We start from the raw sequence: 245,566 nt of genomic DNA, 5'->3' as shown, positions 1-245,566 counted from the left end.
CACTTGGGTTCCAACATTGCCAAAGCATGTCGTGACATTCTGTCTCTCACACATGCAATCTCAGTCTCCCTCTATTACATCTGCAATCTCAGCCCACTCACTCACTCACACAACACACAATGTCAGTCTCTCTCACACACACACATATAATCTCAGTCTCTCACACACACCCACTCACAATCTCAGTCTCTGTCTCTCACTCACAATCTCAGTCTCTGTCTCTCACTCACAATCTCAGTCTCTGTCTCTCACACACAATCTCAGTCTCTCTCTCTTTCTCATTTGTCACACACACACACAATCACAAAGACCATCTCTATCTCTCTCTCTCACACACACACACATAATCTTTCTCTCTTACACACTCACACAATCTTGATCTCACACTTATAATCTCAGTCTTACACACAATCTCAGTCTCTCATACACACAATCTCAACCTCAAACAATCGGTCATACAAAATAATAGTCTGTCACACAAGCACACTGAGTTACTGTTTCCTTCTGTCACTCTCACTCACACACAATTTCTGTCTCAGTCTGTCTCTCTCCCTCACATACACAATCTCAGTCAGTTTTTCTCTCTCACACATACACAAACACAAAATCACTGTCTTCTTCGGTTTCTGTTTCTAATGGTCACTTTCATTCACACACAATCTCAGTTTCTGACCCTTGTCCTCTTCCTTTCTCTCACGCATACACAAATTTACTCTCACATGCAATATCAATCTCTGGTTTACACACGCAATCTGTCTCTCACACACAATCTCAGTCTTTCTCTCTTACACACACACACACGCATTATCTCTGTCTCACACTCATGCAATCTCAATCTCTCACACATGCAGTCTCTCTCTCACACACAATCTATGTCTGTCTCTCTCTCACACACACAGACACACAATCTGTGTGTCTGTCAGCGTCTCCATCTGTGTGTCTCTCACACACAATCCTAGTCTCTTTCACTCACACAATCACTACCTATCTCTTTCTCTTACACACACTCAATCTCAGTCTCTCTCTCTCTCTCACACACGCACACACACAATCTGTCTCTCACCAACATACACAATCTCAGTCCTTTCTCTCTCTCACACAATTTCAGTCTCACTGACACTCAATTTGAATCGCTCTCTCACATACAATTTCTCTGTCTCTCACACATGCAAGCTCAGTGTCTCTCTTTCTCACAAAGTGCTTCTTTTTATGCTGTATATCAATGATTTAGATGATGGAATAGATGGCTTTGTTTTCAGAAACAGAGTCAGGTTTATTATCACCGGTATGTGCCGTGAAATTTGTTGCCAAGTTTGCAGATGATACAAAGATTGGTGGAGGGGAAGGTAGTGTTGAGAACATGGGTAGGCTGCAGAAGGACTTAGATCAGGAGAATGTGCAAGAGAGTTGGCTGAAGCATGCAGTAACGAGCTATACCTGTATGCTGACGACTCCACACTATTTGCACCAATTAGAGTGGGACAGAGTAATACAGTGACAGCGGGCCTGAATAGGGATCTCGACAGGATGAAAGCCTGGGCAGACGACTGGAATGTCACCTTTGAGCCTACTAGGTGCAAGGTGATAGTGATGTCTAGGAAGAGGAATCCATCTAACCCCGACCTGTATTTTGGGAACTGCAAGCTGGATTTAAAGAAGGAGCTAGTAATCCTTGGTGTTAATATTGACAGCAAGTTGGTGTGGGATAAACACCTTTCCACTATTTCAAACAAGGCTGGACAAAGGCTTGGAGCTCTGTGGAAAGTAGCATCCAAACTAGACAGAGACGGCAGAGCCACAGTTTACAAAGCCCAGGTACGAAGTATTGTGGAGTATGCCTGCTTGTCATGGATGAATGCCTCACAGAGTGTCCTCAGCCAGCTTGATTCCATTCAAAGAAAGGCTCTCAGGATTATAGGTGTAGATGAAGCCACAGCTTGTGAGAAGCTAGCCATCAGTAGTTTACACCACAGACAACAGGTTGCTGCAGCTTCTGTGCTATACAAAAGGCACACCAGCCACAGCCCTGCAGACCTTCGCGCCATGCTGCCTTCATCTTATGAGAGACGGCGCACCACACAATCAAGTTTATCTATGCCTGCTCATGCTGTTTCTATGCCTGATGTGAGAACCTACACACTGGATAGAAGCTTCTTTCACTGTGCTATCAGAATTTGGAACAGCCTTCCAGATGCTGTGGTTGGAAGCATCTGCAACGGTGGGGTCCAAGCCTTCAAGAGTCGAGTGCACAAACACCTATCATCTCTGGGAGGGAAGTCACATGCCTCTTCATAAGCTATCATGAAGGGGACCAGGATGGCCATGCTTGGTTGTTGGTTGGTAGGGTTAATACCTGACTTTCAAGAGCACTTGTGAGTTATGTTCCAGCTGGACTTAGTCCTTAAACTGCTGGAGAAGAGTGTGGAAAGAGCAGGTGCTGTTTTCTCCCGGTAGGGATTAGTTTTTAGTTCCAAGTGCTCCTGCCACGTTTTGTCACCCTGCAACCTTATCCTTCAATCTCTTTAAATTATGGAGGACAGCATGTGTATAAATGTCTCTCTCCAGCAGACTTCATCATGATCATGACTCTAGTATTTCTACTATTTTTTAATGTTTCTTAATTGTACATATGACTTTTTTGTGTTCTGTCGCTGAGCAGCAGTGAACCATCTGATTGGCCTGTCAGAGTTCTCTTTGGGAACTAGTTGACTTGATCAGCATTTCTGATCTGGCTAGTGTTCACGATTGCCCTTAGTTAAAAAAAAGAGTGGCAAGTGAAATACAGTGTTGGAAAATGCATGGTCATGCACTTTGGTAGAAGAAATAAATGTGCAGACTATTTTCTAAACAGAGAGAAAATCCAAAAATCTGAGATGCAAAGGGACTTGGGAGTCCTCGTGCAGAATATCCTAAAGGTTAACTTGCAGGTAGAAGAAGGCAAATGCAATGTCAGCATTCATTTCAAGAGGTCTAAAATACAAGAGCAAGGTTGTGATGCTGAGGCTTTAGAAGGCACTGGTGCGGCCTCACCTTGAGTATTGTGAACAGTTTTGGGCTCCTTATCTAAGAAAAGTTGTGCTGGCATTGGAGAGGGTCCAGAGGAGGTTCACAGGGATGACCAGGAATAAAAGGGTTATCATACGAGCACGGTTTGATGGCTCTGGGTCTGTTCACGCTGGAATTTAGAGGAATAAGGGGAGATCTCATCGAAACCTTTCGAATGTTGAAAGGCCTAGACAGAGTAGATGTGAAAAGGCTATTTCCCATGACGCGGGAGTCTAGGACAAGAGGGCATAGCCTCAGGATAGAGGGGCACCCATTTAAAACAGAAATGCGGAGAAATTTCTTTAGCCAGAGGATGGTGAATTTACATAATTTATTACCACAGGAAGCTGTGGAGTCCAGGTTGTTGGGTGCATTTAAGGCAGAGCTTGGTAAGTTTTTGATTGATGGGGCATCAAAGGTTACGGGGAGAAGGCCGGGGAGTGGGGCTGAGCAGGGGAAAAAGGACCAGCTATGATTGAATAGCAGAGCAGACTCGATGGGCCTGTTGGCCTGATTCTGCTCCTAGGCCACATGGTCTAACACAATCTCTTTCCCAATAACTTTCTCTCTCAATACACACACACACACACACAATCTTGGTCTCTCTTTCACACTCACACAATCTCAGTCCTTTCTCTGTCACACACTCCCACAATCTGTCTCTCTCTCTCGCTCTTTCACACACATACACACACACAGACAGATGTGCACACATACACAGTCTCTGTCTCTCACACATGCATACACACAATCTCTGTTTCTCTCTGTTTCTCACATTTACACATGCCATCTCAGTCTCTCACACATGCAAGCTCAGTGCTTCTCTCTCATTCTTATTCACACACACACCACAAAATCTCGGTCTCTCACACACACACACACTCAGAGATAATCTTTCCCTCTCTTTCTCACACACATATACACACAACACAATCTCAGTCTCTCTCTCTGACATGCAATTTCAGTCCCTCTCTCATACACACACAATATCAGTCTCTCTCTTGCACAATCTCAATCTCTGTCTGCCACAAAATCTCTGTCTCTGTCCCTGACTCTGTCTTTGTCTCTATCTCTGTCATTCTCTCACACACACAGATGCACAATCTCAGTCTCTCTGTCTCTGTCTGTCTGTCTCTCTCTCTCCCTCTCTCTCTCTCTCACACACACACACACACACACACACACACACACACACACACACACACAATCTCTCATGTGCATTTTTCTCCCTCACCCTCTCAGACACACTTACAAACACAATCATGCACTCACTCAGTAAACACTCTCCCCGATCTGCATTCACACACCCTAATTCACTGAAACGCACACACAACTTTCACTCCCCTATTCCTGGTGAGAATATGTCTCATTTTATTTGTGCTGTATTACTGTCCAGACAAAATAACAATAAAATGGCTCTTTTAACTAAACTGGAGCTGGCGGTAGCTGTTGGACTCTCCACCTCACAGTGCTGAGCAAGCAAAGCCTGGTCTCCAAGGAGATGTCAAACAAAACTCTGGTCACAATCGCCAGCGTATGCCACAGGCAGTGAAACCCTCAAGGTGTTTAACTATTTTTACCCATGTGACATTTAGAAAAGAATGAATTACCAGCCATTTCTCCCTTTGATTTTTGTGGAATGTTGATCCCAGGCTCTCCGGCCAGAGCCCTAAGTTCCTTTTCCCAGCAGTCGGTCAAGGTGAAAGAAGACCTGTCACTAAAATCCCTTTAGCTCCTCATGCAGTGCCAGAGGGCCTTCAGCCTGAAAGTTCACCTGGAGGAAACAGAGGAGAACTTCCAAATAAGAAGCTGCCACGGTAACATGACGATAGCGCAAATGAAATCCAAACTGGAGCTGATTACCGGCATCCCCACCAACTACCAGAGGCTCTACTACATTGATGAAGGTAAGGCTCAGGGTTAACTCTCCCTCACAGCTCTGCTTTCACCATCCCCCATCCACTGGATAGTCAAAGGCTTTTTCTCAGGGCTGAAATGGCTAACACGAGAGGGCACAGTTTTAAGGTGCTTGGACGTAGGTACAGAGGAGATGTCAGGGTAAGTTTTTTTACACATAGAGTGCTGAGTGCGTGGAATGGGCTGCTGGCGTCGGTGGTGGAGGCGGGAACGATAGGGTCTTTTAAGAGACTCCTGGAGAGTACATGGAGCTCAGAAGAATAGAGGGCTATCAGTAACCCTAGGTAATGTCTAAGGTAAGAACATGTTCGGCACAGCTTTGTGGGCTGAAGGGCCTGTATTGTGCTGTAGGTTTGTCTATGTTTCTATTTCTACAGTGAGCTGGGGAAGGGTAGGACAGCCAACACAACATGTTCCAGAGGTTTGCCTCCTGACCTTCAGATAGCCTTATCCTCACCGTCCTTGAGGTATTTCATCTTCCCAGCCAATCAAAAAACAAGTAGACTCTTTGTCATTCCATTGGATGATGCATGACAGCTGGTCAACCAGACATTCCCACCCCCCCACACACACACACCATCTTTAACTTTAAAAAAGTATTTTTTTTAACAATACTCTCAAAATACTGGTGGAACTCAGCAGGTCAGGCGGGATCTATGGAGGGAAATAAACTGCCGACACTTGGATCTGAGACCATCGTCAGGACTGGCGTCTTGACCTAAAATGTCGACTGTTTATTAATAGACACTGCGTGACCTGCTGAGTTTCTCTAGCATTTTGTGTGTGTTGTTCTAACTTCACAGTATCTGAAGAATCTTGTGTCAAACATGCTTTAAAAGTTATTTTTTTTTTTATTTCCCCACTGCTTCTTCATAGTAACAAACCGGAAATTAGTTAACAGCCAGAAGTCACAGAATGATACCGGAGAATTCACCAGCCTCCATAACTTCACTCCGTGTCCCCGCACTCTCTCTCCAATTATTGGCCCCTTCCTGGTCTTGGAAGCAAGTCACATTATGAAATTATGGGAGGTACAGAGAGAGTAGACAGCCCAACCATTCTCCCAGAGTGGAGAAGACAAACACTGAAAGACGTTGCTTTAAGGTGGGAGGGGGGAAGTTTTAAAGAGGGTGTATGGAGCATCTTTCTTTTTTTACACAGAGTGGTGGGTGCTTGCAATGGGCTGCCGGGGATAATGGTGGAAGCAGATACTACAGTAGCATTCAACAGCTTTTTACTTTGGCACATGAGCATGCAGGGAATGGGTGGGGGCAGAGGGGGGTGGATACAGATTCTGTGCAGGCAGAAGGGATGAGTTTGGTATGGCATCACACTTGGCACAGGTATCATGAAGGCCCTGTCCCTGTGCTGTGTTGTTCTGTGTGATCAATATCTGCTCCATCATGGGCCAGTCTCGTGGCCATTGAAAGGTGGGGCCTCAAGAAGGAAGCATTCATTATTTAGGTCCTCTATTGCCCAGGAATTGTTTTCTTCTCATTCAGGGAGGAGGTACAGGAGCCTGAAGACCCACAACCAACGTCCTAGAAACAGCTTTTTCCCTCTGCCATCAGAACCTGTGAACACTACCTCAGCAGTCCTCTTTTCACCATTTAATTTTTATTGCAACTTTAGTCATTTCTGTGTCTTGCTGCCACAAAATAACTAATTTCCTGACATATATCCATGATAATAAACCTGATTCTGATTCTGAGTGTGCCATCATTACCAGTCTGCTGGGGCACTGGGGAAAACCTTCATCGTGTTGGCATGGGGAGTGCTTTCTGCTGAAATTAGGGAATGAATCTAAACAGTGTTGCAGTAGCCACATCTGTGGCATCTCCAGCCAGCCAGTGACTCAACTGGGCACCTCCTTCCAGCATAGACCAGGTAGTGACTGGGAGCTGGAGGGACCAGGTAGTGATTGGGAGCTGGAGGGACCAGGTAGTGACTGGGAACTGGAGGGACCAGGTAGTGACTGGGAGCTGGAGGGACCAGGGTAGTGACTGGGAGCTGGAGGGACCAGGTTGTGACTGGGAGCTGGAGGGACCAGGTAGCGATTGGGAGCTGGAGGGACCAGGTAGTGATTGGGAGCTGGAGGGACCAGGTTGTGACTGGGAACTGGAGGGACCAGGTAGTGACTGGGAGCTGGAGGGACCAGAGTAATGACTGGGAGCTGGAGGGACCAGGTTGTGACTGGGAGCTGGAGGGACAAGGTGGTGACTGGGAGCTGGAGGGATCAGGGTAGTGACTGGGAGCTGGAGGGACCAGGTTGTGACTGGGAGCTGGAGGGACCAGAGTAATGACTGGGAGCTGGAGGGACCAGGTTGTGACTGGGAGCTGGAGGGACAAGGTGGTGACTGGGAACTGGAGGGACAAGGTGGTGACTGGGAACTGGAGGGACCAGGTAGTGACTGGGAGCTGGAGGGATCAGGGTAGTGACTGGGAGCTGGAGGGACCAGGTTGTGACTGGGAGCTGGAGGGACAAGGTGGTGACTGGGAACTGGAGGGACCAGGGTAGTGACTGGGAACTGGAGGGACCAGGTAGTGACTGGGAGCTGGAGGGACCAGGTAGTGACTGGGAGCTGGAGGGACCAGGTAGTGACTGGGAGCTGGAGGGACCAGGGTAGTGACTGGGAACTGGAGTCTGTTAACTTCAGCTCTAACGCTCACTTGTAATCTCGCCCACCAGACAGGGCTCTAGAGAGCTACAAGGTAGCCAGGAAGGAGCTGAAGAATAGAGCAGGGAGAGCTAGAAGGGGACATGAGAAGGTCTTGGCAAGTAGGATTAAAGTAAACCTCAAGGCGTAATGTACATACGTGAAGATTAGGAAGGATGGCCAGAGTGAGGGTAGGATGATCACTAATACTTCTATCCAGTAGGGAAGATCCTTAATGAATGCTTTACTTCAGTATTCACCAGTATGAGGGATCTTTTTCAACATGAGAACAGTGTAAATCAGGCTGATATGCTTGAACCTGTCGATGTCAAGAAGGAGGAAGTGCTGGAATTTGGAAAATCATTAGGACAGGTAAGTCCCTGGGGCTGGATGGGATATACCCCAGGTTACTAGGAGAAGTAAGGGAAGAGTCTTCGGCAAAATCTTTGCATCCTCACTGGCATCAGGAGTAGTTCCAGATGATTGGAGGGTGGCAAATGTTATTCCCTTGTTCAAGAAGGGGAATTGAGATAACCTTGGGAATTAGAGATGAGTGAGTCTTATTTCAGTGGTGAGCAAATTATTGGAGTGATTCTTAGAGACAGGATACATGAGCATTTGGTGAAGTATGCTCTGATGGATAGTCATCGTGGCTTTCTGGGCCGGGGGGCAGATCATTGCTCACGAGCCATTGAATTCTTTGAGAATGTGGCAAAGCACATTGATGAAGGTAGAGCAGTGGATGTGGTGTTTATGGATTTAGTAAGGTGCTTGATAAAGTTCCCCATGGTAGTACATAGAATAGTACAGCACAGTACAGGCCCATCGGCCCACAAAGTTGTGCCGACCCTTAAACCCTGCCTCCCATATAACCCTCCACCTTAAATTCCTCCATATATCGGTCTAGTAGTCTCTTAAATTTCACTAGTGTATCTGCCTCCACCACTGACTCAGGCAGTGCATTCCACACACCAACCACTCTCTGAGTAAAAAACCTTCCTCTAATGTCCCCCTTGAACTTCCCACCCCTTACCTTAAAGCCATGTCCTCTTGAATTGAGCAGTGGTGCCCTGGGAAAGAGGCGCTGGCTATCCACTCTATCTATTCCTCTTAATATCTTGTATATCTTGTAGACTCATTTATGAGACATGGAATCCAGGGATTCAGAATTAGCTTGCCCACAGAAGGCAGACGGTGCTCGTAGATGCAATGTATGCTGTCTGGAGGTCAGTGACCAGTAGTACTCCACAGTGATCTGTTCCAGGACCCCTGCTCTTTGAGATTTTTATAAATAACGTGGATGAGGAAGGGGAAGGGTGGGTTAGTAAGTTTGCAGATGTCACAAAGGTTGGTGGAATTGTGGATACTGTTGAAGGTTGTCATAGGATACAATGGAACATTGACAGGATGCAGAGCTGGGCTGAGAAGTGGCTGATGGAGTTTAACCAGAGAAGTGTGAAGTAATCCACTTTGGAAAGTCAAATTTAAAAGCAAAATACAGGGTTAATGGCACGATTCTTGGCAGTGTGGAGGTCCTGGGGCCCCTCAAATTTGTTGCACAAATTGATAGGGTTGTTAAGAAGGCACATGGTGTGTTGACCTTAATTAGTCATAGTCATAGTCATGGTCATAGTCATACTTTATTGATCCCGGGGGAAATTGGTTTTCATTACAGTTGCACCATAAATAATAAATAGTAGTAAAACCATAAATAGTTAAATTGTAATATGTAACTAATGCCAGTAAATTATAAAATAAATCCAGGACCAGCCTATCGGCTCAGGGTGTGTGACCCTCCAGGGGAGGAGTTGTAAAGCTTGATGGCCACAGGCAGGAATGACTTCCTATGATGCTCTGTGCTGCATCTCGGTGGAATGAGTCTCTGGCTGAATGTACCCCCGTGCCCACCCAGTACATTATGTAGTGGATGGGAGACATTGACCAAGATGGCATGCAACTTAGACAGCATCCTCTTTTCAGACACCACCGTCAGAGAGTCCAGTTCCATCCCCACAACATCACTGGCCTTATGAATGAGTTTGTTGATTCTGTTGGTGTCTGCTACCCTCAGCCTGCTGCCCCAGAACACAACAGCAAACATGATAGCACTGGCCACCACAGACTCGTAGAGCATCCTCAGCATTGTCCGGCAGATGTTAAAGGACTTCAGTCTCCTCAGGAAATAGAGACAGCTCTGACCCTTCTTGTAGACAGCCTCAGTGTTCTTTGACCAGTCCAGTTTATTGTCAATTTGTATCCCCAGGTATTTGTAATCCTCCATCATGTCCACACTGACCCCTGGATGGAAACAGGGGTCACCGGTACCTTAGCTCTCCTCAGGTCTACCACCAGCTCCTTAGTCTTTTTCACATTAAGCTGCAGATAATTCTGCTCACACCATCTGACAAAGTTTCCTACCATTGCCCTGTACTCAGCCTCATCTCCCCTGCTGATGCACCCAACTATGGCAGAGTCATCCGAAAACTTCTGAAGATGACAAGACTCTGTGCAGTAGTTGAAGTCCGAGGTGTAAATGGTGAAGAGAAAGGGAGACAAGACAGTCCCCTGTGGAGCCCCAGTGCTGCTGATCACTCTGTCAGACACACAGAGTTGCAAGCAATTAGTTGAGGAATTGAGGTCAAGAGTCACGAGGTATTGTTGCAGCACAATAAAACCCTGGTTAGACCACACTTGGCATATTGTGTTCAGTTCTAGTCACTTCAGTAGTGGTGAGCCACAAAGAGTATAGGTGCTTTTGAGAGAGTGCAGGGGAGATTTACCAGGATGCTGCCTGGATTAGAGACCATTTCTTATGAGGAAAGGTTGAGTGAGCTAGGGCTTTTTTCTTTGGAGCAAAGGAGGATGAGCAGTGACTTGATAGAGGTGTACAAGATGATAAAAGACATAGATTAAGTGAATAGCCAGAGACATATTCCCATGGTGAAAATGGCTAATACCAGGGGGCATAATTTTCAGGTGATTGGTGAAATATAGGGGGGTGTCAGAATTAAGCTCTTTACACAGGGGTGGTGGTAGATAGAGGCAGATACACTAGGGACATTTATGAAGCTCTTAGGTGAGCATATGGATGATAGAAAAATGGAGGGTTATGTTGAAGGGAAGGGTTATTTTGCTCTTAGTAGGTCAAAAGATCAGCACAAACTTGTGAGTCAAAGGCCCTGTACTGTGCAGTAATGTTCTAAATTCTATCTTCTTCCACTGCCAGCCCTCTGCTGTGGAAAGTTGCTGCTCCGTAAAGCACTTTGCTCACAAGTGTTGGTCCCTCTGATCAGAGCCGCTATTGTTAGTCTGATAGACTATTCGTATTCTGGCAACACCTCATGCATGGATGACTGTTGTTCCCAGAAGTGTTGTCATGAGGGTGATGGGATGGCACAGCCTGGGAGGCTGCTACCTCACTGATACAGTGCTGTGGGGGGTTTGCACGCCTCCCTGTGACCACGTGGGTCTCCCCCACTGCTCTGGTTTAAAAATTAAAGATCTACAGATTAGCTTTATTTGTCACACAGACATCAAACATACAGTGAAATGTGTCATTAGCATCAAATCAAATTGGCAAGGATTGTGCTTCGACAGCCTGAAAGTGTCACCACGCTTCTGGTGCCAACATTACAGGCTAACTTACTAACCCTGACCATATGTCTTTGGAATAAGGGAAATCAGAATACCCGGAGGGGTAACCCAGCTGGTCACAGGGAGAAGATACAAACTCCTTACAGACAGTGGTGGGATTCGAACCCTAAACGCGCTAACAGCACCAGTATCGTGCTGCTCCTGGTTTACTTCCACAAACCAAAGACGCGCAGGCTGGTAGTTTAATTGGCTGCTGTAAATTGCCCCTGACACAAATGAGTGGAGAAATTGTTCAGAGTGGATGGTTTGTGGGGTATGTTAGGAATGGGATGGTACAGTCAACGTGGGATGAATGACCTCCTTTGTTGTAATGGACTAGTTCTGAGAGATGTGAATCATGCAGTCCTGAACACAGAAAGGTCCCAGACATGGTTTCAGTGAAGTGGCCCACGACACTGATTTGCCTTCCTGTGTTCCCTGGTCTCATCAGACTAGCTTAAAACCTTCTCTGCTTTTGAGTAGAGCTGTTTACTCCAGAACCTGGTGATATTGCACAGCGTAACACTCATCTCAGTAATTATTATGCCAATGTACCAAGGAGAGCACTCTGACTGGTTACATCTTTGCCTGGGATGGAGGCTCCAAAGCACAGGATAGAAAGAGGCTGCAGACGGTTGTAGACCCAGCCAGTTCCACCCTCCCCACCACTGAGGCCATCTTCAAAAGGCGATGCTGAAGGAAGATGGCATTCATCATTTAGGACCCTCACTATCTGCAACATGCTTTCTTCTCAATACTACCATCAAGGAGGATGCACAGGGGTCTGAAGATCTACGCTAAATTTTTCAGGAACAGCTTCTTCCCCTCTGCCACCAAATTACTGAATGGTCCATGAACACTATCTCACTATTCCTCTTTTGCAACAAATTTTAATTTATATTTTTATTGTAACTTTTTTTTAATGTCTTGCACAAATCTTTCACAACAACTGTTGGTGATAATAAGCCTGATCCTGATTCTGAAACGTGGCTGCAAGATGATCCTGCCTAACGATGTTTGTGCTCCGCAGGAGAAATGCCTGACAACGTCACCCTGAAATTCAACGGCGTAATCGGTGGTGGAACGATAAGGATTAAAACCTGGTCTCAGGATGGTTTGCAGAATCTGTTCCGAGCTGCTGCACTTGGCAATATCCAGGAGGTATCACTGCCTAATGCAGAACTAGAAATAGACAATGTAAAATGTAGAAGCAGGGGAAGGCAGGCTCTTCCTATCATTGTGAAGCAGAATTCTCCATGGTTTGGATTGTCCACACATAGCACTTATACTTCCCTCAATAAGATCATGGCTGATCATTTTCCCGCACCATTCTCCTAGCCCTTAATTCCCTTCCTACCTGAAGATTTATCCACCTTTGTGTTGAATGTCTGAACCTCCTTAACCCTCCTCTAAAGTTGGAAGATGCTTTCCCCTGACAGATGGGCGAGGGGGTAGTGAGAAATTAACGGTGTGCTTGAATCTAGTAGTGCCAGTCTCAACACAGGTCAGAGTTCAGAAGGAACATCCTCACCCAGATGGTGGTGGATATTGGAATCCTCTACCCAGGAGGCTCAGTCGCTGAGTGTGTTCCCTCCTTTCCATTCATGGGTGTCCTACAGTCTATCAATAAAAGTTAACATGCAGCTACAGAAACCAAAAGCCCCCACCCACCCTAGTCATTCCTCGTTCTGCTGTCTTGCGTCAGGCAGAAGATACAGAGGCCTGAAAGCATGTACATCCAAACTCAAGGTAGCTTCTATGCTTTTGTTATTGAATAGAATAAAATTGATTTTTGACCACATAATCTACCTTGTTATGACCTTGCACCTTCTTGTCTATCTGATCATTCGAGGGAAGCATGCAACCGTTTTGTAACAGTAGGATAGAAGCTGCCCTTGAGCCTGGTGGTAGACTTTTATACCTCCTGCCTGAGGGGGGAGTGGAGAAGAGAGAATGTCCTGGGTTGGGTTTTTGATTATGTTGGCTGTTTTACCGAAGCAGTGAGAAGTGGACGCAGAGTCAGTGGAGGCAAGGCTGGTCTCAATGAATACGAAGCAGTGTCCACACTCTCTGTAGCTTTTGTGGTCACTGACAGAACAGTTGCTGAACTGAGCTGTGATGCACCTGGATAGGAAGCTTTCTACCGAACATCGGTAAAAATCAGAGAACATGAAAGAGGTCATGTGGAAGTAGGGGTACTGGTGAGCTTTTTTGGCAATGTGATTGGATCAGCACAGACTTTACTCCAAGGGATTTGAAGGTCTCAACCTTTGCGACGTCATCAGCATTGATGTAAAAAGGAGTGTGTGCACTGCCTCCCTTACTGAAGTCAATGACCAGCTCTTTTGTTTTGCTGACACTGAGGGAGAGGTTGTTGTCATGACACCATGTCACTAAGCTCTCTATCTCCCTCTGACATAATGATGTGAGATACGACCCAGCACGGGGTATCATCTGCAAACTTGTAGATACACCTAGGGCAGAATCTGGTCACACGGTTGTGAGTGTGTAGGGAATAGAGTTGGGTGTTGAGGACACTCAGCCTGTGGGGCACCAGTGATGAAGATAATCATGGTGGAGTTGTTTCTGTCTGTCTTTACTGATAGCAGTTGATTGGGCAGGAAGTCTAGAATCCAGTTGCAAAGGGAGGTGTTGAATCCCAGGTCTAGGAGTTGGGAGATGAGTTTGCTTGGAATCATATTATTGAAGGCTGAGTTGTAATCAATAAGCAATACTCTGACCTATGTGTCTTTACTGTGCAGGTACTCCCGAAATGAGTGTAGGGCCAGGGAGATGGTATCTCTGGTAGATCTGTTTTAGCAGTAGGCAAATTGCAGTGTGTTGAGGTTGTTTGGAAAGCTGGAATTAATGTGTGTTGTGACAGCCTTTCAAGGAACTTCATGATGGCAGATGTCAGAGCCACCGGGCAGTAGTTATTAAGGCATGTTACCTTGGATGGTAGTGGTCTTCTTGAAGCAGGTCTTTGGGTCCTAAGGATTTCTAGGCCTTGAATCCTGTTAAACGTTAGCCCTTGTTTATTTTCTGACATAGATTTTAATATACTCTCTCAGTCTTCCACTGCCAACTCATACCACTTTCCTTTGAAATTTAATTTGTTTAGATTCACTTCAGATTGATCTAATTCACTGTCAATATAAAATTCTATTTTATTATGATCACTCTTCCCCAGAGATGACTGTGTTATCAGAGTACAATTAATGTTTGTTACTGCATAAAAGTAGAGTTAAAATAGTTTGTCCATGAATAGTTTCTCAACGTACTGATATGGAAACTATCTCCATGAATTCGCCTTCCAAACTTAAATGCTAATCTGGTTTGTCCAGTTTATGTAAGGTCCCAGATGATCTCTGTATTATAATCTCTTCCCCATGGTTACATATAATTCTAATTTCCTGATTGGGATGGAACGAAGTGCAAGATATAAATGGCAACATCAGCCATGTTACTGTTCAATTCTTATATCCTACTGAAGAAGGGATAATGGAACCATCCCTACACAGCACACATTAAGAATCAAACTTCTTCTACATTGTTCTATCAATCAAGTGCTCCCAGGCCACTTAGAGGAGATGTTGTATCGTTGGAGAAATCAGCTGGTCCTCTTTAGTGTACAGTAGATGAAGTGAACCCAATTAATAACCAATGGTCTTTGTTTCCTCTGGAGTTTTGTCCCAGGAACTTCAGGGCTGTCAGCCCATTGTCCCTGTTGAGATCATCACTGGCTCCCATCTTCTCTGGAAGGTGCTGACTAACAAGGTGGATGGAGGTGTGCAGGAGGGCAGTGAGGGCATAGCTGCACAAAACTTGGACATCTCTGTGCCCAAATGCCATGTCCAGCAGCGGTGGACATCTGTGGGGGGGGGGGGGAAGTGACAGCAGGTACCCTTTCTCATGTGTTGTCATACTCCTACTGCATCGCCTGAGGGAAATAGCAAACAACATCTTTCTGGTCCTAAAAACAGCAAATTCGCCACACAGACTACCATGGTTTGATATAGCTGTCATTACCCTCTCGGGGTGGGGGTGGGTGACCTGGTGTGTCTGCAGCACAGACACCAGGGGGCGGTGGGAGAAAGTGGGCCATGACTCAGCAGTGACAGTGCTCGTTGACTTACAGCTCCTATCCCTCGGTGTTACCAAGCACAGCAAGTATTCCACTCCGAATTCGCAGCGGATGAAAGTGGCCGAGAGAGCAGCCTGGATTGCAGAGCGTAATTTCATAGCCCTGCTTATCGCTTCTCACCGAGGGCACATAGATGTGGTCAGGTTCCTACTGATGAATGGTAAGTGTCAGGTAGAGACCGTGTAGTTTCGGTGGGGTGCAATCATCGCGAGCAGTTGTTTGTTTTTGCTGAGGCGGCACAAGGTTTAAAAAAGAGCTCGTGACCTTTCAGAGCTTTTTGGCAGGCAGGAATCATCATGAGCATTTGCTTGTTCAGCTCAGGTGGCACGAGCCAATAAAAAAAAGTGAAGTATAAGCAGATCAGCTATTAGTGTTAGAGTGGACAAGCCTTGGCTCAAGAAGCTTGGACAGGCAGAGGCTCAAAGTCAGTTTCTAATAAGGATTTTTTTTCTTTTTCTTTGTCTGTTAGTACATACAGTTAGCCTGACTTCACTGGTTGGGAAGACGTTGGAGTCCTTTGTTAAGGATGAGGTTTCAGGATATTTGGAGGCACATGATAAAGTAGGTCATAGTCAACATGGATTCCTCAAGGGGAAATCTTGACTGACAAATCTGTTGGAATTAGCTGAGGAAATAACAGGCAGGATCGACAAAGGAGAGTCAGTGGATGTTGTTTACTTGGATTTTCAGAAGGCCTTTGACAAGCTGCCACACATGAGGCTGCTTAACAAAATAGGAACCCATGGTATTACAGGAAAGATACTAAAGTGGACAGAAGATGGCTGATTGGCAGGATGCAAAAATTGGGAAGGAAGGAGGCTTTTTCTGGTTGGCTGCTGGTGACTAGTTTTGCTCAAGTGGGGTCTGCGTTCATGCTATATGTCAATGATTTGGATGACAGAATTTGTGGCCAAGTTTGCAGACATTACAAAGATAGAGATAGGTGCAGGGGCAGGTGGTACTGAGGAAGCAGGAAGTCTGCAGAAGGACTTAGGCAGATTTGGAGATTGGGCAAAGAAGTGACAAGTAGAATATAGTGTCAGGAATTGTATGGTCATGCACTTTGGAAGATGGAAAAAAAGTGTGTACTATTTTCTAAATGGGGACAACATTCAAAAATTAAGAGATGCAAAGGGACTTAGGAGTCCTCATGCAGAATTCCCTAAAGGTAAAATTGCAGGTTGAGTCAGTGATGAGAAAGGCAAATGCAATGTTAGCATTCATTTTGAGAGAACTAGAATATAAAAGCGAGGATATAATGCGTAGGCTTTTTAATTCATTGTACAGCCCACACTTGAAGTATTATGAGCAGTTTTGGGCTCCTTATCTAAAAGATGTGCTGGCACTGAAAGGATCCAGAAGAGGTTCACAAGAATGATTCCAGGAATGAAGGGGTTAAATATATGAGGAGTGTTTGACGGCTCTGGGCCTGTACTCATTGGAGTTTAGAAGAATGAGGTGGGCACCTCATTTAAACCTATCGAGTACTGAAAAGCCTAGATAGAGTGGATGTGGAGAGAGTGTTTCCTATAGTGGGGGAGTCCCGGACCAAAGGGCACAGACTCAAGAGTAGAGGGACATCCATTTAGAACGGAGATGAGAAGGTATTTCTTTAGCCAGAGGGTAGTGAATCTGTGAAATTCATTGCCACAGACAGCTGAGGAGGCCAAATCATTGCATACATTAAGGCAGAGTTTGATATGTTCTTGAATAGTCAGGGTATCAAAAGTTATGGGGAGAAGATAGGAGAATGAAGTTGAGGAGGATAATAAATCAGCCATGATGGAATGGAAGAGGAGACTCGATGGGCTCAATGGCCTGACTCTGCTTCTATGTCTTATCGTCTTATGGTCTTAATGCAGACCTATCTTCTGGGGGCCAGATGGATGGGAGTAAGAAGTGGACACCTTGCTGCTTTCAGCCCTGACTACCCACAGCTCTGGTACAGCTTGAAGCTACACTTCAGAGCTGAAGAGCTACAGAGACAGGGATGGTTGTGCTCAACACCTCACTTCCTTCTGCCCGAAAATTGGTGGAAACCTATTCAAATCTCATATAGAGATGGGCATGGCAATGTGTACTTTGCAGTCAGAGATGGTATCATATCTTCATCCTTTTAGAACATAAATCAGTACAGCAACCGACCCTTTGGCCCATGATGTCTACACTGAACATGATGCCAAATTAAAATAACTCCCATCTGCTTGTACGTGATCCATATGCCTCCGTTCCCCACATATTTGCAGGTCCCTATATCAGCCTCTTCAGCTCCACTTCGAATTTGATTTCAACTCATTCCAGGCACCTACCAGTCTTTGTAAAGAAGAATCTTACCCCACACACCTTGTTTAAATTTGCCGCTCTCACTTTAAATGCATTTATTTGAGTATTTGCTATTTTTACCCTGGGGAGAAAGATTCCGAGTGTCTACCTACCTATGCCTCCCATTGTTTGAACTTCAGTCAGATCTCCCCTTAGCCTCCGATGCTCCAGTGAAAACAAATCTAGTTTGTCCAAACCCTCCTTATAGCTCATACTCTCTAATCCAGGCAGCATCCTGGTAAATATCTTCTGCATCCTCTCCAAAGTCTCCACATGCTTCTTGTAATGGGGTGACCAGAATTGTGCGCAATATTCCAAGTGTGGCTTAATCAAAGTTTCATATAGATGTGATGTGACTTCCCGACTCTTGTCTTCAGTGCCCTGACCAATGAAGGCGCGCATGCCATATGCCTTCTTTACCACCCTATCTACTTGTGTGGCTATTTTACAGGGAGCTGTGGCTTGGACCCCAACACCCCCTGTGCATCAATGCTGCTAAGGATCCTGCCAGTGACTATAAACTATCCCTTTACATTTGACCTCTCAAAGTGCAACACCTCCATTTGGATTACATTCTGTCCACCATTTCTTGGCCTTCATCTGTAACTGATCTATATTCAAAGTTCAAAGTCCAAAATTCAAAGTAAATTTATTATTAATGTACATATATACCACTAGATACAACCCTGAGATTCATTTTCTTGCAGGCATTCACAGTAAATGCAAGAAACACAATAGAATCAATGGAATACCACCCCTGACAGGATGGACAAACAACCAACGTGCAAAAGACAACAAACTGCAAATACGAAAGAAAAGAAATAATAATAATAGTAATAATCTTGCATCTCACAAACTAATCACCCTCTCGTTTAGTTAACCACAATATACTTACAGAAGAGCTGAAAGGGTGCCATAAGGGTATGAAAGGATGTAATGAACAACTGATAATAAGAGTCTGTAATTCTGAATCAAGCCCAGTGGAAAAGCAGAAATCTTTCATGTTGTTATATTGACTACCAAAAAAAACACTTCATTCTGTCCCACACTCATGGTTAATATAAGTTCTTAATACATATAAACGACACCCAATATTTGTGTAATTCCTGCAACATCTGATGAAGCATTGGCATACTGTAATCTCACTATTAACAGTCAAAAAAGGACAACCACCGTTATCAAAATAAACGGAGACATTTTGCAGAGCGACTCTCTAAGCCCATTATGATTTTGTCTAGCTTTAAACCCGCTCTCTAATTTACTGAATTGCCTACAATTCGCCTACCGACACAACCGATTGACAGATGACACAATAGCCACTGCTCTACATACCGTCCTTACACATCTGGAGAAGAAGGATACTTATGTGAGAATGCTGTTCTTGGACTACAGTTCAGCATTCAACACCATAGTTCCATCCAGGCTCGACAAGAAGCTCAGAGACCTCGGCCTTGACCCTACCTTATGCAGCTGGATCTTGGACTTCCGGTCAGATCGCCAGCAGGTCGTAAGAATGGGATGCCTCACCTCCAACCCGCTGACTCTCAATACGGGAGCCTCTCAGGGTTGCGTAGTGAGTCCCTCCTTTACTTCCTGTAATACCCATGACTGTATCGCCACCCACAGCTCCAATCTAATTAAATTTGCCAATGACACTATATTGATTGGGCTTATCTCAAACAATAACGAGGTGGTCTACAGGGAAGAAGTCATCTCTCTGTCACAATGGCGTCAAGAAAACAACCTCTCCCTCAATGCAAAAACAAAGGAGCTGTTTGTGGACTACAGGAGGAATGGAGAGGGGATAACCCCTATTGACATCAATGGATCTGGGGTTGAGAAGGTAAACAGCTTCAAGTTCCTGGGCATTCACATCACAGAGGACCTCACGTCGTCTGTACACACCAGCTGTGTGGTGAAAAAGGCACAACAGCGCCTCTTTCACCTCAGACGGTTGAGGAGATTTGGTATGGAACTTTCTACAGGGGCACAATTGAGAGCATCCTGACTGGCTGCATCACTGCCTGGTATGGGAACTGTACCTCCCTTAATCGCAGGACTCTGCAGAGAGTGGTGCGGACAGCCCAGTGCATCTATAGTTGTGAACTTCCCATGATTCAGGACATTTACAAGGACAGGTGTGTAAAAAGGGCCCATAAGATCATTGGGGACCCAAGCCATCCCAACCACAATCTATTCTAGCTGCTACCATCCAGGAAGCGGTACCACAGCATAAAAGCCAGGACCAACAGGCTCCGGGACAGCTTCTTCCACCAGGCCATCAGACTGATGAACTCATGCTGATTTGAGTGTACTCTATATTACATTGACTGTTCTATTTATTACAAATTATTATAAATTACAATGATTGCACATTGCACATTTAGATGGAGACGTAACGTAAAGATCTTTACTCTCATGTATGTGAAGGAGGTAAGAAATAAAGTCAATTCAATGAAAATAGGGTATCAAATCCGAGACTACCAAACAAGTTATACCTTGACATACCTTCTATACATGGACAATTTGAAATTAGACACTCCTTCATCAGTAAAGCTAAAACAATTAATTCAAAGAGTAGAACTGTTTTCTGAAGATATAAATAGGAACTTTGGACTAGGTAAGTGCAGAACATGAAACATAAAGAAAGGTGCAACAGAGCGAGTAGAATATAAAACGGAGCAGCAGAATGTAACACAATCGAAGGATGAATATGAAACACATAAGTATCTGGGATATCAGCAAGCAAAGAAAATAGATCATAGTGCATCAAAGGAAAACATTCAAAAGAATTTATTTCAAGGCTTAAGAAATTCTGCCAGAGCTCAATAGTAAAAATATAACACAGGCAATAAACAGTTTTGCTATACACATATTATTTCCTTGGTTTTGGCTTACTATCTTAGACCAAAACTGATCTGAAAAGTTTACAAAGAAAAATAAGAACTGAAATGAGAAATTTTAGAAAACTCTTTGAAAACTCAAATGCACTTAGATTAGCACAACTTAGGATAGAAAGAGGAAGTGGAATAATGGACATGAAAAATTTACACAACAGTCAGATACAACTTCTAAGGATATACTTTCATCAAAAAAAACAGGATTTAGCACTCCACACAAGCATATGCAATTCTAATAAGTAGTACACACTACTAAACTTAAATGAAAGCACAACCCAGAAAAATGAGGAAATTATCATTACAGAAGAAAAAGTCAACCAATGGAAGGGCATGAGGTCATAGAGGACATCCCCATGACCTGATGTCAACAAGGGAGTGTCAAATGCCTGGCTCAGATTTGGAGACCTCTTTCCAGAAACAGAGGGGTTCCTTATGGCCATACAGTACTAGGTGGTTAACACACACAAAAAAAAACAAAGCACATAAGAAAAGAAAGACAATAAATGCAGAAAATGCCAAGAGAAACCAGAAACAATACAACTCATTACAGTGTCTTGCAGCAATTTAACTCAATCTGATTACTTACACAGACACTGTCAAGTAGCAAACATTATTCATCAAAATCTTGCTTTAAAATTTAAACTCATAAATGACACCATACTTTACTATTAATATGAGCCTGATCCAGTTTTAGAGTCCGAGTCTGACAAACTATATTATGACTAATCCATTATTACAGATAGGACAATCCATAACAACTGTCAGGATATAACATTACAGGATAAACAAAAAGAAAGAACAACTTAATTAATTGATATAGCCATTCCAAACACATATAACATACAGAAATCAAGAAATTAAAAAACACCAGAAATATGCTTAATTAAAATAGGAAATTGGAAGACCATGGAACATGACCAGGGTATATACATTGTCCCGATAGTAATATCTACAACAGATACCATCCCAAAGTCACTACACAATAGCATTAAACAATTGGGCCTACACAGCAATATTTATGTAAATCTCCAGAAAGCCACAATACTAAACACCACTAGAATAGTTCAAAAGTTCCTAGCAATTGAGAAATGAGTGTACTTGGCTAAGCCTGAACCTCAGGATTTACCAGCTTGAGATGAGAAAAGATAAAAAGTAATAATAATAAATAAATAAGCGATAAATTTTTCAGAACGTGGGATGAAGAGTCCGTGAAAGTGAGTCCATTGGTTACGGGAATAGTTCCGTGTTGGGGCGAGTGAAGTTGAGTGAGGTTATTCCCTTTGGTTAAAGAGCCTGATGGTTGAGGGGTAATAACTGTTCTTGAATATGGTGCTGTTGGCCCTGAGGTTCCTGTACCTTCTCCTTGATGGTAGCAGAGAGAGGAAAACATGGCCTAGATGGTGGGGGTCCTTGATGGTGGATGCTGCTTTCCTGGGACAGCGTTCCATGTAGATATTCTCATTGGTAGGGAAGGCTTTACCTGTGATAGACTGGGCCATCCTACTTTTTGTAGCATTTTCCATTCAAGGTGTTTCCACACCAGGCCGTGATGCAACCAGTCAATATACTCTCCACCACACATCTACGGAAGCTTGTTAAAAGTTTTAGATGACATGGCGTATCTTCACAAACTTCTAAGAAAGCGGAGGGCTATTTACATGCTGGACCCAGGACAGATCCTCTGAAATGACAACACTGAGGAATTTAAAGTTGCTGACCGTCTCCATCTCAGACCCCCAATGAGAACTGGCTCATGGACCTGTGGTTTCCTCCTCTTGAAGTCAATAATCAGCTCCTCGGTCTTGCTGACACTGAGTGACAGATTGTTGTTCGGGCACCACTGAGCCAGATTTTCAATCTCCCTCCTCTATGCTGATTCATCACCTCCTTTGATTTGCCAACGACAGTGGTGTCATCAGCAAATTTAAATATGGAGCTGTGCTTAGCCTCACAGTCATAAGTGTAAAGAGAGTAGAGCAGGCGGGGTAAGCACACAGCCTTGTGGCACACCTGTGCTGAGGTGTCCTTCCTAAACCAAACTGACTGTGGTCTACAAGTGAGGAAATCCAGTTACACAAGAGGGTATTGAAGCCACGATTTTGAAGCCTATTGATTAGTTCGGAGGGGATGATGATACCGAATGAAGATCATCCTGATATATGCATCTTTGCTGTCAAGATGTTCTAGGGTTAGGTGAAGAGCCAATGAGATGGCATCTGCCGTGGACCTGCTGTGCCGGTAGGCAAATTGGAACAGATCCAAGTTGCTTCTCAGGCAGGAGTTGATATGTTTCATCACCAAAGTGTCAAAGCACTTCATCACAGTGGATGTAAGTGCTACTGGACGGAAGTCACTGAGGCAAGTTACTGTCTCCTTTTTAGGCACCAGTATAATTGAAGCCTGCTTGAAGCAGGTGGGTATGTGAGACTGCTGAAGTGAGAAGTTAAAGATATTGGTGAACATTCCAGCCTATTGATCAGCACAGGTCAGGTACCCCGTCTGGTCTGGCCTCATTCCAGGGATTCACCCTCATGAACGATGCTCTCATGTCAGCCTCAGAGACTGAAATCACAAGGTCATCAGGGGCTGTGGGAGCTCATGAAGGTGCCTGTATGTTTTGTTGGTCAAAGCAAGCAAAGGAGCTCAACTGGAAATGAAGCCTCGTTGTCACTTATATTGCTTGGTCTCACTTTGTAGGAGGTGATAGCATTCAAGCCCTGCCACATCTCTTGACCATCTCTCAGTGATTCAAATTTGGTCCAGAATTGCCACTTCGCACGCAAGATGGATTTCTGGAGATCGTACCTGGACCTCTATATTTTACTTGGTCACCAGACCTAAATGCCACTGGCCTGGCCCTCAGCAGATTGAGAATCTCATGGTTCATCCAGGGCTTCTGGTTGGGAAGATTCTGACTGATTTTGTGGGGACACACTTGTGGGGACTGTTTTTATATAATCCATGACAACATGGTGTATTCATTCAGATCCACAGATAAGTCCTTGAACACAGCCCAGCCCACCAACTAGAAGCAATCACATTGACGCTCTGACTCCCGTGACCACCTCTTTGTTGTCCTAATCTCTGGAGCCTTGCTCGATAGCCTCTGCCTGTATGCAGGTAGGAGAAGGGCAGCCAAGTGATCAGATTTCCCAAAATGCTGTCAAGGCATGGAACGGTCAACATTTCTCATTGCAGGATCGCAGTGGTCGAGTGTATTGGGACCTCTGGTGCCACAGGTAATATGATGCTATTTGGGCAGAGATTTCTTTAAACAAGTCTGAGTGAAATCCCCGGCAATGATTTGAAAGGCGTTGTGGCCGGCTGTTTCTTGTTTGCTGATGGCAGCACTCAGTACATTGAGTGCCTGCTTAATATTGGCCTTTGGTGGTATGTAAACTGTGGAAAGGATCATGGAGGAGAACCCTCTTGGTAAGTAGTATAGTCGGCAATTAGTTATTAGATGTTCCAGGTCAGGGAACTGGTGGGTAACAAGTCCACCACAAACAGTTCATCATGCATTACAGAGCTCCAGCTTTTGCCTTCTCTGAATCAGCAGTCCAGTCCATACTGTGTACTTGAAAGCCCTCAGGTATTACTATGTACCTTGTGTGTTTGGAATAAGCATTGTCTCTATGTAACAGAGAATGCAGCAATCCCTTGTTTCCCTTTGATACAGCAATCTTGCCTTTAGGTCCTTAATCTTGTTCTTCAGAGACTGTACATTTGCAAACATGCTGCTGGGTAGAGGAAGCTTCATGCTGCTGGGTAGAGGAAGCTTCATGCTGCTGGGTAGAGGAAGCTTCATGCTGCTGGGTAGAGGAAGTTACATGCTGCTGGGTAGAGGAAGCTTCATGCTGCTGGGTAGAGGAAGTTTCATGCTGCTGGGTAGAGGAAGCTTCATGCTGCTGGGTAGAGGAAGTTTCATGCTGCTGGGTAGAGGAAGTTACATGCTGCTGGGTAGAGGAAGCTTCATGCTGCTGGGTAGAGGAAGTTTCATGCTGCTGGGTAGAGGAAGCTTCATGCTGCTGGGTAGAGGAAGTTTCATGCTGCTGGGTAGAGGAAGTTTCATGCTGCTGGGTAGAGGAAGTTTCATGCCCCTTTGTTTTAGCCTGGCTTGTATCCTTCCCCTCCTCCCTCTCTTTCAGCCATGGCGATGTACCTTTGTCAGCTTCAAGCATGCCCGAGAGTTAAGTCCGCTGAATCTTTCAGAAGATCGTGAAATCACTAGTTCGTTAAGACTTTCAAAAATACGTTACTTAAAGATGCAGGTTGCAGTGGGAGTAGTTCAAAAGAAGTATACTTAGAATAGTCATAGTCATAGTGATACTTTATTGATCCCGGGGGAAATTGGTTTTCGTTACAGTTGCACCATAAATAATAAATAGTAACAAAACCATAAATAGTTAAATAGTAATATGTAAATTATGCCAGGAAATAAGTCCAGGACCAGCCTATTGGCTCAGGGTGTCTGACCCTCCAAGGGAGGAGTTGTAAAGTTTGATGGCCACAGGCAGGAATGACTCCCTGTGACGCTCTGTGCTGCATGTCGGTGGAGTTTTGTAAGCTGCCCGTAACACGTCACCATGGTTCACCAGCGTCTTATTCTTAGTCTCAGGTCACTCGTATGAGTGCTACTGGTACCGTGTAACCCAGTACTACCTGTTGCATGGTCGGGCGGTCAGCGACTAAACCGGCTCCCCCACCAGGCTTGCCTGGTGAGGAGGGTGGCTGAACACCCTGCAGGACGAAAAACAAGTCCTGTCAAAGGGCGGATGAACCCTCTCGTAGGGTCAACGGCCATCTAGCAAACACATGCCGTGAAGCGCGGAAAGGGCATCCCTTGCATCGAAGATTGGTCTGGCCATTCACTGCAACAGAACTTCCCCCAGCCGTCTTGGACCCCACCATGCGGCTGGATACGGGAAGGGATGTCGAGAGGGTGGGTCTGGATCTGTGCAACCCCCTACTCACCTAAAATCCATTCACGCACATGCTGTTCCTTTCTACTGAAAGGAACCATCATCCAATGGGATGGATAGCCAGAGAGAGAGAGATCCTTTGACAACTCTCTACACTGTTTACAACCCCTCCAATGTTCATGCCATACACAAACTTACTAGCCACCCATCTGTAGTGTATTTAATAATATTTCAGTAATATTTGAGTAATATTGTAAATATTAAGCTTTCTTTGTTTACATAATTCATTATGGACTACATGTAAGAAGTATATGAATGGCTTATGTCATTACCCCACCACGTCATATGTGAGCACCTCACTAAGAAGAAATAAAGCACACCAATATCCCGGACTCCCGGACTTTTCTTTTGATTAGCTTCTGGAGTTACATTACATAACAGTGGTGACAAGATAGTTTTAAAATGAACCCAAAATGACTTTTGAAGTGCAGCACATTTCTTTGGAAGGGGGGAGGTACAGTTGTGTTAAAAAAAAGGCAGAAAACGGACAAAATTCATAAACAGTAAGTACCAGGTAATATTAATAATAAATTAAAAAAGCAGAAATGGCTGGCTACATTGGAAAGATAAATGTGTTTGATTGCACATCTGACAACTGGATGATGCATACTGAATGAATTGAGCTGTACTTTGAAGCAAAGGAAACACCCATTGAAAAGCGAGTGCCAGTGTTACTGAGCACAATAGGTGGAAAATATACAGTTTGCTTAGATGGTTAACTGCTCCAACAAAATCAGCTGAAATGAGTGTTTCTGATATCGTGAAAGTAATGCAAAAACATCCAGAACCAAAACCATTATTGATTGCAGAACGCTTTAGGTTTTATAAGTGGAATCAAAAGGAAGGGGTTCCATTTCAGCTTACGTGGGTGAATTGAAGAAATTGTTGAAGCATTGTCAGTTCGGTGATGGGCTTGATGCTGGTTTAAGATGGCACTACTGAAGTTGTGCAACAGATACTGGTAGATCAGTAGACAAGAAATTCAACTAAAAGCATTACTGCTAACACCTTTTCTGAAGTAAATTGTAGTCAACTATCACCAGAAATAATGAAGGCGAAGCTGATTCAGAGGATATGGGAGCATCGCAAACACAGAATGCAACAACATGTTCAAGACATGGCTGCAGGTGTTGTTATCTCTGTGGGTGGGGTCCTCTATCTCTGACTCCTCATCTTTTTTTCTCCAGTCCTGCTGAAGGGTCTTGGCCTGAAACGCCGACTGTACTCTTTTCCATAGATGCTGCCTGGCTTGCTGAGTTCCTCCAGCATTTTGTGTGTGTTAGCTGAAACCTACATATCAATGGAGATGGAAGAAGAGTCCAACGTGTTTTTCACCATAGATGCTCACAAAGCACTTTATCGCTATAATAGGCTAATTGATGGAGTAGTATTTACACCTGCATTCTGACGGAAAGCCACGGACCAGGGGTGCTGCAAGGCTGCGCAAGCCCTCAGTATTACCTGGATGACATCATTGTTACCGGCAAAGATGACAAGGAACATCACCAAAATTTCAAGACATTGTTAAAAAGATTAGAAGATTATGGGCTCAGAGTACGACATGACAATTGTGAATTCTTTAAACCAAACTTCACTTACTGTGGTCACAGCATTGATGCACAAGATTTGCACAAGTGTGCTCAGAAAATTCAAGTAGTGGTGATGCCCCAAGATCAAAGGGCATGTTGCATTTATTGTCCTTTTTAGGATTTGTCACTTACTATAACAGGTTCCTGTCAAACCTGGTTAATGTGCTTCTCCCCTTGAACTTGTTACTACAGTTCAGGAAGAAACGGCAATGGACAAGGCTGTGTGAGGTGGCCTTACAAAAGGCAAGGGAAATGGTGATGTCAGACATTGTACTCACACATTATGATCCACGTCATCCAGTGAAGCTTGCCTATGATGTCTTGCCTTATGCTATAGGTGCTGTCATGTCACATGTTCTGAGTGATGGAAGTGAATGCCCCATAGCCTTTGTATCACGTTCCCCTACCACCGCAGAGAAAAATTATGCACAGATTGACAGAGAGGCCTTAAGCACAGTTTGGGGTGTAAAATGTTTCAACCAGTACTAGTATGAGAGAGTTAACTCTCATTACTGATCAGCAAGCACTATTGTCCATTTTCAATAGACAAATGCAGGGATCAGCTCAGTTTCTTGGAGGACACAGTTACAAGATCGAATCCAAGAGGACAATTAATCATGAAAATGCTGATGGATTGTTGTTTACCCTTGGTAAAGGAAATATCTGAAAAACTTTCAAAAGAGGACACTCCTCCTGACATATTTTCACAAATGCAAATCGGAAGTCTCCCTATTATGGCAGAAATGATCTGAAGAGAAACCAGAAAAAACCCCACACTGTCTCAGGTCTACAGAGCAATCCAAAAAGGCTGGAATGTGCAGCAGAAACTCCAGTTCCCCCCTTTTTACCACCACTAGGATGTATTTGCCCTTGATGAGGGGGCTGCCTTATGTGGGGATTGAGAGTTATACCATCCAAGCTGAGAGCTAAAGTGTCTGAGGAGCTACATTTCGGTCATAGAGGTGTGGTCAAACTGAAAGCTTTGTCTGGTGGCCTTGGATAGACCAACAGTTGGAGCAGCTTGCCATGCACTGGTCAGGATGCCAACATGTCCAGAAGATGCCAAGAGCAGTGCCTCTCCATTCCTGGCATTGCTTTGGCAGAGGATTCATGTGGATTTTGCCAGACCACCTATGAGGACAAATTGTTTGGTAGTACTGGCTGCAGCTACAAAGTGGCCAGAAGTGTTCCCAATAGCCTCCACTACAGCCTCGCACACTGTTGATGTGTGGAGAAGCCTCTTCTCCAGTATTGTGTTCCAGAACATTTAGTCACTGACTGTGGACCACAGTCTGTTGCAGAACAGTTTCAGTCATTCCTGAAAATGAATGGAATAAAACATATTACATCTGCACTGTACCACCTAGCTACAAATGGCTTGGCGGTAAGGTTTGTTCAGTCTAAAGAACACACTGCAAGCAACGTCAGCAGAACATGCTACACTGACACTGAATCAGAAGCTCATCAATCTCCTCCTTGCATATCACAATGCAGCACACACCATAACCAACAACTCACCAGCTACACTGCTCCTGGGTCGTCCCTTGTGCTCACACTTGGATCTCCTCAAACCCAATCTCAGAGGGAGTATGCAGGACAAACAACTGAGGCGAATTGAGAGCTCCTCAAACAAAGAGGTTTGATGTTTCACTCCTGGACAAGCAGTCCTGGTGAGAGACCGCAGAGGTGACCAAAAGTGGGTGCTCAGAAGGATTAAGGGCAGAACTGGACCGCTCCCCTGCACAGTGGAGATTGCTTCTGATGTCATCTGGAATATGACACCTTGATCAGATGGGGAGAACGGAGTCAATTATTAGGGAAGAATGGAGTCCAGAGCTGGCAGAACCATTTCCTGTAGTCCCAAGGTCAGCTCCTACAACCACCGCGGAGGAGCCCCAGAACCTGAGATTGTTTCACAGCCCCAAGTCTCACCTGCCAAGCAGAGTGACACCCCACCTTGTCAGGAAAGATGTTGGCCTACAACAGTAAGAAATCCTCCACAGGGATTAAATCTTTAGGCCTGAATAGGACAATTTAAAGTTTACTATTCTGTGGAAGTCTATGTAGTAGTTGTACTATTTGGTATAGTGTGTATATAAGATGACGAGAGAGCAATATATTACATAGTTGAATTGAGATGCATTTTATATTGAATTGGAGCTTATAGCAAAGCAGGGAGGAGTGTTGTGTATTTAATATCTTCAGTAATACTTGAATGGAAAATCCTGCAATAAGTAGTGGATCAAGCCAGTCTATCGAGGCTAAAGCCCTCCCCACCGTTGAGCACATCTACACGCAGTGGTGTCGCAGAAAAGCAGCATTCATCATCAGAGACCCCCACCACCCACATCATGCTCTCTTCTCACAGCTGTCATCAGGACGAAGGTACCGGAGCCCCAGGACTCACATCACTAAGTTCAGGAACAGTTATTACCCCTCAGCCATCAGGCTGGCTCTTGACCCAGAGGGTATAACTTCACTCAACTTCACTTGCCCCACCACTGAGCTGTTCCCACAACCTCACTTTCAAGGACCCTTCATCTCATGTTCTTGATATTTATTGTGTATTTATTTATTTTTTCTTTTTTTGTATGTGCACAGGTTGTTGTCTTTTTCACACTGGTTTCTGCCCTGTTGATGCAGTCTTTCATTGATTCTATTATAGTTATTGGACCTATTGAGTACATCTGCAAGAAAATGAATCTGGTGATATGTAGGTACTTTGATAAAAATTTACTTTGAACTTTGAAATACATTGTTTGATTAAACATTGTTTGGTATTTATATAATTCACTATGGATTATACATAAGAAGTACGTGAATGGCCTACATCACTATGTCACCACGTCATATGTGAGCGACTCACTAAAGAAGAAACAAAGTACACCAATATTCTTTTGATTCGTTTCTGAAGTTAAAAAACATAAAAATAACATAACATGACCTACATTTTCATCCAAGTAATCAATATAGGTTATATGGAACAAACAAGAGTTACCAGCTCAGATTCTGGTGGAAAAGCACTGGTTACAGATCTCCAGCCAGAATGACACCTTTTCACAACTGTCTTCCATGGGCAAGCTGGCTCTAAATCCAAAATAACAAGTCACCATGTTTCCCAAGGACCTTAATCTTCTGGATCAACCTACTATGAGGGATCTTATCAAATGTCCTACTAAAATCCAAGTAGATGACATCTACAGCCCTAATGTTGTAAGTCACATTTGTCATCTCCTCAAAAAACTCAGCCAAGTTTGTAAAGTGTGACCTGCCCTGCACTAAGCAATGCTGACTGTCCCTAATTAGGTTGTGTTTCCAAATAAGCATAAGTCCCATCCCAAAAAGTCCTTTTGAATAATTTCCAAGCCACTGATGAGAGGCTAACAGCAAATCATTTCCTGTGTTATTCTGTTTCCCCTCTTAAACAAATGAACAATATTGGTTTCTCACCTGTTCTCCACCACCTTGCCTCTTGATAATGCAAAGATCTTTGACAAGGCCCCAACAGTCTCCTCTCCTGCCTTTTCCAGTAACCTGGGGTGCATCCCAATAGAACCTGGAGACTTATCCATTTTGATGATCTTCAAGAGAACCAGAACCACCACCTTCTTGATCTCAAAATGTCCTTGCACATTTGCATGCTCCACACTAATATTCTCCATATGTTTCCTTGGTGAATACCAAGGCAAACTATTCACTTAGAAAGGAGATAGAAAGCTTAGTGACATGATGCCATCGCAAAAATCTTTCCCTCAATGTCAAAAAAGTAAAGAGTTTGTCATTGACTTCAGGAAATAGGGTGGTGCATATGTTCCTATCTACATCAGCAGTGTTGAGGTTGAGGGCTTCAAGGTCCAGGATGGATTTCAATCGATGACCCATGGAAAGCATCTGTTCAGTTGAATAGCAGCTTGCTCTGGTAAATGCTCTACACATGACTGCAAGTAACTGCAGAAAGTTGTGGACACAGCTCAATGCATCACAAAAACCAGCTTCCCCTCTGTGGGCTCTATCTGTACGTTTTGCTGCCTCAGCAAAGCAGCCATTATAATCAAAGCCCACACCCACTCTGGACATCCTCTCCATTGGGAAGAAGATACAAAAGCCTAAAAGCACATACTACCAGGCTCAAGAACAGCTTCTATCCATTGTTATCAGGCTCTTGAATGGAATTCTTGTATGACATGGTAGACTCTTGGCCTCACAATCTACCTTGTTATGATCTTGCATTTTATCATCTACCTGCACTGCACTTCTTTTGGAAGCTTTTTCACTATATTCAATAAAGATGATAAAATATAGAAGCAGATTTAGGCCAGGCCATTTGGCCCATCAAGTCTGCTCCACCATTTCATCATGGCTGATCCATGTTTCCTCTCAACCCCTTTCTTCTGCCTTCTCCCCATAACCTTTCACGCCCTTACTAATCAAGGACTTATCAACCTTTGCCTTAAATACACTCAGTGACCTGGCCTCCACAGCCACCCGTGGCAACGAATTCCACAGGTTCACCACCCTCTGGCTAAAGAAATCGCTGTCCAGCTCCGTTCTAAATAGACATCCCCCTATTCTGAGGCTGTGCCCTCTGTTTCTAGGCTCCCCCACTATAGGAAACAACCTGTCCCCCTCCACTCTATCTTGCTCATTCAACATTCAATCGGTTTCAATGAGATCCACCCACCCCATTCTTCTAAATTCCAGCGAATAGAGGTCCAGAGCCATCAAATGCTCCTCGTATGAATACCCTTTCATTCCTGGAATCATTCTCGTGAACCTCTTCTTATTCTACATTGTTACAGTTTTACTTTATTCCAGCTCAATGCGCTGTGTGATGATTCGATCTGTATAAACAGTACGCAAGAAGGGCTTTTCAGTGTAAAAGCATCTGCCTGGTTTACTGAGATCCTCCAGCATTTTGTGTGTCTTGCTCAAGATTTCTAGCATCTTCATAATCTCTTATTTATAAATTCCCTCTTTTATCTTTGAATGGTCCTAATCTCTCCCTGGTTGTCTTCCCATGTTTTTAATGTAAGTATTAAAGTGCCTTGCCATCCTCTTTAATCCTAATTGCCAAGGATATTTCATAGCCCTTTATGCTTTTTTCTTTGTGATTACAGTGGTATATGTCAAAACTGTTAAATATAGTAAGTTATGGCACAATGATGGTAGAACAGCTGCCTACACTGTCAGAGGCCCAAGTTCAACCTCGACCTCGGCTGCGATCAGAGTAGAGTCTGCATGTTCTCCCTGTCGCTGCATGGGTTTCCTCCGACTTCCTGTAAAAGCGGAGGAGAGGTACGTATGTAACTGCCTGCTGTAAATTCTGCTACAGTGCAGGTAAGTTGTGGGAGTTGAGGAGAATATGGGGAGAATTAAATTAGGATTAACGTAGGATGAGTGGTTTATGGTCAGTATGCACTCAATGGGTGGAAGGACCTGTTTACATGCTGGCAATTTTGTTGCCTCTGTGTGTAATGGTCTTTCCCATCGACACTAAATTGTGTGTCTTGATTGGCTTTGGTGTCACAGTTCTGGCACCCACTGCTGTTCCTGGTGAGTTCGAATAGTGAGGGAAACATCCCGGTACTCTTACTCCAGCCGCAAAACTGCCTACCTTCCAATCCCCAATCCTGCCTCCGGCCTCTACCCTAGACCATGTTCCCGACCCCTGGTGAGACAGAGCCAGGATACCAGATGGAAACACATCCTTCGGCCCATCGAGACCGCACTGACCATCAACCATCCAGTTACACTAATCTTATATTAATCCCATTTCTTTTTATTCTCCCACATTCTCACTGGCTCCCCTTAGTTACCATGAATCACCCCCAAGAGCTGTTCCCAGGACAGAGAAGTTAGAAACAACAGGTTTAAAGGTGAGGGGGAAGAAATTTAAGGGAAGGGTATGATTTCCACAGACTGGTGAATATTTGGAACAAGCTGACAGGAAGGAGTGGAGGCAGATACTATTACATAATTTGAAAGATTTGGGCGGGAAAGGCCTGGAGGGATCTGGGTCTAACACAGGCAAATGTGATGAGTCATCATGGTCATTTTGGGTGAGGTGGCTGAGCGGCCTGTTTCTGTGTTGTATCTTTCTATAATTCTGGTTCATTCACTCATTGACCAGATGGTCACTCTGATATTACCCTATCAGATACCTCACCAGAGTTGGGGCAATTTACAGCAGCCAATTAACCCACTGGCCCACGTGTCCTTGGGATGTAGGGGGAAATTAGGAGCACCTGGGAGAAACCCACCCAGTCACAGGGTGAGAACATGCAAACTCCAGACAGACAGATTCACACTGGATCACAGGCTCATAATTCCAGACCAAGGAGTGAGCCGGACCTGGAGACATCGGGATTTCTTGTTCGAGTTTCACTGGGATTTAAGCCTCAATGCAGTGTCTTCTCTCTTACTAACCCCTCCGCCCTTTATCTACCACATTCCAATCTGATTTTCTATCTACAGGCACCAATCTGAACACCAGAACAAGAGACGGGCACTCGGCCCTACACATGGCAGTGATGGGGGCCAGGGGCTCATGCATCAGCTACCTGCTCCAGCAAGGAGCAGACATCGAGGGCACGGACAGCAAAGGGCGGACAGTACTGGATCTGGCCCGTCTGACCGGCCACAAGGAGAACGTGGGCAAGGTCCTGCACTTCCAGTGGCTGAAGAGGACCGCCGGGTTCAAACCTGCCGCTCCCATGGAGAGGTCGGATCTCTTTGCCCACCAGAAGTTTGACTCTGCGCTGAAGACATGGCAGACGGGCACACACGGAGAGTTCTACATGGCCAACCTGCTGAAGTCGTGGGGACCTCGGGGGACACTCGCTGAACGGAGGGATCCTGCCCCAGGCAGGGAGGCCATCAAGGGGCCCAAGGCTGACCCAGGAAAGGTGCAGGAAACCAGACCAGGTCCAGCCAGCAGCACCTTCCACCAGCGAGCAGCTGCTACCAGGCCCAGCAGCACCAGAATAGCCGCCCAGCCCAGAGCTGGCTGGTGGGATGAACGAGGGGCCCGGGGGCGGGTCGAGAGAGAACGATAGGAATGGTGGGTGAAGGGAAGGGAAGCTGATGTGGGTGGATTGTTAGAATAGTCTGGAGCAAGGAACAGGGAGGGAGTGGATTGAGGGAAATGAGGAGAAATAGGCTTGGAGGAGAGAGGGATGAGGGGGTAGCAGAGGAAGCTGCTGGAGGAGGGAGAAGGTGAATGGAGGGGGTGAAGGGATGGAGAATGGATAGCGGGACTGAGTTAGGAAGGAAAGGAAATGGAGTGAATGGAGAGGGAAAAGTATGGAGGAGAGGGAAAGAGCCAGAAAGGGAGGGAAAGTGATGGAGAAATAGAGGGAGGATGATGGAGGGAATGGTGATGAGTGGACAGGCATTGCTGGTGATGGAGATGAAGGAGGGGGCGCTTTGCAGGATGTCAGGATGAAGTGGGGAGGGTGGACAATGGAGGAGGTCAGAGGGAGGAAGCAAGGAATGAAGAGGTGATTGAGCTGGACAGAGTGAGAGAGAAGGTGTAAGCAGTGGGCAGAGGATGGAGCAGTGTTATCCTCCAGGGTAACTACAACTGTTGGTGTTAGTGATGTTAAACCACCTTTTGGTAAAAGACTCATTGGTTGGAAATGTAGTCAATTACCCGGTGCAGGTTTGCCCAGTGCTCGCCTGAGTCATGAGCCCTGTCCCTGCCCCACCCCATTTCCTGCATCCTACATCCTGCATGAGTCCTGTCCCCGTCTCCTGTACCCTACATCCTGTATGCCAAACCCTAGCCCTGATCCTGACTCCTAAATTCTGCACATTAAACCCTGCCCTCTTGCCCCTCCAAGTTATTATAACAATAGCCTAATATTCAGGCATTTATTGTCTTTGCATGCTTGACCCTTGTAAACACCTTGTGCCTTAGGAACACAACACCTTTAGATAATCCATTGGATACCCCTACAAAATACATTATTATACCTACATCCTAGTAGATACCCCATCATTGTACCTGGAATTCTACACCTTTCTGCACTGCCATGTTCACAAAACCTAGTGCAGAAGTGAAGTGTGAGCTGGTTCAATAGCATGTGTTCTGGCTTTCTAAATACAGAAAAAACTCACATTGGAAGTCTGTAAATCATTGTCCAAGTCTTGACTGGGATATTGTTGATGGAGTTCAGAGGAAGCTTGCCAGGATACTTGAGACCGCAGACGCTGGAAAACTGGATCGGGATGCTTGAGGAACTCAGTGGGTCAGTAAGCATCTATGGAGGAAAATGGGCAGTCAACATTTCCGGCTTAGACACTTCAGCAGGAGTGGCCAAACGTTGACTGTTCATCTCCCTCCACGGCTGCATTCTGTGTGTCAGGATACTGGCAGCAGTGAGCTATGGGAAGAGATTGGAGACACTGGAACTGTTCTTGTAGCAGAGTTGGTTACAAGGAACAGGTGCTGAAATGAAGGCAGAGCTTTTGAAAGATCTTCTGTGAGGGTTGGTCCAGATTGTTCTCTAAGGGGGAATCAATACTAATACCGTAGATCAGTTTTAATCCATCAGTAATAATACTTTTAGTAACTCCACTGGGCCCAGGTAGCTGAGCTGTACTGCCTATTATTGAGGTATAAAACATGGCAGTGGCTGATTTAAGTTCAGAAGCTGTTCATTGGGACAGGATGCAAACATGAAGCCGCACCTTAAATGTCTCTACAGGAACACTTAAAGCTTTTGCCTGCTGGGCCAGAGTGAGTCCTGGGTACAATCATTGGGTAAGTGTTCAGATTTGTCAGCCTCATACCGGTGAAGGTGTCAACATCTCAGTGGACATAGAGGGCAGAGATGCAAAGTGCTGACGTGCACACAAGAAGGCGTCACTCTCAATAGACTGGAGTTCCCAACAGCAGCCTTTCTCACTAATAACAACAACCACAGCAAAAAGGGGAAAAAGGCAGGATGAATTCCAAAGTACAATGAGTAATGAAGGCACAGAAGAAATCACTTTTGTAGAAGAGCAATTTATTGTGAAGTTGAACTACACTTTCTAAGTGACGTAATGCCATACAAATATTAAGCAATTCTCGTAATGTTTGACTGTCAATTGATCTGAATGATTAAAAAGCCCTCACTGACTGTGAAAGGTCTCCACGCTCCTTTATTCTAATTCAGTCAGCATTATATTAGTTAATTCACTAAACATTATTGTATCTCAGTGTTAATGGCCAAAAATTGAAAGTGATTCATTTCTCTGTGATAGGAGTTTATAGGAGGAGATAGGAGGAAGAGAAAAAAACATATGGTGGAAAATGTTTCTCTTTCATATATTTCCATATGCTTTATAAATCTTATGAAAAGGTATTCTCAAACAAAAGAATCTTAAATCCATAGGGACAACCTAGAGTAGTGACAAAGCCGAAGTTAAAACCAGCAGTGCTGAGCTTTCACATCAGTTTGACTGATGGTGAAAATGATCTCACTGAGGAACTGTCAGTCAATACTGTCTTCTGGCCATTTCATTTGATGGAGAAAGCTCCATTTTCCTTGCCGGGAGCTTCCATATCGCTCCAGCTCTAATCCTGCTACCCCGGACCTCCAGCCTATCAAACCTTGTGTCGTCTTTGGTACGGCAGGAGATGGAGCCACCTGCAGAAACAAAGGTGGAGATTGTCAATGAAAACTAGAGTAAGTAGAATGGAAACAGGCCCTTGGGCCCAACTCAACCATGCCAACCAAGATGACCATCTACATTAGTCTCATTCACCTGAGCTTGGCTCATAACCCTCTAAACCTTTCCTATCCATTGTATAGGTCAAAAAGCCTATTAAATGCCATTAAGCATATCTGCCTCAACTATTTCTCTGGCAGCTCATTCAGTTGACACTAAGTGGCCACTTTATTAGATACCTCCTGTACCTAATAAAGTGGCCAGTGAGTGTATGTTTGTGGTCATCTGCTGCTGTAGCCCATCCACTTCAGGGTTCGACATGTTGTGCGTTCAGAGATGCTCTTCTGCACACCACGATTGTAACACATGGTCTTACTGAGATACTGTTGCCTTCCTGTCAGCTTGAACCAATCTGGCCATTCTCCTCTGATCTCTCTCATTAACAAGGCATTTTTGTCCACAGAGTTGCTGCACACTAACCCTGACCTTGTATAAACTATAGCAACTGTTGTACATTAAAATCCCTAGAGATCAGCAGTTTCTGAGATGCTCAAACCACCCCACCTGGCACCAACAAAATGGTCAAAGTTACTTGGATCACGTTTCTTTCTCATGCTAATGTTTGGTCTGAACAACAACAACTGAACCTCTTGACAATTTCTGCATGCTTTTATGCATTGAGTTGCTGTCACGTGATTGGCTGATTGGATATTTACGTTAACAAACAGATGTACATAATAAAGTGGACACCGAGTATATATGCCAGAACCCACATGAAGTGGTTGTACTTCAAGACTCTTTTAAATCTTTACTCTCTCAATTTAAACCCATGCCCTCTTCTTTACAACATAGAACATAACAACACAATACATGTCCTTAGGCTCACAATGTTGTGCCCATCCTTTAATCTACTCAAAGATCAATCTAGCCCTCCCCTCCTACATAGCCCTCATTTTTTGATCATCCTTGTGCCTATCTAAGAGTTTAAATGTTCCTAATGTATTTGCCTCTACCACCACCCCAGTGGTAGTAGATTCTCTATCCTGGAGAAAAAATATTGTGTGAATTCACCCACAAAATGCTGGAGGGACTCAGGAAGTCATGCAGTATCCATGGTTGCTTCCTGCCTTGCTGAGTTCCTCCATCATTTGTGTGCATTGCTCAAGATTTCCAGCATTTGCAAAATCTCTTGTGTGCAATCACCCTATCTGTGCTCCTCATGATTTTATGCACCCCTATAAAGTCACCCCTCAGTCTTGTACCTTCCAAGAAATAAAATCCTAGCATGCTCAACCTTTCCCGATAGCTCAGACCCTCGGGTCCTGAGGGAATTCTCATAAATGTTTGCACATAAATGAATAAATGTAATAAAACATATATTGATGGACAAGTGAGATGGAAAATGTTGATAGACAAAGTGAAAGGTGGAAAGATGACCAGCAGTGAACGCTGGAAATACTCAACAAACAGATCCGACAGCATTTCTGAAGAGAGGAACAAAGGCAATGTTTCAGGATCACAACTTGGAAGCAGGGAGATGGAAGAGTCGGTGTGATGTGGGAAAGACCAAAAAGGAAAGTCGGTGTTCGATTACATGACTAAAATGATGATGCAGCAAAGGAAAAGGGGAAGGGAGAGATGGTCAGGAGACTGTACGGTGGGCTAGGAGGGGGTTTAGACTTACTAGCACAGCTACCAGAAGCACAGGGGTTTGCTGAGGAACTGGAGGACATGTTAAATTTGGAAGGCTGCAGATGCTTATGTGATAGGATAGGAAAATAGAGATGGTTAGATCAGATACAGCTATGAACAAAAAAGTATAGGTGTAGGTTGATATAGATATACATGGCACTTTCATACACAGTTAATAGTTTACAGTTGGAATAATGAGAAGGCAACATGTTATTTTCCTTCATATGCCTCTAAATTTTTTTAGAACTTATGTAATTGCAAATCAGGTATAAGAAATGGACTCAGACCTGTTCTATTTGCTAAGATCCTAGCCAATTCCAATGCAACCCTGCATTCCCACTGTCCATGGCAACATTTCACACCTTGTGAGGTCCATCAAGAATCTTGCAATCTTAAGGACATATTTTATTCTGAGGAATGGACATGAATGGAGGAGTCTGATAGGTGGAGAGGTGCATTGGACCTGACATAAGATGGAGAGCAGGTGGCAAAGATTTAGAATTGAACACATTGGAATTGTATCAGCAAATACAAATTCTTAGATACAAAGCTGAAGCAATCTTTTGTTCCACCCCCGCCCCACCAACTCTGCCTCATGATTATCTGTTATTTCTTTCTGGTGGGAGGTATTTGGTGCTTCTCTTGATGGTTTAGGACCTTCGTATGTTCACCATTTTCAACAGTGCCTGTACACAGATGAGAATAGGATTAGGAAAAGGGGTTCTTATTTGTGTAGGGGAATATTCACCTAAAAGGAACACCTGTGTGAATGCTGTAACTTTTTTGTGTTGCTACCTAGGCTCCTGCAAGCTTTCCAAAAAAGAAAGCTGCGGACTTAGGGACTGGGGGAGAAAGTACTGTTCTGCTTTTGTTACACTGGTGCACAAGGTCTGAAAACTTGGAGGGTAAGAAAAGGTCATAACCATAGAATTCACCCAGTAAACTGTGTGCTGATCAGTGCCAGATTAGGGAGCATCCTGCAATTTTGACCCAGGAGCCCAGATTACGAGGATCTTTAAAAGCAAAGACTATTTGCATTGTTTAATTAGCACGATCAGGCACTCATTTCCCTCCAGTACTGGATGTCTCATCCTGATTATGGTGGCTTTGAACAAGTTGTGTGCCATGCGGTGCAGGCTCTGACCTCAGTGTAAAAATCAGGCATGCTGACAGTGTCAGAGCTGTTGACTCACAGGCGGGGTTGAGTGGTCATTATCCGTGCTGCCAACAGTCATGCAGTGTGAATCTGCCCACAGTATTCTGAATGACACTCACCTCCAAATCCCTGTCACCATCTATCATGTACTGAGTTGTATACCTCCATTCAACATGCAGACTCTTACTCATCAGAATCAGAATCAGGTTTAATATCACCGGCATATGTCATGAAATTCGTTAACTTTACGACAGCAGTATAATGAAATACATGATAAATCAATATAGAGAACAAAAAAAACTGAGATATATTAAGTTTATATATGCCTATTAAATAGTTAAGTTAAAATATGTAGTGTAAAAAAAAAGAAATAAAAAAGCAGTGAGGTAGTATTCATGGGAATTGGATGGCAGAGGGGAAGAATCACTGAGTGTGTGTCTTCAGGCTTCTGTACCTCCTACCCGATGGTAACAATGTGAAGAGGGCATCAATCCATATCCACACCCTCATTCCTGCACACTGCATCTCTTAAGTGCAGAGATGTCAAACAACTATTGCTCATGATCCTTCAGTTCCATTTGCATTGCCCAAGACCTGTCCTTTGTGTTCTTGCTTGTCCCCATCGCCGCTTCCTTTAACCTTGCATCAACATCACTATTTGTCACCTGATTGCTCCTGCTCTGCAGCCTGACACACTCCTTTCCTTTCCTCCTTCCCCCTCATGCCCCTCTCTTCCCCTTAATTAAAATCTATAACTTAAGCAGCAGAAAATGCATGGGACACTCAGCGTTTGTGGAGAGCTGGACAATTAGCACTCTGGGTCAATGATTCCCCAGGTGCCGACCAGCCTGCTGAAGTTCCCTATTCTTTCCTGGTTTTATTTCAGATTTCCAGCATCTGCAGTTTTTAAAAACTGTTTCATACATTAACATTACAGCATGTAACAGTCACTTGGGAAAACCATTTGGAAAAAAAGAATTGGCCACTGATGCCTTACGCCATCCTTGCCCTAACTCTGATAATTTCACTGTGCCTCTTTCACCACTTCCCTGTGTGGGTGAGGTTCGTAGCTTTCACGCTGGGAAACAGCACAAGAAGAGTCAGCACCTTCTCACTGGCTGCAGGTACCCAGCAGTCTTGTCACTTCATTGTATCATTTCATGTGCCACATCTAAAGGTCTTGTGTTACCTGGAGTGTCTGGCTAGTGACAATGTCCTGTATGAGATGGGTTCTTGACCGTGACATCGTACAACCACAGGGAGGTCCACGACTACTTTTCCCTTCTACTTCTACTTGCAATGCATTCAACTGCAAATCTTTGCCACCTGCACCCAACCTTTAGTCAGCTCTCCCTGCCAATCAAACTCCTCTGTCTTGCCAATTCCCCAGAATAAACAATCAATGTAACTTTGGATTCAAAGTTTGTAAATCGCCTTCATTGCTGATCTGAATAGCAATTATGCACCCGACAAGAGCTGGCAGACCTACATTCAAAGTTTTCAGAACGGCTTCTTCCCCTCTGCTGTCAGATTTCTGAATTGTCCGTGAACCCATGATAACTACTACTTTTACATTATTTTATTATAACTTATCGTCCTGTTTTATTTCTTTCACTACATTGCTCCACAATGCAACAAATTTGGCAACATACTGCATGTCAGATAAGTACCTGATCCTGATATGCCATGACTGCTTTTTTGAACCTCCAAAATGAACTTTTTTGTTCTAATTGTGTTATCTCTTGTAAAAGTTGTGTTTAATTGATGTTTAATTTATGTTTTTCTTGTGAATGCTGTGCCTCTAATCCTATGTGCCAGTGATGCTGTTGCAAGTGTTTTATTACATTAGCCAAGATTCAGCAGAACAAAAGCCCAGCCAACCTGGATGTACTTGCTGACTGGAGATGCAGGTCGAACTTTCAGGTGTTCGGGGGTAAGCAGTCTGCATTTATTTCTCAGTTTCTCCTGTTCAGCCTCAATCTGAAAGGAATCAAACCACAATGATTGCATTGGCTTCTCATTAAGCCCAAAGTTTTACATCTCAGCCCAGACTTTGCAGAGTTTCTGTCCACACATTTACCATATTTGAGTTTAGAGCACCTGTGAACATGTTGTGCTTGCTCATGTTCACTTGGCAGGGATGCTGTGGTAAGAATCCTGTTCCTTGCCCAGGAGAGGCTAAGGAAATGTCAGTTGTAACTCAGCTATTGCCCAAGCTGGGAGTGCCAGGTGGACCAAGATTTAGACCAAATGGACCCATAAAGTGGGAAAATATGGCTATGTAACCACTCCTGCAAGGGAGCATGGGAATATCTGGAGGCCATTCAGCCCCTTGTCAGTTCCATCAATAAATGAGATCATAACTGATTTGCAACTCAAGTCTATTCACGTCATAAAGTTCCAGAGAGGTTCAACATGGAACCAGACCCTTCAGCCCACTGAGTCTGTGCTGACCATCAACCACCTGTTTACACTAATCCTGCATAACATCTTTATGGGGGGCGGGGAATGGAGCACCCAGAAGAAACCACTGCTATGGGGAGAATGTGCAAACTCCACTCAATGTCAAGACTAAATCCAGGTCTCTGGCACCGTGAGGCAGTGGTTCTATTTGCTGGACCACTCAGCTGCATGTTGTGCTTAGGAAACACCCAACAATGACAATCATGGAATGTTTGATAAAGAGTTTTAGGTTTCCAGCTGTGTGAAGGAATGGTTCTCAACATTATTTCATGTAGTAAATTCACAGGGTTCTTTCCTTTTAAGCCACCAGCCCAGAATCCCTTTGATGAACCATTTCAGCCAGTTCTGGGGGCGGGGGCGGGGGCGAGCGGTCTTTGTGGTAGCCAGTGTTTGTCTGTGACTTATGGAATTGGTGGTACAGGTCCGATCCTTGTCCCTCTTGCAGCCCCTTCCAGACGCCAGAGAGTTTTGTTCAGTTTCTCCCAATCCCAACACTGAACTTTCTAAAACCATGGCCCAACCAGGGATGTGTCTCTTCAGTCTAATACAGATGGTGAATGGGATCATTCTAAAACTGTGCACGAAACATGCAGCAGCGTCCGACAACTCCCTGAGTTCAAAACAGCAAGCTACTTCCACACTGACACAAAGTGCTGGAGGAACTCAGCAGTTTAGGCAGCAGCCATAGAGGGAAATAGAGAGTTGATGCTTTGTGCTGAGACGCTCCATCAGAGTTGCCTGGATCCCTGGATGCTGATTGTTGTGGTAGTTAGTGGGTTAATGCCACTCACACATGGGAGGGGTTCACATATTGTACAAAGGGCGTTATCAATAAAGTTCAGTTGAATGGCCTGCATACTGCCATGCTGGTGTGGGTTTGCACTCTCTCTCATAACAAACACAACATGGTGTCAGAAGTCATTGATTGTCAATGAAATCATGCTGCAGACCAAGCAGGAGGTCCAATAAGCAAGAATTTACAGTAAGGTTGTTCTTGTTTGCATATATCTACAAAACAAATCCAAAGTTTTATCAACCTACACTGCCTATGCTAGTTGCTAACTGCATGTGCATGAGCTGAGACCTGGCCAGGGTTGCTAGGCAACGCCTTCGCACTGACAATAGACAATAGGTGCAGGAGTAGGCCATTCGGCCCTTCGAGCCAGCACCGCCATTCACTGTGATCATGGCTGATCACCCACAATCAGTACCCTGTTCCTTCATTCTCCCCATATCCCTTGACTCCACTATCTTTAGGAGCTCTATCTAACTCTTTCTTGAAAGCATCCAGAGAATTAGCCTCCACTGCCTTCTGAGGCAGAGCATTCCACAGATCCACAACTTTCTGTGTGAAAAAGTTTTTCCTCAACTCCGTTCTAAATGGCCTACCCCTTATTCTTAAACTGTGGCCTCTGGTTCTGGACTCCCCCAACATCGGGAACATGTTTCCTGCCTCTAGCGTGTCCAATCCCTTAATAATCTTATATGTTTCAATCAGATCCCTTCTCATCCTTCTAAAATCCAGTGTATACAAGCCCGTCGCTCCAATCTTTCAACATATGACGGTCCCGCCATCCTGGGAATTAACCTCATGAACCTACGCTGCACTCCCTCAATAACTAGAATGTCCTTCTTCAAATTTTTTGACCAAAACTGCACACAATAATCCAGATGTGGTCTCACCAGGGCTCTGTACAACTGCAGAAGGACCTCTTTGCTCCTATACTCAACTCCCCTTGTTATGAAGGCCGACATGCCATTAGCTTTCTTCACTGCCTGCTGTACCTGCATGCTTGCTTTCAGTGACACTGCACCCGGAAGAGGATACATTGTAACAATCTGTGAACCACTAGCCTGGGGAAGTGCACAGGGACACAGACACGGCAAAGAAGTCAGTCAAGCTCTCAAGGAGAGAGAAAAATATTTTTGTAGTCCAAATAAACTAATAAATAAGCAAACAGGAAAATAGAGCAAATATCTGCAGCACCTACATCTACTTACCTAATGAAGAGCCCCCCACCCTGAGAGATTTGACTTCTGTAAACTAGGGGACTTTGAGAAATGGCTCAGATGCTTTGAGGTTGCAAGCAATCTCACTCAGGCTTCAGAAGAGCATCAAGTAGGCACACTGATATACTGCATGGATGACGAAGGAGATGACATCATGGGTGGATTAGAACTGACAGATGCTCAGAAACAGAATTACAAAACAGTGCAGGACAAATTCAAAGAATATTTCACAGGAAAGTGAAATGTGATATATGAGAGGAAACAAGGTGCAGTCAGAAAGACTACAGAAAGAGGTGACAGTAAAGCTCAGCTCAAACAAAACAGAGAAGCGAAACAAAGAGCAGGTAAAATGTCCATTGCAGGAGATGCAGCAAGTTTCCATTCCATGTCAAAGTGCTCTGTCCAGCAAACGAAGGGAAATGCCACCAATGCAATAGAGTTGGCCATTATAAAATTGAATGTCACTCAAAAACAGTTATTTGTTAGGTCAAAGACCATGATTCAGAGGAAGACAAAGTTTTCTTTGGGGCTCTACGTTCAAATAGACAAGACTGGTGTACTACGGTTCATTTGCAAAATGAGGCAGTGACGTTCAAAATGGTCACTTGGGCAGATGTCACAGCCATCCCGAATGTCTGTTCACAAAACTGGTGAAGAAAGCAGGTATACGTTAAACCCAACAAAGGAAGTGCTCATGGGGCGAGGGAAACGAAAACTCAGTGTGAAAGGAATGTTTTACTTCTTCCATCCGTAAAAATGAGAAACCATTCAAAGAGAATGTCTATGTTGTTCAGAATCTCTTCTCAGCACCACTGGGACGACATGCCATCGAAAAGCTGAACCTCATTGCAAGCAACACACATCAAAGTTGCTGGTGAACGCAGCAGGCCAGGCAGCATCTCTAGGAAGAGGTACAGTCGACATTTCAGGCCGAGACCCTTCGTCAGGACTAACTGAAGGAAGAGTGAGTAAGGGATTTGAAAGTTGGAGGGGGAGGGGGAGATCCAAAATGATAGGAGAAGACAGGAGGGGGAGGGATGGAGCCAAGAGCTGGACAGGTGATTGGCAAAAGGGGATACGAGAGGATCATGGGACAGGAGGTCCGGGAAGAAAGACAAGGTGGGGGGGAACCCAGAGGATGGGCAAGAGGTATATTCAGAGGGACAGAGGGAGAAAAAGGAGAGTGAAAGAATGTGTGCATAAAAATAAGTAACAGATGGGGTATGAGGGGGAGGTGGAGCCTAGCGGAAGTTAGAGAAGTCGATGTTCATGCCATCAGGTTGGAGGCTACCCAGACTCCTTGTCTTTCTTCCCAGACCTCCTGTCCCATGATCCTCTCGTATCCCCTTTTGCCAATCACCTGTCCAGCTCTTGGCTCCATCCCTCCCCCTCCTGTCTTCTCCGATCATTTTGGATCTCCCCCTCCCCCTCCAACTTTCAAATCCCTTACTCACTCTTCCTTCAGTTAGTCCTGACGAAGGGTCTCGGCCTGAAACGTCGACTGCACCTCTTCCTAGAGATGCTGCCTGGCCTGCTGCGTTCACCAGCAACTTTGATGTGTGTTGCTTGAATTTCCAGCATCTGCAGAATTCCTGTTGTTTGCGTTTAACCTCATTGCAAAGTTGGATTTGCTAAACAATGTTCAGTAGTATAAGTACCTGGAGTTGTTCACAAGCCTGGGGACACTGAAAGAAGATTATCTTGTCCAACTGAGGCCAGGAGTGATGCCCTACTCTCTGACCACAGTGAGGTGTATATCAGTCCCATTAATGAACAAAGTGAAAGCTGAACTTGAGAGATTGGAGGTGCTTGACACTGTAACTAGAGTGAACAGACCTACTACTGGTGTGCAGGCATTGTTCCTCTTCCCAAGCCAGATGGTACAGTGAGGATCTGTGTCAGTCTAACAAAATTGAATAATTCAGTGAGGTGGGAGTATTTTATTCTGCCCTCTGTTGAGCATACATTGGGTATGCTGGGTGGTACAAAGATCTTCACAAAACTAGATATAAGCTCAAGGTTCTGGCAGATCTGTTTAACTCCTGAGTCACAACAGCTCACAACCTTTATCACACTATACGGACATTATACCTTCATCAAAAGACTCCCTTTTCACATCACATCAGCCCCTGAACTCTTTCAGATGAGGATGAACCACATTTTGGAGGGACTGGAAGGAATGGTCTGCCACATGGATGATGCACTCATCTTTGGAGGGAGGCTCAAGTGAGGAACATGACGAAAGAGAGGAAGCTACTTTGGGGAAACTGAAGCAGGCTGGAATCACACGAAGCAAAAAGAAATGTGAATTTGCAAAGTTGGAGGTGAAGTTCTTAGGCCACCTACTGTCCTCAGAGGGAGTGCGACCAGATTCAGGCAAACTGGCAGGAATTCAGAACAATGAACAGCCTACAAATGTATCAGAGATCTGCACTTTCCTTGGCATGGTAAACCAACTAGGAAAGTTCATTCCAGATTTGACAGAGAAAACAAAGCCACTTCATGACCTCCTCTCTCAGAGAAATGTTGGGACCTGGGACACACCACAGAAATTATTCTCATCACTTAAACCAGAGCTTATCCCCCCACCAACAGTGGTGTTCTTTGATTTGAACAAAACAACTAAGGTCTCAGCAGATGCCTCTTCCTTTGTCCAGGGAAAGTGCTCATGTAACACTGCAGTGGTGTATGGAAATTGGTGGCACATACCACAAGAGCACTGACTCCGACTGAACAGCGTTATGCCTAAATCGAAAAGGAGACATTGGCTCTTGTGAGGGCTTGCAGACACTTCAGCTACTCCTTGACTGGCACTAAATTCCTACTTGAAACTGACTACAAGCCACTTGTCAGCCTCCTCAGCTCAAAACACTTGTATGACTCGCCTCCACATCTGCAAAGATTCAGTTTGAGGCTTATGTGATACCGTTACGACATTGAATATGTTCCCGGCAAATCTTTCACAACACCAGACACTCTGTCGAGGATGTCATGCAAAAGTGATTGGAAAGATGCTGATTCTGCCCTCATGGAAGATACTGAAATCTCCTTAGCTCAGGTACGTGGAAGTTTACCTGCATCACAGAGTAAACTGCATGAAATCTGCGCTGAGTTGAAAAACAACCAAATCTGCAGCAAGGTCATGGAATACTGTGAGCATGGATGGCCAGCTGTTCCAAAAGGAGCTCATGAGCTCCGACCTTACTGGCTTGAAAGGGACATACTTATCATTCTCGATGGTTTCCTGCTAAAGGACTCCAGACTTACCAGTCCTGCTTCTATGCATGCCAAAATTATCAGCCAAATCCACCAAGGAGAGCAAGGTAATCTGTATGGTAGTCTGGTCTGAGCACATAGCTGGGACATTATGTAAAGCAATGTGCAGAAAACTGCACAAAAATCATTCTGAACCTCTCTGTCCCACAGAATTCCCAGACTTTCCATGGCAAGTTGCAGACACAGACATTTCTGAGCTGAAAAGAGACAAAATCCACACTGTGGATACTACTCACGGAATGTTGAGGTGTCCAAGCTGTCCTCTCCATCCTCAGCAGCAGTTATACAGCATCTGAGAGCTGTATTCGCTCACCATGGAATACCAGAGACACTTGTGTCAGACAACAGAGTCCACAGTTCAGCTGCTCAGAATTCAAAGCCTTCGCTAGGGACTACGAGTTCAAACACCAGACAAGCAATCCACAGTACCCACGGGCAAATGGAGAAGTGGAAAAAACAGGACAAACTGTTAAGAGTCTCCTACTGAAGGCAAAAGACCCCTGCAAAGCAATCCTAGCTTATTGCTCTACACCTCTTGCTAATGGTTACAGTCCATCAAAGCTGTCAATGGGCCGGAAACTGAGAACAAGCCTGCCCATTCTTCCTTCCTTTCTCCAACCTCACCTATTGGACTTAGAGAAACGTGGTGTGAGAAAACGAGGAGCATGCGTGATCTCAGACACAGAGCAAAATCTTTTTCACTGCTCAGGATTGGTGAAGCTGTTTGGGTTTCAGACCAATTCACCAAAGGAACAATAGTCCGAAAACGTACACCACAATTGTTTGTGATCAGAACATCACAAGGTGAAATCAGGTGGAACAGGTGTGCACTTGTGGGCCTTCAAAGTCCACGAAAGGTAGAGACAGAGATAGAGGGGCCTAATCCTTGTGATGAGAACCACGTACCTGGGGTGGAGACATCTGTTCAAGAATCTCCAACCCCTCTCCTCCAACACTTGCAGGAACCTATACCAGATCGGGTCATTTACCTGTCCCACCACAGAGATGTACTCCATAACAGCTTAGGGCAAGTGACTAAAGAGACAGAATCACCCTCTCACTTTGCCAGAGTGTCCAGGTAGTCTACTCTAATGTCTATTAGACTTAGTGTTTTTTTAAAAAAGAGTTCTAATGTTGAAAACGTTTCATAAAATGAGAGTGTTCTTAAAAAAAGGAATTGGTGAAAAAGGAGGGATTAAAGCGAGAGAAAGACTGTTAAAAACAAAGAGTTCACAGTTAAATTGTTGATAATTCTTTTTTGTGTTTATATAAGGAGCATAGGTTATGTACTCTGGGTAAAGTGAACTGAATCATTCAATTTCAGTAACTATAATTTCAATGCAGTTCTATACACAAGAAGTACATGCCTGGTTTTTCTTTATTCCATAAGGTGAGCTACTGTGGTAGTTAATGGGTTAATCCTATGCCACTCAGTCAGCTGCTCCCACATGGGAGGGGTTCACATATTTTACAAGCAGCGTTATCAATAAAGTTCAGTGGGACAGCCTGCACCCATCCTCATAACGAACACGACAGTGATTAGACAGGAGTGTAAGAACAGTATTGAAACCCCTGCACTTGCAGGGAAAACTGTGCGGCGTTGGGGAAGCGAGGGGGAGAAGGGATGAGTTCTGATGCAGGGACTTGTCTGACCTACTGAGTTCCTCCAGCATTGTGTTGCTACAGATCTCCAGCACCTGCAGAATAACTTCTGTCTCAGTAAACCATTACCATAGTTTGGGGGGGGCCCAATTAGTTGGCTTTAGTTTACTTTATTGTGTCTCATTTCCCTTTCTGGTGATCCTAAGAGGGATTACCTGATTGCGCTGGGTCACCAGAAATCCCCATCTGTTGGCCCATTTCTTGGCTGCCTCTGTCTCCGATTTGAGTAAGTTCGTCCTGAAACAAATGGTATGATATTTCAAGTAGGTAATGTGTGAACTTCTTCCCTTCTGTTTTGCAGCTAAGTGGCAAGTTTACCTTCCTTTCTGCTGTGGCTTCTGGAGCCCTCTCTTGCCGATTTTGGTCTTCTGCTCTTACCGCCAGACTTCCCTTCAAACAGACCAGAAACAGAGTTCCCTCATCCTCACCTTTCACCGTGCCAGCCACCAGAGCAGCACAATCGCCCAAATCACTTCTCCCACACCAACACAATCTCCGCCATCACTTACGCTGCATCAACACAATCTCCCCCATCACTTCCCCCGCGTCAACACAACCTCCGCCATCACTTCCCCGCGTCAACACAATCTCCCCCATCACCTCGCCCGCGTCAACACAATCTCCCCCATCACTTCCCCGTGTCAACACAATCTCCCCATCACTTCCCCCGCGTCAACACAATCTCCCCATCACTTCCCCCACGTCAACACAATCTCCCCATCACTTCCCCCGCGTCAACACAATCTCCCCATCACTTCCCCGCGTCAACACAAAATCAACCATCACTTGCCCCGCATCAACACAATCTCCCTCATCACTTCCCCCACGTTAACACAATCTCCCAATCACCTCTCCCGCTTCAACACAATCTCTCCCATCACATACCCCGCGTCAACACAATCTCCCTCATCACTTCCCACACGTCAACAGAATCTCCGACATCACTTCACTCGCGTCAACACAATCTCCCCCATCACATCCCCCGCGTCAACACAATCTCCCCCATCACTTACACCGCGTCAACACAATCTCCCCATCACTTCCCCCACGTCAACACAATCTCCCCATCACTTCCCCCGCGTCAACACAATCTCCCCATCACTTCCCCCGCGTCAACACAAAATCAACCATCACTTCCCCCGAATCAACACAATCCCCCCATCACTTCCCCCACATCAACACAATCTCCCCATCACTTCCCCCGCGTCAACACAATCTCCCCATCACTTCCCCCGCGTCAACACAAAATCAACCATCACTTGCCCCGCATCAACACAATCTCCCCCATCACTTCCCCGCGTCAACACAATCTCTGTCATCACTTCCCCGCGTCAAAACAATCTCCCACATCACTTCCCCCGCGTCAACACAATCTCCCTCATCACTTCCCCCACGTTAACACAATCTCCCAATCACCTCCCCCGCTTCAACACAATCTCTCCCATCACATACCCCGCGTCAACACAATCTCCCTCATCACTTCCCACACGTCAACAGAATCTCCGACATCACTTCACTCGCGTCAACACAATCTCCCCCATCACATCCCCCGCGTCAACACAATCTCCCCCATCACTTACACCGCGTCAACACAATCTCCCCCATCACATCCCCCGCGTCAACACAATCTCCGTCATCACTTCCCCCACGTCAACAAAATCTCCCCCATCACTTCCGCCGCGTCAACACAATCTCCGTCATCACTTCCGCCGCGTCAAAGCAATCTCCCCCATCACATCCCCCGCGTCAAAACAATCTCCCCCATCACTTCCCCCGCGTCAACACAATCTCCCCATCACTTCCCCCGCGTCAACACAATCTCCCCCATCACCTCGCCCGCGTCAACACAATCTCCCCCATCACTTCCCCGTGTCAACACAATCTCCCCCATCACTTCCCCCGCGTCAACACAATCTCCCCATCACTTCCCCCACGTCAACACAATCTCCCCATCACTTCCCCCGCGTCAACACAATCTCCCCATCACTTCCCCCGCGTCAACACAAAATCAACCATCACTTCCCCCGAATCAACACAATCTCCCCATCACTTCCCCCACGTCAACACAATTTCCCCATCACTTCCCCCGCGTCAACACAATCTCCCCATCACTTCACCCGCGTCAACACAAAATCAACCATCACTTGCCCCGCATCAACACAATCTCCCCCATCACTTCCCCGCGTCAACACAATCTCTGTCATCACTTCCCCGCGTCAAAACAATCTCCCACATCACTTCCCCTGCGTCAACACAATCTCCCTCATCACTTCCCCCACGTTAACACAATCTCCCAATCACCTCCCCCGCTTCAACACAATCTCTCCCATCACATACCCCGCGTCAACACAATCTCCCTCATCACTTCCCACACGTCAACAGAATCTCCGACATCACTTCACTCGCGACAACACAATCTCCCCCATCACATCCCCGCGTCAACACAATCTCCCCCATCACTTACACCGCGTCAACACAATCTCCCCCATCACATCCCCCGCATCAACACAATCTCCGTCATCACTTCCCCCACGTCAACAAAATCTCCCCCATCACTTCCCCCACGTCAACACAATCTCCCCATCACTTCCGCCGCGTCAAAGCAATCTCCCCCATCACATCCCCCGCGTCAAAACAATCTCCCCCATCACTTCCCCCGCGTCAACACAATCTCCCCATCACTTCTCCCACATCAACACAATCTCCCCCAACACTTCCCCCGCGTCAACACAATCTCCCCATCACTTCCCCTGCGTCAACACAATCACACCCATCACTTCCCCTGCATCAACACAATCTCTGCCATCACTTCCGCCAGATCAACACAATCTCCCCCATCACTTCCCACTCGTCAACATAATCTCCCCCAACACTTCCCCCGCGTGAACACAATTTCCGTCATCACTTCCCCCACATCAACACAATCTCCCCCATCACTTCCCACTCGTCAACACAATCTCGCCATCACTTCCCCCGCGTCAACACAATCTCCCCATCACTTCCCCCGCGTCAACACAATCTCCCCATCACTTCACCCGCGTCAACACAATCTCCCCCATCACTTCCCCCGCGTCAAAACAATCTCCCCCATCACTTCCCCCGCGTCAACACAATCTCCCCCATCACTTCTGCCGCGTCAACACAATCTCCCCATCACATCCCCGCGTCAACACAATCTCCCCCATCACTTCCCCCGCGTCAACACAATCTTCCCCAACACTTCCCCCGCGTCAACACAATCCCCGTCATCTATTCCCCCGCGTCAACACAATCACACCCATCACTTCCCCCACGTCAACACAATCACAACCATCACTTCCCCCACGTCAGCACAATCTCTGCCATCACTTCCCACTCGTCAACACAATCTCCCCCAACACTTCCCCCACGTGAACACAATTTCCGTCATCACTTCCCCGTGTCAACACAATCTCCCACATCACTTCCCCCGCGTCAACACAATCTCCGTAATCAATTCCCCCGCGTCAACACAAAATCAACCATCACTTCCCCCGCGTCAAAACAAAATCAACCATCACTTGCCCCGTGTCAACACAATCTCCCACATCACTTCCCCCGCGTCAACACAATCTCCGACATCACTTCCTCCGCGTCAACACAATCTCCGACATCACTTCCCCTGCGTCAACACAATCTCCCCATCACTTCACCCGCGTCAACACAATCTCCCCCATCACTTACCCCGCGTCAACACAATCTCCCCATCATTTCACCTGCGTCAACACAATCTCCCCCATCACTTCTCCCACGTCAACACAATCTCCCCCATCACTTCCTCCACGTCAACACAATCTCCCCCATCACTTCCCCCGAGTCAACACAATTTCCGTCAACACTTCCCCTGCGTCAAAGCAATCTCCCCCATCACTTCTCCCACATCAACTCAATCTCCCCCATCACTTCCCCCGCGTCAACACAATCTCCGTCATCACTTCACCCATGTCAACTCCATCTACCCCATCACTTACCCCGCGTCAACACAATCTCCCCCATCACTTCCCACGCGTCAACACAATCTCCCCCATCACTTCCCCCACGTCAACACAATCTCGCCATCACTTCCCCCGCGTCAACACAATCTCCCCATCACTTCCCCCACGTCAACACAATCTCCCCCATCACTTCCACCGCGTCAACACAATCTCCCCCATCAATTCTCCCGCGTCAACACAATCTCCCCCATCACTTCTCCCACATCAACACAATCTCCCCCATCACTTCGCCCCCGTCAACACAATCTCTGTCATCAATTCCCCCGCATGAAAACAACCTCCCCCATAAACTTCCCCCGCGTCAACATGATCTCCCTCATCACTTCCCCCACATCAACAGAGTCTCCGACATCACTTCACTCGCGTCAACACAATCTCCCCCATCACTTACCCCGCGTCAACACAATCTCACCCATCACCTCCCCGCGTCAACACAATCTCCCCATCACTTCACCCGCATCAACACAATCTCCCCATCACTTCCCCCGCGTCAACACAATCTCCCCATCACTTCCCCCACGTCAACACAATCTCCCCATCACTTCCCCGCATCAACACAATCTCCCCATCACTTCCCCCGCGTCAACACAATCTCCCCAATCACTTCACCCGCATCAACACAATCTCCCCATCACTTCACCCACGTCAGCACAATCTCCCCAATCACTTCGACGCGTCAACAGAATCTCCCCCATCACTTCTCCCGCGTCAACACAATCTCCCCCATCACTTCTCCCGCGTCAACACAATCTCCGTCATCACTTCCTCCACATCAACACAATCTCCCCCATCACTTCCCCCGCGTCAACACAATCTCACCATCACATCCCCCGCGTCAACATAATCTCCCCATCACTTCACCCGCGTCAACACAATCTCCCCCATCACTTCCCCCAGGTCAACGCAATCTCCCCATCACTTGTCCCCGCATCTACACAATCTCCGTCATCACTTCCCCTGCGTCAACACGATCTCCGTCATCACTTCCCCCGCGTCAGCACAATCTCCCCAATCACTTCCCTGCGTCAACACAATCTCTGCAATCACTTCCCCCGAGTCAACAAAATCTCCCCCATCACTTCCCCTGCGTCAACACAATCTCCCCATCACCTCCCCCACGTCAACACAATCTCCCCATCACTTCCACCGCACCAACGCAATCTCTGTCATCACTTCCCCCGCGTCAACAAAATCTCCCCATCACTTCTCCCGCGTCAAAGCAATCTCCCCCATCACTTCCCCCGTGTCAACACAATCTCCCCCATCACTTCCCCCGCGTCAATACAATCTCCCCATCACTTAACCCGCGTCAACACAATCTCCCCATCACTTCCCCCACATCAGCACAATCTCCCCAATCACTTCGACGTGTCAACAGAATGTCTCCCATCACTCCCTCTGCGTGAACACAATCTCCCCCATCACTTCCCCCGCGTCAACACAATCTCCCCATCACTTCCCCGCGTCAGCACAATCTCCGTCATCACTTCCCCCGCGTCAACAATCTCCCCCATCACTCCATCCGCGTGAACACAATCTCCCCCATCACTCCCCCGCGTGAACACAATCTCCGTCATCAATTCGCCCCCATCAACACAATCCCACCCATCACTTCCCCCGCGTCAATACAATCTTCGTCATCACTTCCCCCGCGTGAACACAAGCTCCGTCATCACTTCCCCCGCGTCAACACAATCTCCCCCATCACTTCCCCCGCGTCAACACAATCTCCCCCATCACTTCCCCCGCGTCAACACAATCTCCCCCATCACTTCCCCCGCATCAGAGCAATCTCCCTCATCACTTCCCCCGCGTCAACACAATCTCCCCCATCACTTCCCCCGCGTCAACACAATCTCCCCATCACTTCTCCCGCGTCAACACAATCTCCCCCATCACTTCTCCCGCGTCAACACAATCTCCCAATCACTTGTCCCCGCGTCTACACAATCTCCATCATCACTTCCCCCGCGTCAGCACAATCTCCCCAATCACTTCCACGCGTGAAAACAATCTCCCCATCAATTCTCCCGCGTCAACACAATCTCCCCCATCACTTCCCCCGCGTCAACACAATCTCCCCCATCACTTCCCCCGCGTCAACACAATCTCCCCATCACTTCCCCCGCGTCAACACAATCTCCCCATCACTTCCCCCGCGTCAACACAATCTCCCCATCACTTCCCCGCATCAACACAAAATCAACCATCACTTGCCCCGCATCAACACAATCTCCCCATCACTTCCCCTGCGTCAACACAATCTCCCCATCACTTCCCCCACGTCAACACAATCTCCCCATCACTTCCCCCACGTCAAAACAATCTCCCTCATCACTTCTCCCGCGTGAACACAATCTTCCTCATCACCTCCCCCACGTCAACACAATCTCCCCATCACTTCCCCCGTGTCAACACAATCTCCCCCATCACTTCCCCCGCGTCAATACAATCTCCCCATCACTTAACCCGCGTCAACACAATCTCCCCATCACTTCTCCCACATCAGCACAATCTCCCCAATCACTTCGACGCGTCAACAGAATGTCTCCCATCACTCCCTCTGCGTGAACACAATCTCCCCCATCACTTCCCCCGAGTCAACACAATCTCCCCATCACTTCCCCCACGTCAAAACAATCTCCCTCATCACTTCTCCCGCGTGAACACAATCTTCCTCATCACCTCCCCCACGTCAACACAATCTCCCCATCACTTCCCCCGTGTCAACACAATCTCCCCCATCACTTCCCCCGCGTCAATACAATCTCCCCATCACTTAACCCGCGTCAACACAATCTCCCCATCACTTCCCCCACATCAGCACAATCTCCCCAATCACTTCGACGCGTCAACAGAATGTCTCCCATCACTCCCTCTGCGTGAACACAATCTCCCCCATCACTTCCCCCGAGTCAACACAATCTCCCCATCACTTCCCCCGCGTCAACACAATCTCCCCATCACTTCCCCGCGTCAGCACAATCTCCGTCATCACTTCCCCCGCGTCAACAATCTCCCCCATCACTCCATCCGCGTGAACACAATCTCCCCCATCACTCCATCCGCGTGAACACAATCTCCCCCATCACTCCCCCGCGTGAACACAATCTCCGTCATCAATTCGCCCTCATCAACACAATCCCACCCATCACTTCCCCCGCGTCAATACAATCTTCGTCATCACTTCCCCCGCGTGAACACAAGCTCCGTCATCACTTCCCCCGCGTCAACACAATCTCCCCCATCACTTCCCCCGCGTCAACACAATCTCCGTCATCACTTGCCCCGCGTTAACAGAATCTCCCCCATCACTTCTCCCGCGTCAACACAATCTCCCCCATCACTTCTCCCGCGTCAACACAATCTCCCAATCACTTGTCCCCGCGTCTACACAATCTCCATCATCACTTCCCCCGCGTCAGCACAATCTCCCCAATCACTTCCACGCGTGAAAACAATCTCCCCATCAATTCTCCCGCGTCAACACAATCTCCCCCATCACTTCCCCCGCGTCAACACAATCTCCCCCATCACTTCCCCCGCGTCAACACAATCTCCCCATCACTTCCCCCGCGTCAACACAATCTCCCCATCACTTCCCCGCTTCAACACAATCTCCCCCATCACTTCCCCGTGTCAACACAATCTCCCCATCACTTCCCCTGCGTCAACACAATCTCCCCATCACCTCCCCCACGTCAACACAATCTCCCCATCACTTCCACCGCATCAACGCAATCTCTGTCATCACTTCCCCCGCGTCAACAAAATCTCCCCCATCACTTCTCCCGCGTCAAAGCAATCTCCCCCATCACTTCCCCCGTGTCAACACAATCTCCCCCATCACTTCCCCCGCGTCAATACAATCTCCCCATCACTTAACCCGCGTCAACACAATCTCCCCATCACTTCCCCCACATCAGCACAATCTCCCCAATCACTTCGACGTGTCAACAGAATGTCTCCCATCACTCCCTCTGCGTGAACACAATCTCCCCCATCACTTCCCCCGCGTCAACACAATCTCCCCATCACTTCCCCGCGTCAGCACAATCTCCGTCATCACTTCCCCCGCGTCAACAATCTCCCCCATCACTCCATCCGCGTGAACACAATCTCCCCATCACTCCATCCGCGTGAACACAATCTCCCCCATCACTCCCCCGCGTGAACACAATCTCCGTCATCAATTCGCCCTCATCAACACAATCCCACCCATCACTTCCCCCGCGTCAATACAATCTTCGTCATCACTTCCCCCGCGTGAACACAAGCTCCGTCATCACTTCCCCCGCGTCAACACAATCTCCCCCATCACTTCCCCCGCGTCAACACAATCTCCCCCATCACTTCCCCCGCGTCAACACAATCTCCCCCATCACTTCCCCCGCATCAGAGCAATCTCCCTCATCACTTCCCCCGCGTCAACACAATCTCCCCCATCACTTCCCCCGCGTCAACACAATCTCCCCCATCACTTCTCCCGCGTCAACACAATCTCCCCCATCACTTCTCCCGCGTCAACACAATCTCCCAATCACTTGTCCCCGCGTCTACACAATCTCCATCATCACTTCCCCCGCGTCAGCACAATCTCCCCAATCACTTCCACGCGTGAAAACAATCTCCCCATCAATTCTCCCGCGTCAACACAATCTCCCCCATCACTTCCCCCGCGTCAACACAATCTCCCCCATCACTTCCCCCGCGTCAACACAATCTCCCCATCACTTCCCCCGCGTCAACACAATCTCCCCATCACTTCCCCCGCGTCAACACAATCTCCCCATCACTTCCCCGCATCAACACAAAATCAACCATCACTTGCCCCGCATCAACACAATCTCCCCATCACTTCCCCTGCGTCAACATAATCTCCCCATCACTTCCCCCACGTCAACACAATCTCCCCATCACTTCCCCCGCGTCAAAACAATCTCCCTCATCACTTCTCCCGCGTGAACACAATCTTCCTCATCACCTCCCCCACGTCAACACAATCTCCCCATCACTTCCCCCGTGTCAACACAATCTCCCCCATCACTTCCCCCGCGTCAATACAATCTCCCCATCACTTAACCCGCGTCAACACAATCTCCCCATCACTTCTCCCACATCAGCACAATCTCCCCAATCACTTCGACGCGTCAACAGAATGTCTCCCATCACTCCCTCTGCGTGAACACAATCTCCCCCATCACTTCCCCCGAGTCAACACAATCTCCCCATCACTTCCCCCACGTCAAAACAATCTCCCTCATCACTTCTCCCGCGTGAACACAAATTTCCTCATCACCTCCCCCACGTCAACACAATCTCCCCATCACTTCCCCCGCGTCAACACAATCTCCCCCATCACTTCCCCCACATCAGCACAATCTCCCCAATCACTTCGACGCGTCAACAGAATGTCTCCCATCACTCCCTCTGCGTGAACACAATCTCCCCCATCACTTCCCCCGAGTCAACACAATCTCCCCATCACTTCCCCTGCGTCAACACAATCTCCCCATCACTTCCCCGCGTCAGCACAATCTCCGTCATCACTTCCCCCGCGTCAACAATCTCCCCCATCACTCCATCCGCGTGAACACAATCTCCCCCATCACTCCATCCGCGTGAACACAATCTCCCCCATCACTCCCCCGCGTGAACACAATCTCCGTCATCAATTCGCCCTCATCAACACAATCCCACCCATCACTTCCCCCGCGTCAATACAATCTTCGTCATCACTTCCCCCGCGTGAACACAAGCTCCGTCATCACTTCCCCCGCGTCAACACAATCTCCCCCATCACTTCCCCCGCGTCAACACAATCTCCGTCATCACTTGCCCCGCGTTAACAGAATCTCCCCCATCACTTCTCCCGCGTCAACACAATCTCCCCCATCACTTCTCCCGCGTCAACACAATCTCCCAATCACTTGTCCCCGCGTCTACACAATCTCCATCATCACTTCCCCCGCGTCAGCACAATCTCCCCAATCACTTCCACGCGTGAAAACAATCTCCCCATCAATTCTCCCGCGTCAACACAATCTCCTCCATCACTTCCCCCGCGTCAACACAATCTCCCCCATCACTTCCCCCGCGTCAACACAATCTCCCCATCACTTCCCCCGCGTCAACACAATCTCCCCATCACTTCCCCCGCGTCAACACAATCTCCCCATCACTTCCCCGCATCAACACAAAATCAACCATCACTTGCCCCGCATCAACACAATCTCCCTCATCACTTCCCCTGCGTCAACACAATCTCCCCATCACTTCCCCCACGTTAACACAATCTCCCCATCACTTCCCCCGCGTCAAAACAATCTCCCTCATCACTTCTCCCGCGTGAACACAATCTTCCTCATCACCTCCCCCACGTCAACACAATCTCCCCATCACTTCCCCCGCGTCAACACAATCTCCCCATCACTTCCCCCACGTCAACACAATCTCCCCATCACTTCCCCCGCGTCAAAACAATCTCCCTCAACACTTCTCCCGCGTGAACACAATCTGCCCCATCACCTCCCCCACGTCAACACAATCTCCCCATCACTTCCCCCACGTCAACACAATCTCCCCATCACTTCCACCGCGTCAACACAATCTGCCCCATCACTTCCCCCGCGTCAACACAATCTCCCCATCACTTCCCCCGCGTCAACACAATCTCCCCATCACTTCCCCCGCGTCAACACAATCTCCCCATCACTTCCCCCGCGTCAACACAATCTCCCCATCACTTCCCCCACGTCAACACAATGTCCCCATCACTTCCCCCGCATCAACACAATCTGCCCATCACTTCCCCTACGTCAACACAATCTCCCCCATCACTTCCACCGCGTCAACGCAGCCTCCATCGTCACTTCACCTGCGTCTACACAATCTCTGTCATCACCTCGCCCGCGTCAACAAAATCTCCCCCATCACTTCCCCCACGTCAACACAATGTCCCCATCACTTCCCCCACGTCAACACAATGTCCCCATCACTTCCCCCACATCAACACAATGTCCCCATCACTTCCCCCACGTCAACACAATCTCCCCCATCACTTCCACCGCGTCAACGCAGCCTCCATCGTCACTTCACCTGCGTCTACACAATCTCTGTCATCACTTCCCCCGCATCAACAAAAAATCAACCATCACTTCCCCTGCGTCAACACAATCTCTGTCATCACCTCGCCCGCGTCAACAAAATCTCCCCCATCACTTCCCCCGCGTCAACACAATCACCCCATCACTTCCCCCACGTCAACACAATCTCCCCATCACATCCCCCGCATCAACACAATCTCCCCATCACTTCCCCCACGTCAACACAATCTCCCCATCACTTCCCCCGCGTCAAAACAATCTCCCTCATCACTTCTCCCGCGTGAACACAATCTTCCTCATCACCTCCCCCACGTCAACACAATCTCCCCATCACTTCCCCCGTGTCAACACAATCTCCCCCATCACTTCCCCCGCGTCAATACAATCTCCCCATCACTTAACCCGCGTCAACACAATCTCCCCATCACTTCTCCCACATCAGCACAATCTCCCCAATCACTTCGACGCGTCAACAGAATGTCTCCCATCACTCCCTCTGCGTGAACACAATCTCCCCCATCACTTCCCCCGAGTCAACACAATCTCCCCATCACTTCCCCGCGTCAGCACAATCTCCGTCATCACTTCCCCCGCGTCAACAATCTCCCCCATCACTCCATCCGCGTGAACACAATCTCCCCATCACTCCATCCGCGTGAACACAATCTCCCCCATCACTCCCCCGCGTGAACACAATCTCCGTCATCAATTCGCCCTCATCAACACAATCCCACCCATCACTTCCCCCGCGTCAATACAATCTTCGTCATCACTTCCCCCGCGTGAACACAAGCTCCGTCATCACTTCCCCCGCGTCAACACAATCTCCCCCATCACTTCCCCCGCGTCAACACAATCTCCCCCATCACTTCCCCCGCGTCAACACAATCTCCCCCATCACTTCCCCCGCATCAGAGCAATCTCCCTCATCACTTCCCCCGCGTCAACACAATCTCCCCCATCACTTCCCCCGCGTCAACACAATCTCCCCCATCACTTCTCCCGCGTCAACACAATCTCCCCCATCACTTCTCCCGCGTCAACACAATCTCCCAATCACTTGTCCCCGCGTCTACACAATCTCCATCATCACTTCCCCCGCGTCAGCACAATCTCCCCAATCACTTCCACGCGTGAAAACAATCTCCCCATCAATTCTCCCGCGTCAACACAATCTCCCCCATCACTTCCCCGCGTCAACACAATCTCCCCCATCACTTCCCCCGCGTCAACACAATCTCCCCATCACTTCCCCCGCGTCAACACAATCTCCCCATCACTTCCCCCGCGTCAACACAATCTCCCCATCACTTCCCCGCATCAACACAAAATCAACCATCACTTGCCCCGCATCAACACAATCTCCCCATCACTTCCCCTGCGTCAACATAATCTCCCCATCACTTCCCCCACGTCAACACAATCTCCCCATCACTTCCCCCGCGTCAAAACAATCTCCCTCATCACTTCTCCCGCGTGAACACAATCTTCCTCATCACCTCCCCCACGTCAACACAATCTCCCCATCACTTCCCCCGTGTCAACACAATCTCCCCCATCACTTCCCCCGCGTCAATACAATCTCCCCATCACTTAACCCGCGTCAACACAATCTCCCCATCACTTCTCCCACATCAGCACAATCTCCCCAATCACTTCGACGCGTCAACAGAATGTCTCCCATCACTCCCTCTGCGTGAACACAATCTCCCCCATCACTTCCCCCGAGTCAACACAATCTCCCCATCACTTCCCCCACGTCAAAACAATCTCCCTCATCACTTCTCCCGCGTGAACACAATCTTCCTCATCACCTCCCCCACGTCAACACAATCTCCCCATCACTTCCCCCGTGTCAACACAATCTCCCCCATCACTTCCCCCGCGTCAATACAATCTCCCCATCACTTAACCCGCGTCAACACAATCTCCCCATCACTTCCCCCACATCAGCACAATCTCCCCAATCACTTCGACGCGTCAACAGAATGTCTCCCATCACTCCCTCTGCGTGAACACAATCTCCCCCATCACTTCCCCCGAGTCAACACAATCTCCCCATCACTTCCCCTGCGTCAACACAATCTCCCCATCACTTCCCCGCGTCAGCACAATCTCCGTCATCACTTCCCCCGCGTCAACAATCTCCCCCATCACTCCATCCGCGTGAACACAATCTCCCCCATCACTCCATCCGCGTGAACACAATCTCCCCCATCACTCCCCCGCGTGAACACAATCTCCGTCATCAATTCGCCCTCATCAACACAATCCCACCCATCACTTCCCCCGCGTCAATACAATCTTCGTCATCACTTCCCCCGCGTGAACACAAGCTCCGTCATCACTTCCCCCGCGTCAACACAATCTCCCCCATCACTTCCCCCGCGTCAACACAATCTCCGTCATCACTTGCCCCGCGTTAACAGAATCTCCCCCATCACTTCTCCCGCGTCAACACAATCTCCCCCATCACTTCTCCCGCGTCAACACAATCTCCCAATCACTTGTCCCCGCGTCTACACAATCTCCATCATCACTTCCCCCGCGTCAGCACAATCTCCCCAATCACTTCCACGCGTGAAAACAATCTCCCCATCAATTCTCCCGCGTCAACACAATCTCCTCCATCACTTCCCCCGCGTCAACACAATCTCCCCCATCACTTCCCCCGCGTCAACACAATCTCCCCATCACTTCCCCCGCGTCAACACAATCTCCCCATCACTTCCCCCGCGTCAACACAATCTCCCCATCACTTCCCCGCATCAACACAAAATCAACCATCACTTGCCCCGCATCAACACAATCTCCCTCATCACTTCTCCCGCGTGAACACAATCTTCCTCATCACCTCCCCCACGTCAACACAATCTCCCCATCACTTCCCCCGCGTCAACACAATCTCCCCATCACTTCCCCCACGTCAACACAATCTCCCCATCACTTCCCCCGCGTCAAAACAATCTCCCTCAACACTTCTCCCGCGTGAACACAATCTGCCCCATCACCTCCCCCACGTCAACACAATCTCCCCATCACTTCCCCCACGTCAACACAATCTCCCCATCACTTCCCCGACGTCAAGACAATCTTCCCCATCACTTCCACCGCGTCAACACAATCTCCCCATCACTTCCCCCACGTCAACACAATCTCCCCATCACTTCCCCCACGTCAACACAATCTCCCCATCACTTCCCCCGCGTCAAAACAATCTCCCTCATCACTTCTCCCGCGTGAACACAATCTTCCTCATCACCTCCCCCACGTCAACACAATCTCCCCATCACTTCCCCCGTGTCAACACAATCTCCCCCATCACTTCCCCCGCGTCAATACAATCTCCCCATCACTTAACCCGCGTCAACACAATCTCCCCATCACTTCTCCCACATCAGCACAATCTCCCCAATCACTTCGACGCGTCAACAGAATGTCTCCCATCACTCCCTCTGCGTGAACACAATCTCCCCCATCACTTCCCCCGAGTCAACACAATCTCCCCATCACTTCCCCCACGTCAAAACAATCTCCCTCATCACTTCTCCCGCGTGAACACAATCTTCCTCATCACCTCCCCCACGTCAACACAATCTCCCCATCACTTCCCCCGTGTCAACACAATCTCCCCCATCACTTCCCCCGCGTCAATACAATCTCCCCATCACTTAACCCGCGTCAACACAATCTCCCCATCACTTCCCCCACATCAGCACAATCTCCCCAATCACTTCGACGCGTCAACAGAATGTCTCCCATCACTCCCTCTGCGTGAACACAATCTCCCCCATCACTTCCCCCGAGTCAACACAATCTCCCCATCACTTCCCCTGCGTCAACACAATCTCCCCATCACTTCCCCGCGTCAGCACAATCTCCGTCATCACTTCCCCCGCGTCAACAATCTCCCCCATCACTCCATCCGCGTGAACACAATCTCCCCCATCACTCCATCCGCGTGAACACAATCTCCCCCATCACTCCCCCGCGTGAACACAATCTCCGTCATCAATTCGCCCTCATCAACACAATCCCACCCATCACTTCCCCCGCGTCAATACAATCTTCGTCATCACTTCCCCCGCGTGAACACAAGCTCCGTCATCACTTCCCCCGCGTCAACACAATCTCCCCCATCACTTCCCCCGCGTCAACACAATCTCCGTCATCACTTGCCCCGCGTTAACAGAATCTCCCCCATCACTTCTCCCGCGTCAACACAATCTCCCCCATCACTTCTCCCGCGTCAACACAATCTCCCAATCACTTGTCCCCGCGTCTACACAATCTCCATCATCACTTCCCCCGCGTCAGCACAATCTCCCCAATCACTTCCACGCGTGAAAACAATCTCCCCATCAATTCTCCCGCGTCAACACAATCTCCTCCATCACTTCCCCCGCGTCAACACAATCTCCCCCATCACTTCCCCCGCGTCAACACAATCTCCCCATCACTTCCCCCGCGTCAACACAATCTCCCCATCACTTCCCCCGCGTCAACACAATCTCCCCATCACTTCCCCGCATCAACACAAAATCAACCATCACTTGCCCCGCATCAACACAATCTCCCCATCACTTCCCCTGCGTCAACACAATCTCCCCATCACTTCCCCCACGTTAACACAATCTCCCCATCACTTCCCCCGCGTCAAAACAATCTCCCTCATCACTTCTCCCGCGTGAACACAATCTTCCTCATCACCTCCCCCACGTCAACACAATCTCCCCATCACTTCCCCCGCGTCAACACAATCTCCCCATCACTTCCCCCACGTCAACACAATCTCCCCATCACTTCCCCCGCGTCAAAACAATCTCCCTCAACACTTCTCCCGCGTGAACACAATCTGCCCCATCACCTCCCCCACGTCAACACAATCTCCCCATCACTTCCCCCACGTCAACACAATCTCCCCATCACTTCCCCGACGTCAAGACAATCTTCCCCATCACTTCCACCGCGTCAACACAATCTCCCCATCACTTTACCCGCGTCAACACAATCTGCCCCATCACTTCCCCTACGTCAACACAATCTCCCCCATCACTTCCACCGCGTCAACGCAGCCTCCATCGTCACTTCACCTGCGTCTACACAATCTCTGTCATCACTTCCCCCGCATCAACAAAAAATCAACCATCACTTCCCCTGCGTCAACACAATCTCTGTCATCACCTCGCCCGCGTCAACAAAATCTCCCCCATCACTTCCCCCGCGTCAACACAATCTCCGTCATCATTACCCCCGGGTCAACACAATCACCCCATCACTTCCCCCACGTCAACACAATCTCCCCATCACTTCCCCCACGTCAACACAATCTCCCCATCACTTCCCCGCGTCAACACAATCTCCCCCATCACTTCCCCCACGTCAACACAATCTCCCCCATCACTTCCCCCGCGTCAACACAAAATCAACCATCACTTGCCCCGCATCAACACAATCTCCCTAATCACTTCCCCGCGTCAACACAATCTCCCCCATCACTTCCCCCACGTCAACACAATCTCCCCATCACTTCCCCGCGTCAGCACAATCTCCGTCATCACTTCCCCCGCGTCAACAATCTCCCCCATCACTCCATCCGCGTGAACACAATCTCCCCCATCACTCCCCCGCGTGAACACAATCTCCGTCATCAATTCGCCCTCATCAACACAATCCCACCCATCACTTCCCCCGCGTCAATACAATCTTCGTCATCACTTCCCCCGCGTGAACACAAGCTCCGTCATCACTTCCCCCGCGTCAACACAATCTCCCCCATCACTTCCCCCGCGTCAACACAATCTCCGTCATCACTTGCCCCGCGTTAACAGAATCTCCCCCATCACTTCTCCCGCGTCAACACAATCTCCCCCATCACTTCTCCCGCGTCAACACAATCTCCCAATCACTTGTCCCCGCGTCTACACAATCTCCATCATCACTTCCCCCGCGTCAGCACAATCTCCCCAATCACTTCCACGCGTGAAAACAATCTCCCCATCAATTCTCCCGCGTCAACACAATCTCCTCCATCACTTCCCCCGCGTCAACACAATCTCCCCCATCACTTCCCCCGCGTCAACACAATCTCCCCATCACTTCCCCCGCGTCAACACAATCTCCCCATCACTTCCCCCGCGTCAACACAATCTCCCCATCACTTCCCCTGCGTCAACACAATCTCCCCATCACTTCCCCCGCGTCAACACAATCTCCCCATCACTTCCCCAGCGTCAACACAATCTCCCCATCACTTCCCCGCTTCAACACAATCTCCCCATCACTTCCCCCGCGTCAACACAATCTCCCCATCACTTCCACCGCGTCAACACAATCTCCCCATCACTTCCCCCACGTCAACACAATCTCCCCATCACTTCCCCGACGTCAACACAATCTCCCCCATCACTTCCACCGCGTCAACGCAGCCTCCATCGTCACTTCACCCGCGTCTACACAATCTCTGTCATCACTTCCCCCGCATCAACAAAAAATCAACCATCACTTCCCCTGCGTCAACACAATCTCTGTCATCACCTCGCCCGCGTCAACAAAATCTCCCCCATCACTTCCCCAGCGTCAACACAATCTCCGTCATCATTACCCCCGGGTCAACACATTCTCCCCATCACTTCCCCGCGTCAACACAATCTCCCCATCACTTCCCCTGCGTCAACACAATCTCCCCATCACTTCCCCCGCGTCAACACAATCTCCCCAATCACTTCCACCGCATCAACACAATCTCCCCATCACTTCCCCCGCGTCAACACAATCTCCCCATCACTTCCCCCGCGTCAATACAATCTCCCCCATCACTTCCCCCACGTCAACACAATCTCCCCATCACTTCCCCCACGTCAACACAATCTCCCCATCACTTCCCCCGCGTCAACACAATCTCCCCATCACTTCCCCGCATCAACACAAAATCAACCATCACTTGCCCCGCATCAACACAATCTCCCCATCACTTCCCCTGCGTCAACACAATCTCCCCATCACTTCCCCCACGTTAACACAATCTCCCCATCACTTCCCCCGCGTCAAAACAATCTCCCTCATCACTTCTCCCGCGTGAACACAATCTTCCTCATCACCTCCCCCACGTCAACACAATCTCCCCATCACTTCCCCCGCGTCAACACAATCTCCCCATCACTTCCCCCACGTCAACACAATCTCCCCATCACTTCCCCCGCGTCAAAACAATCTCCCTCAACACTTCTCCCGCGTGAACACAATCTGCCCCATCACCTCCCCCACGTCAACACAATCTCCCCATCACTTCCCCCACGTCAACACAATCTCCCCATCACTTCCCCGACGTCAAGACAATCTTCCCCATCACTTCCACCGCGTCAACACAATCTCCCCATCACTTCCCCCGCGTCAACACAATCTGCCCCATCACTTCCACCGCGTCAACACAATCTCCCCATCACTTCCCCCACGTCAACACAATGTCCCCATCACTTCCCCCACATCAACACAATGTCCCCATCACTTCCCCCACGTCAACACAATCTCCCCCATCACTTCCACCGCGTCAACGCAGCCTCCATCGTCACTTCACCTGCGTCTACACAATCTCTGTCATCACTTCCCCCGCATCAACAAAAAATCAACCATCACTTCCCCTGCGTCAACACAATCTCTGTCATCACCTCGCACGCGTCAACAAAATCTCTCCCATCACTTCCCCAGCGTCAACACAATCTCCCCATCACTTCCCCCGCGTCAACACAATCACCCCATCACTTCCCCCACGTCAACACAATCTCCCCATCACATCCCCCGCATCAACACAATCTCCCCATCACTTCCCCCACGTCAACACAATCTCCCCATCACTTCCCCCGCGTCAACACAATCTCCCCCATCACTTCCCCCACGTCAACACAATCTCCCCCATCACTTCCCCCGCGTCAACACAAAATCAACCATCACTTGCCCCGCATCAACACAATCTCCCCAATCACTTCCCCGCGTCAACACAATCTCCCCCATCACTTCCCCCACGTCAACACAATCTCCCCATCACTTCCCCGCGTCAGCACAATCTCCGTCATCACTTCCCCCGCGTCAACAATCTCCCCCATCACTCCATCCGCGTGAACACAATCTCCCCCATCACTCCATCCGCGTGAACACAATCTCCCCCATCACTCCCCCGCGTGAACACAATCTCCGTCATCAATTCGCCCTCATCAACACAATCCCACCCATCACTTCCCCCGCGTCAATACAATCTTCGTCATCACTTCCCCCGCGTGAACACAAGCTCCGTCATCACTTCCCCCGCGTCAACACAATCTCCCCCATCACTTCCCCCGCGTCAACACAATCTCCGTCATCACTTGCCCCGCGTTAACAGAATCTCCCCCATCACTTCTCCCGCGTCAACACAATCTCCCCCATCACTTCTCCCGCGTCAACACAATCTCCCAATCACTTGTCCCCGCGTCTACACAATCTCCATCATCACTTCCCCCGCGTCAGCACAATCTCCCCAATCACTTCCACGCGTGAAAACAATCTCCCCATCAATTCTCCCGCGTCAACACAATCTCCTCCATCACTTCCCCCGCGTCAACACAATCTCCCCATCACTTCCCCCGCGTCAACACAATCTCCCCATCACTTCCCCCACGTCAACACAATCTCCCCATCACTTCCCCCGCGTCAACACAATCTCCCCCATCACTTCCCCTGCGTCAATACAATCTCCGTCATCACGTCGCCCGCATGAACACAATCTCCGTCATCACTTCCCCCGCGTCAACACAAAATCAACCATCACTTGCCCCGCATCAACACAATCTCCCCAATCACTTCCCCGCGTCAACACAATCTCCCCCATCACTTCCCCCACGTCAACACAATCTCTGTCATCACTTCCCCCGCGTCAACACAATCTCTGTCATCACTTCCCCTGCGTCAACACAATCTCCCCATCACTTCCCCCGCGTCAACACAATCTCCATCATCACTTCACCCATGTCAACTCCATCTACCCCATCACTTACCCCGCGCAACACAATCTCCCCCATCATTTCCCCCGCGTCAACACAATCTGCCCCATCACTTCCCCCACGTCAACACAATCTCCCACATCACTTCCCTAGCGTCAACACAATCTCCCCATCACTTCCCCCGAGTCAACACAATCTCCGTCATCAATTCCCCCGTGTCAACACAATCACACCCATCACTTCCGTGCGTCAACACAATCTCCCCATCACTTCCGCGCGTCAACACAATCTCCGTCATCACTTCCCCTGCGTCAACACGATCACACCCATCACTTCCGCGCGTCAACACAATCTCCATCATTACTTCCCCCACATCAACACAATCTCCCCATCACTTCTCCCTCGTCAACACAATCTCCCCTATCACTTCCCCTGCGTCAATATAATCTCCGTCATCATGTCGCCCGCATGAAAACAATCTTCGTCATCACTACCCCCGCGTCAACACAAAATCAACCATCACTTGCCCCGCATCAACACAATCTCCCCAATCACTTCCCCTGCGTCAACACAATCTGTGTCATCACTTCCCCTGCGTCAACACAATCTCTGTCATCACTTCCCCCGCGTCAACACAATCTCCGTCATCACTTCCCTGCGTCAACACAATCTCCCCCATCACTTCCCCCGCGTCAACACAATCTCCCCCATCACTTCCCCCACATCAACACAATCTCCCCCATCACTTCCCCCGCGTCAACACAATCTCCCCATCACTTCCCCCACATCAACAGAATCTCCGACATCACTTCCCCCGCGTGAACAGAATCTCCCCCATCACTTCCACCGCGTCAACACAATCTCCCCCATCACTTCCCCCGCATCAACACAATCTCCGTCATCACTTCCCCCACGTGAACACAATCTCCCCAACACTTCCCTCGCATCAAAGTAATCTCCCCCATCACTTCCCCCGCGTCAACGCAATCTCCCCATCACTTCCCCGCGTCAACACAATCTCTGTCATCACTTCCCCCGCGTCAACAAAATCTCCCCCATCACTTCCCCCGCGTCAACACAATCTCCCTCATCACTTCTCACACATCAACAAAATCTCCGTCATCACTTCCCCCGCGTCAACACAATCTCCCCCATAAACTTCCCCCGCGTCAACACAATCTCCCTCATCACTTCCCCCACATCAACAGAATCTCCGACATCACTTCCCCCGCGTGAACAGAATCTCCCCATCACTTCCCCCGCGTCAACACAACCTCCGTCATCACTTCCCCCGCGTAAACAGAATCTCCCCCATCACTGCCACCGCGTCAACACAATCTCCCCCATCACTTCCCCCGCGTCAACGCACTCTCCCCCATCACTTCCCCGCGTCAACACAATCTCTGTCATCACTTCCCCCGCGTCAACAAAATCTCCCCCATCACTTCCCCCGCGTCAACACAATCTCCCTCATCACTTTCCACACATCAACAAAATCTCCGACATCACTTCACTCGCGTCAACACAATCTCCCCCATCACTTACCCCGCGTCAACACAATCTCCCCCATCACTTTCCCCACGTTAACACAATCTCCCCCATCACTTCCCCCGCGTCAACACAATTTCCGTCAACACTTTCCCGGCGTCAAAGCAATCTCCCCCATCACTTCTCCCGCATCAACACAATCTCCCACATCACTTCCCTAGCGTCAACACAATCTCCGTCATCAATTCCCCCGCGTCAACACAATCACACCCATCACTTCCGCGCGTCAACACAATCTCCGTCATTACTTCCCCCACATCAACACAATCTCCATCATCACTTTCCCCGCTTCAACACAATCTCCCCCATAAACTTCCCCCGCGTCAACACAATCTCCCTCATCACTTCCCCCACATCAACAGAATCTCCGACATCACTTCCCCCGCGTGAACAGAATCTCCCCATCACTTCCCCCGCGTCAACACAATCTCCGTCATCACTTCCCCCGCGTGAACAGAATCTCCCCCATCACTTACACCGCGTCAACACAATCTCCGTCATCACTTCCCCCGCGTGAACACAATCTCCCCAACACTTCCCCCGCATCAAAGTAATCTCCCCCATCACTTCCCCCGCGACAACACAATCTCCGTCATCACTTCCCCCGCGTGAACAGAATCTCCCCCATCACTTACACCACGTCAACACAATCTCCGTCATCACTTCCCCCGTGTGAACACAATCTCCCCCATCACTTCCCCCGAGTCAACACAATTTCGCCATCACATCCCCCGCGACAACACAATCTCCCCATCACTTCACCCGCGTCAACACAATCTCCCCATCACTTCCCCCGCGTCAAAACAATCTCCCTCATCACTTCTCCCGCGTGAACACAATCTGCCCCATCACCTCCCCCACGTCAACACAATCTCCCCATCACTTCCCCCGCGTCAACACAATCTCCCCATCACTTCCCCGACGTCAAGACAATCTTCCCCATCACCTCCACCGCGTCAACACAATCTCCCCATCACTTCCCCCGCGTCAACACAATCTGCCCCATCACTTCCCCTACGTCAACACAATGTCCCCATCACTTCCCCCACGTCAACACAATGTCCCCATCACTTCCCCCACGTCAACACAATCTCCCCCATCACTTCCACCGCGTCAACGCAGCCTCCATCGTCACTTCACCCGCGTCTACACAATCTCTGTCATCACTTCCCCCGCATCAACAAAAAATCAACCATCACTTCCCCTGCGTCAACACAATCTCTGTCATCACCTCGCCCGCGTCAACAAAATCTCCCCCATCACTTCCCCCGCGTCAACACAATCTCCCCCATCACGTCCCCCACGTCAACACAATCTCCCCATCACTTCCCCCGCGTCAACACAATCTCCCCATCACTTCCCCGGCGTCAACACAATCTCCCCATCACTTCCCCCGCGTCAACACAATCTCCCCATCACTTCCCCCGCGTCAACACAATCTGCCCAATCACTTCCCCTACGTCAACACAATGTCCCCATCACTTCCCCCACGTCAACACAATGTCCCCATCACTTCCCCCACGTCAACACAATCTCCCCCATCACTTCCACCGCGTCAACGCAGCCTCCATCGTCACTTCACCCGCGTCTACACAATCTCTGTCATCACTTCCCCCGCATCAACAAAAAATCAACCATCACTTCCCCTGCGTCAACACAATCTCTGTCATCACCTCGCCCGCGTCAACAAAATCTCCCCCATCACTTCCCCAGCGTCAACACAATCTCCGTCATCATTACCCCCGGGTCAACACAATCTCCCCATCACTTTACCCGCGTCAACACAATCTCCCCCATCACTTCCCCTGCGTCAACACAATCTCCCCCATCACTTCCCCTGCGTCAACACAATCTCCCCATCACTTCCCCCGCGTCAACACAATCTCCCCCATCACTTCCCCCGCGTCAACACAATCTCCCCATCACTTCCCCCGCGTGAACACAATCTCCCCATCACTTCCCCCGCGTCAAAACAATCTCCCCATCACTTCCCCCGCGTCAACACAATCTCCCCATCACTTCCCCCGCGTCAAAACAATCTCCCCATCACTTCCCCCACGTCAACACAATCTCCCCATCACTTCCCCCGCGTCAACACAATCTCCCCATCACTTCCCCGCTTCAACACAATCTCCCCATCACTTCCCCCACATCAACACAATCTCCCCATCACTTCCCCCGCGTCAACACAATCTCCCCATCACTTCCCCCGCGTCAACACAATCTCCCCATCACTTCCCCCACGTCAACACAATCTCCCCATCACTTCCCCCGCGTCAACACAATCTCCCCATCACTTCCCCGGCGTCAACACAATCTCCCCATCACTTCCCCCGCGTCAACACAATCTCCCCATCACTTCCCCCACGTCAACACAATCTCCCCATCACTTCCCCCGCGTCAACACAAACTCCCCCATCACTTCCCCTGCGTCAACACAATCTCCCCATCACTTCCCCCGCGTCAAAACAATCTCCCTCATCACTTCTCCCGCGTGAACACAATCTGCCCCATCACCTCCCCCACGTCAACACAATCTCCCCATCACATCCCCCGCGTCAACACAATCTCCCCATCACTTCCCCCACATCAACAGAATCTCCGACATCACTTCCCCCGCGTGAACAGAATCTCCCCCATCACTTACACCACGTCAACACAATCTCCGTCATCACTTCCCCCGTGTGAACACAATCTCCCCCATCACTTCCCCCGAGTCAACACAATTTCGCCATCACATCCCCCGCGACAACACAATCTCCCCATCACTTCACCCGCGTCAACACAATCTCCCCATCACTTCCCCCGCGTCAAAACAATCTCCCTCATCACTTCTCCCGCGTGAACACAATCTGCCCCATCACCTCCCCCACGTCAACACAATCTCCCCATCACTTCCCCCGCGTCAACACAATCTCCCCATCACTTCCCCGACGTCAAGACAATCTTCCCCATCACCTCCCCCACGTCAACACAATCTCCCCATCACTTCCCCCGCGTCAACACAATCTCCCCCATCACTTACACCGCGTCAACGCAGCCTCCATCGTCACTTCACCCGCGTCTACACAATCTCTGTCATCACTTCCCCCGCATCAACAAAAAATCAACCATCACTTCCCCTGCGTCAACACAATCTCTGTCATCACCTCGCCCGCGTCAACAAAATCTCTCCCATCACTTCCCCCGCGTCAACACAATCTCCCCATCACTTCCCCCACGTCAACACAATCTCCCCATCACTTCCCCCGCGTCAACACAATCTCCCCCATCACTTTCCCCGCGTCAACACAATCTCCCCATCACTTCCCCCGCGTCAACACAATCTCCCCCATCACTTCCCCAGCGTCAACACAATCTCCCCCATCACTTCCCCTGCGTCAATACAATCTCCGTCATCACGTCGCCCGCATGAACACAATCTCCGTCATCACTTCCCCCGCGTCAACACAAAATCAACCATCACTTGCCCCGCATCAACACAATCTCCCCAATCACTTCCCCGCGTCAACACAATCTCCCCCATCAGTTCCCCCACGTCAACACAATCTCTGTCATCACTTCCCCCGCGTCAACACAATCTCTGTCATCACTTCCCCTGCGTCAACACAATCTCCCCATCACTCCCCCCGCGTCAACACAATCTCCATCATCACTTCACCCATGTCAACTCCATCTACCCCATCACTTACCCCGCGCAACACAATCTCCCCCATCATTTCCCCCGCGTCAACACAATCTGCCCCATCACTTCCCCCACGTCAACACAATCTCCCACATCACTTCCCTAGCGTCAACACAATCTCCCCATCACTTCCCCCGAGTCAACACAGTCTCCGTCATCACTTCCCCTGCGTCAACACAATCTCCGTCATCACTTCCCCGCGTCAACACAATCTCCCCCATCACTTCCCCGCGTCAACACAATCTCCCCCATCACTTCCCCCGCATCAACACAATCTCCTCCATCACTTCCCCCGCGTCAACACAATCTCCCCATCACTTCCCCCACATCAACAGAATCTCCGACATCACTTCCCCCGCGTGAACAGAATCTCCCCCATCACTTCCACCGCGTCAACACAATCTCCCCCATCACTTCCCCCGCGTCAACACAATCTCCGTCATCACTTCCCCAACGTGAACACAATCTCCCCAACACTTCCCTCGCATCAAAGTAATCTCCCCCATCACTTCCCCTGCGTCAACGCAATCTCCCCATCACTTCCCCGCGTCAACACAATCTCTGTCATCACTTCCCCCGCGTCAACAAAATCTCCCTCATCACTTACCCCGCGTCAACACAATCTCCCCCATCACTTTCCCCACGTTAACACAATCTCCGTCATCACTTACCCCGCGTCAAAGCAATCTCTCCCATCACTTCCCCCGCGTCAACACAATCTCCGTCATCACTTACCCCGCGTCAACACGATCTCCGTCATCACTTCACCCATGTCAACTCCATCTACCCCATCACTTCCCCCGCGTCAACACAATCTCCCTCATCACTTCCCTAGCGTCAACACAATCTCCGTCATCAATTCCCCCGCGTCAACACAATCACACCCATCACTTCTGCGCGTCAACACAATCTCCGTCATTACTTCCCCCACATCAACACAATCTCCGTCATCACTTCCCCCGCGTCAACACAATCTCCCCCATAAACTTCCCCCGCGTCAACACAATCTCCCTCATCACTTCCCCGACATCAACAGAATCTCCGACATCACTTCCCCGCGTGAACAGAATCTCCCCATCACTACCCCCGCGTCAACACAATCTCCGTCATCACTTCTCCCGCGTGAACAGAATCTCCCCCATCACTTACACCGCGTCAACACAATCTCCGTCATCACTTCCCCCGCGTGAACACAATCTCCCCAACACTTCCCCCGCATCAAAGTAATCTCCCCCATCACTTCCCCCGCGACAACACAATCTCCGTCATCACTTCCCCCGCGTCAACACAATCTCCCCCATCACTTCCCCCAGGTCAACACAATCTCCCCAATCACTTCCACGCGTGAAAACAATCTCCCCATCAATTCTCCCGCGTCAACAAAATCTCACCTATCACTTGCCCGGCGTCAACACAATCTCACCCATCACTTTCTCCGCGTCAACACAATCTCCGTCATCACTTACCCCGCGTCAAAGCAATCTCTCCCATCACTTCTCCCGCGTCAACACAATCTCCGTCATCACTTACCCCGCGTCAACACGATCTCCGTCATCACTTCACCCATGTCAACTCCATCTACCCCATCACTTACCCCGCGTCAACACAATCTCCCCCATCACTTCCCCCGCGTCAACACAATCTCCCCATCACTTCCCCCACGTCAACACAATCTCCCCATCACTTCCCCCGCATCAACACAATCTCCCCCATCACTTCCCCCGCGTCAACACAATCTCCCCATCACTTCCCCCACGTCAACACAATATCCCCATCACTTCCCCGACGTCAAGACAATCTTCCCCATCACTTCCACCGCGTCAACACAATCTCCCTCATCACTTCCCCCGCGTGAACACAATCTGCCCCATCACCTCCCCCACGTCAACACAATCTCCCCATCACTTCCCCCGCGTCAACACAATCTCCCCATCACTTCCCCGACGTCAAGACAATCTTCCCCATCACTTCCACCGCGTCAACACAATCTCCCCATAACTTCCCCATGTCAACACAATCTCCCCCATCACTACCCCTGCGTCAACACAATTTCCCCCATCACTTCCCCAGCATCAACACAATCTCCGTCATCACGTCGCCCGCATGAACACAATCTCCATCATCACTTCCCCCGTGTCAACGCAAAATCAACCATCACTTGCCCCGCATCAACACAATCTCCCCAATCACTTCCCAGCGTCAACACAATCTCTTTCATCACTTCCCCCGCGTCAACACAATCTCAGCCATCACTTCCCCTGCGCCAACACAATCTCCCCATCACTTCCCCAACATCAACACAATCTCCCCCATCACTTCCCCCGAGTCAACACAATCTCGCCATCACATCCCCCGCGACAACACAATCTCCCCATCACTTCACCCGTGTCAACACAATCTCCCCATCATTTGTCCCCGCGTCTACACAATCTCCGTCATCACTTCTCCCGCGTCAAAGCAATCTCCCCCATCACTTCCCCCGCGTCAACAGGATCTCCCCCATCACTCCCCCCTGAGTCAACACAATCTCCATCATCACTTCCTCCACATCAACACAATCTCCCCCATCACTTCCCCCGAGTCAACACAATCTCACCATCACATCCCCCGCGACAACACAATCTCCCCATCACTTCACCCGCGTCAACACAATCTCCCCCATCACTTCCCCCAGGTCAACACAATCTCCCCATCACTTGTCCCCGCGTCTACACAATCTCCGTCATCACTTCCCCCGCGTCAGCACAATCTCCCCAATCACTTCCACGCGTGAACACAATCTCCCCATCAATTCTCCCGCGTCAACAAAATCTCACCTATCACTTGCCCGGCGTCAACACAATCTCTCCCATCACTTCCCCCGCGTCAACAAAATCTCCGTCATCACGTACCCCGCGTCAAAGCAATCTCCCCCATCACTTCCCCCGCGTCAACACAATCTCCCCATCACTTCCCCGCGTCAACACAATCTCCCCATCACTTCCCCGCGTCAACACAATCTCGCAATCTCGCCATCACTTCCCCCGCGTCAACACAATCTCCCCATCACTTCACCCGCATCAACATAATCTCCGTCATCACTTCACCCACGTCAGCACAATCTCCCCAATCACTTCGACGCGTCAACAGAATCTCTCCTATCACTCCCCCTGCGTGAACACAATCTCCCCCATCACTTCCCCCGAGTCAACACAATCTCCCCATCACTTCACCCGCGTCAACACAATCTCCCCTATCACTTGCCCGGCATCAACACAATCTCCCCAGCACTTCCCCGCGTCAACACAATCTCCCCCATCACTTCCCTCGCGTCAACACAATCTCCCCATCACTTCCCCCGCGTCAACACAATCTCCCCCATCACTTCCCCCGCGTCAACACAATCTCCCCATCACTTCCCCGCTTCAACACAATCTCCCCCATCACTTCCCCCACATCAACACAATCTCCCCCATCACTTCCCCCGCGTCAACACAATCTCCCCATCACTTCCCCCGCATCAAAGCAATCTCCCCATCACTTCCCCCGCGTCAACACGATCTCTGCAATCACTTCCCCCGAGTCAACAAAATCTCCCCGATCACTTCCCCCGCATCAACACAATCTCCGTCATCACTTCCCCGCGTCAACAATCTCCCCCATCACTTCCCCCGCGTGAACACAATCTCCCCCATCACTCCATCCGCGTGAACACAATCTCCCCCATCACTCCCCCGCGTGAACACAATCTCCGTCATCAATTCGCCCTCGTCAACACGATCCCACCCATCACTTCCCCCGCGTCAATACAATCTAGGTCATCACTTTCCCCGCGTGAACACAAGCTCCGTCATCACTTCCCCCGCGTGAACACAATCTCCCCCATCACTTCCCCGTGTCAACACAATCTCCGTCATCACTTGCCGCGCGTCAACACAATCTCCCACATCACTTCCCCCACGTCAACACAATCTCCGTCATCACTTCCCCCGCGTCAACACAATCTCCGTCATCACTTGCCCCGCGTTAACAGAATCTCCCCCATCACTTCTCCCGCGTCAATACAATCTCCGTAATCAAATCCCCCCACATCAACACAATCTCCCCCATCACTTCTCCAGCGTCAACACAATCTCCCGCATCACTTCCCCCACATCAACACAATCTCCGTCATCACTTCCCCCGCGTCAACACAATCTCCCCATCACTTCCCCCGCGTCAACACAATTTCCCCCATCACTTCCACTGCGTCAACGCAGTCTCCATCGTCACTTCACCTGCGTCTACACAATCTCTGTCATCACCTCGCCCGCGTCAACAAAATCTCCCCCATCACTTCCCCAGCGTCAACACAATCTCCGTCATCATTACCCCCGGGTCAACACAATCTCCCCATCACTTCACCCGCGTCAACACAATCTCCCCATCACTTCCCCCGCGTCAACACAATCTCCCCCATCACTTCCCCCGCGTCAACACAATCTCCCCATCACTTCCCCCGCGTCAACACAATCTCCCCAATCACTTCCACCGCATCAACACAATCTCCCCCATCACTTCCACCGCGTCAACACAATCTCCCCCATCACTTCCACCGCGTCAACGCAGTCTCCATCGTCACTTCACCTGCGTCTACACAATCTCTGTCATCACCTCGCCCGCGTCAACAAAATCTCCCCCATCACTTCCCCAGCGTCAACACAATCTCCGTCATCATTACCCCCGGGTCAACACAATCTCCCCATCGCTTTACCCGCGTCAACACAATCTCCCCATCACTTCCCCCGCGTCAACACAATCTCCCCATCACTTCCCCCGCGTCAACACAATCTCCCCATCACTTCTCCCTCGTCAACACAATCTCCCCATCACGTCCCCCGCGTCAACACAATCTCCCCATCACTTCCCCCGCGTCAACACAATCTCCCCATCACTTCTCCCTCGTCAACACAATCTCCCCATCACTTCCCCCGCGTGAACACAATCTCCCCATCACTTCCCCCGCGTCAACACAATCTCCCCATCACTTCCCCCGCGTCAACACAATCTCCCCCATCACTTCCCCGCTTCAACACAATCTCCCCCATCACTTTCCCCACATCAACACAATCTCCCCATCACTTCTCCCTCGTCAACACAATCTCCCCCATCACTTCCCCCACGTCAACACAATCTCCCCCATCACTTCCCCCACGTCAACACAATCTCCGTCATCACTTCACCCATGTCAACTCCATCTACCCCATCACTTACCCCGCGTCAACACAATCACCCCCATCACTTCCCCCGCGTCAACACAATCTCCCCATCACTTCCCCGCGTCAACACAATCTCCCCATCACTTCCCCGCGTCAACACAATCTCGCAATCTCGCCATCACTTCCCTCACGTCAACACAATCTCCCCATCACTTCACCCGCATCAACATAATCTCCGTCATCACTTCACCCACGTCAGCACAATCTCCCCAATCACTTCGACGCGTCAACAGAATCTCTCCTATCACTCCCCCTGCGTGAACACAATCTCCCCCATCACTTCCCCCGAGTCAACACAATCTCCCCATCACTTCACCCGCGTCAACACAATCTCCCCATCACTTGTCCCCACATCTACACAATCTCCGTCATCACTTCCCCCGTGTCAGCACAATCTCCCCAATCACTTCCACGCGTGAACACAATCTCCCCATCAATTCTCCCACATCAACAAATTCTCCCCTATCACTTGCCCGGCATCAACACAATCTCCCCAGCACTTACCCCGCGTCAACACAATCTCCCCCATCACCTCGCCCGCGTCAACACAATCTCCCCCATCACTTCCCCGACGTCAAGACAATCTTCCCCATCACTTTCACCGCGTCAACACAATCTCCCCATCACTTCCCCCGCGTCAACACAATCTCCGTCATGACCTCCTCAGCGTCAAAGCAATGTCCCCCATCACTTCCACCGCGTCAACACAATCTCCCCATCACTTCCCCGCATCAACACAATCTCCCCCATCACTTCCCTCGCGTCAACACAATCTCCCCATCACTTCCCCCGCGTCAACACAATCTCCCCCATCACTTCCCCCGCGTCAACACAATCTCCCCATCACTTCCCCCGCGTCAACACAATCTCCCCATCACTTCCCCGCTTCAACACAATCTCCCCCATCACTTCCCCGCGTCAACACAATCTCCCCATCACTTCCCCCGCGTCAACACAATCTCCGTCATCACTTCCCCGCGTCAACACAATCCCCCCCATCACTTCCCCCACATCAACACAATCTCCCCCATCACTTCCCCCGCGTCAACACAATCTCCCCATCACTTCCCCCGCATCAAAGCAATCTCCCCATCACTTCCCCCGCGTCAACACGATCTCTGCAATCACTTCCCCCGAGTCAACAAAATCTCCCCGATCACTTCCCCCGCATCAACACAATCTCCGTCATCACTTCCCCACGTCAACAATCTCCCCCATCACTTCCCCCGCGTGAACACAATCTCCCCCATCACTCCATCCGCGTGAACACAATCTCCCCCATCACTCCCCCGCGTGAACACAATCTCCGTCATCAATTCGCCCTCGTCAACACAATCCCACCCATCACTTCCCCCGCGTCAATACAATCTAGGTCATCACTTTCCCCGCGTGAACACAAGCTCCGTCATCACTTCCCCCGCGTGAACACAATCTCCCCCATCACTTCCCCGTGTCAACACAATCTCCGTCATCACTTGCCGCGCGTCAACACAATCTCCCACATCACTTCCCCCACGTCAACACAATCTCCGTCATCACTTCCCCCGCGTCAACACAATCTCCGTCATCACTTGCCCCGCGTTAACAGAATCTCCCCCATCACTTCTCCCGCGTCAATACAATCTCCGTAATCAAATCCCCCCACATCAACACAATCTCCCCCATCACTTCTCCAGCGTCAACACAATCTCCCGCATGACTTCCCCCACATCAACACAATCTCCGTCATCACTTCCCCCGCGTCAAAACAATCTCCCCCATCACTTCCCCGCGTGAACACAATCTCCCCCATCACTTCCCCCACGTCAACACAATCTCCCCATCACTTCCCCCGCGTCAAAACAATCTCCCCATCACTTCCCCCGCGTGAACACAATCTCCCCCATCACTTCCCCGCGTCAACACAATCTCCCCATCACTTCCCCCGCGTCAACACAATCTCCCCATCACTTCCCCCGCGACAACACAATCTCCCCATCACTTCCCCCGCGTCAACAGAATCTCCCCCATCACTTCCACTGCGTCAACGCAGTCTCCATCGTCACTTCACCTGCGTCTACACAATCTCTGTCATCACCTCGCCCGCGTCAACAAAATCTCCCCCATCACTTCCCCAGCGTCAACACAATCACACCCATCACTTCCCCCGCGTCAACACAATCTCCCCATCACTTCCCCCACGTCAACACAATCTCCCCCATCACTTCCCCCGCGTCAACACAATCTCCCCATCACTTCCCCCGCGTCAACACAATCTCCCCATCACTTCTCCCTCGTCAACACAATCTCCCCCATCACTTCCCCCACGTCAACACAATCTCCCCCATCACTTCCCCCGCGTCAACACAATCTCCGTCATCACTTGCCCCGCGTTAACAGAATCTCCCACATCACTTCCCCCACGTCAACACAATCTCCCCCATCACTTCCACCGCGTCAACACAATCTCCATCATCACTTGCCCCGCGTTAACAGAATCTCCCCCATCACTTCTCCAGCGTCAACACAATCTCCCGCATCACTTCCCCCACATCAACACAATCTCCGTCATCACTTCCCCCGCGTCAAAACAATCTCCCCCATCACTTCCCCCGCGTGAACACAATCTCCCCCATCACTTCCCCCACGTCAACACAATCTCCCCATCACTTCCCCCGCGTCAAAACAATCTCCCCCATCACTTCCCCCGCGTGAACACAATCTCCCCCATCACTTCTCCCGCGTCAACACAATCTCCCCATCACTTCCACCGCGTCAACACAATCTCCCACATCACTTCCCCCGCGTCAACACAATCTCCCCATCACTTCCCCCGCGTCAACACAATCTCCCCATCACTTCCCCCGTGTCAACACAATTTCCCCCATCACTTCCACCGCGTCAACGCAGTCTCCATCGTCACTTCACCTGCGTCTACACAATCTCTGTCATCACCTCGCCCGCGTCAACAAAATCTCCCCCATCACTTCCCCAGCGTCAACACAATCTCCGTCATCATTACCCCCGGGTCAACACAATCTCCCCATCGCTTTACCCGCGTCAACACAATCTCCCCATCACTTCCCCCGCGTCAACACAATCTCCCCATCACTTCCCCCGCGTCAACACAATCTCCCACATCACTTCCCCCACGTCAACACAATCTCCCCATCACTTCCCCCGCGTCAACACAATCTCCCCATCACTTCCCCAGCGTCAACACAATCTCCCCATCACTTCCCCCGTGTCAACACAATTTCCCCTATCACTTCCACCGCGTCAACGCAGTCTCCATCGTCACTTCACCTGCGTCTACACAATCTCTGTCATCACCTCGCCCGCGTCAACAAAATCTCCCCCATCACTTCCCCAGCGTCAACACAATCTCCGTCATCATTACCCCCGGGTCAACACAATCTCCCCATCACTTCACCCGCGTCAACACAATCTCCCCATCACTTCCCCCGCGTCAACACAATCTCCCCATCACTTCCCCCGTGTCAACACAATCTCCCCATCACTTCCCCCGCGTCAACACAATCTCCCCCATCACTTTACCCGCGTCAACACAATCTCCCCATCACTTCCCCCGCGTGAACACAATCTCCCCCATCACTTCCCCCGCGTCAACACAATCTCCCCATCACTTCCCCCGCGTCAACACAATCTCCCCAATCACTTCCACCGCATCAACACAATCTCCCCCATCACTTCCACCGCGTCAACACAATCTCCCCATCACTTCCCCGCGTCAACACAATCTCCCCATCACTTCCCCCACGTCAACAGAATCTCTCCCATCACTTCCACCGCGTCAACGCAGTCTCCATCGTCACTTCACCTGCGTCTACACAATCTCTGTCATCACCTCGCCCGCGTCAACAAAATCTCCCCCATCACTTCCCCAGCGTCAACACAATCTCCGTTATCATTACCCCCGGGTCAACACAATCTCCCCATCACTTTACCCGCGTCAACACAATCTCCCCATCACTTCCCCCGCGTGAACACAATCTCCCCATCACTTCCCCCGCGTCAACACAATCTCCCCCATCACTTCCCCCGCGTGAACACAATCTCCCCCATCACTTCCCCCGCGTCAACACAATCTCCCCATCACTTCCCCCGCGTCAACACAATCTCCCCAATCACTTCCCCCGCGTCAACACAATCTCCCCATCACTTCCCCCGCGTCAACACAATCTCCCCCATCACTTCCACCGCGTCAACGCAGTCTCCATCGTCACTTCACCTGCGTCTACACAATCTCCCCCATCACTTCCACCGCGTCAACGCAGTCTCCATCGTCACTTCCCCTGCGTCAACACAATCTCTGTCATCACCTCGCCCGCGTCAACAAAATCTCCCCCATCACTTCCCCAGCGTCAACACAATCTCCGTCATTATTACCCCCGGGTCAACACATTCTCCCCATCACTTCCCCCGCGTCAACACAATCTCCCCCATCACTTCCCCGCTTCAACACAATCTCCCCCATCACTTCCCCCACATCAACACAATCTCCCCATCACTTCTCCCTCGTCAACACAATCTCCCCCATCACTTCCCCCACGTCAACACAATCTCCCCCATCACTTCCCCCGCGTCAACACAATCTCCGTCGTCACTTGCCCCGCGTTAACAGAATCTCCCCCATCACTTCCCCCACGTCAACACAATCTCCCCCATCACTTCCCCCACGTTAACACAATCTCCCCCATCACTTCCCCCGCGTCAACACAATCTCCGTCATCACTTGCCCCGCGTTAACAGAATCTCCGTCATCACTTCCCCCGCGTCAACACAATCTCCCCATCACTTCCCCCACATCAACACAATCTCCGTCATCACTTCCCCCGCGTCAACACAATCTCCGTCATCACTTCTCCAGCGTCAACACAATCTCCCGCATCACTTCCCCCACATCAACACAATCTCCGTCATCACTTCCCCCGCGTCAAAACAATCTCCCCCATCACTTCCCCCGCGTGAACACAATCTCCCCCATCACTTACCCCACGGCAACACAATCTCCCCATCACTTCCCCCGCGTCAAAACAATCTCCCCCATCACTTCCCCCGCGTGAACACAATCTCCCCATCACTTCCACCGCGTCAACACAATCTCCCCCATCACTTCCCCTGCGTCAACACAATCTCCCCATCACTTCCCCCGTGTAAACACAATTTCCCCCATCACTTCTACCGCGTCAACGCAGTCTCCATCGTCACTTCACCTGCGTCTACACAATCTCTGTCATCACCTCGCCCGCGTCAACAAAATCTCCCCCATCACTTCCCCAGCATCAACACAATCTCTGTCATCACTTCCCCCGCGTCAACACAATCTCTGTCATCACTTCCCCTGCGTCAACAAAATCTCCCCCATCACTTCCCCCGCGTCAATACAATCACACCCATCACTTCCCCGCGTCAACACAATCTCCCCATCAGTTACCCCACGTCAACACAATCTCCCCCATCACTTCCCCCACGTCAACACAATCTCCGTCATCACTTCCCCGCGTCAACACAATCTCCCCCATCACTTCCCCCACATCAACACAATCTCCCCCATCACTTCCCCCGCGTCAACACAATCTCCCCATCACTTCCCCCGCATCAAAGAAATCTCCCCATCACTTCCCCCGCGTCAACACGATCTCTGCAATCACTTCCCCCGAGTCAACAAAATCTCCCCGATCACTTCCCCCGCATCAACACAATCTCCGTCATCACTTCCCCGCGTCAACAATCTCCCCCATCACTTCCCCCGCGTGAACACAATCTCCCCCATCACTCCATCCGCATGCACACAATCTCCCCCATCACTCCCCCCGCGTGAACACAATCGCCGTCATCAATTCACCCTCGTCAACACAATCCCACCCATCACTTCCCCCGCGTCAATACAATCTAGGTCATCACTTCCCCCGCGTGAACACAAGCTCCGTCATCACTTCCCCCGCGTGAACACAAGCTCCGTCATCACTTCCCCCGCGTCAACACAATCTCCCCCATCACTTCTCCCGCGTCAACACAATCTCCCCCATCACTTCCCCCGCGTCAACACAATCTCCCCCATCACTTCCCCGTGTCAACACAATCTCCGTCATCACTTGCCCCGCGTCAACACAATCTCCGTCATCACTTCCCCCTTGTCAACACAATCTCCGTCATCACTTCCCCCTTGTCAACACAATCTCCGTCATCACTTCTCCCGCGTGAACAGAATCTCCCCCATCACTTACACCGCGTCAACACAATCTCCGTCATCACTTCCCCCACGTGAACACAATCTCCCCAACACTTCCCCCGCATCAAAGTAATCTCCCCATCACTTCTCCCTCGTCAACACAATCTCCCCCATCACTTCCCCACGTCAACACAATCTCCCCCATCACTTCCCCCGCGTCAACACAATCTCCGTCATCACTTGCCCCGCGTTAACAGAATCTCCCACATCACTTCCCCCACGTCAACACAATCTCCCCCATCACTTCCACCGCGTCAACACAATCTCCGTCATCACTTGCCCCGCGTTAACAGAATCTCCCCCATCACTTCTCCAGCGTCAACACAATCTCCCGCATCACTTCCCCCACATCAACACAATCTCCGTCATCACTTCCCCCGCGTCAAAACAATCTCCCCCATCACTTCCCCCGCGTGAACACAATCTCCCCCATCACTTCCCCCACGTCAACACAATCTCCCCATCACTTCCCCCGCGTCAAAACAATCTCCCCCATCACTTCCCCCGCGTGAACACAATCTCCCCCATCACTTCTCCCGCGTCAACACAATCTCCCCATCACTTCCACCGCGTCAACACAATCTCCCCATCACTTCCCCAGCGTCAACACAATCTCCCCATCACTTCCCCCGTGTCAACACAATTTCCCCCATCACTTCCACCGCGTCAACGCAGTCTCCATCGTCACTTCACCTGCGTCTACACAATCTCTGTCATCACCTCGCCCGCGTCAACAAAATCTCCCCCATCACTTCCCCAGCGTCAACACAATCTCCGTCATCATTACCCCCGGGTCAACACAATCTCCCCATCACTTCACCCGCGTCAACACAATCTCCCCATCACTTCCCCCGTGTCAACACAATCTCCCCATCACTTCCCCCGCGTCAACACAATCTCCCCCATCACTTTACCCGCGTCAACACAATCTCCCCATCACTTCCCCCGCGTGAACACAATCTCCCCCATCACTTCCCCCGCGTCAACACAATCTCCCCATCACTTCCCCCGCGTCAACACAATCTCCCCAATCACTTCCACCGCATCAACACAATCTCCCCCATCACTTCCACCGCGTCAACACAATCTCCCCATCACTTCCCCGCGTCAACACAATCTCCCCATCACTTCCCCCACGTCAACAGAATCTCTCCCATCACTTCCACCGCGTCAACGCAGTCTCCATCGTCACTTCACCTGCGTCTACACAATCTCTGTCATCACCTCGCCCGCGTCAACAAAATCTCCCCCATCACTTCCCCAGCGTCAACACAATCTCCGTCATCATTACCCCCGGGTCAACACATTCTCCCCATCACTTCCCCCGCGTCAACACAATCTCCCCCATCACTTCCCCGCTTCAACACAATCTCCCCCATCACTTCCCCCACATCAACACAATCTCCCCATCACTTCTCCCTCGTCAACACAATCTCCCCCATCACTTCCCCCACGTCAACACAATCTCCCCCATCACTTCCCCCACGTCAACACAATCTCCGTCGTCACTTGCCCCGCGTTAACAGAATCTCCCCCATCACTTCCCCCACGTCAACACAATCTCCCCCATCACTTCCCCCGCGTCAACACAATCTCCGTCATCACTTGCCCCGCGTTAACAGAATCTCCCCCATCACTTCTCCAGCGTCAACACAATCTCCCGCATCACTTCCCCCACATCAACACAATCTCCGTCATCACTTCCCCCGCGTCAAAACAATCTCCCCCATCACTTCCCCCGCGTGAACACAATCTCCCCCATCACTTACCCCACGGCAACACAATCTCCCCATCACTTCCCCCGCGTCAAAACAATCTCCCCCATCACTTTCCCCGCGTGAACACAATCTCCCCATCACTTCCCCCGCGTCAACACAATCTCCCCATCACTTCCACCGCGTCAACACAATCTCCCCCATCACTTCCCCTGCGTCAACACAATCTCCCCATCACTTCCACCGCGTCAACACAATCTCCCCATCACTTCCCCCGCGTCAACACAATCTCCCCATCACTTTACCCGCGTCAACACAATCTCCCCATCACTTCCCCCGTGTAAACACAATCTCCCCCATCACTTCTACCGCGTCAACGCAGTCTCCATCGTCACTTCACCTGCGTCTACACAATCTCTGTCATCACCTCGCCCGCGTCAACAAAATCTCCCCCATCACTTCCCCAGCGTCAACACAATCTCTGTCATCACTTCCCCCGCGTCAACACAATCTCTGTCATCACTTCCCCTGCGTCAACAAAATCTCCCCCATCACTTCCCCCGCGTCAATACAATCACACCCATCACTTCCCCGCGTCAACACAATCTCCCCATCAGTTACCCCACGTCAACACAATCTCCCCCATCACTTCCCCCACGTCAACACAATCTCCGTCATCACTTCCCCGCGTCAACACAATCTCCCCCATCACTTCCCCCACATCAACACAATCTCCCCCATCACTTCCCCCGCGTCAACACGATCTCTGCAATCACTTCCCCCGAGTCAACAAAATCTCCCCGATCACTTCCCCCGCATCAACACAATCTCCGTCATCACTTCCCCGCGTCAACAATCTCCCCCATCACTTCCCCCGCGTGAACACAATCTCCCCCATCACTCCATCCGCATGCACACAATCTCCCCCATCACTCCCCCGCGTGAACACAATCGCCGTCATCAATTCACCCTCGTCAACACAATCCCACCCATCACTTCCCCCGCGTCAATACAATCTAGGTCATCACTTCCCCCGCGTGAACACAAGCTCCGTCATCACTTCCCCCGCGTGAACACAAGCTCCGTCATCACTTCCCCCGCGTCAACACAATCTCCCCCATCACTTCCCCCACATCAACACAATCTCCCCCATCACTTCCCCCGCGTCAACACAATCTCCCCATCACTTCCCCCGCATCAAAGCAATCTCCCCATCACTTCCCCCGCGTCAACACGATCTCTGCAATCACTTCCCCCGAGTCAACAAAATCTCCCCGATCACTTCCCCCGCATCAACACAATCTCCGTCATCACTTCCCCACGTCAACAATCTCCCCCATCACTTCCCCCGCGTGAACACAATCTCCCCCATCACTCCATCCGCGTGAACACAATCTCCCCCATCACTCCCCCGCGTGAACACAATCTCCGTCATCAATTCGCCCTCGTCAACACAATCCCACCCATCACTTCCCCCGCGTCAATACAATCTAGGTCATCACTTTCCCCGCGTGAACACAAGCTCCGTCATCACTTCCCCCGCGTGAACACAATCTCCCCCATCACTTCCCCGTGTCAACACAATCTCCGTCATCACTTGCCGCGCGTCAACACAATCTCCCACATCACTTCCCCCACGTCAACACAATCTCCGTCATCACTTCCCCCGCGTCAACACAATCTCCGTCATCACTTGCCCCGCGTTAACAGAATCTCCCCCATCACTTCTCCCGCGTCAATACAATCTCCGTAATCAAATCCCCCCACATCAACACAATCTCCCCCATCACTTCTCCAGCGTCAACACAATCTCCCGCATGACTTCCCCCACATCAACACAATCTCCGTCATCACTTCCCCCGCGTCAAAACAATCTCCCCCATCACTTCCCCGCGTGAACACAATCTCCCCCATCACTTCCCCCACGTCAACACAATCTCCCCATCACTTCCCCCGCGTCAAAACAATCTCCCCATCACTTCCCCCGCGTGAACACAATCTCCCCCATCACTTCCCCGCGTCAACACAATCTCCCCATCACTTCCCCCGCGTCAACACAATCTCCCCATCACTTCCCCCGCGACAACACAATCTCCCCATCACTTCCCCCGCGTCAACAGAATCTCCCCCATCACTTCCACTGCGTCAACGCAGTCTCCATCGTCACTTCACCTGCGTCTACACAATCTCTGTCATCACCTCGCCCGCGTCAACAAAATCTCCCCCATCACTTCCCCAGCGTCAACACAATCACACCCATCACTTCCCCCGCGTCAACACAATCTCCCCATCACTTCCCCCACGTCAACACAATCTCCCCCATCACTTCCCCCGCGTCAACACAATCTCCCCATCACTTCCCCCGCGTCAACACAATCTCCCCATCACTTCTCCCTCGTCAACACAATCTCCCCCATCACTTCCCCCACGTCAACACAATCTCCCCCATCACTTCCCCCGCGTCAACACAATCTCCGTCATCACTTGCCCCGCGTTAACAGAATCTCCCACATCACTTCCCCCACGTCAACACAATCTCCCCCATCACTTCCACCGCGTCAACACAATCTCCATCATCACTTGCCCCGCGTTAACAGAATCTCCCCCATCACTTCTCCAGCGTCAACACAATCTCCCGCATCACTTCCCCCACATCAACACAATCTCCGTCATCACTTCCCCCGCGTCAAAACAATCTCCCCCATCACTTCCCCCGCGTGAACACAATCTCCCCCATCACTTCCCCCACGTCAACACAATCTCCCCATCACTTCCCCCGCGTCAAAACAATCTCCCCCATCACTTCCCCCGCGTGAACACAATCTCCCCCATCACTTCTCCCGCGTCAACACAATCTCCCCATCACTTCCACCGCGTCAACACAATCTCCCACATCACTTCCCCCGCGTCAACACAATCTCCCCATCACTTCCCCCGCGTCAACACAATCTCCCCATCACTTCCCCCGTGTCAACACAATTTCCCCCATCACTTCCACCGCGTCAACGCAGTCTCCATCGTCACTTCACCTGCGTCTACACAATCTCTGTCATCACCTCGCCCGCGTCAACAAAATCTCCCCCATCACTTCCCCAGCGTCAACACAATCTCCGTCATCATTACCCCCGGGTCAACACAATCTCCCCATCGCTTTACCCGCGTCAACACAATCTCCCCATCACTTCCCCCGCGTCAACACAATCTCCCCATCACTTCCCCCGCGTCAACACAATCTCCCACATCACTTCCCCCACGTCAACACAATCTCCCCATCACTTCCCCCGCGTCAACACAATCTCCCCATCACTTCCCCAGCGTCAACACAATCTCCCCATCACTTCCCCCGTGTCAACACAATTTCCCCTATCACTTCCACCGCGTCAACGCAGTCTCCATCGTCACTTCACCTGCGTCTACACAATCTCTGTCATCACCTCGCCCGCGTCAACAAAATCTCCCCCATCACTTCCCCCGCGTCAACACAATCTCCCCCATCACTTCCCCCGCGTGAACACAATCTCCCCCATCACTTCCCCCGCGTCAACACAATCTCCCCATCACTTCCCCCGCGTCAACACAATCTCCCCAATCACTTCCCCCGCGTCAACACAATCTCCCCATCACTTCCCCCGCGTCAACACAATCTCCCCCATCACTTCCACCGCGTCAACGCAGTCTCCATCGTCACTTCACCTGCGTCTACACAATCTCCCCCATCACTTCCACCGCGTCAACGCAGTCTCCATCGTCACTTCCCCTGCGTCAACACAATCTCTGTCATCACCTCGCCCGCGTCAACAAAATCTCCCCCATCACTTCCCCAGCGTCAACACAATCTCCGTCATTATTACCCCCGGGTCAACACATTCTCCCCATCACTTCCCCCGCGTCAACACAATCTCCCCCATCACTTCCCCGCTTCAACACAATCTCCCCCATCACTTCCCCCACATCAACACAATCTCCCCATCACTTCTCCCTCGTCAACACAATCTCCCCCATCACTTCCCCCACGTCAACACAATCTCCCCCATCACTTCCCCCGCGTCAACACAATCTCCGTCGTCACTTGCCCCGCGTTAACAGAATCTCCCCCATCACTTCCCCCACGTCAACACAATCTCCCCCATCACTTCCCCCACGTTAACACAATCTCCCCCATCACTTCCCCCGCGTCAACACAATCTCCGTCATCACTTGCCCCGCGTTAACAGAATCTCCGTCATCACTTCCCCCGCGTCAACACAATCTCCCCATCACTTCCCCCACATCAACACAATCTCCGTCATCACTTCCCCCGCGTCAACACAATCTCCGTCATCACTTCTCCAGCGTCAACACAATCTCCCGCATCACTTCCCCCACATCAACACAATCTCCGTCATCACTTCCCCCGCGTCAACACAATCTCCCCCATCACTTCCCCCGCGTGAACACAATCTCCCCCATCACTTACCCCACGGCAACACAATCTCCCCATCACTTCCCCCGCGTCAAAACAATCTCCCCCATCACTTCCCCCGCGTGAACACAATCTCCCCATCACTTCCACCGCGTCAACACAATCTCCCCCATCACTTCCCCTGCGTCAACACAATCTCCCCATCACTTCCCCCGTGTAAACACAATTTCCCCCATCACTTCTACCGCGTCAACGCAGTCTCCATCGTCACTTCACCTGCGTCTACACAATCTCTGTCATCACCTCGCCCGCGTCAACAAAATCTCCCCCATCACTTCCCCAGCATCAACACAATCTCTGTCATCACTTCCCCCGCGTCAACACAATCTCTGTCATCACTTCCCCTGCGTCAACAAAATCTCCCCCATCACTTCCCCCGCGTCAATACAATCACACCCATCACTTCCCCGCGTCAACACAATCTCCCCATCAGTTACCCCACGTCAACACAATCTCCCCCATCACTTCCCCCACGTCAACACAATCTCCGTCATCACTTCCCCGCGTCAACACAATCTCCCCCATCACTTCCCCCACATCAACACAATCTCCCCCATCACTTCCCCCGCGTCAACACAATCTCCCCATCACTTCCCCCGCATCAAAGAAATCTCCCCATCACTTCCCCCGCGTCAACACGATCTCTGCAATCACTTCCCCCGAGTCAACAAAATCTCCCCGATCACTTCCCCCGCATCAACACAATCTCCGTCATCACTTCCCCGCGTCAACAATCTCCCCCATCACTTCCCCCGCGTGAACACAATCTCCCCCATCACTCCATCCGCATGCACACAATCTCCCCCATCACTCCCCCGCGTGAACACAATCGCCGTCATCAATTCACCCTCGTCAACACAATCCCACCCATCACTTCCCCCGCGTCAATACAATCTAGGTCATCACTTCCCCCGCGTGAACACAAGCTCCGTCATCACTTCCCCCGCGTGAACACAAGCTCCGTCATCACTTCCCCCGCGTCAACACAATCTCCCCCATCACTTCTCCCGCGTCAACACAATCTCCCCCATCACTTCCCCCGCGTCAACACAATCTCCCCCATCACTTCCCCGTGTCAACACAATCTCCGTCATCACTTGCCCCGCGTCAACACAATCTCCGTCATCACTTCCCCCTTGTCAACACAATCTCCGTCATCACTTCCCCCTTGTCAACACAATCTCCGTCATCACTTCTCCCGCGTGAACAGAATCTCCCCCATCACTTACACCGCGTCAACACAATCTCCGTCATCACTTCCCCCACGTGAACACAATCTCCCCAACACTTCCCCCGCATCAAAGTAATCTCCCCATCACTTCTCCCTCGTCAACACAATCTCCCCCATCACTTCCCCCACGTCAACACAATCTCCCCCATCACTTCCCCCGCGTCAACACAATCTCCGTCATCACTTGCCCCGCGTTAACAGAATCTCCCACATCACTTCCCCCACGTCAACACAATCTCCCCCATCACTTCCACCGCGTCAACACAATCTCCGTCATCACTTGCCCCGCGTTAACAGAATCTCCCCCATCACTTCTCCAGCGTCAACACAATCTCCCGCATCACTTCCCCCACATCAACACAATCTCCGTCATCACTTCCCCCGCGTCAAAACAATCTCCCCCATCACTTCCCCCGCGTGAACACAATCTCCCCCATCACTTCCCCCACGTCAACACAATCTCCCCATCACTTCCCCCGCGTCAAAACAATCTCCCCCATCACTTCCCCCGCGTGAACACAATCTCCCCCATCACTTCTCCCGCGTCAACACAATCTCCCCATCACTTCCACCGCGTCAACACAATCTCCCCATCACTTCCCCAGCGTCAACACAATCTCCCCATCACTTCCCCCGTGTCAACACAATTTCCCCCATCACTTCCACCGCGTCAACGCAGTCTCCATCGTCACTTCACCTGCGTCTACACAATCTCTGTCATCACCTCGCCCGCGTCAACAAAATCTCCCCCATCACTTCCCCAGCGTCAACACAATCTCCGTCATCATTACCCCCGGGTCAACACAATCTCCCCATCACTTCACCCGCGTCAACACAATCTCCCCATCACTTCCCCCGTGTCAACACAATCTCCCCATCACTTCCCCCGCATCAACACAATCTCCCCCATCACTTTACCCGCGTCAACACAATCTCCCCATCACTTCCCCCGCGTGAACACAATCTCCCCCATCACTTCCCCCGCGTCAACACAATCTCCCCATCACTTCCCCCGCGTCAACACAATCTCCCCAATCACTTCCACCGCATCAACACAATCTCCCCCATCACTTCCACCGCGTCAACACAATCTCCCCATCACTTCCCCGCGTCAACACAATCTCCCCATCACTTCCCCCACGTCAACAGAATCTCTCCCATCACTTCCACCGCGTCAACGCAGTCTCCATCGTCACTTCACCTGCGTCTACACAATCTCTGTCATCACCTCGCCCGCGTCAACAAAATCTCCCCCATCACTTCCCCAGCGTCAACACAATCTCCGTCATCATTACCCCCGGGTCAACACATTCTCCCCATCACTTCCCCCGCGTCAACACAATCTCCCCCATCACTTCCCCGCTTCAACACAATCTCCCCCATCACTTCCCCCACATCAACACAATCTCCCCATCACTTCTCCCTCGTCAACACAATCTCCCCCATCACTTCCCCCACGTCAACACAATCTCCCCCATCACTTCCCCCACGTCAACACAATCTCCGTCGTCACTTGCCCCGCGTTAACAGAATCTCCCCCATCACTTCCCCCACGTCAACACAATCTCCCCCATCACTTCCCCCGCGTCAACACAATCTCCGTCATCACTTGCCCCGCGTTAACAGAATCTCCCCCATCACTTCTCCAGCGTCAACACAATCTCCCGCATCACTTCCCCCACATCAACACAATCTCCGTCATCACTTCCCCCGCGTCAAAACAATCTCCCCCATCACTTCCCCCGCGTGAACACAATCTCCCCCATCACTTACCCCACGGCAACACAATCTCCCCATCACTTCCCCCGCGTCAAAACAATCTCCCCCATCACTTCCCCCGCGTGAACACAATCTCCCCATCACTTCCCCCGCGTCAACACAATCTCCCCATCACTTCCACCGCGTCAACACAATCTCCCCCATCACTTCCCCTGCGTCAACACAATCTCCCCATCACTTCCACCGCGTCAACACAATCTCCCCATCACTTCCCCCGCGTCAACACAATCTCCCCATCACTTCCCCCACGTCAACACAATCTCCGTCATCACTTCCCCCGCGTCAACACAATCTCCCCATCACTTCCCCCGTGTAAACACAATTTCCCCCATCACTTCTACCGCGTCAACGCAGTCTCCATCGTCACTTCACCTGCGTCTACACAATCTCTGTCATCACCTCGCCCGCGTCAACAAAATCTCCCCCATCACTTCCCCAGCGTCAACACAATCTCTGTCATCACTTCCCCCGCGTCAACACAATCTCTGTCATCACTTCCCCTGCGTCAACAAAATCTCCCCCATCACTTCCCCCGCGTCAATACAATCACACCCATCACTTCCCCGCGTCAACACAATCTCCCCATCAGTTACCCCACGTCAACACAATCTCCCCCATCACTTCCCCCACGTCAACACAATCTCCGTCATCACTTCCCCGCGTCAACACAATCTCCCCCATCACTTCCCCCACATCAACACAATCTCCCCCATCACTTCCCCCGCGTCAACACGATCTCTGCAATCACTTCCCCCGAGTCAACAAAATCTCCCCGATCACTTCCCCCGCATCAACACAATCTCCGTCATCACTTCCCCGCGTCAACAATCTCCCCCATCACTTCCCCCGCGTGAACACAATCTCCCCCATCACTCCATCCGCATGCACACAATCTCCCCCATCACTCCCCCGCGTGAACACAATCGCCGTCATCAATTCACCCTCGTCAACACAATCCCACCCATCACTTCCCCCGCGTCAATACAATCTAGGTCATCACTTCCCCCGCGTGAACACAAGCTCCGTCATCACTTCCCCCGCGTGAACACAAGCTCCGTCATCACTTCCCCCGCGTCAACACAATCTCCCCCATCACTTCTCCCGCGTCAACACAATCTCCCCCATCACTTCCCCCGCGTCAACACAATCTCCCCCATCACTTCCCCGTGTCAACACAATCTCCGTCATCACTTGCCCCGCGTCAACACAATCTCCGTCATCACTTCCCCCTTGTCAACACAATCTCCGTCATCACTTCTCCCGCGTGAACAGAATCTCCCCCATCACTTACACCGCGTCAACACAATCTCCGTCATCACTTCCCCCGCGTGAACACAATCTCCCCCATCACTTCCCCCGAGTCAACACAATTTCGCCATCACATCCCCCGCGACAACACAATCTCCCCATCACTTCACCCGCGTCAACACAATCTCCCCCATCACTTCCCCCAGGTCAACACAATCTCCCCAATCACTTCCACGCGTGAAAACAATCTCCCCATCAATTCTCCCGCGTCAACAAAATCTCACCTATCACTTGCCCGGCGTCAACACAATCTCACCCATCACTTTCTCCGCGTCAACACAATCTCCGTCATCACTTACCCCGCGTCAAAGCAATCTCTCCCATCACTTCCCCCGCGTCAACACAATCTCCGTCATCACTTACCCCGCGTCAACACGATCTCCGTCATCACTTCACCCATGTCAACTCCATCTACCCCATCACTTACCCCGCGTCAACACAATCTCCCCCATCACTTCCCCCGCGTCAACACAATCTCCCCCATTTCTTCCCCCACGTCAACACAATCTCGCAATCTCGCCATCACTTCCCCCGCGTCAACACAATATCCCCATCACTTCCCCCGCATCAACACAATCTCCCCCATCACTTCCCCCGCGTCAACACAATCTCCCCATCACTTCCCCCACGTCAACACAATCTCCCCATCACTTCCCCGACGTCAAGACAATCTTCCCCATCACTTCCACCGCGTCAACACAATCTCCCTCATCACTTCCCCCGCGTGAACACAATCTGCCCCATCACCTCCCCCACGTCAACACAATCTCCCCATCACTTCCCCCGCGTCAACACAATCTCCCCATCACTTCCCCGACGTCAAGACAATCTTCCCCATCACTTCCACCGCGTCAACACAATCTCCCCATCACTTCCCCTACGTCAACACAATGTCCCCATCACTTCCCCCACGTCAACACAATGTCCCCATCACTTCCCCCACGTCAACACAATCTCCCCCATCACTTCCACCGCGTCAACGCAGTCTCCATCGTCACTTCACCCGCGTCTACACAATCTCCGTCATCACTTCCCCCGCATCAACAAAAAATCAACCATCACTTCCCCTGCGTCAACACAATCTCTGTCATCACCTCGCCCGCGTCAACAAAATCTCCCCCATCACTTCCCCAGCGTCAACACAATCTCCGTCATCACTTCACCCATGTCAACTCCATCTACCCCATCACTTACCCCGCGTCAACACAATCTCCCCATCACATACCCAGCGTCAACACAATCTCCCCATAACTTCCCCATGTCAACACAATCTCCCCCATCACTACCCCCGCGTCAACACAATTTCCCCCATCACTTCCCCAGCATCAACACAATCTCCGTCATCACGTCGCCCGCATGAACACAATCTCCATCATCACTTCCCCCGTGTCAACGCAAAATCAACCATCACTTGCCCCGCATCAACACAATCTCCCCAATCACTTCCCCGCGTCAACACAATCTCTTTCATCACTTCCCCCGCGTCAACACAATCTCTGCCATCACTTCCCCTGCGCCAACACAATCTCCCCATCACTTCCCCCGCGTCAACACAATCTCTGTCATCATTTCCCCCGCGTCAGCACAATCTCCCCATCACTTCCCACGCGTCAACACGATCTCCGTCATTACTTCACCCATGTCAACTCCATCTACCCCATCACTTACCCCGCGTCAACACAATCTCCCCCATCACTTCCCCCGCATCAACACAATCTCCCCCATCACTTCCCCCACGTCAACACAATCTGCCCCATCACTTCCCCCGCGTCAAAACAATCTCCCCCATCACTTCCCCCGCGTCAACACAATTTCCGTCAACACTTTCCCGGCGTCAAAGCAATCTCCCCATCACTTCCCCCGCGTCAACACAATCTCCCCATCACCTCCCCCACGTCAACACAATCTCCCCATCACTTCCACCGCATCAACGCAATCTCCGTCATCACTTCCCCCGCGTCTACACAATCTCCGTCATACACTTCTCCCGCGTCAGCACAATCTCCCCAATCACTTCCGCGCGTCAACACAATCTCCGTCATCACTTCACCCGCATCAAAACAATCTCCCCCATCACTTCCCCTGCGTCAACACAATCTCCCCATCACTTTCCCGGCTTCAATACAATCTCCGTCATCACTTCTCCCGCGTCAAAGCAATCTCCCCCATCACTTCCCCCGCGTCAACAGAATCTCCCCCATCACTTCCCCCGCATCAACACAATCTCCCCCATCACTCCCCCCTGAGTCAACACAATCTCCCCCATCACTTCCCCCGCGTCAACACAATCTCCCCCATCTCTTCCCCCGCATCAACACAATCTCCCCCATCACTTCCCTCATGTCAACACAATGTCCCCATTACTTCCCCCACGTCAACACAATCTCCCCCATAAACTTCCCCCGCGTCAACACGATCTCCCTCATCACTTCCCCCACATCAACAGAATCTCCGACATCACTTCCCCCGCGTGAACAGAATCTCCCCCATCACTTCCACCGCGTCAACACAATCTCCGTCATCACTTCACCCGCGTGAACACAATCTCCCCAACACTTCCCCCGGATCAAAGTAATCTCCCCCATCACTTCCCCAGCGTCAACGCAATCTCCCCCATCACTTCCCCGCGTCAACACAATCTCTCCATCACTTCACACGCGTCAACAAAATCTCTGTCATCACTGCCCCCGCGTCAACACAATCTCCCCATCACTTCCCCTGCGGCAAAGCAATCTCCCCCATCACTTCCCCCGCGTCAACACAATCTCCCCCATCACTTCCCCGACGTCAAGACAATCTTCCCCATCACTTTCACCGCGTCAACACAATCTCCCCATCACTTTCCCGGCTTCAATACAATCTCCGTCATCACTTCTCCCGCGTCAAAGCAATCTACCCCATCACTTCCGCCGCGTCAACAGAATCTCCCCCATCACTCCCCCCTGAGTCAACACAATCTCCGTCATCACTTCCTCCACATCAACACAATCTCCCCCATCACTTCCCCCGAGTCAACACAATCTCGCCATCACATCCCCCGCGACAACACAATCTCCCCATCACTTCACCCGTGTCAACACAATCTCCCCATCACTTGTCCCCGCGTCTACACAATCTCCGTCATCACTTCTCCCGCGTCAAAGCAATCTCCCCCATCACTTCCCCCGCGTCAACAGAATCTCCCCCATCACTCCCCCCTGAGTCAACACAATCTCTATCATCACTTCCTCCACATCAACACAATCTCCCCCATCACTTCCCCCGAGTCAACACAATCTCACCATCACATCCCCCGCGACAACACAATCTCCCCATCACTTGACCCGCGTCAACACAATCTCCCCCATCACTTCCCCCAGGTCAACACAATCTCCCCATCACTTGTCCCCGCGTCTACACAATCTCCGTCATCACTTCCCCCGCGTCAGCACAATCTCCCCAATCACTTCCACGCGTGAACACAATCTCCCCATCAATTCTCCCGCGTCAACAAAATCTCACCTATCACTTGCCCGGCGTCAACACAATCTCTCCCATCACTTCCCCTGCGTCAACACAATCTCCGTCATCACGTACCCCGCGTCAAAGCAATCTCCCCCATCACCTCCCCCGCGTCAACACAATCTCCCCATCACTTCCCCCGCGTCAACACAATCTCCGTCATCATTTCCCCCGCGTCAACACAATCTCTGTCATCACTTCACCCATGTCAACTCCATCTACCCCATCACTTACCCCGCGTCAACACAATCTCCCCCATCACTTCCCCGCGTCAACACAATCTCCCCATCACTTCCCCGCGTCAACACAATCTCCCCATCACTTCCCCGCGTCAACACAATCTCGCAATCTCGCCATCACTTCCCCCGCGTCAACACAATCTCCCCATCACTTCACCCGCATCAACATAATCTCCGTCATCACTTCACCCACGTCAGCACAATCTCCCCAATCACTTCGACGCGTCAACAGAATCTCTCCTATCACTCCCCCTGCGTGAACACAATCTCCCCCATCACTTCCCCCGAGTCAACACAATCTCCCCATCACTTCACCCGCGTCAACACAATCTCCCCTATCACTTCCCCCAGGTCAACACAATCTCCCCATCACTTGTCCCCACATCTACACAATCTCCGTCATCACTTCCCCCGCGTCAGCACAATCTCCCCAATCACTTCCACGCGTGAACACAATCTCCCCATCAATTCTCCCGCATCAACAAAATCTCCCCTATCACTTGCCCGGCATCGACACAATCTCCCCATCACTTACCCCGCGTCAACACAATCTCCCCCATCACCTCGCCCGCGTCAACACAATCTCCCCCATCACTTCCCCGACGTCAAGACAATCTTCCCCATCACTTTCACCGCGTCAACACAATCTCCCCATCACTTCCCCCGCGTCAACACAATCTCCGTCATGACTTCCTCAGCGTCAAAGCAATGTCCCCCATCACTTCCACCGCGTCAACACAATCTCCCCATCACTTCCCCGCGTCAACACAATCTCCCCCATCACTTCCCTCGCGTCAACACAATCTCCCCATCACTTCCCCCGCGTCAACACAATCTCCCCCATCACTTCCCCCGCGTCAACACAATCTCCCCATCACTTCCCCCGCGTCAACACAATCTCCCCATCACTTCCCCGCTTCAACACAATCTCCCCCATCACTTCCCCGCGTCAACACAATCTCCCCATCACTTACCCCGCGTCAACACAATCTCCCCCATCACTTCCCCCGCGTCAAAACAATCTCCCCATCACTTCCCCCGCGTGAACACAATCTCCCCCATCACTTCCCCTGTGTCAACACAATCTCCCCATCACTTCCCCCGCGTCAACACAATCTCCCCATCACTTCCCCGCATCAACACAATCTCCCCATCACTTCCCCCGCGTCAACACAAACTCCCCATCACTTCCCCCACGTCAACACAATCTCCCCATCACTTCCCCGCATCAACACAATCTCCCGATCACTTCACCCGCGTCAACACAATCTCCCCATCACTTCCCCCGCGTCAACAGAATCTCCCCCATCACTTCCACCGCGTCAACGCAGTCTCCATCGTCACTTCACCTGCGTCTACACAATCTCTGTCATCACCTCGCCCGCGTCAACAAAATCTCCCCCATCACTTCCCCAGCGTCAACACAATCTCCGTCATCATTACCCCCGGGTCAACACAATCTCCCCATCACTTCCCCCGCGTCAACACAATCTCCCCATCACTTCCCCCGCGTCAACACAATCTCCCCCATCACTTCCCCGCTTCAACACAATCTCCCCCTTCACTTCCCCCACATCAACACAATCTCCCCATCACTTCTCCCTCGTCAACACAATCTCCCCCATCACTTCCCCACGTCAACACAATCTCCCCCATCACTTCCCCCACGTCAACACAATCTCCGTCATCACTTGCCCCGCATTAACAGAATCTCCCCCATCACTTCCCCCACGTCAACACAATCTCCCCCATCACTTCCCCCGCGTCAACACAATCTCCGTCATCACTTGCCCCGCGTTAACAGAATCTCCCCCATCACTTCTCCAGCGTCAACACAATCTCCCGCATCACTTCCCCGCGTCAAAAAATCTCCCCCATCACTTCCCCCGCGTGAACACAATCTCCCCCATCACTTCCCCCACGTCAACACAATCTCCCCATCACTTCCCCCGCGTCAAAACAATCTCCCCCATCACTTCCCCCGTGTGAACACAATCTCCCCCATCACTTCCCCCGCGTCAACACAATCTCCCCATCACTTCAACCGCGTCAACAAAATCTCCCCATCACCTTACCCGCATCAACACAATCTCCCCATCACTTCCCACGTGTCAACACAATTTCCCCCATCACTTCCACCGCGTCAATGCAGTCTCCATCGTCACTTCACCTGCGTCTACACAATCTCTGTCATCACCTCGCCCGCGTCAACAAAATCTCCCCCATCACTTCCCCAGCGTCAACACAATCTCCGTCATCATTACCTCCGGGTCAACACAATCTCCCCATCACTTCACCCGCGTCAACACAATCTCCCCATCACTTCCCCCGCGTCAACACAATCTCCCCATCACTTCCCCCGCGTCAACACAATCTCCCCATCACTTCCCCCGCGTCAACACAATCTCCCCATCACTTCCCCCGCGTCAACACAATCTCCCCCATCACTGCCCCCGCGTCAACACAATCTCCCCATCACTTCCCCCGCGTCAACACAATCTCCCCAATCACTTCCACCGCATCAACACAATCTCCCCCATCACTTCCCCCACATCAACACAATCTCCCCATCACTTCCCCGCGTCATCAAAATCTCCCCCATCACTTCCCCAGCGTCAACACAATCTCCGTCATCATTACCCCCGGGTCAACACAATCTCCCCCATCACTTTACCCGCGTCAACACAATCTCCCCCATCACTTCCCCTGCGTCAATACAATCTCCGTCATCACTTCGCCCGCATGAACACAATCTCCGTCATCACTTCCCCCGCGTCAACACAAAATCAACCATCACTTGCCCTGCATCAACACAATCTCCCCAATCACTTCCCCGCGTCAACACAATCTCTGTCATCACTTCCCCCGCGTCAACACAATCTCTGTCATCACTTCCCCTGCGTCAACAAAATCTCCCCCATCACTTCCCCCGCGTCAATACAATCACACCCATCACTTCCCCGCGTCAACACAATCTCCCCATCAGTTACCCCACGTCAACACAATCTCCCCATCACTTCCCCTGCGTCAACAAAATCTCCCCCATCACTTCCCCCGCGTCAATACAATCACACCCATCACTTCCCCGCGTCAACACAATCTCCCCATCAGTTACCCCACGTCAACGCAATCTCCCCCATCACTTCCCCCACGTCAACACAATCTCCGTCATCACTTCCCCGCGTCAACACAATCTCCCCATCACTTCCCCCACATCAACACAATCTCCCCCATCACTTCCCCCGCGTCAACACAATCTCCCCATCACTTCCCCCGCATCAAAGCAATCTCCCCATCACTTCCCCGCGTCAACAATCTCCCCCATCACTTCCCCCGCGTGAACACAATCTCCCCCATCACTCCATTCGCGTGCACACAATCTCCCCCATCACTCCCCCGCGTGAACACAATCTCCGTCATCAATTCGCCCTCGTCAACACAATCCCACCCATCACTTCCCCCGCGTCAATACAATCTAGGTCATCACTTCCCCCGCGTGAACACCAGCTCCGTCATCACTTCCCCCGCGTGAACACAAGCTCCGTCATCACTTCCCCCGCGTCAACACAATCTCCCCCATCACTTCTCCCGCGTCAACACAATCTCCCCCATCACTTCCCCCGCGTCAACACAATCTCCCCCATCACTTCTCCCGCGTCAACACAATCTCCGTCATCACTTGCCCCCCGTTAACAGAATCTCCCCCATCACTTCTCCCGCGTCAATACAATCTCCGTAATCAAATCCCCCCACATCAACACAATCTCCCCCATCACTTCTCCAGCGTCAACACAATCTCCCGCATCACTTCCCCCACATCAACACAATCTCCGTCATCACTTCCCCCGCGTCAAAACAATCTCCCCCATCACTTCCCCCGCGTGAACACAATCTCCCCCATAACTTCCCCCGCGTCAACACAATCTCCCCATCACTTCCCCGTGTCAAAACAATCTCCCCATCACTTCCCCCGCGTGAACACAATCTCCCCCATCACTTCCCCCGCGTCAACACAATCTCCCCCATCACTTCCCCCGCGTCAACACAATCTCCCCCATCACTTCCCCGCGTCAACACAATCTCCCCCATCACTTCCCCGCGTCAACACAATCTCCCCATCACTTCCCCCGCGTCAACACAATCTCCCCATCACTTCCCCCGCGTCAACACAATCTCCCCCATCACTTCCCCCGCGTCAACACAATCTCCCCATCACTTTACCCGCGTCAACACAATCTCCCCATCACTTCCCCCGCGTCAACACAATCTCCCCATCACTTCCCCCGCGTCAACACAATCTCCCCCATCACTTCCCCCGCGTCAACACAATCTCCCCCATCACTTCCCCCGCGTCAACACAATCTCCCCATCACTTCCCCCGCGTCAACACAATCTCCCCATCACTTCCCCCGCGTCAACACAATCTCCCCATCACTTCCCCCGCGTCAACACAATCTCCCCATCACTTCCCCCGCGTCAACACAATCTCCCCCATCACTTCCCCCGCGTCAACACAATCTCCCCCATCACTTCCCCAGCGTCAACACAATCTCCCCCATCACTTCCCCAGCGTCAACACAATCTCCCCATCACTTCCCCCAGCGTCAACACAATCTCCCCCATCACTTCCCCCGCGTCAACACAATCTCCCCATCACTTCCCCGCGTCAACACAATCTCCCCATCACTTCCCCGCGTCAACACAATCTCCCCCATCACTTCCCCCGCGTGAACACAATCTCCCCATCACTTCCCCCGCGTCAACACAATCTCCCCATCACTTCCCCCGCGTCAACACAATCTCCCCCATCACTTCCCCCGCGTCAACACAATCTCCCCCATCACTTCCCCAGCGTCAACACAATCTCCGTCATCATTACCCCCGCGTCAACACAATCTCCCCATCACTTCCCCCGGGTCAACACAATCTCCCCATCACTTCCCCCGCGTCAACACAATCTCCCCATCACTTCCCCCGCGTCAACACAATCTCCCCCATCACTTCCCCTGCGTCAACACAATCTCCCCCATCACTTCCCCCGCGTGAACACAATCTCCCCCATCACTTCCACCGCGTCAAAACAATCTCCCCATCACTTCCCCTGCGTCAATACAATCTCCGTCATCACTTTGCCCGCATAAACACAATCTCCGTCATCACTTCCCCCGCGACAACACAAAATCAACCATCACTTGCTCCGCATCAACACAATCTCCCCAATCACTTCCCCGCGTCAACACAATCTCTGTCATCACTTCCCCCGCGTCAACACAATCTCCCCATCAGTTACCCCACGTCAATACAATCACACCCATCACATCCCCCACGTCAACACAATCTCCGTCATCACTTCCCCGCGTCAACGCAATCTCCCCCATCACTTCCCCCGCATCAATAGATTCTCCGTCATCACATCCCCCGCGTCAACACAATCTCCCCATCACTTCCCCCGTATCAACACAATCTCCGTCATCACTTCCCCCGCGTCAACACAATCTCCCCATCACTTTCCCTGCGTCAACACAATCTCCCCAATCACTTCCCCGCGTCAACACAATCTCCGTCATCACTTCCCCCGCGTCAACACAATCTCCCCCATCACTTCCCCTGCGTCAACAAAATCTCCCCCATCACTCTCCCGGCGTCAACACAATCTCCCCATCACTTCCCCCGCGTCAACACAATCTCCGTCATCACTTCCCCCTTGTCAACACAATCTCCGTCATCACTTCCCCCTTGTCAACACAATCTCCGTCATCACTTCCCCCTTGTCAACACAATCTCCCCCATCACTTCTCCCGCGTCAACACAATCTGCCCCATCACTTCCCCAGCGTCAACACAATCTCCGTCATCACTTCCCCGCGTCAACACAATCTCTCCCATCACTTCCCCCACGTCAACACAATCTCCCCCATCACTTCCCCTGCGTCAACACAATCTCCGTCATCACTTGCCCCGCGTTAACAGAATCTCCCCCATCACTTCTCCCGTGTCAATACAATCTCCGTAATCAAATCCCCCCACATCAACACAATCTCCCCCATCACTTCTCCAGCGTCAACACAATCTCCCGCATCACTTCCCCCACATCAACACAATCTCCGTCATCACTTCCCCCGCATCAAAACAATCTCCCCCATCACTTCCCCCGCGTGAACACAATCTCCCCCATCACTTCCCCCACGTCAACACAATCTCCCCATCACTTCCCCCGCGTCAAAAAAATCTCCCCCATCACTTCCCCCGCGTGAACACAATCTCCCCCATCACTTCCCTCGCGTCAACACAATCTCCCCATCACTTCCCTCGCGTCAACACAATCTCCCCATCACTTCCCCCGCGTCAACACAATCTCCCCATCACTTCCCCCACGTCAACACAATCTCCCCATCACTTCCCCGCATCAACACAATCTCCCCATCACTTCCCCCACGTCAACACAATCTCCCCATCACTTCCCCCGCGTCAACACAATCTCCCCATCACTTCCCCCGCGTCAACACAATCTCCCCCATCACTTCCCCCGCGTCAACACAATCTCCCCCATCCACCGCGTCAACGCAGTCTCCATCGTCACTTCACCTGCGTCTACACAATCTCTGTCATCACCTCGCCCGCGTCAACAAAATCTCCCCCATCACTTCCCCAGCGTCAACACAATCTCCGTTATCATTACCCCCGGGTCAACACAATCTCCCCATCACTTTACCCGCGTCAACACAATCTCCCCATCACTTCCCCCGCGTGAACACAATCTCCCCATCACTTCCCCCGCGTCAACACAATCTCCCCATCACTTCCCCGCTTCAACACAATCTCCCCATCACTTCCCCCGCGTCAACACAATCTCCGTCATCACTTCCCCGCGTCAACACAATCTCCCCCATCACTTTCCCCACATCAACACAATCTCCCCCATCACTTCCCCGCGTCAACACAATCTCCCCATCACTTCCCCCGCGTCAACACGATCTCTGCAATCACTTCCCCCGAGTCAACAAAATCTCCCCGATCACTTCCCCCGCATCAACACAATCTCCGTCATCACTTCCCCGCGTCAACAATCTCCCCCATCACTTCCCCCGCGTGAACACAATCTCCCCCATCACTCCATCCGCGTGAACACAATCTCCCCCATCACTCCCCCGCGTGAACACAATCTCCGTCATCAATTCGCCCTCGTCAACACAATCCCACCCATCACTTCCCCCGCGTCAATACAATCTAGGTCATCACTTCCCCCGCGTGAACACAAGCTCCGTCATCACTTGCCCCGCGTGAACACAAGCTCTGTCATCACTTCCCCGCGTCAACACAATCTCCCCCATCACTTCTCCCGCGTCAACACAATCTCCCCCATCACTTCCCCCGCGTCAACACAATCTCCCCCATCACTTCTCCGTGTCAAAACAATCTCCGTCATCACTTCCCCTGCGTCAACACAATCTCCGTCATCACTTGCCCCGCGTTAACAGAATCTCCCCCATCACTTCTCCCGCGTCAATACAATCTCCGTAATCAAATCCCCCCACATCAACACAATCTCCCCCATCACTTCTCCAGCGTCAACACAATCTCCCGCATCACTTCCCCCACATCAACACAATCTCCGTCATCACTTCCCCCGCGTCAAAACAATCTCCCCCATCACTTCCCCCGCGTGAACACAATCTCCCCCATCACTTCCCCCGCGTCAAAACAATCTCCCCATCACTTCCCCCGCGTGAACACAATCTCCCCCATCACTTCCCCGCGTCAACACAATCTCCCCATCACTTCCCCCGCGTCAACACAATCTCCCCATCACTTCCCCCGCGACAACACAATCTCCCCATCACTTCCCCCGCGTCAACACAATCTCCCCATCACTTCCCCCGCGTCAAAACAATCTCCCCATCACTTCCCCCGCGTCAACACAATCTCCCCCATCACTTCCACCGCGTCAACGCAGTCTCCAACGTCACTTCACCTGCGTCTACACAATCTCTGTCATCACCTCGCCCGCGTCAACAAAATCTCCCCCATCACTTCCCCAGCGTCAACACAATCTCCGTCATCATTACCCCCGGGTCAACACAATCTCCCCATCGCTTTACCCGCGTCAACACAATCTCCCCATCACTTCCCCCGCGTCAACACAATCTCCCCATCACTTCCCCCGCGTCAACACAATCTCCCCATCACTTCCCCCGCGTCAACACAATCTCCCCATCACTTCCCCCACGTCAACACAATCTCCCCCATCACTTCCCCCACGTCAACACAATCTCCCCATCACTTCCCCCGCATCAACACAAACTCCCCAATCACTTCCACCGCATCAACACAATCTCCCCAATCACTTCCACCGCATCAACACAATCTCCCCCATCACTTCCCCCACGTCAACACAATCTCCCCATCACTTCCCCCGCGTCAACACAATCTCCCCATCACTTCCCCCGCGTCAACACAATCTCCCCCATCACTTCCCCCGCGTCAACACAATCTCCCCCATCACTTCCCCCACGTCAACACAATCTCCCCATCACTTCCCCCGCATCAACACAATCTCCCCCATCACTTCCCCCGCGTCAACACAACCTCCGCCATCACTTCCCCGCGTCAACACAATCTCCCCCATCACTTCGCTCACGTCAACACAATCTCCCCATCACTTTACCCGCGTCAACACAATCTCCCCCATCACTTCCACCGCGTCAACGCAGTCTCCATCGTCACTTCACCTGCGTCTACACAATCTCTGTCATCACCTCGCCCGCGTCAACAAAATCTCCCCCATCACTTCCCCAGCGTCAACACAATCTCCGTCATCATTACCCCCGGGTCAACACAATCTCCCCATCACTTCACCCGCGTCAACACAATCTCCCCCATCACTTCCCCCGCGTGAACACAATCTCCCCCATCACTTACCCCACGTCAAAACAATCTCCCCATCACTTCCCCCGCGTCAACACAATCTCCCCATCACTTCCCCCACGTCAACACAATCTCCCCCATCACTTCCCCCGCGTCAATACAATCTAGGTCATCACTTCCCCCGCGTGAACACAAGCTCCGTCATCACTGGCCCCGCGTGAACACAAGCTCTGTCATCACTTCCCCGCGTCAACACAATCTCCCCCATCACTTCTCCCGCGTCAACACAATCTCCCCCATCACTTCCCCCGCGTCAACACAATCTCCCCCATCACTTCTCCCGCGTCAACACAATCTCCCCCATCACTTCCCCCGCGTCAACACAATCTCCCCCATCACTTCTCCGTGTCAAAACAATCTCCGTCATCACTTCCCCTGCGTCAACACAATCTCCGTCATCACTTGCCCCGCGTTAACAGAATCTCCCCCATCACTTCTCCCGCGTCAATACAATCTCCGTAATCAAATCCCCCCACATCAACACAATCTCCCCCATCACTTCTCCAGCGTCAACACAATCTCCCGCATCACTTCCCCCACATCAACACAATCTCCCCCATCACTTCCCCCGCGTGAACACATTCTCCCCCATCACTTCCCCCACGTCAACACAATCTCCCCATCACTTCCCCCGCGTCAAAACAATCTCCCCATCACTTCCCCCGCGTGAACACAATCTCCCCCATCACTTCCCCCGCGTCAACACAATCTCCCCATCACTTCCCCCGCGTCAACACAATCTCCCCATCACTTCCCCCGCGACAACACAATCTCCCCATCACTTCCCCCGCGTCAACACAATCTCCCCATCACTTCCCCCGCGTCAACACAATCTCCCCATCACTTCTCCCGCGTCAACACAATCTCCCCATCACTTCCCCCACGTCAACACAATCTCCCCATCACTTCCCCCACGTCAACACAATCTCCCCATCACTTCCCCCGCGTCAACACAATCTCCCCCATCACTTCCCCCACATCAACACAATCTCCCCATCACTTCCCCCGAGTCAACACAATCTCCCCCATCACTTCCCCCGCGTCAACACAATCTCCCCCATCACTTCCCCCGCGTCAACACAATCTCCCCATCACTTCTCCTGCGTCAACACAATCTCCCCCATCACTTCCCCCGCGTCAACACAATCTCCCCCATCACTTTCACCGCGTCAACGCAGTCTCCAACGTCACTTCACCTGCGTCTACACAATCTCTGTCATCACCTCGCCCGCGTCAACAAAATCTCCCCCATCACTTCCCCAGCGTCAACACAATCTCCGTCATCATTACCCCCGGGTCAACACATTCTCCCCATCACTTCCCCCGCGTCAACACAATCTCCCCATCACTTCCCCCGCGTCAACACAATCTCCCCCATCACTTCCCCCGCGTCAACACAATCTCCCCATCACTTCCCCCGCGTCAACACAATCTCCCCCATCACTTCCCCTGCGTCAACACAATCTCCCCCATCACTTCCCCCACGTCAACACAATCTCCCCATCACTTCCCCCGCGTCAACACAATCTCCCCCATCACTTCCCCTGCGTCAACACAATCTCCCCCATCACTTCCCCCACGTCAACACAATCTCCCCATCACTTCCCCGCGTCATCAAAATCTCCCCCATCACTTCCCCAGCGTCAACACAATCTCCGTCATCATTACCCCCGGGTCAACACAATCTCCCCATCACTTTACCCGCGTCAACACAATCTCCCCCATCACTTCCCCTGCGTCAATACAATCTCCGTCATCACTTTGCCCGCATAAACACAATCTCCGTCATCACTTCCCCCGCGACAACACAAAATCAACCATCACTTGCTCCGCATCAACACAATCTCCCCAATCACTTCCCCGCGTCAACACAATCTCTGTCATCACTTCCCCCGCGTCAACACAATCTCTGTCATCACTTCCCCTGCGTCAACAAAATCTCCCCCATCACTTCCCCCGCGTCAACACAATCACACCCATCACTTCCCCGCGTCAACACAATCTCCCCATCAGTTACCCCACGTCAATACAATCACACCCATCACATCCCCCACGTCAACACAATCTCCGTCATCACTTCCCCGCGTCAACGCAATCTCCCCCATCACTTCCCCCGCATCAATAGATTCTCCGTCATCACATCCCCCGCGTCAACACAATCTCCCCATCACTTCCCCCGTGTCAACACAATCTCCGTCATCACTTCCCCCGCGTCAACACAATCTCCCCATCACTTTCCCTGCGTCAACACAATCTCCCCAATCACTTCCCCGCGTCAACACAATCTCCGTCATCACTTCCCCCGCGTCAACACAATCTCCCCCATCACTTCCCCTGCGTCAACAAAATCTCCCCCATCACTTCCCCGGCGTCAACACAATCTCCCCATCACTTCCCCCGCGTCAACACAATCTCCGTCATCACTTCCCCCGCGTCAACACAATCTCCGTCATCACTTCCCCCTTGTCAACACAATCTCCGTCATCACTTCCCCCTTGTCAACACAATCTCCCCCATCACTTCTCCCGCGTCAACACAATCTCCCCCATCACTTCCCCAGCGTCAACACAATCTCCGTCATCACTTCCCCGTGTCAACACAATCTCCGTCATCACTTGCCCCGCGTCAACACAATCTCTCCCATCACTTCCCCCACGTCAACACAATCTCCCCCATCACTTCCCCTGCGTCAACACAATCTCCGTCATCACTTGCCCCGCTTTAACAGAATCTCCCCCATCACTTCTCCCGTGTCAATACAATCTCCGTAATCAAATCCCCCCACATCAACACAATCTCCCCCATCACTTCTCCAGCGTCAACACAATCTCCCGCATCACTTCCCCCACATCAACACAATCTCCGTCATCACTTCCCCCGCATCAAAACAATCTCCCCCATCACTTCCCCCGCGTGAACACAATCTCCCCCATCACTTCCCCCACGTCAACACAATCTCCCCATCACTTCCCCCGCGTCAAAAAAATCTCCCCCATCACTTCCCCCGCGTGAACACAATCTCCCCCATCACTTCCCTCGCGTCAACACAATCTCCCCATCACTTCCACCACGTCAACACAATCTCCCCATCACTTCCCCCACGTCAACACAATCTCCCCATCACTTCCCCGCATCAACACAATCTCCCCATCACTTCCCCCACGTCAACACAATCTCCCCATCACTTCCCCGCATCAACACAATCTCCCCCATCACTTCCCCCGCGTCAACACAATCTCCCCCATCACTTCCACCGCGTCAACGCAGTCACCATCGTCACTTCACCTGCGTCTACACAATCTCTGTCATCACCTCGCCCGCGTCAACAAAATCTCCCCCATCACTTCCCCAGCGTCAACACAATCACCGTCATCATTACCCCCTGGTCAACACAATCTCCCCATCACTTCCCCAGCGTCAACACAATCTCCCCCATCACTTCCCCCGCGTCAACACAATCTCCCCATCACTTCCCCCGCGAGAACACAATCTCCCCATCACTTCCCCCGTGTCAACACAATCTCCCCATCACTTCCCCGCTTCAACACAATCTCCCCATCACTTCCCCCGCGTCAACACAATCTCCGTCATCACTTCCCCGCGTCAACACAATCTCCCCCATCACTTTCCCCACATCAACACAATCTCCCCCATCACTTCCCCCGCGTCAACACAATCTCCCCATCACTTCCCCCGCATCAAAGCAATCTCCCCATCACTTCCCCCGTGTCAACACGATCTCTGCAATCACTTCCCCCGAGTCAACAAAATCTCCCCGATCACTTCCCCCGCATCAACACAATCTCCGTCATCACTTCCCCGCGTCAACAATCTCCCCCATCACTTCCCCCGCGTGAACACAATCTCCCCCATCACTCCATCCGCGTGAACACAATCTCCCCCATCACTCCCCCGCGTGAACACAATCTCCGTCATCAATTCGCCCTCGTCAACACAATCCCACCCATCACTTCCCCCGCGTCAATACAATCTAGGTCATCACTTCCCCCGCGTGAACACAAGCTCCGTCATCACTTGCCCCGCGTGAACACAAGCTCTGTCATCACTTCCCCGCGTCAACACAATCTCCCCCATCACTTCTCCCGCGTCAACACAATCTCCCCCATCACTTCCCCCGCGTCAACACAATCTCCCCCATCACTTCCCCGCTTCAACACAATCTCCCCCATCACTTCCCCCACATCAACACTATCTCCCCATCACTTCTCCCTCGTCAACACAATCTCCCCCATCACTTCCCCCGCGTCAACACAATCTCCCCATGACTTTCCCCGCGTCAACACAATCTCCCCAATCACTTCCCCGCGTCAACACAATCTCTGTCATCACTTCCCCTGCGTCAACAAAATCTCCCCCATCACTTCCCCGGCGTCAACACAAACTCTCCATCACTTCCCCCGCGTCAACACAATCTCCGTCATCACTTCCCCCTTGTCAACACAATCTCCGTCATCACTTCCCTCTTGTCAACACAATCTCCGTCATCACTTCGCCCGCGTCAACACAATCTCCGTCATCACTTCCCCGACGTCAAGACAATCTTCCCCATCACTTTCACCGCGTCAACACAATCTCCCCATCACTTCCCCGCGTCAACACAATCTCCGTCATGACTTCCTCAGCGTCAAAGCAATGTCCCCCATCACTTCCACCGCGTCAACACAATCTCCCCATCATTTCCCCGCGTCAACACAATCTCCCCATCACTTCCCCGCGTCAACACAATCTCCCCAATCACTTCCCCCGCATCAAAGCAATCTCCCCATCACTTCCCCCGCATCAAAGCAATCTCCCCATCACTTCCCCCGCGTCAACACGATCTCTGCAATCACTTCTCCCGCGTCAACACAATCTCCCCCATCACTTCCCCAGCGTCAACACAATCTCCGTCATCACTTGCCCCGCGTTAACAGAATCTCCCCCATCACTTCCCCCGTGTCAATACAATCTCCGTAATCAAATCCCCCCACATCAACACAATCTCCCCCATCACTTCTCCAGCGTCAACACAATCTCCCGCATCACTTCCCCCACATCAACACAATCTCCGTCATCACTTCCCCCGCGTCAAAACAATCTCCCCCATCACTTCCCCCGCGTGAACACAATCTCCCCCATCACTTCCCCCACGTCAACACAATCTCCCCATCACTTCCCCCGCGTCAAAAAAATCTCCCCCATCACTTCCCCCGCGTGAACACAATCTCCCCCATCACTTCACTCGCGACAACACAATCTCCCCATCACTTCCCTCGCGTCAACACAATCTCCCCATCACTTCCCCCACGTCAACACAATCTCCCCATCACTTCCCCCACGTCAACACAATCTCCCCATCACTTCCCCCGCGTCAACACAATCTCCGTCATCACTTCCCCCACGTCAACACAATCTCCCCCATCACTTCCCCCGCGTCAACACAATCTCCGTCATCACTTGCCCCGCGTTAACAGAATCTCCCACATCACTTCCCCCACGTCAACACAATCTCCCCCATCACTTCCACCGCGTCAACACAATCTCCCCATCACTTCCACCGCATCAACACAATCTCCCCATCACTTCCCCCGCATCAACACAATCTCCCCATCACTTCCCCCGCATCAACAATCTCCCCCATCACTTCCCCCGCGTGAACACAATCTCCCCATCACTTCCCCCGCGTCAACAGAATCTCCCCCATCACTTCCACCGCGTCAACGCAGTCTCCATCGTCACTTCACCTGCGTCTACACAATCTCTGTCATCACCTCGCCCGCGTCAACAAAATCTCCCCCATCACTTCCCCAGCGTCAACACAATCTCCGTTATCATTACCCCCGGGTCAACACAATCTCCCCATCGCTTTACCCGCGTCAACACAATCTCCCCATCACTTCCCCCGCGTCAACACAATCTCCCCATCACTTCCCCCGCGTCAACACAATCTCCCCATCACTTCCCCCGCGTCAACACAATCTCCCCATCACTTCCCCCGCGTGAACACAATCTCCCCATCACTTCCCCCGCGTCAACAGAATCTCCCCCATCACTTCCACCGCGTCAACGCAGTCTCCATCGTCACTTCACCTGCGTCTACACAATCTCTGTCATCACCTCGCCCGCGTCAACAAAATCTCCCCATCACTTCCCCCGCGTCAATACAATCTAGGTCATCACTTCCCCCGCGTGAACACAAGCTCCGTCATCACTTGCCCCGCGTGAACACAAGCTCTGTCATCACTTCCCCGCGTCAACACAATCTCCCCCATCACTTCTCCCGCGTCAACACAATCTCCCCCATCACTTCCCCCGCGTCAACACAATCTCCCCCATCACTTCCCCGCTTCAACACAATCTCCCCCATCACTTCCCCCACATCAACACTATCTCCCCATCACTTCTCCCTCGTCAACACAATCTCCCCCATCACTTCCCCCGCGTCAACACAATCTCCCCATCACTTTCCCCGCGTCAACACAATCTCCCCAATCACTTCCCCGCGTCAACACAATCTCTGTCATCACTTCCCCTGCGTCAACAAAATCTCCCCCATCACTTCCCCGGCGTCAACACAATCTCTCCATCACTTCCCCCGCGTCAACACAATCTCCGTCATCACTTCCCCCTTGTCAACACAATCTCCGTCATCACTTCCCTCTTGTCAACACAATCTCCGTCATCACTTCGCCCGCGTCAACACAATCTCCGTCATCACTTCCCCGACGTCAAGACAATCTTCCCCATCACTTTCACCGCGTCAACACAATCTCCCCATCACTTCCCCGCGTCAACACAATCTCCGTCATGACTTCCTCAGCGTCAAAGCAATGTCCCCCATCACTTCCACCGCGTCAACACAATCTCCCCATCACTTCCCCGCGTCAACACAATCTCCCCATCACTTCCCCGCGTCAACACAATCTCCCCAATCACTTCCCCCGCATCAAAGCAATCTCCCCATCACTTCCCCCGCATCAAAGCAATCGCCCCATCACTTCCCCCGCGTCAACACGATCTCTGCAATCACTTCCCCCGAGTCAACAAAATCTCCCCCATCACTTCCCCCGCATCAACACAATCTCCGTCATCACTTCCCCGCGTCAACAATCTCCCCCATCACTTCCCCCGCGTGAACACAATCTCCCCCATCACTCCATCCGTGTGAACACAATCTCCCCCATCACTCCCCCGCGTGAACACAATCTCCGTCATCAATTCGCCCTCGTCAACACAATCCCACCCATCACTTCCCCCGCGTCAATACAATCTAGGTCATCACTTCCCCCGCGTGAACACAAGCTCCGTCATCACTTCCCCCGCGTGAACACAAGCTCCGTCATCACTTCCCCCGCGTCAACACAATCTTCCCCATCACTTCCACCACGTCAACACAGTCTCCATCGTCACTTCACCTGCGTCTACACAATCTCTGTCATCACCTCGCCCGCGTCAACAAAATCTCCCCCATCACTTCCCCAGCGTCAACACAATCTCAGTCATCATTACCCCCGGGTCAACACAATCTCCGTCATCACTTCCCCCGCGTCAACACAATCTCCCCATCACTTCCCCCGCGTCAACACAATCTCCCCATCACTTCCCCCGCGTCAACACAATCTCCCCATCACTTCCCCCGCGTCAACACAATCTCCCCCATCACTTCCCTCACGTCAACACAATCTCCGTCATCACTTCCCCCGCGTCAACAGAATCTCTGTCATCACTTCCCCCGCGTCAACACAATCTCCCCCATCACTTCCCCCGGGTCAACACAATCTCCCCATCGCTTTACCCGCGTCAACACAATCTCCCCATCACTTCCCCCGCGTCAACACAATCACCCCATCACTTCCCCCGCGTCAACACAATCTCCCCCATCACTTCCCCCGCGTCAACACAATCTCCCCATCACTTCCCCCGCGTCAACACAATCTCCCCCATCACTTCCCCCACATCAACACAATCTCCCCATCACTTCCCCCGCGTCAACACAATCTCCCCATCACTTCCCCCACGTCAAAACAATCTCCCCATCACTTCCCCCACGTCAACACAATCTCCCCATCACTTCCCCCGCGTCAACACAATCTCCCCATCACTTCCCCGCGTCAACACAATCTCCCCATCACTTCCCCGTGTCAACACAATCTCCGTCATCACTTCCCCCACGTCAACACAATCTCCCCCATCACTTCCCCCGCGTCAACACAATCTCCCCCATCACTTCCCCCGCGTCAACACAATCTCCCCCATCACTTCCCCTGCGTCAATACAATCTCCGTCATCACTTTGCCCGCATAAACACAATCTCCGTCATCACTTCCCCCGCGACAACACAAAATCAACCATCACTTGCCCCGCATCAACACAATCTCCCCAATCACTTCCCCGCGTCAACACAATCTCTGTCATCACTTCCCCCGCGTCAACACAATCTCTGTCATCACTTCCCCTGCGTCAACAAAATCTCCCCCATCACTTCCCCCGCGTCAACACAATCACACCCATCACTTCCCCGCGTCAACACAATCTCCCCATCAGTTACCCCACATCAATACAATCACACCCATCACATCACCCACGTCAACACAATCTCCGTCATCACTTCCCCGCGTCAACGCAATCTCCCCCATCACTTCCCCCGCATCAATAGATTCTCCGTCATCACATCCCCCGCATCAACACAATCTCCCCATCACTTCCCCCGTGTCAACACAATCTCCGTCATCACTTCCCCCGCGTCAACACAATCTCCCCCATCACTTCCCCGGCGTCAACACAATCTCCCCATCACTTCCCCCGCGTCAACACAATCTCCGTCATCACTTCCCCCTTGTCAACACAATCTCCGTCATCACTTCCCCCTTGTCAACACAATCTCCGTCATCACTTCCCCCTTGTCAACACAATCTCCCCCATCACTTCTCCCGCGTCAACACAATCTCCCCCATCACTTCCCCCGCGTGAACACAATCTCCCCCATCACTTCCCTCGCGTCACCACAATCTCCCCATCACTTCCCCCGCGTCAACACAATCTCCCCATCACTTCCCCCACGTCAACACAATCTCCCCATCACTTCCCCCACGTCAACACAATCTCCCCATCACTTCCCCCACGTCAACACAATCTCCCCATCACTTCCCCCGCGTGAACACAATCTCCCCCATCACTTCCCCCACGTCAACACAATCTCCCCATCACTTCCCCCGCGTCAAAAAAATCTCCTCCATCACTTCCCCCGCGTGAACACAATCTCCCCCATCACTGCCCCCGCGTCAACACAATCTCCCCATCACTTCCCCCGCGTCAACACAATCTCCCCATCACTTCCCCCGCGTCAACACAATCTCCCCATCACTTCCCCCGCGTCAACACAATCTCCCCATCACTTCCCCGCTTCAACACAATCTCCCCATCACTTCCCCCGCGTCAACACAATCTCCGTCATCACTTCCCCGTGTCAACACAATCTCCCCCATCACTTCCCCCACATCAACACAATCTCCCCCATCACTTCCCCCGCGTCAACACAATCTCCCCATCACTTCCCCCGCATCAAAGCAATCTCCCCATCACTTCCCCCGCATCAAAGCAATCTCCCCATCACTTCCCCCGAGTCAACAAAATCTCCCCGATCACTTCCCCCGCATCAACACAATCTCCGTCATCACTTCCCCGCGTCAACAATCTCCCCCATCACTTCCCCCGCGTGAACACAATCTCCCCCATCACTCCATCCGCGTGAACACAATCTCCCCCATCACTCCCCCGCGTGAACACAATCTCCGTCATCAATTCGCCCTCGTCAACACAATCCCACCCATCACTTCCCCCGCGTCAATACAATCTAGGTCATCACTTCCCCCGCGTGAACACAAGCTCCGTCATCACTTGCCCCGCGTGAACACAAGCTCTGTCATCACTTCCCCCGCGTCAACACAATCTCCCCCATCACTTCTCCCGCGTCAACACAATCTCCCCCATCACTTCCCCCGCGTCAACACAATCTCCCCCATCACTTCCCCGCTTCAACACAATCTCCCCCATCACTTCCCCAACATCAACACAATCTCCCCATCACTTCTCCCTCGTCAACACAATCTCCCCCATCACTTCCCCCGCGTCAACACAATCTCCCCATCACTTTCCCCGCGTCAACACAATCTCCCCAATCACTTCCCCGCATCAACACAATCTCTGTCATCACTTCCCCTGCGTCAACAAAATCTCCCCCATCACTTCCCCGGCGTCAACACAATCTCTCCATCACTTCCCCCGCGTCAACACAATCTCCGTCATCACTTCCCCCTTGTCAACACAATCTCCGTCATCACTTCCCTCTTGTCAACACAATCTCCGTCATCACTTCGCCCGCGTCAACACAATCTCCGTCATCACTTCCCCGACGTCAAGACAATCTTCCCCATCACTTTCACCGCGTCAACACAATCTCCCCATCACTTCCCCGCGTCAACACAATCTCCGTCATGACTTCCTCAGCGTCAAAGCAATGTCCCCCATCACTTCCACCGCGTCAACACAATCTCCCCATCACTTCCCCGCGTCAACACAATCTCCCCAATCACTTCCCCCGCATCAAAGCAATCTCCCCATCACTTTCCCCGCATCAAAGCAATCTCCCCATCACTTCCCCCGCGTCAACACGATCTCTGCAATCACTTCCCCCGAGTCAACAAAATCTCCCCCATCACTTCCCCCGCATCAACACAATCTCCGTCATCACTTCCCCGCGTCAACAATCTCCCCCATCACTTCCCCCGCGTGAACACAATCTCCCCCATCACTCCATCCGTGTGAACACAATCTCCCCCATCACTCCCCCGCGTGAACACAATCTCCGTCATCAATTCGCCCTCGTCAACACAATCCCACCCATCACTTCCCCCGCGTCAATACAATCTAGGTCATCACTTCCCCCGCGTGAACACAAGCTCCGTCATCACTTGCCCCGCGTGAACACAAGCTCTGTCATCACTTCCCCCGCGTCAACACAATCTCCCCCATCACTTCTCCCGCGTCAACACAATCTCCCCCATCACTTCCCCCGCGTCAACACAATCTCCCCCATCACTTCCCCGCTTCAACACAATCTCCCCCATCACTTCCCCCACATCAACACAATCTCCCCATCACTTCTCCCTCGTCAACACAATCTCCCCCATCACTTCCCCCGCGTCAACACAATCTCCCCATCACTTTCCCCGCGTCAACACAATCTCCCCAATCACTTCCCCGCATCAACACAATCTCTGTCATCACTTCCCCTGCGTCAACAAAATCTCCCCCATCACTTCCCCGGCGTCAACACAATCTCTCCATCACTTCCCCCGCGTCAACACAATCTCCGTCATCACTTCCCCCTTGTCAACACAATCTCCGTCATCACTTCCCTCTTGTCAACACAATCTCCGTCATCACTTCGCCCGCGTCAACACAATCTCCGTCATCACTTCCCCGACGTCAAGACAATCTTCCCCATCACTTTCACCGCGTCAACACAATCTCCCCATCACTTCCCCGCGTCAACACAATCTCCGTCATGACTTCCTCAGCGTCAAAGCAATGTCCCCCATCACTTCCACCGCGTCAACACAATCTCCCCATCACTTCCCCGCGTCAACACAATCTCCCCATCACTTCCCCGCGTCAACACAATCTCCCCAATCACTTCCCCCGCATCAAAGCAATCTCCCCATCACTTTCCCCGCATCAAAGCAATCTCCCCATCACTTCCCCCGCGTCAACACGATCTCTGCAATCACTTCCCCCGAGTCAACAAAATCTCCCCCATCACTTCCCCCGCATCAACACAATCTCCGTCATCACTTCCCCGCGTCAACAATCTCCCCCATCACTTCCCCCGCGTGAACACAATCTCCCCCATCACTCCATCCGTGTGAACACAATCTCCCCCATCACTCCCCCGCGTGAACACAATCTCCGTCATCAATTCGCCCTCGTCAACACAATCCCACCCATCACTTCCCCCGCGTCAATACAATCTAGGTCATCACTTCCCCCGTGTGAACACAAGCTCCGTCATCACTTCCCCCGCGTCAACACAATCTCCCCCATCACTTCTCCCGCGTCAACACAATCTCCCCCATCACTTCCCCCGCGTCAACACAATCTCCCCCATCACTTCCCCGTGTCAACACAATCTCCGTCATCACTTGCCCCGCGTCAACACAATCTCTCCCATCCCTTCCCCCACGTCAACACAATCTCCCCCATCACTTCCCCTGCGTCAACACAATCTCCGTCATCACTTGCCCCGCGTTAACAGAATCTCCCCCATCACTTCTCCCGTGTCAATACAATCTCCGTAATCAAATCCCCCCACATCAACACAATCTCCCCCATCACTTCTCCAGCGTCAACACAATCTCCCGCATCACTTCCCCCACATCAACACAATCTCCGTCATCACTTCCCCCGCGTCAAAACAATCTCCCCCATCACTTCCCCCGCGTGAACACAATCTCCCCCATCACTTCCCCCGCGTCAACACAATCTCCCCATCACTTCCTCCACGTCAACACAATCTCCCCATCGCTTTACCCGCGTCAACACAATCTCCCCATCACTTCCCCCGCGTCAACACAATCTCCCCATCACTTCCCCCGCGTCAACACAATCTCCCCCATCACTTCCCCCGCGTCAACACAATCTCCCCATCACTTCCCCCGCGTCAACACAAACTCCCCAATCACTTCCACCGCATCAACACAATCTCCCCCATCACTTCCCCCACATCAACACAATCTCCCCATCACTTCCCCGCGTCATCAAAATCTCCCCCATCACTTCCCCAGCGTCAACACAATCTCCGTCATCATTACCCCCGGGTCAACACAATCTCCCCATCACTTTACCCGCGTCAACACAATCTCCCCCATCACTTCCCCTGCGTCAACACAATCTCCCCCATCACTTCCCCTGCGTCAATACAATCTCCGTCATCACTTTGCCCGCATAAACACAATCTCCGTCATCACTTCCCCCGCGACAACACAAAATCAACCATCACTTGCCCCGCATCAACACAATCTCCCCAATCACTTCCCCGCGTCAACACAATCTCTGTCATCACTTCCCCCGCGTCAACACAATCTCTGTCATCACTTCCCCTGCGTCAACAAAATCTCCCCCATCACTTCCCCCGCGTCAACACAATCACACCCATCACTTCCCCGCGTCAACACAATCTCCCCATCACTTCCCCCGTGTCAACACAATCTCCGTCATCACTTCCCCCGCGTCAACACAATCTCCCCATCACTTTCCCTGCGTCAACACAATCTCCCCAATCACTTCCCCGCGTCAACACAATCTCCGTCATCACTTCCCCCGCGTCAACACAATCTCCCCCATCACTTCCCCTGCGTCAACAAAATCTCCCCCATCACTTCCCCGGCGTCAACACAATCTCCCCATCACTTCCCCCGCGTCAACACAATCTCCGTCATCACTTCCCCCTTGTCAACACAATCTCCGTCATCACTTCCCCCTTGTCAACACAATCTCCGTCATCACTTCCCCCTTGTCAACACAATCTCCCCCATCACTTCTCCCGCGTCAACACAATCTCCCCCATCACTTCCCCAGCGTCAACACAATCTCCGTCATCACTTCCCCGTGTCAACACAATCTCCGTCATCACTTGCCCCGCGTCAACACAATCTCTCCCATCACTTCCCCCACGTCAACACAATCTCCCCCATCACTTCCCCTGCGTCAACACAATCTCCGTCATCACTTGCCCCGCGTTAACAGAATCTCCCCCATCACTTCTCCCGTGTCAATACAATCTCCGTAATCAAATCCCCCCACATCAACACAATCTCCCCCATCACTTCTCCAGCGTCAACACAATCTCCCGCATCACTTCCCCCACATCAACACAATCTCCGTCATCACTTCCCCCGCATCAAAACAATCTCCCCCATCACTTCCCCCACGTCAACACAATCTCCCCATCACTTCCCCCGCGTCAAAAAAATCTCCCCCATCACTTCCCCCGCGTGAACACAATCTCCCCCATCACTTCCCTCGCGTCAACACAATCTCCCCATCACTTCCCCCACGTCAACACAATCTCCCCATCACTTCCCCCGCGTCAACACAATCTCCCCCATCACTTCCACCGCGTCAACGCAGTCTCCATCGTCACTTCACCTGCGTCTACACAATCTCTGTCATCACCTCGCCCGCGTCAACAAAATCTCCCCCATCACTTCCCCAGCGTCAACACAATCTCCGTCATCATTACCCCCGGGTCAACACAATCTCCCCATCACTTTACCCGCGTCAACACAATCTCCCCATCACTTCCCCCGCGTGAACACAATCTCCCCATCACTTCCCCCGCGTCAACACAATCTCCCCATCACTTCCCCGCGTCAACACAATCTCCCCCATCACTTCCTCGCGTCAACACAATCTCTGTCATCACTTCCCCTGCGTCAACAAAATCTCCCCCATCACTTCCCCGGCGTCAACACAATCTCCCCATCACTTCACCCGCGTCAATACAATCTCCGTCATCACTTCCCCCGCGTGAACACAATCTCCGTCATCACTTCCCCCGCGTCAACACAATCTCCGTCATCACTTCCCCCTTGTCAACACAATCTCCGTCATCACTTCCCCCTTGTCAACACAATCTCCGTCATCACTTCCCCGCGTCAACACAATCTCCGTCATCACTTCCCCCACGTCAACACAATTTCCCCCATCACTTCCCCGCGTCAACACCATCTCCCCATCACTTCCCCCGCGTCAATAGAATCTCCGTCATCACATCCCCCGCGTCAACACAATCTCCCCAATCACTTCCCCCGCGTCAACACAATCTCCCCCATCACTTCGCTCACGTCAACACAATCTCCCCCATCACTTCCCCGTGTCAACACAATCTCCCCCATCACTTCCCCCGCGTCAACACAATCTCCCCATCACTTCCCCCACGTCAACACAATCTCCCCATCACTTCCCCCGCGTCAACACAATCTCCCCATCACTTCCCGCGTATGAACAGAATCTCCGTCATCATTTCCCCCGCGTCAACACAATCTCATTCATCACTTCCAATTTTCCCTCCAATTTGTAATGACAAGTGTGCATAAAATCTTATGCTGTGCAATTTTTTGCTGAGTGACAACAACGTGTGCCACTGAATAATTTCTTCAATAAAAACAGTATACATAAGCCTGTTGTAAAATCTGTGGGCAAATCATCTTATCTCCACATTTTCAACACCGTCTACATCAGAAACCGGAAAAGGAAATGCAATTGTGTATGATCGTGAAATATACTCAACGTGCCAACAAGGCAGAGGGTAAGAACCTTCTGTGCACAGTTTAAATTGCTTTGTGTGCCAGTAGCGAAAGATGTGTTTGCGCACACGCCTTAGATGGAACATTGATCACTTCCTTTACATTAGCTCATTGTCCTTCGTCACTTCCTTCACCTGTATCCCACCTATTTTTGCCTTCCCCAGGGACCACTCTCTGGTCCAGCCAGCCCTCCCCACTCACTGACAACCCCACTCCTCGACCCGAGGCACTTTCTCCGGCAACTGCAGGAGGTACAGCATTTGTTCTTCAGCCTCACCATCCCAAGACTACACAGCCGTTTCAGGCACAACTAAGATTCACCTGCATCTCCTTCACCCTTACTGACAGCATTTGCTGCCCCTGATGTGACATCCTCTACATCAAATACAGACTGGGCAACCGATTCACAGAGCACCAACCCTCTGTCCCCAGTTGCCTGCCATTTAATGGTTTTTTGTTGTCCCATGTACCAAGGCGCAGTAAAAAGCTTGTCTTGCATCCTGTTCATTACACAGTGCACTGAGCTAGGATAATGTTGAACAGTAACAACGCAGAATAATGTGGATAGAGAAACTCTATCTCTATAGAGAAAGTGCAGTGCGGGTAAACAATAAAATGCAAGGTCACAACCAGGTAGATTGTGAGGTTAAGGGTCTATCATTTTCTATTCAAGAATGGGACAGAAGCCTCCCTTGAGTGTGGTAGGTGTGATTTCAGGCTTATGTATCTTCTGCCCGATGGGAGAGTCTTTAGGTATCATTTTAATTCCCCCTTCCCACTCTGAAACTTACCTACCCATACTGGACCCAACGCTGACCTGACCAAATTGGCTCCCTCCATTGCCAGAGCGATGCCTAACATAAACATCACCTCATGTTCCACCTGGGAACCTGCAACCCAGCGGTATGAACATTAACTTTTCCAGTTTCAAGCCACTCTTACTCTTGTGTTTCCCGCCCTCTTTTACCTTCTAACCCACTCTGGTCCTTCCCTTTCCCATACAGCCCTCTTAAACCCGCCCATCACCCAGTTTCACCCCTTCACCTCCTGGTTCCAAACACCGACCACCCACGCACTTCACCCGCTGTACTCCCTCAATTCAAGGACACTCCATGCGACACCAGCACCCAGCCCCATGATACACTCAATCCGGCCACACTCCTCTGTCCTCACCCCGGCCAAGTCCCGGCTACCCCTTCCTCCCCGCGCCTTGGCCACCCTCTCACTCTCCGGCCATCCTCCGGCCACCCTCTCACCCTCCGGCCATCCTCTCACTCTCTGGCCATTCTCCGGCCACCCTCTCACTCTCTGGCCATTCTCCGGCTACCCTCTCACCCTCCGGCCACCCTCTCACTCTCCAGCCATCCTCTCACTCTCTGGCCACCCTCTCACCCTCCGGCCACCTTCTCACTCTCCGGTCATCCTCCGGCCACCCTCTCACTCTCCGGCCACCCTCTCACCCTCCAGCCATCCTCTCACTCTCCGGCCACCCTCTCACTCTCCGGTCATCCTCCGGCCACCCTCTCACCCTCCGGCCATCCTCCGGCCACCCTCTCACCCTCCGGCCATCCTCCGGCCACTCTCTCACTCTCCGGTCATCCTCTGGCCACCCTCTCACTCTCCGGCCACCCTCTCACCCTCCAGCCATCCTCTCACCCTCCGGCCACCCTCTCACTCTCCGGTCACCCTCCAGCCATCCTCTCACTCTCCGGCCACCCTCTCACCCTCCGGCCATCCTCCGGCCACCCTCTCACTCTCCGGCCACCCTCTCACTCTCCGGTCATCCTCCGGCCACCCTCCGGCCATGTCCCCGGTCAGCTTTACCACTGCTTGTCGGCCGCTACGAAGTTGTGGATTTTGATGTCGGTGCCCGATTTGCCGGCCATACCACCCGGTCCGGTTCGCCCGGCTCGGATCCCGGACTCGGCTGCCCGTTGCCGCACACACCCGACAACCGCCCCTTTGTTCCGCCCGGTATCCGGGCAACGGAGCGTCGTCTCGGGCGGGAGGGCCCAGCACGGAGCAAAACACAACACGACCCCTAGTACTGACCAAACACAGACAAAACGCAATGAAACACTGGCCCAAACGTAGTCCAAATACAGCTCCAAACTCTGCTCACACACTGCTCCAAACACAGACCAAACACTGCTCCAAACACAGAACAAATACACTGTTCCAAACACAGCTCACACACTGCTCCAAACACACTGCAAACACAGCTCAAATACTGCTCTAAACACAGAACAATTAGACTGCTCCTCATACCAGGGGTGATTGATAAGTTCATGGCCTAAGGTAGAAGGGGTCAATTTTAGAAAACCAAGCACATTTATTTTTCAACATAGTCCCCTCTACATGTACACACTCAGTCCAGCGGTCGTGGAGCATACGGATCTCTCCTTTGTAGAAGTGGTCCACAGCAGGGGTAATTGATAAGTTCGTGGCCTAAGGTAGAAGGAGATGAGTTATTAACTTCAAACTTTCTGCATTATCAATCAAAGAGTTGAACTGCATGTGCATGTAACAAGAGCGTCTTGGACCTCCAGGTGGTCCACAGCAGGTGTGATTGATAAGTTAGTGGCCTAAAGTAGAAGGAGATGAGTTATACAGCTCTCGTTACATACACGTGCAGTTCAACTCTGAGTGAAGTTTCTCCTCATCTCCTTCTACCTTGGGCCACAAACTTATCAATCACCCCTGCTGTGGACCACCTGGAGGTCCAAGACGCTCTTGTTACATGCACGTACAGTTCAACTCTTTGAGTGATAATGCAGAAAGTTTGAAGTTAATAACTCATCTCCTTCTACCTTAAGCCACGAACTTATCAATTACCCCTGCTGTGGACCACTTCTACAAAGGAGGGATCCGTATGCTCCACGACTGCTGGACTAAGTGTGTAAATGTAGGAAAAATAAATGTGCTAGGTTTTCTAAAATGGACTCCTTCTACCTTAGGCCACGAACTTATCAATCACCCCTAGTACAGCCCAAACGCAGCTCACACACTGCTCCAAACACAACTCACATGTTGCTGCAAACAGTCCAAACACAGACCAAATACAGCCCACACTCTGCTGCAAACACAGAACAAATGCCTCTGCAAACACAGACCAACTAGAGCTCCAAACACAGTTCACCGTTCCAAATACAGACCACCATCATAAAATGTAACAGATTTTAATCGGACAATGGCTAGGGAGAGAGTGTGTAATGGAAAGAACAATGTGGAGGACTAGGATGGTAGTTAGGAAAGGTTAACTGACAAAGGATGATAAAATCTGACAAAGGGCGATGACGTGAACAACCAGGACTCGAAAGGAAACAAAAGATGGAGCTTAAAGAGTAGAAATGGAACCAGTGCTATCATTAGCAACATTGATAGGCACATGAACAGGTAGAAACATAGGGAGATGGACCATGCACAGGCAGACGGGATTAATTAAATTTGGTTGGCATGGATATTGTGGATCGATAGGCCTGTCCTAATGCTGCACTATTGAATGCCATATTACCCAGATAATAGCTGTCCTAAAAAATGAAACCAGGCGTAGTGATGAAAAGCTGTCGAACTCTTGGCAGAGGGAGAGATGCTGTGCCTAATACTGAGTGTGAAACCAACTTTGGATATTATGTTCAATCAGATTCTCCTGTCACTGCTCCAAGCTCCTGATGATACAAGTTTTGCTTGCTCAACCATTCCTTATCAGATACCCCTCCATTCCAGATATCAGTTGAATCAACCTTCTCTGAACTGTTCCAATACACTATTATATTGAGTCTAAGAATTTTCAGTCTCATCCAGATCCTGAATGATTCTTTTCTGAACAAAACACACAAAATACTGGAGGAACTCAGCAGGCCAGGCAGCTTCTCTGGAAAAGAGGACTGTTGACATTCCGGGCCGAGACCCTTCTCCAGTCCGGCTGAATGTTTCTCAGCACGAAACGTTGACTGTACTCTTTTCCATAGATGCTGCCTGACCTGCTGAGTTCCTCCAGCATTTTGTGTGTGTTGCTTGGATTCCCAGCACATGCAGATTCTCTTTTGCTTGTGTTTATTTTCTGAAGAATTTTTGTGTGACAGCTCAACAATGGACTGATTTCAACGAGGGGAGATTCAGATTTATTTATCACACGTACATCAGAACATGCATCATTTGCGTTAAGAACCAGCACACCTAAGAGTGTGCTAGGGGCAGCCTCCAGGTGTCGCCACACGTTCTGGTACCAACATAGCATGGCCACAAGGCATGATGGGAAGTGCAGAAACAATGAGTTCTTCAGTAAGAGGATCTTTTCAAATTGTTTCACCACACTCCCCCTCACCCCGATTGTTTGAGCCTTCCCCCATAGTTCAGTCTGTGCTCTGTCACAGAAGATCTAAAGACAAGCACACGACACACGACCGGTCAGGAAGTCCACCTGTTAGGCCTGTGACAAAAGAGGGTTACAAAAGCACACATAGACTAAGATGTTAACTGTCCTGTGCTGGCACCAGTGGGATCAACAGTTGATCTGCCACCTGTCTTCAGGAGAGAGAGATAAGTAAGACAACAGAGCAGCATTTGGAAATGTTAATGAAGAGACGAGAGAGTTTAAGGGAAGGAGACTCCGGTCTGAATATTGTGGAGACCGGCTCCTTTTGAACCCTGAACTGTTTGAAGTGTGATGGACAGGCGATACCCCAGCAGGGAGATAAAAAGGGGCAGGTTCGCTAAGACACGACACACGACTCCACGAGGTAACGAGACCCTGAAAGCAGTGTACCACCCCCCCCCCCCACTAGTTGGTGGGGGTTGTTGGAGGTCTGGTCACGGGACCGGCTATAGACGCACAGGGTAGAAAGGTACGGATCGGCGGGAACCTGGTGTGTGTGTCCACCCTTGCCTGGGTGCTGGGTTCACTGCAGAAGTACGATCGTATCTGGAACGGAGAGGTCACAGTCAGTGACCTCAGAAGACATTATCAAGGACTCGCCTGAAAGCTAACTGCGAGGAATATCGAAGGTCTGTGTGGAATCCGTTTTGAATATTCATTCGCTTTCGTTCTCTCTCCTTTTCCCCGCCCAACGGCACAACAGTGATTACTGCGAACTGAACTGAACTCAATTGAACTGAACTTTGCGTCACTTGAAACTGGTCATTTACCCCTAGACTGCGATAGAGCTTGATTGATCCTATTATCCTAGTTCTGTGTACATGTGTGTTTATTCATTGCTGAACTGTTGCATTTATTATCCTTGTGATTAGATTACCGTGTTGCTTATTTCTTTAACAAAACTTTCTTAGCTCCAGTAATCCAGACTCCAACTGAGTGGTCCATTTCTGCTGGTTTGGCAACCCAGTTACGGGGTACGTAACATAAGTGGGGGCTCGTCCGGGATTTTGAACACTAAATTTGGGACAGGGTAAATTGATTGGGTTAAAATTCCCGAAAGAAAGAAAAGACAAACAGCAGAAATGGAGATTGAGGAATTTCTAAAGGCGCTGACCTTGGAGGCATTAGAGGATGCCTGGAAAGCGGAATTGGCAGCTGTGGCCAAACGGTTGAATCTTGTTAAGGGGAAGTCGACAATGAGGAGAGAGGAGATACACAGAGCTATCGTAGAGCACTATGTATCTAAAGGTGTGTTTCCCCAAGGGGAGCTGGAGGTGATATCTATTGGAAAACCTGGTGGAGACGCAGTACAGGTGCAGCTTGAAAAACTAAGACTCGAGCACGAGTTCCGGGTACGGCAGCTAGAACATGAAGAGAAATGGAGGGAAAGGGAATTCGAGCTGGAGAAGTTAAAGATAAGGGCAGAGCAGGGGCCCATGCCGAACCAAGGTGGAGGGTTCAGGGTGACCCAGGAGGTTAGGCTGGTTCCCCCATTTGACGATACCGATGTGGATCGGTACTTTCTCCATTTCGAAAAAGTTGTTGCAAGTCAGGACTTGCCGAGGGATAAGTGGGCTGTTTTGCTTCAGAGTGTACTTAAAGGGAAAGCCCAATAAGCTTACTCGGCTTTGTCTGCAGAAGATGCCCAGAGGTATGAGGTGGTGAAAGAGGCCATCCTCAGGATTTATGAGTTGGTCCCGGAGGCATACCGGCAGAGGTTCCGGAATGCGAGGAAGCAGTGGGACCGCACGTATTTAGAGTTTGCCCGTGAGATGCAGACATATTGTGAGCGTTGGTGCGCCTCAAAGGCGGTAGATGGGGATTATGACAGACTGCTACAGCTGATCCTGATTGAACAGTTTAAAGGTTGTGTCCCTGAAGGTATGAGACCCTACCTGGATGAGAAAGAGGCAGCCACGTTTGCCGCAACTGCTAAGTTAGCGGATGAGTACGTGTTGACGCATAAAATGAAGTTTGCCCCGAGTAAAGGCTACCAGAAGGGTAGTCAGGATGGCGGGGAGAGTCCGCCGGAAAAGTCAGTAAGTAAGCCGGGGACTAGTGAGAAGGATAAGGTAGACCAGGAGCAGTCTGGTAGGAAGTCTCCTGGGGTCGTCTGTTATAATTGTGGGAAAGTCGGACACTTTGCGTCCAGGTGCTTTGCCCCAAAGAAGGAGACGGGGAAAGGAAAAACGGTGATTTCAACTGGCTGTATCAAGCTGGTAAATGAACCGCTAGGAGAGGAAAGGTCTGCCAAAGTTCAGGAAGGGCGCGAGAGGTTTATCTCGGCCGGATTGGTGTCGGTGAAGAAGGGGTTAAACCCAGTTCCAGTGCGGATCTGGAGAGACACGGGAGTGTGTCAGTCATTGATATTGAAGAGTGTGTTAGAGTTTAGTTCAGAGACCCAGACTGGGAAGGTCAGGGTCAAAGGTATTGGGGAAGGGACAGAGGCAGTCCCTTTGCACCAGATACACCTACAAAGCATCTTGGTCTCTGGACTAGTCACGATCGGGGTGAGGCCCGAATTACCGATGAAAGGCGTGGAAGTCTTGCTCGGTAATGACCTCGCCGGGGGAATTGTGTTCCCGGCAGTGAGATTGACAGGTCAGCCTGCCAGCATTGAGGCCCCACCCATGGACTCACAGGTTCATCCTGTTTGCGCAGTGACTCGCTGTATGTCCAGAGAGACTGCTGAGACGTTTCTACCAGCCTTGTACGAGGAGGGGGTAGAAAGTGAAAAGAAGGAGCGTAATGAAACTGGAGGAAGTGGGGAAATTAAGGTAGATTTATCATTAGAAAAGAAGGACTTTATACAGGCACAGGAGTGAGATGAGGAAACAGCTCTCTGAAGCAGGATTAAAAAGAGAGCCAGTAGGCTATTGTGTGGAGGAGGGTGTGCTAAGGAAGAAAGGGAGACCAAGTACCATAGATGAGGAATGGGGGGTGGTGCAAAAGAGTTATGGGAATGAGATTTTTAACCTGGCCCACAAGGTACTCCTCGGCAGACATTTTGAGGTGCTGAAGGAAACAGTCGGCGGAGCCATGAGAGAGTTTTTCTGGCAGCACAGGAGAAAGGATGTTATTGATTATTGCAGACGCGAACTGAGACGGTCACAGGCTTTTGATATGCTAACAAACCAAGTCGGTGTTAGTGTGAAAATCAATGAAGCTAGGGTGCCACCTGATAAGGGGAAAAACCATTTTGAAAAGATAGGTGTGGTGCCGACCAGATGGGAAATGTCTATTGTGTTGACCCGCTTTGCTGATAAGGTCTCTCACCTAACCCCCAAACAAAGCGAGCCATTGATAAAGCTAATTAACCGGCACGCGCACGTAGGTCTAGATGTCCCGAGGCGATGCAAAGAGCTGGGACATGGGTCTGTTGTCACATCAGGTCAGCCTAGTGAGCAACACCCCTATAGAATGATTAATTCAGTGACAAACGGGCTAAGGAACACAGAAATGTATATTGGCGATGTAATACGGCTGTCTGAAGCCAGCTTGATAGTGAACCTTGAAAAAAATGAGTTCAGCCATGCGAAGGTCACCTATCTGGGAATTGTGGTAACACGGGGGCAGCTGGCAGCGATGCAAGCTAAGGTGCGGGCTATCACTGACATCCCAACCCCGACAGACAAGAAGGCCCTCAGAAGGCTCTTGGAGATGGTGGGGTACTGTAGGAAGTTTTGCAATAACTTTGCGGGTACTACCCCTCCCCCTCCTACTAAGCCCTTGCGAAAGAAAACTAAGTCGGGATGGGATGACCCTCATTATCGTGGTCCGGGACGAAACCCAATGAGAGGTTACACTGATCATAATTCATCAGTATTTTCGGCCACTATGAAGTTTGCTAAGTTGGAGCCTGGTTCAAAGGATTATTAAAATAACACATATAAAAGGAACGGAAAGTGTGATTGCTGACTGTCTGCCCAGGTGTTGACAACTTAAAATTCTCTGTATTAGCCAAATAGCCGATGAAGATGTATATTTGTGTGTATCTAATAATGTATTCATGCTTATAATTTTTACCCCGGTAAAAATCCTTAAAGGAGAGGGGTGTGACGAAAGAGGGTTACAAAAGCACACATAGACTAAGATGTTAACTGTCCTGTGCTAGCACCAGTGGGATCAACAGTTGATCTGCCACCTGTCTTCAGGAGAGAGAGATAAGTAAAACAACGGAGCAGCATTTGGAAATGTTAATGAAGAGACGAGAGAGTTTAACGGAAGGAGACACCGATCTGAATATTGTCGAGATTGGCTCCTTTTGAACCCTGAACTGTTTGAAGTGTGATGGACAGGCGATACCCTAGCAGGGGGATAAAAAGGGGCAGGTTCGCTAAGACACGACACACGACTCCACGAGGTAACGAGACCCTGAAAGCAGTGTGCCCCCCCCCCCACTAGTTGGTGGGAGTTGTTGGAGGTCTGGTCGCGGGACCAGCCATAGACGCACAGGGTAGAAAGGTACGGATCGGCGGGAACCTGGTGTGTGTGTCCACCCTTGCCTGGGTGCTGGGTTCACCGCAGAAGAACGATCGTATCTGGAACGGAAGGGTCACAGTCGGTGACCTCAGAAGACATTACCAAGGACTCGCCCGAAAGCTAACTGCGAGGAATATCGGAGGTCTGTGTGGAATCCGCTTTGAATATTCATTCGCTTTCGCTCTCTCTCCTTTTCCCCGCCCAACGGCACAACAGTGATTACTGCGAACTGAACTGAACTCAATTGAACTGAACTTTGCGTCACTTGAAACTGGTCATTTACCCCTAGACTGCGATAGAGCTTGATTGATCCTATTATCCTAGTTCTGTGTACATGTGTGTTTATTCATTGCTGAACTGTTGCATTTATTATCCTTGTGATTAGAGTACTGTGTTGCTTATTTCTTTAATAAAACTTTCTTAGCTCCAGTAATCCAGACTCCAACTGAGTGGTCCATTTCTGCTGGTTTGGCAACCCAGTTACGGGGTACGTAACAGGGAATATTCTGGAGTTAGGATAGATAGCAAATGTTAGCCTTTCTGAGTTTATTGTAACATCCCACGGGGAACCAATGACTTGAATATCAAGTAACATCATGAACTAGAAACAAGAAGAAACCGTCTATTCTGGAAGTGAATAAAGGAGCCTTTACTTTCACTGGCAGTAAGTGTGTTGATACAGTAACCGTGTGGGACCTGGAGGAGGCTCATTTGAAGCACTAACTTTAGCATAAGGGTTTTGAACAAAGGGGCTTATATCTGTCCCCGTGGGTTGTCTGCGATGCTAAGTTGAATTGAAGTTAAGCAAACCGATCTGGCCCAGGACAGATCCTCTGAAATGGTAACACTGAGGAATTTAAAGTTGCTGACCCTCTCCATCTCTGAACCCCCGATGAGGACTGGCTCATGGACCTCTCGTTTCCTCCTCCTGAGGTCAATAATCAGCTCCACTGTCTTGCTGACATTGAGTGAGAGGTTGTTGTTGTGGCACCACTTGGCCAGATTTTCAATCTCCCTCCTATATATATAAAAAAACGCTCAACATATATTTTAAGGCAAACAGAAATCCAGCAAGAAAAGTGATCCAGCTGTGGATAGAATCGCATTTGACCAGGGAGAAACAAAGCCAAAAAAGCAATTAGGCCAGTGATTGGAAAAATGTGATAATTACAACATAGAACAAAGAGCACAGAACACAGAACGTGGAACAGTACAGGAACAGGCCCTTTGGCTCATGGTGCTGTGTGAAACTCATTAAATTAGTCATTTAAAGCCTACTAAACTAGTCCCTTCTCCTTACATATAGCCCTTGATTCTCTACATACTCATGTGCCCATCTAAGAATTTCTTAAACCCCTCTCTCACATCTGCCTTCACCACCACCCCGTTACTCTTGGTGTAAAAACATTTGCCCTGCAGATCTCTTTTAAACTTAATTCCCTCAGCTTAAATACGTGCTCTCTAACTTTAGACATTTTAACCCTGCAAAAATGTTAACATCTATGCCTCTCATATTCATATGCACTTCTATCATGACTCCTCTCAGCCTCCTCTGCTTCAGAGAACACACCCTGTTTTCTTGGAGGAACTACACCTTATATTCCGTCTGGGTAGCCTCCAACCTGATAGCATGAATATCGACTTCTCTAACTTCCGCTAATGCCCCACCTCCCCCTCGTACCCCATCCGTTATTTATTTATATACACACATTCTTTCTCTCTCTCTCCTTTTTCTCCCTCTGTCCCCCTCACTATACCCCTTGCCCATCCTCTGGTTTTTCCCCCCCTCCCCCTTTCTTTCTCCCTAGGCCTCCTGTCCCATGATCCTCTCATATCCCTTTTGCCAATCACCTGTCCAGCTCTTGGCTCCATCCCTCCCCCTCCTGTCTTCTCCTATCATTTCAGATCTCCCCCTCCCCCTCCCACTTTCAAATCTCTTACTATCTCTTCTTTCAGTTAGTCCTGATGAAGGGCCTCGGCCTGAAACATCGACTGTACCTCTTCCTATAGATGCTGCCTGGCCTGCTGCGCTCACCAGCAACTTTTATGTGTGTTGCTTGAAATTCCTGCATCTGTAGATTTCCTTGTGTTTGCCTCTTTGTTCAACCTTTCCTTATTGCACACGCTCTTTAACCCGGCAGCATCTTGGTAAACCTCTTTTTCAGCCTCTACAAAGCCTTGAAGGCACTAGAGAGGGTGGGTGTGGAGAGGCTGTTTCCTCTGGTGGGGGTATCCAGAATTAGAGGGCACAACCTCAGAAATGAAAGGCAACCCTTTAGAACAGAGGTAAGGAGGAATTTTTTTTTAGCCAGAGAATAGTAAATCTATGGAGTGCTCTGTCACAGACTGTGTGGAGGCCAAGTCCGTGCAAGTCCAAGATCGCTTCCTGATCAGTCAGGGCATCAAAGGATATGGTGAGAAGGCAAGGGATATGGAATCCGGGATCCACCATGATGGAATGGCGGAGTAGGCTCGATGGACTGAATGGCCTAATTATGCTCCTCTGTCTTATGAATATCCTTCCTGTAATGAGGTAACCAGAACTGAATGAAATGCTTCAGATGCAGCCTAATTGGAGTTTTATAAAGCTACAGCATAACTTCTCAGCTCTTGAAATTAATTCCTTAACCAATAAAGGCAAGCCTGACATATGCCTTCTTCACCCCCCTATTAATTTGTGCAGCCGCTTTCAGGGACCTCAAGATCCCTCGGTACATCAGTACTGGTGAGGGTGTTGCCATTACTGCCTCCTTACATTTGACCTCACAAAGTGGATAATAGGCAACTCTCCCCCGCAGCAGAGATGTCTGAAACTAGTGAGTGTAGGCTTACAGTAAGGGATAAAGTGGTTTAGAGCAGATCTGAGGAAGAATTTATTCACCAAGAGGGTGGTGAGAATCTGAAATGCAGTGCCTGGGGAGGTAGACACTGTCACAACATTTAAGAAGTATTCAGATGTGCACGTGTGTAGCCAAGGCATAGACCACAGATGGCTGTGGACCAAGTGCTGGTACGTGGAGCTAGTAAATGGGTACCTGATGGGCCGAAGGGCCTGTCTCTGTGTGGATGACTCAGACTGGCCTCAGAGGCTCACAATCACCACTGAGCCACGGGAAACGAGAAGGATCAGAACCGATAGACAATAAAATACAAAACCAGTGACGAGGGGCTGAGATGGTCATCTACTGGTAGTGGTGTTGACTTATGATTGTCACAAAGACCCTGACAAGTTTCTGCTTGCCTGTCATCCTGTCAGATCATGCAGCACATAAAGAACTTTGAGGTAGCAAAACGAAAACAGAATGCAAAGCGCAGTTACAAAGAAAGTGCAGTGCAAGTGGACAAGTAAAGCGTAAGGGCCACGATGATACAACAGCAACCCCCAAACAGTAGTAAGGATGTGGCTTATGAATTGCAGTGGGAGATAGGAAATGCATGTCAAAAGGACAATGTTACAATAGTCATGGGGGATTTCGATATGCAGATAGATTGGGAAAATAAGGTTGATGATGGAGGGGGAATTTCTAGAGTGCCCATGAGATGGTTTTTTTAGAGCATCTTGTGGTTGAACCCACTAGGGGATCAGCTATTCTGGATTGGGTGTTGTGCAAAGAACCAGAACTGATTAGAGACCTTAAGGTAAAAGAACTCTTGGAGGAAGTGATACGATCATAATACGATCGAATTTACCCTGAAATTTGAGAAGGAAAAGCTAAAGTCTGATGTATCAGTATTACAGTGGAGTAAAGGGAATTACAGAGGCATGAGAGAGGAGTTGGCCAGAATCGATTGGAAACTAACACTGGCAGGGATGACAGCAGAGCAGCAATGGCTGGAATTTCTAGAAACAATTCAGAAGGCAAGAGACATATACATCCCACAGTGGAAGAAGTATTCTAAAGGAAAGATGACACAACCGTGGTTAATAAGAGAAATCAAAGCCCACATAAAAGCCAAAGAAAAGGCATATAATAGAGCAAAAATTAATGGGAAGTTAGAAAAAATTAATGGGAAGTTAGAGGATTGGTAAGCTTTCAAAAACCAGCAGAAGGCAACTAAAAAAGTCATTAAGAAGGTAGAGATGGAATACAAAAATAAGCTAGCCAATAATATTGAAAGTTTCTTCAGATAGATAAAGTGTAAAAGAGAAACGAGAGTGGAAATTGGACCACTGGAAAATGATACCGGGGATAATGAAATGGCGTATGAACTGAATAAGTATTTTGTGTCAATCTTCACTGTGGAAGACACTAGCAGTATGGTGGAAGCTCTAAGTGTCAGGGGTCATGAAGTGTGTGAAGTTACCATAACTAGAGAGAAGGTTCTTGGAAAACTGAAAGGTCTGAAGGTAGATAAGTCACTTGGACCAGATGGTGTACACTCCAGTGTTCTGAAAGAGGTGCCTGAAGAGATTGTGGAGGCATTAGTAATGATCTTCCAAGGATCGCTAGATTCTGGAATGGTTCAGGAGGACTGGAAATTTGCAAATGTCACTCCACTCTTTAAGAAGGGAGAGAAGTAGAAGCTATAGACCAGTTAGTCTGAACTCAATAGTTGGGAAGATGTTGGAGTCAATAATTAAGTATGAGATCTCAGAATACTTGGAGGCATATGATAAAATTAGCTGTAGTCAGCATGGTTTCCTCAAGGGAAAATTTTGCCTGACAAATCTGTTGGAATTCTTTGAAGAAATATCAAGCAGGATAGACAAAGGAGAATTCATTGATGTTGTGTATTTGGATTTTCAGAAGGCCTTTGACAAGGTGTCACACATGAGGCTGCTTAACAAGTCATGGTATGACGGGGAAGATTCTAGAATGGATAAAGCAGTGGCTGATTGGCAGGAGTAAAAGAGTGGGAATAAAGGGAGACTTTTCTGGTTGTCTGCTGGTGACTAGTGGTGTTCCACAGGGTTCTGAGTTGGGACTCATTCATTTTATGTTATATGTCAATGATTTGGATGATGGAATTGATGGCTTTGTTGCAAAGTTTGCAGACAATCTGAAGATAAGTGGCAGGGTAGGTAGTTTTGAGGAAGTAGAGAGGCTACAGGACAGACAGATTAGGAGAATGGGCAAAGAAGTGACAGATGGAATATAGTATCGGGAAGTGTTTGGTCGTGTACTTCGGTAGAAGATATGAAAGGGTTGTCTATTTTCTAAATGGAGAGAAAATACAAAAAAACTGAGATGCAAAGGGACTTGGGAACCCTTGTGCAGGATTCCCTGAAGGTTAATTTGCAGGTTGTTGTGAGGAAGGCAAATGCAATGGTAGCATTCATTTCAAGAGGACTGGAATACAAGAACAAGGATGTAATGTTGAGATTTTATAAAGCACAGGTGAGGCTTCATTTGGAGTATTGTGAGCAGTTTTGGGCCCCTTATCTAAGAAAGGATGTGCTGAAACTGGAGAGGGTTCAATGGAGGTTCACAAAAATGATTCCAGGATTGAATGGCTTGTCGTATGAAGAGTGTTTGATGGCTCTGGGTCTGTATTCATTGGAATTCAGAAGAATGAGGGGTGACCCCATTGAAACCTATCGAATGGTGAAAGGCGTTGATGTGGTGGGAGAGTCTAAGACCAGAGGATTCAGCCTCAGAATAGAGGGGTGTCCTTTTAGAACGGGGATGAGGAGGAATTTCTTTAGCCAGGGAGTGGTGAATCTGTGGAAATCAGGCAGCTGTGGAGGCCAAATCTTAACGTATATTTAAGGCAGAGGTTGATAGTTTCTTGCTTGGTCAGGGCATGAAGAGATACAGGGAGAAGGCAGGAAGTTGGGTCTGAGAGGGAAAATTGGATCAGCCATGATGAAATTGCGGAGCAGCCTTGAAGGGCCAAATGGCCTAATTCTGCTCCTATATCTTATGGTCTTATGAGAGTATAAGAGTCTGATGACTGGAAGATAGAAGCAGTCATTGAAACTGGTGGCATAAGCTCTAAGGCTTTTGAATGTTCTATTTGACAGGAGAGGGGAGAAGAGAAAATGACTAGGGTTGGTGGGCTCCTGGATTATGTTGACTACCTTTCTGAGGCACTGGGAAATGCAGACAAAGTTATTGGGGGGGGGGGGAGGCTCTTTTTGTGACAGCCTGGGCTGGGTTCACAATTCTGCAATTTCTTGTGGACTTGGGCAGAACAGTTGCCATACCAAGCTATACTGTCCAGATGCAAAGCTTTCTGTTGTGCTTATGTACTGATTGGTAAGAATCTTCAGGAATATGCCCAATTTCCTTAGCTGAATCTTGGTGTGCTTTCTTGACCACAGCATCTATGTGTTAGACCACAACAAATTGCTGGTGATATTTACACCTATTATCTTCACCTTAGCACCATTAATAGACAGTTATATGGGAGCTTGCATCTCCTGATTAGAGGGGCAGCCTCCCAGTTTAACACTTCCTGCAGAGTTGTCTGCCTAACACTGCAGCAAAGGAACATGGGCAGCTTGATCACATGACATTTTGTCTCACAACAGAGATTACCACAGTGCTGTTGTTATTCTGTCATTGCACTTTGTGTTCAGGCCACTGGACTAGGTGTTGAAAATACCTCACAATTTATATATCTAATTCCGACATCAGTCTGTTACAGCCCCATCTTCAGCCTTGTACATAAGGCAATTCAGTATCTAACAATTTCTCCAAAAGCAATCGCTAAAATTACAAAGCTTCTCCAGCCTTTTTGTCAGGGCCGGCCGTGAAGCAATTAGATTCACATTGAGACATTGCTAACTGCAACTCAAGATACAAATCAAATTGAAGAAGATATTCGAGAGGGGCAGAGAGAATGAATATTAATTACCTTCCTGCAGCGTGGCTGCAGCTGCCTCTGCCAGGAACAGTAACATTGCTGCCCATTCTCTGGTCTAGGGCTGTGTCACACAGCACAGATGTAAGCTATTCGGGTCAGTGAGCTGCACAGTTTGCCCTGCTGATCTTTAGCCTTCAGATCATGGAGACAATTGAAGAGGCACATGTATAAGGAAAGACTTGGAGTGATGTGAGACAAATGTAGGCAGATGGGAATTTTTGTTGGCATGGACCAGATGGGCCGAAGATCTTTGTTTCCTTGCTGTATGAATTTGTGACTCTTGATCTTCATCCATTTCAAACATTCAAAAAGTTGTTTTTATTAAAGCTGCTTCCATCACTCTGGCTCATTGCAACAACTGGTTTTCTGCAGGGTTTTCGGAGGCTCGGCAAACTCTTTACTCTCAGGACCCCTGAGAGTCCTGCTCTTATCTCTGTCCCGAGTCAGGCGAAAGGACAATCAAAATTTAGTCATGTTGATGTGGGTCAAGGGTTCTTATGGGTCAGCCTTTCACTGCAGGTTAGCTTTTCCAAAGAACCCAAAACCATCAGAATCGGAATCAGCAAACACGAGGAATTCTGCAGAGGCTGGAAATTCAAGCAACACACGTCAAAGTTGCTGGTGAACGCAGCAGGCCAGGCAGCATCTCTAGGAAGAGGTACAGTCGACGTTTCGGGCCGAGACCCTTCGTCAGGACTTAGAATTGGAATCAGAAACAGAATCGGGTTTATTATCACTGACATACTGTATGTCATGAAATTTGTAGTTTTGCAGCAGCAGTATATAAAATATACTATGAATTATGATATATATATATATAAAATAAGTAGTACAAAATGAGAACAAAAATAGTGAGGTAGTGCTGATAGGATCATTGACTGTTCAGAAAGCTGACGGCGGAGGGGAAGAAGCTCCCAAAAAGCAAAACTGGGCTTCCACAGGAAACCTTTGTTTAGGAAAGATAAATTTTATATTCCAAAGCACATTGGGGGTATTGGTATGCTCTGGCCTGCTAGTCCCATGACATAAACCATATGGTTATTTACCCTCATCTTGACCGATAGAAATGGATGTAACTGGAGATAAGGTTCTCCCAAGCTTCGCCCTCAGGCTCCCTGTCCTGGATGGGGAGAACTATGAAAGCTAGCCCATTCAGGAATCAAACAACAGTGGTGTTCTGGTACGTGTTTCTTGAAGGGACATTATTGCTGAGTCACTTGAACTTTTCAAGACTGGGTTCAATATCTTTCAGTTGAGTGAAGACATGAAGTAAAAGTGGATGCAGATTACTCACAGAACAGAGAACCGCCCAGGAACAGGCCCTTTGGCCCATGATGTTTGTGCCAAACATTCTGCCAATTTGAACAAAGCCTCTCCGACCTGCACATGATCCACACCTTTATTCCATGCACCTTGGTGTGCCTGTAAAAAGCCTCAAACACTGCAATTGTATCTGCTTCCTCCGCTACCCTGGCAGTCCATTTCAGATACCCAAAGGTTGCCGCACAAATCTCCCTTAAGCTTTTCCTCTCTCACCTTAAATGCATGTTCTCTATCATTTGACGTTTTACCCTGACAAAAAGATTCAGACTGTCCACCCTGTCGCTGTCCGAGGAAAAAAGATTCTGACCGCCTATCAAATTTTAACACTTCTATCAGGCCTTTCCACAGCTCCGACTGCTCCAAAGAACACAGCCCAAGATTGTTCAACCTCTCTTTATATCCCCAATATCCTCAAATCTGGTTGGTTGGCTGATAAACTTCTTCTGCACCTTCTCCAAAACCTCCGCATCCATCCTGCAATGGGGTGATCAGAATTTTGCACCCTACAAAAAGTTCTGTTTTGTTATTTCAAAAATATACTTCATTGATAAAAATATATACAGCAAATACAATACAATCAGTACTATACGTCTTTTCTTACCATCACTGTGTCACCAACTGACACAAAGCAGCAAAACTCCTCCTAGTTTCTCTTCAAACAATACATCCAAGTTATGTTTAAGGGGCTGTTACACAGGACCCAGAGCCACAGTTTCCAGTGATGGCAAGACCCTGGTCAAATGAGCTTGGTTTGAAAGGCCCCTGTTCCCATGATTCTGACATGTCCCCAGATATGTCATTGCCAATGCAATGGGTCAGGTTAAGTTCAAAACGGAGTACAAGGGAAAGGAAATAACACATATCTTGCCAGTATTATAAACCTTTCTCCATAGTGCTCTCAATAAAGAAAACTTTTGTTTTAATTTCACAAGTTTTGCAGTGGAATGAACTTGGAGACAGATGAGATTATTGAACGAGTGAGCTGTGCAACAAAGTGACATCCCTCACTGAATATTCATCAGTGAATTACATTAACAAAGTGAGATCTCACTGGCTGACACTGACACAAGTGAAATATTCTGCTTCCATCACAACCCATCAATTATTTGAGCAATTGTAAATTATTCACCAGCAATGTGAATCAGAATATTGTAACGTTAAATATTTTAAGGTATTCACACCAAACAGCTGTTAAACTGAAAACACAATGCGTTCTGTTTGGTTTAAGGTAGTTGCCTTTCTCAGGGAATAATGATTAGCTGACTTACTTCCATAGAGGATAATATTAAGATGCGTTAGCAGATGGTAAATGTATGTTTCAAAGAGGAAACTGTGCTCTTGCACACTGAGACATTATTTAACAATTGACTAATTATTGGTGGGGTATTTCCTCCTGCGGTCACGGAATCTCCTGGGACAAGTCATCCCCAGGGACTGGCAATGTCCTCCTGGGGCAGGAAACCTCTTCCTAGGATAAGGTATCTCCTGGGGCCAGCATTCTCCTCTTGGCACAGCATACCTCCTCAGGGTCACGGTATCTCCTGGGACGAGGGCATCCCCAGGGACTGGCAATTTCCTTTGGGACAGAATGACCTCCTCCTGGGACAGGCCTCCTCCTCTTCTGATAGGCCACCTCCTTCTGGGACAGTGCACCTCCTCTTGGGGCAAGGCACCTCCTGGATAGGTAATCTCCTCCTGGCTCAGTGGATCTCCTCCTAGGACAGAAAACCCTTCTCCTAGGACAGAAAACCCCTCTCCTAGGATAGGATATCACCACCTGGGATAGGGCACTTTTTCTCTGTGGACAAGTGTACTTCTTCCTGGCACAGGTTAATCTCTCCTGGGACATAATCACCTCCTCTTGAGATAGAGCATCTCCTGGGACAGGAAATTTCCTCATTCAGGGCATCTCTTGGGATGAGACATCTTCTTCTATGGGCGGGGTATAACCTCCTGGGACAGGAGACATCCTTGTCAGACTAGGTATTTCCCTTTGGGACAGGTATCTCCCCCCGGGGACAAGGTATTTCAACCCTGGTGCAGGGTACATCCCCTGGAACAATGTACAGTACCTCCCCTGGGACAATGTACCTCTTCCTGAGATAAAATATTTACCCTAGGGTGTCTCCCTGTGGGGCAGAGTACTTCCCCAACGAGAGGGTATTTTTCCCAGGGATAGGGTGTCTCCCTCTGGGACAGGGTATCTTCCCAAGGACAAGATACCTCGTTCTGGGACAAGATGTCTACGCTTGGGACAGGGTATCTTCCCCTGGGCTAAGGGATCTCCCTGGGACAAGATATCTAGGGGACCTCCTCCTGTGGTCTTCCAGCACCCTGCAGTGTAACCAGCAGAGACCTCACGTTGATCCTGAGGCCATTGGATTAAAGGTTTGGGTAATTTTTGGATAATTCTCATCCAATATTTGCCTTCTGTGAGTTGATTCAGTAACTGAGGGTTGGGGACAGTTTGTGTTCTGTTCCCTCATAAGCTCCAATGAGGCCAGCACCAGCTTCATCGTGGACTCAGTTATTGGAGCCCACAATGTCTGTGCTGACCATGACGCCAAATTAAACTACATCTCTCCTACCTGCGCATGATCAATATTCCTCTATTCCTTGTATATTTACTTGCCTTTTGAATAGCCTCTCAACTACCACTATCAAACCTACTTCCACCACAACCCCTGGAGGTGCATTCCAGGCACTCACTGCTTTCTGCGTAAAAAGCTTGCTTCACACAGCTTCTTTAAGCTTTGCCTCTCATCCCATGGCATTTCTGCCTCTGTCTGTCTAATTGTATATCAGGTCACCACCCAGCTTCTGTCGCTCCAGAGAAACCGACCCAAGCTTGACCTACCTCTCCTTCCGGCTGATACTCTCTACCTAGGCAGCGTCCTGTTGATCTTCTTTTGAACCCTTTCCAAAGCCTCCACATCCTTCCTGTAACCCACTGGCCTTGAGCATGAGACGTGATTTGGTGGAGGTGTATAAGACCATAAAACCATAAGATATTGGAGCAGAAGTAGGCCATTCCGCCCATCTAGTCTGCTCTGCTATTCAATCATGGGCTGATTCAATTCTTCCAGTCATCCCCACTCCCCTGCTTTCACCCCATACTCTTTGATGCCCCGGCTAATCAAGAACTTATCTATCTCTGCCTTAAATGCACCCAATGACTTGGCCTCCACAGCCACTCATGGAAACAAATTCCACAGATTTACCACCCTCTGACTAAAGTAACTTCTCAGCACCTCAGTCCTAAAAGAACGTCCTTTAATCCCGAAGTCGTGCCCTCTTGTCCTAGAATCCCCTACCATGAGAAATAACTCTACCATATCTAATCTGTTCAGGCCTTTTAACATTCAGATGATAAGAGGAATTGATAGAGTAGACAGCCATTGTCTTTTTTCCCAGGATGGAAATAGCTAACACAAGAGGCATTATTTTTAGGTGATTGGAGGGAAGAAGAGGGGGGTATCACAAAGTTAGCTTTTCTTTAAGAGAGTGATGGGTGAGTGGAACTTGTTTGCCAGAGATTGTGGTTGAGGCAGGTACATTAGGGACACTTAAGAGACCCTTAACCGTAGCCATCTTGGACAATGTCTCCCATCCACTGCATAATGTACTGGTTGGGAACAGGAGCACATTCAGCCAGAGACTCATTCCACCGAGATGCAACACAGAGCGTCATAGGAAGTCATTCCTGCCTGTGGCCATCAAACTTTACAACTCCTCCCTTGGAGGGTCAGACACCCTGAGCCAATAGGCTGGTCCTGGATTTATTTCATAATCTACTGGCATCATCTACATATTACTATTTAACTATTTATGGTTTTATTACTATTTATTATTCATGGTGCAACTGTAACGAAAACCAATTTCCCCCGGGATCAATAAAGTATGACTATGACTATGACTACTAAAAAGGGAAAAAGATGAGACAAAAATGGAGGGCTATGCAGGAGGAGAGTGTCAGATTAGGTTTAAAAGACAGTGCATCATCGTGGGCTGGAGGGCTGGCACTGTACTGTACTGTTCCATGTTCTAAAGGAGATTAGTTAAGAAGATGGGTTTTTCAGTTTTCCAGAAGATGGGATGGACGCTACTGTGGGGGATTGCATCAGGAATCAAAGGCTTCAAACAATAGGGCTGCTGAGAATAAGATGGCAGGTTGGGGGGGATAGGCTTGGAAAGTGATCGGAGGTTGGGGAGTGGTCCTGAACACGGAGTGGAGATGGTGGCGAGGTGGGGTTTGAGGCCAGCCTCATTCTTGGACTGTGGGGTGGGGAGCAGTGGCCAGGAGGGGAGAATGGGGGAGGAGGATTGAGAGGGAACGGAAAGTAAGTGACAGTGAGGGAGTGGGGGATTCAACAGAGAAAGTGAGAGGGCAGTAAGTGGTTGAGAGGCAAGACATTTGAAAAAGACACCTTGAGCTTGCTCCATCTTTCAATAAGGTCATGACTGATCCAACTTTTCTCATCCATTTTCTTACCTCTCCTCCTCACCTCTTGATTTCCTCACTGATTAAAAGTCCCACCATCTCACCTTTGGTCTGATCAAAGATTCAAGCTCATAAGTACAAGAGATTCTGCAGATGTTAGAAATTCAGAGCAAACACACAGAAAATGCTGAAGGAACTCAGCAGGTCAGGCAGCACCTATGGGGAGGGGAATGAACAGTCAGATTTTCAGGCTGAGACCCTTCATCAGAAATGGAAAGGAAGGGGGAAGGAGCCTCCCTGGGGCAAAGATTGCCAAAGACACAGATACCATACTGAGAAGAAATTCTTCCTCATCTCAATCTTAAATAGGAATCCTCTTTTTCTGAGGTGGCAGTCTCTTGTTCTGAGCTCTCCTATGGGTAGAATATCCTCCTTGTATTTACCCTATCCAGTGTCCTTACAATCTTATATGTTTCAGTAAGATCACCTCTCATTCTTCTGAACTCAAATTAACTTCAGGAATACAACTCATTGGTTCTTCTGTTACCTCAGACTAACTTATCTCTTTTTCCCAGCTGTAATAAAATATTATCTTTGTTTCTCTCTCTACAGATGCTGCTTGACCTGCTGAGTGATTCCATTTTGTGTTCTTATTTCAGATTTGCAATGTATGCCATGTTTCCTTTTCATTAAATAATTGGGTTTTCTGCTTTGGCCGTTGGTTGAGAATTAAACATCGACTGGTGCCCCAAGGAAGTTGTTCCTGCTTTCCTCTGCTGGTAACATGGGACCTTTCATGTCCAATCAAGAGTTCTGTTTAGCATCTCATCTGGAAGTCAGCACATCTAACAACGCTACCCCTTTCCAAAAGTGTTTATCTAGAATGAAAAAGCAACACCTTCCAATTTAGATGGGGATAGGACATAGAACAAGGAACAGTACAGCAATCGCTGGCCATTCAGTCCATCGATGGATTCTGTCCACTGAGATGGGGATAGGACATACAGCAAGGAACAGTTCAGCAATGGCTGGCCATTCAGCCCACCACGTTATGCTGATCTTGCTCTTCCTATGTAGTATCCACATTTCTCTGTTCCCTTCCTGTGACTACAGTATCGAAAAGCCTCTTAAATTCCACCAAACTACATGCTTTCACTACAGCCTCTGGTAACTCATTCCATCTAGCACTTTGCAGAAAAAAATTACCGCTTACATTGCCTTTAAACTTCCCTCTCTAACATCAAAAGCACGTTCTACCCTGGGGAAAAGTTCTGACTGTCTACCCTATCTATACCTCTCGTATATAAAAAAAATCTCAATCAGGTCTCCCCTTCGTCTCCAACGCTTTAGGGAGAACAATCCAAGTTTGTCCAATCTTTTCTTGTAGCTCATGCCCTCTAATCCTGACAGCACCCCGGTATATCTCTTCTGCGAGCTTGCCACTTTCTCCACATTCTTCCTATAATGGGGTGGCCAGATGTGGACACAGTAAGCCGCAGATACTTTTTGATACAGAACCAAATAGAAGGCTGGGAACATGGATACAACACAGCCTAAAGGACGAGGCAACATCCCATTTGTATCCTGAAGTCCTCTGCTCCAGAACTAGATATGGCCCAAGCTTTTCCAGTGTCAACACCAGCAACTACTTGATAATGTGGAAAATGACTTGAGAATACCCTGTTACAGACTGAAGGACAAATCTGATCCAGCCTAGTTACCTTCCAATCAATCTATTCTCAATCATCTGTAACATATTAGTTAGTGGCATTGATTGTGCTATTAAGTAGTACTCACTCACTGGTAACCTGATCCCTGATGTCCATTTTGGGCTTCACCAGAACCATGTGGCTCCAGAGTTCAACACTGACTTGGTCCATAGAGTTGAATCCCAGAGATGATGTGAATGTCTCTGCCCTGGCATCAAGAGAGAATCTGATTAAGGAACATTGAAGTCAGTGGGCATTAAGGGGAAAGCACTCTAAAAGTTGGAGTTACGCCTCACACAAAGGCAGGTAGTTGTGGTTGTTGGACATCAATCTGCAGGACAGCCCTGCAGGGGTTCCTCATAGAAATGCGCACATACTCCCAGTTCACTCTTTGTATACTCCTTAAACATTATGCCCTCCAGTTTATAACGCCTCTTCTCACTATCATAAAGTAGAACACCACATCTCCAGTTACGTTTTATCTGCCAACTATCTTTCCATTCCAATAACATGTCTATAACTCTTTGATGTCCTCACCACACTTCCAAGTTTGTGTCACCTACTAATTTTAAGTTATGTCTGGTACCCCTGACTTCGAGTCCAAATCATGGGACAATCAGGAATGCAGTGTTCCAATTAACTCACCCCTGTGGAACACTCCACTGCACAGTTCCCTCCGGAGTGCAAAACCTCCTCTCTCTATTTCCCTGTTCCCTTTTACTCAGGCAATTGTCTATCCAGGCCACTGCAACTCTTTTTATTCCAAAGACTTTAAACTTGATGACAAACCTTCATTGAACACCCTTCAGAAGTCCACATGCACCACATCAGTTGCATTCACCTCATCAACCATCTCCCTTATTCAAAAACAAGAATTCACATCACTGCTAATTCTGTCACTGATGATTGTTTCTTGGATCTTACTCTCTTCTGAAGTCAAACTTTCTCTGTAGTTATTGGGTTTATTCCTTCACCACTTCTCCAACAAAGATGTAAAAATATCAATTTTCTAATCCTTACATTTCAACTTTGGGCTATTGATATCAGAAAATTATTCTTCCAGAACATTAAACAAACTTCCTGCCCACCTTTTACTTAAACACCTATCAAATTTATTTTTAAATGTTGATATTGTTTCAGTCACCATTGAGTTGACTATTCCACAGCCTCATTACAGACTGGGTTAAAGAAAATGTTTTTCCTACCTACCATCTGAACATTATATACCGTATACTCAGCCTTACATCTTCAGCTCCTCAATTGGAAACATCCCATGCCTCACAGACTGCTTCATCACTTTATAAAGTTAAATATCTTTTACAGGTGACCAGACAGTGTTCTCAGTTCTGGAGCAATCAATTTATATGAAAATAGCTTAGATAGTTTAGCTTTCAAAAAAATCGCTCAACGTTTGAATCTTGAACATGTAAAGCTGCCCTTTCAGAATGTGGCACCATAGTGCATAGGAATGATCTTTTTGGAGACAATGATTCTGACAGGTGTCCCAGTATGCAGGGAGTCACAGGAGGGTGTGGGACAAGGCTGGGGAGCAAACTGTGTGAGCAGAGTGTACCTTTTTCTCTTCCCCGTGAGAATCATTGGTGTTCACACTTGAACAGCAACTCTCTGAGCATATTGCTAGTCTCTCACATCCAACTCCCACAGTACAGCAGTTTCATCCTAATGAATCAGGACAGACGCGCTGTTGCCTTCACACAATCAGTGCCAGACTCCGCTTCGAGATATTGTAAACTAAATGTCTGCAACAGTAACCCTTCCTTGTCTGCGGTGACCTAGGAGTCCAGAGCCAGGGCTTGTAACAGATATTTATCCATCAAAACAAGTCCATCCTCATTATCAGTATAGGTTCATTATTGTCAGATGTACCGAGATGTAGTGAACAGCTTTTGTTTGCATCCCATCCAGTTAGATCATACCATATGTAAGTAGTAAAAAGGAAAGCGGAATGGTAAATACATTTTTACAGTTACGGAGAAACTGCAGTGCAGGTAGACAAACAAGGGCTACAACAAGCTGGACAGGGAGATCAAGAGTCATCTTTTAATGTATGAGAGGTCTATTCATGAGCCCAATAGCAGTGAGATAGATGCTGTCCCTGAGTTTGGTGGTGCATGTGCTTGTATTTTTGTAATTTCTACCTGGGAAGTGGAGGGTGGGGAGGATAGTGGGAGAAAAGAGAAATTCCAGGGTGGGAGAGGTCCTTGATTATGTTGGCTGCTTGTAACTTATATAGACACAAGGCAATATTTGCCAAGGGGGAGTTATGAACAGGAATTGAATCAAGAGTTTTGTGTGCACAAAACTGATGGGAAGAACTTAGGACTCCTGATGCATCGTTATTTCCTTTCTTCCACAAATATTGATTGACCTGCTAAGCTCCTCCACCAGATCTTTTGTTGCTCCAGATTCCAGCATCTGCAGTCTCTTGTGCGTCCACTTAAATCACCAGTCAGTAATGTGGCCTTGTTGCTATCATCAGCCTTGTTCTGATTCTGTTTTGTGTGGTTTGGAAGCAGGAGGATTGATATTGCAAACAAGTTAAAGGCAAGTTACAGGGTTCAGATAATTGGAGAACAAAATAAGAGATACACAGCAGTCTGAATAATTTTAAATTAAATTAAGCATGTAAATCTGGATTTGATTGACAGCGACAATGGGCAGGTTTAAATAAGTAGTATTTCTGAAGTCACACTCTTTCTGTGGCACCTCCCCTAAACCTAGACAGCTATGTACTGCCTCCCCCAGATCCAGACACTTTCTACCACCTCCCCCAGACCCAGACATCCATCTACCACCTCCCCCAGACTCAGACATCCATCTACAATGATTCCCAAACCCAAATATCTGTCTACTACCTCTCCCAGGCCTAGACATCTGTCTACCACCTCCCCCGGACCCAGACATCCGTCTACCACCTCCCCCAGACCCAGGCATCTGTCTACCACCTCCCCCAGACCCAGACATCCATCTACCACCTCCCCCAGACCCAGACATCCATCTACCACCTCCCCCAGATCCAGACATCCATCTACCACCTCCCCCAGACCTAGACATCCATCTACCACCTCCCCCAGACCCAGACATCCGTCTACCACTTCCCCCAGACCCAGACATCCATCTACCACCTCCCCCAGACCCAGACATCTGCTTACCACCTCCCCCAGACCCAGACATCCATCTACCACCTCCCCCAGACCCAGACATCCATCTACTACCTCCCCCAGACTCAGACATCCATCTACCACCTCCCCCAGACCCAGACATCCATCTACCACCTCCCCCAGACCCAGACATCCATCTACCACCTCCCCCAGATCCAGACATCTGCTTACCACCTCCCCCAGACCCAGACATCCGTCTACCACCTCCCCCAGACCCAGACATCTGTTTACCACCTCCCCCAGACCCAGACATCTATCTACCACCTCCCCCAGACCCAGACATCCATCTACTACCTCCCCCAGACTCAGACATCCATCTACCACCTCCCCCAGACCCAGACATCCATCTACCACCTCCCCCAGATCCAGACATCTGCTTACCACCTCCCCCAGACCCAGACATCCGTCTACCACCTCCCCCAGACCCAGACATCTGTTTACCACCTCCCCCAGACCCAGACATCTGCTTACCACCTCCCCCAGACCCAGACATCCATCTACCACCTCCCCCAGACCCAGACATCCATCTACCACCTCCCCCAGACCCAGACATCCATCTACTACCTCCCCCAGACTCAGACATCCATCTACCACCTCCCCCAGACCCAGACATCCATCTACCACCTCCCCCAGACCCAGACATCCATCTACCACCTCCCCCAGATCCAGACATCTGCTTACCACCTCCCCCAGACCCAGACATCCGTCTACCACCTCCCCCAGACCCAGACATCTGTTTACCACCTCCCCCAGACCCAGACATCTGCTTACCACCTCCCCCAGACCCAGACATCCATCTACCACCTCCCCCAGACCCAGACATCCATCTACCACCTCCCCCAGATCCAGACATCTGCTTACCACCTCCCCCAGACCCAGACATCCGTCTACCACCTCCCCCAGACCCAGACATCTGTTTACCACCTCCCCCAGACCCAGACATCTATCTACCACCTCCCCTAGACCCAGACATCCATCTACCACCTCCCCCAGACCCAGACATCCATCTACCACCTCCCCCAGACCCAGGCATCCGTCTACCACCTCCCCTAGACCCAGACATCCATCTGCCACCTCCCTCAGACCCAGACATCCATCTACCACCTCCCCCAGACCCAGACATCCATCTACCACCTCCCCCAGATCCAGACATCCATCTGCCACCTCCCCCAGACCCAGGCATCCATCTACCACCTCCCTCAGACCCAGACATCCATCTACAATGACTCCCAAACCCAAATATCTGTCTACCACCTCCCCCAGACCCAGACATCTGTCTACCACCTCCCCCAGACCCAGACATCCATCTACCACCTCCCCCAGATCCAGACATCCGTCTACCACCTCCCCCAGACCCAGACATCCATCTACCACCTCCCCCAGATCCAGACATCTGTTTACCACTTCCCCCAGACCCAGACATCTGTTTACCACTTCCCCCAGACCCAGACATCTGCTTACCACCTCCCCCAGACCCAGACATCCATCTACCACCTCCCCCAGACCCAGACATCCATCTACCACCTCCCCCAGACCCAGACATCTGTCTACCACCTTTCTGAGACCGAGACAATCATCTATCCTCTCTCCAAACTCAGCACCACCTTCCTGCTCTCTCCCCAAGTCTCACCACTCACTTGTGGTTCAAATGCCTGCCCATCTCCACTTAGAATATATTCAATGACTCTATCCCTCTTGCCATCTCCTGAGGTAGAGAATCCCAAAGATCCACAAAACTCTGGGAAGAAATTACACCTCACTTCTGTCTGAAACGGGTGAGCCCTTGCTCCGAAACTCTGCTGCTGAGCTCTAGATACCTCCCAGCAACCGCCTTGCTGAGGCCCCTCAGGATCATATGCATTTCAGTAGGATCACCACTTATTATTGTGAACAGGTCCATCCTGCTCAAGCTGTCTTCATTCTTTAACCCCTTCATCCCAGAAACTAACCTGGTGAACCTCCTCTGTTCTACCCCCAATGCAAGGATGTCATTCCTTTAACATGGAGACCAAAATGTCCGTAATACTCCAAGAGCAGGTTCACCATCTGCCCTGTCGAGCACCTCACACTCTTATATTCCATTGAGAAGATAGATGGAGAGGATATTGCCTCCTGCAGAAGAATTAGGAATCAGAGATGGTTGTTGAAATATGAAGGGTTCTTCACTTAGATAAGTGATTTCTTTTCTCTTGGAGGGTCACAGGTCCAGGGAAAACTCTTCCTTAAAATCCCGAGGAGTCAAGTTCTTACTCAGTGGAACTGACTGAGTGTAACTAGGACCTCAGTGATGGGAATGTTGGAGTTTGTATCTTCTGCTGATAGGAGGAGGGGAGGTGAGAGAATGTCCAGGGCAAGAGGGGGTCTTTGATTATACTGGCTACTTCACTGACGCAGTGAGAAATACAGATCGAGTCTATGGAGAGGAGGTGGCTTTCCATGATGTGCCAAGCTGTGTCCACGACTTTCTGCAGTTTGTTGCAGTCATGGGCAGAGCAGTTGCCAAAGCAAGCTGTTATGCATCCACAGAGGATGGCTTTAATGTTTCAACTACATTCATTGATGAGGGTCAACAGGGATATGCTGAATTTCTATAGCTTCCTGAGGACATAGAGCTGTTGGTGCACTTTCTTAGCCTATCCTTCCTTATGTCCGAAGGCCTTGGAGACATGATCTCGAGCGAGCAGTAGAGGGTTCTCTGGACATACTGCTGTGTGATTATGTAGCAGTGTACAGCGAATTGCTTAGCCTATGAATATCACTAGTCATTGTGTCGTCGACTCGTACAATCTCTTGGGTCACCCTGGAAGAGTCACGGTTCATACAGCCCAACTTGCCTATGCCGACCAAAATGCCTACCTAGGCTAGACCCACCTTCCTGCAATTGGCCCATATCCTTTTAGACCTTTCCCATCCACATACCAGGTGCATTTTAAATGGTTTTTGCTCTACCTGCCTCAACCACTTCATCTGCAGTTCATTCCATAAACACACCACCATCTGCATGAAGAAGTTGCCCCTTAGGCCCCTTTTACTTATCTCACTAAACTCGTGCTCTCTGGTTTCTGATTCCCCTTATCTGGGGAAATGACTGTGTGCAGTTAACTTATCTACATCCTAAGTGACACAAACGAGAGAATCCAAGCAATACACTTGATTTAATTACCTCCACAAGGTCCCACCTCCATCTCCTACACCCCAAGGAATAAAGTCCTAACCTCTCCCTATAACTCACTCCCTTGGGTCCTGACCAATTCCTCGTAAATCTTCTTTACACTCTCTCTAGCTTAATGAATTCTTTTCAACAACAGGGTGACCAAAACTGTGCACAATACTCCAGGCGTGGCCTCACCAACTGCTACACAGTGTCCCATTGTATCCCATGAACACAACTTCATTAATCCATTTTTCAGAACTATTTTTATCATTTTAGGTAATATGTCCTTGAGCTGCATTGTCCAGACAAATAGCAAATTTAACATCATCTACATGAGTGATAATTGTCGCTCTGAGCTCCTGTTCTCAGTGCCTGCCAGTGTGCTAAACACCTGCCCCACCCTGTCTGCCCGTGAGGCTACTAACACGTCCATTGTGCTTGTGTGAACTGCAGGTAGATTTCTGGGCACTATGTATCCAGCCCGTGTGACCCTCCCATGGGAGAACCTTTGACCATGGCACTGGTGTCATTTGCAGGGAGGTCTTGGCGTGATGCAGTGAGCTTCTGTGACCAGGGGGGAGACCCCTGGGTGTGGTGTGAGCTTCTGTGACCTGCAGAGGTATCTCTTTAGTCGCAGTGAGCTTGTGTGAACTGAAGGGGGAGATCTCTGCACAGTGTTGTGGGCTTCTGCGGCTGGTGTGTCGGACAGACTGATCTTTGTGGTGGGTATAAAATGTATGCACCTCCTTGGTTAGCAGAGAAACATATTGCACAGGAGAAGGCTACTTGGCCCATTGTGTCGACGTTGAATAAAAATAAGCTTAACCATTCAACACAGAAGTAGGACTTTGACACACAGTGCCTGTCAGCTAGCTTTCTGCCTGCACTAAAAGAAAATCTGCAATGAAACAAGATAGATGGAAATGTTCAGCAGGTGAGACACCTTCTATGAAGAGGGAAACGGCTAATATTTCTGGTCAGGACTGGGAAAGCGAGGGAAAACAAGCTGGTTTAGTTGGCAGAGAAGGTGAGGGAGGTGGATGGGGAACAAAGGCAGTATCTCTGATAGGGGGAGACCTGGTGATCTAAGGCAGCAGTTAAAATCAGATTAGTCTCCTTTGTGTAATAGCGAATGGCAAGGAAGTGGGACTGTATAGGAAAACGAAATAAAAAGAAGAAAAATTGAGCGAGACTGATGCAGGCAGAAGTGCCAGTTCAGAGGGAGAGGGAAAAAGAGAGTTACGCAGAGTCGGAGATTCAGCATCGAGTCCCGCAGGATGCAAAAGCAACATGTTCAGATGCAAGATGGCGGCTTGTTTCTCAAGTCTGGGTCTGGCCTTGTTCTGGCAGTGCAGACTACAGGCAGAAAGATAAAGCTGGGATGAGGATGGAGAATTAAAGTGGCAGGTAGCTGGAAGCTCAGGTTCGCTCGAGTGGGCTGAGTGCAGATGATCCACAAAGTAACGCCCAAACCGCATTTGGTTTCTCCATGGTGGAGGCGACCACACCAAGTGCTGTACATCAGAGTGGAAACACTACAAGTGAACTGCTGCTTCATCTGGAAAGACAGGGTCTCTGGGTAGTGGCAAGGGAATTGGAACTGGATTCTGAATCAGGTTTACTATCACTGTCTTGTATGGTATTAATCTCTTTGTTTTGCTGTGCAAAGACATAAGTTTGCTATCCATTACAAAATAAATAAATAGTGCACAGAAGAGTGGAGCAGTGTTCGTGAGTTCATGGGCTGTTCAGAAATCTGATCGCAGAGGGGAAGAGATTGTTGCAGAGTCATTGAGTGTGGGGTTTCACGCTCCTGTATCTCCTCCCTGATAACGGAGCAGGGCATAGCCCTGATGGCGAAGCCCCCGGTGATGGATGCTGCCATCGTGAGGCACTGCCTCTTGAAGGAGTCCTCAGTGATGAGGGGTTTGTGTCCACGATGGAGCTGGCCAAAGCTACAGTCCTGTGCAGCCTCTTGCTCCCCCGTGCATCAGAGCCCCCATGCCAGTAAGAATGCTTTCCACAATTCATCCACAGACATTTGCAGATACTTGGTGCTTTGTCCAGGGGGAGAGGGGATCAGAGCAGAGTTGAGGGAAGTAGATGAGATACAGCCAAGAGCTCTCTCTGCTCTGGAGACAAGTCAAAGGCATCTGGGTGGAATGTCTCATCACTTCTTTGATAAATCAATGACTTATTTGGTAGCTCTCGATGACTTAACGATCCAAGTGTTTATTTGGATAGTTCTTAAATTTTACGAGAGACTCTGCCTCCACCACCCACTTGGGTTTCACCAATTTTGGACATCTTGGTAGTGCAGCAGTGAGCATGAAGCTATTATAGCTCGGGACGTCGGAGTTCAGCGTTTGTTTCTGGCGTCTTCTGTAACAAGCCTGTGCGCCCTTCCCTTGAGCACGTGGGTTTCCTCCAGGTGCTCCGATTTCCTCCCACAGTCCAAAGATGCATGAGACAGAAGGTTAATTGGTCATTGTAAATTGTCCGATGATTAAGCTAGGGTTAAAATAGGTGGGTTGCTGGGCCGTGTGGCTCATTTGGCCAGAAAGAGCCTATTCCAAGATGTATCTCTAAATAAATAGATAGATAGATAGGTAAATAAGTAAAGTGAAAGAAATCTTCTTCAGGTTGCTTTTAAATCACCAACCAGTTTCCTTATCTATATACACTTTGATTATAGCTAACTCTGCTAAGGTTAAAAGTTTCTCATTGTTGACCATACTTATGCCCGTCAGTCAGGTCTCTCCCCAAACTCCTCAATCCTCATTATACCCTTGCACCTTATTGTCTGTCTGCACTGAACTTTCTCTGTAACTGTAAACCTTTATTCTGCATTCTGTTCTTTTCTTTTGTATTTCCTCGATGTACTGATATGACGAAATTATCTGTAAGGATGGCATGTAAATCAAAGTTTTTCTCTGTACCCTAGTACATGTGATAATAACGAACCAATTTATTTATCAAACTAAAGCATAGCTGAAGTGTTTTGCCTCAGGCAACAAACTAGTGAATCAACAACCACTGTGCTGGAGAAACTCAGTGGGTCGAGCAGCATCTGTGCGAGGAAAGGAACTATCAACGTTTCAAGTTGAATCCCTGCATTTGGACTGAGAAATGGCTGTGCCAAACCCCTCAGGCTCCTTTCTCACTACTCCTCCTCTCTCCTTAATACCATTCCACCTATGCACTCTCAGTGCCTTTTCTCCCAGGGTGGTAAAGACATCCTTTTAAGCAGAGTGGAGGAGGGTTTAGGGAAGATCTCAGAGGTAGATTTTTCTTTTGCACAGAGAACAGTAAGTGGTTGGAATGCAATGGTGGGGATGGAGATTGAGGCTGACACAACAGAGACATTTAAGAGACTCTTAAATAGATACATGGATGTAAGAAAATTGGAGGGTATGGGCTGTGTAGGAGGGAAGAGTTAGATTGATCATTGAATAGGCTAAAAGGCTGCCACAACTTTGAGGGCTGAAGTGTTCATATTGTTCCAATTTCTATGTTCTACTTCTAATTTTTCTATTGCCATGTTCAACGTCACCTATAAACATTATATTCCATCTGCCATGTCGTTACCTACTCACTCAACCTGCCTGCATCCACTCTGAAGGTTCTTTGCATTATCCTCACAGCCTACAATGCCATGCAGGAAAATAGCTGGTCATTGACTTCTGGAAGTGGGGCAGGGTACTTGAAATGTAGTGCCCAGGTGGTAGATACCACCCATTGCTTGTTCTGGTCCAAGCACACAGACATTATGGCCAAGAAAGCACACCAGTACCTCTTCTTCCTCAGAAGACTAAGAAATCTGCCCCATCTTGTATGGCATGCACCAATTTTCACAGATGCAGCTTAGAAAACACCCTCTCTCGATGCATCATAACTGGGCACGGCAACTGCTCTGCCCAAGACTGCAAGAGATAGTAGAGAGCTGTGAACACAGTCCAGCTTATCACAAAAAAACAGCCTCCCCTCCATTGACTCCACCTAAAATCTCCAAGAAAGTAGTCATTATTATCAAAGACCCACCCCACCCTGAACATTCTCTCTTCTCCCCCTTTCATTGAGCAGGAGATACAAAAACTTGAGAACACATACCACCAGACTGGACAGCTTTGATTTTGTTGGTTAAGGCTCTTTAATGTACGATAAAGGTGAGCTCTAGACCTCTCGATCTACCTTAACATGGTCTTTGTATTTTATTGCCTACCTGCACCACATTTTCTATGCAACTGTAACACTATACTCCCCATTACTCCCCATGCTGGTTGCTTTGGCTTTTGCACCAGCATGATGTTCTGATGTATGAAATGATCCGTCTGGACAGCATGCAAGCAAAAGCTTTTCACCGTACATGCAACCATAATAGACTAATTATCAATGTCCAGTTACCAACTTCACAAGCCAACTTGAATGTATTACACTGGATCCCATGTTCTTGATATGGCCACTCAGTCCTGATCCCTATGGCATCCCACTGGTCCCAGCCTCGCCTGCTGATTCATTCTTTCCCTTTGCTTTCTGGCAGCACAGTATTATAATGGTTAGCATAATCGCTCTACAGTGCCAGCCCAGCCAACACTGATCGGGGTTTGATTCCCTCCGCTGTCTGTAAGGAGCTTGTACGTTCTCCCCGTGACTGCCTGGGTTTCCTCCAAATGTTTTGGTTCCCTCTCACATTGCAATGACGTACAGGTTAGGGTTAAGGGTAAGTTGTAGGTGTGTTGGAGGCGTGATAACACTTGTGGGCTGCCCCCAGCACAACCTGCGCTGATTTGTTTTGACGCAAAATGATGCATTTCAATGTATGTTTCAATGTCTCGATGTACTGTGCTTATAAAAAGTATTCACCCCCCCCCCCCAGAGGTTTTCATGTTTTATTGTTTTACAACATTGAATCACAGTGGATTTAATCTGGCTTTTTTTTTTGACACTGATCAACAGAAAATGACTCTTTCATGTCAAAGTGAAAACAGATCAGTGTCAAAAAAAGCCAAATTAAATCCACTGTGATTCAGTGTTGTAAAACATTAAAACAGGAAATCTTCCAAGGGGGTGAATACTTTTTATAGGCACTGTATATTTGAAGAATAAATAAAATCTCTTTGATCTTCTATATGACCTGACATTCATCACTTACTATATAATGGAGGAAGACAGGCAACAATTACTGAAGCTGGCACACCAACAGTTAACACCGAAGTATCTCAGCTCCTGTTGTCCCATCTTGTCCGTCTGCGAATGTGTGATATGACCTTCTTGAGCATCATCTATAGAAATTAGCAAATAATGAGGACTTCAGGTACTGGCTATGTAACATATAACCTTGAAAATCCTACACCTTGGGATGTAAACAAATTTCTGGTGTAGACTAAGTCATCAGTACAAGGTAACAACCTTCCAAACACTAAAATGTCCCTTGTTAATGTGTTCACTCAGATTAACAGTTCAAACCACAATGCTCAAACTGAAACGACTGAATGTGCTAATGTTACTTCAGCCTTTAACTTAAACTTTTGTATCTTCCAAGTTTTATTTCATGCTGTAAAGATGCTTTAATCATGGCTGCTCTTCCTCCTGCCACATGATTCCCCTGTAGGTCAACTGTCAATCTCACTGTTGTGAACCCTCCTCATCAGTCCCCTGAGTTGTTACATTCCCAATCTTCTATGAGAGAACATTTTCTTTGCTTCACATTTTGAGCATATCGAGGACTTACTATGATAACGGAGTTAACTTTAAAGCAAAATACTGCAGCTGCCAGAAACCTGAGGAAAATACAGGACGTTTAGAGGTATTCAGAGAAATCACAACTACCCAAAAGAAGAAATTGTTTCTTCATCTGTGTTTGAAATGGGAAACCTTGTGATTTAAAACTGTGTCCCCCTAATTTTCCACAGCTATAGGAGAAACATCCTCTCATAATCTACCTTCTGGACCGCTCTCAGAGTTTCCTGGGTTTCAATAAGACCACTGAAAGTTTCAATAAAAAGGTGTTTAATTTCCATTGGGATCCATTGCAAGCTCCTGCAAAAGATATCTCAGTAACTGGAAGTAGCCTCAGTGCTACAGTTGGTGACTACATTTCCAAGGGAGGGGGTCAGTAGGGGTCAACGGTAGCAAGTGGGGCGGGGAACTGGAGATACGTGCACAGGAAGGGCTGGTTGTGGCCAGGGAGGTGTGGACTAGCGGAGCTTATTTGAAAGGAGGTTCCAGATGCCGGACAGCATAAACTGAAGGGTGAGTCTAGGACAGGGCTGAGAAGGTGTGAAACAGACCTCTATTGATAGGGGGGTGGGTGGAATGGAGAGGAGTTGCTATGAGGTCAAATGATTAGACAAAGAGGATGTGGATGCTGGTGTCAATATAAAGAGGCAATCATGGTGTATGATAGAGATCATGAGAGGCATAGATAGGTTAGACACAGGGGGGAGGCGGAACGTCGACTCACACCATGAGAAGCCTTCGTCGGGCATTTTCATACCTTACAAGGAAGGCACAGATTGGAAATCTGCGTGGGGTGCCTCTCCTTGCACAGACATTAGAGCAATGTGTGATTAAGTGCCTTGCTCAAGGACACAAGCAGGCTGCCACAGCTGAGGCTTGAACCAGTGACCTTGAGATCACAGACAAACACCTTAACCACTTGGCCACGTGCCCAGACAAAGGGGAGTGGTGTATAAAAACAGAGGATAGGTTTCAGATGAGAGGGAGGAGGTTTAGAGGGGATCAGAAGGGAACAGAGAGTGGCTGGCAATGGAATGCAAAGCCTGAGGAATTGGTGGAGGCAAAGACTCTCACAACGTTAAAGGGGCATTTAGATAGGCACCAGGACAGTCTACAGGCATAAATCAGAGACATGGGATTAGCATTGATAGTACAACTGTTGGCATGGACTAAGGGGACCATACCTGTGCTGTTATATTCCAGCACTATGACTGAGCCAAACAGAACAAAAACAGGCCCTTCGGTCCATTACATCCATGCTGACCATCAAGCACCCAGCTATGCTCGTCCCAAGTTTTGGTCTGTAAACTTCTGTATGTAGGTGTTTCCAGTGCTCATCTTGATATTTCTTAAATCTTCTGGGAGTACCTGCCTTCATTACCTTCTTGGGCAGTATGTATCGGACTCCAACCACCCCCTGGGTCTTCCACAGATCCCTTCTAAACCTCTTACTCCTCATACTTACTCCTTAACTTACTCTTTAAACTTATACCCCCAGCCTTAGCCCTCTCTGTCCTGAGGAAACATGTCTTATCCATGCTTCTCACAATTTCATGTCGAATTTATTTAATCCCACATATTTATTTTTTTGCGACTAGATTGGAAGAGAGAGGACAATGGCTGAACTAAATATCATTGGGACTCACATCTTCATTATTGTATTTTGTTTGTATTTAATCAATGTTGTTACTTTCAATTTAGAAGGGTTCCATAGTCATGCACTGACTGCTTTAAGGAGAGTGAGTGCTTCTAGTAGAGGAATGTGGAAGCATACAGTGCTAGAATAGATATCAAAGTGCTTTTATTGCAGCAAAAAGGACATTTTTCTTTTATCTCCATTGATGTTCAAGAAGCAATTGCTTTCAGTGTGCAAGTGACAATAGCAAGGACACACTTATTACCCATCCCTGGTTGCCTTGAGAACATGGTTGCTAGGCTATAACAATGGTCATTAGGAGCCAGTAACAGCAGAGGCAGATGTAGGCTGGACCAAGTGCATTTGGTAGGGTCCATTCTCCGAAGGATGTGAGCAAAGGGTGTTGGATATTGTCTGGATATGGAACTTTGCCAGATACAGGGCAGGGAGAGATCATTCAGCGACCCAAGAGATTCTGCAGATGCTGGAAATCTTGAGCGACACACTCAAAATGATGGAGGAATTCAGGTCAGGCAGCATCTATGGAGGGGAATAAACAGTTGACATTTTGGGCCAGGACCTTTCATCAGCCCCATTCAGCTCTTGTGCCTGTTCCACCACTTAATCAGATTCCCTGCTGTTATGCAGGTCTCTCACAACACTAACCAATACCGCATTTACTGATCAGCTCTTTGACCTGAAACATTAACTGTCTTTCTGTCTCTGCGGATGCTGCCTGACCTGCTGAGTGTTTCCAGCGTTCCTGTTTTCATTTGATAATTGGTAAATGGGTTCATTGTTGTCCCATGTCCTGCGGTAAAGTGAAAAAGTTTTGTTTTGCATGCCAGCCCCACAGACTATTTCACCACATCAGTACATCGAGTATAGAGTGCAATAAAGGCATATAGCTTTAACAGCATATAGTGTTACAGTTACAGAGAGAGTGCAGTGCAGACAGACAATAAGGTACAAAGGCCATAACAAGGAAGATTGTGAGGTTAAGAGTCCATCTTATTGTTCCAAAGGTCTGTTCAAGAATCTTATAACAACAGAGTAGAAGTTGTCCTTGAGCCTGGTGGTTGATGCTTTCAGACTTTTGTGTCTTTTGCCCAATGGGAGGCTGGAGAGGAGAGAATGTCTGGGGTGGGACAATATTTTGATTATGCTGGCTGCTCTACCAAGGCAGTGAGAAATGCAGACTGAGTCCATGGAGAGGAGGTTTTGGGATGTCCTGAACTGTGTCCCCAAATTTCTGCAATTTCTTATGGTCTCGGGAAGAGCAGTTGCCATACCAAGCTGTGAACATTTCACCCTAACTGACTATTTTACAAATACTTGCCTCATACTATAGCTAGCAATAGTAATCCCTCAACCCTTTCAACATATCAAATATTTCAAAGGGCCGGTTGACATACAATAGAAAGGCTATTGATAAAACAATTCTTATCAGGTTCCTTAGTATCAGAAGACTGGATTAGTGGAGGTTCCTAGTTACTCCTGCTCCTAGTTTGATTACACTGTTGCTTCAGGGCAGTGTTGTCTGGAAGTGTCGCGTTGTCGGAGGTAGGAAGCTTGGATATGGTATTAAATAAAGGCTGGGCCTATCCTCTCAGGTGCTCTCAAAAGCTCCCACAAAATTTTAGAAAGAGAATTAGTGTTTCAGAATTTGGTTTTGTAAGCAGGTGTATACAAATGAGAGCCAGGCCATTATAAACACTGGTGGTTTCCGGAGGGACTGCTGACTAGATTGGCTGACTGGTAGGAGGCAAAAAGTGGGAATAACGGGGCCTTTTCTGGTTCGCTGCCAGTGATTAGTGGTGTTTGTTCCCTAGGGGTCAATTTTGGGACTGCTTCTTCCCATGTTGTATGTCAATGATCTAGATGACAGAATTGAAGGCTTTGTGGCCAAGTTTGTGGATGATACAAAGAAGGGCAGGCAGTGCTGAGGAAACAGGGAGTGTGCAGAAAGATGAAGAAAATGGGTAAAAAAGTGGCAGATGGAATACAGTACACAGTTTAGGGTCGTGCACTTTGGTGGAAGGAATAAAGGCAAAGACTATTTTCTAAAAGGGGAAAAATTCTGAAATTTGAGGTGCAAAGGATCTTGGGGATCCTAGTACAGGCTTACCTAAAGGTTAACTTGCAGGTTGAGTTGGTAGTAAGGAAGGCAAATGCAATGTTATCATTCATTTTCAGAGGATTAGAAGATAAAAGCAAGGATGTAATGCTAAGATTTTATAAGGCGTTGGCCAGACTGAATTTGGCATACTGTGAGCAGGTTTTGAGCCCCATATCTTTCTTTCTTTATCAATCTTGTTATTAATTTAAAAAAGTATATATATACAAACAAGAGGAGGATTATCTCATAACAATATCGATAACAATACATATAAAAGGCAAAATAAACATCATCAAGATGATACATAGTATTAATCTAATAGTATATAATAAAAAATAAGAATCAATTCTCCTCTTATCATTTCATAAAAAAAATAAAGAAACTTTTATAATTTATATATATATATATAAACCCCCCACTATTCTCTGTAAACAAAAACAAAAAATAAAAAAAAGAAAAAGAAAAAAAAAGGGGACTGGGCAGCCCATATTGAGGGTAAAGTAAAAAAAGGAAAAACTTTCTGATCAAATCCAAAGTTTTGAGAGAGTAACTGGGAGAGCAATGAATCAAACCATATGAAAATATTGAATAAAAGGTCGCCAGGTTTCTTCAAATTTAAAGGATGTATCAAATGTCCGACTTCTTATTTTCTCTAAACTTAGACAGGACATAATGGAGGAAAGCCAGTAGAAAACAGTAGGTAGATTAGGAGCCCCATATCTAAGAAAGGATGTGCTGGTATTGGAGAGGGCCCAGAGAAGGCTCATGAGAATTATCCCAGCGCTGTGTATTTAATATTTCAGAAATATTTGAGTAATCCTGTAAATATATTGTTTGATTAAGCATTCTTTGTTGCTTAAATAATTAATTACAGGTTATTTGTAATAATAAGTGAATGTCATACTTCATGGCGCCACCGCATGATAAGTACGTGCTTCACTTAAAGTAAACATCAAACTAAGACTTGCATTCCCGGCTCTCTTGTTCTTCTTCCAATTAGTTCAATGTCTTGAAGCGTGATAGCCAGGAATGAAAGAGTTAACGTTAAAAAGGAGCGTTTGATGGCTCTGGGCCTCTGCTCGCTGGAGTTTAGAAGAATGGGGGTGATCTAATTGAAATCTGTCAAATATTAAAAGGTCTAGGTAGAGAGAATGTGGAGGAGATTTTTCCAAAAGTGAGAGAGTCTAGGACCAGAGGGCACAACCTCAGAATACAAGGACATCCCTTTCGAATAGATCTGAGGAGGAATTTCTTTAGCTGGGGTATGGTGAATCTGTAGAATTCATTGGCAGAGATGGCTGTGGAGGCCAAGTCATTGGGTATATTTACAGCCAAGCTGATAGTTTCTTGATTAGTGAGGGCAAAGGCAGGAGAACGAGGTTGAGAGTGATAATAAATCAGCCATGATTGAATGGTAGAGCAGACTCGATGGGCTGAAGGGCCTAATTCTGCTCCTATGTCTTATGGTCTTATGACTATATAGGGAAGGATGTCAACATCTTAGGTGGAGTCCAGAGAAAATTTACCACAAAGCTGTTGACAATATGGGGGTGGGGAGGAACAAGCGAATCTGGGCTTGTTCTTTCAAGTGGAGATATTGAAGAGAAAAGTTAAAAGAGGTGATTAAAAATATGAAGGATTTGACAGTATATTTCCTGACAACATAGGAGACTGTTCAGCACATCACGATTGTGCCAGCTCATAGAGAAGTCCCATTCCTGCAGTCATGTTCCCTGTAACATATTGGAACAGAGAACATACAACATATGGCACAGCACAGGCCCTTCATCCCACGATGTTGCTCTAACCTTCTAACTTACTCCATGATCAATCTAACCCTCCCCGCCCGCAGCAAAACATTGCAGCTCTTGCACTCAATCCCCCGACTAATGAAGGACAACGTATCACACACTGTCTAACCACCTTATCAACCTGTGTGGCAACTGGGAGGGACCTATGAACATGGATCCAAGATCCCACTGTTTCTCCACATCTCAGAATCCTGCCAAAAATATGCAAACTCCTCATGGACAGTATTGGAGGTCAGGATCAAATCTGGGTCTCTGGAACTCTGAGGCAGTGCGTCTACCAGCTGTGTATGGCACTGCAGAAGAGAGGGTCTACCAGCTGTATATGGCACTGTAGAGGAGAGGGTCTACCAGCTGTGTATGGCACTGTAAAGGAGATCGTCTACCAGCTGTGTATAGCTCTGTAAAGGAGTTCGTCTACCAGCTGTGTATGGCTCTGTCGAGGAGATCGTACATGACTGTCGAGGAGCTTATGACTGAATGATGAGAAGATATTCACGTGCAGAAGGAGCAGTGGTGAGAGGGCACAGATTGAAGGGAAGTGACAATCAGACTAAAGCTGAGAGGGGTTCTGTTACTCCAAAAGTGATGGAGGCAGACCAAATAATGACTTTCAATTGAAAGAGCTACATTATGAGATCAATGTGAGCAGGTAAAGTCACTGCTTCATAGTTTTGGGCTTCAGTCCTGACCTTGGGCGCTGCCTGTATGGAGTTTGCATGTCTGTGGCTGTGTAGGTTTCTCCCTGCTGCTCCTGTTTTCTCCCACATCCCAAAGATGTGTGGGATGGTAGGTTAATCAGAGACCGTAAATTACTCCTTGTGTAGGTGAGTGGCAGAATCAGGGGGCGTTTGATGGAAATGTGGGGAAATACTGTTTACATGGGAAAGTTAATCAGGGAATGAAATTTCTCTGCGAGCTGGTATCAACTCAATGTGCTGAGTGGCTTCAGCTTTTTTACCAGGAAAGTATTGAATAACTCTTTCAAAAGCTGGCCATTTTCTGTGCTCCATGATTCTAATGGTGCCTTTTTGTTGAATGTAAAGTGCTTTGGAAGGCAAGACGTTGTAAGTTTGCAAGCAATTACTCCTCACCCAGTTTAATTCTAATGGCAACACCCTCCACCTCCCATACCCTCACATCTCACACCCTCACATCTCACAGCCTCCCACCCCAAACACCCCCACAAAGCAGCAACAGCGGTCCCGTCCCAGACAGCTTAGAACAGATCTTAGAACACTGATAAGTTGTTGAAGACAAGTTCCAGAGAGCATTAATGTGGAGTAAATGTCATTAAAGACCCTCAGCATCAGGGATAATCCCTTGTCTCATCACTACCATCGGGGAGGAGCTACAGAAGCCTGAAGATGCATGCTCAATGTTTTAAGAACAGATTCTTCTTCTCTGCCATCAGATTTCTGAATGCGCTATGAATACTATTCCCCTATTACAATATTTATTTATCTATCTATGTAGTTATATATTTATTATTAATCATTGTAACTTACAGTTAACTTGTATTGTTGTTACGAACATCAGATTTCATGACTTTGTCAGTGATAACAAGCCTGATTCTGATTCTGTAAACGATTACGGGCACAAGAAAAGTTTAAGCAGCTCTGCCTGGCCTTCAGAGACCTCTCCATCACTGAGTCCCGTCCCTTAGGAATCAGGAGTATCTGGAAAGAGGTCATTGGTTGGCCGCATTGCCACCTGAAATGTTGTCCCATTTGCCCACATTAAGCTGTGACAGGGTCCTGAATTACCCCTATGAACTGTGCTTTTGAAAAGAGAGAGAGAGAGAGGTGTCCAACACAGACAGCTTGTTAAAAAGAGAGAAAAAGAAAGAGAGAGAGAGAGGCGAAGACTGCTTTGAGATGGTGTTATGGTTTGTCGGCAGCATGTTTACACTTTTGCAAGGACACTAGCAGCTTCCAAGTTCTTACAGAGAGAGAAGGGAGCAGCTGCTTGATAGACAGCTGGTATTCAGCACGGTGAGATAAATAGAAGATCAGTTGTTAGACCTACAGACACATGGTTTTGGACACTGAATGAGCTTTGTTGTGCCCACAGAAAAGGTGGGTTTTGGAGGATCGAACAGGCAGATTGATCAGTGACTCTAGCAGTGTGAAAAAGGTGTGACCGGTGGGGAGTTATTCATGTGTCTGACCCTCGCCTGGGTTGATAATTCCACCACAGAAGAACGGTCCCCTTTGTTGTGGTCACAGTTGGTGACTTCTAAAGGATTTCGGAGGACAACAGGAAGATCGAAGATGTCAGCTCACCTGAAGACTCAAATCTCTCCCTCTCTCTCTCCCTCTCTCTCTCTCCATCACTACTCAACTCAATACCACGAATTGAACTGAACTTTACTCATCATCATAAGACTATCTACTTACCCCTAGACTTGAAGAAGCTTGGTTTTCATATATTTCCACACTTATATATAATCATTCCTAACCTGTTTTATATATCTGATTTTATATTACTGTATTGCGTAGTTACTAATAAATACCATTAGTTAATAGCAATACTGGACTCTAAAGTGTTTTCCATTTCTGCTGGTTCTTTAACCCGTCATGGGGTACGTGACAAAATTGGGGCCTGCATCCGAGATGTGAACAAATTGGTTGGGGGGCTTGTTTGAATTGATCGGGGAAAATCCATTTTGATTTGTTTGTGTGGAAAAACAGCAGAAATGGATGTTAATGTTGAGAGGTTTCTGTTGGAACCAACTCCTGACGAATTGGATGATGCTAAGAGGGATGTGCTGTTGGGAATTGCTCAAAAGTTAAGACTAAAGGTGACCACAAGAAAGCTCAGAAACAGACCAGCATTATATAGCTAAGGGCAAGTTTGATAAGGAGGTGTTAAAGTTATTTGCTGAAGGTAAGGTACTTACTGAGGCTGAAGTTCAGTTGCAATTGAAATTGAAATTAAAACAGCTCGAGGCTGAGGAAACAGAAAAGCAGAGGATCTATGAGGCTAGGGAGGCAGACAAACGGAGAGAAGTGGTAGAAAAACAGTTTGAAAGGCTGTCCAAGGCAAATCGTACTGTGAACCTCGCTAAAAGTGAGTTTAGTCATGCCACAGTGACATATCTGGGCTATGTAGTAGGCCAGGGCCAACTGGCTCCTCTACAGGCCAAGATTCAAGCTATTGCTGAGGTTCCTGTTCCGACAGGCAAGAAAGCTTTGAGAAGGTTTCTGGGAATGGTTGGATATTACCGAAAGTTTTGTAAGAACTTCACGGACATCGCTCTCCCCCTAACGAAACTTCTAGGGAAGAGTGAATGATTTGTATGGAGTGATCTTTGCCAGAAGGTATTTGAAGGTCTGAAAACCATCCTGCGTTATCATCCTGTGCTCAAAGCACCGATTTTTCCAAGCTATTTTCTATAGCAACAGACACTAGTGATGAAGCTGCTGGGGCAGTACTGTTACAGAAAGGTGTGGTTGACATTGAACACCCAGTAGTTTATTTCTCAAAGAAATTTAATGTGCACAGAAAAATTATTCCACTGTTGAAAAGGAATTACTAGCACTTATTCTGGCTTTACAACACTTTGAAGTCTATGTTTGTCCTGCCCAGAGACCACTTGTGGTTTACATGGATCACAATCTGTTAGTGTTTCTAACTAAGATGAAGGAGAAGAATAGACAGTTATTAAATTGGAGTCCGATATTGCAAGAATATGATCTGAAAATCAAACATATGAAAGGTACTGACAATTTTCTAGCTGATTGCTTATCCAGATGTTAAGTTAGAAATTGTACACATTTTTGCTGTTATCTGATGATTTATACATGTATTGTTTCAAACTCTGTAATTTCCAGTTAAACTGAAATTTTGCCTGCGTCAAACTTTTTTCTAAAAGGAAGGGTGTGTGACGGGGTCCTGAATTACCCCTATGAACTGTGCTTTTGGAAAGAGAGAGAGAGAGAGGTGTCCAACACAGACAGCTTGTTAAAAGAAAGAAAAAGAAAGAGAGGGAGAGAGAGAGAGGCGAAGACTGCTTTGAGATGGTGTTATGTTTAGTCGGCAGCATGTTTACACTTTTGCAAGGACACTAGCAGCTTCCAAGTTCTTACAGAGAGAGAAGGGAGCAGCTGCTTGATAGACAGCTGGTATTCAGCACGGTGAGATAAATAGAAGGTCAGTTGTTAGACCTACAGACACATGGCTTTGGACACTGAATGAGCTTTGTTGTGCCCACAGAAAAGGTGGGTTTTGGAAGATCGATTAGGAGGATTGATCAGTGGCTCTCGCAGTGTGAAAAGGGTGTGACTGGTGGGGAGTTATTTGTGTGTCTAACCCTCGCCTGGGGTGATAATTATACCACAGAAGAACGGTCCCCTTTGTTGTGGTCACAGTCGGTGACTTCTAAAGGATTTCGGAGGACAACGTGAAGATCGACGGCGTCAGCTCACCTGAAGACTCAAATCTCTCCCTCTCTCTCTCTCTCTCCATCACTACTCAACTCAATACCACGAACTGAACTAAACTTTACTCATCATTGTAAGACTATCTATTTACCCTTAGACTTGAAGAAGCTTGGTTTTCATATATTTCCACACTTACTTATGTATAATCATTGCTAACCTGTTTTATATATTTGCATTTATATTACTGTATTGCATAGTTACTAATAAATACTATTAGTTAATAGCAATACTGGACTCCAAAGTGTTTTCTATTCCTGCTGGTTCTTTAACCTGCCACGGGGTACATGACAAAGCCTATTTGCCTCTGAACCTTTCCTATCCATGTACCTGTCCAAATGCCTTTTAAATGTTGTTATGGTACCTGCCTTAACCACTTTTTCTGGCAGCCCGTTTACCTCCTGGGTGAAAAAGCTGCCCCTCAGGGTCCCATTAAATCTCTCCCCTCTCATCTTAAACCCTTGTGTTCTCCTCTTTCATTCCCCAATCCTGGGAAAAAGACTGAGTGCATTCATCCTATCCTTGCCTTCATAATTTTATGCTCCTCTATAAAATCACCCCTCATTCTCCTCTGTTCCAATGAAAATTCCAGCCTGCTCAACCTTCTCCATAGCTCAGTCCCTTGAGTCCCAGCAACATACTCAGAAAGGTTCCATGCACTCTTTCCAGCTTAATGGCATCTTTCCCACAGCAGGGTGACCAAAACAGAGCACAACGTTCCAGTGCGGCCTCACCTGCATCTTGAACAGAAGAGTTGAAGTCGGGGTTGGATTGAACACCCAACGTTTACCCAGAATGGCACAATTGAGGTGGCTCATTAATAGTTTGCAGGATGGAGCTGTCTATTGCCACTGGAGTCGATGTCTATTCCCTCTATTACTAATGCACATTGGCTGTAGGACACAGGGAAGTTTTATCTCACCCATGAGGAACTCTGGAAAGACTGGCCTTTACTGCCCAGTGCTGGAGTTGACCACATTCTAGGCCACAGCCTAGGATAACCTCATGTCAACCAAATGGGTATGGAACTGAAGGATGATCCAGGCTTTGCTTATTAAAATCATTCAGCTCTAAAACCATCAGGGTCAATTTGTAAAGCCTTCTGAGTTACTGACTATGTAATCTCAATAGTAAACTGATGTACTGTAACATCTGATCAAGTTTGCTTTGGCAGGGCCTACATCCTCTCAGACCACCTGACCAACAGTACTGAGGAAAAGTGTCCCTCTCTGAATCCTCCTGTGCGTCGCACTGTTTTAGCAGGAGGGCATTTATCAGTAAGGTCTTAGGGAGCAGACCCATTTACTGCCTATCCCTAGGAACTCACACAAAATGGTGGAGGAACTCAGCATCTGTTCTGCCTATCTCCTTGCAACTTCCCCCCTCACCTGGTCTCACCTATCACCTGCCAGTTTGAACTCTTCCTCCTCCCTCCACTCTCTTATTCTGGCTTCTGCCCCCTTCCTTTCCAGTCCCGATAAAGGATCTTGGCCCGAAATATTGACTGTACATTTTCTTTCATTGTTGCTGTTTTACCTGCTAAGTTCCTCCAGTGTTCTGTGTTTGCTGCTCAAGAATTCCAGCTGCTGCAGAATCTCGTGTCTCTGATGACTGCTATCCGTGGTTGAAGGTGATGCTGTGGGCACTGAACTACCACAGTCTTTACAGAGTGAGAGCCCAGTAATAACATGGAGTTGTGGAGAATGGGCACAGAAGGGTACAGAGTAGATCAGTTGTGGCCATACTGAATGAAGGAGCAAGCTGAGGGGCATGGTGGCCTACCCCTGTTCTGACCTTCTTGATCATGGCCAATTTATTATCCCTCTCCTGTCTTCTCCCCATAACCTTTGAAGCCCTTACTAATCAAGAACCCGTCAACCTCCATTTTAAATACAGGCGATGCTTTGGCCTCCACAGCCGTCTGTGGCAATGATTTCTACGGGTTCACCACCTCCTGGCTAAAGAAATTCCTCCTTATCTCTGTTCTAAAGGGACGTCCTTCTGTCCTGAGGCTGTGCCCTCTGGTCGCACATCCACCCACTGTGGGAAACATTCTCTGTACATTCAAACTATCTAGGCCTTTCAATATTTAGTAGATTTCAGTGAGATCTCCACTCTTCCTTCTGAACACCAGTGGGTACAGGTCCAGCATCATCAGATGCTCTTCATACATTAACCCTTTCTTTCTTAGGATCATTCTTATGAACTTCCTCTGGACCCTGTCCAATGCCAGCACATCTTCCCTTAGTAATGGGGCCAAAAAACTGCTCACAATGCTCCAAGTGCAGTCAGATAAAGTGCCACTATTATATCATTGTTTTTAACTTCTAGTCCTCTGGAAATAAATGCTAACATTGCATTTGCTTCCCTTATTACCAACTCAGTCTGCAAGTTTTCCTTCAGGTAATTTTGCACTAGGCCTCTCAAGTTCCTTTGCACCTTTGATTTCTGATTTTTGAATTGCACCTCTACCTCCCCATTTAGAAACTAGTCAACGCCTTTATTCCTTCTACCCAAGTGCATGACTTCCCTGCACAGTATTCCACCTGCCACTTCTTTATTCTCATAATCTGCCCAAGTTTTTTCTGCAAAGTGAGTTCAGGCAGCTAGGTGCTTTAAGTTGAAGGAAGGGACCTCCAGTGTTGTGATCTCGGGATTTCTACCTGTGCCACGTGATACCGAGGCTAGAATTAGGAGGAGATACAGTTTAATGCGTGGCTGAGGAGATGGAGCAGTGGGGAGGGCTTTGGATTTCTTGCAGGAAAGGTGAAACTACAAGGGAACCAATATACTGTAGGAAGGCTTGCTGGTGCTACTCTGGGGTGTTTAAACTAGAGGTGTAGGGGATGGGAAGCAAAGTGCTGGGACAGGTAGTTGAGAGGTTGTGGGGAAAGTACTGTAGATGTCAAGCCTACATACAAAGACAGGAACTGAAAGGTTGAGTATGGTGGAACAAATATTCTGAGTTGCATCAATTTCAATGCAAGGAGAATTGTAGAAAAGGTGAGTGAGTTTAGAGCATAGATCAGCACATGGAATTATGATATTGTAGGCATTGATGAGACTGGGCTACAGTAGGGGTAGGACTGGCAGATCATTGTTGTGGAGTTCTGTTGTTTTAGACATGGAAGTGCGAGAGGATTTTAAGGGGAAGGATTGGCATTGCAAGTCAGGGAAAACGTCATGGTAGTGCTCAGACAGGACTGATTGGAGGGCTCGTCGATTGAGGCTATATGGGTGGAAGTGAGGAATAAGAAAGGAATGACTGCATTAATGGGATTATACTATAGACCTCCGAATGGTTAGTGTGAATTAGAGGTGCAAATTTGTAGAGAGATAGCAGACAGTTTCAAGAAATGTAAAGCTGTGATTGTAGGTGATTTTAACTATTTACGTATCAACAGGGACTACCGTAATGTAAAGGGGTTGGATGAGATAGAGGATTGCAAGAAATGCAAGAGAACACATAAGAAGGAAATCAGGAGGGCTAGAAGGCAAGAGGTTGCTCTGGCAGACAAAGTGAAAGAGAATTCCAAGAGCTTCCACAGGTATATTAACAGCAAAAGGATAGCAAGGGGCAAAATTGGTGCACTTGAAGATCAGTGTAGTCATCTAGGCATGGAGTCAAAAGAGATGGAGGGAATCTCCAATGGATATTTGTGTCTGTATTTACGTGGGAGATGGACATAGAGTATATAGAACTGAGGTAAAACAATAGTGCGGTCATGGGCCTTATCTAGAAGAGGAGATGCTTGCTGTCTTGAGCCAAACTAGGGAGAATAAGACCCCAGGGCCTGACAATGTGTCCCTTCAGACCTTGTGGGAGGCCAGTGCACAAATTGCAGGTGCCCTGGCAGAGGTATTCGAAATGCCCTTAGCATGTGTGAGGTGCCGGAAGACCAGATGATAGATAATGTTCTGTTGTTCAGAAAGGCTCTAAGAATAAGCAAAGAGATTAAGGGCCGGTGGGCCTGATGTCAGTGGATAAATTACTGGAAGGTAATCTAAGGGACAGAATATATAAGTATTTGATTAGAGAGGTCCTGATTAAGGAAGTCAACAAGGCTTTGTGTGTGGTAGGTCATGTCTAATCTTACAGAGTTTTTCAAGGAGGTTACTAGGAAAGTTAATGAAGAAAAGGCGGTGGATCTTAAATATGAAAAGTTCTGCAGATGCTGGAAATCCAAAGCAACACACACGAAATGGTGGAGGAACTCAGCAGGTCAGGCAGCATCTATGGAAATGAATAAACAGTCGACGTTTCAGGCCAAGATCTTTTTTCGGGGCTGGAAAGGAAGGGAGAAGACACCAGAATAACAGAAAGGCAGTACATGTTGTCTCCATGACTTTAGTAAGACCTTTGAGAAAGTTCTGCATGGAAGGTTGGTCAAGAAGTTTCAGTCGCTTGGCATTCAGAATGAGGTCATAAACTGGACACAACATTGGCTTAGCAGGAGAAGACAGGGAGTGGTAGCAGATGGTTGTCTCTCTGACTGGGGGCCTGTGACTAGTGGTGTCCTATAGGGATCAGTGCTGGGTCCATTGTTGTTTGTCATCTATATTAATGATTTGGATGATAACGTGGTAAACTGGATCTGCAAATTTACAGATGACATTAAGATTGGGGATGTAGCAGACAGCAAGGAAGGTTATCATGACTTGCAGTGGGATCTGGACCAGCTGGAAAAATGGGCTGAGAAATGGCAGATGGAATTTAATGTAGACAAGTGTGAGATGCTGCACTTTGCGAGGACAAATCAGGTTAGGACTTACACAGTGAACGGTAGACCTGGGAATAATTCCTTGAAAGTGGTGTTACAGGTAGATGGGGGTCATAAAGAGAACTTTTAGCACTTTGACCTTATTAAATCATATACTGAGTACATGATTAAGTTGTATAAGACATTGCTGAGGTCAAATCTGGAGTACTTTGTGCAGTTTTGGTCATCTACCTACAGGAAAGATATCAATAAGATTGAAAGAGTACAGAGAAAATTTCCAAGGAAGTTGCGAGGACTTGAGGACCTGATTAACAGGGAACGGTTGAGTAAGTTGGGACTTTATTCCCGAGAGTGTAGGAGAGTGAGGGGAGGTTTGATTGAGGTATACAAAATAAAGAGGGGTATGGACAGGGAAAATGCAAGCAGGCTTTTTCGCCTGAGGTCGGGTGAGACTTGAACTGGACATCATAGGTTTAGGGTGAAAGTTGAAATGTTTAAGGGGAACTTCTTCACCTGGCAAGTAATGAACGTGATCATTTAATACACGGGACAATTAATGGATTAATACTCTTTTCCCCACAGTCAATTAGTCAATCCAAAAACAATTACACATACAGGGAAGTAAACTCTCCTCTCAGCCCCATTAGCTGTTTTGGAATGGACCTGTGATTCACGTGAATAATTTTTCACAATTACTGAAAGGTCTCTCATTTGTCATAACTCAGTCACAGCCCAGCTGTTCTGAGTGGGCAACAGCAGTGACTTATCGCAGTGCTGTGCTGTATAAACAGAACCTGAGGAACATGCATTTCCGAAGGTGTCCGTTCGGTCCCTCGTATCTGTGTCAGTTCATTAAAAGGGCTTCCTTATTAGTCTCACTCTCTCAGCCTTAGGGATGTTTTCTTTTGAAATGCGTTTAAAGGAATCCTTTGAAATTTGTTATTGGACCTGCTTCCTTCACTCTGCCAGACAGGACATTCCAGATTATAACAATTTACTGCACAACACAAAACTCTGCTTGGATCTTTTGCCAATCAGATAAGGGTTGTTATCTAGCTCATAATCTTTTAGCCATTGGAAAAGATTTTTCCTTATTTTATCCAGGAGAACCTACATAATAGTACGCACCTGTATTAAATCATGCCTTCAATTTCACTGCTTTAGGAAGAACAATTCCAGCTTTGCTAACATTGCCACATAACGGAAGTCTCCCATTCCTGGTAACATTGCAGTAACTCCCTGCATCAACTTAACGCTTGACATCACTTAGGAAAAATGTTACTGTTCATTTTTATGGAGCCACAGAGTCAGAGAGCACAACAGCGCAAAAATGGCACTTCAGCCCATCTATTCTTTGCCTTACTTTTTCTGCTTAGTCCTATCCACCTGCTCTCAGACCAAGCTTCTCGTAAATATTACAATTAAACCTGCATCTAGCACTTCTGCTGGCAGCTCATTCTACGCTCAGACCACCATCTGAGTGAAGAGGCTTCCCCTCAGCTTCCACTTAAATATTTAATCTTTCATCCCAAACCTATGACCCTTAGTTCTAGTTTCACTCAGCCTCAGGGGAAAAAGCCAGCATGCATTCACCCTATCTATACCCCTCATAATTCTGTATACCTCTATAAGATCGCCCCTCATTCTCCTATTCTCCAGGGAATGCTGTCCTGACTTTTTCAACCTTCCCCTATAGCTCAGGTCCACAAGTCCAGGCAATATCCTTCTAAGCTTTTTGATAGCTTTCATTTTCGTCACTTTGTGTACTGTACGTACCATCTGAAGCTAATCGTGTGTACATATGGCATACTTGTATGTTGTGTTTTATATATATATTCATTATGTTTTTATGCTTACTGTGTTTTTTATGCTGCTTCAGATCTGAAGTAACAATTATTTTGTTCTCCTTTACGCTCATGCACCATCTTAAAGCCAGAATTGCTTCTTGAATATTTTTCTGTAGGTAGATGACCAGAGCTTCACACAATGCACCAAATTCGGCTTCACCAATGTCTAGTAAAACTTTAACATTGTAGGCCAATCCTGTACTGCTCTGATTTATCAATCCTGATTTATAAATCTGATTTATAAATCCTGCTCTGATTTATGAAAGCAAATATGCCAAAGCTCCCTTTATGACCCTATCCACCCTGCAACACCAATTTCAAGGAATTATGGATCTGTGTTTTCAGATCCCTTTGTTCTGCCATACCCCTCCGTGTCCTACCATTCACTGTGTAAGTCTTACCCTGGTTTGTCCTGCCAAACTATAATAACTTGCAATTGTCTGCACTAAATTTCCATCTTGTTACCCCAGATCCAATGCAGCATAAAAGAGCTCCTTAAACTGAAACATTAAATACTTCCCTATCCACAGATTCTGCTCCAATCTGCTGAATACCCCAGCATTTTCTATTTTTATTTTCCATTGAATTTCCCATTATGTTGGCTGTGGTCTGAAGATAAAGAAGAGTGCACTGATATTTATTTACGTTGAATTCAGCCCGTCACTCCTCACACTGTGAGGCTACTTAATTATACAGTATTTTTGTATTATATAGAGATGGCATTAATGATTGAAAGTTACAAACAATTCAGAGTTTCAATATTCCCTACACAACAGTAATCAGAATAAGGCTAGCACTATTTCTAGTTGTCCTGGAACTAAATCCATTAGGACTACAAAAAATACTTTCTATTATATCTTGTTAGCTTATTAGCCTTATCTAATTAATTCTAATGCATGATGCAAACGTAATGCATTATGAAGACTCCTGGGATATGATACTTTCTGCAGGTGGCATTGGCAATTATTTATTTGTGCTTTTGAGCCCATCGGTCACTGGACCAATTCATCAACGGTCTATAAACATGAAATTTTACCCTATTTATCTCCAATTTCTTTCCTTTCCCACCGCACTTTAAAGTAATTAGTTTAGCATCTTTAGCCACAACCTCCAGGCTTCCTGCTGCCTCTCTGTTCTGTCTGCTCGTCCAATGATGCACCTTGCATTTTATCATCTCGTTGGCACAGCAGCACTGTACAATCTTTGCCTCCCACCTTCTCCATTTCAATCCAAACATTTCATGGTCTTCAGTCCTATGTTGACCACTTCTCCCCATCTTCCCCTAGCTTTCTGGTGCTCTGTCAAAGCTACTTTGAAGCTGATTCCACACATATCCTGATTAGGAGTTATAAACCAGACATACACTAATAAATCTATTAGACCAACGTTTCCATTTTCCTACTTGAGATTTAAGGATTAAATCGATCTACTTAAGGTTAGTCCAGCAGTTGGTCCCTGTTGGTAGAATCAGCTATGGCAGGAGATAACTCTGGGATTGTCCACTTGTGCCTGAACCCTACTACAACATATGAATTCTTTCTTTGGGGTATTAACTCAAGGGTGGCATGGTAGTTCAGTAGTTGGCATAATGCTATTACAGTGCCAGCTGTAAGGTCAGGGTTTCGATTCCTGCCGCTGCCTGTAAGCAGTTTGTATGTTCTCCCCATGACTGCATGGGTTCCTCTGGTGCCCAGATTTTCTCCCCAATCCAAAGACATACAGTTAGGGTTAGTAAGTTGTTGGTGCTGGAAGCGTGGTGACACTTGTGGACTGCCCAGCACAGCCCTCGCTGTACATTTCTCTGTATGCTTCCAGCTACAGTATATGTGACAAATAAAGCTTACCTTTATCTTATAAATCTGGGACAATGGAGACTCTGTTTCCTTTGTTGGAAGTTGGAAGGTTCAAGTGCCACTTTAGTCAAGAACACAAAGTTTAAGCTATCACACTGGAGGCTCTCTTGGAGGTGCTGTCAGATTAAGGATTGTAGAACAAATTATGATACAAAACCTTTGATAAGCAAGAAGATATCCCTGGACATTTGGTTGGCATTTACTATTCAATCAATATAACCTTACCTCACCTTAAAAGAGATATTCCCTTTGTCCAAACTGTCCCTCCCACACTCTCTGTACAAATTAGAACAAACTTATTTTCTCTTTTTCCCACTTTTAATGAAGTCTTTGACCTGAAACATTACCCTGTTTCTCTTTTCCTTTTATCTGTGTACTTTCCTACCTTCTCTCATTTCACATTTTTTACCTTCCTTTATTGACACATACCCTCTGTCTAACTATCACCATCAGCCTACCAATGACTAAATTTCACCATTTCACCCCACAACCATACTGATCGCTCTCCCTCAGAGATTTTATTAATGATTTTTATTCCTTTTCCCTCCCAATCCTCTCTCCAACTTAAACTTGACTTTAGTTTTCCCCCCTTCTCAGTTCTGAAGCATTGTTTCTCTAAGAATAAACTCTTCTCAGGTTTCCAGCCGGGTATAGGGTACAGGTCTACCTGTATCTGACCAGAAGTTCCTCTCTCCACAGATGTTGCCCGACCTGCTAATTTTCTAGTGTTGTTCCAGACTTCCAGCTTTAGGACCTAAAATGGATTATTTGGGCATTATCATATTATTGCTCCTGGGACCTGGTTATATATAGAGTTTCTGCCACATTCTCTACATTCCAATAATTGCTTCACTTCAAAAGTGTTTTATTGCCAGTAAATGCTTTGGGTTATGACCAGAGTTATACAAGCCCTAATCCCTCTTCTTTCCCTTAAAATATAGTCAGTGTCAGAATGATTTCTGACTTGAGCAAATAGTTTGGTTTTTTTCCCTTGGTATTTTTGTTATTGTTGTTGGACTAAGAAAGATACAAGAACATTCCTGTCATCCGAAGCCACCGGCCTGGGCAATGACAGCAAATGCATGACAGGACGTAGCTTCCAGAAGTGGTGAGATTGAGTGAAGACAATAATGAAGAAGGAAAGGTCACAGAACCTCCTTCTCTTTAATGACTGCCAGCGCCTAGCAGAAGGTAGCTGTTGCGTCTGTGATTTATTCACATGAGACAGGCATCCTCCATGTGGCGTCGCGGACTGGGTGCTTGCACAGATTAATATCGCTTGATGGAAAAATTGAGAGCCACGTGACCTTGGATTCCTAATCTGCACTCCCTTGGAGTTCTCTCGCACAAAATCAGCCCTTATAAGTCTTCTAATTTTTTCCCTTTCTGACTGCATTCCAAGTGATATATTGAGCTGTTGAGTTCAAACATTGTCAACTTGATCTTCTGCCCATGGGGCCTGGTGATTTCTGCCAATTTTGATTAAGGCATGAAAAAATAATCTGGATTTCTTTGTAAGAAAATAGTCTTCCTGACTATTCAGTTTCAGCAGGTCCCCTGGGTCCCTTCACATTATATCAAGATATCTCAAGGAAGTATTTTCTACGTAAACCACATCTAAAGGCCCCAGATTCCATAATTCATACCAGTACTCAGCAGGGAATGAAAGCACGCTACAATAAGTCGTGTTATGCTGGGGCTGGAACCAGCCACACATCCCCTGCTTTGAGATTTAAACGCTGAGGCAACACCAGGAAGAAGGAACAAGGCTTTCAATCCATGTTTTTCTATTCTACTTGGAATTAAATCCTGTGTCATTCCTGGAATGGAAAGAGATCTTCTGGGTGGCTCCATTTCTGAGTTGAGGGACAGATGAGAGTGAATCTTCCAGATACAGGGAATAGGAGGATGAATCCTTGACTTCATCACTGTTTCCTTTCTGGTTGATTTGCCTTTCTCCGTTATTGCTTGAGTGGGAAATGCCATTCCTTTCAGGTAGATGGAAATCCAGGAAAGGTTTGCCATTTGCCTGGATTAGCATGGCTCCAAACCTTCCAACACAAAGCCATCTCTTGATTAAAGGCCTACTTCCAGATTCACTCCCTCTGGTCATACATAGTAGATCCAAACACCCACCACTTCCATTATCGAGGTCTCCCACCATACAGGCCATGCTCTCTTCTTCCTGCTGCTATTGGGAAGGAAGCTGGTACAGGAGCCTTAGGCCCCACACCACCAGGTTCAGGAACAGTTAATACCCTTCAACCATCAGATTCTTGGACCAGAGTGGGTAACTTCACTCACTTCCTTATAAGGACTCACTTTCAAGGACTCTACAACTCACGTTCACAGTATCATTTATTTATTAGTATTTTTTTTTGTATTTGTGCAATTTGTCTTCTTTTCCACATTGGTTGTTTGTCAGTCTTTACTTGTGTGTAGTTTTTCATTGATTCTATTGTTTTCCTTTGTTCTACTGTGAATTCCTGAAAGAAAATGAATCTGGGGGTAGTATACGGCGACATTTATGCTGTTGACAATACATTTACATTGAACTTTGAGCTTTACAGGGACGCTGGGTCCGGATCCATGGAAACAGCAACACTGTGAGGTAACACATCACTTGGGTAAGTATCACCATCCTCTCATCCATTATACAGAAAGAGTTACCTCTTTAAGACCAGCTGATTGGCTCTTCCTGTAACCCACCCTGATCACCCACGCCTCTCCTCCCTCTACCTTCTTTCTTGCAGAACTTGCTAGCTTCATCAGGATGGGACCAGTCAATTGGCACAGCTCGACCACAAATGGCAGTATCTACCTTTCAGAATCAGAATCAGAATCAGATTTATTATCACTGACATACGTTGTGACATTTGTTGATTGTGGCAACAGTGTGGTGCAAGTCATAAATAATTACTATAAGTGACAATTTTAAAAAGATAGTGCACTGGGGCGGCATGGTAGTGTAGTGGTTAGTGCACCATTTTACAGGCTGGAGACCAGGGTTCGATTCCCACCGCTGCCTGTAAGGAGTTTTTAAGTTCTGTCTGTGAACGACGGGGGACCACAAACCAATCTTCACAGAAGGATTGGAAGTGAAAAGAGTGAGCAATTTCAAGTTCCTGAGTGTCAACATCTCTAAGGGTCTATCCTGGACTTTCATGCAGCTATAAAGAAGGCAAGACAGCGGCTTTAGGAGTTTGAAGAGATTTGGTTTATCTCCAAAACCACTTACAAATTTCTACAGATGTACCATGGAGAGCATTCTAACTGGCTGCATCACCGTCTGGTATGGTGGAGGGTGGGGGGCTTCTGTAAAGGATTGAGGTAAGCTGCAGAGGCTTGTAAAATTAATCAGCTCCATCATGGGCATTAGTCTCTGCGGTATCCAGGACATCTTAAAGGAGTGTTGGCTCAAAAAGGTGACATTCATCATTGAGTTCCCCCGTCACCCAGGACATGCCCTCTTCTCATTGTTACTGTCGGGAAGGAGATACAGGCGCCTGGAGGCACACACTCAACAGCTTCTTCCCCTCTGGAAGAATGGACATCGGACCCACTAACACTACCTCGCTATTTTATTTCTATTTTTTGCACTACTTGTCTAATTTAACCATTTAATACATTTACTGTAATTCACCACTTTTTTCTACAATCACGTATTGCATTCTACTGCTGCGAAGTTAACAAATTTCATGAGCTATGGCGGTGATATTAAACCTGATTCTGCATGTGTGGGTTTCTTCAGGGTGCTCTGGTTTTCTCCCATGTTCCGAGGATGATGACTTAGCAGGTTAATTGTGCACAGGTGTGTAATTTGGCGTCATGGGCTCGTTGGGCTGGAAGGGCTTGTTACTGTGCTGTACCTGTGAACTAAATCAAAAGAACAATGTCCACGGGCTCATGGAGCGTTCCGAAGTCTGATGGTGCAGGGGAAAGGGCTGTTTCAAAAAGTTTTGACTGCGGGTCTCCCGGGCTTCTATACCTCCTCCCTGATGAGAAGAGGGCATGTGCCTGATGATGAGGCCCTTAACGGTGGATGCCTTTTTCCTGATGCCCTTTGAGAATATCCTCAATGGTGGGGAGGCTTTTGCTTCCTCCCTGGACCTGAGAGCCTCTTGTCCTTTCTCAGTCTCCTGCCACGTTGCGTGCACGATTTTGCACCTCCTGAAACCCTTTCGAACAGGCCACAGCAAAGCGTGCTTTTCCCTAGCAACGAAGCTGCTCAAGTGATCAGCTGCGTCAGCTGTGCTTCCGTCCGACCTTGCACCAATAGGGTTTGGTGTCTGGCCCTTCTTGATCTGAGGAGGGCACCTCGACCCAATTCTTTCAGAGGTTCTCCCTCCACTGATCCCACCTGTGGTTTTCTGGCATTTTCTGCTTTTGTTTGGAAGGATGGGGGGTGGGGGTGTAGGGGGTGAGTCCCATTGGTCTACCAGATACTGAAATGCCTGAAGAAAGTGGATGTGGAGAGGATGTTTTGGTTAGCAGAGTCTAGGATCTGAGGGCACAGCTTCAGGATAAAGCGACATCTACTTACAACCGAGACGAGGAGGAATGGAGAAGCTGTAGAACTTGTTGCCACAGAGGGCTGTGAAGGCCAAGTCATTGTGTGTATTTAAGGCAGTGATTGTTAAAGGGGTTATTGATTACTAAAGGGGTTGAGGGTTAAATGGAGAAGGTGGGAAAATGGAGCTGAGAAAAAAGTTCAACCATGGTTTGAAAACCGAGTGGACGTTATATAGGATCACATCAGATACAGAGACGAAAGAAGGGTCATTCAGCCGAAGTTTTTAATTTAACTATATTTTTCACTGGTGAATGCTGCTGTCATGACGTCATGTGCCTGTGATGTTGCTGCAAGTAAGTTTTACAGTGCACCGGTACCTATGTGTCCTTGTGCTTATGTCAATAAACCTGACTTAGACTTTGAACAGTAAGCAACACTCTGTGTTATCTAACCAAGATTCAATACACAGCAGGTTTTTCAAAATGTCCCTACTATTCAGTTCCCTCCATCTAGAAAGTAAACCCCATTGTTGCTTTTACTGCCTTTCTGAGCTTACAGGTCTGTAGCTCAACTGTCGGCAATTTGTGTACCTGTACCGTGGGCATTCCTCTTCTCTGTCCCCCAGCTAGCCACACAGCTTCCTAGTAACAAGTAACCTTTCTGCCAAGAGGTACTGCCTTATGTGGAAATTCATGTTCTCAATGACGGTCCATTCTGCAGGTTCACTGATGTGATTTTCGTTGCTGATTGCTGATTTTCAGTACTTCATCGCTGATTTTCAGTGCTCCTCCTCACCCCCAGACCTTACATTCAGCTCCGTATCATCCATTTCTGACAGAGAGAAGCTGCCAGCTAAAGAGAATGTTGTGTCACCAAATTCACCAAGAAATTCAGGTGAGAGAAGCCCAAAACGTTCTGTTATAGATAACCTAAACTTTCCCACACCTATGCAGTTTACCAGCAATCTAACTGATAAGTAGAAATGCTTCAAACAGCCATTCAATTTAAGAGGGATGATTGATAAATTTGTGGCCTCGGGTAGAAGGAGTCAATTTTAGAAAACCTAGCACATTTATTTTTCAACATAGTCCCCTCTTACATTTACACACTTAGTCCAGCGGTCGTGGAGCATACGGATCTTGGTCCTCCAGAAAGTGCCCACGGCAAGGGTGATTGATAAGTTCATGGCCTAAGGTAGAAGGAGATGGGTTATACAGCTGTCGTTATATGTACATGCAGTTCAACTCTTTGAGTGATTATGCAGAAAGTTTAATAACTCAATTCCGTCTACCTTAGGCCACGAACTTATCAATCACCCCTCATGAGTTATTAACCTCAAACTCTCTGCATAATCACTCAAAGAGTTGAACTGCACGTGCATGTAACGAGAGCAGTATAACTCATCTCCTTCTACCTTAGGCCACGAACTTATCAATCACCCCTGCCGTGGGCACGTTCTGGAGGTCCAAGATCCGTATGCTCCACGACCGCTGGACTAAGTGTGTAAATGTAGGAGGGGACTATGTTGAAAAATAAATGTGCTAGGTTTTCTAAAATTGACTTCTTCTGCCTTAGGCCACGAACTTATTAATCACCCCTCAAATATTTAATGGCCAGCATGAAGATTTGAAAGTGTCTATCTTTCTACACATAATTTGCGAAGATGTCATCTCTAGGAGTTTTCAAATTGATGAGTCTGCTCTTACACTGGATACGGATGAAAAAAATTTGTAAGTATTTTGTCCCAAGTAAAAACATAACATTTGAAAGATATACATTATTTTCCTGTGACCAGAACAAGGTGTTAGCTTTGACGAATACTTAGCTGAGCTACTTACACTGAGTAAGTCCTGTGAGTTTGGAAATTTGAGAGACTCACTAGTCAGAGACAAAATAGTGTGTGGATTCCCAGATAAAGCTCTCAGAGAAAGATTGCTCCGTGAAAAGGTTTAACACTGGAAAAGACTATGGATATGTGTAGGGCAGCAGAGACCACACAGTCTCAAGCTAAGTAGCTGTACAGTGTAGAAACATTAGTGCATGCTGTGAAAACCGAGCACAAGACGTTTCCTGAAGCAACAGCACAGCAAAGAGGAAGGCTCAAACAGTAAATGTGGAGGGAGGCACATCACAAAGACGTGTCCTGCATGTGGAAAGTCCTGCAATAATTGTGAGAGGAAAATCATTTTGCAAAGTGCTGCAAAGCTGGGACTACCAAGAGAAAGATACACACAGTTGGTAAGGACATTGAGGGTGTTTTGGTGGATTCTTTGCAAACTGCTGGTGTTGGTAATTGGAAACAGTTGTTCCAGTGACTCTGAATGAGACAGTAATTCCACTCAATCTCAACACCGGATACCAGGTGATTCTGTTATCCATCGATGATTACAAGACACTCACAATAAAGAGCAAGATTTACCGAGTGAAGTTAAAAGTGACAGGCTGCACTGGAGAGAACATTCCAGTAAAAGGAGGCTGTGTAGTGACCTTCAAGCACAAGGGGCAGCACCTAAAGGCACAGCTACTGATTGTAGAAAAAAGAGTACAGGCTCAACCTAGTGGCTTCACAACCCAAAGATGACCACATAATACTTACGGAAGAGTATGCAGACGTCTTTAAAGGGTTTGTATATTTACATGATGTAACTTGAGAAACCTGTAACAGCACCCATGAGAGCACCAGAGAGGTTATGCAAGAGAAGCACAAGAACTCCAGTTTCCATAGATGTCCACACCAGCTACACCACCATGACAACCAGGATGCCAGTGCTGAACAGAGTGATCATGATCTGGAAGTCACCAGTCTTGCTTCCACATCATGCAGCTTTGCTTCAAAATCTGTCTCTCATCGACTTCCAGTTAAAGCCCAGAAATCAAAAATATCACCACAATCCTCACCGAAGTAGAAGAGGAAAAATAAAAAAGGAAGATGGGGAGGCCACGCAGTCCCCAAGATCAGAACAGCTGCACCAGTTCAACACAAGCTGACAGGAGGAGTTGCTATCTATGATACGCAGCCAACAGAAGGAGCTCTGTGAGTTGAGACAGGATCCGTCGGAACTTGTGATGTGGGGGAGCTGGTGACATGCACTCAGGTTGAGCAGAAGCCATGAGTTGGGCACACATGCTCGTGTGGCGCTAGAGCCATTAATTTTAAATAAAGATGTGCTAGCGTTTTTTACCCACGTGGTTTGCCTTTATTAAGAACAAACGTAACAGTTATCATGGACTTCCCTGCTCTCTATGTCCTTCATACATGCCCATTCTTCACTCAGTGCCGCGAGGGCAAGCATTCCTCAGCCAGAGGTAACTTGATGGCATAAACACAAAATAAATTCTGCAGATGCTGGAAATGCAAAGCAGCATGCACAAAATGCCGGAGGAACTCAGCAGTTCAGGCAGCATCTATGGAAATTAATAAACAATCGACGTTTTGAGCTGAGACCCTTCATCAGGACTGGAAAGGAAGGTGGAAAATGCCAGAATAAGAAGATGGAAGGAAGGGACGTAGGACAAGCTAGAAGATGATAGGTGAAGTCAGGTGGATAGGCAAAGGAGGGATGAAGTAAGAGACTGGGAGGAGATAGGTGGAGAAGGCAAAGAGCTGGAGAAGAAGGAATCTGATAGGAGAGGGGAGTGGGCCATGGAAGAAAAGAAAGGAGGAGGGCACCAAGGGAGGTGATAGGCAGATGAGGAGAAGAGGTAAGAGGCCAAAGTGGGGAATAGAAGAAGGGGGAAGAGAGAGGAGAAAAATTAGCCAGAAGTTTGAGAAATTGATGTTCATGCCATCAGGTTGGAGGCCATCCAGACGGAATATGAGGTGTTGCTCCTCCAGCCTGAGAGTGGCCAGGCCTCTCGTCCACCATCTTATTCTGGCATTTTCCCCCTTCCTTTCTAGTCCTGAGGAAGGGTCTTGGCCTGAAACATCAAATGTTTATTCATTTCCACAGATGCTGCCTGAACATCTGAGTTCCTCCAGCATTTTGTGTGGGTTGCTCAGTAATTTGATGAGGTGTTTTTAACAGAAGCATTTAGTCAGACTTTCCCCTGAGGGGTGGCACAGGAACAGGAGGAGCTAATCAGGAATGTCACAGCCGATTGAACAGCATTGTTGTCAGATTCCTGAACACCTTTAAGATTGTTTACTGTATCTGACTCTGTGATGCTGCTGCAGATAAGTTTTCTTTATTGCATCTGTGCACACGTACTTGTGCAGATGGCAACAGACTCGACTTTAACCTTAACTTTGAAGTTATAGCCACAGCTCAGTCATTGAGTTACTGGGTTGGAAGTTCAGCAGCATTGTGGGGAACTGAGGTCAAACCTCCAGGGCAATCAAGACATCTAAGTTCAGGAATTGATGTGGAATTTTAAAAAGTGGTCATTAATAATGTTGCTGTAAAAGCTACCTTTCTTCAGGGAGGGAATTCTGATATGTTTTAGGTAGAACTCCAACCCTCCAATCTGGTTCACTCTTAAGTATACCATTCTGTTCAAGGTGATTAGAGGTGGGTGGTACTGCGAAGATATTCAGATCCTGAACAATGGATACATTATTTAAGCTAGCAGTCTAATTTTTAAAATTTTGCTTAGCTAACCTTGGCATTGTTTATAGGGAATGGGGGTTTCCACAATTTTTCCCAAAGCTCCCAGTGAACTGGACAAGAGCCGTTGTTCCTCTGTTTGTGAGGGTCTGTGGTCCTTCTCAAAGGGAGGGTTTTCCAGAAGCTAGGAAGATGCATTCAGCATGCTTTCAGCGGCAGCTCTGTCACTGACTATGGTCGTGTCAAGAGCTGAGCATAATACTCAAGGCAGCCAAGTCCGTCACCTGAGTGTAGAAATAAAATCCTAGCAGTATCCATTTTGAATACATAAAGCAAACAGCTTTCAGATAGCATTTTGTGTATCCCCACAATACACAACAGCACTTCAGATCCAGTATCATACTTTGAAAGTGTAGCACTATCGTAACATATGCATCATCAGCAGTGACTTAGAGAGACAGAGTCACAGAACACAGAAACATTCCCTTCGGCCCACTGAGTCCATACTGATCTCCAACTACTTACTTTCCCCCACTCCCATCGGCTCTCCCCAGTCTCTACCACAGACTTACCCACATCCAACATTTTAGGAACAGCTTCTTCCCCTCTACCATTGGATTTCTGAATGGTTCATGAAACCGTGAACAGTAAATCGCCATCCCTCTTTTGCACTATTGATTTATTAACTTTTCATTATGAATAACAGTGATTTTTATGTTTTGCTCTGTTGTGCTGCCACAAAACAACATATGGCTAATAGGAGGGGGCATGATTTTAAAGATTGAAGGAAAGAATAGGGGGATGTTAGGAGTAAATTTTTTACACAGAGAGTGGTGGGTGTGTGGAACGCTTTGCCAGGGGTGGTGGTAGAGGCAGATACATTAGGAATATTTCAGAAACTCTTAGATGGGCACGTGGATGATAGAGACAAAATGAAGGGTTATGTAGGAGGAAAGAGTTCTGTAGCCTCATGTGACCCTGTGCATTGGCAACACCATACCAGGTAGGAATGCGACCAACCAGAATGCTTATTGTTTGAGAGAGGGATCGTGAATCTGTGAAATTCGTTGCCACAGGCAGTTGTTGAGGCCAAGTCTCTATGTATATTTAAGGCAGAGGTTGACAGATTTTTGATTGGTCAGGTCATGAAGGGGTATGGGGAGAAGACAGGAGATTGGGGCTGAGAGGGAAAATGGATCAGCTCTGATGAAATGGTAGAGCAGACTCGATGAACCAGATGGGTTAATTCTGCTCCTATGTCTTATGGTCTTAGTAACTGGATCACAGGGAGATTCGAGCTGCTCCTGGCAGCCATGCGAGGGATTGTGTAATTCAAGGGACAGTATCTCCAATGGCGTGCCACAGCGTTTCGAGCATCATCCTGCATGACCTGTCCTACAGAATCTGCCCTCTCAGTGGGATGTACAGGTCACATGGAGGTGGAGTAGGCTGACACCAGATAGTGCAATCTGCAACTGTCACAGAGTGGATACTGACTGATGGTGTTACCGAGCACCAAATAACCTGCTGTCATCCTCCCAACTCGTAAACAGACCAGAGACCACGTGTGGCCCGCGTACCACAATATTCCCTGTTACACCAGAGTCCCTGCTGGTCCTTGCAGAAGTTGTACTGCACCTGGGGAAATATTCTGGACCAGACCTCCATGTTACTACTTTTCCAAAAACCTTTGCCGTTCTCTTGGCTAATCCTTCAACAGCTCTGGTGTGGCTCATCCAAACATGCAAGACCATAGCCTTTCCTGATAGTCCACGTGCCCTTTCCTCTCGTGCTTGCCGGAATCCCTAAGTTCCCTGCAGTTAACCCTCCCTTTGCCGCTCATTCGGTGCTCCCATCCAATTTGATTCCAAGTCCTCCCTTCCTGGTGTCTCCCAGTTCATTACGTGTACTGAATTTCCAGGAGATCTCTTTGACCAATGTAAGTTCCTGATTCCCTCCTGGCTGGTGAATCTCCTCAATGATTGGGACAGAGAAGAAAAGGATGGATGAGATAAGTGAGTTACTCTGAGTGACTCGCAATGTCCAAGTGTATTCCCTTTCTCCCTTCAGCACTGATATTGAATATCAACAGGCATTCAGGCTAGCTTCCTCACTGGAATTGATTCTTCTATCCTTTGGGATGGCAACTCCTTCCCTGGACTGAACCCCCACCAACACCTGCAGGAGGTCCTCATTTCCTTAAGATCTACCTCTACCTCAGATAGATCCTTAAGATCTATCTCACTTGGTGTTAGGCAGGGAGTTATGTATTTAATATTTCAGTGACATTGTAAATATATTGTTTGATTCAGCATTCTTTCTTGTTTAAATAATTCATTACAGGTTATATGTAAAAGTAAGTGAATGGCATACGTCATCATGCCACCATGTCAAAAGTACACACCTCGCTTAAAGTAAAAAACAAAGTTATACTTGCATTCCAGACTCCCTTGTTTTCCTTCCAAGTAGTTTTATGCTTTGGAGTTACAAAACATAACAGTGGTGACAAGGAAGATTTAAACGAATCTGTGACAACTACCTACCTGTTGAAGCACAGCGAGACATTAGACATTTTCAAACAAGCACAGCAGGTCTTCTTTGCAAGAGAAGACATTCGAGTTTTAAAAAAAGTCACGGAGCAGACAAAATTTGTGGGTTCATAAGCAATGAGTACCAGGTGAATAAAATAATAAATAAAAAAGCAGATATGGCTGGCTACATTGGTGGATGCTTTAAGGCCAAAGGACACATCACAGTTGCAATCCTTTTTAGGATTTGTCAACTACTATAACAGGTTCCTGTAAACCTGGCTACTGAGCTCCACCCCTTGAATTCATGACTACAGATCTGGAAGAAATAGCAATGGACAAAGCTGTACGAGGTGGCTTTCAAAGAGGTAGAGTAAATGGTGACATCAGACACAGTACTCACACATTATGATCCAAATTTTCCAGTGAAGGTTGCTTGCGATGCCTCACCTCATGGTGTAGATGCAGTCATGCCACGTGCTATGTATGATGAAAGTGAACACCCAATAGCCTTTGCATCACGTTCCCTTACTGCTGCAGAGAAAAATTAAAGATTGACAGAGAGGCCTTGAGTCTGGTTTGGGGTGTGAAACATTTCAACCAGTACTTGTATGGCAGAGATTACCCTCATTACTGATCGTCAACCACCGGTGCCCATTTTCAATCCACAGAGGGTGTTCCACTAACAGCAGGAGCACGAATGCAGAGATGGGCTCTGTTCCCTGGGGGGCACAATGACAAGATCGATTTCAAGAAGACGACTAAGCATGGAAATGCTGATGGAGCATATTGGAGAAAAGGAAAAAAAAGGTGGCCAGAGCTGACAAAACCACCTCCTGCAGTCTCACAGTGAACTCCTACAACATCACCAAGGAGGCCCCAGAACCCACGATTGTTTCACAGCCACAAGTCTCACCCACCAAGCAGAGTGACCCTCTTGTCAGGAAAGACATTAACTCACAAGAGTAAGGAATCTTTTTCAGTGATTAAATCTTTAGCCCTGAATGGGGACAATTTTAAATTTACTATGCTGTAGATGTCAGTATATAGTAGTTGTATTAAATATTGTAACAAATATATGTTTTTTTGGGAGAGAGAGGGAGAGAGTGTGTTAAGGTGCCTAAGACTTTACCACTGTCCTGTAGCAATTTTATGTATTGCACTGTACTGCTGCCACACAAAAAGACATCTATCTCCAACCATTTTGTGGTCCATCCTTGCTCTGTCTCTGTCTGTTCTTCGCAGCTGATCTGTCTTGTAGAACACACACAAAATTCTGGAGGAGCACAGCAGGTCAGGCAGCATCAATGGACGGGAATAAGCAGTCAATGTTTTGGGCCAAGACCCTTCATCAGGACACAAGAGATTCCGCAGCATCTGCAGAAACTCTTGTGTCTATGACCGATCTTCTCATCCAGCACTCTACTTGTCTGTACCTCTCTCTTTCCATATATCACTATTTATATTCGAATTCGTGTGTCTACAGTACCTGTTTACTTCTTTCACTTACCATCAAAGATCCCTACCATCCAGGCCATGCCATCTTCTCACAGATACCATCCAGCAGGAGATACAGAGACCTAAAGTCCCACATTGCCAGGTTCAAGAACAGCTATTTTCCTTCAAACGTTTGGTTCATGAGCTAATCCCACACAACCCTAATCATTATGGCAAAGTAGCAACACCATGGCCAATGTCGACCACTTTGCTCTACACTGGATTTTGTTTTGCTCTAGTTGTGTTCTTTACTGTAAAAATACATAATTTATGGTCACTTTATGTTTCTCTTATGAATGTTGTGCCTCTGATGGTACGTAGCTGTGGAGTTGATGTAAGTAAGCTTCTCTTAGCATTTGTGCACACGTGTACTTGTGCAATGACAATAAACTTGAATTTGACTTTGTCTTCTCTATGCCCTTCCATATGGGTGTACATGTCCACTTCTTTATATATGTATCACTGAGCTTCTTTCTCTTGCTATATCTCTATCACTCCTTATTTCTCTTCCTTCTCTCTGCATCTGCTTCTCTCTATCCCTGTTTTCTACCCCTCACTCTGTCCCCATCATACTATGTTCCTCTTTCTCACCGTCTTTCTGTCATCCCCACCTCCCTCTCCAGAGCAGACTTAGTCAAGGTGACTTAACTATCTGACTGACTTCATGAAATGTGTCACACGAAACGAAAATAATCCCTTCCAGCCAGGAAGTGAACCTTTTCCTGTCTGGCACACTCACCCTGGGGCATAGTTTGCTTGCTGACCAGTGCGTCTGCTGGTGAGGACTAGGGGTGATGTGTCTGGAGCAGGAATTCAATTGGCTATTACACAGGATGCAAACCAATAGCAGTGAGATTTACAGTGGAACCTGCTCAGTCATTACACAAAGGAAATTCATCACAGCCTGACAGATAACTGACAAGTTTTGATGCTTTCTCACTTGTGTGTGGCAATCATTTTCAGTAATAAATTTACTTTATGCAACAATGGTGAATTGAAGTCCAGTGCATCAAGTATGTTACATTGTGTTTGTAATGCAAGGCCTAGTTGGAATATAGAGGGTTATGTGGCTTGCATTAACCTGCATCAGCCTGGGAGAGATGCCAGCAAGGAGATTGGGTCTCCAGGCAGAACATTTCAGATGCATTCCCTTCCATATATTCCCATTTGGAATGGGCATAGATTCCAGTATACTCTCAGATAGATGGAATTTATTTGATGAAGCTGGGATTTCAATTGCAATCAAATTTAGTTCTGGTCACCTCATTGTAAAGAGGACGTGGAAGCCTTAGAGAGGGTGCAGAGGAGATTTACCAGCACGCTTGCTTGGATTAGAGAGTACATGTCATGAGGAAAGGTTGAGTGAGCTCGGGCTTTTCTCTTTACAGCCTTGGAGGATGAGAGGCAATTGACAGAGGTGTATATGATAATAAGAGGCATAGATCAAGTGGACGGCCAGTGCCTTTACCCCAGGGTGACAGTGGTTAATATCAGAAGAAACCCTTTTAAGATGAGTGGAGGAATGTTTAAGAGAGATGTCAGAGGTAGGGTTTTTTACACAGAGTGTAAAAAGGAGCGTGGTGCATGTGTGGAGTGCACTGTCAGAGGTGGCGGTAGAGGCTGATACACAGAACATAGAACATAGAAATCTACAGCTCATTACAGGCCCTTCGGCCCACAATGTTGTGCCGACCATGTAACCCACTCTGGAAGCTGCCTAGAATTTCCCTAGTGCGTAGCCCTCTATTTTTCTAAGCTCCATGTACCTATCTAAGAGACTTTTAAAAGACTCTATTGTATCTGCCTCTACCACTAGCGCCAGCAGTGCATTCCATACACCCACCACTCTCTGTGTGAAAAAACTTACCCTCGACATCCCCTCAATACCTATTTCCAAGCCCCTTAAAACCATCCCCCCTCATGTTAGCTATTTCTGCCCTGGGAAAAAGCCTCTGACTTTCCCACAATCAATGCCCCTCATCAGCTCATACACATCTGTCAGGTCAACTCTCATCCTCCCTTGCTCCAAGGAGAAAAGGCCAAGTTCATTCAATCTATTCTCATAAGATACACCCTCCAATCCAGGCAACATCCTTGTAACTCTCCTCTGCACTCTCTCTATAGTATCCACATCCTTCCTGTAGTGAGGTGACCTGAACTGAACACAATACTCCAAGTGGGGTCTGAACTCAGTCCCATGGTTGATGAAGGCCGACATTCCACAGGCCTTCTTAACAACACTGTTTACCTGTGCAGCAGCTTTGAGCGTCCTACGAACAGGGACCCCAAGATCTCTCAGATCCTCCCTACTGCCAAGAGTCTTACCATTAATACTATATTCTGTCTTCAAATTTGACCTACCAAAATGAACTACTTCACATTTATCTCCATCTGCCACTTCTCAGCCCAGTTCTGCATCCTATTGATGTCCCGCTGTAATCTCTGACAACCTCCAGACTATCCACAACACCCCCAACCTTTGTGTCATCAGCAAATTTACTAAACCACCCTTCTACTTCTTCATCTAGGTCATTTATACATTCAGGAAATTTAAGAAACTCATTGATAGGCACATAAATGAAAGAAAACTGGAGGCTTATGAGCTGTGTAGGAGGGAAGTGATCGGCTGATTGTGGAGGAGGTTAAAAGGTCAGCACAACATCATGGGCTGAAGGGCCTGTACTGTTCTATGTTCTATGGAATTTAGCTCTGATTTCCATTTGCCTTTGTTGATCTCATGATGTTCCTAAGTAATTTCTTGTAGTATTTTACAGTGTAGTCCCTGTTGTAATGTGGGAAATGCAGAAGACAATTTATACAGAGGAGATCCCACGAAGAAAAGCAAGATAATGCTAAGTACATTGGTTTGAACACGCATATTGTTAAGATATCAAGGAAAGTCTCCCACTTTTCATCGAGTAGCGTCTTCAACATCTTTACATTCTGTGGGACGTGACTGGATTTAGAGAGTCATTGACTGATATCCGTGGCATTAGCTGCAGGGCAGCATAGAGAAGGGCAGACAGGATCCTCTGCTCAGATCTCTGGACCAGAGCCCCAGGTTGGCTGCAAAACTTACCCATATACACCAGAGAGAATCGCAGGGGCAATTTTTCCAGCTTTTGCCCAAGTGGGAAGAGACACAGCAAGGCAGGGTTTCTGGGGGAAGGGGTGATATCAGTGGGCACAAGTGTGACCATGGTGTAGTGCACATGGTACACACACACACACACACACACACACACACACACACACTCTAACCTATGCACACAAATACACCCTCAGATGTACACACACACGCAGCAATTATAGGCCATATCTCGGGTAATGATGAGTTTGAGTACAGAGAGGAAATTAAGAACCTGGTGGCATGGTGCGAAGACAATAACCTATCCCTCAACGTCAGCAAGACGAAGGAATTAGTTGTTGACTTCAGAAGGAGTAGCGGACCGCACAACCCCATTTACATCGGTGGTGTGCAAGTGGAACAGGTCAAAAGCTTTAAGTTCCTCGGGGTCAATATCACAAATGACGTGACTTGGTCCAACCAAGCAGAGTTCACTGCCAAGAAGGCCCATCAGCGCCTGAGAAAACTAAAGAAATTTGGCCTGTCCCCTAAAACGCTCACTAATTTTTATAGATGCACCGTAGAAAGCATTCTTCTAGGGTGCATCACAACCTGGTATGGAAGTTGTCCTGTCCAAGACCGAAAGAAGCTGCAGAAGATTGTGAACATGGCGCAGCACATCACACAAACCAATCTTCTGTCTGAGGACTCACTTTACACCACACGCTGTCGGAGCAGTGCTGCCAGGATAATCAAGGACACGACCCACCCAGCCAACACACTCTTCGTCCCTCTTCCCACCGGGAGAAGGCTCAGGAGCTTGAAGACTCGTACGGCCAGATTTAGGAACAGCTTCTTTCGAACTGTGATAAGACTGCTGAACGGATCCTGACCCGGATCTGGGCCGTACCCTCCAAATATCCGGACCTGCATCTCGGTTTTTTCGCACTACCTTACATTCCATTTTTCTATTTTCTATTTATGACTTATAATTTAAATTTTTAATATTTACTAATTTTTACTATTTTAAATATTTTAATATTTAATATTTGTAATCCAGGGAGTGGGAAGTGCGGAATCAAATATCGCTGTGATGATTGTATGTTCTAGTATCAATTTTTTGGCGACAATAAAGTATAAAGTATAAAGTCTTGTACTCACTGGAATTTAGAAGAATGAAGGGGGATCTCATTGAAAGCCTACTGAATATTGAAAGCCTGGATAGAGTGGATGTGGAGTGGATGTTTCCAATAGTGAGGGAAGGTAGCACCAGAGGGCATAGCCTGAGAATACAAGGATAGCTCTTTAGAACAGAGAAAAGGAGAAATGTTTTAACTAGAGGGTGGTGAATCTGCAGAGTCATTTGCCACAGCTGTCGAGGCCAAGTCATTGGGTATATTTAAAGCAGAGGTTGATAGGTTCTTGATTAGTAAGGGTGTCGAAGATTACAGAGAGAATACAGGAGAATAGGTTTGAGAGGGAAAATAAATCAGCCATGATCGAATGGCAGAGCAGAATTAATGTGCTAATTCTGCTCCCATGCTTATGGTCTTATGGTCTTACACGTGTGCACACGCACGTGAGTGTACACATGCACAAACAAACATAGACAGTCGCATAATCCACACGTCTGTTACAGGACAAGGATGAGTCAGTCCCAGTGACTGAACCGGGATGTTCAGCAGTTTCACAGCAGCACCCACAAACTCCTTGTCCCTGTCACATCCCTGGTACTGCCTGAAATAGCCCCCGCCCACCTGGTAGTTAGATTCCTCGGGTGGCAAGTTGAACGTCACTTTACAGACCACAGTGGTGATTATCACATAAATTACCGCCCAGCCCAACCATCTGTAGCTCTGCTTCAAACTCCAACACAACGGTGCATCCCTTGGCATTGTCTTACCTACTTACATCAAACCACAGCAATAAAGCCCCTCAAACCTTCCCAGTCTCCCAGTCATATTGTGACTAATCTGATTGCCATCCACCAGAGTAACTATTCATAAACACAGGAAATTCTGCAGATTTCACGCACATCTGCTCTCACTCCATCCTCCCGCCACCCCACTAGGAATAGGGTTCCCCTGGTCCTCACCTACCACCCCACCAGCCTCCAGGTCCAACATATTATTCTCCGTAACTTCCGCCACCTTTCCCTCCCCCCTTCTCTCTGCTTTCCGCAGGGATCGCTCCCTACGCGACTCCCTTGTCCATTCGTTACCCCTCCATCCCTCCTCACTGATCTCCCTCCTGGCACTTATCCGTGTAAGTGGAACAAGTGCTACACATGCCCTTACACTTCCTCCCTTACCACCATCCAGGGCCCCAAACAGTCCTTCCAGGTGAGGCAACACTTCACCTATCAGTCAGCTGGGGTGATATACTGCGTCCGGTGCTCCCGATGTGGCCTTCTATATATTGGCGAGACCCGACATAGACTGGGAGATCGTTTCGCTGAACACCTACGCTCTGTCCACCAGAGAAAGCAGGATCTCCCAGTGGCCACACATTTTAATTCCACATCCCATTCCCATTCTGATATGTCTATCTACGGCCTCCTCTACTGTAAAGATAAAGCCACACTCAGGTTGGAGGAACAACACCTTATATTCCATCTGGGTAGCCTCCAACCTGATGGCATGAACATTGACTTCTCTAACTTCCGCTAATGCCCCACCTCCCCCTCATACCCCATCCGTTATATATATACCCACATTCTTTCTCTCTCTCTCCTTTTTCTCACTCTGTCCCTCTGACTATACCCCTTACCCATCCTCTGGGCTTTTTCCCCCCTCCCCCTTTTCCTTCTCCCTGGGCCTCCTGTCCCATGATCCTCTCATATCCCTTTTGCCAATCACCTGTCCACTTGGCTCCATCCCTCCCCCTCCTGTCTTCTCCTATCATTCTGGATCTCCCCCTCCCCCTCCAACTTTCAAATCCCTTACTAACTCTTCCTTCAGTTAGTCCTGACGAAGGGTCTCGGCCTGAAATGTCGACTGTACCTCTTCCTAGAGATGCTACCTGGCCTGCTGCGTTCACCAGAAACTTTGATGTGTGTAGATTCTGCAGATGCTGGAAATCCAGAGAAACACACCCAAGGAGAAGGCTAAGGAAGGAGTAAGAGGGGAGCCGAAATAGGGAATGGTGAAAGAGAGAAGAGGAATAACTTTTTTACCTACTCGCCTGTGAAGAACCTACATATTAATTTTGTCCTTAAGAATATTCAACAGCTCTCATTGAAAAGAAGTCTGAAGTGTCACACCTTTCTGAGAGAAAATATTTAATTTTGTCTTTGCTTTAATGGGTGAGCCTTTTTGAACAGCAACACATAGTTTAAGGTTTTTTCCTGAGGAAACTTTCTTTTGTCATTTGCGCTGCCATTCAAGTCTCCTCAAGTCTTCTAAACCCCAGGAAATGTGAGCCTATGCTGTCAAAACCCATCCTTTCCATTCCAGGGATCAGCCTAGTAAACCTCCCATTGACTCCCGGGAATCTCCTGGCCCACGGCCACTCAGAATGCAGAGGGAGTATTGGGACCTCCAACTCATGGCCAGGATCACTCAGAGGCCCAGCATGACCGACAGGGTGTCCTCTTAAAACTTATTGTTTTCCTGCTCCGCACTTTCTCTGCAGCTTTCACACTTCATTCTGCATTGTTATTGTTTCGCCTTGTTCTACCACGATGCACTGTGTAATGATCTGACCTGTGTGAACAGTATGCAAGACAAACTTTTCACTGTATCTCAGTACATGTGACCATAATAAACCAATTCCACTTCTAGCTCCAATTTCCCAGATCTGAAGAAGGGTCTCTGACTTGAAACATTATCTTTCCATGAATGCTACCTGACCTACTGAGTGTTTCTGAAACTTTCTGGTTTTATTTTTGAAGGAGTGCACCACCTCACAAATGATCCACCTCCTTCTCTCCCAGCCACCCCTTCTCCCACCTGACGAAGAATCTATGATCGCCCTATTGGCTTCCTCAAGCGCCTCAGCATCCATGAAGCAAGAGTGGAGGGAAGTCAATTTCCACCCTAAGAGACTACCTTACCAAAATATTATCCGTCTGTCCCTGTCCCACAAGGAGCCGAAACACCCTTGACCACTGCTAAACATACAATGAAGATGCCTACTGAGCTACCTCCCCATCTGCACTTTAGTAAATCAGGCCATCAAGTTCTGTTCCTTCTTCCTGCATACATACCAAAGCTGAAACACAAGGACCCAGTCAGAAAGTTGACAGGAGCTGGTCTGAGGACAGAGGTAGATGAATGGCTTCATGACGCTTTGAATCGGTAACCTGGTCTGTGTCGGAAGTCCCAGCTGCCAGCCTAGGTGGGTGTATCTGCACCATCACGGATTTAACAGCAAGCGTATTGAGGAGTGTGTACCAAAGTGGGCATTCAAGAACCCATGGAAGAACTGTGAGACCCACTCCGTACTGAAGTGCAGATCAGCTGGTGGAGGTAGTTATGGGCATTTTTACACTGGCAGTAATGAGAAGAGGGTTCTCACCTGGAGGGTGAGCGTCCTTCATGGTGGATGCCACCTTTCGATGTCCTCGATGGCAGGGAGGCTTGTGTCCTTGATGGGCTGGAATTGAGGATTAAAGTTAACAGGAATTTTGGGATCATTACAAACCCTGGATACAAGATTAGAAAACTTCTACTTCACTTGGAAGGACCATTTAGGGCCCCTGGTTGGTGCAAAAGGTAGAGGGGAGCAGACAGGTGCTGCATTTGAGGGTTTGTGGGATGGGGCGAGCTGGGTTGGGTTGGAAGAGTGGACTAGGGAGTCACAGGGTAAGTAGTTCTTGTGAAGCATGGAAAGGGGAGGAGAGGAGATAACGTGACTGGAGTAGGGTATGCAATATATTTTGGTACGCTACTGGATAACGTGATCACCTAGCAGCATTGTCAAATACAAGAAACTACAGGTGCTATGAATCTGGAGCAACACACTCAAAGCGTTGGAAGAATTCAACGGGTCAGGCAATATCTGAAGAGATGAATGAACAGTCTATATTTTGCATATAGATCCTTCATCTGGAGCAGTGTCTGAGAACTCAGCTTCCTCGTGCCTGGCTTTGTATCACTGTCCTTTCCCCCATTTGTTAAACCACACCCCTCCGTTCCTTCGCTCCCTCTTTCACTGATTTTGCTTTAGAGGTCTGTACTTCAGGTTCACCTTCCCCCTCCACTCCCCTAGAACCTTGGCCTACAGGCTGTCTGTGCCAGGAGTACAACTGACCAAGTGGGCCACAATCCACTGCCAGCTTGGGTTCAGTCTCTCACTGCTCGGTCTCGAGTAAAGTAGCCAGACATTAATTTTGCAGGAAAACCAAGCTGTGGGATTGCTGCTACCCCACACAAATGGGAGGCTTAATTGCAGTTACTATGATAACAAAGTTTCTGCTGGCTGTGCACTGCCCAAGTGCCCAGGGAGTGTGTACCAGAATGGCAGCCACCTGTATAGTGGCTCTGCGACCTTTGGGTAGGGTGGATCACACAACAAACACCACCACACGCAGCAAGTAGAATGCTGAAACCATGCCAACGTGTTCGGCATTGACATAACATACACAATGGATCTATTTTTCTTTTCTTTTCAAATCTTTTTATTATTATTATCCAAAATTAACAAGAGTACTTCAAAGTAGGCAACACTTACAATGTCTCAAGAAAAAAAAACATTGTTTTAAAGATTGAAAAAATTTTGGTGACAAAAAAAAAGAGAAAAACAACCCACTACTAAAGCAAAGAAAGGTGAGGGAAAAAAACCCATTAGGTGTTCAACCCCGGAGCCATGCATCATACAAAAGCTTCTAAAGATAAACATCAAACCACCAGCAAGAAAAAAAAATGTACCAAAAAATTTACAATTAGATCATAGAGGAAATCTATCAATTAACTCAAATGATAGTAATGAGCAAATGAACCCCACCTTTTCTCAAAATCAAACATAGGTTCAAAGGTTTGACTTCTAATTTTCTTCAAACTAAGACATAGCATCACTTGAGAGAACCATTGTGACAAAATGGAAGCCAACATATCCTTCCACTTTAACAAAATGGTTCTCCTAGCTATCAATGTAACAAATACAATAACACGTTGGTCAGACACAGAGATACCGTGGATATTTTGAGGAATTTTCCAAAAAGCACAGTTAATTTGTTAGGTTGTAAATTAATTTTAACTGCTTTAGAAATTGTCGAAAAAACTGACTTCCAGAACTGTTCCAGTATAGAACGGGACCAAAACATATGTGTCAGTGTAGCTGTCTCAGTTTTACATCTATCGCAATATCTATCAACATTAGGAAACATTTTAGACAGTCTCTCCTTCGTCAAATAGTAACGATGTACAAATTTAGATTGAATCAGTGAATGATTAGCACAGATCAAAGAAGAGTTAACAAACCTCAGAATCTGCGTCAGATCTAATTTTACTCCCAAAGAACATTACCCCAATCCAACAACTTCACAGTCACCTTTATTGATAGTAGTTTTTGGTTATGATTACTTTTTTTTAAATTAAATCAGTTTTTTGTGAAATGAACACAGGAAGGATCTAGAAGGTATGGAGAAGGTGCAGAGGAGATTTACCAGGATTGCCCAGATTAGAGATGTACCTTATGAGAAAAGGTTGAGCGAGCTCGAGGTTTTCTCTTTGGAGTAACAGAGGATGAGAGATGACTCGATAGATTATCTCTGGTGTAAGATTGTGAGTGGCATAGGCAGAGTGGATAACTAGCACCTTTTCCCGAGGGTGACAATGGCTCAACGGCTAATACCAGAGGAAATCCTTTTAAGGTGAGTGGAAGGTACAGCTGTTTTGTTTTTACACAGAGTGGATGGGTCACTGAAGTAGGGGTGGTGGTGGAGGCTGTTACAATGGGGACATTTAAGAGACTCTTAGATATGCGCATGGATGTAAGAAAAATTGAGGGTTATGGTCAGTGTAGGAGGGAAGTATTAGCTTGGTTATAGAGTAGGTGAAAAGGTCACCACAACATAGTGAACCAAGGGACCTGTTCTGTGCTGCACTGTGCCTGTAGGTTCTGTGTTCTGTGGTTTCAGGGCTAGTAACCGGACAGCACACCCCACTGGATATAAAATTGGTACACATCCTAACATGATCAGAAGCATTAAGAGATTTGTCAGAGATACAGTGAAAAACTTCGTTTTGCAAGTCATTGATACAGATCATTTCGCAGCATCAGTACAAGAGAAAAGCAAAAGCAGAATGCAGAATAAACTGTTACACCGAGAAAGGACAAAGTACAAGTTATTATCAATGTAAATATGCAGTTTACAACCCTGAGGTTGGTCTTTCCCACAGACAGTCACGAAACAAAGAAACGCCATGGAGCCTGGTGTTCAAAGAAAAGCATCAAGCCCCCAATGCACAAAAAAAAGCAAATCATGCAAATGGCAAAAATAGAGCAAAAACGCAGATTATAAAACTCATAATCGAAAGGATCCAGGCATCCTCAGTTCAGCTCAGTGTTCATTATCTGCAGTCTGCCCTGATTTAAAATCACCAAAACAGTACCAAAAAAAGGAACACCCAGAAACCAGAAACACATCATCACATGAACTACAGAGTCCGATCAACAAACCACATCAATCAAACTTTGGCCAGGACCCAGGATTTTGGCACCATCCTCTGACAACATGGAGGGAGAGAGAGTCCATTCAAATGTAGGGACCTTCCTTCCTCTGGGAGCAGCAGGGTGACCCTCACATGCAGACACCTTCCTGATGAGATCGGTGAGAAATGGACTCAGTCATGGCTTACGTTCCATCCCCAGGCCTCTTGGCCTTGAGGCTGCACGGTCCCTGAAATCTCCTCGGAATGTCAGATCAATTAATCAGCCTGAAAGCACTCAACCAAAATTTAGATCACAGGCTCCGACAGGAGCAGAACCACATTTGAAAGAAAAAGTTGTAAAAGAAGTGAAAATGCAGTTCTGTGAACCGCCTGGAGGGTGTCGCCCTTGGAAAGAGCGAAGCAGGAAAACAATAAGGTGCAAAGCTTTAGTGATATCTGCTTCACCTTGCTACCTATGGAGGCGAATGTGGAGGAGGTGAGTAATCGTTCCCAACAGAGGCCAAAGGGTCAGCGATCGCTCCCAATTGAGACCAGTTAGCGGTTGCTCCCAACAGAGGCCAGAGGGTCTGTTATCACTCCCAACAGAGGTCAAACAGTCAGCAATTGCTCCTAACGGAAGCCACCAGGGTGATTGGACCAGGCATGAGTTCTGAGCCACGGAAGGACTATTCGATGTTCTGAGATTTATAGAAAACAATAGACAATAGGTGCAGGAGTAGGCCATTCGGCCCTTCGAGCCAGCACCGCCATTCATTGTGATCATGGCTGATCATCCACAATCAGTATCCAGTTCCTGCCTTATTCCCATAACCTTTGATTCCGCTATCTTTAAGAGCTCCATCCATCTCTTTCTTGAAAGCATCCAGAGACTTGGCCTCCACAGCCCCTCGCGGCAGACCATTCCATACATCCACCACTCTCTGGGTTAAAAAGTTTTTCCTCAACTTTTATCTGACTGGACTGTACTTTATATTGGTGTCCTTCAGTTTCTTGGGTTATATTCTTTGTGGCCGATTGGTGGGCAGGTGGTCTGTTAATTCTTTGTGTGTCGGGGGGAGGATTGGGGCTTTTATGCTACTGTTGCTGTTCTTTTGGAGTGAGGGTGCTGGGGATTGTTATTGTCGCTGTTTTTTCCTGCAAAGGCGGGGGTGGGGGGGGAAATTGGTTGCTATTGCTAATCTTTTTTTTTCCTGAGGAGGAAAATAGAACATAGAATATAGACATGTAAAGTACTTTGCAGGCCCTTCGGTCCATAATGTTGCACCGACCATGCCTATTCTAGAAACTTCCTACCGCATAGCCCTCTATTTTTCTAAATTCCATGTACCTATCTAAGAGTCTCTTAAAAGACATATTGAACCTTTGAACATTATGGCACTCAACAATAACTAGAGAATGTTTCCAAATAATATTTACATCCTTTATTAACGCATCTTCTCAGTTTAACTTTCTTTCTCATTTTTCCCTTCCAAGATTACTGCTGGCTCTTCCGGCTTTTCATCCCTTTCTGGGGTACGTGGGATTGTGGTGTCTCATGAGGCACCACTGTTTACTAGCCCTCTCTCAGCTAGTCAGACTCCTTAGATTGACCTATGTCTAGAAATAGAAACAGAAAAGTGCTGGAAACACTCAGCAGGTCAAACGGCAGCTGTGAAGAGAGAAGCAGTTAGCGTTTCAGATTGGAGGCCCTGTTCCAGAATGGAAAAGGGGGAAAAAACAGCAGAGAAGGTGAGAGGAACCAAGGTGTTTTCTCTGATAAGGTGAAATAATGTAGCTGAGATGGGGCAATTAAGTCTTTTTGTTTGTGTTACATGTGGAAAACTGTGGATGATGTTGGTCAGCAGGCCAGAGGGAAGAGAGGGCTGGCAGGTCCTGATACAAACAGAAGGACAGTGGGTGATCTAACTTTGGTGGCTTCAACATTGAGTTTTGCAGCAATGGACAAGATGCTCGTGGATCTCAATGCTTCAGGCAGCATCCATGAAAGGAAATGGGTGTTCACCTGGAAGGAAAGATAGAGGGGAGAGAGCTGGTATAAAAAGGCAGAGGGAAGGTGTGGAGCAAGAGCTGGCAGGTGATAGGTAGATCCAGGTGAGGACCGGAGATAGGCAAATGGAGGAGGGGAGGGTGGAAGCAGGGACAGAGATTGGGAGATGATAGATGGAAGTGGCAAAGAGTTGAAGATGATAGAATCTGAAGGATGAGAAGGAGAAGAAGATTGGGATTATGAAAGGGACGTGGAGAGGGCAGAGGGGACCAGTTGAGGGAGCAAGTATGTGGGTGGAGTGGGTAGAGGAGGGGAAAGAAAACACGATGACGGGGCTGGGACAAGTGCTGGAAGATCAGGGCTGATCAGAAGGAGAGAGAAAAGAGGCAGAGAGGGAGCAGTTTTTCCAGAAGTTCAGGCAGAATATGAGGTGATGTTCCTCAAGTTTGTAATTTTTTCTCACCACGGCAGTAAAGGAGGCCAGACGAAAAACATGTCAGTACGGGAATGGGGAGAAGAATTAAAATGGCTGGAAACTGGGAGATCCCGACAACCACAGCTGAATGGAGCAAAGGTACTCAGTAAAGCAGTCTCCAGTTTGAGGCTTGTCTCACCAATGTAGAGGAGGTCACATCATGAGCATCGGGTCCAGTGAATAAGGCCAGGGCACATGCACGCGAACGTCAGCCTCACCTGGAAGGGCTGTTTGCATTCCTGGATGGAGGAGAGGGAGGAGGTGGGATAGATGTTATACCTCCTACAGTTACAGGAGAGAGTACCTGGGGAGGGGGAGGAATGTGCGAAGAAGGATGAGCAGACCATGGAGCCACGGAGAGAGTGATCCTTGTGGAAGACAGAAGGTGGTGGGGAGAGGAGGAAGTAAATGGTGTTGGGATCATGTTGTTGAAGGCAGAAGTTGCAAAGAATAACATACTGGATGTGAAAGCTGGTGGAGTGATTGGTGAGGACCAGGGGAATTCTATCCCTCTTCTGCCTCAGGGGCATGGGAATGGGGCAGGAAATGGCAGGATGAGTGTCCCATCAATAACAATAGAGGAGGAGGCCCTGTTTTCTGAAAAAGGAGGATATCAGATGTTCTGGATTTGAAGGCCTCATCTGGAGAATAGATGCAGTATTGACAAAAGAACTGAGAAAAATGAAATGGTGACAGGGTATGAGGAAGGCAAACAGAGCTTCTAGGAACTGAGGATTCATTTCTTCCTTAGAGGGGTGTTAAATATCCAGAGTTAACAGGAAGTGGAGCAGCTTGGAGTTTGGCAGAGTAATAGGAAAGGAAAGTACAATATGGGTCAGAAGCAAAGGACTGTGGAAATCACAGGTATTTCAGAACTGGAAGAGCACCACAGCGGCTCCGCAGTTAAAAGCTGTTGCCTCAAAGCTCCAAGGTCAAAGGCTGATCAGAAGCCTGGAGGTCTACAGAAATCTGGGCCTGCAAGTCTCTGTCAGTCCACTGGGGAAGTCAAAGCCCACAAGTTCTAGGATTGGAGGACTGTGTATGTGCGTGGGAGTGAGGAACGGCTCTTGTTTCGCAGTTGTCGCCTTGCCGCTTGTTGTGCTCTGTGGTTGCTCTGCCGAGCATTGTGGGCACACTATCTTGGCACCAGAGTGTGCGCTGCCCCCATCACATCATTAGATTGTGCTGGTTGTTAAAGCAAACAAAGCATTATGTATGTACGTACGTATGTATTGATGTGGTAGATAAATGAATTCCCCACAGCCCAGTCTGAATCCTGACCTCAGGTGAGTTTCAAGCTTCTCCCAGTGACTGTGTGGGTTTCCCTCATGTGTGTCACAATGTGAAGCTCATCAGGTTAATTGGCCATTTTAAGGTGCCCCCAGTGTGCAAGTGAATGATAGAATTTGGGGGGAGTTAATGGGAAAGCAAAGAGAATAAAATGGGAATAAAATGAAAATGTGTGGTTGAATACCAGTATGGACTCAGCGGGCCAAAGGGCCTCCCTTTTTGTTAAATGACCCTTTCTGCTGAGTGACTCTGTCAGGCTATACGTAGATTGGGCCTGCCAAGGCCACGGATAGTTTCACCCTGGAATGTAACAGGTCTGCCGACCAATGTGTGTGGGAAGATCCAGGAGAAGGTGTCAGCTCTTCCAGTACTCCTGCAGTTTAAAATAGTGCATGCTTGAATGCCTTGCTGATGAACATTACACCATGCATCCTGGGTTCACCATAAAACCCCTGCTGTCTCTCCCCTAACTCTGAATCCCACTCACACATCACCTCCTGGGTGTTGACTCCTGACCCACCAGCCCTTGGTTTCAGAATTATCTGTCCTATTTTCACATCTCTCCCATCCTGTTGCTGGTGAGCTAATCTAGCCTTCCATCTGCCCTGAGTTTTACCATCCTTTCTCCTGGCCTCTCCCAAATTCCCAGTATCTTCATTCCACCGCTGGCACCCTACGCTTTTCTGGTCCAGGCCCTAGGACCTACTCCATGAAAATCCTTTCATCCTGTCCCTTTCACCTCCTACACGATGGTCTCAGAATCTTATTTCTTCGTTCTTTCTTACTTCTCTTCTAATATTTGTACATCTGTGCACTTTTAATGCTATTGGGACACTGTAATTTCCTTTGGGTTCAATAAAATATCTGTCTGTCTATCTCATCCACTGGAGCGAAGCAGATGCTGGAATCTGGAGCTACACACAAAGTGGTGGAGGAACCCCGTGAAGTTCTGTCCAGATAAAACGTCTCAAGCCAGAATGTCAACTATCGATTTCCCCTCCATAGATGCTGCCTGACCTGCTGCGTTCCTCCAGCACTTGGCGTGTTGCTCTTGAACCATGTTGTCCACCACCCCCTCTCACCCATCCTTATTGGGCTTGCTTTTAAATTTTTTTTTGTGAAAGGCCTCAGGAAGTTGCTGCTGTTATGTGATTGCAGAAGGAGAGAAGGGAAGGGGCACCATGCATCCTACAGGAATCATAAAATACTTTCTATCTGTAAGGAAAAGTAAAGGGAACTTGCATAATTTAGGAAAAGGGATCCAATTATATTCTGAACCAAAATACTTAACTACGTTCATGTTGTGACAATTCCTCACCCCTTACAGAAGCTGTTCGATCTGCTGAGTTCCTCCAGCTGTTTGTTTTAGGCTTAACAGAGCTTACATTGCTTTTATTCTGATTACCAGATGTTTGCCCTTCTAAAGCTTCTTCCATTTTCTCTGTGACAGCTGCTGCTTCCTCTCCCAACATTTCTGGCACAGACTGACCTGCTAAAGGGCAGGCGGTGACCAGAGACCTGAACCAGACAGGTTGTGAGCTAATAAAAGGGCCACTGAGATCCTGGGTAATTATAAGGGAACCTGGCCAAGCATTATGTGTGTTTCCAAAGTGGCTGATGCAAGTAGTGGGTATCTGGAAAACCGGGCATGGAGAAGCAAAGCAAAAATTGCATTCTCTTTGTGCAAAAGTACTGTCTTTTAACTATCAAATTCCCCTTATACATGTGGGTTCAGGCACAAGGTACGCAGGAAACTGGGCATTTATACATCATACCTGTTTGGGTAATGAGACAAATTATGTTATTAAATTACATATTATGTGTTTTAACTATAAACATGTATACCTCTAAATTATAAATAGTGAGTTTTTGTGTGAGTACAAGAATATGTTTTAAAGTGACTTCTGAACTGCATATGAATATTTATGCGATATATGTATCTGTATATGTATATATGTGTGTGTGTGTGTGTGTGTGTGTGTGTGTGCGCACTACAGACAGAGAATGAGATAGAGTGAGAGTGAAAAAGAGAGGGAGCAAAGAGAGCAGAGATGTTTTCATACAATGTAAGCCAAAGGAGCCATTTTGACAAGCTATTTTAGAAAGTGAGATTACAATAATATTGTTGGCCTGCACTGCATTCTGTCTGTGGTGGCTACACTTCATTCTGCATTGTTACTGTTTCACGTTGTTCTACCACAATGCATTACGTAATGATTTGAATGTTTGAACAAAATGCAGGACAAGCTTTTCACTGTGATTTGTTCTGATTCTGATATTAATTGGGGCAGTCAGAGGGTGATGTCTGTGACGTCATCATGTTGGTGGCAGCGTGTGTGTCTCTGATTGGCGTCTTTGGTCTTGCAGATAAATGTGAAGTGAAATGATCTTGGCTCCAAGTTCACAAAAGTGCTGCAGTCTAGCACCAACACTGTTGGTCCTCTGAGCTATCAGAACAGTAAATGTCTGCCCAGCACTGCCCTGGTAAATGAGGAAGGATATTATTGAACATTGAAAAGCCTGAACAGTGTGGACATGGAGAGGATGTTTCCAGTAGTGGGAGAGTCTAGGACTGGAGAACAAAGCCTCAGAATATGCAGATGTCCTGTTAGAACAAAAGTGGGAAGGAATTTCTTTAGCCAGAGGGTAGTGAATCTGTGGAATCCATTGCCACGGACGGTTGTTGAGGCTGAGTCACTGAGTATATTTAAAGTGCGGGTTGATAGGTTCTTGATGAATCGGGGTGTCAAAGATCATGGGAGAAGGCAGGAGAATGGAGTTGAGAGGGATAATAAATCAACCATGATGGAATGGTGAAGCAGACCGATGGGCTGGAAGGCCTAATCCTGCTCCTATTCCTTCGGGCCTTATGGCCTTATTGTGTGTGGAGAATCATGGCCAGTGGGGGATGTGAGATAAGTACTTGCTCAGTGGCATCAGCAGCCCAAAATTCAATAGCAAGGAACTGACAATTGGCCACAAACGGCAGATTCCATAGACACAAGAAAATGCAATCAGATCAGATTTAGAATCAGAATCAGGTTTATTATTGCTGACATATATTGTAAAATTTGTTGTTTTGTGACAGCAAAGACAAAAAAAATCCCAGTACAATAAAAAAACAAAATAAATAAATAGCACAAAAGGGGAGAAGCGAGGGCGTGCTCATGGGTTCACGGACCATTCAAAAACCTGATGGCAGAAGGGAAAAAGCTTTTCCTAAAAGGTTGAATGTGGGCCTTCAGGTTCCAGTACTCCTCCCAGATGGCAGCAATGAGAAGAGGGCATGTCCCAGATGGTGAGGGTAAAGTTCCCTCTAATGTTTTATACAGTTGCGCGGACCAACCATTGCTCGAAGTGGGAAATTTTACGTAGCCTAGAAACTCCACAACACTTTTGTGACGAGAATACACATAAATTAAGATGTTTGCTGGCCTGGGCTAGCACCAGTGGCATCAGCAGTTGGTCTGCCACCTGTCCTCAGGAGAAGGAGAGCTAAGGAACACAGTGAAGCAGCATTTGGAGATGTTAATGAAGGAGCCATCAGTCTGGGTATTGTCAAGATCAGCTCCCCCTTTGAACCCTGAACTGTTTGAAGTGTGATGGACAGGTGATACCCCAGCAGGGGGATAAAAAGGGACAGGTTCGCTAAGGCAAGACACACACACACGACACCCGAGGTAACGAGACCCTGGAAGCGGTGCGCCTCTCACAAGTCGGTGGGAAGCTTTTGGACGGCTGATCGCGGGATCAAGCCATAGACGCACAGGGTGGAAAGGCACGATTGGTGGGAACCTGGTGTGTGTCCACCCTTGCCTGGGTGCCAGGTTCAGCGCAGAGAAACGATCGTATCTGGAAACAGAGGGGTCACGGTCGGTGACCTCAGATGACATCACAAAGGGCTCGCCCGACAGCTGACTGCGAAGGTCTGTGGGTGGAAGCTATGTTGAATATTCATTCGTTTTGCTCTCTCTCCTCCCTCCCCACTGTCCATCGCCACGGCAACGATTACTGCGAACTGAACTAAATTGAACTGGACTTTGTGTCACTTTGAAACTGGTCATTTACCCCTAGACAACGATAGAGCTTGATTGATCCTGTTATCTTAATTCTGTGTACACGTATGTTTATCATTGCTGAACTGTTGCATTCATTATCCTTTTGATTAGAGTACTGTGTTGCTTGTTTCTGTAATAAAAACTGTCTTAGTTCTAGTAATCCAGACTCCAACTGAGTGATCCATTTCTGTTGGTTTGGCAACCCAGTTACGGGGTACGTAACATAAGTGGGGTTCTTGTCCGCGATTTTGAACGCTAAATTTGGGACGGAGTAAATTGATTGGGTCAAAATTCCCAAAAGAAAGAAAAGACAAACAGCAGAAATGGAGGCTGAGGAATTTATAACGGCGCCGACCTTGGAGGCATTAGAGGATGCCAGGAAATCGGAATTGGTAGCTGTGGCCAAACGGTTGAATCTTGCTAAGGGGAAGTCGACAATGAGGAGAGAGGAGATACACAGAGCTATCGTAGAGCACTATGTATCTAAAGGTGTGTTTCCCCAAGGCGAGCTGGGGGTGGTGTCTATTGAAAAACCTGCTGGAGACGCGGTACAGGTACAGCTTGAAAAACTGAGACTCGAGCACGAGTTCCGGGTACGGCAGTTGGAGAGAGAAGAGAAAGAGAGGCAATGGGAGCGAGAGGAGAGAGAGAAACAGAGGGAAAGGGAATTCGAGCTGGAGAAGTTAAAGATAAGGGCAGAGCAGGGGCTCGTGCCGAACCAAGGTGGAGGGTTCCGGGCGACCCAGGAGGTTAGGCTGGTTCCCCCATTTGACGATACTGACATGGATGGGTACTTTCTCCATTTCGAAAAAGTGGCTATAAGTCAGGAATGGCCGAGGGATAAGTGGGTTGTTTTGCTTCAGAGTGTACTGAAAGGGAAAGCCCAAGAAGCTTACTCAGCTTTGTCTGCGGAAGATGCCCAGAGGTATGAGGTGGTGAAAGAGGGCATCCTCAGGATTTATGAGTTGGTCTCGGAGGCATACCGGCAGAGGTTCCGGAATGCGAGGAAGCAGTGGGACCGCACGTATTTGGAGTTTGTCCGTGAGATGCAGACATATTGTGAGCGTTGGTGCGCCTCGAAGGGGGTAGAGGGGGATTATGATAGACTGCTGCAGCTGATCCTGACTGAGCAGTTTAAAGGTTGTGTCCCTGAGGATATGAGACCCTACCTAGATGAGAAAGAGGCAGCCACGTTAGCCGCAACTGCTAAGTTAGCAGATGAGTATGCGTTGACGCGTAAAATGAAGTTTGCCCTGAGTAAAGGCTACCAGAAGGGTAGTCAGGACGGTGGGGAGAGTCCGCCGGAAAAGTCAGAAAGTAAGCCGGGGACTAGTGAGAAGGATAAGGTAGACCGGGAGCAGTCTGGTAGGAAGTCTTCTGGGGTCATCAGTTATAATTGCGGGAAAGTCAGACACTTTGCGTCCCAGTGCTTTGCCCCAAAGAAGGAGATGGGAAAAGGGAAAAAAGCGATCTTGACTGGCTGTATGGAGCTGGTAAGCGAACCACTAGGACAGGACAGGTCTGCCAAAGTTCAGGAAGGGCGCGAGAGGTTTATCTCGGCCGGATTGGTGTCAGTGAAGGAGGGGTTAAAACCAGTTCCAGTGCGGATCTGGAGAGACACGGGAGCGTGTCAGTCACTAATACTGAAGAGTGTATTAGAGTTTAGCTCAGAGACCCAGACTGGGGAGGTAAAGGTCAAAGGTGTTGGGGAAGGGACAGAGTCAGTCCCTTTGCACCAGATACACTTACAAAGCAACCTGGTCTCTGGACTAGTCACGATCGGGGTGAGGTCCGAATTACCGATGAAAGGCGTGGAAGTCTTGCTCGGTAATGACGTCGCTGGGGGAAACGTGTTCCCAGTCTTGAGATTGACAGGTCAGCCTGCCAGCATTGAGGCCCCGACCATGGACTCACAGGTTCATCACGGGACCGCGGTGGTAAATTTAGCTGAGACGTTTCTGCCAACCTTGTACGAGAAGGGGGTAGAAAATGAAAAGAAGGAGTGTAGTGAGACAAGAGGTAGTGAGGGAGCTGGGACAGACGTAGCATTAGCCAGGAAAGAATTTGTGCAGGCGCGGGAGCGAGACGAGGGGCCGATGGTTTTGGCAGAGACAGCTCTCTCTGACACAGACTTGACAAGGGAACTAGTAGGCTATTGTGTGGAGGAGGAAGTGCTAAGGAAGCAAGGGAGACCAAGTGCCATGCCCGCAGATGAGGAATGGGTGGTGGTGCAAAAGAGTTATGGGGATGAAGTTTTTAACCTGGCCCACAAGGTACCCCCCCGGTGGACATTTTGCAGTGCTGGAGGAAACAGTTGGTGGAATCATGAAAGAGATTTACCGGCTTGCCGAGGAGGAAGGATGTGATTGATTATGGCCAACGCGAACTGGGACGGTCACAGGCTTTTGGTATGCTAACAAACCTAGTCGGGGTTAGCGCGGAAATCAATGAAGCTAGGGGCCCCCTGATAAGAGAAAAAAACCATTTTGAAAAGATTAGTATGGTATCGATCAGATGGGAGAAGGCTATTGTTTTGGCCAGGTCTGCTGATAAGGTCTCTCCCTTAATCCCTGAACAAAGCGGCTCTTTAGGAGAAGTAATTAAACGACTCGCACCCGTGTGTTTGATTGTCCCGAGGCGATGCAAAGAACTGGGACGTTGGATGGTGTCTGTTACAATAGGCCAGCCTAGTAAGCAACAGCCATATAGAATGACTAATTCAGTGACTAAAGGGCTGACGAACACAGAGGTGTGTATTGGCAATTTAATACGGCTGTCTGAAGCAGCTTGATAGTGAACCTTGAAAAAAATGAGTTCGGCCACACGAAGGTCACTTACCTGGGAACTGTGGTGACACAGGGGCAGCTGGCAGCGATGCAAGCTACAGTGCAGGCTATCGCTGACCTCCCAACCCCGACAGACAAGAGGACCCTCAGAAGGCTCTTGGAGATGGTGGGGTACTGTAGGAAGTTTTGCAATAACTCTGCGGTCACTACCCCTCCACCTCCTACTAAGCCCTTGCGAGAGAAAACTAAGTTGGAATGGGACGACCCTTGTTATTGTGGTCCGGGACAAAACCAAATGAGAGGTTACATTGATCGCAACTCATCAGTGTTTTTGGCCACTATGAAGTTTGCTAAATTGGAGCCTGGTCTAAGGGATTATTAATAACACATATAAAAGGAACAGAAAATGTGATGGCTGACTGTCTGTCAGGTGTTGACAACTTCAAACTCGCTGTATTAGCCAAATAGCTGATAAAGATGTATATTTGTGTGTATCGAATAATGTACTCATGTTTGTAATTTTTACCCCCCCCCCCGGTAAAAATCCTTAAAGGGGGGAAGTGTGACAAGAATACACATAAATTAAGATGTTTGCTGGCCTGGGCTAGCACCAGTGGCATCAGCAGTTGGTCTGCCACCTGTCCTCAGGAGAAGGAGAGATAAAGAACACAATGAAGCAGCATTTGGAGATGTTAATGAAGGAGCCATCAGTCTGGGTATTGTCAAGATCGGCTCCCCCTTTGAACCCTGAATTGTTTGAAGTGTGATGGACAGGCGATACCCCAGCAGGGGGATAAAAAGGGACAGGTTTGCTAAGGCAGGACACACACACGACACCCGAGGTAACGAGACCCTGGAAGCGGTGCGTCTCTCACAAGTCGGTGGGAAGCTTTTGGACGGCTGATCGCGGGATCAGGCCATAGACGCACAGGGTGGAAAGGCACGATTGGTGGGAACCTGGTGTGTGTCCACCCTTGCCTGGGTGCCAGGTTCAGCGCAGAGAAACGATCGTATCTGGAAACAGAGGGGTCACGGTCGGTGACCTCAGATGACATCACAAAGGGCTCGCCCGACAGCTGACTGCGAAGGTCTGTGGGTGGAAGCTATGTTGAATATTCATTCGTTTTGCTCTCTCTCCTCCCTCCCCACTGTCCATCGCCACGGCAACGATTACTGCGAACTGAACTAAATTGAACTGGACTTTGTGTCACTTTGAAACTGGTCATTTACCCCTAGACAACGATAGAGCTTGATTGATCCTGTTATCTTAATTCTGTGTACATGTGTGTTTATCATTGCTGAACTGTTGCATTTATTATCCTTTTTGATTAGAGTACTGTGTTGCTTGTTTCTGTAATAAAAACTGTCTTAGTTCTGGTAATCCAGACTCCAACTGAGTGATCCATTTCTGCTGGTTTGGCAACCCAGTTACGGGGTACGTAATAAAGCATTATATAAAAGAAAATCTCAGCTGCATGACAACAAAGGCTAACTGCGTGGCCGCACACCCGCGCAGTATAGGTGAACAGTGGTGAGGATCCTTAATGATGGATGCCACTTTCTTGACACACCATACACTGTATCCTGTATCCTGACACTTACTGTTCTGATAGCTCAGAGGACCAACAGTGTTGGTGCTAGACTGCAGCACTTTTGTGAACTTGGAGCCAAGATCAGTTCACTTCACATTTACCTGCAAGACCAAAGATGCCAATCAGAGACACACACGCTGCCACCAACATGACGACGTCACAGACATCACCCTCTGACTGCCTCAATTAATATCAGAATCAGAACAAATCACAATGAAAAGATTGTCCTGCATTTTGTTCAAACATTCAAATCATTACATAATGCATTGTGGTAGAACAAAGTAAAACAGTAACAATGCAGGATGAAGTGTAGCCACCACAGACAGAATGCAGTGCAGGCAAACAATGAAGAGTAAGGTATTGTAATCTCATTTTCCAAAATATTGTGTATCCTGCAGCAGGAAAAAGTCAAGCTGCTTGGGGAAACTCAGTGGGCCAGGCAACATCAGTGTGATAACCGATGTATCAGGTCAAAACCCTGCATCAGGGCAGTAGCAGATTCCTGTTTGGCAAACAGGAGAAAATCTGCAGATGCTGGAAATCTGAGCAACACACACAAAATGCTGGAGGAACTCAGCAGGCCAGGCAGCATCTATGGAAAAAAGTACAGTCGACGTTTCGGGCCAAAACCCTTTGGCAGATTCTGTTTGGCGTTTACTTGTTTGAGGTAGGTAACAAAAGAAAGTCTTACATTTCTATTGCTGCTTATCCTATGTAACAGGAGTTTCAGACAATGTTTCTCCAGTCTCTTCTCGCTTCCCACTCAAAGCCCATCACCTTAATGAGCCGACACACTGCAGAGAGGCTATTTCCAACCTGGGCAAAGAGAGCAACAGCAGCTTTCTACTCCAATAAAGATAACCAGATCCATCTTAAGTCATTGGGTGTTAACATGTCAGTGATTTGTCGGGACATATACATCGCAGTGTCTGCTTGAGTCTGCTCGAAAGCTCCAGTCTTTTGCCTTTCAGCAACTCTAGGCAGCTTCCTAAAGAGATGGATGCATTTTGATGGTAGCCTATAGAAATAGCTTCCCTTTGAGGAGCACCACAAAGCTGTAATCTTTCAAGGAAAACGAGGACACAGCATTAAAAATAACAAGCCAAGGAAGACTTGTGCATGGGCTAAAAGGTGAGAGTTTCCTGTGCAGTGACAACTACATCAGAAGGCATTAGTGGCCTTTTAGGACTTTGCAGAATATATTTTGCTATGTATTAGGGATCTGCACAGAGCACTCCTCTGTATAATGTACATATAGCCTCTCTGAGTTAACGTGTCAGTCTTTGTTCAGTAGCAGCGCTCTTGTCTCTATCTCGGAAAGCTGTTGGTTTAACTTCCATGTTGGAGACTTGAGCATGTACTTCAGACTTAATATTCAACTGTGATCTACAGTTTGACAGGTTGTTCTCCAGCCAATTGAGAGATCTGCTGCTTTTCTGTCTATGAGGCTGAGAAGATTAGAGACAGGGCGCGAGCCCGTGATGGACTCCATATCACACCAATTGAAGCGTGGAGGAAGATTGAAAACATCAAGGCAAGTGTGGAGGACGAGCGAGTGTTCAGCAGCATCTACCAGCCTCTCACTCGCTGCTGCCAGGGGAAATGTGTCTGTGTGTGACGGTCTCTCCCTCCCTCTCACTGGCAGCTCCTGCTCGCCAATGATCTCTCTCTCTCCTCGATGCTGTTGGACGGTGGTGCCAAATCTCAGGGTTGTATACTGCATACATACTTTAATAATAAATGTACTTTAAATCTTTGAATCAAGTTTGGGAGTAGGGGTATTACAGTGGCCACTTTATTAGGTACACCTGTACGCCTGCTCACTAATGCAAATATTTAAACACCCAGTCATGTGGCAGCAACTCAATGCGCATAAAATCATGCAGACATGGTCAAGACGTGGTCCAGTTGTTTATAACAAACTTCAGAATGTGGATGAAATGTGGTCTAAGTGACTTTGACTGTGGAATGATTTTTGGTGCCAGATGGGGTGGTTTCAGTATCTCAGAAACTGCTGATCTGGGATTTTCATGTACAGCAATCTTGAGAGCTCACAGAAAATGGTGAGAAAAGCAAAAAGCATTCAGTAAGTGGCAGGTCTGTGGGCAAAAACACCTTGTTAATGAGAGAGGTCAGAGGAGAATGGTCAGACTGGTTCAAGCTGACAGGAGGGTGACAGTAACTTAAATAACCACGTGTTACAACAGTGGTGTGCAGAAGAGCATCTCTGAACACACAACACATTGAAATTTGAAGTGGACAGATTACAGCAGCAGAAGACCACAGCGGGTTTCACTGCTGTGGCCACTTTATTAGATGCATTCCTTACATAATAAAGTGGCCACTCAGTGTATGTTGCCTTTGGCAAGGTCGCACTAGGAGTATTGCGTACGGTCTTGTTCACCCTTTTATTGGAAAATATAATCAAACTGGAGAGGGTGCTGCATAGAGTTATAAGGAAATTGCTGGACTAGAGGGTCGGAGTTATAGAGGGATGTTGGCTACGCGTAAATTTTATTCCTTGGCATGTAAGTGACCGCATAGAAGATTATAAAATCATGATGTGTATGGAAATGGTGGATGGTTATAGTCCTTTCCCCAGGGTTGGAGACGTCAAAACTAGAGGCACTGGGACAGGATAAGAGGCGAGAGATTTAGAAGAGATTTGAAAGTTAACTTCTTTATACAGAAGGTAGAGAGTACCCAGAATATTCTGCCAGAGAAAGTGGTTGAGGCAGGTACAATTACAACATTTCAGAGGCATTTTCATAGGTATATGGAGGGTGATGGGTTAACTTGGGCAATTGGGACTAGCAAGGAGGATGCTGTGGTCAGCATGGATCAGATGGGCTGAAGGGCCAGTTTCCATGTTATGTTACTGTATAAGTGGATTGTTGGAACAATCAATAGTTGGAGGCAAGGCTAACAGTCCTTCTAGGGGTAAAAATGGCAGCCGTTCCAGAGTTAAATATAATATAAATATTTCATTATTACATATACCCACCCCCAGCTGTGTTATTATCAAGTTATGGTTTGCGCCTCTTAATTAAATCACTCAGCTTCACTGACTGAGTACATAAGGAATCAATCCGTGGCAGTCTGGTGTTTTGAGCAGCAGCCAATCAGCAATCGGGATTGATTGGCAAGAACAAATTAAAATAAGGCGGGGCAAACGGAGCAGCCTTTGTTAGAGTGGACAGAATTAGAGTGGGATTTTGAGGCTTTTCCTCTTCAATCCTTCAGCGAGAAGAGGCTTGAGTGAGAGGTCAAAACAGGCAGAATTTTCACCCCAAATTATTTACTTTTTACCTTCTTTATAGCTGCTCAGTTAGGAACAGTAGAGATGCCAGGCAGGATAGTGGAATGCTTCTCTTGCAGGATGTGGGAAGGCAGGGAGACCTCCAGTGTCCCTGACGACTTCAAATGCTAGAAGTGCATTAAGCTGTAGCTTCTAACATCCGTTTTAAGGAGTTGGAACTGGAACTGGATGAACTCCGGATCATTTGGGAGGTTGACAGATAGAACATACAGTTACACCCAAGGTGCGAGTCACAAGAAATTGGGTGACAGTCAGGAAGGGAAAGGCTGTCCTCTGTCCTCTGCTCGGTCATCTCCCCCAACAGTATCCAAAGGTACCTGTTGTTGAGAAGGATGGCCACAGGGTACTCTGGCAACAATATCTTTTCCACTCCTGTGTCAGGCTCACCGGCTTATCCTTAGAGTTTTTCTTAAGCAACAGATTAATTACAATTTAACTACAAATACAAAACACAGAATAATTGATTGCATAATAATTCACCCCCTTCTCCGTGGATTGTCACCTTGTCGTGGTGGAGAGGCTTGTGTGGTCCTGAGATCTCGAGAGCAATGCCGTCTGGAGCTATGCTCCTGGTAGGGTCACCCATGGCGGTAAGGGGTAAGGTCGAGAGTGAGGTCCCTGACAAAGAACAATCCAACCAAGACCTCAACGGTAGAACAGGCGGATGAAGTTACTTCGAACTCAACGGCTGTGAAGGCGGATGAAGGCTGCAACAAATCCATCAGCTCCAATCGTTGTGATTTCCATGCCATTGGAATCAGTTGGTTGATTTGTGAAGTATCGTGTGCTTCTTGGAGTGCAGCATCAAGTACACATTAAACAAATACACACACAGGCATCTTCACTCTGTGGGCCACTTCTTCAGAACGAAGACCGTCATCCTCGACCTTGAGGGATAGCCACGATGACCCCCGTCAAGTCAGTATTTAGTAGATGCATCTTTGGCATTAATTGTGTGGATAGGTCTCTATCAGCTTTGCACATCTAGACACTACAATTTTTCCCCATTCTTCTTTACAAAGCAGCTCAAGCTCTGCCAGATTGCATGGGGATCGTGAGGGAACAGCCTTTTTCAAGTCCAGCCACAATTTCTCAATAGGACTGAGGTCTGGATTCTGACTTGGCCACCCCAGGACATTAATTTTGTTGTTTTTAAGCTATTCCTGTGTCGCTTTGGCTTTATGGTTGGGGTCATTGCCTTGCTGGAAAACAAATCTTTTCCCAAGTCACAGTTCTCTTGCAGACTGCATCAGGTTTTCCTTCAGGATTTCCCTGTATTTTGCTGCATTCACTTTACCCTCTACCTTCACAGGTCTTCCAGGGCCTGCCACAGTGAAGCATCCCCACAGCATGATGCAGCCACCACCATGTTTCACGGTAGAGATGATGTGTTTTTGATGATGTGTGGAGTTTGGCTTAAGCCGAACATAGTGTTTAGTCTGATGGCCAAAAAACTCAATTTTGGTTTCATCAGACCATAGAACCCTCCAGCTGACTTCCGAGTCTCCCACATGCCTTCTGGCAAGCTCCAGCTAAGATTTCATGTGAGTTTTTTCCATCAGTGGCTTTCTCTTTGCCACTCTCCCATAAAATCTTTAACTGGGAATCAATGAGAGCCTGATGTTAAACCTAAGCTACATGATGTGGAAGCAAGACTGGTGAATTCTTCATCATGATCACTCTGTTCAGCACTAACATCCTGACTGTCGTGTTGGTGTAACTGGTATGGATGTCTATGCAAGGTGGAGATCTTGTGCTTCTCTTGCATAACCTCACTGGAGCTCTCATGGATGCTGTTACTGATTTCTCAAGTTGCATTAGGTAAGTATTTGAGTCTGTTAAAGACATTTGTGTATTCATCCATGAGTGTTGTGTGGTCATCATTGATCTGGGAAGCCAAGTCGAAAACTCTTTACATCACATGCACTCAGACCTAATATTGGCTGTACTCTCCTTTCTGCAATCAGTAGTTGTGCCTTTAAGTGTTGCCCCTTGTGCTTGAAGGTCACTACACAGCCTCCTTTAACTGGAATGTCTTCTCCAATATAGCCTGTCACTTTTAACTTCACTGGGTAAATCTTGTTCTTTGCTGTGAAAGTTTTGTAATCATTGATGGATAACAGATTCACCTAGTCTCCAGTGACAAGCTTGAAAGGAATTACCGTCTCAGTCACAATCGCTGGAACAATCCATTGTAACTTACCAGTGCCAGCAATCTGTAGAGAATCTACAAAGACCTCCTCAATTTCCTCATCAACCGTTTGCACCTTTCTCCTGGTAGCACCAGCCTGGCAGCAGCTTGCAAAATGATTCTTCTTCCCACAGGACTTTTCATAAGCAGAACACATCTTTGGAATGCGACTACCTCCACATTTGCTGCATTTGGTGTTTGAGTCTTACTTTTTGCTTTGATGTTGTTTTGGGAAATGCCTTGTGCGCAGCTCCTCTGCTTTCACAGTGTGTACCATTGTGTCTGCTCTGAGATTGCGTGGTCTCTGCTGCCCTACACATACTCACAGCCTTTTCCAGTGTCAAACCTTTTTCACAGGGCGATCTTTCTCTGAACCCATTATCTGGGATTCCGCACACTATTCTGTCTCTAACTAGTGGGCCCTCAAATCTCCAAATTCACGGGACTTACTCAGTGTGTGTAGCTTGACTAAGTATCAGTCAAAGTCAGCACCTTGTTTCTGGTCACATGGAAATAACTAATATCTCTCAAATGTGATGTTTTTACATGGGACAAAGTACTCCTCAAATTTTGTGACCAGAGTGTCCAATGTAAAAGTTGTCTCATGAATTAGAAATCTGTTATAGATGTCCAAAGCATCTTTGCCAATTACATACAGAAAAATTGACACTTTCAATTTTTCATTGGTCTCTCCTGCTCTGCTAGCCACTAAATATGCACTAAATCATTGTTTGAAGCATTTCCAGTTATCCGTTAGATTGCTGGTAAACTGCATATGTGTGGGATGACTAAAGGACAATTTATACTTCTTCTGTGTCAAATCTACGCTGTAGCCGCATACCCTGACGCGCACCTCCCCAAAAATGTAACTACGCGTTGCAGTGATGCAGACCACAACTGTGATTGGTCCGCTTGGTAGCATCGCACTTCCAGTTGCTTCTGAACAATGACCAAATTGTCAAATCTACCTGCCGATATCCGAAAATATTTGAAATGCATTTCCTCGTCCATGTCTCTCAGTGGCCGGACAAGCACAGAAAATTCACCCTCCTTCTGCCTCAATCCGTTCAATGGTCGTACACACCATCTCCTCTGACGTCTTCTCTCTTTTCTGCATTGCAGTAATTTCAATAAAAGTAGCTCTTGTTCAACATTTATGAGCTCCAACTCCAACATGATGCGCTCAGTTTCAGTCGCCATTGTTTGAGGTACACAAAGAAACTCAACCCAGTGGCATAGAAACCCCACCGCCAACTAGCATTTTGGCGGTGAATTGCAGAGCGACGTAGACACACCAACGCACAAGTATAAATGCTCACAACGGCGTAGGCTACAGCGTAGAGCTTACACAGAAGTAGAAATCAGCCTTAAGGTTATCACAATGGGAAATCTAGGCCACTCACCTGAATTTTGTGGTGAATCCAGTGACTGCTGAACTTCTGGAGTAACAGGCTGTCTTGCCTTGCCAGCCAACTTTCTCCTTCGTAACCTCACTTGCTGCTAGCCCCGTTTGTAATTACGCAGTCTCTTTCTCAGTCACATGTGGTATTCATTTACCCTCCATGTTTAGATCTCACAGTGACTTCTGACACCATGTTATGCTTGTTCGTAAGGGAACCAAACTTGGCATGGGTAAACGCTAGAACATTTTACTATTCAGCTGTGTTCAACATTGAGCGCGTGTGATCAGGCCACCACCGCACACATTGCCCACTGTGATCTGAAGTTATTCATGATGGACACACATAATACTGCTGGGAGGGGGGAGAAGATGGCAGCGTGACGGCAGTGCACGCGGCCACTTCGGTGACAAATATCTGTTATTTGTCAAGTAGGGGACCGTGCACAATTCTGATTTGATGGAGACAGACATGAGAGCACAGCGGAACATCTGGAAAACTTCTGAAATAACTGCTTTGTTACAGCTGCTACTGTGTGGGAACCGGAATCTCCGGAGCTGAAGGCCCCGAAATCCTCGGCTTTGCGTGTTTCAGCAGCCAGGGCGAGGTCGAAGGCGCTCGGCAGAGGATGGCGCTCGGGTGGCTGTATCAGAGAGGCTGCTCGGAAGCTCGAAGTTTTTGGACGGATGGACTAAGGGTCAGCTGCTTCCAAGGTATCGGCAAGTTGATGGTGCCCGGAGGTTTATGGCAGGGAGTTTCTCCCTTTTGCCACTGCTATCGGGGACTCGGGAGTCGATCGACTCGGGACTTTGAGAATTTTTTTTTACCGTGCCTATCGTCTGTTCTTTATCAAATTATGGTATTGCTTTGCACTGTTGTAACTATATGTTATAATTATGTGGTTTTGTCAGTGTTAGTCTTTGGTCTGTCTTGTTTTCTTTGATATCACTCTGGAGAAACATTGTATCATTTTGTTAATGCATGTATGCATTTCTAAATGACAATAAAAGAGGACTGAGTGTTCTCATAATCTAATAACACACAGTGGACAGCAAGGGACATTATCGGAGTTTTCAGTGAGATCTGGACCAGTTGGGAAAATGGGCTGAAAAATGGCAGACTGAATTGAATGTAGACAAGTGTGAGGGGTTGCACTTTGGGAGGATAAACCAGGGCAGGGCACTGAGGAGTGTGGTAGAACAGAGGGATCTGGGAATACAGATCCATAATTCCTTGAACGTGGCATCACAGGTGGATAGGGTCAAAAAGAAAGGGTTTGGCACGTTGGCCTTCATAAATCAATGTAATAAGTACAGCAGCTGGGATGTTATGTTGAAGTTGTATAAAATGCTGGTGAGGACTTATTTGGAGTATTGTGTGCAGTTTTGGTCACCTACCTACAGGAAAGATGTAAATAAGATTGAAAGAGAACAGAGAAAATTTACAAGGATGTTGCCAGGACTTCAGAACCTGAGTTAAGGGGAAAGATTGAAGCGGTTAGGACTTCAGTCCCTGGAACGTTGAACCTTTAGGAGAGATTTGATTGAGATATACAAAATTATAAGGTTTTCGGTAAGGTAAATGCAAGCAGGTTTTTCCCACTGAGGTTGAGTGAGACAGTAAATAGAGGTCATGGGTTAAGGGTAACAGGTGAAATGCTGAAGGGGAATATGAGGGGGAACACAGCGGGTGATGAGTGTGTAGAACGAGCTGCCAGTTGGTTTCAACATTAAAGAGATAGTCAGAGGGGTACATGGATGGGAGAAGTCTACAGAGCCATGGTCCGGTTCAGGTCAATGTGAATGTGCACAGACTGGGTGGTGGGAAGGGGATGATGTGGTGTTCTATGGTTCTATGATTCTCTGAAAAGAGGAATTTCTAGGACAGGAAGGCTTGAGTTACAGTAAAAGGAGAGGTGGAAACAGGTTGGGACACTTTACTCTGGAACCTAGGAGTCGATGAGAGATATTATGGTTTATAAATCATAAGGAGGATAAATAAAGTGATAATCGTAATCTTTTTTCAAGGTCAGTGAGTCAAAGACCAGAGTGCATAGATTGAAGGAGAGAAGGAAAAGGTATGAAGGGGAGCCAAGAGACAGGTATTTTAACACAGTGAGTAACGAGTTAAAGGAATGAGTGACGGGAGTGTGTAGTGAGTGACGGGAGTGTGAAGTGAGTGACAGGAGTGTGGAGTGAGTGACGGGAGTGTGGAATGAGTGATGGGAGCGTGTAGTGAGTGACGGGAGTGTGTAGCGAGAGACGGGAGTGTGAAGTGAGTGACGGGAGTGTGGAGTGAGTGACGGGAGTGTGGAACGAGTGACAGGAGTGTGTAGTGAGTGACGGGAGTGTGTAGTGAGAGACAGGAGTGTGAAGTGAGTGACGGGAGTGTGAAGTGAGTGAAGGGAGTGTGTAGTGAGTGACGGGAGTGTGGAATGAGTGACGGGAGTGTGTAGTGAGAGACGGGAGTGTGGAGTGAGTGACGGGAGTGTGGAATGAGTGACGGGAGTGTGTAGTGAGTGACGGGAGTGTGGAGTGAGTGACGGGAGTGTGGAATGAGTGACGGGAGTGTGTAGTGAGTGACGGGAGTGTGGAATGAGTGACGGGAGTGTGGAGTGAGTGACGGGAGTGTGTAGTGAGTAACGGGAGTGTGTAGTGAGTGACGGGAGTGTGAAGTGACTGATGGGAGTGTGTAGTGAATGACGAGAGTGTGGAATGAGTGACGGGAGTGTGGAGTGAGTGACGGGAGTGTGGAGTGAGTGACGGGAGTGTGGAATGAGTGACAGGAGTGTGTAGTGAGAGACGGGAGTGTGAAGTGAGTGACAGGAGTGTGTAGTGAGAGACGGGAGTGTGGAGTGAGTGACGGGAGTGTGGAATGAGTGACGGGAGTGTGTAGTGAGTAACGGGAGTGTGTAGTGAGTGACGGGAGTGTGAAGTGACTGATGGAAGTGTGTAGTGAGTGATGGGAGTGTGGAATGAGTAACGGGAGTGTGTAGTGAGTGACGGGAGTGTGGAATGAGTGACGGGAGTGTGTAGTGAGTGACGGGAGTGTGGAGTGAGTGACGGGAGTGTGGAATGAGTGACGGGAGTGTGTAGTGAGAGACGGGAGTGTGAAGTGAGTGACGGGAGTGTGGAGTGAGTGACGGGAGTGTGGAACGAGTGACAGGAGTGTGTAGTGAGTGACGGGAGTGTGTAGTGAGAGACAGGAGTGTGAAGTGAGTGACGGGAGTGTGTAGTGAGAGACAGGAGTGTGAAGTGAGTGACGGGAGTGTGAAGTGAGTGAAGGGAGTGTGTAGTGAGTGACGGGAGTGTGGAATGAGTGACGGGAGTGTGTAGTGAGAGACGGGAGTGTGGAGTGAGTGACGGGAGTGTGGAATGAGTGACGGGAGTGTGTAGTGAGTGACGGGAGTGTGGAGTGAGTGACGGGAGTGTGGAATGAGTGACGGGAGTGTGTAGTGAGTGACGGGAGTGTGGAATGAGTGACGGGAGTGTGGAGTGAGTGACGGGAGTGTGTAGTGAGTAACGGGAGTGTGTAGTGAGTGACGGGAGTGTGAAGTGACTGATGGGAGTGTGTAGTGAATGACGAGAGTGTGGAATGAGTGACGGGAGTGTGGAGTGAGTGATGGGAGTGTGGAGTGAGTGATGGGAGTGTGAAGTGAGTGACGGGAGTGTGTAGTGAGTAACAGGAGTGTGTAGTGAGTGACGGGAGTGTGAAGTGACTGATGGGAGTGTGTAGTGAGTGACGGGAGTGTGGAATGAGTGACGGGAGTGTGCAGTGAGTGACGGGAATGTGGAGTGAGTGACGGGAGTGTGGAGTGAGTAACGGGAGTGTGTAGTGAGTGACGGGAGTGTGAAGTGACTGATGGAAGTGTGTAGTGAGTGACGGGAGTGTGGAATGAGTAACGGGAGTGTGTAGTGAGTGACAGGAGTGTGGAATGAGTGACGGGAGTGTGGAGTGAGTGACGGGAGTGTGTAGTGAGTAACGGGAGTGTGTAGTGAGTGACGGGAGTGTGAAGTGAGTGATGGGAGTGTGTAGTGAGTAACAGGAGTGTGTAGTGAGTGACGGGAGTGTGAAGTGACTGATGGGAGTGTGTAGTGAGTGACGGGAGTGTGCAGTGAGTGACGGGAGTGTGAAATGAGTGACGGGAGTGTGGAGTGAGTGACGGGAGTGTGGAGAGAGTGACGGGAGTGTGGAATGAGTGACAGGAGTGTGTAGTGAGAGACGGGAGTGTGAAGTGAGTGACAGGAGTGTGTAGTGAGAGACGGGAGTGTGGAGTGAGTGACGGGAGTGTGGAATGAGTGACGGGAGTGTGTAGTGAGTAACGGGAGTGTGTAGTGAGTGACGGGAGTGTGAAGTGACTGATGGAAGTGTGTAGTGAGTGATGGGAGTGTGGAATGAGTAACGGGAGTGTGTAGTGAGTGACGGGAGTGTGGAATGAGTGACGGGAGTGTGTAGTGAGTGACGGGAGTGTGGAGTGAGTGACGGGAGTGTGGAATGAGTGACGGGAGTGTGTAGTGAGAGACGGGAGTGTGAAGTGAGTGACAGGAGTGTGTAGTGAGAGACGGGAGTGTGGAGTGAGTGACGGGAGTGTGGAATGAGTGACGGGAGTGTGTAGTGAGTGACGGGAGTGTGGAGTGAGTGACGGGAGTGTGGAGTGAGTGACGGGAGTGTGGAATGAGTGACGGGAGTGTGTAGTGAGTAACGGGAGTGTGTAGTGAGTGACGGGAGTGTGAAGTGACTGATGGAAGTGTGTAGTGAGTGATGGGAGTGTGGAATGAGTAACGGGAGTGTGTAGTGAGTGACGGGAGTGTGGAATGAGTGACGGGAGTGTGGAGTGAGTGACGGGAGTGTGTAGTGAGTAACGGGAGTGTGTAGTGAGTGACGGGAGTGTGAAGTGACTGATGGGAGTGTGTAGTGAATGACGGGAGTGTGGAATGAGTGACGGGAGTGTGGAGTGAGTGATGGGAGTGTGGAGTGAGTGATGGGAGTGTGAAGTGAGTGACGGGAGTGTGTAGTGAGTAACGGGAGTGTGTAGTGAGTGACGGGAGTGTGAAGTGACTGATGGGAGTGTGTAGTGAGTGACGGGAGTGTGGAATGAGTGACGGGAGTGTGCAGTGAGTGACGGGAGTGTGGAGTGAGTGACGGGAGTGTGCAGTGAGTGATGGGAGTGTGGAGTGAGTGACGGCAGTGTGTAGTGAGAGACAGGAGTGTGAAGTGAGTGACGGGAGTGTGGAGTGAGTGACGGGAGTGTGTAGTGAGTGACGGGAGTGTGTAGTGAGTAACGGGAGTGTGTAGTGAGTGACGGGAGTGTGAAGTGACTGATGGGAGTGTGTAGTGAGTGACGGGAGTGTGTAGTGAGTGACGGGAGTGTGGAATGAGTGACTGATGGGAGTGTGTAGTGAATGACGGGAGTGTGCAGTGAGTGATGGGAGTATGGAGTGAGTGACGGGAGTGTGGAGTGAGTGATGGGAGTGTGGAGTGAGTGATGGGAGTGTGTAGTGAGTGACGGGAGTGTGAAGTGACTGATGGGAGTGTGTAGTGAGTGACGGGAGTGTGGAATGAGTGATGGGAGTGTGCAGTGAGTGATGGGAGTATGGAGCGAGTGACGGGAGTGTGGAGTGAGTGATGGGAGTGTGGAGTGAGTGATGGGAGTGTGTAGTGAGTGACGGGAGTGTGAAGTGACTGATGGGAGTGTGTAGTGAATGACGGGAGTGTGCAGTGAGTGATGGGAGTATGGAGTGAATGACGGGAGTGTGAAGTGACTGATGGGAGTGTGCAGTGAGTGATGGGAGTATGGAGTGAGTGACGGGAGTGTGCAGGCGAGTGATGGGAGTATGGAGTGAATGACGGGAGTGTGGAGTGAGTGATGGGAGTGTGTAGTGAGTGACGGGAGTGTGGAGTGAGTGACGGGAGTGTGGAGTGAGTGACGGGAGTGTGGAGTGAGTGATGGGAGTGTGGAGTGAGTGATGGGAGTGTGTAGTGAGTGACGGGAGTGTGAAGTGACTGACGGGAGTGTGTAGTGAATGACGGGAGTGTGCAGTGAGTGATGGGAGTATGGAGTGAGTGACGGGAGTGTGGAGTGAGTGATGGGAGTGTGGAGTGAGTGACGGGAGTGTGGAGTGAGTGACGGGAGTGTGAAGTGACTGATGGGAGTGTGTAGTGAATGACGGGAGTGTGCAGTGAGTGATGGGAGTATGTAGTGAATGACGGGAGTGTGGAGTGAGTGATGGGAGTATGGAGTGAGTGACGGGAGTGTGGAGTGAGTGATGGGAGTGTGGAGTGAGTGACGGGAGTGTGGAGTGAGTGATGGGAGCGTGTAGTGAGTGACGGGAGTGTGTAGCGAGAGACGGGAGTGTGAAGTGAGTGACGGGAGTGTGGAGTGAGTGACGGGAGTGTGGAACGAGTGACAGGAGTGTGTAGTGAGTGACGGGAGTGTGTAGTGAGAGACAGGAGTGTGAAGTGAGTGACGGGAGTGTGAAGTGAGTGAAGGGAGTGTGTAGTGAGTGACGGGAGTGTGGAATGAGTGACGGGAGTGTGTAGTGAGAGACGGGAGTGTGGAGTGAGTGACGGGAGTGTGGAATGAGTGACGGGAGTGTGTAGTGAGTGACGGGAGTGTGGAGTGAGTGACGGGAGTGTGGAATGAGTGACGGGAGTGTGTAGTGAGTGACGGGAGTGTGGAATGAGTGACGGGAGTGTGGAGTGAGTGACGGGAGTGTGTAGTGAGTAACGGGAGTGTGTAGTGAGTGACGGGAGTGTGAAGTGACTGATGGGAGTGTGTAGTGAATGACGAGAGTGTGGAATGAGTGACGGGAGTGTGGAGTGAGTGACGGGAGTGTGGAGTGAGTGACGGGAGTGTGGAATGAGTGACAGGAGTGTGTAGTGAGAGACGGGAGTGTGAAGTGAGTGACAGGAGTGTGTAGTGAGAGACGGGAGTGTGGAGTGAGTGACGGGAGTGTGGAATGAGTGACGGGAGTGTGTAGTGAGTAACGGGAGTGTGTAGTGAGTGACGGGAGTGTGAAGTGACTGATGGAAGTGTGTAGTGAGTGATGGGAGTGTGGAATGAGTAACGGGAGTGTGTAGTGAGTGACGGGAGTGTGGAATGAGTGACGGGAGTGTGTAGTGAGTGACGGGAGTGTGGAGTGAGTGACGGGAGTGTGGAATGAGTGACGGGAGTGTGTAGTGAGAGACGGGAGTGTGAAGTGAGTGACGGGAGTGTGGAGTGAGTGACGGGAGTGTGGAACGAGTGACAGGAGTGTGTAGTGAGTGACGGGAGTGTGTAGTGAGAGACAGGAGTGTGAAGTGAGTGACGGGAGTGTGTAGTGAGAGACAGGAGTGTGAAGTGAGTGACGGGAGTGTGAAGTGAGTGAAGGGAGTGTGTAGTGAGTGACGGGAGTGTGGAATGAGTGACGGGAGTGTGTAGTGAGAGACGGGAGTGTGGAGTGAGTGACGGGAGTGTGGAATGAGTGACGGGAGTGTGTAGTGAGTGACGGGAGTGTGGAGTGAGTGACGGGAGTGTGGAATGAGTGACGGGAGTGTGTAGTGAGTGACGGGAGTGTGGAATGAGTGACGGGAGTGTGGAGTGAGTGACGGGAGTGTGTAGTGAGTAACGGGAGTGTGTAGTGAGTGACGGGAGTGTGAAGTGACTGATGGGAGTGTGTAGTGAATGACGAGAGTGTGGAATGAGTGACGGGAGTGTGGAGTGAGTGATGGGAGTGTGGAGTGAGTGATGGGAGTGTGAAGTGAGTGACGGGAGTGTGTAGTGAGTAACAGGAGTGTGTAGTGAGTGACGGGAGTGTGAAGTGACTGATGGGAGTGTGTAGTGAGTGACGGGAGTGTGGAATGAGTGACGGGAGTGTGCAGTGAGTGACGGGAATGTGGAGTGAGTGACGGGAGTGTGGAGTGAGTAACGGGAGTGTGTAGTGAGTGACGGGAGTGTGAAGTGACTGATGGAAGTGTGTAGTGAGTGACGGGAGTGTGGAATGAGTAACGGGAGTGTGTAGTGAGTGACAGGAGTGTGGAATGAGTGACGGGAGTGTGGAGTGAGTGACGGGAGTGTGTAGTGAGTAACGGGAGTGTGTAGTGAGTGACGGGAGTGTGAAGTGAGTGATGGGAGTGTGTAGTGAGTAACAGGAGTGTGTAGTGAGTGACGGGAGTGTGAAGTGACTGATGGGAGTGTGTAGTGAGTGACGGGAGTGTGCAGTGAGTGACGGGAGTGTGAAATGAGTGACGGGAGTGTGGAGTGAGTGACGGGAGTGTGGAGAGAGTGACGGGAGTGTGGAATGAGTGACAGGAGTGTGTAGTGAGAGACGGGAGTGTGAAGTGAGTGACAGGAGTGTGTAGTGAGAGACGGGAGTGTGGAGTGAGTGACGGGAGTGTGGAATGAGTGACGGGAGTGTGTAGTGAGTAACGGGAGTGTGTAGTGAGTGACGGGAGTGTGAAGTGACTGATGGAAGTGTGTAGTGAGTGATGGGAGTGTGGAATGAGTAACGGGAGTGTGTAGTGAGTGACGGGAGTGTGGAATGAGTGACGGGAGTGTGTAGTGAGTGACGGGAGTGTGGAGTGAGTGACGGGAGTGTGGAATGAGTGACGGGAGTGTGTAGTGAGAGACGGGAGTGTGAAGTGAGTGACAGGAGTGTGTAGTGAGAGACGGGAGTGTGGAGTGAGTGACGGGAGTGTGGAATGAGTGACGGGAGTGTGTAGTGAGTGACGGGAGTGTGGAGTGAGTGACGGGAGTGTGGAGTGAGTGACGGGAGTGTGGAATGAGTGACGGGAGTGTGTAGTGAGTAACGGGAGTGTGTAGTGAGTGACGGGAGTGTGAAGTGACTGATGGAAGTGTGTAGTGAGTGATGGGAGTGTGGAATGAGTAACGGGAGTGTGTAGTGAGTGACGGGAGTGTGGAATGAGTGACGGGAGTGTGGAGTGAGTGACGGGAGTGTGTAGTGAGTAACGGGAGTGTGTAGTGAGTGACGGGAGTGTGAAGTGACTGATGGGAGTGTGTAGTGAATGACGGGAGTGTGGAATGAGTGACGGGAGTGTGGAGTGAGTGATGGGAGTGTGGAGTGAGTGATGGGAGTGTGAAGTGAGTGACGGGAGTGTGTAGTGAGTAACGGGAGTGTGTAGTGAGTGACGGGAGTGTGAAGTGACTGATGGGAGTGTGTAGTGAGTGACGGGAGTGTGGAATGAGTGACGGGAGTGTGCAGTGAGTGACGGGAGTGTGGAGTGAGTGACGGGAGTGTGCAGTGAGTGATGGGAGTGTGGAGTGAGTGACGGCAGTGTGTAGTGAGAGACAGGAGTGTGAAGTGAGTGACGGGAGTGTGGAGTGAGTGACGGGAGTGTGTAGTGAGTGACGGGAGTGTGTAGTGAGTGACGGGAGTGTGTAGTGAGTGACGGGAGTGTGAAGTGACTGATGGGAGTGTGTAGTGAGTGACGGGAGTGTGTAGTGAGTGACGGGAGTGTGGAATGAGTGACTGATGGGAGTGTGTAGTGAATGACGGGAGTGTGCAGTGAGTGATGGGAGTATGGAGTGAGTGACGGGAGTGTGGAGTGAGTGATGGGAGTGTGGAGTGAGTGATGGGAGTGTGTAGTGAGTGACGGGAGTGTGAAGTGACTGATGGGAGTGTGTAGTGAGTGACGGGAGTGTGGAATGAGTGATGGGAGTGTGCAGTGAGTGATGGGAGTATGGAGCGAGTGACGGGAGTGTGGAGTGAGTGATGGGAGTGTGGAGTGAGTGATGGGAGTGTGTAGTGAGTGACGGGAGTGTGAAGTGACTGATGGGAGTGTGTAGTGAATGACGGGAGTGTGCAGTGAGTGATGGGAGTATGGAGTGAATGACGGGAGTGTGAAGTGACTGATGGGAGTGTGCAGTGAGTGATGGGAGTATGGAGTGAGTGACGGGAGTGTGCAGGCGAGTGATGGGAGTATGGAGTGAATGACGGGAGTGTGGAGTGAGTGATGGGAGTGTGTAGTGAGTGACGGGAGTGTGGAGTGAGTGACGGGAGTGTGGAGTGAGTGACGGGAGTGTGGAGTGAGTGATGGGAGTGTGGAGTGAGTGATGGGAGTGTGTAGTGAGTGACGGGAGTGTGAAGTGACTGACGGGAGTGTGTAGTGAATGACGGGAGTGTGCAGTGAGTGATGGGAGTATGGAGTGAGTGACGGGAGTGTGGAGTGAGTGATGGGAGTGTGGAGTGAGTGACGGGAGTGTGGAGTGAGTGACGGGAGTGTGAAGTGACTGATGGGAGTGTGTAGTGAATGACGGGAGTGTGCAGTGAGTGATGGGAGTATGTAGTGAATGACGGGAGTGTGGAGTGAGTGATGGGAGTATGGAGTGAGTGACGGGAGTGTGGAGTGAGTGATGGGAGTGTGGAGTGAGTGACGGGAGTGTGGAGTGAGTGATGGGAGTGTGGAGTGAGTGATGGGAGTGTGTAGTGAGTGACGGGAGTGTGAAGTGACTGATGGGAGTGTGTAGTGAATGACGGGAGTGTGCAGTGAGTGATGGGAGTGTGGAGTGAGTGACGGGAGTGTGGAGTGAGTGATGGGAGTGTGGAGTGAGTGATGGGAGTGTGTAGTGAGTGACGGGAGTGTGAAGTGACTGATGGGAGTGTGTAGTGAATGACGGGAGTGTGCAGTGAGTGATGGGAGTATGGAGTGAGTGACGGGAGTGTGGAGTGAGTGATGGGAGTGTGGAGTGAGTGATGGGAGTGTGTAGTGAGTGACGGGAGTGTGAAGTGACTGATGGGAGTGTGTAGTGAATGACGGGAGTGTGCAGTGAGTGATGGGAGTGTGGAGTGAGTGACGGGAGTGTGGAGTGAGTGATGGGAGTGTGGAGTGAGTGATGGGAGTGTGTAGTGAGTGACGGGAGTGTGAAGTGACTGATGGGAGTGTGTAGTGAATGACGGGAGTGTGCAGTGAGTGATGGGAGTATGGAGTGAGTGACGGGAGTGTGGAGTGAGTGATGGGAGTGTGTAATGCTCTGGTTCACATCTTTACTGTTATGCTGCAGGTATTTCATTCAGCAGCTCTGTAAGAGCTGTTTGTTCTGCGTTCAGCCTGTTTGGGTTATTGTTGAAGATAAGGGATGGTGTGGAACGTGTGCCATCCAATTAGGATGCCAGAACTGGGGGGGGGGTGAGGTTTTTTTGATGAGGGACAGTGAGGTTGGTCTTGGGGGCTTTTGTTCGGCAGGAAATGAAGAGAGAAGACGCTGGGGAGAACCGGTTGTAGCATACGACACGGTAGGAGACCCGTTTGTTCAAGATGGGTTGCAGGTGACGTTCAGAATGTGGTGTGTGCTTTCACACATCCGAGTGCCTGGTGAGTGAGTGACAGAGAAGTTCAAGGTGAGCTCCAGCTTGTACAGATTGACTGTTTAATTAAAATGGGCCGGCTTCTTTTTGTTTTTCTTTGCCAACCCTCAAGCTAGGATTCATAAATGTACTCCTTTAATCGTGTGCAGTGTACTGGCTGTGATTTCGTGGCACTAATTTGTAGCAAATTACACAGCATTCACTCAAACCGAATCTTGGGGTGGCAGAGCCATTTTAATCTCATGACTTTGGCAGAGCCGGAGAGTGTCTTCCCTGGACTTACACAGCCAAGCAAACCAGGGGGTTTCAGGTGTATGGAATGTGTAACAGGTGTATGGAATGAGTAACAGGTGTATGGAATGTGTAACAGGTGTATGGAATGAGTAACAGGTGTATGGAATGTGTAACAGGTGTATGGAATGAGTAACAGGTGTATGGAATGTGTAACAGGTGTATGGAATGAGTAACAGGTGTATGGAATGTGTAACAGGTGTATGAAATGAGCAACAGGTGTATGGAATGTGTAACAGGTGTATGGAATGAGTAACAGGTGTATGGAATGTGTAACAGGTGTATGGAATGAGTAACAGGTGTATGGAATGTGTAACAGGTGTATGGAATGAGTAACAGGTGTATGGAATGTGTAACAGGTGTATGGAATGTGTAACAGGTGTATGGAATGTGAAATCGGTGTATGTTATGTGTAATGGGCGTATAAAATGTCTAGTGGGTACATTGAATGTGGAACAGGTGTATGTAATGTGCAATGGTTGTACAGAATGAGTAATGGGTATATTGAATGAGTAAAGGGAGCATGGAATGAATAATGGGTTTATGGAATGAGTAACAGATGTATGGAATGAGTAGCGGGGGTATGGAATGAGTAACAGATGTATGGAATGAGTAATGAGTGTGTATGGAATGAGTAACAGGTGTGTGTGGAATGAGTGACAGGTGTATGAAATGTGTAACAGGTGTATGTAATGTGTAATGGGTGTATAGAATGATTAGTGGCTGTTTGGAATGAGTAACAGGTGTATGTGGAATGAGTGACAGGTGTGTGTGGAATGTGTGACAGGTGTGTGTGGAATGAGTGACGCGTGTGGATGGAATGAGTGATGGTATGTGAAACAAATAATGGGTGTATGGAGTGATTATTGGATGTGTGGAATAATCTGCCAGAGGAAATGGTAAAGGCAGGTAGAATAACAATGTTTAAAAGACATTTTGAAATTTTTAGAACAGCATTTTTGACGGACCCCTCGGTTAACTGTAGGAGTCCATGGCAAAAAAAGTGATTGGGAACCCATGGTTTAGAAATGTGGCCAAGTGAAGGTACATGGAACTAGCTATGTAGACAACTTGGCCAGCATGAGTGAGTTTGGGCCGAGTTCCCTGTATCTGCCCCATATAACGCTATGGCTCTTGCTTGGTAATTACATAATTGTGAAAAGTACTGCATTAATCAGATTTACTTCTTTCTTCTAATTCAACTTATTGTGAGTTAGAATCAGTTCTGATGAGTGGTCTTGGCCTTGGAATAGTCTGTCACTCTCTCTCTGCACAGATGCTGCTGGATCTGCGGAGGGCAGTGTGGGCCTGCCTTCAGCCTATATGTGGTGCCTCCAGGCTGTGTAGTATAGACTAGGCATTGACTTCAGGATGCTTGGCATGGTTGGTGCTTGGGTACCATTGAATCGTACAGAGCAACTCTTGGCCACTGAGTTTCATGTTCTGAAATTAAGCCTTGACTTCAGCTAGATGTTACAGGCTTGGCATAAACTTGATCATGTGGGCATGCCATCTTCTCACAGCTACCATTGGGCAGAAGGCACAGAATGTATTCTATTGTCATAATAGTGAGGCCTTGTATTGACTGGACAATAATATCAGACTATACCTCATGGATGACATCAATCTACACTATTGTCAACAGATCATGAATTCAGGATGCAGAATGTACACCCATTAGGCCTTGGCTTCAGGCAGCACAGTGTAGTGTGCTGCTTAAACTCCTAGGTCTTATCTACAGAACAGGATTTGATGGCAGAATAAAATGAAGGCCCAGCCTGCAACCTACAATCTCAAATCAAACAGCAGTTGTAAAATGCACCAGGAATTCAAAGCACAGACTACTCAACGCAGCTTGGTGTCGAGGCCTGGCCAGTACAAAACAGCGAAAAGTCAACGTTAAAGCTAAGTTTTTTTGCCATATACGTAAGTACGTGTGCACAGGCGCAAATAAGCTCTTACTTGCAGCAGCATCACAGACACATAGGATCATATAAGCAATATACACAAGAAAAATGCAAATTAAACTTTAAAAATACACACGTTTTACAAGAAAGAACAATTAAAACAAAAGAATGTTCATTTTAGTGCAAAATGGTCATAAACTAAAGTGATTAGTATTGCACTGGTTGGCTTAAGAACTAAATGGAGGGAAGTTGTGGTGACTTGGTAATTCAATCATCTCTACCTTCTGCCCAGTGGTAGCTGTGAGAAGATGGCATGCCCACATGATCAAGTGTACATCAAGCCTGTAACATCTAGCTGAAGTCAAGACTTAATTTTAGAACATGAAACTCAGTGGCCAAGAGCCACTCTGTACAATTCAGTGATGCCTAAGGCCCAAGCATACGAAGCAGCCTGATGTCAATACCTGGTCTATGCTACGCAGCCCAGAGACATCACACATAGGCTGAAGTCAGGCTCGCACTGAACTATGCAGCCAAACATCAGGGTCCAATCTGTAATCTGCAGCCTGAAACCAAGATCTATTTTGCACAGTGCAACCTGAAGTCCAGACGCAGCCTTTCTAAGGCATCTTGTACAATGCAAGCCAAGCCTGGAGCAGGCGGTTGCAAGCTGAGCTTATACTTTGCGGGCTGAGTTCCCAGCTCATCCTGTACAACACGGGCAGACAGCGTTACCATAACTCAAAATCAGAATTGTTTGAAAGGTGCCATCGTAAATTATTGAAACTCAACATGCCAGCTCAAATATTGATGAAATAGTTCAGTGAGTTTGCCAAAGCCACTGGGAAATTTCTGGAGTGGCAATTTGAACTGAACACCTTCATCTCAAAAATGCTGAGCACTGCCTTCATGTAGATTACATTACTGTTACTGGAATTATCTCATCTAGATTGTTAGAGGCTGTCTTGTCCACAATCTCTTGTCCTCACTCACTCCTCGCAATAAGGAGGTCTCAGGGACATCCATCTTCTTCATGAAACTGAATCGCTTTCACTTAAATCAGGAAGATTCATTTGAGCATTTTCTCATTCAACCTGCCGTCGGGGGTTGTTCCTGGAAAATAAATTGAAGCAAAACGCCATCGCCCACTTGCTATGTTAAATCACTTTATGTATATCAGTCAGCCTCTGCTGCATCAGACCTGATGGGGCACTACAGCACTGCAATGTTATAATTTTTAAGCCAATTTATTCTGCTGTTTAGCTGAAGAAATGCCTGCCCATTTACGATTCAAGTTTGTTTATTGCCATTCGTCAGTACAGAAGTGTAAAGGAGAATAAAATAATTGTTGCTCTGAATCCAATGCAGCATATAAAAACACAATAAGGATAAAGAACACAATAAATATAAATATATAAGATTAGTTTATGTACACAGACTGATTAGAAGAACATAAAATGGCACTAGGTGTGGAAGTTCTGTAAGAGAGGTGATGAGATTAGCCAATGGATGGAGTCATAGATCAGCCTGACGGCTTCGGAAAAGTAACTGTTTTTGAGTCTCATGGACCTGCTGTGGAAGGTGTTAGCCTCTTCCCTGATGGCAGTGGGGTAACCAGTTCATGGTCATGGTGGGTGGGATCCTTCATGATGTCGTTGGTCTTTTCCCGGCACCTTTCTATATAGATGTCCTGGATGGGTATAGGCTGGTGTTAGTGATGCATTGGGTAGTTTTAACATCCCATTGTTGAGCCCTCCTGTCTGCCGCAGTTCAGTTTCCACACTTCACAGGGATGCAGCACGTTAGGATGCTCTTCACAGCCCATCTGCAGAATGACGCGAGTATAGATGTGCACAGTCCAGCTCTCTTCATCCTCCTCAGAGAGTAGAGGCACCAGTGAGTTCCTCCAAAGATCTGTTTTTTGTGCATGTGATTCGACTGGATTTCCCCCTCTTGGTTAGTTGACCACTTTCAAGTCATGCCACGGCTCACAGATATTAAAATGATTGGGTCAGATTTTCCTGCTGAATCCCTCTCTGGCAACAGGTGGGTTGGAAGCAAATGTGGAACAGGAAGGAGACTCAGGAGACTGCAGATGATGGAAAATGGAGAAACATTCCCAAGCGCTGGAGGAACTCAGCAGGTTAGGCAGTTGATGTAAGTGCTGTTGGATGATAGTCATTGAGGCAGGTTACCAGATTCTCTTTCAGCACCGACATAATTGAAGCCTGCTTGAAGCAGGTGGGTACCTGAGACCGCCAAAGTGAAAGGTGAACACTCCAGCCAGGTGATCAGCACAGGTCTTTAGTAGGCTGAACAACACCTTATATTCCGTCTGAAGCCTCACTCAGGTTGGAGGAACAACATCCTATATTCCGTCTGGGTAGCCTCCAACCTGACGGCATGAACATTGACTTCTCTAACTTCTGTTAATGCCCCACCTCCCCTTTGTACCCCATCTGTTATTTATTTATTTACACACATTCTTTTTCTCTCTCTTTTTTCTCCCTCTGTCCCTCTCACTATACTCCTTGCCCATCCTCTGGGCATCCCCCCTCCCTCTTTCCTTCTTCCCGGACCTCCTGTCCCATGATCCTCTCATATCCCTTTTGCCAATCACCTGTCCAGCTCTTGGCTCCATCCCTCCCCCTCCTGTCTTCTCCTATCATTTTGGATCTCCCCCTCCCCCTCCCACTTTCAAATCTCTTACTAGCTCTTCTTTCAATTAGTCCTGACGAAGGGTCTCGGCTCAAAACATCGACTGTACCTCTTCCTAGAGATGCTACCTGGTCTGTTGCGTTCACCAGCAACTTTTATGTCTGTTACAGGTCTTTAGTACTCGGCCAGGTATCCCGTCTGTGCTGGATGCCTTCCGTGAATGCCCTCATGTCAACCATAAAGGCTGAAATCACAGGGTCATAGTGGTTTGTGAGAGTCCATGACAGTGACTTCATGTTCTGACGATCAAAGCAAGCATAAAAACGCTGAACTCACCTGGGAGTAGAACCTTGTCACCCACGTGGCCTGGTGTCACTTTGTAGAAGGCGGTAGTATTCAAGCACTGTCACAGCCGTTTTGATTCCAGTTTGGTCCAGAATTGCCACCTCGCACAGGAGATGGCTTTCTGGAGGCCGTACCTGGACCTCTTGTATATTATTTGGTCACCAGACCTAAACGTCAGTGATCTGGCCCTCAGGGCTCCTGGCTGGGGAAGACTCTGAATGAGTTTTTTGGGGGCACACTCATACACGACTGTTTTTATAAAGCCCATGACAACTGAGATGTTTTTGTTCAGGTCCTCTGATGAACATGGCCCAGTCCACGTTCTCGAAGCAATCCCATAGTCGCTCCTTTGCTGCCCGCAGCCACCTTTTTGTTGTCCTTACCTCTGGAGCCGAGCATGTATTACACAAAACAGTGGAGAAAAAGACTGTAAAACAAAACATTATCTCAAAAACAAAGACAATCAGAGACAAGTCCATGGTCTGTAGTGTTCTATTACTGAGGCAGGGTTATGCATGTACAGATCTGTTCAAGAACCTGATGGCAGTGGAGAAGTAAGTGTTTCTGAATTTGATGGTGTGGAAACATTGAGTGCCGTCTGTTCTCAAAAAGCGCCCTTTACGCACAAGGCTGGAGGTGATAGTATTGGGTGATGGTTAATCAGTGTTCCTTGCTTGTGTTAAATGTGTTACTCTGTATTGATCATATCCAGTTGTGAGGTGATTGAAATGTGGTAAGTCTATCACCTACACTTCATTAGTTGTGCACCATTTTGTACCTCAAGGGGTTACTCTGGTTTAAAATTGGGCACCACGTAGTGTAGCAGTTAGCGCAAGGCTGTTATAGCTCAGGTGACGGAGTGCAGAGTTCAGTTCCAGTGTCCTCTGTAATGGTTCTCCGTGTGTCCTTCCCATAGGAAGCATGGGTTTTCCCCAGGAGCTCTGAATTCCTCCCACAGTCCAAAGATGTATCAGGCAGGTTCATTGGTCATTGAATTGAATTGACTTTATTTCTTACATCCTTCACGTACATGAGGAGTAAAAATCTTTACATTACATCTTCGTCTAAATGTGCAATGTGCAATCTCAGTAATTTATAATAATTTATAATAAATAAAACAGTCAATGTAATATAGAGTACACTAAAGTCAGCATGAGTTCATCAGTCTGATGGCCTGGTGGAAGAAGCTGTCCCGGAACCTGTTGGTCCTGGCTTTTATGCTGCGGTACCGCTTCCTGGATGGTAGCAGCTGGAATAGATTGTGGTTGGGATGGCTTGGGTCCCCAGTGATCCTATGGGCCCTTTTTATACACCTGTCCTTGTAAATGTCCTGAATCATGGGAAGTTCACAACTATAGATGTACTGGGCTGTCTTGTGATTAACTGAGGGCTGAAATCGAGGTTGTTGAGGGTTGATGGGGCAGCATGGTTTGAAGGGCCCAAAGGACTTACTCTGCCTGTATCTATAAATAAAATATAAAAATAAAAAAATTAAATTAAATGAAGTGCTCTTGAAGTTCCAAGGAGGATTTCACATTGCTCAACGGGTCTTGAAATATTAGCCCTTCAATGAAAGCATCTGCTAACACAATGCATGGCAATCTCGTCAAAATATTGAGGTGTGTCCTACTCAGCTATATTGCATCTCTCTGCTCTCGGCCAATGAACCTGTATTCAGTGGCCACTTTTTTAGGTACCTCCTGTTCATGGTTTTCTGCCGCTGTAAATATTCACTTCGTGTTTCGACATGTTGTGGATTTAGAGATGCTCTTCTGTGCACCACTCTTGTAACACAAAGTTATTTGAGTTACTGTCACCTTTTTGCCAGCTTGAACCAGTCTGGCCATTCTCCTCTGACTTCTCTCATTCACAAGGTGTTTTCACCCACAGAACTGACATTCATTGGATAGTCTTCTGCTTTTTGTACCATCCTCTGTAAACTCTGGAGACTATTGTGTGTGAAGTTACCAGGATATCAGCAGGTTCTGAGATTCTCATTCTTCTGAGATTGTAAGTACCTTATCAGGCACTTACAATAATTCCACAGTTAAAGCCACTTAGATCTCATTTCATCTCCATTCTGATGTTTGGTCTGAATAACAACTGAGCCTCTTAACCATATCTGCATGCTGTTATGCATTGAGTTGTTACCATATGTTTGACTGGTTAGATACTTACATTAATGTACAGGTGTATCTAATAAAGTAGCAACTGAGTGCATCTTGAAAAGCAGGCCATTGTTTTTCTCTGCAGACCAAGTACCCTGCAATGCAGAGGACAAAGTTCTCGAAGAGGTTTTGTGGTAAGCCAGATCATTATTGTATCTGATGTGTGTAATCAATGCAGATGGAGGACTATGATGGAATGTGAGGGGATATTACATACCCTGGGCTTTCCCAGCTTTTTACAAGTTTCATATGGAGTGAATAGAGTGTGAAGAGAGGTTTGCATTATGGAAACCACCTTGATCGTGGGAGTCCATTACAGCTCTTCCAGACAACACTTCTAGCTTTTGCCCAGATGGGCAAGGAGCCTGCAAATGGCAATCAGGGACATCACTTGGTTGATTCATTGTGATTTATTCATGTTAATTTGATTTTGGGTTTCTGAGTCCTGGACATCAAACAATGCTACTTATCCGAGCTCAAGTTTATTGTCATGGGCATGCGTACCCAGAGAATTTTTTTTTGCAGCAACAGCAACACAGTAAATTGCAAAACATAAATTAATCTAAATTATACATAAGTTACACCACAAAACTAAAAAAAACATAATATTAGTGCAATTTGAAGGCAATACTGTCCAAGGTGAAATTAGGGTTTTTCAGCTTGGTTCCAGACCTGATGGCAGTGGGGAAGGAACTGTTGTTCAGCCTTGAGTTTTGGGGTCTTCAGGATCCTGAACCTGATGGCAGCATTGAGAAGAGGCCATGGTCTGCATGGTGGAGGTCCTCAATAATGGAGGTTGCCTTCCTGAGACACCACCTCTGGCAGATGTCTTTGATGGTGGGATACCCTCTGTGAACGATGCCTGTCTTCACTCTTGGTTATTTCAGCCATCATTTCGTTACAATGACAGATATTGCCGTTCAGCATTTGGTGTTGCCCTACTTAGCAGCGAGATATCAAACCACGTTTCATCAGCTGGATGATGCTCCATGACAAAGGGATCTTTAAAAATTACTCCTTTTCTTCTGCTGTCTTGATTTTGACTTTAGTCTGAGCATGGAGATGATTCCACACTGCTCTGTGCTTTCACTTCCAGTGTCACTTGGGGATGGGGGGTGCAGGGGGATGTGGGATATCTGTAGCAATGCCGGACATTTGGGAGCCAGTCTAAATTTTTCCCAGCCGGAAGATATTCAGATCACAACATAGCAATATTTGGAATTTTCTCGGTGGGATGAGGGTTCTTTGGCAAAAAGACAGAAAACAGGCAGAAAATAGTATCAGTACACCAGAGACTGAGGATTTGGGCAGTCAGAATGCTTGCCAAAAAACGTTGTAGCCCTTACTGTTACAGACAGAAGGAGTATATCAGTCTCCTGAGACAAAATCATGGATTCAGTTCTCAGGCACAGAGAATCTGCCCTGGCAGATCTTCAGTGGAGAGATTAACGAAAGCAGTCACATGCTCACCATGACAACCATGAAATTCCCATCAACCATTGGGAAGCCACCAAAAACTCTCGATTTTATCATTTTAGGCACAGAGTTGTCACTAAATTGGCTGCCTATCCCATTCAACTTCATGTATTCTTAGATACGACTTACTCATAGATATAAGATGCCACTGAATAGAATTATGTAGAATTAAAGGTGCCCTTTAAAGCCATTGGATAGAATCATAGTGTCCTCCATGGGTCAGTTTGAGGGCAACCTCATATACCAATGTCAGGCCAATTAAAGGCTAGTTTCCATTTGCAATCTCATTGGGTTAGCATCAGGCCAGTTGTGTTTAACATTGTCATTGTCAGAAACCTTGTTTCACACAGATATCAACTGCCCCACTCCTACTAATTGCCAAGGAGCATGAGAAACCTCAAGGAAATGACAATCAAGTGACCGCCCAACATAAGAAGCACATACCAAGAGCGTGAGCAGCTGTTTCAGCAAAGAGCTGGACTCTCCCTCCATCACAGGCCTCTTACACTGGTTTGGTATCATAGCAACCAATATAGAGCTTGAAGCAGGGCCGGGAGTTACCTGCCTGTGTACTTGTACAACAAAATGCTTGACTAACATCCATCACGCATTAGACATAATATTTTGGTTATAAATGGAAAATAATCTTAAGGAGCGAGGCTGCTCTAAGCTGATGTTGTAATGCAATGCCGGGAGAGTATTGCCTAGTCTGAGATGCTGGGAGCATTTTGTCTTATGATCTTGCAGCTGATGTGCACTTTCTCTGTATGTGCTCCATTTTATTCTGCAGTCTGTTACTGTTTTGTGCAGCCCCAATGCACTGTGTAATGAACGGATCCATACAAACTGCATGCAAGGCATGTGACAATTCAATTCCTAAATATGGCACACTGTCACTTTGAACAACCTTACAGCACAGAAACTGATCCACCCTATCGTACTCATCTATACTAACCCTATTGACCAGCAATTGCACTGTGGCCTTCTCTGCATTAGTGATTCAAGTGCTCACTTAGATATTTCTTAAATGTTGTGAGAGTCTCCGTATCTACCACCCTCAGTAGATTCCGGATTTCAAAGCCCCTGGGTGAGAAAGTTCTTCTTGAGATCCTCCCTTACCTTCAAACTACTAGTGAAGTCAAGTCCCCCCCTACCCAGTACCCCCAGATCAATGTCCCTTACCTCTCAGTTACTCGATCATCACTGTGGGTTGATTGGCAGTCTCTTCTACAGTCCAGGATAATGTTGTGAGATCCTTCATGGCTGTGTAGCCCTAAAGTTGTGAAAGCGCAGGATAAGTACATCTTTTCTTCACGCCATGCTGCAGTTAATCAAGTGACACTACTGCTTTTCGAAACGCCTTTTGAACAATTGCTAAATTGCAAAGGTTACTTGGATTAATGAGCGGTGAAGTTGCTGTTGTGTAAAATGGAACTTGGCCATGCCCACTGTGTGCACACAGCTCATTTACATGGTAATTCATGAACGAGAGCCAACTTGTTGCACACTAAGTCATTCAGGGTCCACTGGTTAATTACTTTGCATCAGGATTCAGATGTCAGCCACTTGAGTTATAAAAACCGAACTTCATCTGCATAATGCGTCACCTTCAACTGGGACTCTGCCCAAGATCAGATGGAAATTGTTTCCCAGAGGAAAGGCAGACTAAGCTTGTGCCTGCCTCATTAACGTCAGGTACTCCCACGCTACACAGGAAAGGAGCGATGAAACCTCTTCATTATTGTCACAACAGAAGCATGGGGGCTACCTGAAATGACTTATTTTTCAGTTGATGGGAAGCAGCCAGTTATGTTATGGTCCTGTCTGTATAAGTCAGAGTCAGAATCAGGTTTATCGCTAACATATGTCATGAAATTTGTTGTTTTGTGGCAGCAGTACAGTGCAAGACATAAATCACTGTAAGCTACAATAAAAAATAAATTAAATAAACGTTGCTGAAGAGGAACAGTGAAGTGTGGAATAAAGAGACTGGTAAGAACACTAAAAACTATCCGGTGAACGTCAGTTCTTTGGGCGAAAACACCTTGTTAATGAGAGAGGTCAGAGGAGAATGGCCAGACAGGTTCAAGATGACACAAAGGTGACAGGAACTCAAATAACCAGCGGTGGAGTGCTGAAGAGTATCTCTGAACGAACAACATGTCGAACCTTGAAGCAGATGGGCTATAGCAGCGGAAGTCCATGAACATACATGCAGTGGCCACTTTATTAGATACCTCCTGTACCAAATAAAGTGGCCTTTGAGTGTACGTTAGTGACAATTAAGCTGATCCTGGCTCTGCTCTGATGGTTCTGCTTTCTCTGAGTGTTTCACAAGCAGATTGGAGATTGGAATTGGGTGCAGTTACGTATATTGGTTCATAATACCCACAGGAAAGATTTCCGCCCCATATGCACTGTCTTCTCAGCACCCGAGACCAGGGTTCAGTCCTGACGTATATGGAGCTTGCACGTGCTTCCTGTAACTGCTCAGGTTTTCCCTCAAGGGCTCTGGTTTCCTCCCAAAGACCTGAAGGTTGGTTCATTGATTAGTCTAGTGAGTAATAGAGTCTGGGGAGATTATGGGTATGTGAGGAGAATAAATATTGGGATTGAAGGAGAATTAATATAAATAGCTGTTTGCTGGCTGGTGCAGCCTGTTCCACTGCTCTATCTCCCTGTGACTCTGTGCCTGAGGCCACTCTGACTCCCAATATCACAGGGAACAGGGTTGCTAAGGCCAATCTATGATTGGATAAGCAGTCTCAGTGGTGGCGGGGGTAAGCAGTTGGAAACCATTCTTCCATCGGCCTGCAGATTCTACACAGGACTTCCTAATTTTCTTCAGTGAGGGGAAAGGGGTGTGAGGGAGAGGTGTGTTTGGCAGCCTGGGTGAAAGGGAAGGGTGAGTGGGGATGGGTTGGAGTAGAGGGGGGTGTGTGGTGTGTGCAAGGGGGGGGATGGCCCCCCGACCATTCAATGAGGACAGTTTTCTGTTTCTTCAATTCTTTCCTGTCATGGCGAATAACCTGCCATCCCCTCATGGCCCATCGATACCCCATCTACCACCTTACCGCCTTCTTTCTTGCCTTTGCCTATATTCATGGAGTTATGTAGCATGCAAGTGCAAATTCTCAGCTCCTTCCTCACAGCTCTGCTTCCCTCCCAGTTCCTATCGACTGTTAACCTGCTGCAGTACACACTGTTAACTTGCTCTACTGTACCCTGTCCTTTCAAAGAGTCATTAATATAAACCATGAACAATTAAGCCCAGTTCTGATCCTGGTGGTCTAGGTTTTCGCAAATAAACGGCAAAGATATTTTTCTCTCTCTGGAAAGCCGTAGCAACCCATTTATTGAACACCAAAAATTAAACACAAAAGCACACTAAAAATCCTTATGGAACAACATCAGCAAGTTCGACCAGTCTCTTAATGCGAAACCCAAACTCAATGTCAGTGGTTGCGAATTACGTACTTTTCTCCCAGTTATATTGCCCAACACAGGGGCCCCAGAATTCACTAAAACTGGCACTGTGAGCCCGCCTGGAGCTCGGATGTGCTGGCTGGCTCGGGTCCTCTGTTCCAAGGGTGGAGGAAGCGTAGGTGCCTCTGGCTCGCCCAGAGGTGTGTTGACACACTCATGGTCAGGTTAGATAGATTGAAAGATACTCTACTGATCCCAAAGGAAGCTGGAGTATCGCAAAAGCATTATAATGCACAGATATAAGTTTCAGAAGAGAAGTAGAAAGATTAAAAAATAAGTTACTTCAAACTGGAGATGACAGGGGGATACAGCAAAATCCTCCAAATCTTGGTGGACCAGTTTAAGCTTATCTATCAAAATACGTTCAGGTTTATCCCTCTTACCTATGATAAGAGTCTTTTCTCCCCATTCCAGAATGTGGAACGGGCCATCATAAGGGGGCCTGAGGGGATGTTGGTGTGCGTCGTGTCAGAGGAAAACAAACGAGGCGGACTGCAGGTCAACAGGTACCTGAGTGTGCTGTATGCCATGATGGGAGGTAGGAATAGGTGAAGACGAATTGAATTTACTGAGGAGGGTGGAACGCTGCTGAGAGGCCAACCAGGCTGTTGTGGCATCAGGAATGAAATCTCTTGGCACTCATAACATCTGTCCGTATATCAGTTCAGCGGCAGATGACTGCAGACCCTCTCTTGGAGCTGTTCTGAGCCCCAGCGGGAGATGACCTATGGGAGATGACCATGCTAACACTCATCATTCGGGGAAGCCCTCAGAGCAGCCTTTGAGGAGCAATGAAACCTCTCACATAGGCCATTGAGCTTTGGGTGAATACGCTGCCGTGTGATGTAGCCTAATGCCAAGGTTCTGGCTCATAGCAGCTCAGAGGTCTGAAAATGAACTGGGGACCACGGTCAGAGGTAATATCAGGTGGGGTGCCAAACTGAGCAACCCAGGTGGTGCGGAACATCCAAGCCACGTCTGCGGCCGTCGATGGACG

At 48.1% G+C, this 245,566-nt stretch overlaps 2 protein-coding genes across 6 annotated transcripts; one reads left to right on the top strand and one right to left on the bottom strand.

Moving 5' to 3' along the window:
* The first annotated feature begins 4,574 nt into the window (after positions 1-4,574).
* Positions 4,575-34,399, top strand: LOC140185441 (uncharacterized). Its single transcript, XM_072238782.1, has 4 exons — positions 4,575-4,952; positions 12,283-12,413; positions 15,391-15,556; positions 33,664-34,399. Exons 1-4 carry the CDS (start codon positions 4,784-4,786, stop codon positions 34,242-34,244), a joined length of 1,047 nt encoding a protein of 348 aa, XP_072094883.1. The 5' UTR covers positions 4,575-4,783; the 3' UTR covers positions 34,245-34,399.
* Positions 34,400-36,198: 1,799 nt separating this feature from the next.
* On the bottom strand, positions 36,199-242,514 carry LOC140185460 (ciliary microtubule inner protein 1-like). Of its 5 annotated transcripts, none has more exons than XM_072238800.1 (5): positions 149,145-149,212; positions 147,660-147,779; positions 49,261-49,342; positions 41,576-41,674; positions 36,199-36,824 (listed from the first exon to the last, which is right to left on the bottom strand). In XM_072238800.1, the coding sequence occupies exons 1-5, from the start codon at positions 149,168-149,170 to the stop codon at positions 36,669-36,671; spliced, it is 483 nt and encodes a 160-aa protein (XP_072094901.1). In that variant the 5' UTR covers positions 149,171-149,212; the 3' UTR covers positions 36,199-36,668. The 5 variants fall into 5 exon arrangements, with proteins under 5 accessions (XP_072094901.1, XP_072094906.1, XP_072094919.1 ...); XM_072238818.1 differs by lacking the exons at positions 147,660-147,779; positions 149,145-149,212 and adding exons at positions 190,108-190,191; positions 242,266-242,356 and having other exon boundaries at positions 36,201-36,824; XM_072238805.1 differs by lacking the exons at positions 147,660-147,779; positions 149,145-149,212 and adding an exon at positions 242,266-242,514 and having other exon boundaries at positions 36,200-36,824.
* Between the last annotated feature and the right edge of the window lie 3,052 nt (positions 242,515-245,566).

This window comes from Mobula birostris, chromosome 2, assembly GCF_030028105.1.
Source record: "Mobula birostris isolate sMobBir1 chromosome 2, sMobBir1.hap1, whole genome shotgun sequence".
Taxonomy (NCBI): Eukaryota; Metazoa; Chordata; class Chondrichthyes; order Myliobatiformes; family Myliobatidae; genus Mobula; species Mobula birostris.
Note: the sequence above shows the minus strand (reverse complement) of the source record. Positions and strands in the feature narration are given on the sequence as shown.

What these genes read in the sequence shown, in the direction of transcription:
- LOC140185441 (XM_072238782.1), top strand. Translation starts at nt 4,784, where the DNA reads ATGCAGTGCCAGAGGGCCTTCAGCCTGAAAGTTCACCTGGAGGAAACA. An exon ending in CACTTGGCAATATCCAGGAG is followed by an intron (nt 12,414 to 15,390) that starts GTATCACTGCCT and finishes GTTGACTTACAG; the next exon opens with CTCCTATCCCTCGGTGTTAC. An exon ending in CAGGTTCCTACTGATGAATG is followed by an intron (nt 15,557 to 33,663) that starts GTAAGTGTCAGG and finishes TTCTATCTACAG; the next exon opens with GCACCAATCTGAACACCAGA.
- LOC140185460 (XM_072238800.1), bottom strand. Translation starts at nt 149,170, where the DNA reads ATGATTCTCACGGGGAAGAGAAAAAG. An exon ending in CTCACGGGGAAGAGAAAAAG is followed by an intron (nt 147,780 to 149,144) that starts GTACACTCTGCT and finishes TCTTGATGCCAG; the next exon opens with GGCAGAGACATTCACATCAT. An exon ending in TGGTGACCCAGCGCAATCAG is followed by an intron (nt 41,675 to 49,260) that starts GTAATCCCTCTT and finishes GATTCCTTTCAG; the next exon opens with ATTGAGGCTGAACAGGAGAA.